Source organism: Trachurus trachurus (assembly GCF_905171665.1).
Source record: "Trachurus trachurus genome assembly, chromosome: 4".
In the NCBI taxonomy this organism is placed as follows: Eukaryota; Metazoa; Chordata; class Actinopteri; order Carangiformes; family Carangidae; genus Trachurus; species Trachurus trachurus.
The window spans coordinates 30,006,387-30,226,892 of NC_139898.1; the positions used below are offsets into that span (position 1 = coordinate 30,006,387).

Sequence of the window (220,506 nt, forward strand, 5' to 3'; positions counted from 1 at the left end):
CTGGGGCATTTTTCAGGAACAACTACAGGGTTATGTAAAATCTGTGGTGCAACAGAGCTGGAAACAAGATTGGTTTTCAAGTTGTTTTAAATAACAAAATAGATATTTGATTATTAGGTTCGAGGTTTTATTCTCCAAAAGGCTGCACAAGATTGGTAAGATACTTATGATAAGATAATGAGTCGATATTGGAGAGTGACGAGACAGACCAGGGCCAGCTGGTTAGTGCTAACTAAGTTTGATGCTTCTAGTCTTCTAGACTATAAGTTAACAGCTGCTAGTCTAATTATTTGGTTAGCTATGTTAGTACCAAGAGCAAAACTTTCAAAAAGCGTTTTCAAAGCTGGGTGTTGGCAAAAATATAGAAAACAAACAAGGGAGAAAAGAGGTAAATTAACTTCTTATTGACTGGTCAGTAAACAGCTGTCTATGCTAATGAAAGGTTACATAGGGAGGGCGCATGACGTCTGTCCGACTACCCATTTCTCCGACCATATATTTCTTTATTTTTGCGTCCATTAGTCCGACCTCCCACTTCTCTGACTTAAGTAGCCCTAACCCTTAACCTTACCCTAAACCTAACCTTAACACTGTAGAATGGGTAGTCGGAGAAATGAGCCGTCGGACTTTTGGGCAGTCGGACTGACGTATGCTCCCCACATAGGGATATGCAGCAATAGCAAAAGTTACAAATAGCTCTTTTAAAACTAAGGTGGGCAAAGCAGGCAAAAAAAAGTGCCCTACTGAAAATATTACAGGGCTTTTAGAGTAGATATTATAGCAAAATTAAGCAGCTTCTACTAGACTCTGTTAGCAATGCAGTAGGGCAGGCTATTAGCAAAACTTAATACCTCCTCTGAAGTTGGTGCAAAAAAAACAACTTGAGAAGATAAAGAGGATGAAATCTACCTGATAAAAGTCTGACTGAAAGTCTGAGGACTGAAATCATTACTTGTCAATGAGACTTAAGCTTGTCACGATCCCAAATCCTATAACCGCCACAGCAGGAAACCACTGTGAAAGACTCAGATCTGGAAACTGTTGTATTCAACTGTTGTTTCCACCACAACATTAATGGGGATTCACCCATTTTTTTAACCTAAATGAGTTCTCAGAGGGTTTTTCCCGGGCGGCTCAGCTAATTACTCCCAGCGACAAGCAATAAAGCGACGCTGTCAGCGTGCGAGTTAATGTTTGGATGAGTCAGTCCCACAAGTTGAACCAGAGGCGCAGCACATCTGGCACAGGGAGTCCCCCCCCCTCAGCATGCCTAATGATCCAAACCATCTCTATCTAATAACCGACCTGTAGCACCAACAGTTTGCTCCTCTGGTGGATGAGCGATTACAGCTTCAGGAGGCTCGCAGCACGAAGACAAAGAGATGTGACGCACGATAATGAAAGTATGGTTAGTGTTGGGTCAGACACTTAAGTCGTTATGGTTCATTAAAATGCAAATACTAAGTAGGTAACTTGTAAAGTAAGCCACTAAGACTCTTACTTCCTGCTGTTAAATAGAGACGCACACATCAACACTGGACCTAAATCATCAGGTGAAGAAGTGTCTGCAGTTATTTTTTAGGAAAACTGGGGCAGCCATTAATACTCTCACATATTCTTCTGTTGTTAAAGCAGAAGTAAGCGATCCGGTCGTTTGGGCTAATGCTGCGTTCCAGGCAGGCTTTTGAAACCTTACGGCTTGAAGTCATGACTTACGACTTTGTAGCGTTCCAGGCAACCCGTAACTCGTGTTTTTCCGACCTGTTGCACCTGTTTTACCTGTGAAAGTCACTATAACGGCCACTCGTAACTTCCATCCTGTGAACTCGTACCAGATCAAACTGGTACGACTTCACAGGTCGGAAAAACACGAGTTACGGGCTGCCTTGAACGCACCATAACGTCTTGTCAGCCGATGGAGTTAGCAGTCCCCACCCTCGTCATGGATCTATTGGTCCTCGTCCCTACGTCACCACATTCAGGCGCATCCCTTGGCTGCACACACAGCCCTTCATGCCGTTCTCTCTCCTCATTGGATAAAACTTGTAGGATACAAGAAAAGTTTTCTCCTCGGCTCAGAGCAGAGTGACTGACAGACCCGTGTTTCAGACCAAACACTCTATGTAAGTGATTGCCGTCGGAAGATATAACTATTTAAGACTTATATTAACACAAAAATATCGCTTACTTCTGCTTTAATGTTTTTTAAAACAAGTACAAAGAACTTTTATTTTGGGTTGATTTTGGCGACCCCTGTGGACAAAAGTGGTAGGGTTTTGCCAGAATGAAGACTACATTTCCCATGAGCTCTAGTGCGTATTGTCGTAAAGACGCTTATCTGGCTCGCACTCAGTCTCTGGTCTGAGCGCCATAAATGGTTTCGCCTGGTGGACCGACCCAACCAGGGTGGAGTTACACAAAAGTTCTTTGTAGTTGCTTTAAAAAACCTTCTCCACTGCTGAACTGACTGAGTGTCGTCATTGAAGCGAGGACGATAAAGTGCAAATGAGCTTCAGCATAATGAAATCCAGAACCAGCGACAGCGAAGGCCGTCCGTCCATCTGTCCGTGATATCTCAGTAACACCTTCAGGAAACTTTTTCCACCTTTGTCTCAAACTTTTACTGAGACTTAGAGAGGAAATATGAATAAGTCTGGTCGCTTTTCTGCTGTTTCACTAACCCTCCTCCCGGCCATGTACATTTGTTTCTAACGTAGCCGGCGACAAATCAATCCATGGAGCGGTGGATAACGTTACAATGTTATTAGTCTTATCTGTTATAAACAAGAGATTACGGGTTACAGGTTGCGTTTGTGTCGCGATGTTCCCTGCAAGTTACAAGTCATTGATTTAACCAGCACTAGGACTCTGGAGCTGGTTAATTAAGGTAAAAATGTAGCACAGTCCCTTTTTTGTTTCAAATATGTTTATTAACAGGAAACTGATCACATAAAGAAATTGACAGTTAACAATTATGTTTCCACGTTTTTTACATAAGTAAAAAGTAATCCCTAACAAACCAGACTAATGACAAAAACTGTGTAACAAGTAACATCAACAAAGCAGATAAAACAAAACAGACAGGACAAAAAAAAAACAAACAAACAAAAAAAAAGGGCAGTACCGTGAGTACCCCCACCCCACCCCTCTCCCCTCACCCCCACCCCCTAGGAGAGCATCCAACTAAGGACTCAATCAGATTGTCTTTCGAGATGAGAGACCAAAGGTTGCCAGATTTTATCAAAGTCCCTCAACTTGTCTTTCAGAATAAATCGAATTCTCTCCAAATGTAAAGTGTCTGTCAAAACAGTCAACCATTGTTTAAATGAGGGGACCTCTTTCTTCTTCCAGTTGAGTAGGATCAGTTTTTTTGCTGTTATAAGGCCATATGCCAGAAGTTGTTGTTGTGCACTCTTTAGCTTCTTTAGCCCCTCAGATGTTCCCAGAATTATTAAACTAAGATCAGGGTCTAATTGAATCCCCAAAATCAACGAAAAGAAATCAAATATTTCATGCCAATAATTTTGAAGTTTGGGGCAGAGAGCGAAACTATGAGATAGGGTACCCTCCATGGACTCACATTTCTCACACAGGGGAGAGACTTCAGGAAATATTCTATGCAGCTTTGTTTGGGAGTAATGAAGTCTGTGCAATATTTTAAATTGAATCAAACAATGTCGGGCGTTTATAGAACATTCATGGATGTGCTCCAAACTCTCTTCCCACACATTGGGAGGAATCAGGGCTCCGAACTCTCTTTCCCATTCTTCTTTTATTCTATCCATCTTGGGAAGGCACATGTTTTGTAAAATCCCATATAGTTGTGAAATTATGTAGCGTGGATTAGGGAACAGATTAAATAAACTCTCTATTTTATCTGGGTTTGCCTTCTCGAAATTAGGGAGGTGTGTTCTGACATAGTTCCTAATCTGAAGATATCTGAAAAACTGATTCCTCTGTAAATTAAACCTTTCCTGGAGTTGTTGGAAAGAGGCAAAAGTCCCTTCTATGTATAGGTTACCAACAATACCAATCCCCAGTCGTTTCCAAGAGGAAAAGGCCTCATCCAGAGCTGAGGGAGTGAAAGAGGGGTTTGCAGTTATAGGTAGCAGAAATGAAACTGCCTTAAGTTTGAAATGGTTCCTTAGTTGTTTCCAAATCTTAATTAAAGCAAAAATTACAGGGTTATGTTTAAAACAAGATCTATTGACTGGAACGGGAGATAGTACAACAGCTCTAATAGAATAGGGTAGACAGTCTTCCCGTTCCATCTCTAACCCATCAAAGGGTACTGGGTTATCATCTAACCAATATACCATAGAGCGTATCCCAGTAGCCCAATAATATAAAATAAAATTAGGCAGCGCCAGCCCTCCATTAGTCTTGTGTTTACAAAGATGGTCCTTCTTTATTCTATGAGACTTGTAATTCCATACAAAGGGGAGAATGATTGAGTCCAATTTAGTGAAAAAAGATTTGGCAAGGTAAATAGGTAGATTATGAAAAAGATAAAGTAGCTGGGGGAGAAAAATCATCTTAATAGCATTCACTCTGCCCAGCAGAGAAATGGGGAGTGTTTTCCAAAATTGTATATTGTTTGCTAACTTATTTAACAGGGTGGGGAAATTGGCCTTGTAAAGATCGTTATACTTCTTGGTAACTACTATCCCCAAATAAGTTAAACTGTCTGACGCTATTCTGAGGGGAAACTGTTTGAGCCAATCTTGATCTATAATTTGTACTGGAAGCAACTCGCTTTTACCCCAGTTAATCTTGTACCCCGAGAAACTGCCAAAGAGTTGAAATGTTTTCAAAATTGAGGGAATTGTAATCCTAGGCTGCGTGACAAATAACAAAATGTCGTCCGCGTACAATGATATCTTATTCTTGGTGTGTTCTGTATTATAACCATGTACATCTGGATGCAAACGAATAGTCTCGGCCAGCGGTTCTATGGCTAACGCGAACAGTAGAGGGCTAAGTGGGCAGCCCTGCCTCGTGCCCCTACCCAGTCGGAAAGGATCAGAAAGAGTTTTATTAGTAAGTATTCTGGCCCGGGGGCTATTGTATAAAAGCTTAGTCCAGGACACAAATTTATCACCACAATTGAATTTCTGCAAGACCGAGAATAAGTATGCCCATTCGACCCGGTCGAAAGCTTTTTCAGCGTCCAAACTGAGGATAATAAGGTCTTTTTGGGGAAATCTGGGAGAATGCATGATATTTAAAAGACGTCTAAAGTTATGGAAGGAATTTCTTTGTGGGATAAACCCAGTTTGGTCTGGGTGAATCAGCTTGCACATAAATACATTAAGTCTTCTAGCCAATGTCTTGGCTAGAATTTTTTGATCCGAATTTAATAAGGAGATTGGCCTGTAAGAACCCACTTCTTCCAAATCTTTCCCTTTTTTGGGAAGGAGGGTGATAGTGGCTTCGGTCAGCGTCTGGGGCAGTATTCCGTCCTCGTACGACTGGATGTACATTTTACGCAGATAAGGAACCAACAATCCCCCAAACCTCTTGTAAATCTCATTGCTGAGTCCATCAGGGCCGGGACTTTTACCGTTTTTTATTGAACCAATCGTCGCTAATAGTTCTTTACATGTAATGTCTGCCCCTAAAGTATCGCAGTCCTCTTGACTCAGTGACGGGAGATCACATTTATCTAGAAATGTCTGCATTGTTTCTCCTACAGAATTAACCTCAGAAGTGTATAGTGTTCCATAAAACTGTCTAAATCTGTCATTAATATCCTTGGGAGATGTAAGGACATTTCCGGAACCGGATTTAATTTTGTGGATAGTCCTGTCGTTCTCAAGTTTTCGTAATTGTCTCGCCAGTAATTTGTGCGGCTTATCACCGAATTCAAAATATCGCTGTTTTGTAAAGATAAAGGCTCTGCAAATCCTATCTGATAATATCTTGTTAAGTTTATATTTAAGAGACGATATTTTAGTATGTTTTTCTAATGAGGGGTGCAGAGCATTCTCCATATCGAGTTGGCGGATTTCCTCCTCGAATTCTAATTGTTTTGCCTTATTACGTTTCTTGAGAGAGGATTGAAAGGAAATAATATGCCCTCTCAAGTAAGCCTTAAAGGTTTCCCATAACAGAGTGGGAGATGTGTTTTCATTGTCGTTAGTTTCAAAAAATAACTTAATGTTTGATTCCAGATATTCACAGAACTTTTTATCTGAGATGAGTTGAGGATTGAATCTCCAATTTCTCTGGGCAGGTGCATTCTCGCCAAGCTGTAATGAAAATGATGTCGGGCTGTGATCGGAAATAATAATATTGTGGTATTTTGCATTGTAGGAAAATGGCATTAGTTTACCATCCACCAAGAAAAAGTCTATCCTGGTATAACTATTGTGTACTCTAGAGTGAAAGGAATATTCTTTACCGGAAGCATTAGAAATCCGCCACACATCAAAGACATTCATATTTTCAATATAAGATTTCAGAAGATTAGAGGCCTTGGAAAGTTCCACCCTCTGTGAAGAAGACCTATCCAAATAAGTGTCCAAAACTAAATTAAAATCCCCACCAATTATTAGATTACTACTGGAAATATCTGGAATCAAATTTAAAACCTTTTTGAAAAATTCTGGATCGTCATTATTTGGTCCATATATATTTAATAATGTTACAGGTGTAGAGTAAAATTCCCCCACCACCATGACATATCTCCCATCTTTATCTGCTATTGTGGACAGATGTTTAAAGGGCACCCCTCTACGAATTAAGATGGCTGTACCACGAGCCTTAACTGAAAAGTTGGAGTGGTATATATGTTGTATCCACCTACACCTGAGCCTAGCATGCGAGTCGTTCTTCAGGTGGGTTTCTTGTAAGAAAATGACATCAGCCTGCAGGGATTTGAGGTGAGCGAGTACTTTACCTCTTTTAACTGGCTCGTTAACGCCATTAACATTCCACGAGCAGAATGTTATATCATCCCTCCTGTTGTTACTATTATACATTACGTAGGGTGGTTGCAGGCATCCATCCTTAGACTCTCTGTTGAATATGTGTAACTATAAGTTAAATGACACTCCATCCGCCCTCCCACCCATTCCCGCCCCCCTCCCACCCAAGACACAGAAAAACAGAAAAACAAAAACATGAGAAATACGTAGTCTAACCTCTCTAACAGAGAAGAAACTCTCACAACCAACTGTGGTTGAACTCTTAATCCTACGATAGCTAGTAGCTCTACAGTTGTTAAATTTCCAACAAAACCTATTCAGTTACAAAAGGGATTCAAGATCCCCCATTAATAGCATTGAAAAGATATGTAAACTTCCACGTCTTAACAGACCTTATTTAAATAAACACAAAACGTATTCGTAAACCCTTAGGGTTAAAAAAAAATGTCCCCTCGTCCGAGTGACTTAAAGCCATGCTGTCTCTGCAGTGCAATAACGTCCAAGGAAATAATGTAATTGTTCTGAAATTAAATTGTTCAAACTTCCAAATGAAATATGCATTCTAGCAGACATGCAGGCTGAAAACAAATAAATAAGCAAACTAAATAAGAAGAATTTAAATAAAAATATTTCACATTATAATAGGGAGAGTGGGACTGAAATCCAAGCCTATAGCAGTCAGAAATAAAAATATTGATTACAATATCAAGGCATCATTGTGTTCCCTCTCAAATTCAGTGACCATTCTGTCAAGGTAGTATTGTTACCATGGTTGTGGTTATGTTATTATTTGTCCATAAGTGGTTTATAACAATACCTCTGGTCTAGTTGTCATTTACCTCCAGTCTCAATCAGAAGTGAATGGGCCATATTCTTAGATGTGCACCTCAGGTGCCACCCTGACCGAAGTGGCGTTCAGCATACAGACGGGCCTCTTCAGGGTCTGTGAACGTGGTCTCTTTACCATTATGTGTCACTCTTAACTTGGCTGGGTATAGGAGCCCAAATTTGACTCCAGGCTGGTCCCGCAGCAACTTCCTGGCCGGGGTGAAGGCGGCTCTGCGTTTCACGACAGTGGGTGGAAAGTCTCTGAAGACTTGGATTCGCTGCCCTCGATATGTGAGATTTTGGGATCTCATGACCTTTTGCAGGATGCTCTCCAGCGCGTGACAATAGTGCACCCTCAGAATCAGGTGCCGAGGTGGCTCGTTGTCCCCGGGACGCTGCCTCAGGGCTCGGTGGGCTCGGTGGGCTCGGTGGGCTCGGTCGATCACTGGTTTTTCATCCAGTTGTAAAACCTCCATAAGCAGCTGGGCCACGAAATCCCTGGCTTTCTGGCCTCTTTCTTCCCCTTCCTTGACTCCCGCGATTCTCAAATTCTGACGCTTAGACCGTCCCTCCAGATCCAAACACTTCTCAGACAGTTGTTCAACTTGGCTGTGTAGCTGCTTTACCGTAGCTTCGAGGTCCACAACAGTGTCAGAAGTAGCATTAGCATTAGCTTCCAAACTTTTCAGCGTCTCACTTTGGGAGTCTAGTCGGCTGTTTACCACAACAAATGCGGCGTCACTTTCTGTTCTCAGAGCGTCGATTTCGGATCTCAAAGCCGTACTCACGACAGCAATCTTCTCGTCGATTTTGTCGCAAATGTCCGACTTAGCTTGGGACAGCTCCGTTTGCAGTGATGCTATGGCGGCCAGTACAGCTTGAATGTCCGTGTTCGGAGTGCTCGGCACCGGGTCCTCTCCCTCACTCTGGACCGGTGCTTCAGTCGGGCCTTCATCTTCATTCGGCATATCCCAGGTCTTTCCCGCTCGCGTCGGCATTTTTCGCAGTGCCGTGGGCACTTGAAGAGTTTAGGATGAAAAATACGGTAACCAACAGTCGGAGGTTACACAAGTTTTGTTTTAAATGTAATTTTAACGTGAAATCTGTAGGAGCTACAGCAAGACGCGTCCTATCTCCTCATTGCTCAACAGCGCCACCGCACAGTCCCTTTTTTGAGGATGGACTGAGTAACAGTTGGTCACCAAAGGACAAAGGTCGAGGTCACAGTGACCTCACAAATCCCAGTTTCAAAATCTCAACATCTCCTCACGGGAATCTCTTCAGATTTAGCACAGACGTCGATTTAGACTCAAGAATGAACCGATTAGATTTTGGCGACCAGCTTGACCCTATAATAACACATGGATTCATAGGCTAATTATGATCACAATTTAACACAAATGTGTAATAGGGTGTGTGGTGACAATATTTTATATCCAAAAGATCACTGTGACCCCTAATGCTCTGAAAAACACCTCTTTTAAAGCTGTCACTCAGAACAGGGAGTTTGTGAGCATCTTTTCTGTAACTTGGCCGGTTGGCAGAAGAAAAATACATCCTCATCTGTAATTGGTGAGAATGACACAACAGAAAACATGAGAAAAAAAGAAAAAATTTGGAAAATTTTGAGTCAATTGTAACAAAAACTGATTCGATTTTTTAATTGAAGAGTGGAAAATGTGAGAATCCGACATCCTGCTTTGATTTTGCACCAAAGTTGTGACAGGAACAGAAAGTTGTGGTCACAGCGACGATTTGAGGTCTGTCAACAGGATCGAGGTGGACACACACACACGCACACACACACACAAACACACACATATACGTACACAAGGTAAAGTCAGAATGAGTGACTGCGACCTTTTTTCTGCTCGTCTCAGCTGATGCTATACTGTCACCGTGATCAATACCACATTAACGTATTCCCCTCGCGCTCTCTCCTTCCCGCGGACTCCAAGGGTACCTGTCTCCGCCACGTTCAGCAGAAGTCAGTCTGGCTCTTCAGCCGCTGCCGTCGTCGTCGTCGTCATGAATCATTAAACAGTCGATCTCTGCATCTAAAACATCTTGAGGGGGGTTTCCCTGACATCACAGGTGATTGTTTTGATCCAGCCTTTAAATGCATTACACATTAGCCATCAGTTTGACAAGATAATCTCATTTCCCTTGAATGGAGACTCTTCAATTTTCTGCTTAACGGCAACAGGAATTAAATGAAACTGAGGCTGATTTACTTTACAATGTAAATGATTACCTGTACAATCTGGAAAATCAATGCAACTTAACATTAGTGGAGGAAAAAAAGCTACGACTCTTCTTTTAAGAAGTTTTTTTCCTCGTAGAATCCTTATTGTTTAATGCATTTTTGCCTGAGAGCAGATTTATTCAGTGCTCTCCCCTCCCTCCTCCCTCCTCCCTCCTCCCGCCGGTGTCCTCCATCACAGACGTGATAATGGAAACCTCTGGCAAATGGAATTGTTTTGAATAGGCTTTCCAGGCTGTGTTTTCCCTGATGAAACACATTAGTTTCTGCTGCGTTTCTCTCCCTCAGACGTCCTCGCGGGGGGAAAATGGTCTTTTCACAGCTTTCCCCCCCCCCTCGACGTGTCACAAAGACAAAATCTGCTCCCTGAAAATTTAATTATCACAAATGGCGAGCTGGAGGAGCCGGGGCTTGCACAGACAGACGGTGCAAACCGTCCCGTTCGGTTACAGAGGGATACCCCCCCCCTACACACACACACACACACGCACACACACTGGGGCGTCCTACCTAGCTGGCAGCAGGGTGACTTTCTCATGGGTCCTGCTCAGATCTGGCTCTGAGAACAGGTGTGAATTTACCCACGACGTCTTGGAGGACGCACTGAGATGCACATGACCTCATTTACCGTGCAGTGTGAAGGTGAATGTGAAGGACGGCCGACTCCAAAGACGTCCTTGAAAGTATAACTTCATACTGATTAGGAGTGGGCTCTCAAATGGAATCAAAACAGCGTAAAAATAAACCCAATCTATTTAGTTTTTATTTCTTCTTCCTTTAATTTTCTGTAGATCGGGTAAAGAAAATGAGTGGTCTACGAGGAGTTTCGGGAAGCAAAGTGTTTTCAGACTACATTTCCCATGAGCCTCTGTGCACACGGTGAAATTCTTGGACCGGTACAAGACGGACGAAAGCGTAAACATTTGCCAAGAATGTTTTCACTCATCAAGAATGAAAGTCGGAGGTTCGAAGACGATCAGATACCGTCGTAGTTCTGACCATAAACGACGATTCGGCGGTGTTATTCCCATGACCCGCCGGGCAGCGTCTAAGAAACCGAAACTAGGAAATGCTGGACAAGTTGACTACTAAATCAAAATAACTATGAAGACAAAATGATATATTTATCGAAAATGGACCCATTAACAAGTGGGTAACGTAGATTCATCCACATTAATATGAGACTCTTTTATAACCAAAAGCAAACTCTTTAATTCTGAGAATTATTTTCCTCTGCCCGGAGTTCCCATCTGCATTCATTTTACCATTTCACTGTTCACTGTTAACACTTTTAAATTTTAAATAATGGCATCTTTTTGCAAACAACAGTGTCCAATAATCAGATTTTGAAAAATATCTCATAAACCTCCTCTCTGAATATCAGCATCAACCATAGAAATCGTTCAATCCTGATAGGAAATACATTGGAGCCTCCACATTTGGGAGATGCATCCCAGTACATCAAACTCTAAACTTGTAGGCCTGGACACTTCCTGAGTCTTAATCTGTCCCACAGTCCCCAGTGTGGAGATTAATCACATGCATGGACTGGTGCGTGGATTAATTAAATCTAGTGTGAGGTTAAATGAGAGCCGTCCTGCAGTGGGCCGCAGAGTTTCTGCAGCTGGACAACTCAGTGTCTTTACTCTCATCAAAACCTACAATAAAAGACTCGTCATTTTCATGCAACAATCTGTTTTTTTCTCTATATCAACATCCTCTCCTACAGCTCTTTCTCATCAGTTACTGGCATTACTTTTCAAATGAATGCTGCACCAATTTAGCACTGAACTCACATTGTCTTGCTCATGATGGACAGTTTAAATAAGTTGATACAGTAGAAACAAGATGCTTCCTCACCAAACCCTGAACTTGAGAGGGTTTGGTTGTATTATAGTAGAAGCAGCTGATGTGGGTTACAGAGCCAACAGAGGCTCCACAGGTCTGTTAAACTGGCTTCTGTCAACATCTTAAGGACTTTAGGACTGTGTGTGTGTGCAGTTGAATGAAAAAGGGAACTCAGGTTCACGAAAGCCTGAGGAAAACTGTTTCTACGGACCCAAACCAAACCAAACCAGAACCATGTTTTTGTCCATGCAAGAAGGAGCTGAACTGAATATAATATTTCCTATCATGCAGATTTCAGGATTAAAACTTCAAACTAAAACTTTATCCGATTTAGAAACGCGCCCCTCATATACTTCACGATTAAGGCGCCACCAGAAACCTGTTCTGTTGTTTCGGTACGATTCACATATGAAAAACGATCAGCTATAAACTACACATTTAGAGAAGAGGGACAATAGCTGCGTCGAGCTGAAGGAGGAAGCTGACAACACATTTTCAATTAATCATGAGATAAGGATTTGTTTTCTGTTCATAATGTGACTCGGGCTCATTCTCCACAAACGATGCCATTCATCAGTGTCTGCTGGATAAGGACCGTTGCTGTTGCTGTTGTTGTTTGCAACAGTTTAATCTCACAGTGGTTTTTATGTGAATGAACATCTGACCTTGCCGTCGTCGCGTCGTGTCGTTCAGGCTCCTCCGGGTTCAGGTTCCTCCGAGGGCCGACGATTTGTCCCGTCTCTGTAAACTGATGCAGATGGGACTGAGACGTCGAGGTCTCTCAGGACAGGAAGTGTCTGCACAGTGGGGAGAAGAAGGAGGGAAAAAAAGATAGTCCGTAATTTACCCTCAGCAATCACATTTGTTTAATTCTGTGACAGTGATGGAAATAGCTGCAGGGGGCTGCTCGAGAATGTCACCGACCTCGCAACCGGCGACGATTACCAAGACGGGATATTTACCTCGGTGTCGGAGCCGGATCCATTAACGCCAACGATCTGTCCAGCAACCATTAATATCTTAATTTGATTCATTGAGTTGGTGTTGAGTCGGTGCCGTGTGGCAATGCAGAGCTACGCGTTAAAATGAGCGTATGACTCTGCAGGAAGGTGTTAATTATCTGAGGGCTGAGTGAGGTGATATTTTGTAACGTGTGACAGATAATGTTTTTCCTTTAGGCTCAGACCGTCTCCAAATTTTCCTCTGGGTTTAGTGTGATCATAGAAGTTCACAGTGATATTTTATTATTTCATTATTTCATTATTTCATTACCTTTTTACTTTTATCAGCAAAGACTAAACCATCATCTGGCCTGGGATGGCGGGAAACGGTTTGTGAGCATCTTTCATCCAGACTTAGATTGGAAACAAAAATGTTTGGGTTTTATGGTTTTGCTGTTTGGCCGACAAAAAAACAAAACACGGGATGAGTAAATGATCAAGATAATGGCTTTAAAATGATTTTCAATCCATAAAAACACTGGAAAACTGGAGAAAAGAAACTTGACCGACAAACAAAGTTAGCAACAGTTTGTCAGATTATAAAATATAGAGTATACTAAACACACTGAGGCTGTTTTCATGTTTTCATGTCTGCTGCGATGACATGATACATCCCTGATGACCTTTGACCTTTATTGTCTCATTTAGACACTTGTTAACAGCCTGCCTTTTTTAAAAGAGAGGTGAAGGCTTACAGAATCAGGACTGGGGTATTTTCTGGCACAGGATAAAACATGATAAACCAGACCATGTTTCAATCATCCAAGCAAAAACTCATTGAAAACAGCCAGAGACTTCAGGAAGCGTTTAAATGCTAACTAATCTTCAGGGTCAGGCTAATTCCTGCAGCTATAAGTACTTTATAATAACATATACACAAATTTCTGGTGCAGGATTTTCTGCTGTCCTCAGTGTCCTCTGTGTTTGTAAAAAAGAAAAAAAAATCCCTGTTACATTAAATTTCTGCAGATGTTTTTGCACCGTTTCTGCTCCAGTTTAAAATGTTTTGCCGTCTTCTTCTCCGACTTTGTATGAAATAGTTTCTCCAGCAGCTTGTGTTCGGTGTGAATCTACCCTGAGAGAAAAAGAAGGCAGCAGTCTCTCTAACCTCGCTGCTGTCCCTGAGCTGAAGCTGCCCCCCCTTCCTCCCTCCCACTATCTGTTCCCCACATCTCCCTTTGTTTTAAAGGGGGCCGGCTGAGTAAAAGGCAGGATATTGATAGTGATGGAGTCGGGCGTCAGGGTTTGGCAGAGCCGGGGAGCCCTATCTCACTCTGACAAGGCCTTAAATGTCTGCTTGTCCAAAGGTTGTGGTTTCAATTTTCCTTCTCCCACCAATCCTACAGGGGATAAAGTACAGCTGCCACGAGCAACACAGCCAGCGATCCCAATCTAAACTCTAATGAACTGAGGGACTCTCACCACCACCACTGTGTATGTATGTGTGTATGCGTGTGTGTGTTTGAAAAGACTGGTCTGTGTCTCCATTTCTTTCCATGTAGAGCTGTATTGTTTTTTTTTTTATCATTATTATTAATATTTATAAGCCAATATGTGCATACAAAGTCATTTTTATCTCTTTTTATTCTGATGTTGTTTTGATGGCAAGTTTTCCTTAAAGGGATAGTTCACTCAAAATTGAAATTTCACTCATTATCTACTCACCCTCACGTGGACTAAGGGCTGGGAGAAGTTTCAGAGTCCTCCGTGGCTTCTCTGAGTTACAGGGGGGCTCGGCGTAGCAGTGCATGTCCATATGACGGTTGCAAATGGATACCAACTGTCTTCGTAACAAAAAGACACACCAAAAAACATCCAAATACCTCCATACTGCTTGTATGTAATGTCCGTCTTGTATTGAAGCCCCGGAATGCGAAATTGTTCCAAAAAAATTTAAATAAGTCTATATGACAGATGGAAATTAGCGGCTCCGCTAAATCTGGTGCAGCCATCTTTTTATTGTTTCAATAACTAATGTCACTGCACACTGTCCTTTTTAAATAAATAAATGAAATAAATGAATGAAATATATTTCAAGCTTGTTTGTAACGGAAGCTCATCTTCCTGGTCCGTCCAAATCACAAATCGTGCGAGACAAGATGGACATTAGCTACATACGAGACTATGGAGGTATTTGGATGTTTTTTGGTGTGTCTTTTTGTTACGAAGACAGTTGGTATCCATTTGCAACCGTCATATGGACATGCAGTGCTGCACGGAGCCCCGCTGTAACTGAGAGAAGCCACGGAGGACTCTGAAACTTCTCCCAGTCCTTAGTCGACATGAGGGTGAGTAGATAATGAGTGCAATTTGAATTTTGGGTGAACTATTCCTTTAAATGAAAACTATTGCAGTTGATGAAATCTGCTACCAAATTATATATTTATATTCCTGTCGTGACAAAGATAATAAAAGAAAAACATGGAACAGCAGATGTCAAACACGAAGGGGAATGAAAGTGTGAATGCAGCCAACTTTTGGTGTAGCTACGTTTGACAGAGATACGGGGGGGACAATTGGGTCAGAAGAGAGCAGGAACAGAACGTATTTGCGGTGCAACACATAAGATCAACTTACCAGGGGTAAAGGAAGGACCTCAGACTTTATCAGGTTAGCCACAGGTAAGGGCGTTTGTAAGACACTGATGTGCTGCGGATGAAAGAAGGGAAGAGGGAGGAAGAGGAGACGGTACTGTCTTCAATAAGTGGTGTTTTTTATTATCAAAAATATCGAGAGGAAAAAGGAACAAACCAGTGGGGTCATCGCTTCTCAAGTCTTCAGTAAGAAATTGGTATTTTTCTTCATGTCTTCATTGACAGACGGTGTTTATTCAGTATTTATCTTTTTAGTGACCTTGAAGAAAATCCCACAGCAACAAGAGAAGCGAGTGCTGGGGTCTTTACAAGAGTTTAATGTAGCTTTAAACGGTTTATCCTTCTTGTCGTTGTTATTATTCTTCATGAGGTGTTTTGTGGATGCACATTTGTCAGAGTATAAGTCCTATATATGCCATGAGCCTGGTTCTGTAGTTTGACTTAAAAAAAGAAAGAAAGAAAAAAATACAACGTTTTGCCCCGAGCGACACTGGACCAAAAGCACTTTCTCTTTTATTTATTCAGATAGATGCGTAGAGTGGATATCAGAGGGAAGCACCAGGAAGCACCAGATAAAAAGAGGTGCTCCTGATGTCGTGTGATAGTGTGACAAAGAAGAAATGGAGGCTGCTGCTGCTGCTCACTCACATTAAGAACAACCAGTGAACTCATAGGAATATATTATAAATGCAGCCAAACGATGAATTTCTGACAACAGGATGTTTAAGATGAGACGACTTCATCCTCTGTTCTACGTGACAATAAAGTCTTCACACTGAGAAACACGAGCGTCCTTTCTTGAAATACAGCGAAAACCATCATTTGGGACTTCAAGTCATGAGCTGAGTGGGATCAAACACAGACTCTCCTCCAGCTTAATTAAAAATTAACCACTGTAACATGATTTAAAGAGGCGAGGAATAAAGTGCTGAAGAAAAATATAGATGTGACTGAGCTCGTTCACTCATTTATTCTGCAGCAGCAAAGAGAAAAAGGTCTGAACCCGTCGTGCGGGAGATGATCGTGTGATTTTTCCAACAGGACAGAAAAAGCCTTTGTAGAGAACGAAGACTGGATTCACTAAGCTCTGTTGGAGTCAAAATCTCTGTTTGGATTCACAAATTGAGATTAAGGTGTAATCACGATTTGAAAATTGATTCTTCTTCTCTTAAAGGGATAGTTCAATATTTTGGCAATCATCTCATACCATGGTGAATGTGCAGGTCACAATTTCTCCACCAGAGCGTTTTGGAGTTGTTGGATTGTGTATTTGATGAGTTTGATGAGGGAAACCAAGAAATCCCATGAGCCTCCGTAGCATAGCTCTGAGCAGCTCACAGCTCTGCTCCCCCGTTCTAAAAACAGCTTGCACCGACAATTAGAGGTAACAAACCTACTGCTATGACTATAGGGATTATGGCAATGGGCCAGTTTGCCAAAATGTTGAACTATCCCTAGGTCCAGTGTGTAAAATGGGGGGTATTTATGGCGGTGCAAGATGGCGACACTCTCTAAAGCAAAACCCTGGCTATATGTATATATAAAAGAATAATTATAAGGCTACGAAAACCAAACAAATTTTATTTCATAGAGATTATACACTTATAGGCTATGGGTATCAGATTTTGCCAATAAACTTTGCCAATTATTACACACTGGACCTTTAAAAAAAGTTGTTAAACGTCATCAAAGTTTAGATTTGGACTGGTGGTTGTGGGATTAGAAGAAGGTAAAGGATTATGTAAGGGCGAGGCCTGCAGGTAATTAATATGAATTAATGTACTTCCTGTTTGTGCTGACAACAGGGAGCAGTGTCAGGCTGTAAACTCTCGGTGTCCTTACTCCTCACCTCACCCCATCATGGGTACTGTGGATCCGACCTGAGTGTTATTAATCCACTTTTAAACTCACTGGTCCAATTAATAAATACATGACATCAGATTGCTGAAGTGATGAGCAGACTGACACTCGCTGCACTAATAAGTGACAAAAGACAAGAGTGTATGTGGGATAGATGAGGACGCAGCATCTGGCCCTTTCACACCTCATTGAGTTGATGGAATACTAATAAAAGCCATATGACAACAGAATACTAAGTGTGCAATTAATATTCTAAAATATTCCTGCGCTGCATGTGGCGTGGACCTGTTCGAGGCGCCCTCGCTGGCAAAGTGACGGCGCCGGCTCTCCGGTATAAGAAGAGGAGGAGATGTCCTTATTAACCTTTTTTTTTTTTTTTTTTTTCTTCCTGTGAGCTGTGTTTGTCTTCGACATAACCTGCAGCTTCTCAGAGGTTCGCTCAGGGAGCACACACACACACACACACACACACACACACGGCCGGCGTCCATTGTTGTCCCTTCACCTGACGTCGGCATGATAAATAATGTCTTCATCCTCTGGAGTCTCAGTGGCCGGGAGGAGCTTAATTGATTGATTTGGAGATGATTCAAAGTCCAGAGCTGCAAAAGTGTCATAGCACAGATAGACGATGGATATTTTCTTCTAGCAGTTCAAGGTCAGGGAAGTTTTCTACTTTACTCTTTTTTCAAGCTGCGATCATTTAAGTTGTAGGAAAGTTTCAAACACGGAAGTAGCACAAGGTCGTCTTGAGCTAAATGCATCTTTCCAGAAAGAGATTTATTGGTTTCACCTAACTTTAAACACCTGCGACTTTCAAAACTGTCATACACAAAGTTTGATGTGTAAAGACGATAACTTCTGCTGTCTTAAGACGAACCAATTCAACATCTCAATGCAAACATCAAAATAGACATTTTGAACTAGATGTTGTTCTATATCACACCGCCTTGAAGTCATAAAGAGTTCATAGTCCATGACTGAACGGCATCTTGTCCGCAAAATAACTAACCCCGTGTCGCAAGAAGATCTGTAAGAAGTGATACAGATGCAATTCTTTGTGCAAAACAGGATTTTAAAACATGAAGGTCAGACATAAGGAAGCACTTTTTGAGTCTTAATGGGAAGTCGTAGTACAGAGTTTAGTAGAAGTTTAGTGATTTGAATTGTAATCTGGATGACGGATGAAAATGGAGGTAACTCAGCTGCTCGTAGTGCAAAAATCTTGCGACTTGGCCAGATAGGCTACTGTATGTAGCTTGCTAGATAGCTATCTGTTTGGCAAATGCAAAGGGTCAGCGAGCCTCAGTAATTCAAACATAGGGAGTGGTGTTGATCGGGGCTTTGATTGGTGATTTATAGAATCCAATCCATCAATGTTGAAATTGGTGCCAAAATTAAAATGCTACAGTAGGTAAAATAGGAGCTTATAAATTAGTTAAAGTCATTTTGGAGCTTGTAGGCTATAGATGTGATCAGTTCCTTATAACAGTTGGGGTAAAACAGGAGGGGCAACAGCTCTGTGTAGACTGCAGTTGTGGTGAGCTACTTCTTCGTGTTCCTCAAAAGTTATTCATTCATAAAAAATGTATCTTCTGTAAAAGAGGCTTCATGAGCCTTTTCACGGCTGAGAGAAACTTGTTATGAGGTGTTTACGATTTAACGAGCTGCTCTGAAAAGCTGCTTCTGCTCCTCAGCGTTCACAAAGATCTGTTCAAAGGTTGCTTTGTTTTGATTATTATCTTGTTCATCTTTATACATTCTTTACCTCCTTAATCAAAGGCATGTGAACCAGCTGGACGTTCTCAGAGACTTCAACAAGCGCCAGATGAAAGAAGCTAATTAAAGCTGATTTAGGCTATCTTATATAGAGAGGCTGTGGTCCTGCAGAGCTCTGCTGGACTCATACAACAGAAATGTATTAGCGATAAACAAGTGTGATAAATAAAAGAAACCACTTCTCACAGTCTTTAATGTAGGAGCCCCTTAAAGAAACGATTCAACATTCCGCGCAGAGTTAGACGTTCATACTAAAACCCCAATGGTTGGTTTTAAAACATTTACACCTGTCGTCCAAAATGTGGTGAATGTGACCTGGATAATTACAAACATTACTGATTAGCATATTTTTGCTAGCTGCAGCTATGCAGTTAGATTCAATGCATTAGTTTGGTCGTAGCTTCAGACTTTCATGTCTGCGTCATAAACATGAAGCTCGCACTCTCTAACATGCTATGTTAAGTTTTAAATTAGTCAGCTGCTAGTGGTGGAGTTTATGCAGCGTAATATAAGTGGTATAACTCCACCACTTAGACAGTTAGTCTGGCATAATTTATGATAGACTAACTGTCTAATGTATATTTATTGTCTAAATTCTCCTTTAATTTGGAAGACTGGGTAAATTAGAGCAAGTTAATGTACATCTTGAGTATTATCTTCATTATACAGGCAGATTGAGATGAACAAACATTTTTTAAAGGTCAAATTTGTTTGTTATCTTTTCCAAGGCGTATTCCATCTTAATCTTTATTCAGGAGCGTTAGGGGAATATTATGTTAAAACTGCTGTTGTTCTTTTCTCATATTAATATGAAATAAAACAGTGAAGATGACCTCAGACTCCACGGCATTCGGAGCTCGCCAGGGCTCCTCCTCGTGCTGACATTAAGATCAGATGAAATTATCTGCAAACTAATTTTTCCTGCAGTCGCTGCACAGATAAAGTCACCTTCATCAGACAGATACGGCGAAATATTGAACAGAGACTTCAACACGTTAGTGGGGTGAGCCCAGAGGAAGACTCCCCTTCGCAGCAGACTGACGTAAATCTGGTCTGGATTTCTGTAGCTGACAATCATCGACAGCAGAGAGGGCTTTTCTGGGCTTCCTCTGCCAGACAGATAAGAGGCTGCAGGAGACAGACACATATAATAAATGTGTGTCTGTGTGTGTCTCCACAGACTATTTCTTGGCAACTGCACAACAAAGTCATCCTCAGATGTTGCAGAGAGAAACTGTAAAAGCAGGTATCTCCACAGGAAAACCACAGTACTGTGAAATTCGCATGCGGCGAGTTACTGTGCAAACTGCTGACTGACTGACTGACCATCGGAAACTTCCCCATTAATAACGAGAGAGAGCATTTCTATTGGCTGCTTAATTTTTCCTGTAATATCTAAATGTGCTCTCTCAAATAATAAGATAAAACATCTTTAAACTAAACTTTGAGAAACATGAAAGTGAGTACAATCACAATTTGCACTATATTCACTATTTCTTAGGTGAACAAATGTAAAGTCACAACTGGCGCCTCTATAGCTATGTAAACTACAATTTTCTGGGGAAACACTTTAACAAAAGCGGCAAAATGTCTTTGCTTTTGCAGATAATTTGACATAGACCTAAGATATGTGACAAACTGTAATTCTGACCTGGTGATGGTGCAGCAGGAGAGGTCATGCGGTTACAGTCTGGAGTCTGGACCATCCAACGTAACGTGGATCAACAGGTAAAATACTTCAGGCCCTGGAGCTGTTGCACCTGAACGAGAAGAAGCCATGATTAATAAAATCAGTCCGACCTCTGTTTGTCCACAGTGTAATGTAAATAGCTCAAGTTTTCAAGTGTATAAAGCCCCCAAAGTGACACTTTAGTCCTTAAAGGGATAGTTCAACTTTTTAGCATATTGACCCATTGCCATAATCCCTATAGTCATAGCAGTAGATTTGTTACCTTTAATTGGCGGTGCAAGCTATTTTCAGAACGGTGGAGCAGAGCCGCAAGCTGCTCAGAGCTACGGTACGGAGGCTCATGGGATTTCTTGGCTTCCCCTCATCAAATACACAATCCAACAACTCCAAAACGCTCTGGTGGACAAGTTGTGACCTGCACATTCACCACGCTATGAGATAATAACAGAACGTTACGAGGTAAATGCAGAGACTGCTTGCTGAAAAACTGCCCCTGACCGGAACGCGCATCAGCAGTTTTGCATGAATTTACCTTGAAAACAACAAAATGTGGGTTAAATTAGTAAATTCCTGAGGAGACTGTCTTTGCTTTTGCAGATATTTTGACAAATATTTGACAAATTTTAACTCTGACCTGGTGATGGTCCAGTAGAGGATCATCTGTCTGTAGGACTCATCCTCTGGGACCATGAGACTTAACGTGGACCAGCAGGTCTGGAGCTGTCACACCTGAACAAGATGCAGCCATGATTAATAAAATCAGCCCCACCTGTGTTTTTATACCCTTTAAAGTAACACTGATGGATTTCCACCTTAATCCCTACAGGAGAAGTTTAGGGAAGTTGTAACGCGCAAATAATGAAGCTCTGTTTCCCCTGACAACATCAGTGACCTGTGGCTGCGCGGGGTTAAACAGATGCTGTGTGGCTGTGTGTACTTGTGGTGTTTTTGTCCGCTCTGGCCGGCTGCTCCTTTGCCGCGGACGATATTATCTGCTAAGCTGTCAACACCTGCTGCATCATAGCGTGCGGCCTTTTGAGGTAAAAAAGGAAAAAAAGCAGGTCACTTTGAAAGCTACGGGCCCTCCCTGTCCACCACGCAGGGGTCAGGAAAAAGCAATTTGCATTTTAACACGAGGGGAGCTGCTCGCGCTCCCCTGAAGGGCGGAGCACAGCCCTCCTATCACGTTTGACACCTCCTTAATAGAGAGGCATGGCCACGCCGCAGCCTGCCAAATGAAAAAGTAGATTTATAATCCTGTACTGATACATGTATTTGATTTATTACAGTCATCGTTTCTGTTTCTGTTTATCTGTCAAAGCGTGGGGTCGGCCGGCGGCTCACCGCTGCTCATTGAATCTTAGTATAGCGCTTCTTCATAAATATTCAGAGGACGGATCTTCCACTTTGACCTTCTGGCGACTTGCAGCTGTTTACGTCTCTGCAGCTCCGCTCAGGGATCAGCTGCTGCTGCATCCTGCTGAGTCCTGTCCAGGTCGGGACCCAGACTGTAAATCGATGAAAGCTGCATCCTCCCGTGGACGGGACACCAAATCTCCTCTGAACAGTGACGTTAACGTTTCAAACACTGACGATTTGATTCCTGCAACCTGTGATAGTGACAGTCCATCTTGTCCGGACTAAAGTTTTTTTCATATGAGGTGATAAATGGCCATAAGCAGCGTCAGGTGGTGGTCCAACACTCCTGAGTGAGATATCTTGACAACAGTTTGATGGATTGCTGTGGGCCTCGATACAGACAAGACAACTCCTCATGACCCTCCACTTCCATCTTAACGCTGCAGGTAAATCCCAATAGACTCCAATGATACTGCAGAAATTAGCATTAACTTAAAGGGACAACGAGGAGTTTCTATTCGGTTATAAAAAAAGTCTCACGTTAATGTGGATGAATCTCCGCTACCCACACTTGTTAATGAGCCCATTTTCGATAAATATATCGTTTTGTCTCTATCGTTATTGTGTTATTATTAGTGGTGGCGGAGATGCTGGTCGAGCCGACCAGCGTTTTTTACTTTCGGTTTCGCAACGAGTCATGAGAATAACGCAGCTGAATCGCCGTTTATGGTCGGAACTACGACGGTATGTGATCGTCTTCGAACCTCTGACTTTAATTATTGATGAATGAAAACATGAGTCCGTCTTGCGCCGGTCAAAAGAATTTTACGGTGCGCGCGGAGGCTCATAAATGTAGTGTGAAAACGCTTCGCTTTTCCAAAACTCCTCGTTGTCCCTTTAAAAGCCGCTCTTGACAAACTTGTGCACGGCATCACATAAGCATTCGGCCCATCTTTATCTATAGTCCATTTGATTTTCTAAAAACTATTTCTCACTCCTAAACTTGATATAAACATTTGAATACCTTAGATCCTTCACTGAACAAACTGCGGGTTTACTTTACTGAACCTAAGGTTTTTTTTTTAACCCTATGTCAGCTGAGTTTACGGCCCTTACTCAGCTTGACTCATTTTTTTGCGGCGTTTTTTCCACTAGGGATAGTAGGGATAGTGGTACTTTTACTACGTCAGACACAGCGTCCACTGATCTGTAGTACTGTGACTGTTGTTATTCTTTCATACAAGTTAAAGAGGAACTATGCTACATTTTTAGCTTCACACTGCTACATTATTACCTTAACTAAACAGCTTTGGAGTAATTGTGATGGTTAAATAAAAGACTTGTAACTTGTTACAGGGAGAATGGAGGCTCTCCGCCTTCAACCTAGTGTCTCGACCTGGTGTCGCAGCTCTCGTCTCTGCGGCACCACGACAAACACCCGCAATCTGTAATCTCTTGTTTATGACAGATAAAGACTACACGTATTTGATATATAACGTTATCCATCGCTCCATGGATTGCTTTCTCGCTGGCTTTGTTAAAAACAGATGCACATGGTCGGGAAGAGGGTTAGCAAAACAATGATAAAGAGACAGAACTTGCATATTATATAGTTCCCCTTTAAATGGCTGCTGTGTGGTAAACGACACCCTGGTCCGTCGACAAAGAGTATAGGTTACTCTGAAAACCTTCTGCACAGTCTTTAAAGTGACGATTTGGGGTGCTTTGGTTAGCGCACATATTCCGAAGCAGTGATCGCCGGTTTGACTCCCAACCAAGATGATATGTACCACATGTCATTCCTCCAGTCTCTCTATGTTCTTCCTAACAATTTAAAACCATACATGTACAGTATATCTTCAGTTTTAAGGAGAGTTCCCCGGCCTGAGTGCCTCTCGTCCTTTGACCACCAGACTGTTAAAGGACAGCGCGGTGTCACGTATTTCCTGTGCAGGTATGTCGAGCAGAAGGCATTTATAAAAATGTTAAACGACACTGCAGCTGGAGCAGCTGGTGATGGATGGCTCCGAGCGCGGCAGGAGTGTTGAAGATCATGGATGTGACGCTTTGATCAATGTCTCTCTCCACACGGTCGCTACGGAGATGTAGTGGCTGCCATGTTCAGACCCCATTGTTTAATCCAACACATCATTTGCACGCAGGCGAAGGTTAACGAGACAGAGATAACCCATTAAACGATCGATTCATCATTCTGAAACGCATCTCCAACTTTGTCTTCTGTCTTTTCTCGGTGAGAAATCACAGAAGGACGAGGAGGTGCAGCTGCTTACAGACGACTGATAAAACCTTTCAGGGGTTGTTCTGGGTTTTTCTCTTTTTTTTTTATTCCTTGTACTTTCCACCTTCTGTAATTTGTCTGCTTTATCTCGGCTGAGGGGCTGAGCCGGCTTTCGGGTGCATGTTTAGATAGGCCAGACATCCATTATCAGTCCGAGGCAAACCCGATTTAGAAACTTGGTAAAAGAATTACTCAGGAGGAGAGGAGGGCGCCGTGATTCTGTCACCTTCTCCTCCACCGTCGCTGCTCTTTAATTGGGCTGCTAATCAATTAAAGGCCTGTGTGCAGAAAGATCGTCGGAGCCGAGCGCATAAATGAGGCTGGCAGTCGGATCAGTCAGACTCAGAGAGGCGACTACACACAACACACTCCACCTCAGCACTGTCTGCTCACAAACTCAGAGGAAACCTTCTCCTCAAACTCCAAAGTCCTGTCAGTGATCTTAACTTGACCTCTGGGTCTGCCTAAACTTTAAAGTGGATGCAGATTTATCTCTGTAGTCCAGTTTCAACTAGAAACTTTAGTAAACCACATCTTCTGTGTTGACTAACTTTGTTTAAATTGATTTAAATGAAGTATCTGAAGGGGGCATATTATGGAAATATCACTTTTTGCAGCCTTTTTAACATATATTTGGGTGTTTGTCTTGCCTTCCGGTCCTCAAAATGTGAGAATTGACAAAAAAATCTGTAATTTGCAGGGCCCCTAGGTTGAAATCCATGTGGTTTTACGAACTGTTCCCTCAGTTGTCAAATAATGATGTCATTAGTTTTCAATTTTGCATAACAACACCCCTACCTGTGAGTACCGGTACCAGTAGAGGGGGGCGTGGCGCAGTCAGCAATGGCTCATTTGCATTTAAAGTTGTTTCATGCATTTCACTAACTGGAAAAGAGTGGAAAAGAGTGGATCAGAAAATGGCAATGCACCAGAATGATGTGGGCCGCCATTTGTAGAAGTAATGAAACCATGTCTGAGGCTTAAAGGGGACATATTATGGAAATATCACTTTTTGAAGGCTCTTTAACATATATTTGGGTGTTTGTCTTAATAAAATATGAGAATTGACAAAAAAAATCTGTAATCTCCAGGCTCCCTAGGTCGAAATCCATGTGGTTTTACCAGCTGTTCCCTCAGTTGTCTTCCAATGACGTAACTAGTTATTGAATTTGCAACACCACCCCTACCTGGTACCAGTAGAGGGGGCGTGGGACATTTAGCAGTGGTTCATTTGCATTTAGGGACAGGCACTGAAACCAGCCGTTCTGAACAGGACTGTTTTGAGCAGATGACAAGTGCTGTGATGTTTGATCCTTGGAGTATTTTTCAGCAAAGCATGACACAGACATGTCTTTAAGACACCTGGGAACTATCTTATTTTGTGGAAAAGGGGCAGAATGTGTCTCCTTTAAGATGTAAGATGAAGCATGAAGATGAAAACGAGCTAGTCCATGCAGCATCTGCAGGCTGAAGTCTCAGTTGTACCAACTTGCAGACGCTCTTGAAGCAAATCCAATGACCTCCAAGTCCATGAGGGTCTCTGCACCAAACCTACATCGCACAGCAGGTGTGGTGTGAATATCTAGGCCGTATCACCCGTCTCTACCTGGACACACTATCCTTCTTAGGTGCCACATGTCATAGTTGCACAGTTCCTTTTGTCCATCTTCACAGCTTCTTCTAGTTTTTCATAGTGGTCATCAAACCTTCACCAACTGGAAAAGAGTCGATCAGAAAATGGCAATGCACCAGAATGATGTGGGGTTGTTCTTCTTGGCACCAGTAAGACAATGAAATATGATGCAGAAAAAGTCCAGTCAGTGAAACAGAGACCAGTATGTTGGTCCAACACATCACACACTCAGGTCAGAGGAGCAGGAGGTCAAGCTGACTGTGAACTTTAATAAATCTTGAGAAAAAACAAAAAATTAAATAAAAACACACATCATTGTAATTCCTGGTGCTGCTGCTTCTCCTGGACCGATGTTAATATTACTTAGCAGCATGTGAGCTCAGACCCAGTGGACTTAATTTCCCAGAAGCACCTGATGGGCCTTTGAGGATTTCTCAGTCAGTAAACACACACACACACACACACACACACACCCTCTCCCTCCTCCCTCCTCGCAGCAGCAAACGTCCTGCAGCCGTTGTGTTGCTGCTCCGTTTGATCGTCCAGATCTGGACGTCGTGTTTGACTTTCACACTTAAGCCGCAGCAGGACGTTTAAAGAGGTGTATGCGTGTGTGTGTGTGTGACGTGCACGGACTGACAATGCCATGAAGAATGAGCGAGCCATTTCCACAGTTATTAAGAGCATTTAATAACTTAATTCCTGCAAATCAAACAGGGGGGAGGCCGAGCTGCTGGCAGGCTGCTGCTCCACACTCAGGCTGAAGCAGTACAGTATAGTACTGTGCTGTGCCGTGCCGTGCCGTGCCGTGCTGTGCCGCACCTCCTGCTTTATTCTATGAGCAGATTAAAGGGTTGCAGAACTTATTGACTCAGATTTCTCCTCCAGGTATAGAGTAATTAATGTAATTAGGGGGCCTCTATCTCCGCTCCGGCCTCTTATCAAAGCTGTTTCTTTATCGCCTCTGGAAATTTAATTAGAAAAAAAAATCTCTCTAATTAATGATTTTGCAAAAAATGTAAGTTAACTTCAACCAATTGATTCCCTTGTTAAATGATGGCCAGAGGCATAAGAGATGGGGGGAGGGAGGGTGGACAGCTGGGCAGAGGAGGAGAGGAATAACTCTCTGTACATCACTGGAGTTACTGTACTTATCAGTTTAAGCCACATTTACTGTGTTTCGGTCATTTATCAGGCAGGAAACAACACAATAAGTAGAGAAATTGTTAAAATGATAATTCAACACTCCCCACAATGAGTCATTTTACTTTTTACCATAGAAATATAGATTTTCATGCAGGCCTGTTAAAGGGATTGTTAAACATTTTGGCAAATTGGCCCATTGCCATAATCGCTATAGTCATAGCAGTAGGTTTGTTACCTTTATGTGTCGGTGCAAGCTATTTTGAGAACGACTGAGCTGTTTTCGAGGTAAATAAAGAAACTGCTTGCTGAAAAATTGCCCCTAACAGGAAGGCGCATCAGCGGTTTTGCATGAATTTACCTCTAAAACAACTCCGTCTCGTCATGTTCCGTTATTATCTCATAGCGTGGTGAATGTGCAGGTCACAACTTGTCCACCAGAGCGTTTTGGAGTTGTTGGATTGTGTATTTGATGAATTTGATGAGGGAAACCAAGAAATCCCATTAGTCTTTGTAGTGTAGCTCTGAGCAGCTCACGGCTCTGCTCCGCTGTTCTAAAAATAGCTTGCACCGACAAATAAAGGTAACAAACCTACTGCTATGACGGGATTATGGCGACGGGCCAATTTGCCAAAATGTTGAACTATCCCTTTAAGTGTTTTTGTAATTTATGTAAGGATAACAGTATTTTGGATGATGGTTTTGAATGCTCTCAGTCACACCACTGCAGCCTGGTGCACACACACACACACACATTAGACACCATTATGTGCACACAGTAGGGAGGGACAGGAAAAAATGCAGTAAATGCACATCCAGTTAAAGTCATGATGTGTTTTGATTCATTTTCACGAACCATCAACTTTCCCTCCTCTGCCTCTTTACAGCCTTCAATGTAAAACACACAGGCAGCGACACACACACACACATACACCCACACACACCAGTGTTTGTGTGCTGGAGTGAGCCTCAGTCCTCTGCAGGGTGCTGCTGCTGCTGCTGCTGCTGCTGTAGTGTGTCGGGCGTTTGCAGCTCAGGGGCGGGTGCAGAGCGGTAACCATGGTGCAGAAAGAGACAACAGGAAGCAGCTTTCTCTCTCACACAAACACACACACAGACACACAGACACAAACACATTCAACAAAAAACTGGATCCAGTTGGTCGTGGGAAAGGAAAAAAGAAGGATTGAGAAGTGGATTAAATGTGTGTGGGACAGTTACACAGTTACACAGACAGACACCGTTTACTGTGTTGGTCTCATGTGACAAAGACTTCCTGTCACCGTAACGACCGACCGTGTTTGATTGATCGTCTCGTGTCTCTGAGAAACCTGAGAACGTCGCCACTGCATCATGTCTCAGAAAACTAACGCAGCCCCTCGACTCGTCGTCAAGATCATCGGCAGCAAACAAGTGAAGCAGTTCATCCAGGAGTGAGTGTAAAGAGTGTTGACTGTCACAACAACACACGCTGAAGTTCATCTGGGAGTTTATCACAGATTATTTGTCGTGTCGTTTTAATCCTGACTTGCTTTTTTTTTGTTTTGTTTTTATTGCAAGTTTAATTTGAAGAACAACATCCAAGTGACGCCTGATGTGTTTAATCCTGAGCAGAGACACGTCGACGGGGACCGGGGCTGAAGCTGCACATCAGGACGGTGAGAAACCTGCAGATGAGCCAGATGTGTCCAGGTCTGAGCAACATCTGCACAGCAGGCCGCACTCTGCAGCCTGGGCCGTGATCAACCAGGTGACGTGTCTTTTATTGATAATCAATACTGTAATAATCTGTTTATGCAGCAACGTGCTGCAATTAAATGCAAGTTTCAGGTTCTTCTCTTGAGTATTTCTATTTCTAACTTTAGTATTGTGTTCCGAGACTAAATGAACTTCTAAATCTACTTCTGTTTAAAACTAATAAATTAGCATTTATTCGTCATCTTTTCTATAATCATTATCAAGATTATGAAAATTAGCCCATTAATGCATCCACAAGTAACACACTGATTCCCACACACATATAAAAACTGTGAACTGGACTGGACACTCTCATCACACTCCTACTGTTTTCTTATTTCACCTGAGCTCAAGTTTTAATTTACAACTTCTAATTCATATTTATCCCTACACGGTGCTTGAGTTCTCTTCTTGTGTGTCACCTGTGCTCACCTCCGATGGTTTTAGTCCCTGTCTGACTGTGGCTCTTCCTTCCTCCTCCTCAGGTCCCTGACAGGTTGTGTGTGACGGCGCCCTCAGGTGACCGGTCCAGGTCCTACATTCACCCGAAGACACGACAACAAGTCACTGAACAGCCCGAGACAACACAGCAGGTTCCTCTTTAAAGCTTTCACTTTAAAAAAAAAAAGATACTTCTCAGTCATAAAAAAAATATTATAAATAACTTATAAGTGAAGTCACCACACATGCAGAATACTAAAGGCAAACTCCTATAATTAAAAAGAAACACTTAAATAAATGAAGGAGACTGAACCTTTGATTTACTTTCACATAATACAAACCCAGACTTGACTCTTTAACTTTAATCCCCTAGATTCTCTTTGATTTAGAGGATAAAGGCCCTGACTGCTGAAACCAGCCTTTAATTCAGTTATTACAACTCTTTGATTGGATTTGTGATTCCAAGCACATCTCATCTCATTAACATGCAAAATGTTACTTTTTAGGTGTAAATCAGACTGGTTATTTTTCCAGAGTTAAAGGGATAGTTCAACATTTTGGCAAACTGGCCCATTGCCATAATCCCTATAGTCATAGCAGTAGGTTTGTTACCTTTAATTGTCGGTGCAAGCTATTTTTAGAACGGCGGAGCAGAGCCGCGAGCTGCTCAGAGCTACGTTACAGAGACTAATGGGATTTCTTGGTTTCCCTCATCAAACTCATCAGACAAATACACAATCCAACAACTTCAAAACGTTCTGGTGGACAAGTTGTGACCTGCACATTCACCACGCTATGAGATAATAACGGAACGTTACCAGACAGAGTTGTTTTAGAGGAAAATTCAGAGACTGCTTGCCGAAAAACTGCCCCCGGCAGGCACGTGCATCAGTGGTTTTGCATGAATTTCCCTCTAAAACAACTCTGTCTGGTAACGTTCTGTTATTATCTCATAGCGTGGTGAATGTGCAGGTCACAACTTGTCCACCAGAGCGTTTTGGAGTTGTTGGATTGTGTATTTGATGAGTTTGATGAGGGAAACCAAGAAATCCCATGAGCCTCCGTAGCATAGCTCTGAGCAGCTCGTGGCTCTGCTCTGCCGTTCTAAAAACAGCTTGCACTGACAATTAAAGGTATAACAAACCTACTGCTATGACTATAGGGACAGGGGAAATGTTGAACCATCCCTTTAATAATTGATGGTCTGTGCTGCATCATCCAGATCAATGATCCACAGTCAGTTGCAGCTTCTTCTCTTCTCCCATGATTCCCTGGTCTGTTTGTTCGCAGGGAGCCGAGTCTGACTGCAGAGATAAGTCGGAGCTGTCGCTGGCTGTCAGAGACGAGCTGCGTGACTGGCAGCTCTCCTCTCTGAGGTCGACGGAGGACGAGGTGGCAGCTCTGGACGCCTCCCTCAGCGGGACGGTGGATCGATCAGAGATCACTCACCTGTTCCTGAAAAACCACGTCCCGCTCAAGTTGCCGACATTTTCTCTGCTGCTGCGCATCTTCTCTGATAAAGATGATCCAGCCCAGGTGAGACAGAAACACTCGAGTTCACCTGCACAGAAGAAAGACAAACAAAAAGAAAAAAAAAACAGCAACATGACAAGTAAAAGAGGGAATCTCCACCTGGAGGAGTCGGCTGTGGTTTCACTCTCTCACCTTGTACCAAGTTGTCGTCACCACCAGTGTTGGGAACGTTACTTTTAAAAAGTAATTAGTTATAGTTACTAATTACTTCTCCCAAAAAGTAACTGAGTTAGTAACTCCACTACTTCACTATAATAGTAACTAGTTACCAGGGAAAGTAACTATTGCGTTACTTTTTCTTTCTTTTTTTTAAGTTTAAATATGTCGAAGAATTTGGATTTTTTTTCTCTAATTTTTAAATTGTATTTTATTGTTTTCATATATTTCACTGATCGCAATTATGGAATGCGAGTGTGTGTTTTATTGAAAGCGAGGCTGCCTATGAAAATAGGTTACAGTGGGTTTTTTAAGTGCTGTGGCTACAAGCAAATCTCATATTGTCTCTGTACAAAGACAACAAAGACCTTTTTAAATGTGAAAACAGCGGAGACCTATTCAAGATTTGCGTTTAATAACAGGCGAAACATCGAAATTAATTTATTCATGGCCACATTAAGTGAAATTATTAACTTTACCGATTATCCATCTGATTATCTGTCCTGCTGCGAGCGCACAACAGGGTATCTGCGGATCCTAAAAAAGTCTTAAATTCATGTATCTAAAATTAAGGCCTTATAAAGTATTAAATTTATTAGAAAATTCTAAGATGGTCTTAAATATATAATACACAGCATCATAAAATATGTATGCACTTAAACTTTTATATGAAATAACAGGGTATGCGCGCGGGGTCTTAAAAAGTCTAAAATGTGAAAATCTAAATTTTAGGTCTTAAAATGTCTTAAATTTGTTGAATTATTGTCTTCAAGTCTTAAATAATTTTAGACAGGTCTTACATTTTCTTATGCCCACCATGGGCGAGCATTTCACTCGCATTTGCCCCTAAAAAAAACAAACATGTGTGAACCGGAAAAATCACAAAAAGAAAGAGCACACGATTGGTCAAAAACTACAAATCCCACAATTCTCTGCTCTCAACAATAACAGTAGTTAGTGTAAGTAAGGGAGAGTGGAGCTGTAGGTGAAAAGAGGAAACAACGCCACGTCTGGTCCTGTTCTATGTTGTTCGTTCACACCGTCACCGTTTATTCGTTACGTCCGCGGTGTAAAAGGCCGTGACGCAAAGACGCGATTAGGCGCGAGACGCGATTAGGCGCGAGACGCGGTATACGCGACTTTTTTTTTTTTGCGACGCTACACCCGATTCTTTTATGGCGACGGGACCTTCGCGTCTTCGTCCTTTTCATCGTGTTTGGGAGGAAAACGAGGAACGTTTTTTTTTCGCTCGAGTTTATACGCGCGACCAAACGCGAGATACGCGAGAAATGCGATTTATCGCTCGTTTTGACTTTGTGTAAATTCGCGTCTTCACGAGCCCGCCCATTTTCACTACAACAACAACATTTCTGCTCTCACCAACCATGGTTGAGGTCATAACGCTGCTGTAGCTGCTCTGGAAGAGTTCCAGCTGATGAGCTACAGAGACTTTAGAGTCAAAGAGGAGCAGAGCGACGCTGTGTCGGACTGTTTGGATTTAATGAAGAAGCTGCACAGAGTCAGGTGAGCAGAAGCTCAGGACAAACACTTCGCTCCGGGACATAATGTAGCTACACCTCACATGTTCTTGTCTTTTACCTCAGGGAGATTAAAGTAGTGTCTGTTTCCACTTTCCCTCCGATCTCGGCAGCTTCCCTCTGCTAGTCTGTGTGTGTGAGGCTAAACTGCGTGCGTGTGTGGTTTGTGTACAAACTGAACACTGCCTCTGATTGGCTTAGCATGAAACCTTACTCTGCCTCAACCAATCATCATCACTTATGCGGTTGTCGTCCCTCCCTCCTCCCCCCTCCCCTCACCAAAGGAGAGGAGGAAAAAAAAAACAACAGTTTGGCAGCTTCTGTGTCTGAGATGAGATGAGCCAAGTCGGAGGACAACGGCTTCAAAGTAGTTTGTAACGCGCCTCATTTAATTGTCGGTAACGGTAACGGCGTTGTAACGGTGGAAATAGTAATTAGTTAGATTACTCGTTACTGAAAAAGATAACGTCGTTATTCCCATCACTGGTCACCACTGCTCCTCTGCTGCTCATTAAAATGTTGAATCAGTTCAAATCTGACCAACATGACGACAAATAAATGGTCATCGATTTAATCCAAGTGAAGATAAATGGGTACACATGTACATTCATACTATCTTGATACCACATGGATCAAATACACCAAAGATGATCAAACATTGGAGAGATGTGGTGCTTTCAAACTGCGCTCAGGTAAAAATACAGAGGTGTTGAAAGGCAAAAGGATCACAGCATTTACAAACAGTTCAATATAATTTAGGCAAGACGAACACACCATTGTGCATAAGTATTTAAAATAGTTCAGGGCAGCCAAGGAGGGAAAGGAAGAAGTACAAGAGAAGCTGGTTTTATAAAAACAAAACGTCAAGAGAAAAGAGGAGCGGAGGAAAAAAAGAGAGAAGGGAGGAAGAAAACAGAGATGAGTCAGATTAATCAGCCTCTGTTGACCTCTGTTCAATTTTTATAGAAAGTGAGAGACACACAGACAGCAGCTACTGTACATCAGACCAACCACTTGTATTAAAGTATCACTGATGCAGCAGCGCCCCCTGTGGTCAGAGTCTGCAGTGCTCCAACACCTCAACCTCAAAATCTCACAGCAAACCACCACAAGTTGAACTCGACTCCACTTACTTACTGGCTTTCCCTGCAGCTTTCAACCTCACACCTCACATCCAGAAGTCGCCTGTACGTGGTTCTTCTCACCTTTTCATTGTGTCGCTCAGTCTGCTTCACTCTGTGCTGCTGTTGTTCCAGATTCATTACAGAAACCTCCTGCAGTTCATTGAAACCTCCGTCTTCCCTGAGGAGCTGCACGCCGCCGGCAGCAGCAGCAGCAGCAGCGAGGTGAAGCCACAGTCTCCAGGTTCATGAACTAAACTGAAGCTGAAGCTGCTGCAGCTTCTTCTTCTTCTTCTTCAACCTCTGAACCGGACGAAGCTCCGTGAGGAAACAAACCAGAGCTCAGCACCGCAGCATCGTAGCAGCTTGTGTCAATATGTGTGTTCACTGCAAAAACTAAAAATCTTTCCAAGATTATTTGTCTTATTTCTTGTCAAAATGTCTAATTTCTACTTAAAACTAATCTCTTTCCACTTAAAATAAGACTCATCACCTTAAAAACTTGTTTTTTTCAAACTAATATTCATTTGAAATAAGTAGAAAAATCTGCCAGTGAAAGCAAGTTTTTTTTTAGCTTGTAATAAGAAGTAAAAACATGCTCCACTATCGGATTTTTCTACTTATTTCAAATGAAAATATGCTTGAAATAAGTAAAACGTCTAAAAACAAGCTACTTTTTATGTGATGAGCCTTTTTTAAGTATAGTGAGATTTGTTTTGACTAGAAGTAAGACAAATATTCTTGGTAAGATTTTGAGTTTTTGCAGTTTATGTGAAACCATCAGGATCCAGGAGTGTTTAGTTGTAACATTTACACATTAAAAATGTCTATAATGAATATGTTCTACAATATGTTCTTAAATCAAACTGGATTTTATTGATAATGACGTTGTCAATGTGTCACTGTTTTGTTTACACCCTGGTGGTTTTCAACGGTTTTAACTATAGGTGAAAGATTTTGGTCGTCCAACATCTGGATCAGAAGTTATCAAAGAAAAAAAAAAGAGAAGCACCTCAACCTCCAGATGTCCTGTTTCAGAAAATCGACAAATCACTCTTTTTTTTCTCTCTAAGTGAAACTATTTAATTTGTTGTTTGAATCTGTGTCTCTTTGCTGTTGAGAGGACACATCTGTAATAACATGGTAAAAACATCTGGCTGGTGAAAGGTTAGAAACGTTTTACTGGTTTTAATCACCTTGTCTGTTTGTTGTGATGATCCAGCTCCAGGAAAAGAAAAACAAAAAAAACAAACCTCTGACTTGTTTGTCACAAGCAGCAGAAGTTACAGACTGTGTGTTTAAACCCACACGACACAAAAACAAACTTTGTTTGCTTTTTTTCTTTATTTTTTTGTAGCCTTTTTTTTATATTTAAGATTTTTTCCCTTTTTTCTTGCTATCCCTGCGTTTGGCACTACATACTTAGGGTGACATGTTAGATTGTTTTTAAAACAAACGTCTATTCAAAGCCTTCATCTTGTGGCAAGCAAAGTATGAATACAGCTAATAAAAATAAAGGTTTACATTTTTCCTCCTTACTTTACACATAAAATAAAAACAGTTTTTTGGACCCCCTCAAAAATGGGGGTATTAAAATATTTGACATTTGTATCACAAATCAATGTAATGAGACAAAAAATAAAACATAAAAACTGTACAAAAATGATAAAATTCATTTTAAAAATTCCTGCGATCAAATGATGCAAAGAGTACATAATTCTGCTTTGTTATGTTACTGACCATAAACCCTAATTAAAAGTAGATACAAGTTCACTTCTTCTGTTGGATGAAGTTCAGGTTGACTTGGTGTCGCACATGAGGGACCAGCGGGAAGTTCGGGTTCGGATGCACCACAGAACCTGAGGGAGGAGAGAATAAAAAACAAAAAAGTCCAGTCAGGTCAGTGTAAACGTGCAGCTGCTGTTTGTGCATCTATGTGTCTGTCTGAGCGGTGATGATGATAATAATGATAATAACCTTGGGCCATGAAGGGTTTGCTGGGCTGGTAGCCTCCGTTGCCCTGCTGGATGAAGTTCTGGGGCATCCTGTAGGGCCACGATGGAGACAGCGCGTACTGGGGCGTCTTGTTGTGCTCCCACAACCGAGAGCCTTGGTTCACGCCCACGAACTGGGCCGGGTGGTGTCCGGACTCTGCAGGGCACAGGACCACAACACGCTCAGTGACTCACAAAACAACAACAACAACACAGAGCTCAAGAAAACTCCGGTACCAGTGCAGGTCCAGTGTTTCAGCAGTGAAGCATCATTTCACCCTTTATTGTCTAAAACGTTAATATTCATTTAAAGAGCAACTCGGCACATGTTGCATATGATACTGACTTTTTATAATACCTTGTAATCTGTTTTTTTGTTTTTTTTGGTTCGTTTGTTCCTATTATTATTATTATTTGTGTATCTGTGTATGTATATCTATTTTTTTTCTCTTTTTTATTTATTTAAAATATGTATTGTTTAATATTGTTTGCTTTTATAATCGTGCAAATAAACATAAGCATAGACACCTGGATTCAATTTTTCATGTCCCACAATTACCGTATTTTATCCAAAATTTAAAATAACATTTGAACTATTTGAAAATCATTTAGTGTTTTATTTGATCTGTGTGTTAACGGTTCTGTGAAGATGTAGCGCCCCATTTCTAAAATACACTGTAAAACTAAACATCACTTTTCATTTTAAAAAAAAGAGGCGAATCCTGTTCATTATGTGTTTTTGGCTGTTTTAGAAGATGTTTAAATCCTCGTACACTTAGACATCAGACTCTTTGTAGGCTTCATTCACCCTGTCTGTCGTTCATCCCTGCCTCTTATTTTGCCTTTTTACTCGCTGGCTTTCAACTCCGCATGAGACTCTGCTCTTGTTTTAGTGTTTTATGGTTTGCTTCTCTTTATTGTTTTATTGTTTCTAATTGCTTCTAAAAAACAATGAAACAACTATTCTACTGTCTGTTTTATTGATTTTATTGCCATTAATTGTTTTATGTTTCTACGTACAGCACTTTGTTTTCAACTAGGGTTGTTTTAAAGTGCTATATGAGTTGAGAGAGTTGAGTTGAAAGTCATAACGAGACCACTTTAAGCCGGTGCATATTCTCATTTGCCCAGGTCATAGCATTTCAAAGGAGGTTAAATCGAAAGCAAACTAAGTCCAGTTGCTTTCGATTTAACCTCCTTTGAAAAAAAAAAAAAAAAAAAAGAGACCACTTTACTTTGTCAGTTATGCAAATTAGCTTGAAACCATCCTTGGTGAACTTCCTGTTTCTAACAACCATCAGTCACCCGATCATCATCTGGGTGGATCTTCAGTTTCCCTATAGTCTGCTCACATCTGCCACATCCCTTCGGTCTTGTTTGGTTGAGTTTTATGAATTTATTGAAAATCACTGGTCTGTTTCTGTTGTTTGTTGCTGTTTTGTCCTTCATAGGAGAGAATTTCACTAAACTTTTTGGTGAAATAAAAACGATAGAATACGACAGAATCATTTAATGGTCCAATAAAAAGCCTGAAGATAAAGTTAAGTGACTCAGAACGGTCAAATTAGTGTTGAGTGGCTCTTTAAAGATCTCTCTCACACACACACACACACACACAGTGACAGGGTTCTTACAGCTTAAGCCAAGTTAAATTTAAGACTTTAAGACTTTTTTAAAGCCACTTGTAATGAAATTTAAGACCAACTTCACAAAGCTGTCCTTTCAAAATAAAGGCATAAAAAGTCCGGGGGGGGAAAAAAAAACACTGACTCGGGAGCTGGTGGCGGTGAGAAATTTAGCGGTGACGGCCGCCACTAACTTCTCTATGTCGGAATGTTACCAACTATTTTGAGATTTGAGACAAATTACAATCATAAAATCCCACTTACCAAGTATTAACATTTTTAAGACGTTTAAAATGTCTTAAATCAAAATTTTCAATGCCAATTAAGGCCTTGTTTTTAGATTAATGTATTCAATACCTTTTAAGACTTTTTAAGGATCCATAAGAACCCTGAGTGATTACCTGACTTGACCACGGTGCCGTTGCCCATGAGCGACCCGGGTTGTGCCATGTGGTTGTGCCAGTGCCCCTCGCGGCCCGGCCCCCCGATGCCCAGCTGCCTCCCCGCCGGCTGCGCGAAGATGATGCTGGGGTCGTTGAGGTTCATGGGGCTGGGGTTGCCCCCCGAGCCCGTGGGGCTTCCGTTCCCCGACGGCGAGCGCAGGTTGAACTTGAGGCCGGGCGGGGAGGGGGCGGTGGAGGAGGACGTGGCGAGCACCGGGCCGTGGATGGGCCAGGAGGTGGAGGGGAGGTGCACCGGGTGGTGGGGCTGCCCCGGCTGCGACTGGTGGGGCTGGTGGGAGGGGAGCAGCCCAAGCGCCGTGAGCGCCCCCGGGTGGTACTGGCCGGGCAGCGACGTGGGGAAGCTGAAGAGGGAGAGGGGCACCTGGGGGTGGGCCGGCGGCTTCACCGGACCAACAGAGCCGCTCTTACTGTGGGCGGGCTGAGGGGAGCTGGAGGCCTGCGAGGAGCTCTGGGTGACGGCGGAGGGCTGGGGGGAGTAGGGCGGGGTCTGCCGACTGTCCGACTGTCCAGGCAGAAAGACACAACATCAAAAATGAATTATTGTTTATATTCAGATTCAGAAATCTTCAGAAATCTTCTCACTATAAATCCTCAAATAGAAGCCCAGGCTTTCATTTGCTTCAACTGCCGAACTGACCCGGCTAATATTAGAGACAGGCGTCTATACGGGACATACAGAAGGCAGCGTATTGCATTCACTTGAATTTTAAAAAAATCCAGTTTTTCTGAGTAATTTATTTTTTGGTTTGTTTTTTTGAATACGTTTTTCTGACAATTTTTTTCCTCCTGTTTTTTGTGGTAATTTTTTTCTGACTTAGTTATTGAGATTTCAAAATCCTGCAAGAAGTGTAACGTAATGACTGATTTCAGAGTTGTAGTTTTTTTCAAATGAATGCAATAGGCTTCCATAGGGACAGGCTTTGATTTAATTTTGAACAAATCTTATGCTCAGCAAAGATGGAAAATACAATTCTGTCAAATCGTTCTGTTCTTACTGTTTAAAAGAGTGAGAATAGAAGGAAAGAGTCGGATCCAGAGCATTTAGAAATTTAATCCGAACAACAGACCGGACGCACAGAGTTCCTTTTTTTTTTTGACCGCGTTGGGCCAAGAATCAATGCTCGTGAGTCAGGCGGCATCAACAGCTGCGGGTCGGACCGGGTCGCGTTTTAATTTTCAGGCCCGTTGAGAACTCAAGCACAAATGAAGCAGCCTAGAAAATGCACAAACGGCCGGTCGTTCGTGGGCTTTGAGAGGTTTTGTACATTCAGAACTTGCAGAAAATAGAAATAGACCCGGCTTCTACTTGAGAGTCGGCTTTTAGTTGAGAATTTAGGGTATTTGTTATTTTGTGAACATGGAAGCGCTGCACTCACACATTCAGAGGGCTGTCTGGTCCGTCCAGGACAGTCTGCAGCGGCCTGAGGGATGGGGATGGACTGGGAGCTGCCCATCGTTCGTACCATGTGAGGAGCTGCAACAAAAAGACGTTTGATTTTTATTGCTGCATTCAAATCAGTAGTGAATTTTTGCATATAAAGCTGCTATATGTGAATGTGTTGACTGACCTTGCGCTCCGGCGGTCCTCTGCTTGAGGTGGCGGTAGTCGGGACAGTCCCTGCGTACGTGGCCCATGTCCCCGCACTGGAAACACCGTCGGTCCTTCGGCTCCCGCTCCTCCTCCTTGATGTCGTCGTCCTTGTCGTTTTCCTTCTTCTTCATCCTGGAGAGGAACGAACACAGAGGGAGGAGCCGATCAGTACAAACATGCATAAACGAAAAATTATGATGCTGTAATAGTTTGTTTCCAATTGAAAGCCAAAGCATTATGCAAGAAAATCAATTTCTTTGTGAAAATATTTTTGAATACAATTTTTTTTTGTTTTTAAGATCGAAACAAAGTGGTTTATAAACAAAAAAAAAGTCACATGTCAACGTCTTCACAGCCTCGACTCAGTAAAATCCTCACTGCAAAAATGTAACTAAACTTTTATCATCTGACCAAACATCATTTTTCCTCAAAAAAATAAAAATCTCAATGAATTTGTTTCACCTGTGATTTTTTCCTCTGGCAGATCATTTAATAAACTTGTGGCTATAATGTCCCACCCACATAGAAAGTCAGTTCCCATCACACCTGTCAATCATGATGACTTGTGGCTGATGCAGCCAATCACGTGGAGCTGTCATCTCATCCATCTTTATACACTCTAGACACATACACGTCCAAACCAGTGACCAAACAGTACTGGACATTATGTCACTGTTGCCGTGGCAGCCATAAACTACATGATATTGATTTGTATAAAACAACAATGGTGCTGCATTATCTGTTCCTTTGAAATTCAGATACACCAAAATAGAAGTTTTATCAAAATTTTTATAATTTCTCTGTATTTTATAGTTTATTTAATTCAATCAGGGAGAAGTATTTGCATGCATTTGCAACCTGCGTCTCTTCGGGCAGTCCTTCATGTAATGTCCAATCTTCCCACAGATCCTGCAGCACCGGTCGTTGGGCGCCAGCTCGCCGTCCGTCAGCACCTTCGAGTCGAAGAAGTAGTCCTGCAGCAGAGACGGGAGGACGATTCAGTCAAACCCAGTTCCCTCAGCGCGAGGAGCAAAGAGCAGTAAAAAATCCTAAAGTTTTATTTTTTCCTATTCATTTTGAGTAAACACAGGAAGTCATGAACGACGTACCACTTCAGTGCCGGGGGCCGGGTAGAAAGGCGTACCAAACAGCTTCCTTCCATTTATAAAAGCCTTCATGATGAAGTTTGTCACTGGAGGAGGAGAGGGAGGCAGCGTGAGGAGGGAGACTTTTTCACATTTATTTATCAAACCCCCCCAAAAGAGAAATATTTCCAACAATAACAAGGTTTTATGAACTTTTTAAGCAGCACTCGCTCTGGACCTTTTATTCAGAGTGAATAAAAAATCCTCTATTACACATAAAATATATAATATACATTCAGACTGAAAGGAAAATGTTTGTGAATCTGTGCAACAATATGGTTTAGACTGTATTTCCACTTAATGAATAAATGTATAACGTGACCTGTGCAGAAATACTGGCATCATGTCTGATTGACAGTTGTTAATTTTATTGCTTAAATATTCATGGTGAAGAGAAGCTGACTACAGCATCAGTTAAAAGACTAATTATTATATAAAAAAAGAAAGCAAAATAAAAACAAAACCTGTTGGACTAGATCACTTACTCTTGCGAGAAACTCCAGCACCAAGATTATGATTCAAATCAAACGGATCTGGAGAGGAAGAACAGATGAAGGCGTTAAAAGGAGAAAACTCCTAAACACAACATTATAAAGACGGAGCATTCAGCAGAAACACATCTGCACCTTCGATCGCGATGCATTTGCTGGTCCACTGCTTCTCAAAGGTGGTGAGGCGCTTCTGCTGGCGGATGCTGATGACGTGCTCCTTGAAGTCGAACTCCTCGGTGTAAAAGCGCAGGAGGCCCAGCCACAGCTCGCCGACCGACTCCATGTTGGGCTGCTGCTCTAAGAGACGCCGGCGCTGAGAGGAGGCGGGAAAAAAAAACACTGTTAAAACTCAGAACAACGTTTAGTTTAAAAAGTTTAAAGGGAGACAGACTCACCAGATCCTCAAGGTCGGCGAAAAAGAAAGCGTTCCAGCCGTCGACCATCCGCTGGGGGACGGTCTGCCCATCGAAGATCTAAACAAACACGATACAGAGTTACTGCACAAAGCCGAACTTGCTTTTATCTAAAGTAAAAGCTGATTTTCTTTTCTCAATCTACAGTAATAAGATGATTGATTGATTGATCGGTGAGTGAGTGGTACCTCCTGCAGGACGGGAATGACCGGCGGCTGCCTCTGCTGCAGGAAGTAAAGCACCATCAGGATGTAAGCGTACGAAGAGAGACTTCCTCTGGACGCATCTCCAATGTCGCAGCGCTGAGAGCAACAGAGGCAGGAAGGTTAGGCTCCAGGTTAGAGACAGTGACGATGACAAATCAGTATCCTCAGGCGATACTCTCAAAATCACTGCTCAGTTATTTCTATCCCATCAGTAACGTCAGTAAGTCTCTTTACCGCAGGACGGAGAGATACAGAAGATCCCTTGTACCTACAGCCATCAGGTTTTTTTTTTTTAATTCTACTGCAAATAGTTTTTACCCTAAAGCACTGATTGCACTTAATGCTGAGTAATGATGAGTGGTTAATGTGTGTTTTATGCTTTTTTTTTGAATTTTTGCACTGCAGGAGATGCACTTTTAATTTCGTTGTTGTGGAAATGACAACGACAATAAACTATCTATCTATCTATCTATCTATCTATCTATCTATCTATCTATCTATCTATCTATCTATCTATCTATCTATCTATCTATCTATCTATCTATAAAATAGAAGAGCTGCCAGATAAATGAATTTCCCTTTGGGGATTAATAAAGTAATTCTTATTCTTAACAGTGTGTGTATATATTGTATTTAAAGTTACAATTAAACCCACGATTACACTTTTGATGTCTTATTTGTCATGCCCCTTTCAAAATGTAAACCCTCAGGAGCACCAAACGTTGTAAAAGCTCATCAGATATGTTGTTGCAAGGTTAGTGCTTCTATTGAGGGTTGTTTTTATTTTGCATTTTGTCAAATCGGTACAAAAAGATTAAGAAATTGAAATGCAGCAGCAGATCCATTTAATCACTGCTGTGAAACTTTGTAATAATTAATAAAATCTAAGTAAGAACACTGACGTGAACATCTTGTGTGATCTGATCCCAATTGGACAAAGAAACAACAGCAAACAGAGTTACTGTATCATCAGCCGCTCTGCTCTCACACACCTTTGCGAAGACCTTCATGGTGTATCCCAGGAACTGCACACGTGGATCCAGAGCTGCGTACGTAGCCAGCATCCTGGTGTTGTGTTGAGCCTGCACAGATCATCAGTCCATGTTACTAACTAATTAACAAGCAGCACTATCAACACATAATTAATAATAATAATAAAAAGTAGTATTTAATGTGACAGTGGAGTGAGAAGACGCTTCACTCACCAGCGTGTTATAAAGGCTGATGTCTCCCTCCAAGCCGCTCTGGCGGTGCTCAAACTTCACTATAGGCACTTTAGCTGTGGTGATAGGCAAGATGTTCCTCAGACCTGTGACGGTGAGATCAGAGCCAATCAGATTCAGTCAGTGCTAAAACATATTCCTATGCACCTACAGCGTTCGTCTTGATGGGAAGACAAACTGCTGAAAAAAAGAGGACAGATTTTTTCCAAAAGGGTCAAAAAGTCGATGAGTCAAGTTTAATCTTTATCGTTTTTAACTTGTAAGAAATTGACTGACATTTGCTGTTCCTAAATTAAACGATATTTCAAGGTCTCTATAACAAGGCCTTAAAAATCCTTGACAAAAAGCACATACTGTTTCATCACTGTTGCATTTTAAGTAGAAACAAGATTTTATGTTTTGCAAATTTTATGGATTTCCATGATGTATGGCTTGTGATTAAATGTTTGAATTGACTTCCTCCTGAGCCCCTCGACAGCTCCATTAAGAGATCACACAGAGCTGCACCCCAGCAGCTCTTATAAAGTGATCAATACAAATCTAAACTAAACTGTAACATCTTTAAAAGGGGGCAAACAAATCCTGGTTAATTAAATGTTAATACCTTTAAATGTGTACTTGGTATCTTGCTGTACTTAATCTAATGTCTTGTTTCAGTTTTTCAATTTCATAAAACCTCTTCTGGGGACAGGTGTTGCAAATCAGTATCTGCTATAAACACCTGCACTGGGACAGATGTTGAATATGTCCATGTATATTAATAAATTAACATTAATTAACAAAAAAAAACTGATCATGACTTCCTCACACAACCTGAAGTGTCCCTTTAACTCACCTGTGTGCTTCTTCAGCACCTTTGCCAGGCCCTCAATGATCTCCTTACAGTTCAGCTTCTGCTCAGACATAGAAACAATAAGAAGAAGGGGTCACATCTCTGGTGAACATGCCTGAGTGTTGTGTACATGTTGTGTGTTTGTGCGATGTTTACCTCGGCGGTCTCGTGACCCTCCAGAGTCATGCAGATGTCGAGGTCACTGTCGCGGAAACCGAAACCGTTTTTGGAGGAACCAAACAAGCAGAGTTGAGCTTTATCTGTGGAACCACACACAGGGAGAAATCATTCAATCATTTCTATACAACATATACACAATATAATAAATATAGAAGCGCTGCATCGAATGCTGCTGTTTCACAATAAAAGCCTTTGAGGAGAGATATTACATCTTGTTATCTGCTGGAAAGCTTTTAATTTGAATGAACTTCCTGTTTCTCACCGTTGTACTCCTTCCTGATGAACCTCTCCAGGCCGAGGAGGATCTGCTCCCTCTTCTGCTGCTCCAGAAGCGAAGGTGACAGTTCATCTACAGACAGCAGAACAGACGCTCAGTCACACAGAGCTGCAACTTATTTATTCATGAGTAGAAGTTTAGGTTACGGGTCAGTTTTCAAGTTTGACCTCACACTCTTTAGCCACCAATATCTAATCAGTTAACCCGAGAGTAAAGGTGAACAGTGAAAATCTCCTCGAGGTGTTGGACAAAACCCCACTTCTCATCAGGTCATCCTAGAGTCCTTTTAACTAATGTGCCGAATCTGAATCAGTTCTGACAAGGTTTTTACAGAAAAAGGAGGAATAATGTTCTGCAGATCAATCAGTAATAACAGATAGCAGCTAAAATGACCTACATATTGATTATTATGATTGAGTATTGTGGTTTTTCAAGCCACTGTTCCTCGTTCATGTCACACTAAAGTAGATGAGATCAGATCCATTCACCTAAATATCAACTATCAGTGTTTTATTCTTTCAAACGAGAGTGTGAAGTGAAGTGAAAGTCAGAGCGTGAGCGTCGACTACGTACAGTAGCACAGTTTACAGAGCCCGTCCAGGATGTCCCTGAAGCGCTCGTTCATCGGAGGCAACGGCTTCAGCTCAATCTTCTTAAAGTCCTCGGGACACTCGTCCTTCAGGTGACCGTCTCGTTTGCAGATGCTGCACACGACAGTTGGAGGCTGGAGGAGGGGAGGGTGGGGGAGAGGAGAAAAGGAGTCCAGATATTGTGATGAACAGCTTTTCACCAACACACACACACACACAGAGTGGCTGCGTCTCAATCCACAGGCTTCATCCTTCACATGTTACATCACAGCAGCGTGACAAGGCTGTCGGGTTTCTAACGCTCCTTCATTTCCAGGGTAACAAAGGATCCCACAGGTGAATCCTTCAACCTGTCCCCAGACTCACTGGACGCCAGCGATCCATCACTTTAAAGAGACAACAGACTACGCATCTGCAATAGTGGCTGAGGATAAATAGATCAGACCACCAACATGTCGGCCTGTCAGAAATATTATTACATAATCACCTGATCACAATTATTTAGCATAATGGTTAAAATCGTTTCCATTCATCTGTATAAAAACAGCTGGATGAAACTAACAGAAATGTCACATTTCCATCACTAGTTCTTGGTGCCATTTTACACCATTTGAGGTTTGACTGGTCCTCTTTCAATGACATCATTACGATGCGCCTCCTTCTTCCTCTGCTCTGGTTTAATGACATATGAGTGGAGCCACAAACTGTTTATCTCGAGGAGCTTAATTTCTAATATTCGATGAGCATCTATTGACATCAGCATCATGGATTTAGCTGCAAAGCCAACAACTGGCTCTTCTTCTCCTTCAAAAAGTGTATGTATGTGTATTATTACACTGTACAGTTCAAGTTCAAGCTTTTACTATAATAGCGGCATAAAATGATCAGAAAGGGGGAATAAAATTGTTAATCACAATTTGTATAGCTATCAATCGTCAACTAAAACCTTATGATTGTGACAGCCCTACCTACATTCACTTTCTTTTCTTTTAATTTTTTATTCTTCTTTGCTCCTGTTTTTAACTCTGTGTTTTTTGTTTTTATGTTGTTTTATGCCGTTCTTTTTTTTTTTAATTGTTTTGTCTTTATGTAAAGCACATTGAATTGCCTTGGTATGAAATGCGCTATACTGTATAAATCAGGGATGCAAACGGGTCAGGACCAAAAAAGAGAGGAATTGTCGTGGGGGGGGGCTCACCATTAACAATATCACAGAAAAGTCTATTTCCAGTAGTTCAACCCCAACCAAGTATTGAGTGCATATAGATGGACAGTTTTCAGAAGGCCAACATTTCTATATAAAAAATGCTTTAAAAAAATAAAAACCATTGCAATATTTCAATTTTGGAGATACTGATTTTTAGGTCTTCACTGAATGTTAGTCATAATTATTACTATTAAAATAAACTGAAGAAATAAAGACATGGGATTTAACATCCCATTCAGTGTGTAATGGACATATAGGCCGATATAATGTGTTAGTTTCACTTTAATTGAACACATTCTACATCGCGGAGGCGACGTCTCTCCTTCACCTCTGAAACGGGGCAGAGCTCCGTGGGAGACACCTGCCTGACACAGCAACGGACATGCACGGGGGGAAAACGGCGGCGCCGTCGCACCGAATGCACGCGGATACGCGCCGCTTTGGGTACCGAGCGCGCACGTCGCGTCTACATTGGAGGTGAATAGGAAGGCTCTGGGACTGATTGACTGTGGACCACCACCAGTCTGATCAGGTCCATCACAGCACAGCAGCTGCAGCTCTGCCCCGCTGTCACATGACGCATATCAGCGCAATCTGTTTACATTAAACCGACATCAGGAGAATAATGAGAATTATGATTAAAAATATATATATATTTGTTTCGAATTTTGGCCCCTGGATCATGATTTTTTTGGGCGCATTCTTGGTAAAAAAAAAAAAAAATCCTCTAAAAAAAAGACAGTTGGGATGCATAATGTGTCTCATAACAGTATACTGTGCGTCGTTACCATGGTTGGTGAGAGCAGAAATGTTGTTGTAGGCCGGTGCATATTCTCATTTGTCCAGGTCATAGTATTTCAAAGGAGGTTAAATCGAAAGCAACTGGACTTATACTGAGTCTCCACACCAGATAGTTGGACCAGTCCCAGCCTGGTCAGATGCTACATGAACTGATGAAGCCTCTTGGATGAGAGGTGAAACGTCTTCCTAGACTTTTTTTTTCAAAGGAGGTTAAATCGAAAGCAGCTGGACTTAGTTATAATAAGTAAATAACTAAGTCCAGTTGCTTTCGATTTAACCTCCTTTGAAAAAAAAAAAAAAAAAAATTGTTGTAGTGAAAATAGGCGGGCTCGTGAATTTTTTTTGAAACGAGTGAAAACGAGCGCTAATTCGCTTATCTCGCGTATCTCGCGTTTGGTTGCGCGTAAAAGCTCGCGCGAAAAAAAAGCGTTCTTCGTGTTTGAGTGGGAAGCCCCTTTGGGTCCTCCCACCAAACACGATGAAATAGACGAAGACGCGAGGGTCCCGTCGCCATAAAAGAATCGGGTGTATTGCGTCGCAAAAAAAAAAAAGTCGCGTCTACCGCGTCTCGCGCCTAATCGCGTCTTTGCGTCACGGCCTTTTACACCGCGGACGTAACGAATAAACGGTGACGGTGTGAACGAACAACATAGAACAGGACCAGACGTGGCGTTGTTTCCTCTTTTCACCGACAGCTCCACTCTCCCTCACTTACACTAACTACTGTTATTGTTGAGGCCAGAGGATTGTGGGATTTGTAGTTTTTGACCAATCGCAGGTTGTGCTCTTTCTTTTTTGTGATTTTCCTGGTTCACACATGTTTTTTTTTTTTTTAGGGGCAAATGCGAGCGAAATGCTCGCCCATGGTGGGCATACGAAAATTTAAGAGCTGTCTTATTTAAGTCTTGAACACAATAATTCAACAAATTTAAGACATTTTAAGGCCTAAAAGTGTGTAATGGACATATAGGCCTATATAATGTGCTATAACCAGAGACAACCATGAATGAGTTCGCCTCAGTTTCACGTGATTGTCACTGTCAGCCTGTTAGAAAAACATTTTACTGACCCCAGCTGAGACCCCCCCCCCCCCCCCCCCCCCCCCCCCCCTCCCAAAAACAAAAACTCTTCGGATCTGAACGATTCACACAAGTCACCTAATTGGTCATGAAAAAAGCGAGTTTCGCTTTTCGGCGCGCTGTTTGCATCCCTGATAAATAAAGATGCCTTGCCTTGCCTTCTACAGGGATGCAGCCTCTGAATCACCCCAGATAATAAGTGCAAGATATTGGCATAAATAACAATTTGCAAAAATAAAAGTTTCAAAATTTCAAAACAGAATTTGTGAAGACTTCATAAAAAACATCTGAAGAAGGTGTTTTCATTAAAAAAGGAGGTTAAAGGACGCTGCCAACTCTTGTAAATAAAGCACTTAAGACTCCTCCAACACTGCAGCTAGAAAAACACTGGTGATTTCATCATAGTTACCTTCCCACCGGTGAAAAGCATCTTATCGAACACATAGTGCAGATCCTGTGGTGCAATGGGCCCGTCCTTCTCTGGAGCACCGGTTTCATCCTCGTCCTCCTCATCCTCCTCCTCCTCGTCCTCTTCCTCCTCCTCCCCCTCCTTGTCACTGTCCAGCAGGCCGTTGGGGGAGACAGACGGTTTGAGGTCCTCGTTGAGAACCATGTCCATGAGGCGAGCGTCTAAAATCCTCTCATCCTTCTTCCTGGACGGATCTGAACCATCTTCGTCGTCGCTGTCAGGCTCCTCGTCCTCCCTCGGATTTTTCCCACCTTTCCCGTCTGCATCGTCATCGTCGTCTTCTTCTTCCTTCCTCTCAGTCCCCTCCAGTTTAGCGCTTTGCTTGCCTGCCTTCTTGCCCCTGTGCCGGCCCCCGGTGCCCCTCCTCTGGGGGCACGCAAAGTACTTGTAAGCTGTGCGGAAGCGCTCCTGGATGTACTCGAACACCATTTGGCTGTTCAAGCTTCGTGCAACATTTCTCTTCAAGGCAAAAGGATCTGAAGAGAAAGAGGAAGAGGAGAGAAGAGCACGCCGAGTGAATTTCTGTTTTGTCTCCAAAGTAGGGCTGGGCGGTATGACCTAAAGTTCATATCACGGTATAAATCGAATCCCTTCACGGTAACGGTATATATAGCGGTATAAATTTAAGTGTAAAAATTATAATGGACGTGTTTCTGAATTTGTTTTGTAGTCCTATAGCAAAGCTAAATTGATTTTTTTTTTTAAAGCAATAATGTAATTTTTAGAGCATTTATTGTGCAGAAAGCAGATCTCAAAACTCAAAATTAAAACCAGCACTTTATGGTGCAAATAACAATGTCATAAATGGTCAAATAAATTGCTGGTGTTATGTTTGTTTGCTGTCATTGTCACTCCACACATCTTGCAACTTATCTTTTTCTACTCAACATCCGAGACACACACACACACACACAGAAACAGGAATGTGTTTCATGGTGAGCGAGATGTGAGATTGTTGCTGACTTTACTTTCACTTTCGTCAACTTACCAACTGTTGCTTTACAGCTGAACCGAATCCAAATCACGGACGTAGCAACGCTTTTTAACAAGCTCTCCTGCTCCACTGTCTCTGAGGCAGGTGCAACGACGTCATCGACGATAGGACGGTAGAGCGCAAATCTCTCTACCGTGGGCCAAATTTTCCACCGTCTACCGCAAATACCGCTTATACTGCGCAGCCCTACTCCAAAGCTGTAAAAGTGAGATTTTCCCCAAAGAAGAGAGATGTCTTACCTTCGATAGCGAGCCTGCGGCGAGGCCAGTTCTTCGCCTCCCTGGAGAGCAGTACCTTTAAGCGGATGCTAATGATATATTCCTCAAGAGCAAACTCCAGTGTGTAAAAACGCAAGAGCTCCAGCCACAGCTGGCCCAGCGGCACACCTTTACCGTGGTCAAAGGTCAAGCGGGACTTTGGAGGAAAAGTTAAAAAAAAAAAGGGAAAAGGTAAAAAAAAAAGGGAAAGAGAGATCATGAACAAGTGCAGTGTAAGATCTGAATCAAAGGCAACGTGAAGTGTCCCTGTGCAGCGACACAGCGATGCCGTAGCAGCAGCGCAGTGACTCACCTGGCCCTTAAAGCAAAAATTTTCCTCATATTTATGCTGCTCAGGTCTGGATCTGGCGTCTCCTCGGGCCTCGTTCCTGTTCTCCCCTCGTCCCTCCGTGGTGCTCGGAGGTCTGTGCTCCCAGCGGACAAACGTGTCCAGAGAGATTCCAGTCAGGTGATACTCGTCCACACGCTTCACGTCGAAGCCCTCGATCTGAAAGAGGAGAGGGAAGTCAACACACTAATCTTTAACACCAGATATCTGAGGGGTTTTTTTTTAAAGGCTCTGTGACAGAAGAAGAGTTTTTATGAGCAGCTCGCGGCTCTGCTCCGCCGTTCTAAAAATAGCTTGCACCGACAAATAAAGGTAACGAACCTACTAGTATGACTATAGGGATTATGGCAACGGGCCAATTTGCCAAAATATTGAACTATCCCTTTTAACAAGCCTCAGTCTGATGGTGGCGTTTCTGCAGTGTGTCCAGAAAGCGTTACAACAAATAACAAAGCAAAAACTGAATTTTGTATATAAACACAAATAAAGCCTTTTAAATGGGACATGTCACGTTCAGGGACCTCGTGCCCCGTAGGAGGATACAACTTCATTATAAAAACAAAAACTAGGTGTGTGTGTATCAGTATTAAATGTGTGAAACCACATTTGGTTTAACTGGCACAACGAGACTGACCTGACTCTGACATTTTTCAAATTGTTGTTTGTTTTGTTTTTGTATAATGCACCCAAGGTTCACGCGTGACTCCTGGGAACTTTTGATCATTTAAGCAATTACATCATTCTTCACACTCTGCATCTCACATTCATCATCAGCTCTGTGAGCAGCCGGCAGCACAAACAGCCCGAGGGTCTAAAAAAAAACCCCACAGTGTTCACCTCGGGAGGGAAAATGTTTCCATTTAATCTGACACAAATAACACAGAGGAGTTCCTCCTGTGCACTGCAGCAACAGCTCCCAACAGTGACGGCAGCAGTGATCAATCTGATCTCAGTTAAATGGGTCATGTCATTATTTTTATATAACTTGTGGCAGCGTCGAATCACTTCCTTCATTAATATGCAAATATATGGATCATGGTGCTAAAAAAAATTCATTTCCCTGCTCATAATGAGACGGATGAACATGTATCCTGAGCATCACACCAGGCTGTAACACTGACATTAATAACTGTATTCTATTTCACCAAAAGAGAAACCTATTTAAAAAATGCATTTCATCCTCTCATTGAGAGGGAAATTATAGTATAGAAAGTATTAAGTATAGAAAGTGTAATTAATTAACCTCTACTGCCTGAAACAACATAAATGAGCAAATCTTTAATTATTGTAGATACATGAGGATCTAACAACCTGCTGCCTTATTTCAATTTGAACACTTATCATTATCATAAAATGAGTTCAAAAAGAGTTTTTGGTGTAAAAGAGACTTGACCCACCCAGCGGCCCAGGTAGACGGGGAGGATGGGCTCTTTCCTCTGCTGCAGGAAGAAGATGACCATGAGGGCGAAGGAGTACGAGGGGATGCCGCCTTCAGCCTGGCAGTCGATGTGACACAGCTGCAAGGATGAAAATACAAAGAAAAATGAAAAGATGCTATTAAATAAAACAAAATATTTGATAAAATATAAAAAAAAGTGACATCATGTGTTTGCACAGAAACAGAAAAAGGAGACTACATGAGCTGCTTTAAAATCCAATGTGTCCACTATCACCACTGTGTGAAGTCTTAAATGTCATTTAAAATCCATACTCATGAATAAAACACAGAGGAACAAGGTTAATACGACGTACCCGTGCCCAGTAGCGGAAAGACAGCACCAGTGGAACCAGTCTGGGCTCCAGTTTAGCGAGAGCTGCCAGGTGATTGGTGGTGAGACAGGCGACATCATTTCCTGCGCTGACTTTACACAACAGCCCGCTGCACAGATACAAAAAAAAAGGCAACAATGCAAGGTTGAATGAAAAGACCCTGATCTTTGAAAAAAAAAACACAACTTTCATGACATGTGTGAAAAATAATCATTTAAAATGCTCAAATTCAGACACGCTCACCTGCTAACATCCCGACAGAACACCGCAGGAACTTTGGCGTGAAAATCTGACTCCACCTCGGAGAACTCCGCTGAAAAACAGACAAAAAAAGTTAAAATATTGGAAGATATTTACATAATAAATAATAATCTAACATCTTTAACAACAATGAATCTATTTTATTATGTATAGTTTGTTTATATTCTTATACTATATGTTATTATCGTCGCTGTGTGTCTGTGTAATGCTGCTGCTGCACTGTAATTTCCCAGCTTGGGATCAATAAAGTGTATCTATCTATCTATCTATCTAAAACATATCTGACATCCAAGAAAAATTTTAAAATGCAACACTTACAACAGTTTTTGAGGATTTCCAGCACTTGAATCAAGACTTCAGGTTGTGTCATCTGTGCAGACAAACAGAGATATCGAGTGAAGTGAATAAATTTAATGAGAAGAAACACGTCGCCGCCTCGTGAAAGAGCCGAAGCCGACTTACAGGGGAAGGGTAGGTGACATCGATGTTGATGTCACTCGACTTGAAGGCAAAGCGGGTGAGACATGAGCCGTAGAGACGGAGAGCGCAGGCTGGAAAACCAAAGGAAAGACAATGGGAATTATTTATATGCAGTGTTTTCTTACACACACACGAGACACACACTAAACCTTGTGACAAAAACGTGTGACGACTTGGCTAAGGAGGTAAACATAGACCGACCTGAGAGGTGCCTCTTTATGATCTCTTCCATCCTGACGACCACGGCCTTCCGGACCTCGAAGTCCTCCTCCGAGATCCCTTGCTTTTGGGCCGTCTCCCGGACGGACGCGTCCACGGCCTTCAGCTGAGCAGCGGAGGGGGGAGGGAGCGCGCGCAGCTCGTTCTCCTCCTGCTTTTCCTGCACGATATGTAAAAAAAAAAAATCCTGGATTATGAAATCGTTACTATAATTCCAAGGTGTATTTAATGAAGTGCAAAAGTTAAAAGCTGCTCCTCGTACCATGATGTTCTTCTTGTGTCTCTTCTCCTTGATGTGTTTGTGTGCTCCTTGGATGTTCTCAATGTGCACAGAACAGAGCTTGCATAAGTATTGATAGTTTGGGTACTCGGGGGACTGCTGTGGAAACACAGAGGGAGGCGAAAACAATCAGTTTACACACGTTTTTCAGCAGAAGAGGAGTTTAACTTATTATGATAAAGAAAAAGAAAATCCCCATTTCTTTTTGTTTTCACCCTAAACAAGAACTACGAGCCCTAAAATCTTAAAGTCCTGCACTATTAGTCCATTTCAATAAAATGCACTGAACACCAGGCTGCTCGTGTGCAGGTTTTTTTTTTTGGAAAACACCACCATATTATTATTCCTTATTAGATATAATCTGTTATTTATCAGTATAAAGATCCCCTCCAGACGTATATTGTATATATATTGTTTCACCATTAAAATTTTATTTTCATTTTAGAGCCGTCTCCCTCAACGAAAAGTCTGAATTTCAAAAGTTCAATTCCTAGACACAACACGTCCTCTGTTTGAATGAGGAGTCTGTTTTCTGTGTTTGAGCCCTGGAGGCGTCAACTCTCCACGTGAAGCGGTGCAGCAAATCATGACTGGCTTTAAACCCAGCCGAGATGTTTGATCAGGTCATGAGAGAAACCAGAGACGACGAGTGGGAAACGTTCACATCGGAGGGTGAGAACTGCTTTTTACCTTCAGCCATTTTTAAAACAAGAATGAAAAGTTAGCGCTTATTTCTCTCTGAATCAATCTGCAGCTGTAGGTGACAAAAATTGTTTTACTCGAGTAAAAAATCTATAATAATTACAACAATATAAACCCCAGAGAAGCAGCAGATTCTCATGTTTTGGGTTAAGTTTCTATTTACGGATGAATATCATGGAGTCTAACCTCCTCATGTAAATCCTTTGATCACCTGTGATTGTTCAGCTGTTTTCACCGTTTACTAGATGAGTCTGACAAATACGCAAATTGCAGACACAAACACCCGACCCCCCCCCCCCCCCCCTCTCCTGTACACACAGACTTTCTATACATTTTGCATGACTGGACTGTTTCCTCACTTTCAGCAGGCGGTGGATGTAGTCTCTGTAGAGGCGCTCCTCTGCCTGTCGGAGGCCCAGCTGCTGCTCTGTGAGGGGCCCGTCCTCCGCGGGGGGCCTCCCCCCTGTGCCCTCTTCAGCCGACTGATGCATCAGAGCTGCAGCTCTCGCCCCTGTTCAACAACAAAGACAGAAAGCGCCGGTGAAGTGAAGCAGAGACAGAGCAGGTTCCCACTAGGGATGTCACGATTACTTGTTTTCAAAATTAATCGCAGTATTAAACGGCACAATTAATTAATCGTAAAGATTTCTATTTACCGTATGTTGGAAACACAGAGGCAGATGTGAACCAAAGTAAAGGTAAATAATGTAAGAAATACTGGCCCATTTACCTAATGTAACATACGATTTTTTTTGTTAAATGACAAACTATTTTGTGTGCTGTTTGTGTCTTTTTAAATGGACCTAATGGACCGTGAGAGCTGTAACTGTGTAGTGGAAAAGGGCTGTTAGTCTTTTTGGCAACAAAATCCTCAATGGTCTTAGCAAAACGCCGACATGCTTGTTTACAGTGTGTGGGGAGAGCAGTGGGAGAGCGTGATGGGAGGAAGGAGGCAGCAGTCATTGCGGTAATTCAGCGCAGCCCAGATTCATGAACGGGGGCTTACCGTAATCACCCTAGTTAGAGTAAAAAAAAGTTTTTACGATTTCAAAAAAATCGATTTTTACGATTTCAAAAGAATCGATTTTTACAATTCGAAATAATCGCGATTACAATTTTAAATCGATTAATCGAACAGCCCTACGACAGAGTGACAGTCATCTCAGGAACATAAAAAAAACAGAACTAAAAAACCCAACCCACCATGGGGCTTCTCCCGGGCTGGAGCGGTGGCGGAGTTGCGGGCCGGCTCTGCCAGGCCTCTCTCAGGTGTGCAGGGCACCACAGGAGAGTGGGTCTCTCTGTTTGCCGAGGGGCTGCTGTCTGCAGACACAGACGACCTGGAGTCGGGAGCCTGCGTCGCCAGCTGCTGCTGCTGCGAACTCGCCACTCTGCCTTTGCCTCTCTCCCCGGAGCTCGTCCTCCCGCTCAGCCTGGTCAGCCTGGACGCCCGTCCTCTCCTCTTGTCCTGCGGGACGCCGTCCGCAGAAGTTCTGCCCTGCCCGCGGCCCCCCTGGCTGCCTACGCCGTGGTCATCCTTCCCGGCGGTGAGGTTGCGGGCCGCGGGCCTGACGCCGTCTCTCTGCGCCAAAGCCTCCTTGTTTGACTTCTCGTTGGCCGAAGCTTTGCCTCCTCTGGGCTGAGAGTGTTTGACTGATTTCACTGGACTTATGGACTCATCCATCCCTCCTGTCCTGCTGCTGTTGTCCCTGGTGGAGTCGACACCTCGCTGAGGATCACCAGGGAGGCAGGCCACCTGAAATCTAGAGTTAGGAAAAGGGAGTGGGGGAAAAAAGCACATGAGTCAAGATAAGACAAAAATCAAAAAACATAATTGTTGCATCTTGTCAGGTCAAATGAAGGCAAACTTACAGTGCATTTACTTTACTAGAATATTGCGTGCATGAATTATTATCCCTCTCTCCTTGAAAAGAGGAATCATTTTCATGTTTTCTTTTTCCTTGAAATGAAACGCAACTCTAAGATTCCTCTTTCCACAGAAAGGAGGAGTCATAATCAAATGAAGGTAGAGACAGAAAGAGGAAGGGCAGAGTGAAAAATCCTAACAAAAGGCCTTGTACTTCTACAACTGGTGCAAGTTGTGATCTCAGAGCAGAAACATCTCTCCGTCTGAGACAATGTATTAAAAAAATATAGAAACTTGTTACATGGTCAGACCCAGAGGGAGGAGGAGGAGAGTTTAGGTCCAAAACTACAGAAAGTAACTTTACTTTTCTGAGTTTCTGCTGCAGAGGGCAGCGAGTGTGGATCTGAGGGCTCTAACAGGGACAAACCTTTGAATCAAAGAGGGGAAGGAAAGTCGATTAATACTTTTATCCTGAACCTGAACAGGAAGCCAGGAAGTGCAGAGACTAAACTGATACAAGACTTTTCTTTTTCCTTGTTCCAGATAAAACCCAGTTTGAACTGTTTAAACTTTTAAAGGGCAGACCCGCCGAGAGCAGCTGTTATATACAGTATATTTTATGACCCTTCTTTGAACTTGTTCGTGAAAAAGCGAAGCAGAAAATTAAGTGGCAACAGTTGTGATCACTAATCAATTGCTCAAGACTTTCAGTCAAGTAAAAATGTCAAACATCTTCTAGTTTTTAATTTCTCAAAAAAAGAAAACATCACTGTCTTCATTTTAAAAGCTGGAGGATTAACTGATCGATCAAAATAATATTGGAAATAGTTAGCAGCTGCATCTTAAATACGCTGCTTGTCCTAAAGTGTATGCCAGTGAAAAGAGGACTCTCGTTAAATCAGGTGAAGTCTTTAAAATGAAAATAATGGTGGTGTTAAATGACTCATTAAACACAAGTGCACTCAGATGTTATTGTAATGCACTTCTCAAATGTACTTAATAAATCAAAGTGAAAGCGTTGTGTGTGCAGCAGCAGACGAGTGGCTCCCATTTACTTTGTGTTATCATCATCATCTTTATTATTAGATTACGTTGCCAGATTGTTTAAATTGATGTATTTTATTGTTGTAGCTGCTCAGAGTGGAGCTCATTTCATCATCTTTATTTACTGTTATCACGTCTAGTCAAGTGGTTCCCAACCTAGGGGCCCGGCCCCGTCAGAGGGTCACCAGAGACATCCGAGTGGTCCTGAGATGAATAATGGAAAAAATATATATATTATTTTGGTCCATTTCTTTTTAGTAAACATTGTAGATATCTACCATTTAGCCTTGAACGATTATCACATTTTCTTTTTTGAGTTTATATTGTGTAAAGTGATGATATTTTCAAATACTGAGATGACTTATTTGTCTTTTCCATCCAAGTCTTCTGTAAAACTTACAGGGGACCAATGACGAAAGATCAAACTATGGCATCACATCATAATAAACCAATACATTAAATACAGAAAGCACCCAATCCATTCTAGTTAAGTCCCTTAATAAAAAGTGGGAATATAGAAGACAGAAAAGTAAAGAAAAACATATTAAATTTACATTATACAAATGATGAACTTACAGGAGAGAGAGGGACCTTATAAATCTAGATCCTGTTGCAGTCTAATATAATATAGAAAGTAATTCTTCTCATCCTCAACATATGATATGAGTAATGTTACTTAAATACAAAAACAACAAGGAAAAAAGTCTCATCTAATACAGGCACAAGGCAAAATGACTAAGAACCACTGATTTAAAACCTCAACAACGCTTTATATTTTAAATGAATATCATATAACAAGTGTTATTTTCACAAAGTACTCATATCCATGTGAGTTAGATAAATGTAGACAAATACAATGACCCAATGGCATAGTAGAAATAGAAGTAGCATAAAATCTAAAATAAATACTTAAGTGAGTATAGTGTACTGGAATAAATATCTATACTTTCCACTATTTCTGAACACAAACGCACCTTTTAGGAGCAGACGCCTGATGTTGAGTCCAGGTCAGTTTCTGGGTTTAAAATGCTAAATGCTGGTTTTTATTGGAGATCATTTCATCTTCCACTTGCTTCACTGTTCACATTAAAGGAAACTTTGACCAGGGGTGCCCAAACTTTTGCATGTCATCATGCCACTGTAACTGAATGATGAGTGTGTGTTTCAGTTGAAAGGAAACAGAAACTGAGGCAAAGGCTTTATAGACTCACACTCGTGTCTCAGTCAAGCTCGGGATTTTTTCTGCAAATGTCTCTCTTTCTCAAGTCCCTCGCTCACTTTGGTTTATTATATGATGTAATTCAATAACTTTAAGATAATTAAAAATGCTCTATAAAAGTATAGCTAGCCTATATGCTTTTGTAACTATCTGAAAAACGTGGTTGCACCGACCAGTGTCAACAGTGGGAGTGTTATTCTGTCCAATCCACACTTTGTCTCATAGATCTTATATACAATTTTCTTTTCTTTTCAGCTGAGCAATAATGTAAATATCAAGCCACACAATTATTATTAATATTATTATGATGAGGACTGATACTGACTACAGTGATGGTCTTGAAAATGGTCTCGCATTGGTTTGGTCTCGACCCAGTGGTGTAGTCTGTATGTGATACTCAGCAGGTATAACTTACTCACTGAAAATGCATTAATATTTCAGTGTAGCAGCTAGCCACTATAACAGAGCTATCTAACTAGATACAGGTCAAAACAGTGTATACCCACCTACAAAGCAGTAGCCTTTACCCACTACAACACTGTTTTGACCCCTCTTAGGTCTTGGTCTTGATTACAACACTAGTGTTTTAGGTGAAAGGAAACAGAAACTGAGGCTTTATAAAAGACTCCAACACACAACACAACCACAAGCACACACACACACTGGGACTCCACAAACCAACGTTAACGTTAGCTCAACAACTTCATAAACACAAAAAAACAAAAAACAAAACAAAAGCACGCAGTTATAGAGAGATAAATAAAATTAAAAAATTAAAAAAAATTGCTCACCATTAAAACCAAACACCGTTTCCTGTGTTGTAGGCTACGAAGGAGACTTCCAGGGACAGGCGCCCTCTCGTTAGCCGTCTCCCCCGCTCAGGGTGAGCTCACTGCCGTTAGCCGCCGCCGCCGTTGCCCGGTCGTTTAAGCTAAGCTAACGAAGCTAACGGGGAAATAAATAATACTGGCACCCAGCTGCCACCGACCGGATCATTAAAGGCAGGGAGGAAACCGCTTGGACCATTTCATCACACACACACACACACACACACGGGATTAAACTGAAGCATTAACTTACTCCGGAGCTCTAAAGTAAGATTTAGGGGTTATTGTTGTCGTGTGGCTGTCTCCATAGTAGTTCTGCAGTTATACATAATGTTTTTCAGATCCCACGGCCCTGGTCAAAACAGCAGCCATTGACGCCATGTTAATACATTACCCCGCTGCATTGTGGGAGTGCCAGTGTGATGATGATGAAGAGGAGAAGAGGGGCGTGCGGCGAGCTGCGTTCACGTACCCTCCGGAATCTTAAATGACTGTCCTTTTCTTTCTTTCTTTCTTTCTTTCTTTCTTTCTTTCTTCCTTTCTTTCTTTTCTTTCTTTCTTTCTTTCTTTCTTTCTTTCTAAATATTGTATTTATTACCCTTCTACACATCGCTATTTTTTTTGACTGTGTTATTGATTATGTTTCATGTGCCCATTGACAGAAAAGTTGTGAAATAGCAAAGTAGCCTAAGCCTAGTAGCTACTAAATTAAAGTTGGGTTAAAACAAAACAAAAAATCTTTCTTTCTTTCTTTCTTTCTTTCTTTCTTTCTTTCTTTCTTTCCACAAGCAACAACTTGTTTCTGATGTTTTATTTATAAAAACTTAGGCTATGTTTACGAAATATTCTTCAACACATGTTGCATTGACTGTGACTGTTCTTTTTTTTTCATTCTTTCTTCCCACAAGCAACAACTGGTTTTCTGATATGTTTTATTTACCAAAACTTAGCCTATGTTTACAAAATATTATATTTATTATTATCCACATTGCTGTTTTGACTGTCTTTTCTTTCTTTCTTTCTTTCTTTCTTTCTTTCTTTCTTTCTTTCTTTCTTTCCACAAGCAACCACTTTTTTCTGATATGTTTTATTTACCGAAACATATGTTTACAAAATATTATATTTATTACCCTTCACACATTGCTGTTTTTATGCTATGAATAATTAATCAATAACTTTAGCTCTCAAGGGGGAATGAAAAGCAGTCCACTAATAGTGTAGTTATCTCTTTTCTCTTCAAAATCTACAGCAGATCTGATGGAAGCGGCAGAGATAAGTCATGTTTTGTCTAACATCAATTAGCATCTAGACTTTTATTTTGTGCATAAGGATAAACGCAGCTATTTGTTTTAAAAAAAAATGTCCTGTATCATGACAAAGTATTTGAAAAAATATATATATTCTGGATAAAGGGTCATACAACACATAAAAAGTAGTATACTAGCTCTCTGAGGACCACTTCATTGGCAAACAGTATGTAGGCCATTCATCCAGACTTGGGCTAAAATTCCCCAACACAAAATGTAACCAAAATACTCTTGTCTTAAGTCTGTGTAATTACTCTGGCTGGGAAAGTCACACTAATGAGACCCAGTTTGTGTAAACTTCTCTCAGAGAGGAACAGTATTCACAGGATTTTGCTCTGTTTTAGGACTGTGTTCATTTGTGTTTTTGTTTTTAATTCTAGGAAAAAGTAGGCCATGGTGTGCATGCTTTCATCAGCCTAATGAGCTGAGAGTAAGAGGTGGAAAAGTTTTTGTTCCACTTCCAATTCATCTCCATCCAAAACGCCTTCAAAATAAAAGCTTGAGAATTGCACAGATGAATTAAACTATATTTTATTTCAATGTCATGCTTCACTTCAAGGTCAAACATCTCATTGTCAGATTTGTTTTGACTTTTTCCTCTTTCTTCAGACTGTCATATTGCCACAATAGCCTACTAAACAGGTTCAGTCCAACCATCAAAATTGAAGATGACCATTATAGTCTATAGCTACTGTCAGTGGTTTATTGATTAAGTATGGCTGCTCACGAGAAAATATTTAAACAACTGTCAAAAAACAAAGATATTGAGTTTACAATAGCAGAAAACCTAAAACTAGATCAGTGACATTTATAAAATCAGACTAAAATTATTAATCAACAACAATGTCTTTATTCAACTAGGCTAATTGATTGATTGATTGATTGATTGATTGATTGATTGATTGATTGATTGATTGATTGATTGATTGATTGATTGATTGATTGATTGATTGATTGATTGATTGATTGATCGATCGCTTCACTTCTGTCATGTGAAATGGGAATTTGGAAGCAAAAACATAAATGCATCAACATCAAGGCTTTTATTTTGTAAGTGACGACCGGTCCCGGAAGTGTTGTCCTGTGTGTCTACTTTAACTTTACCGGAGAACTGAAAACTACCGGAGGAGTTTGCAGAAGTTTCCCCGCTGTTGCTGCTGTGTCGGCGGTCAGAGTGAGTGTGCAGAGATGCTTCCCGGAGTCGTCGCCGTGTTGTTGGTGACTTTACTGAGCCTCACCGAGGGCAAACAGAAAGACTTTTATACTTTCAAAGTGGTGAACAGCAGAGGGAAGTTAGTGTCCCTGGAGAAATACCGGGGCTCGGTAAGTCCATCTCTCAACAGCTGAGAACAACCGTTCACACCGGTCGGTGATGCTTCCACAGAGACTTTAACAACACCCAGCACCGAGTCTGCATGTCGGCCTTCTGCATGAATGAACATTTGCATGGGAATGTTTGATGATTTCTTTACGTCTCCTTCCCCACGTCATGTTTGTGGATGTTACTAACACAGTAGAGCTGCATATCCTGCATGGGATGTCCCATCATGTAGCCCTGCTGGCCTACGTGGCAAGAGGCCTGCAGAGCTGCTGCTGCTGCTGCTGCTGCTTCACACAGTGCTCATTCAAACAAGGTACGGATCAGCAGATCAGACTCACTTGATCTGTATAGCATATATCACCAGAAACTACTGCAGATTTGATTCATATTGTAGGCTACATGCAAAAATCTGTGATTATTTCTTTAATACTTGGGTACCACTTTCTGACAAGGCAGCAGCATTCATACCAGGCTGGATCAATAACTTAATTTATGGTGAATGCATAATTCACTGATGCTTTATAAAGAAATGAAACGACATTGAACTCCTTCCAGCAGACACATCAGTTATGTTAATGCAGAGTTTGACATCTTATCCACTGTTGGAGAGCTGGAGGAAAGGTCAACGGGTTGCTACACTATGTAGCCTCCAAGTTAAATAGTTATATCATAATAAGTCTGAACTCTGAAGTTTTGAATGTAATGAATTAAAGAGATAATGGGTAGCCTAGGGCGGGTATGTCTTATAGAAAATCTATAAACCATGGATAATTAAGTATTTATAAGACATTAATAACATGTTATAATAAGCCTTTTGTTGTATGAATGAGAAAACACTGACACAGACACTCTGGTTGACGGATACAAAAGAAGAAAACCAGATGATAGAAAGAGTGAACTTATGAGCTTCATTTGTCCATATGAAAATCACCTGATAACAAACTTTGGTGCTGTTCACAACCTTTTCTATTTTTACTGTCTAATTAAACAACAAAAAAGGAGAACAACCAGTCATTTCACTCATTAACAAAAGCTGTTGTGGTGAATCACCCAGTGTTTTACTGGTGCTTGATACACATAATAAAATTACAGTAATTCACTGGCTGTAACTTTCAGTGTTCATCACAGTTCACATCAAAAGATAAATAAAGCAGAGCAGAAAAGAGGTAATTTACCTTGATATTTTAGTTCTGTTTAACACGAACACTAACAGACTTTGTTTATGCTGCCTGAATGTCTTATAAACAAAAAAAGATAAACTTTCACTTTTCTTGGAACTGTTAATATCAATAAGAAGAATCTAAAAACATCTCAACCACTGAGTAACTCTCAGAGTTTTGTATTTAGTTTACAGTCTGGCTTCTAGTTAGGTTTTTGTATAATTTACACAATTTATGAATCATTTAATGGAACTGCCTGAATTGCAGTTGCATCATTGTGACACTAGATGTCAGCACTAGATGATGGGATCACCAGGGGTAAATTAAATTAAAGATGCATGTTCTTACTTCTACACAAACTCTCCCCTACTGAAACATGAAGCATGAAGCTGTAGCAGCATCTAGTTATCTGCACTAACATGTTCGATCACTAACATGTTGGATGAAAATATGTGAAAGGCAGTGATTTGATCAGATATGGGACCTCTGATGAAAGCTTTGACGTGTGCCGTTATATGCTGAGTGATCTGTTTAATAGTCAAAACACAAAATGTGTCAAAAATATAGATGATTTATTTTTTAAGCCCATTTTAAATGCAGACACACTAGTTATATCAATCTAAATGAAAAATAGTCGAGTTTTAAATTGCTGGTTGAACAAAACTAGGCATTTGGATTCTTAATTGATTTAAGATCACTTAATAACTTGATTAAAATATCTTGTTTTTTTCCCATCTACAATGGTTAAACTAGCCGTGAAAGAGAAGTATGGCTAAAATGTGTACTCTGAGTGACAAAATGTGGCTTCAGGTGTCCCTGGTGGTGAACGTGGCCAGTGAATGTGGCTTCACTGAGGAGCACTACAAAGACCTGCAGAAACTCCAGCGGGACTTTGGGCCGTATCACTTCAATGTGCTCGCGTTCCCCTGCAACCAGTTTGGGCAGCAGGAGCCCGGCAGCGACAAGGAGATCGACAGCTTCGTGCGCAGAGTCTATGGAGTCTCCTTCCCTCTGTTCAGCAAAATCGCTGTGGTCGGGACTGGAGCCAACAACGTCTATAAGTACCTTGTTGGTAAGCTTGTTTTTACTCTTAAACTGGACACTAGTTCTTCACAAGCTCAACAATGCACATAAAAATATGAAAAATACAAGTGTAGAAATATACAAATTCACAACAGATAAATTAAAAATGTGCAAAATAAAAGGAAGAGGTTTGTTGAGAGTCAATTTGCAAAGTGTTGTAGGATAGCACGTCAAAAAAAAAAAGAATGAAAGAAGATGGGTTTATTTCGAGGTGGTGAGTCCAAATGGAAAACACTGCAGCAGCATTGATTTGAATCAATGTTTTTAAGTCGTCTTTCTTCTCCTTCTTCTCTTTTCTGCAGAGTCCTCTGGGCAGGAGCCTGACTGGAATTTTTGGAAGTATCTCATCGATGTAAACGGCAAAGTGGTGGACGCATGGGGACCAAAGGTTTCTGTCAAAGAAATCCGTCCAAAAATAGCTGAAATGGTGCGGCAGATCATCTTAAAGAAGAAAGAGGAGCTTTAACCTCGCGCGTCGCAAGAGCATTCACCACACAGCCGTCTGCAGTATGAGATTTCAATTCACTGGCACATGAGCCAAAGGGATAAACTGAACACATGTTGCATTGTACAATCTGAGTTAGAATAAACCATTCAATTCAATTCAAGTAGTTAAAGCAAATTATATTTGCTGTCTGAAAGCACTGATGAAACACCACTATGTTTTTAAAGGTCCCATATTTTATGTTTCTCAGGCCTCTCTCTGCAGCTCTTTAAACAATAGGTCGGTGTCAGCCAATCAGAAGAGAGGAGGCTGTGAGCATCTCTCTCATCTGATTGGCTGACTATTTTCTGAGTGATGTCATAAAAATGTAGTAGATATCAGCTGAACAAATCAAATCTTTCTGCGGTTGGATGGAGGGTCCAAGTGGGCGAGGCTTTGGGCATGGCTGAGATTGGGAACAGCTTTGTTGTGACATCACAAAGTCACAGGAAGTCCTGACGGCTGGTTTTAAGGCTCAGGTTCTGAATACAGGCTGTGTGCATTTCTCTGCTGACTGAGGCTTTGATACTTTCACAGTATTAACATAGAATCTAGAGCTGCTTTATAATCACACTACACGTGCACATCTACAGTTACACAATATGGGACCTTTAAAGTCAATGTCAAGTTTTGTATTAGGCGACAGGCGTGAGACATTTGAGGCTGCCGTTAAGCCAAAGAGTTTGTGTTTCCCCATTTATTTGTCATGTGGATTGTGTGTTTGGCTTTTTTTTTATCCATTCTGATTTGTGGAATAAAAGTTTACTGTGATAAAGTTTATGCTACAATGCTGTTTCCTTTCCTTTAGTAATGTCGATCTGTGAAGGATAGCTATATTGATTGATTTCATTTTATTGTGAGGACTGATGCATATCTAAAAACCTTAGGGATTGTGCAAGTTCCCATTTTTGCCAGGCAGACAAACATAACAATACAACAACATAAACAGCAGAGCTTTCTTGTTGCAATAGTATTTACTTGTTCAAGGTTGAGCAACAAAACTAAATTGTACATTTCAATGAGATGTTATTTAATTTTTGTGTGTTTTTTTTTCCGATACTTGGCTTTTTGTCAATGCAAGTCTTACAAATAGTTAATAAGTAATGGCAGCATTCTTCTAGGTTTATGATACAGCAAGGATGACTAAGTGGCAATCCCAGTAGGCAGGTAGTAATAACCACAATCAGGTAAATCAATTTTATTTTTATTAAACATATTTCCAGAGCTATATAGATTATATAAATGGTAGCAATCTGAGAGCTGCAGTCTGTTTTCACAACATCTTAGTTTTCATAAAGAAGAGGTCTGAGTATAAAGGTATAAAACAGAGTGAATTAATATGTGTTTTATTCAGGAAAAGACCACACACACCCCTTGCCCTATTAATCATACATATTTGTTCAAACAACTCATATTTGTCGCTGTCACTTCACTAAAGCTCAGTAAAAACAAGTTGGCTGGTCAATCACACCATCATTACATGTCTGGCGCATTGCCAATCTGTGATCATGTCTTCCTCTGGTAGGTAGGCTACACCTGTACTCGATTACTTCACTGGTTGCATACAACGTCTTTTATCTACGAGCTTTCATGTGTTCTTCATCCACAGTGCAGGGTTCTGCAAAAGATGACAGACACACAGCAGGTTTCTCAATGTCAGGAATGACTAACAGCACACTGTACTACTGCTTTGTTAAATAAATAAAAAATCTTAACAAAGGTATCAATCAATCAATCAATCAATCAATCAATCAAATATATACATCTAAAATGAGGAGGTAAATCTAGCTTTAGGTTAGACTAGCTATGGATAGCTCCCAGCAGCCTTTCACATGATAGAATAGTTGTAGTAGTTTCAACTTTACTATGACATAATTCTTCTTTTCTTCTCGTCTTAATTCTTAACAGTAGTCATTCAGCTGCTGACAGAAGCTACAAAACTAATGACTTACATTGGCACGTTCCCTGACCGACTGCCAGCCAGCCATCAGTTGAGCAAACATATTTGATGGTTTCAGTTGATGCATATCCAGATTCACAACTGAACTGTATCACATCTCCCAGTGGATATACAGATTTTTTGGTTTCTTCTGTAACGTGGGCATGAGGTACATCTGGCAGCGTGGAACATGCTAAAAGACAGCAACAAAGAAAGACAACATCAGCCATCATGAGCTGTTTTAGAGAATTAACTATAAATGCTGTAGGCTCATGGAAACAAATGTTGAAGAAGGACCACTTGAACTGAAATCATTAAAGTAGAATCACTATCCTTACATTGCACTTTTTACACCGCTATACCCTCTCATCGCAGGAAGATGCAGCGGTTCGGTCTACTCAAGGTTTGGATCTTATAGGGAAAGTCATTGTGATGGTACCAGCAAAGGGAGGAGGAGACCTATATAGTGGCTGGCGAAATAACAGATTGCCTGCTTCACCTATTGGCATCACGCCATTGGTGGCTCCGTTCTTGGTTCAAGTTGCATGCTGAACAAAGTAGCACTGATCTCCTTCCTGAAGTTAGACTCCTCATCAAGCTCTTCCTGGGGGAAGCTGAGGTCTTCCTAGCCTACAGTACAGTACATGGCATATAAAATGTATAATCCCTACAATCTTGGACCCCTTGAAGTCCCTTCCCAACTCAAAAGGACACCCAAAAACAAGTTGTCATTCAGTCACTGGTGACAAATTGGGACAGAAAAACATTGCACTCACTGAAGCATTTTCCCTGACTGATGGTCAGCCAGCCGTTACTTGTGCACATGTATTTGGAGGGTTGAACTGATGAATATCCAGGTTCACAACTGAAGTCTATCACGTCTCCTTCTTTGTACTTGACATTGGCATGAGGAACATCTGGAAGCTTTGAACATGCTAGAAGACAAACATTATCTTAGACAAAAACTATTCTAAAGATAACTGCACAGTACTCTGACACACAATCTTCACATCAATTAGCTAAACCATATTGCATGTTTAAATGGCCAGGGGGTACATTTGTAACATAAAAATAATTACTGGTAAATGAATTAAGAAAACAAACAAACGTAGGCTACTTTTAAACAAATGACTAATCTGTTCACAAACATGAGTGGTACAATATTCAATACTGATCCCCATTGTAGTGTGCCACACCTGCCTGCACTGATGTGAATATAATTTTTGAATGTTTAGGTTGGTTGTTTTAAATATGAGCATTTATCATGGGCTGTCTTGTAACTAAAAACAATACTGTCTGTTTATAAATGAATAAAAACTTGAGGAAGAAACAGCAGATTATTCTAAGTCATTAAAGAATTAAACGACTTAATACCCATGAGCCAATGATTAGCTTCTGTTGTGGCTTTGATTTCCATGTAATAATGAAATTGTAATTTTATCTAATACCACACAGATGCCAGATATTATATGCATCTCCATATCTAGAAATAAAAAGAAGAACTTACCGTGTTCTTGTGGCACAGAAATTTCTGCGTTGCCCCACAGGTGGAAAAACAAAAGGAGAAAAGACAAGTTCATGCTGACAGTTGAGGGGTAAAATCCAGTGTATTTGTACTGATGATCACTCATCTCCTCCGGGATCACAGGGACACTAACATGAACTTTTTGCACCACTTTAAACTTCAGAATTTCTCTACTGACATTCAATTTACACACTGTGTATATTTGTTCCATATTATAACGTGTTCTCAGCCAGATCATTTCAAGTTTGTTGTTTTTTTCTTATTGGCATTGAAACTCAAACTCACCGTAGCCTAACTAATTGCTGCCTACATTATGTTCATGCCTACATTTTTATGATTGAAGGAGCAAGACATGTCCGACTTTGACTTTTAGATTTGTTTATGTGAACTAAAGATGTTGATACACCTTTCTGGGTCGTTGCAATCTACTTTAACCCCAGGCACAGTGCCCATGCTTAAACGACACAAAGAAATAGACACATTTTGACAGTTTCCACTGTGTGCGAACAAGATCCTTCATTTCAGTTCGTACCTTCACAGACAGGAATGACACCATCCCAACCTCTTTCCACGCAATTGCGGATATTTCTGCGACTGACCATGCGATAACTGAAGCAAGGACAATGTAGAGAATGAATAATAGAAATGTCTTATGAAGAGAAGCCAAATTGAAACTGCACATATTTTTATGTTCAATAAACTGCAGGGATATGGTATAAGGTGAAAAAGCACAGAAATAAACAGTGGTGGCCAAAATTATTAGAACAGCTGACAGATCTGAAAATACCTGAACTTTTTTCCTTCCAAAACATGATTTTATTTCATAATGTTCATGAAATGATTGCTAGTCTGAGCGCAGTCAGATGAAGTGAGTCCCACTGTTTTTATCCGCTTTTAACTTCAATATTTGATATGTAGCAATTACAGTAGCACATTTCTCTGGCATAGTGTCGATATATTTCCTGAGAACTTCAACTCTAATATGTAAATGACCTAAATCTTCTTATGATGGCTCTATTCTATGGTTTATAGAGCATAATGATGATTAATGGCCAATACAATAAAAACAAATGAAACCTCTTAAATATGCCGAGTGTTCTATTTGGGAAGTTTGGGACATCACTAAGAAAAAATAAACTGCATTGATCTATGTTTATATTAGGGCTGTCAGAGTTAACGCGTTAATCGCGATTAGATTAATTAAAAAAATTAACGCGATTAATTTTTTTAATCGCGGTTAATCGCGGCCAATTTTGTCCTCTGTCTGCTGGACTGGAGGACTGGAGTGTGGGACCTCCAGTCCAGTAGGTGGCGGTAAGGCACCTTCAAGTTGGTTGCTACACAAATATACACAGTCTAACATAATATATCCACAGCTCCATTGATTTTTGGCTTTGTTGTAAACAAATGCACATGGCCATGTATTGATTTTTTGACGGCTTCTGTTGTCAACAAATGCACATGGCTAGGCAGAGGCGTAGCAAAGTAAAGGGCAATTTCCACTGGATGCAATTCGTTTCAATTCTGTGTGAGTTTCATGCATCATGTGTTATGATTAGGTAGGCCTACTAGGTCTGGTCTAAAAGTTGTTTGTCTAGAGACCTATAACACTTTGGAGTGTTGAAAGTCCAAAGCGCCATATATAATATTTTGAATAGAGATTAATCGCGAGTTAACTATGGAAAAAATGCGATTAATCGCGATTAGAAAAATTAATCGTTTGACAGCCCTAGTTTATATATATTTCCATACCCTTCGTGACAGGTGTATATAACCCGTGACCCAAAGACATAATCTTCACCGAGGTCCAGAGCGAAATCTGCATTTGGTGCATCGCCAGGGTGACCACATGATTTAGCTTAAGACATATGAATGAGAGAAAACATTAGAGAATATATTATAGTAACATACATACATTGACCTAAACTGCAGTATTGGAACAAATACTTTTTCCCATAATGATAATAATACGTTGTATTGCAGAATACTGAAACAAAATTTTAATTTCCAAATGCTAAAATTGATAACTTACGTGTGCATTTACTGCCTACGGGATACCATCGACCACCTGCCAGACATTGCAGTTTGAAGAAGCCAGAGTAACCAGCTCTACAGCCCACTCTCACTTCATCTCCAGCAGGGTAGTCGCGCTTCAGGCCAACTGTGTTAAAATTGCCATCATTCAGCTCCTGATCCTCCAAAAAGGCCTCACGTGTACAAACTGTGAGATAGCACACAAAATAAATAGGAACTTGCTGTTATATCCAATTATTCAGTTGATTAAATTATAAAAATAACTTGAAATACTTGGTCTTACCGTCACTTTTCACAAAAGGGAGAGTATGTGTAGCCGATGTCGATCTGGCCCTCTGCGTTGTGTTCCTCACGGCCTGCCCTAGGTGGGGTTCGATCCCACGACCTCCCGCACCGGAGGCGACGATGCTAACCTCTTCGCCAAGAGGTTGACAACCACTTGGCGGGTTGGTTAGCACGTCTTTTATGGGTGGAGTGAGTGCACATCCGCTACACTCACCCCCGCTGAACTCACTCCACCCAGGGCATCCGGGTCACGGCACCACTGTAGCCGATGTCGATCTGGCCCACTGCGTTGTGTTCCTCACGGCCTGCCCTAGGTGGGGTTCGATCCCACGACCTCCCGCACCGGAGGCGACGATGCTAACCTCTTCGCCAAGAGGTTGACAACCACTTGGCGGGTTGGTTAGCACGTCTTTTATGGGTGGAGTGAGTGCACATCCGCTACATATGCAGCCACAGAAATAGGACACAACCTCGGGTTATTATGTCCATTGCGTCTTCACTGCCCTGAACTGCCAAACAGAAGAATAAACTGGAGACTGAAACACTGTTATACACAGGTGGAGCTGTGGACTGACAGGCAACAGGAGATTGCTCAATGGTTTACGCAAGTCTCTTCCATGCAGTCTCCAAATATAACCTTAGACTGACTGGGAACAGAATGGGAACAGACAAGGAAGCGACTGCAAACAAAACCTTATAAAAAAAAATGTGCTCGATTCCCATAAAAGTTTTGTTTTCTTTCCTGGCAATCATTTGTGTCAATCAATTAAGCAAACAAGATGCACTGAATTTCAATGAGTCAGCTCAGACTCTGCTCAAAAAAATAAGCAGAGCACTTTACAGATGCTTCAAAAACAACATGCTCACCTGCAAAGAATACCACTGAAGTCATTCTACAATAGTGTTGCTTGGTTTAGATTACGTGCACCTCATGCAGCCACCGTGTCATCCAACAGAGGATCCAACGGTGGACCCATAGCCATCCATCCACACTGCCCTAGGATGGACCCTGCAAGGTGCAGAAAGGCCAGAGCAAACCTCAGTGCAACAGTGTCTTTTCACCTCATTCACCAGTCCAGTCCAGATGATCTCATGTCGAGAGGTTGTGGCAACTTGTTGTCTTAACTTCCGAAATGAAGAAATGGTCGTCTGGTCTCGTGAGGACCAGGAGTCCACTAGTATGCAACCTCCCTATGGGTTCCCAGGGACAATTAGGACTAGGAGCACCCAAGCTCAACAGTTCCACACATTCAGTCATGGATCATCTTAGGGCCACAGAGAAGCGACTCAAGAAGGAACCAGAGGGAGCAGTTATCTACCGGGCTGAGATCAGCAAACTCATCAAGGCTGGTACGTTGAGAAGCTTCAGTCTAAGGAAGCAGAACAGTCTGCAGAAGCGCCAACTTGTGTGCCACAACAACAAACCATGCTTGGTCTTCAATTAGTCATTTCTGCACCAAAATGTCTCCCTGAATGAGCAAGTCTTACCTGGGCCTACGCAGGGTCCGTCACTCTCCTGGATTTTTAATCTTCTAGAAACTAACCGGGTATCATTCCCCAATAGCGTCTAAAAGTCTTGTTTCTCCCCTAGGCAGTATTCTTCTATACTAGGTTTAAAACACAGCAAGGATCCCAGTAGGTAGTAATAACCACAATCAGGTAAATCAAGTTTATTTTTATTAAACACATTTCCACTCAGGAACTATATAGATTACATAAATGGTAGAAAGCTGAGAGCTGCAGCTTAGTTTTCATAAAGAAGAACTCTAAAGGTATAAAACAGAGTGATTGAACACGTGTTTTATTCAGGAAAAGACCACACACACCCCTTGCCCTGTTAATCATGTACATATTTGTTCAAACAACTCATTTTTGTCACTTTCAGTTCACTAAAGCTCTTTAAACGCAGTTTGGCAGGTCAATCACACCATCATGACATATCTGGCGCATTGCCACTCTGCCATCATGTCTTCTTCCTCTGAGACACGAGAATTCGACTGGTCCACCATGGGTTTGATACAACTTCTTTTCGTAAGAATATCTGAACTGAATATTACGAGCGGCCGTGAGTTCTTCATCCACAGTGCAGGGTTCTGCAAAAGATGACAGACACACAGCAGTTTCTGGATGTCATGACTGTACAGAACACTGTATATTGCTTAGTCTCAGTTAGAAAAAAATCTTAACAATGAAAACAATCAATCAAATATATACATCTAAAATTAGGAGGTAAATCTAGCTTTAGGTTAGACTAACTATGGATTGCTCCAAGGAGCCTTTCACGTGATAGACTACATGTGTCTGTCCCTATGTGTTGATTTTTGTTGCCTTATTAATATTATTATTATTTAGTGCAACTTACTGAGGCATCTCATCTCTCCAGTCCACTCTCCATTTTTGCATGTTTTGAAGGCGCGACCCTCCATAGTGTAGAGATTAAGGCAGGAGTATTCAACCCATTCATTGTGCCTGTAATCAGTTTTTGCAATAGTTGTGATGTCTCCACCTTGAAGAGGAGGTGGTCTCCCACATCCCGACCCTGGAGAACCTAAAAGAGTTCACAGAACATGGTCAGTGACAGAGTACAAGGCTGGGTGTTAGTATGTTGCAGTCATTTCATTTTCACAGATTTTTGACTTAAATCTCCTGCAGTTCAAGTATACTGTAGACCTAAAATACTTTACTATGACATAATTCTTCTTTTTTTCTCGTCTTAATTCTTAACAGTCATTCAGCTGCTGACAAAAGCTATAAAACTAATAACTTACGTTGGCACGTTCCCTGACCAACTACCAGCCAGCCATCACTTGAGCATAAATAATGGATGGTTTCATTTGATGCATATCCAGATTCACAATTGAAATGTATCACATCTCCCACTTGGTAGTCAGATTTTTTGGTCTCTTCTGAAACGTGGGCATGAGGTACATCTGGCAGCGTGGAACATGCTAAAAGACAACAACATAGCAACACAGAAAGAGAACATCAGACATCATGAGCTATTTTAGAGAATTATTCTGTTTTGATATGTCAAGAAAAACATTTGCTCTTAGGCCTAGATGCTGTAGCTACATGGAAACAAATACTGAAGTAGGCCACTTGAACTGAAAACTTCAGCCTGTTGTAATAACGCCATCATTAAAGTAGAATCCCAGAATCCCTTTAATTACAGAAGTACTCCTGACCCTCACCACATGTTCAAATTCTCCAGCAACTTTATAGCTGAGGCAGGTGCCCACGAGGTGCTCTTGTGGAGAAGTTGTGACCTGCACATTCACCACGCTATGAAATAATCATGTATAATATGTAACATTACAGTAGGCTACACAAAGCAAATACTCGAAATCACTCCGCCCAGCAGCCACGTCTGGTATGTAGTTCTGGCTACGCATTTGCCTCGAAAACAACTCTGTTGCGTAATGTCACGTGATTATTTCATAGTGTGGTGAATGTACAGGTCACAACTTGTCCACAAGAGCGTTTTGTAGTTGTTGGACTGTCTTTTTTATAGTATAGTTCCATGAGGGACAGGGGACCTGTACTGTTCACTTCCATTGTTTTCACTGAGCAGCTTGTGTCTCTGCCCCGCCGATCTCAAAACAACATGCACTTACAATTAAAAGTTATTAACTTACCGCTATGACTATAGGGATTATGGCAATGGGCGAATTTTCCAAAATGTTGAACCATCCCTTTAAGGTTTGGACCTCATAGGGAAAGTCATTGTGAGAATACCAGCAGAGGGGGGAGGAGGAGACCCAGTGCATGGCGAAACAACTGGTTGCCTGCCTCACTTTTTGGCATCAAGCCATTGGCTGCAGCATGTTGAACAAAGTAGCACTGATGTCCTTCCTGAAGTTAGACTCCTCATCAAGCTCTTCCCGGGGGAAACTGAGGTCTTCCTAGCCTACATGGCATATATAAACCTACAACCTACAATCTTGGACCCTTGAAGTCCTTTTCAAACTCAAAAGGACACCCAAAAACAAGTTGTCATTCAGTCACTGGTGAAAAACCAGAAAAAGATCAAACTCACAGAAGCATTTTCCCTGACTGAGCGTCAGCCAGCCGTTACTTGTGCACATGTATTTGGAGGGTTGAGCAGATGAATATCCAGATTCACAAGTGAAGTTTATCACGTCTCCTTCTTTGTACTCGACATTGGCATGAGGAACATCTGGAAGCTTTGAACATACTAGGAGACAAAAAAAAAAATATATATATATATATATATATATATATATATATATATATATATATATATATATATATACAGTATATATATATATATATATATATATATATATATATATATATATATATATATATATATATATATATATATATATATTTTTTTTTTTTTTTTTTTTTTTTTAAGGAGAAACAGGTGTAGATTAATTAACCCTTTGTAACACAAAAAATACAGGTAAATTAATTAAGAAAACAAACAAATGCACTGATAGACCTGAGTTCAGACTGCAATACTTTTTAAATGACTGTATCATTTGGTGTTGGTGGTACAATTTCAATATTGAACCCCATTAAAATAAGAAACAGCATTCAATATAGAATTACAGAGAAAATTTGATTTACTATTGAGAAGTATTCAGCGTGGTAAAGGTCCTTTTATAGTACTCATGAGCCAATGTGATTAATGAAATTGTAATATTATTTAATACCACACAGATGTCAGATATTTACATGCATCTCTACTGTATATCTAGAAAAAAAAACTTACCATGTTGTGACACAGAAATCTCTGCGTTGCTCCACAGGTGGAGAAACAAAAGGAGAAAAGACAAGTTCATGTTGACAGTTGTTGAGAGCTGAAATCCAGTGTATTTGTACTGATCATTAATCTCCTCTGGGATCACTGACATTTGAAACTTGGACTTTCCGAGAGATTCCAGGGTCACATGCTGCATTGCAACAAACAACACATGAACTGTTTGCAATTCAATTCAATTCAATTCAATTTATTTTTAAAATGGGACAATGCGAGTTCATGGACGAAAACAATCGTAAGCACGCCGGATTGTAGCCACAGGCTAATTTACATCCGCTGTCCCATACATAGATGTTCCCTGGTACAAAACAAAATTACAATAAATAAAAACAAAAGCATGTTATAAAATAGCAGCAGTCAGTTTACAGTACAATAGAATAAATAATACAGATTCAGATAGTACAAAAGTGCAACCGTGTCATGATAAAGTGCTTACAATCATCAAAGTGCATAGAAGGTCCTGGGAGTAATATCTAGTTGAGCTGTGTTACAATGATAGGTCTAAGGGTATAATTTAATCACTTTCACTGCTATGAATAACTAACGGTTATATAATAATAATGTAAGTAATAATACTATTAAATATATATGCATACACATTCACATATATACACACACACACACACACACACGCATATATATATATATACATACGTACATATATACATATACATCCATACACACATATACATATCGACCTATAACTAGTGATGGCATTATTCATATTGCTATTTTGTCTATGTTAGTTATTATAATAATAGTAATAATAATAATAATAGTAACACACAACACTTCAGAATCTCTGTTGTGGAGCCAGAGGAGTTGGATTTTTAATTAAATTACCCATTTCATGTCCTACTACTATTACTGTACTTCTAAAATCTATTACATTATTACATAATGTGGCGTTACAAGGTCCATGGTCTAAAATTTCCCTGTGTTTTATCTGAAGTATTGATCCATTTCAAGATTTATTTGTGGTTCTGAGAACCAAAAACCATCTCAGTGTAGGTTTCAGCTTCTCTCTGGAGCTCTGGTATCAGGTCAGTGTCAGCCAATCAGAAGAGAGGAGACTCTGAGCCTCTCTTCTGATTGGCTGATGTTCCTCTGAGTGATCCAATAAAAACATCAAATATCAGGTAAAACAGTCAAAGAAACCATATTCTGCCACAATAACCAATCAGGTAAATCAAGTTTATTTTTATAAAACACATTTCCACTCAGGAACTTTACAGTTAACATAAATGGTAGCAAGCTGAGAGCTGCAGTCTGTTTTCACAACAGCTTAGTTTTCATAAAGAAGAACTCTAAGTATAAAGGTATAAAACAGTGATTGAACACATGTTTCATTCAGGAAAAGACCACACACACCCCTTGCCCTGTTAATCATCAATCACTCATATTTTCAGTTCACTCAAACTCGTCAAAGCAGTTTGGCAGGTCAATCACACTATCATTACACGTTTGGCGCATTGCCACTGGGCCATGATGTATTTTTCCTCTGGTACACCTGAACTCGATTTCCTCACCATGGGTTACAGACAACTTATCTCTGTCAGAATATCTGAACTGAATATCATGAGCCTTCAGGAGTCTTTTTTCCACAGTGCAGGGTTCTGCAAAAGATGACAGACACACAGAAGTTTCTTAATGTCATGTGTACAGCACAGTGTTGCTAAGTCTCAAAAAAATCTTAACAATGAAAACAATCAATCAAATATATACATCTAAAATTAGGAGGTAAATCTAGCTAAAGCTATGGATTGCTCCAAGGAGCCTCTCACATGATAAACTACATGTGTCTGTCCCTGTGTTGATTTTTGTTGCCTTATTAATATTATAGGAGCCACACACGTTTATTTGATTAGTAACACACTTGATTTGAATGGATTTTTAGTTTTTTTGCAATCTCATTTTCCACTTTTTACGCACACGTTTACCACATGTGGACAAAAATGTCCACGGACAAAACACCATAAAAATAGTATACCTTCATATTTATTTCCAGATTTTTTTGCATATATCTTCTAGTCTACTTCTCCTCTGTTGATCCATACCAAATATTCAATTAATTTCAGACTTTTAACCCCTTAAATGCCAGTATATAGGGTCCTATGAAAAAAATGGCTAAAAACGCACACAAAAAGGGGGCTATTTTCAAAATACTGAATGCAAAATGGATTTGTTGGGTGGGGATTTTTTTGAAAACAATCAATCAAATATAGGCTATACATCTAAAATTAGGAGGTAAATCTAGCTAAAGCTATGGATTGCTCCAAGGAGCCTTTCACATGATAAACTACATGTGTCTGACCCTGTGTTGATTTTTGTTGCCTTATTAATATTATTATTATTATTATCATTATTATTTTGTGCAACTTACTGAGGCATCTCATCTCTCCAGTCCACTCCCCATTTTTGCATGTTTTGAAGGTGTCACCCTCCATAGTGTAGAGATGAAGGCAGGAGTATGCAACCCAGTCATTGTGTCTGTACTCATTTTGTGAAGTCGTCGTGATGTATCCATCTTGAAGAGCAGGTGGCCTCCCACACCCCGACCCTGGAGGAGCTAAAAGTGTTACAGAACATGGTCAGTGACAGAGTACAAGGCTGGGTGTTATTATGTTGCAGTCATTTCATTTTCACAGATTTTTGACTTCAGTCTCCTGCAGTTCAAGAATACTGTAGACCTAGAATAAAGTAACATGAAATGACAACATTTCAACTTTACTATGACATAATTCTTCTTTTCTTCTCGTCTTAATTCTTAACAGTAGGCATTCAGCTGCTGACAAAAGCTATAAAACTTACGTTGGCACGTTTCCTGACCAACTACCAGCCAGCCATCACTTGAGCATACATATTTGATGGTTTCAGTTGATGCATATCCAGATTCACAATTGAAATGTATCACATCTCCCACTTGGTAGTCAGATTTTTTGGTCTCTTCTGAAACGTGGGCATGAGGTACATCTGGCAGCATGGAACATGCTAAAAGACAACAACATAGCAACAAAGAAAGACAACATCAGACATCATGAGCTGTTTTAGAGAATTACCCTGTGTTGCTATACAGTAGAAATAAAAACATTTGCTCTTAGATACATAGGCCTACATGCTGTAGCTTCATGGAAATGTCTCTGGAATATAGTTCTGGCTATGCATTTGCCTCGAAAACAACTCTGTTGCATAATGTTACGTGATTATGTCATAGTGTGGTGAATGTACAGGTCACAACTTGTCCACGAGAGCGTTTTGGAGTTGTTGGATTGTCTTTTTTTATGAGTTTGATGAGGGACAGGGGACCTACTGTTCACCTCCATTGAGTTCCATTGGGTGTCTCTGCCCAGCGGATCTCAAAACAACATGCACCTACAATTAAAAGTAATTAACTTACCCTTATGACTATAGGGATTATGGCAATGGGCGAATTTGCCAAAATGTTCAACTATTCCTTTAACTCTTTCGCGACCATTGACGAGTAAACTCGTCACAGCCTGCCGAACGTTCACGACCATTGACGAGCAAACTCGTCAAAACCGTTTTTTTACAGATTACGATAATAGACACTCTGAGGTACCCTGTGTGTGAATATGGTAGTCCTCTGATATGTAAAACTGTTTTAAACTAAAACCAAAACATAATGTTTTTTATAAACTGTGTGATCTTGGTTTTGTTTGAGTAATCGTTCTCCTTGAACGCTGCTGTGGGGACAGCGTGCAGCGCTGTGCGGCTGTCGGCTACAGTGTTGCAACTTTCTCGCTGAATCTGGCGACTTTCCAAACCCTCTTTTGACAAAAGCGACCGACGACAAATCTGGCGACTTTTTCCGGTGCTGTTTACAAACGTTTCTGGTTTGGAGACTGTCATGTGTCGATGTTATAAAGAAGGAGGAATCCAAACCGTCGAGTTGTTACTGAGCTGGTTTATTAACTGGCTTCGTTGCTACAGCTAACTGCATACCACAGGTACGTACAAAACAACGTCCTCACGTACACGCCACGTCGTGACGTCACTACGGCAACCTGTATGTTTTATCACAACATCTCCCCTTTTTTTCAAAAGTTTAAACTCAACGATTAAACCAGATGTACATAACATCAATTAAAGATAAACATGAATAAAACAGTCTCACTCTAGGACTTTGGGGTAGACTGCCCGCCGTCCGCAGCAACGTGGGGTTTATTCTGCCCCCGATAGTTGCTGTTCCTATGATGTGTGTGTGAACAGTTTTCAGAACAGTCTCTGGGTGGTCAATGCATTACATCAACATTACTTTTTGTGACTTCAACACTTATGTAATTCGAATTCCTATTTATCCTGTCAATTATCCGATATTACTCAAACATAACACCCTGTACATGGAACATAACTTTAACCAAGGAACATGTAATGTTATTTTCCCCATATCTATCTCACCCCACAGAATTACTCAGGAAAACAGGAAACAGTGTGAAGGTGAGTGTCATTAAGTGTTCAAGTGTCTCTATATCTGAGAGGTACTCTGACCTCACGACCTCTGGATGTCACCTGAACAGCCCCGTGTGGGGATGACTGAGGTGGTGAACGCATCACAGGTGGATCTTTCAGTCTCTGAACAGAAGCAGGGTCTCTGTAGCTGGGTCTAGCCACAGAAGGAGGGCTGCTGGGCAGCTGCAGCGGAGGTCCCTCAGGCTGCAGCTGCTGCTGGTCTCGAGGGTCAGCAGGCTCCGGGACTGCCTGCAGATGTCTTCTATTGCGTCGCAGCACTGCACCGTTGTCTGTCTTCACAATGTAAGACCGGGGCTCAGTGCTCTTGCCAATGACTTTAGCAGACATTCTCCACCCCTTTTCTCCATCCAGTTTCACTCTGACGGCCTGCCCAGATTGAAGTTCAGGAAGTGGCAGGGCAGAGTGTCGGCGGTCATAGAAGAACTGGTAGGCCGATTTAGCCTGAGCATCCTTTTGCTGGATTTGCTGTCTGTTCACAGGAGTAGCATGTAGTTTGTCTTCCAGCATAGGAAGTGTGGTCCTGATGTGTCTTCCAGTCATAAGCAAAGCTGGGCTCTCCCCAGTAGCAGCACTAGGGGTGGCTCTGTAGCACATCAGAGCAAGATATGGATCAGGCTGCTTTAAGATGTGCTTAGCAGTCTGCACAGCTCGCTCTACAGCACCATTTGCCTGGGGGTAATGAGGGCTGGTGGTTGTGTGCGCAAACCCGTAGCTTTGGCAGAAGTCTTGAAACTCACCCGAGGTGAATTGTGTAGCATTGTCGCTCACCAGTTCCAGCGGGATCCCCCATCTTGCAAACATGCCTTTGAGCCTGGTAATGACCTGGTGGCTGGATGTTGAAGACAGGTGAGCAATTTCAATGTCTCTAGAGTAGTAGTCAGTCACAATGAGATAATTCTGTCTCTCTAACTCACACAAATCAGCAGCAATGCGCTGCCAGGGGCCCCCTGGTAAAGGTGTGGTGAGAAGCGGCTCACGTCTTTGAGTGGGTTTGTTCTCAATGCAGAACTTACATGTTGACACTGTCTTTGTGATCTCTGCACTGATCCGAGGCCACCATACTGACATTCTGGCTCGAACACGACACCTTGTCAGACCTTGGTGTCCCTCATGTAGCTGTTTGAGCACTTCTGATCTAAGTGCGGCAGGGATAACCAGTCTATCTTGATACAACACCAGTCCATCGGTCTCAGAGAGGTGAGCTCTGGCAGAATAATATCCATGCAGGGATGGAAGCAGCGATGTCTTTGGTGGCCATCTGTTCCTAATGAACTGCACTATCCTTTGCAGCTCTTCATCCTGTTGTGTGGCTGAGCGGATTTTGTCAAGTTTTTGTGATGAGACAGGTGCATTTTCCACCACTGACTCCACATATGCTTGTACTTCCTGGTCTGTGTGTTCATCACCAATGTCAGTCAGTGGGCTCCTGGAAAGAGCATCGGCTACGACGAGGTGCTTCCCCGCAGGGGCGGAGTGGCCATCGGGAGGACCGGGAGATTTCCCGGTCGGCCGGCGGCCAATAAACCCAAGTGAGCCGGCCCGCAAGCTGCTCTGCGTGGCCGTGTGGTGATCATGAGTTAAAAGTAACTATATTCACAAGTCCCCAGGATAATCTCCAAGCTCTACCTCTATACAAAATTAAAAGTCCACCCTTTATTTATACCCCTTCATGTCTCTCTACCTCTCACTCATGGTTGCGATAGTGAATCAGACTCTCATCAATCCAGCCTACTAAATGATTTTTGTTTAGCCTCCTATCTTTATATAATTATTTTTACTTCAATGTTACAAAACCTCCATGACCACAAAATATAAAATAACCAGCAATTTAATTAGTTTGTTTGTTCTTAAAGTAATGTAGAATGGTGCAAAGCCTCATGGGAAATGCATCAGCCTGTCACTGTGAAAGTTATCATTAAACTAGCGGCTGCGGCTAAAAACAGAACGACTCACGGAAGCTACCCAGCAAACCTGATCAGTCCTGCCCGTGTGTTACGTTATCTATAAGTTATATTAATTTAACAAGACAACACAGTCCGTGCTTTACTGTAAGTGGGCCAGTGCGCGTCGGTACGCGGACCGCGGTACCGTTACGAGCCGGAACCTCTCACATCACAGCAGCAGCTGCTCTGTCTTCTCCACGGGCACCGAAGCATGTTGGTGAGTAGGACAAGACCCGAAACGAAACCGTGGTGTTTGCAGCGCGCTGTCAGTAAAATCCATTTGTAGAGTAGTTGAGAAGGGGGAAATAAAGGAGTAAACATGACTGGATGTAATGTTATGGTCAGCAGTGTTAAGTAGGCTAAATCTGCTTGGGAGGCACTAATTGCAGCTCTTTCACATTCTGTATTTCTGTAATTTCTTTTCTTTTTTTTTTTTTAGCTAGATAAAAGTAACAATGTGTTAAAATCATGGATGTATTGGTTAAAATGCACCAGAATATGGGAAATGGTGTAGCCTTTACAAAAAAATTTCTGGGGGAGGACCCCCAGACCCCCAATTAAGTTGTTTCACCCACATTTTTTTTTTTTTTTGCTTCTGGCACTCATATATTTTGCCATATGGAATGACACATAGCGGTGAGCGGTACAGAAATATGTAAATGGTGTGTGTGTGTGTGTGTGGGGGGGGGGGGGGGGGGTTGGGCCGATGGTGGGCCGGTGCGGTCAGAATTTTCCCGGTAGATTTTGGTGCCCCACTCCGCCCCTGCTTCCCCGGGACGTGCTCAGCCACCGCATTGAACCTCAGAAGGCGCATTAGGAGTCTTTGGCATCTTGGAGGGACTTTGTCCAAATCGTATGTGTTAATGAGGGGCACAAGCGGTTTGTGGTCTGTTTGTAGACGGAAGCATTCCATGCCTTGCACATAGCGAGCGAAACGTTCACATGCCCACACTCCTGCAAGACACTCCTTTTCAATTTGGGAGTATCTCTTCTCTGCATCTGATACCGTGCGGGAGCAGATTTGCCACTGGCTTTAACTCACTGTGTTCCTGTTTTTTCTGCCACTGTCCCTCGTTGCTGCTCCTTCTTCCATGGAACTGCCGCCTCCCCTGTCTCATGGCGTCCACTGCACACTCCGAGCGCAGGCTCACATTCTGCTGCTTTATTTGTTGGCTCTGGCGCGCTATTTGGATAGCCCTTTCAAGGGAGAGTTCAGGCTCTAGCTGCAACTTCTGTGATACATCGTTGTCAGATATGCCAATAACAATTCTGTCTCTGATTTGCTCATCTTTAGTCCGCCCAAACTCACAGTACTGTGCCAGTTCATACAAACTCCTCACAAAAGCCTCGACCGACTCACCGGGCTTTTGCGCTCTCTTGTGAAAACATGCTCTTTCATGGATCACATTTCTCTTCGGCACAAAATGGTCGGAGAATTTGGCTATCACCGTGTCGTAGTCCAACTCCGGTCTGCCTCTTTCCACCTCGCCGTCGTCGTCGTCGTCCTCCTCGGCGTCATCGTACACAAAAGAATCATAAATCGCCTCCGCATCTCTCCCCATGGCGTAGAGAAGCGTGTTCACTTGGACTTCCCCGCTATCTCTGTCCAACTTCGACGCCACCCGAAAGCGGTCGAAACGGCGGCGCCACATTGGCCACTCCGCCGGGCGAGTGAAGTCAAAAGATTCCGGAGGTCCGAGCTTCGCCATACTTTACTTCTTGAGCGTGAAGCCGGCCACTTCTGACACCATGTCATGTGTCGATGTTATAAAGAAGGAGGAATCCAAACCGTTGAGTTGTTACTGAGCTGGTTTATTAACTGGCTTCGTTGCTACAGCTAACTGCATACCACAGGTACGTACAAAACAACGTCCTCACGTACACGCCACGTCGTGACGTCACTACGGCAACCTGTATGTTTTATCACAACAGAGACTCGGATCTGAAAGCCGGTTATCTCTGCTGTTTTCACGGTGCAGCGGAGCGGGCGCTGAGCAGCGGGGGCTGAGCAGCGGGTGCTGTGACCGGCCGCCCCCGCCACAGAGCACTCATCGCCGGCCAGTCACACAGCAGTGTCACGGAGCTGCTGCGCTGCGGCCAGAGACCCACACCGCTGCACCGCTGCTCTCCACGCTGCCACACCCCCCAGATTTGCCTACAAATATATTTATTTAGCCGTAGAAATGATTTGGGAGACATGCCACACTGCAGAGTAGCGGTAAAATGAGCAGATTGCCACTTGACACAAAAGTGCGTTTTTCTCTGAAACTAGAGCGGGAGCTCCGTTTTTGGAGAAACCCAGCTCTCTTCTCCTCCTTCGTACTCACGAACGCAACGGCAGAAAAACTCGCCGTTTTTTCGAGAAGCACGTTGTAAAGTCACTCTTCAACCAAGTGAAGACCGTTTGTTTCTAGGTGACGTACATAGTTCGGTTCGACGTGAGATAAAAGGTAAACAAATAGCCAAAAACATGTGGTCCTGAGCGGATGTGCTGAAGAATTAGTGTGGTCGCGAAAGAGTTAAGGTTTGGACCTCATAGGAAAAGTCATTGTGATGGCGAAACAACAGATTGCCTGCCTCACTGCATGTTGAACAAAGTAGCACTGATGTCCTTCCTGAAGTTAGACTCCTCATCAAGCTCTTCCTGGGGGAAACTGAGGTCTTCCAGCCTACATGGTATATGTAAACCCTACAATCTTGGACCCCTTGAAGTCCTTTCCCAACTCAAAAGGACACCCAAAAACAAGTTGTCATTCATTCACTGGTGAAAAAACAGAAAAAGATCAAACTCACAGAAGCATTTTCCCTGACTGAGCGTCAGCCAGCCGTTACTTGTGCACATGAATTTGGAGGGTTGAGGGGATGAACATCCAGATTCACAAGCGAAGTTGATCACGTCTCCATCGTTGTACTCGACATTGACATGAGGAACATCTGGAAGCTTTGAACATACTAGGAGACAAAAAGAAGGAACTAAACTGATAAATAATTCTAAAGACAACCTTTCCTGTCTTTTTCCTGACAGACAATCTTCTTACATAAGTAAGTTAGTTAGTTAAACCATCCTACATGTTTAAATGTACAAACATGTAATATAAATGAATCTAAAAAAAAGTCCTCATGTGTAAACTCAAGAGAGCATGAAGTCATTGAAACAGTGTAAGCTTATATGGGTTCTTATAGTGTCAGTTAAAATAAATATTTGGATTGACGTGTTTTTATTTTGTTTTTGTTTTTTAAGGAGAAACAGATGTAGTTTTAATTTATAAAAAAAAAATACAGGTAAATTAATAAAGAAATACACTGACAGACCTGAGTTCAGACTGCAATGCTTTTTTTTTTTAAATGACTGTATCATTTAATCTGTTCACAAACATTTGTGGTACAATTTTTAATGTTGACCCAGATTAAAATAAGAAACAGCAGATTATTCTAGTCAATATAGAATTACAGAGTAAATGTGATTCCTATTGAGTGATTGACTGACACATTCAGCGTGGTAAAGGTCCTTTTATAGCAGCCTACTCATAAGGCAATGTTTAACTTCTGCTGTGGTTGTGATTAATGAAATTGTAATATTATCTAATACCAGACAGATGTCAGATATTTACAGTACATGCAGCATCTCTATATCTAGAAAAATACTTACCGTGTTGTGACATAGAAATCTCTGCGTTGCTCCACAGGTGGAGAAACAAAAGGAGAAAAGACAAGTTCATGTTGACAGTTGTTGAGAGCTGAAATCCAGTGTATTTGTACTGATCACTCGTCCCCTCCGGGATCACTGACATTTGAAACTTGGACCTTTCGAGAGATTCCAGGGTCACATGCTGCATTGCAACAAACACTGTTTGCAACACTTCAGAATTTACATTGTGGAGCCAGAGGAGTTGGATTCTACTACTATACTACTAAAATCTATTACATTATTACATAATGCGGCGTTATCACATAGGTCCATGTTCTAAAATTTTCCTTTGTTTTATCTGAAGTGTTGATCCATTTTAAGATTTATTTGTGGTTCTGAGAACCCAAAACCGTCTCAGTGTAGGTTTCAGCTTCTCTCTGGAGCTCTGGTATCAGGTCAGTGTCAGCCAATCAGAAGAGAGGAGACTCTGAGCCTCTCTTCTGATTGGCTGATGTTCCTCTGAGTGATCCAATAAAAACATCAAATATCAGGTAAAACAGTCAAAGAAACCATATTCTGCCACAATAACCAATCAGGTAAATCAAGTTTATTTTTATAAAACACATTTCCACTCAGGAACTATACAGTTAACATAAAAAGCTGAGAGCTGCAGTCTGTTTTCACAACAGCTTAGTTTTCATAAAGAAGAACTCTAAGTATAAAGGTATAAAACAGTGATTGAACACATGTTTCATTCAGGAAAAGACCACACACACCCGTTGCCCTGTTAATCATCAATCACTCATATTTTCAGTTCACTCAAACTCGTCAAAGCAGTTTGGCAGGTCAATCACACTATCATTACACGTTTGGCGCATTGCCACTGGGCCATGATGTATTTTTCCTCTGGTACACCTGAACTCGATTTCCTCACCATGGGTTACAGACAACTTATCTCTGTCAGAATATCTGAACTGAATATCATGAGCCTTCAGGAGTCTTTTTTCCACAGTGCAGGGTTCTGCAAAAGATGACAGACACACAGAAGTTTCTTAATGTCATGACTGTACAGCACAGTGTTGCTAAGTCTCAAAAATCTTAACAATGAAAACAATCAATCAAATATATACATCTAAAATTAGGAGGTAAATCTAGCTAAAGCTATGGATTGCTCCAAGGAGCCTTTCACATGATAAACTACATGTGTCTGTCCCTGTGTTGATTTTTGTTGCCTTATTAATATTATTATTATTATTATTATTATCATTATTATTTTGTGCAACTTACTGAGGCATCTCATCTCTCCAGTCCACTCCCCATTTTTGCATGTTTTGAAGGTGTCACCCTCCATAGTGTAGAGATGAAGGCAGGAGTATGCAACCCAGTCATTGTGTCTGTACTCATTTTGTGAAGTCGTGATGTATCCATCTTGAAGAGCAGGTGGCCTCCCACACCCCGACCCTGGAGGAGCTAAAAGTGTTACAGAACATGGTCAGTGACAGAGTACAAGGCTGGGTGTTATTATGTTGCAGACATTTCATTTTCACAGATTTTTGACTTCAGTCTCCAGCAGTTCAAGAATACTGTAGACCTAGAATAAAGTAACATGAAATGACAACATTTCAACTTTACTATGACATAATTCTTCATTTCTTCTCGTCTTAATTCTTAACAGTAGGCATTCAGCTGCTGACAAAAGCTATAAAACTTACATTGGCACATTCCCTGACCGACTACCAGCCAGCCATCACTTGAGCATACATATTTGATGGTTTCAGTTGATGCATATCCAGATTCACAATTGAAATGTATCACATCTCCCACTTGGTAGTCAGATTTTTTGGTCTCTTCTGAAACGTGGGCATGAGGTACATCTGGCAGCGTGGAACATGCTAAAAGACAACAACATAGCAACGTTAGCAATGTTGCTATAGATATATCAAGAAAAACATTTGCTCTTAGACCTAGATGCTGTAGCTACATGGAAACAAATACTGAAGTAGGCCACTTGAACTGAAAACTTCAGCCTGTTGTAATAACGCCATCATTAAAGTAGAATCCCAGAATCCCTTTAATTACAGAACTACTCCTGACCCTCACCACATGTTCAAATTCTCCAACACAACTTTAAATGGAAATGTCTCTGGTATGAAGTTCTGGCTACGCATTTGCCTCGAAAACAGCTCTGTTGCATAATATTACATGATTATTTCATAGTGTGGTGAATGTACAAGTCACAACTTGTCCACGAGAGCGTTTTGGAGTTGTTGGATTGTCTTTTTTTATGAGTTTGATGAGGGACAGGGGACCTACTGTTCACCTCCATTGAGTTCCATTGGGTGTCTCTGCCCCGCGGATCTCAAAACAACATGCACCTACAATTAAAAGTAATTAACTTACCCTTATGACTATAGGGATTATGGCAATGGGCGAATTTGCCAAAATGTTCAACTATCCCTTTAAGGTTTGGACCTCATAGGAAAAGTCATTGTGATGGCGAAACAACAGATTGCCTGCCTCACTGCATGTTGAACATTGACAGTGGCGTGCACAGGGGGGGGGCAGGGGGGGCGGTCGCCCCCCCTCGTGGCCCAATTGTTGAAAAACGCGTGCTAAAGTGCCCCCTGGGAGCCAAAACGCGCGTTAAAGTGCCCTCTTGGAAGCCAAAACACGTGCTAAAGTGTCCTCATGGGGGGCAAAACGTGTGTTAAAGTGCCCTCTAGGAGCTAAAACGTGTGCTCAAGTGCCCTCATGGGGGCCAAAACGTGTGCTAAAGAGCCCTCTAGGAGCCAAAACGTGTGCTAAAGAGCCCTCTAGGAGCCACAATGCGTGCTAAAGTGCCCTCTAGGAGCTGAAACGCGTGCTTAAGTGCCCTCTTGGGAGCCAAAACGCGTGCTTAAGTGCCCTCTAGGAGCCAAAACGTGTGCTAAAGTGCCCTCATGGTAGCCAAAACGTGTGCTAAAGTGCCCTCTAGGAGCCAAAACACATGTTAAAGTGCCCTCTTGGAAGCCAAAACACGTTAAAGTGCCCTTGGAAGCCAAAACGTGTGCTAAAGTGCCCTCTTGGGAGCCAAAACACGTGTTAAAACAGGCCACATCGATGTTTTTTAGTCTTAAGGTATTGATATTATAAAACAGGCCAAATCAACGTTTAAAAAGGCCAAATTTTTTTCGCACCATGTCGCTACAGTCTCACTCTTGTCATTTTCTGAAACTTGGCAGCCCTGAAAGTGCCCTCTAGGAGCCACATCTAGGAACCAAAACGTGTGCTAAAGTGCCCTCTTGGGAGCCAAAACGCGCGTTAAAGTGCCCTCTTGGAAGCCAAAACACGTGCTAAAGTGTCCTCATGGGGGGCAAAACGTGTGTTAAAGTGCCCTCTAGGAGCTAAAACGTGTGCTCAAGTGCCCTCATGGGGGCCAAAACGTTTGCTAAAGTGCCCTCTAGGAGCCAAAACGTGTGCTAAAGAGCCCTCTAGGAGCCACAATGCGTGCTAAAGTGCCCTCTAGGAGCTGAAACGCGTGCTTAAGTGCCCTCTTGGGAGCCAAAACGCGTGCTTAAGTGCCCTCTAGGAGCCAAAACGTGTGCTAAAGTGCCCTCATGGTAGCCAAAACGTGTGCTAAAGTGCCCTCTAGGAGCCAAAACACATGTTAAAGTGCCCTCTTGGAAGCCAAAACACATGTTAAAGTGCCCTTGGAAGCCAAAACGTGTGCTAAAGTGCCCTCTTGGGAGCCAAAACACGTGTTAAAACAGGCCACATCGATGTTTTTTAGTCTTAAGGTATTGATATTATAAAACAGGCCAAATCAACGTTTAAAAAGGCCAAATTTTTTTTCGCACCATGTCGCTACAGTCTCACTCTTGTCATTTTCTGAAACTTGGCAGCCCTGAAAGTGCCCTCTAGGAGCCACATCTAGGAACCAAAACGTGTGCTAAAGTGCCCTCTTGGGAACCAAAACACGTGTTAAAGTGCCCCCTTGGAAGCCAAAATGCGTGCTAAAGTGCTCTCTAGGAGCCAAAACGTGTGCTAAAGTGCCCTCTTGGGGGCCAAAACACGTGTTAAAACAGGCCAAATCGACGTTTTTTTAGTCTTAAGGTATCGATATTAAAACAGGCCAAATCGATGTTAAAAAAGGCCAAAAAACTTTCGCCGCCGACCTATGGTCGCCGGCCAAACGCACCATGTCGCTACAGTCTCACTCTTGTCATTTTCTGAAACTTGGCAGCCCTGAAAGTGCCCTCTAGGAGCCACATCTAGGAGCCAAAACATGTGCTAAAGTGGCCTCTTGGGAGCTAAAACACGTGTTAAAGTGCCTTCAGGGAAGCCAAAACGCATGCTAAAGTGCCCTCTTCAGTGGCGAGGACGCGCTATTAGGTGCCCCTTTTTTTCCTTTTCGCCCCTGCCCTTCAAAAAGTCTGTGCACGCCACTGTTGAACAAAGTAGCACTGATGTCCTTCCTGAAGTTAGACTCCTCATCAAGCTCTTCCTGGGGGAAACTGAGGTCTTCCTAGCCTACATGGCATATATAAACCTACAACATACAATCTTGGACCCCTTGAAGTCCTTTCCCAACTCAAAAGGACACCCAAAAACAAGTTGTCATTCATTCACTGGTGAAAAAACAGAAAAAGATCAAACTCACAGAAGCATTTTCCCTGACTGAGCGTCAGCCAGCCGTTACTTGTGCACATGAATTTGGAGGGCTGAGGGGATGAATATCCAGGTTCACAAGCGAAGTTGATCACGTCTCCATCGTTGTACTCGACATTGGCATGAGGAACATCTGGAAGCTTTGAACATACTAGGAGACAAAAAGAAGGAACTAAACTGATAAATAATTCTAAAGACACCTGCACAGTTTCCTGACAGACAATCTTCGGTTAAGAGAGCATGAAGTCATTGAAACAGTGTAAGCTTATATGGGTTCTTATAGTGTCAGTTAGAAGAAATATTTGGATTGACGTGTTTTTATATTGTTTTTGTTTTTTAAGGAGAAACAGATGTAGTTTTAATTTATAAAAAAAAATACAGGTAAATTAATAAAGAAATACACTGACAGAACTGAGTTCAGACTGCAATGCTTTTTAAACAAATGACTGTATCATTTAATCTGTTCACAAACATTTGTGGTACAATTTTTAATGTTGACCCCCATTTAAATAAGAAACAGCAGATTATTCTAGTCAATATAGAATTACAGAGAAAATGTGATTCCTATTGAGTGATTGACTGACACATTCAGCATGGTGAAGGTCCTTTTATAGCAGCCTATACTCATAAGCCAATGTTTAACTTCTGCTGTGGTTGTGATTAATGAAATTGTAATATTATCTAATTTTGTCAGATATTTACAGTACATGCATCATCTCTATATCTAGAAAAATACTTACCGTGTTGTGACAAAGAAATCTCTGCGTTGCTCCACAGGTGGAGAAACAAAAGGAGAAAAGACAAGTTCATGTTGACAGTTGTTGAGAGCTGAAATCCAGTGTATTTGTACTGATCACTCGTCCCCTCCGGGATCACTGACATTTGTAACTTGGACCTTTAGAGAGATTCCAGGGTCACATGCTGCATTGCAACAAAAACTGTTTGCAGCACTTCAGAATCTCTGTTGTGGAGCCAGAGGAGTTGGATTTGGACTTAACTAAATTACCCATTTCATATCCTACTACTACTATACTACTAAAATCTATTACATTATTACATAATGCGGCGTTATCACATAGGTCCATGTTCTAAAATTTTCCTTTGTTTTATCTTAAGTGTTGATCCATTTTAAGATTTATTTGTGGTTCTGAGAACCAAAAACTGTCTCAGTGTAGGTTTCAGCTTCTCTCTGGAGCTCTGGTATCAGGTCAGTGTCAGCCAATCAGAAGAGAGGAGACTCTGAGCCTCTTCTGATTGGCTGATGTTCCTCTGAGTGATCCAATAAAAACATCAAATCAGGTAAAACAGTCAAAGAAACCATATTCTGCCACAATAACCAATCAGGTAAATCAAGTTTATTTGTATAAAGCACATTTCCACTCAGGAACTATACAGTTAACACAAATGGTAGCAAGCTGCTGCAGTCTGTTTTCACAACAGCTTAGTTTTCATAAAGAAGAACTCTAAGTATAAAGGTATAAAACAGAGTGATTGAACATGTGTTTTATTAAGAAAAAGACCACACACACCCCTTGCCCTGTTAATCATCAATCACTCATATTTGTCACTTTCAGTTCACTAAAGCTCTTTAAAAGCAGTTTGGCAGTTCAATCACACCATCATTACATGTCTGGCGCATTGCCACTCTGTGATCATGTCCATGTCCTCTGGTACACCTGAACTCAACTGGCTCACCATGGGGTGCATACACCTTATCTGCCTCAGAATATCTGAACTGAATATTACGAGCGTTCATGAGTCCTTCATCCACGGTGCAGGGTTCTGCAAAAGATGACAGACACACAGCAGTTTCTTAATGTCATGCCTTATTATTATTATTATTATTATTATTATTATTATTATTATTATTATTATTATTATTATTATTATTATTATTATTATTATTATTTTGTGCAACTTACTGAGGCATCTCATCTCTCCAGTCCACTCCCCATTTTTGCATGTTTTTAAGGGGCCACCCTCCATAGTGTAGAGATTAAAGCAGGTGTATACAACCCTTTCATTGTGTCTGTACTCATTTTGTGAAGTCGTTGTGATGTCTCCATCTTGAAGAGCAGGTGGCCTCCCACACCCCGACCCCGATGGAGCTAAAAGTGTTACAGAACATGGTCAGTGACAGAGTACAAGGCTGGGTGTTAGTATGTTGCAGACAGTCATTTCATTTTCACAGATTTTTGACTTCAAGCTCCTGCAGTTCAAGAATACTGTAGATCTAGAATAAAGTAACATGAAATGACAACATTTCAACTTTACTATGACATAATTCTTCTTTTCTTCTCATTTTAACTCCTAACAGTCATTCAGCTGCCGACAAAAGCGATAAAACTAATAACTTACGTTGGCACGTTCCCTGACTGACTGAAAGCCAGCCATCAGTTGAGCATACATATTTGATGGCTGGGCTTGATGCATATCCAGATTCACAATTGAAATGTATCACATCTCCCAGTTGGTAGTCAGATTTTTTGGTCTCGTCTGAAACGTGGGCATGAGGTACATCTGGCAGCGTGGAACATGCTAAAAGACAACAACATAGCAACACAGAAAGACAACATCAGACATCATGAGCTGTTTTAGAGAATTAACCTATGTTGCTATAAATATATCAAGAAAAGAGAGATGATGCGTCCGCCTTCGTTGAGAGCAGGAAGAAGATCCCCGTGGATCCCAAAACGACATGCACTTCAAAGTAGGTAATTAACCTACCCCTATGACTATAGGGATTATGGCAATGGGCGAATTTGCCAAAATGTTGAACTATCCCTTTAAAGGGACAACGAGGAGTTTTGGAAAAGTGAAGCGTTTTCACACTACATTTATGAGCCTCCTCGCGCACCGTGAAATTCTTTGAGCGGCGCAAGACAGGCTCATGTTTTCATTCATCAAGAATTAAAGTCAGAGGTTCGAAGACGATCACATACCGTCGTAGTTCCGACCATAAACGACGATTCAGCGCCGTTATTCTCATGACTCACCACGAAACCGAAAGTAAAGAAACGCTGGTCCGCTCAACCAGCATTTCCGCCACCACTAATAATAACAAAATAACGATAGAGACAAAACGATATATTTATCTAAAATGGGCCCATTAAGTGTGGGTAACGTAGATTCATTCACATTAACTTTTTTATAAACAAATAGAAACTCTTGTTGTCCCTTTAAGGTTTGGACCTCATAGGGAAAGTCATTGTGATGGTACCAGCAGAGGGGGGAGGAGGTGACCTAGTGCCTGGCGAAACAACTGATTGCCTGCCTCACTTATTGGCATCAAGCCATTGGTTGCAGCATGCTGGACAAAGTAGCACTGATGTCCTTCCTGAAGTTAGACTCCTCATCAAGCTCTTCCCGGGGGAAACTGAGGTCTTCCTAGCCTACATGGCATATGTAAACTCTACAATCTTGGACCCCTTGAAGTCCCTTTCCAACTCAAAAGGACACCGAAAAAGATCAAACTCACAGAAGCAGTTTCCCTGACTGAGCGTCAGCCAGCCGTTACTTGTGCACGTGTATTTGGAGGGTTGAGCAGATGAATATCCAGATTCACAAGTGAAGTTTATCACGTCTCCTTCTTTGTACTCGACATTGGCATGAGGAACATCTGGAAGCTTTGAACATACTAGGAGACAAAAACATTTTTTTTAATTTTTTTTAAGGAGAAACAGGTGTAGATTAATTAAGCCTTTGTAACACAAAAAACACAGGTAAATTAATTAAGAAAACAATCAAATGCACTGATAGACCTGAGTTCAGACTGCAATACTTTTTAAATGACTGTATCGTTTGGTGTTGGTGGCACAATTTTAATATTGAGCCCCATTAAAATAAGAAACAGCAGATTATTCTGAATCAATATAGAATTACAGAGAAAATCTGATTTCCTATTGAGAAGTATTCAGTGTGGTAAAGGTCCTTTTATAGTACGCCAATGTTTAGCTTCAGGTGTGTGATTAATGTGATTAATGGAATTGTAATATTATTTAATACCACACAGATGTCAGATATTTACATGCATCTCTACTGTATATCTAGAAAAAAACACTTACCATGTTGTGACACAGAAATCTCTGCGTTGCTCCACAGGTGGAGAAACAAAAGGAGAAAAGACAAGTTCATGTTGACAGTTGTTGAGAGCTGTAATCCATTGTATTTGTACTGATCATTCATCTCCTCTGGGATCACTGACATTTGAAACTTGGACTTTCCGAGAGATTCCAGGGTCACATGCTGCATTGCAACAAACAACACATGAACTGTTTGCAACACTTCAGAATTTCCGTTGTGGAGCCAGAGGAGTTGGATTTGGATTTTCCTAAATTACCCATTTCATGTCCTACTACTACTGTACTACTAAAATGTATTACATTATTACATAATGCGGCGTTATCACACAAGGTCCATGTTCTAAACTTTTCCTGTGCTTTATCTGAAGTGTTGATCCATATTAAGATTTATTTGTGGTTCTGAGAACCAAAACCCATCTCAGTGTAGGTTTCAGCTTCTCTCTGGAGCTCTGGTATCAGGTCAGTGTAAATAAAAACATAAAATATCAGGTAAAACAGTCAAAGAAACCATATTCTGCCAGATTGGATGGTGGGTCCAAGTGTACGAGGCTTGATGCTTTGTTGTGACATCACAAAGTTACAGGAAATCTTGACGGATGGTTTTAAGGCTCAGTTTCTGAATACAAAACATTAGCTTTTCCAACTGGTTAATTAATCAAAAAATGCAATACATTGATACACTAATGTATCAATGATTGTATTTTTGATTCAGCAAATGTTTCTTGAATCTGATTTATAGTTTATAGAGTCAAGGTTGAAAATAGATGCCAAAATAGATGGCTGAATATTAGAGTTGCAACTAACGATTATTTTCATTATCAATTAATCTGTAGAATATTTAAATGATTAATCAATTACTTGTTTGGTCAATAAAATGTTTAAAATTGTTGAAAAATATCTCAAACCACACGATGACGTCCTCAAATCTCTTGTTTTGTCCACAAACCAAAGAGATATTCAGTTTATTGTCATAAAGGAACACAGAAACCAGAAATATTCACATTTAAGAAGCTGAAATCAGAGAATTTGGACTTTCTTTTCATGAAAAACTACTCAAACTGATTATTCCGTTATCAAAATAGTTGACGATTAATTTAATAATCGGTTATTGTACGATTAATCGATTAATTGTTGCAGCTCTACTGAATATTCAAACTGTATGCAATCACAGACAAGCACAATGCAACAAACATAAACTAGGATATGTTACTGTATGTTCTCTACTAGAAGCAGGCCATCTGCTGAGAGTTCAGCTGACATCAAACATATCAACACAACAATATGAACAAAAAGCTTTCTAGCTGCATTAGAGTTAACTTGTTCAGGGTTGAACAAAAAAAACAAAATTAAATTATACATTTCAATATTTATTCAATAAGAAATTAGTTCATTTTTATGCTTTTTTTCAGATAACTGGCTTTTTGTCAACTCAAGTTTTACAAATAGCTCCTTTATGTGTGTAATTAGAGTGACCATAAATGATTCCCATTTTTGCTGGAGACCCCTGCAATTCCACCAAGTTAGAGTCTGGAAAACTATCAGTAAGACGAAGGTGGAAGGAGCTGAGGCGAGCCAGGACGTCCTCCAGAGTGGCAGGTGGAACGAGGACACATAACCTGCGAGAGAGAGAGAGAGTCATGTCTGAGACAGTGGGACATACAGTATATAATACAGTAACTACCTGACTGATGTGGACACTCGGCTCATGTCTCTTACCTCAGGTGGTGTCTGACAGTCGCTCCATCGTGCTGACAACCTGCTCCGACCAATACACCTTCCTCCTGCAGTAACCTCTGACAGTACAGAACATCTGCCTCCACCTCTAGTATCTTAAAGGGATAGTTCAACATTTAGGATAATTGGCCCATTGCCATAATCCCTATAGTCGTAGCAGTAGGTTTGTTACCTTTAATTGTCTGTGCAAGCTATTTTTAGAACGGCGGAGCAGAGCCGCAAGCTGCTCAGAGCTACGCTACGGAGGCTCATGGGATTTATTTGCCTCATCAAACTCATCAAATACACAATCCAACAACTCCAAAACGCTCTGGTGAACAAGTTGTGACCTGCACATTCACCACACTATGAGATAATAACAGAACGTTACCAGACAGAGTTGTTTTAGAGGGAAATTCATGCAAAACCGCTGATGCGTGTTGCCTTCGGGAGCAGTTTTTCGGCAAGCAGTCTCTGCATTTACCTCTAAAACAACTCCGTCTCGTAACATTCAGTTATTATCTCATAGCGTGGTGAATGTGCAGGTCACAACTTGTCCACCAGAGCGTTGTGGAGTTGTTGGATTGTGTATTTGATGAGTTTGATGAGAGAAACCAAGAAATCCCATGAGCCTCCGTAGCGTAGCTCTGAGCAGCTCGCCGCTCAGCTCGGCCGTTCTAAAAAATAGCTCACACCGACAATTAAAGGTAACAAACCTACTGCTATGACTATAGGGATTATGGCAATGGGCCAATTTGCCAAAATGTTGAACTATCCCTTTAACAACAGAAATTATGTCAATGCCTCAGAATTTCATTGTTGATGGATCGGGCAGATTTGATGCACTCTTGAGTTTATTATCATATTTATTAACTGGATTTCAAAGGCGACATTGCTCTCACCTTGGCCTGCTCTATGATCTCAGCCGGTAACTGCAGGCTGGGATAAAGGTATATTCCCCCCATCGCTGGCTGACAGCTCATCCCTGGTAGACTGTTCAAAAACCGCCAAGCTCGCTGAGCATTCTGGGACAAAGTGGTCCGAGTGAGGAGGATCTCCTTCCATGAGAAGATAGACAAACAAGAGTTGTAATAACACAAAGCAGAGGGGCCTGTAGGCTACCGGAGAATGGTTGTGTGTCACCTCACCTGTGTGTATGTGTCATAGGAGGGGTCTCCAGGCTTCGGCGGGTTCACCATGAGGTCCAGAGCGAGCTGTCCTGTGACTGGAGTGCTGATGTCCGTACACAGCATGGTATCAACGTAGTGCATCACCCCTGGGTCCATGTTGACTGCCTCCATGAATCCTGCCCTCAGACCACACCTAGGCCACGGAGAGACGAGGTAGCTCCAAAATAACACGTAATAGTACCAACCAGAGAAACTCACATAATGTGTTTCGGAGATGTTTTGAGCCATAATAAATTCAATTTGTCAATGGACTGGCCCCACAAGCGATGTCACAGATTTTTACTAAATCAGACAACTGTGGGACAATGACAAGAAGCATGAGCAAGCAAAACTGTAAAATTCGAAGATGCAGGACAACATTCGGTCAATCATCCCCTTCAGTGCTGGATACACACCTATGGAATTCTTTACCACCAGAAATCAAATCCCAAACAGAATTAAAGATGTTTAGTGCTAGAGCTAAACATTGGCTTAAAGCAGAAGTAAGTGATATATTTGTGTTAATATAAGTCTTAAATAGTTATATCTTCCGACAGAAATCACTTACATAGAGTGTTTGGTCTGAAACACGGGTCTGTCAGTCCCTCTGCTCTGCTCTGAGCCGAGGAGAAAACATTTATCGTATCCTACAGTTTTTATCCAATGAGGAGAGAGAACGGCATGCAGGGCTGTGTGTGCAGCCAAGGGACGCCGTGAATGTGGTGACGTAGGGACGAGGACTGTTATGGTGCGTTCAAGGAAACTCGTTTTTTTCCGACCTGTGAAGTCGTACCAGTTCGATCTGGTACATAGACTGTACAAAAAGACGTACTGGTACGATTTCACGGGTCGGAAGTTACGAGTGGCCGTTATAGTGACTTTCACCGGTTAAACAAGTCGGAAAAACACGAGTGGGTTGCCTGGAACACTACAAAGTCGTAAGTTGTGACTTTAAGCTGTAATTTATGATTTCAAAAGCCTGCCTGGAACGCAGCATTAGCGAAAACGACCGGATCACTCACTTCTGCTTTAAGCAGCAGCAGAGATGTGAACATTAACTTCTCTCAAGTCACTGTCAATACAGCATTTTACTAATGTTTAATGCATTTGATTTGTGCAATTTCTTAATCTAAATTTTGTAGCTGTGTTTATTTATTCATGATACCTATTCACTGTATTTGTATTATTGCACTTATTGTATTCAGTATCTTTTATCCTTCTTTAGCCTGACCAGGGACAAAGACTGCAAATTAGCTGAAGCTAGACGTCTTTTATGCATCGCATTTTTCATTCTTTGTGGCAATGTTGTATGTATCGTCCCTGTTAAATAAACATTAAAATAAATAAAATAAAATAAATAAATAATTTTGTCTGAATTTATGAGTAGAAAATTGACAGATTATAAGTTATTGTGCCTGAAGTTTGACCACCTGATTAGTCCCATCTGGTTTCATTGATAAGTACAGCAGGGTGTCGTCTCCATAACTAGATACGCCTAAAACCCAAATACAAATCAGATCTTCTGACCCTGAAACCTGCAGACATCCCAGTCGGTCTGAGAGTCAGGAATTAAACATGGTGACGCTGCCTTTATCTTCTTTGCTTCTGAAATGTGGAACAAATTGCCAACAGAGGTCAGACAGAAACTGTGTCTTGTCAAACAAAATCACCAGAAATATAATATAATATAATATATGAGATGGTTCAAGGTTCCCCCGTTTCAAAAGGCAGCTATTCCTGTTTACAGCAAACACCCAAACACACAACAGGAAACTACTATTAAAAAAGAGAGAGATCCCTGTATGGAAGCACACGAAATGCAGTTGTCTATCACGTAACTCACTCTCCGATGCAAGCGCTGGATAAAGAGTGAAATGAGACCAACTCCACCGTCTCTGAGAGCTCTTTGTCCATCTCAAACAGGACTTTCTTGTAGGAAATGAACTCTTTGTCCGGTCCATACACACTGTCCTGGAACACCTGGCATTTAGAGGACAGGGATAGATAGATCAGTGTGAGCATACTGTACAGCTGACAGCTACTAACTGTTCACTTTGTACTTTACAGTCACCTCATCAACCAACAGAAAGAGTCTCTCAGCTGCTGCAAACCGGATCACCTCCTCGATGGACTTCCTGTCTTGCACATGACCTACAGGGACAAACAGCAACACACATCACTGTCGGTATGAGGGAGGTTGAAACAGGTGTGTTTTACTTAGTAGAGGTGTGTTTTAAACCTGTGGGGTTCCCTGGGTTGCTGATGTAAATGGCTCTGGGTTCACAGCACCCCCTAGCGGCCATCAAAGCTCGCTGCAGCTCCCGTACATCTACAGCCCAGCCTCGCTCCTCTCTCAGCTGGTAGGGCACTAGGGTCAAGCCGGCCTCATCCAGCAGCATAGGCAGCGTGTGAGGCCAGGGCACGGGGGTCAACACACCTGTCTGAATCTGCCCCTCCCCATTGGCCAGCAGCTTCACAATCACCTTAACACAACAGAGCAGTTAGCCACACCTCCTCTACAGCCACTGAGACGAGAACAATAGACATAGGCGTACATTATGGGGAGTTAGGGGGGGGTTATAACCCTCCCAAAAAATCTAATCCAGCCAATATGACCCCTTAAATATTCATATAATTGCAGTGATTACAAATATATACAAGTTGTCATTTTTACTGATTTAATTTCATTTGCAAGTAACCAAAAGTAATATTTTTAATAACCTTACAATGTGTAGCTAGTTGCTAGTTTGCTAGTAGCTAAAGATAAAGCTGAGTGATAGGAATACCTTTTACTACTGTTATTAATATGGGAATGACAAAATAAATTAATAATTAATGATTTTGCACTCTTCATCCGCACCCAGATACTTTTTTTTATGTTTAATCCCAATGTTTAACCCAGAGCTATGCGGCTTGCCGGTAGAAGTATTGACCAGCGCATTACCTGGTGTCTAGACAATGCATAAAGAAAATAATTAGGCATAATGTATTGTAAAGTATGTAAGTATTTGTTTCACCATTAAGGCCTTTTGGGACCCAGCTGAAATGAAGATGTCTTTGGGGTGTGACGACACTCCACCATCTCGTCTTGTGATGAACTCAGCGATGCTTCGCCTGACATGAGGCATCCCTGAGGAGTCGGTGTAGGAACCTGTGGAGCAGTCATTGGATGTGCTGTGTGTCCATACAGTCAGTTCATGTCACTTTCAGGTTTTGAATGTCAGAGACTGTATATTTAAAAAAAAAGAAGGCAGTTCTCCTGATGCTCACCAGCACTTCCTCCTTCACAGGCCTCCAGGAGACCCTGAGCCCTCAGTCGGACATCCAGAGGAAGACTTGTGTCGTTCAGCAGCGGAGGGTGCAGACATGCTGCCAACACCTGAGGAAAAAGGCAATAACATGTTGAGAAGTTAAAGCAGAAGTAAGCAATCCGGTCGTTTTGGCTAACTTTCTGTCAGCGGATGGAGTTAGCAGTCCCCGCCCTCGTCCCTACATCACCACATTCACGCGCATCCCTTGGCTGCACACACAGAGAGGACCGCCCCTTTATGCCGTTCTCTCTCCTCATTGAAGGTTGTAGGATACAAGGAAAGTTTTCTCCTGGGCTTACAGCAGAGCAGAGTGACTGACAGACCCGTGTTTCAGACCAAACACTCTATAGAAGTGATTGCTGTCGGAAGATATAACTATTTAAGACTTATATTAACACAAACATTCCACATTACTTCTGCTTTAATATATTATTCATATGACTTCTGTTATAAAGCACAAATGACAAAACTAACCTGTCGAACAAAGGTGATGGGCTTCATCCCTGCTTGGTGGGAGTCCCCTGAGTTGACATCGATCACCTCTTTGAAGGATTTCTGCGCCCCCTACAGGACAACACATGTTAACACATAAAGGATTTGTCCACTCTGGACTGCAAAACCAAAGCTCATAAATTATGGGTATACAGCGGAATTTATAAGTGTGTGGTAATACTTCTCTTCTTACATTTGTTCATAATCTGAAATTTTGGTACATTTTTATTGCAACTTCACCCTCTCAATATATCAAAGTTTACCTTTGCAGACATGCAGCATTTACTAATCAAATCAATCCTTGTTTGCTGTTTCTCTAGGATGAGTTTAGTCAAATGCATTTCACTGACACTCACCTGTGAGATCTCTTGTGTGATGCGTGCAGCCAAACTCTGCAGCGCACTGTGAGGTGAGAGCCTGATCCCCATCACTCTGGGGCTCACATCCTGCAGGGAGCTCATCGTCTTGTCGCTGGATTTACAAAGTCATTTACTGAAAACTACCCACTACAGTCCCGGGAGCATGGTACGAAAAGGTGTCAAAGACTGGAAATGAAGCCAAACTCCATTCAGACATGTTGACCTACAGTACATGAGGGAGGTGAATTGTTAACTACATGTCAGCCACTGAAGAGGGACGGGTCACCTAGTTTGTCCTGTTTGATGAGTAATTTCTCATGTTCAATTCAAGAGCCTGACGACCTTGGTGCATGTCAAGTGTTTCCCCACACTCTCACTCTTCCAAAAAATCTTGGGTCAGTGTAAAGATGTCAAAGGGCCTCCTGCTGTGGCTCCAGATGTGGAAAGAGCCAGAACAGATTGATAAAACTTTGATGAATACACATTCTCCTTCCACACTTTTAAAAAAATATATAGAAAAATATCACTGCACACACTACTGTTCAATAACCAGTAGTTAGAGCTTGTAACTGTTTCCTATACATACACTACTCGCAAATGTTTCTTGAATCTGGTTTATAGTTTATAGAGTCAAGGTTCAAAATAGATGCCAAAATAGATGTTTTAGATTGTTTAATTGTTGAAAAATATCAATCAGTGTTTCTCAAACCACAAGATGACGTCCTCAAATCTCTTGTTTTGTCCACAAGCCAAAGCGATACTCAGTTTATTGTCATAAAGGAACACAGAAACCAGAAATATTCACATTTAAGAAGCTGAAATCAGAGAATTTGGACTTTCTTTTCATGAAAAACTACTTAAACCAATTATTCCGTTATCAAAATAGTTGACGATTAATTTAATAATTGGTTATTGTACGATTGACGACCTGACGACCTTGGTGCATGTCAAGTGTTTCCTCACACTCTCACTCTTCCAAAACATCTCAGGACAGTGTAAAGGTGTCAAAGGGCTTCCTGCTGTGGCTCCAGTGTGGAAATGTGGAATGAGCCAGAACAGATTGATAAAGCTTTGATTAATACACATTTTCCTTCCACACTTTTAAAAAAAATATAGAAAAATATTTCTCACAGGAAGCTGCAAACACTACTGTTCAATAACCAGTAGTTAGAGCTTTTAACTGTTTCCTATACATAGCTACACTACTCACAAAAATTAGGGATATTTGACAAGTAGGCTATATATCCCTATAAAGTTCATGCTACAGTGATATTCTATCATGAAAGCCTTTTAAGTAGAAGGATGCAATGGTAATGTCTTTATCTCAAACAATGCTAACAACAGTGGTGGCTATAGCACAACAAACATCTCAATGTCTCAATAACTTGATCAATTTGATCAAAGTGTTGTCTTGGTCTCATGATGTCAGAATGGTAACATGGTGGAGAGGAGAGGGAGAGAGAAGAGGACTGTCTACAAACTGTCACTGAACCAGAACATTTAGTGGTTCAATGGCAACTGAACCACTAAATCAGACGGTGCTTGTGGTGTTTGTGGTTAATCACCTTGTTAGAGAACAGCATGTTATTCAATAAGGACTGAAACACTGGAAAATTGGACGTGTGCATTCAAAAGTTTAGAGAAGGTTAAATTAAGTTCACATGTAAAGGTTATAGTGCATTTTAGGTGCATTCTGAAATTCAATCCAAAAGCCAAACATCCCTAACTTTTTGTGAGTAGTGTATATACAGTATGTAGGATCAATCTGTTTTAAATTCCCTGTTTTGTCGAGTCTGAATTTTACAAACGGGCTGGACTATTCTTCACTTATCAACGTTTTTAATGTCTCACTTCAGGTTCTCCCTTTTCCCATCATAAGTAACTCAGTTCAGATGTAAATAATTCACTTAAAGCCACATCGAGCAGGATTTGCACCAAAAACAGCTCTTCTATATCTATTTTCATGTCAGTGATTGATCCAGTTAAGTAACATCAGGTTTTATCATTAAACTTGTACTGTAATGTTATTTTGTGTCAAAACCACAGACAGGTCTACATGAAAGATCTTTATTAAATCGAAACTTGCACAGGATTTGTAATGCAGAGTAATAATACTGGACAGTTAGCATAGATACAGAGAGAAAAAAACAAAAAACAACTTGGGTCAAATTGCCTAATACACGATGGCTATAGGCCAAGAAGACGATCTTTGCATAGAAGTCCCTGCCCAGTGCAAGTGCAGCGCAGGGAGAAAGAGAGAGGTTTGTGTCTATGGGGACGTTTTAAAGGGAGCTCCAATAACAAAATATTAATTTCTACATGAAGTATCTTCAATCTGAAGTCCATTACCGTTCCTCTACTGTGTTTTCTGTCTGATAAATAAAAGAAGTTATATACAATGAGAAATTAGACAGGGGGATGATGGGAAGGTGAAGTAGCTACAGAGAGAGAGGGGTGGGTGGGGGTGGGGTGGTTATTAGATATGAAGCCATGCAGTGGGACAAATCAAAGCTGCTCATCATGGCAGATCCAGGATCAGGTCGAACCACAGTCGTTGATTAGAGCCGGACCAGACGATGGGAGCTGGTCCCGGTGGCGGTGTTTCGCTTTTTTTATTTATTTGTTTCCGGTCGTGAGGCGTGAAATCTGAGCCAGCGGGTTTAAAAAGAGTGCTCTGCTAGTTTTCTGTGTTTAGCCCTTGTTTTTGTTTGTCACGTGTGTGCGTCCAGTCAACGTGGACACACATCAGTCCCTGTGCAGGTGACATCCAGAGGGGAGGGGAGGGGAGGGGAGGGGAGCTCTCCTCCTCTCCACCCCCACTCCCGCCCCTTGTTGTTCTCATGCCTCTTTTGAAGGTAGTATATATATATATATATATTTATATATTTAGAGCCCTTGGAGAAAGTATTAAAAGACCTTGTCGGTGTGGTTTGGTGAGGATTTGTTCGACACCGTTTGTCCAGTTTGTGCTCTCCCAGGTGCAACAGGAAGCCCCCCGCCCCTCCAACCAGTTCACCAGTGGGGGCGGAGTTGATCAAAGACTTGGTCTTGAGTTGGTTCGGAGGGACAGACTTCTGTCTTTTAAATCCATTTTTTGAACCCATTTCATGAGTAGTGGTCTGATTCCTCCTCCAGTTTGTTAGTAGTTGTCCCTCACAGGGGCTATTCCACTATTCCAGTTTTCGAGGAAGCAGTCAGTCTTATACTTTCTATAACTTTAGAGTAACTACACTCATCGAAAGGCACATACATGATATTTCCTTTTTTGCTACGTGTGCCCTTTGCTCCCTTTTTTTCTCCATCCGTACATCGAGGTTTGTTTCCCTTCCTTTTGTGTAACCTGAGATTTCTTCTCCCTTTGGTCCTGTTTTACTCACTAGAGCCTGAAAAACATTAAGAGTGAGTCTGATGAGCCGATGTGCACCACCTACGACGACATTTTAGCATTTTCTAAACTCACCAAGAAGTTAAATCTTCAGTCTTAAGAGAGATGCGTTGGTTCGTGATTCATCTTTGAGGTAAAAGATAAACAGTAAGTGATTGATCCTTGACTTTTTCTTGTGGCGTCAGCACATTTATGATTAAGAAGGTGACATTCACTACATTAAGTTAATCTATTGCCTACAGTTTGGTCCATAAAATGTCAAATGTTCTGTCTGTTACGTCTTGTTTTGCTTGATCAAAAGATTCAGTTTAGTGTCATGTGACATTTTTTTTGTATATTGACATTTTATATTGACGATTAACTTCCTGTAAACGCACTAATTAACTAATAGACAAATCGTTGCACTTCTAAATGCACAACAAAGAAAAACACTGACTTGAAGATGATGTAAATGATTCATTAAAAAAAAATTGCTCCCAATTGATCTTGTGTCAGTGTGAGATTCAGAAACCTTCACCATCAGTTCACTCTTAATGTGCTTCAGCCTGAAGTCTGTGATTGTTTTTATAGCTTAGTTTGTTTTTCATATAGTCCATGAGATGCTTCTGTTCGTCGTCAACACTTTCACTTGTTCCTCCTTCCTGCTGTGAGATCTCACATTTATTGTGAAGGAACACGGTTGTTGTTGTTTTTTTTTTCATCATTAATGAACGGATTGCGTGTCGCTGCTGTGGAGAGCCCGTTTGTCCTCTCAGTCAGACTGTCACTGCTGCAGCTGCTGCAGCTGCTGCAGCTCTGCGCTGGTGGCAGCGGTCGTCAGGCACAGTTTTTTTGTGTTCGAGTCCATCGCTCTCTGGTGGACGGGAGGATTAACTGCGCTTTGCTGCCACCTGCTGCCTCAGCTTCTCCCTCCTCTTCTTCTCCATCAGCCTGCAAAAGGACAGATCGTACAGTCTGGGTTCAATGCAGGCTTTGAAGTGAATCAGTAAAAGGCTCGTAGGTAAATAAAAAAGGTAAATATCATCATGGCTGATATACAAATCACCATGTATAAAATATTTCAATATATACTGTGATGAAAAATTAGGTATTATGACATGCACAGTACAAAAGTACTGCAAGTAGACAGAGCCTTTTCCGTTGCTGCCCCCACCCTCTGGAATTCACTCCCCAAACCCATCAGAGACTGTACAGACCTCCACACCTTCAAATCACAAACTGGCGTGTGATTACGTGTGTAATTAAATTTGTCTAATTTCTGTTCTTCTCTTCATCTGTGAGTTTTATCTATTTCATTTTATTTGATTTCTTTTTGATATTGTACATTGTCTGTATTCTAATGTTGTTGTTTTTATGTATAGCCGTTTTCCCACTAAAATTAGCGGGTCGACGCGGGTTTTTTAAACGCGGGTCGACCCGCTAACAATCGGCATTTGGCCCCTTTCCCATTGACCAAAATGAGCCGAGTCTGACCCCCCGCTGAGGGATCAGACAGAGCATAAACCAGTCGCCCCGCTCTCATCCGCGGTGCAAGAGACACACACAGTCATGCCACAGCCGCCCGCCGCGGAGTGTCCGTCCGCCGAGGCAGACTCTCTGGCTGGCTGACCTGGAGCACCAGGACCGCGGAGGACAGAGAGTCTGCTGCGGCCGGACGACGGACGTCCGCGGCACAACCGTTAATATAATACATCCATGGGCACAACACGTCAGTTAAACAGACTGTCGCTTCTTTTCTTTTCTTTTTTTCTATCGTTTTTGGTCAGTGTTCTCTGATGTTTTGATCCCAGTCTCGGATGAGAGCAGAGCGGAGCAGAGCTTTGTTTTGGTACGTGATATGAGACGCGACCGGCGCGATGACGTAGAGTCACGTAACGTTCAGTGTCATCACGTAAATTAGCGGGTTGACGCGGGTCTGGCGTTCCCACTGCAAGCCGTTCGGAGCCGAGCCGATTAAAGGCGATTTTAACCCGCGTCGCTTGCCGAGTCGTTTGACCCGCGTCGACGCGGGTCAACGCGGCTCGGTGCGCCTTTCCCACTGCCACCAAAAGGCGATTGTTAGCGGGTTTAAACGGGTTTTTTGGCCAGTGGGAAAGGGGTATAAGTGTCTTTGAGCATCTGTAAAAGTGCATTATGAATAATATTATTTAAGTAATGACAAAAATAAGATTATATATCATATAAGACTTGAAACATTTTTTTTCCAATTTGAAAAAACTTGACTTTGAAAGATTCATAAGTAGTATTACAGTAGATTTATGGTTTGTCATCAATTGAATCTGCAGTTATGTTAACAATTCGTTAGTCACTTCAGACTCTGACTCCTTGTGATGGATTTTTTAAAATTGTTCACTAGTTAGAAATAACACAAAGAGCTGTACAATAATAATGATGAGCATTTTAATATCAATTGATTTGTTGATGTTTTTCTAATAATTGCTTCAGTCTATGAAATGTTTAAAAGGTTTTTGTTGACACCATCAAACCCTCATACATGAGAGGCTGGAACAAGATAAAGTATCGTCAAAATGTTCCGGGTTATCAAGTTATCAATCAACTGAAGGATTTCTCATTAATAATAAAATCTAAAACACGTGTTTTCTGTGTGGTGCGATCAGTCACCTGCGGTTTCGAGCCTCCACCAGCTCACTCAGCTGGTCCTGAGCCGCCCGGAGCTCCTCCAGACTCTGCTGGTAGCTGACGTCGGCTGAGCCCGACCTCTCCAGCAGGGACACCTGGTTGGACAGCTCGCTGGTTCGGTCCCGCAGCAGCTGGATGGACGTGTACAAGTTCTCGTCGTCTTCCTCCTGCAGCCACAGTGAGGATGGAGAGCACAGTTATCAATCTGCTGCCCAGACCAGCTTTTACTTTACTTTATTTGTTTATTTGAATGGGACAGTGCACATTAATGGACATAACATGTAAATGTGCCAGATTATAGCAAGATGCTAATTTCCGTAAACATAAAAACAGTTCAATAGCAGTACACATTACATATAATATAAAAAGAAGTAGATACCCAGGGGGCAAAGCAAAAAAACGGACACGGAGCGTTGTAAAAGGTTTGACCCCAGAAATGATATCTAGGAACTTGAAGGATTAAAACCTGGGTGGACAACCTGGTCAACTAGCTGCTGGAAAGCTACGGGGGCTAAAACCCCTTTCTTGGGTCATTTTGCTGGCGAAATGATGTAAATGCAAATATTTAGGTACTACAATGGCATAAATAGTCATACAACTATAACATTTGGCAGAGAGTATCTTGACACATAGGGGGAGACATGAAAAAAAGATTCTGGGGTTTGTTGCAACTCGATTTTAAGATATCACCCTCAACATCCCAAAAAAGACAAAAAAAAAGTACTGTTCGCCTGACAAATTCTCATGAAAATTATTATTTTTCAGCACTTTATGGAGAATATCTATGCCTAACATGTATATAGAACATTTCCTTTATTCATAAGCTTCCATTTGAGTCTAAGATAGCCTTTCTATCTCAAAAGCCCCACTTGCTGTGGCCAACGGTCTTCTCTATCTATCTGTTCACTTTGGGGAGACCAGAAATAGAATGTTTTCTGATCATGCCAGTTAACATGTAGTTTTTCACAATATAATAGGTGTTGCATTGTTTGGAGACAGCCTGTAGCTTTCCAGCAGCTAGTTGACCGGGTTGTCCACCCAGGTTTTAATCCTTCAAGTTCCTAGATATAATTTCTGGTGTCAAACCTTTTACAACGCTCCGTGTCCGTTTTTCAAAAAACTGGGATTTTGCCCCCTGGGTAAGACAACACAAAAAGGCAATTATGACAATGAAGAACATCTTGACAAACACATAGGTACCAGGTTGTATTGCACGATGCCCGATACGAGTATAAGTGCTAGATAGTATTGCACAAGGCCCTAAAGTGCACATCAGTTTAAAGAGCCAGGTTGTATTGCACGATGCCCATTACACCCAGTTGCACAAGCAGAAGTGTGTAGATATTGCACAAAATGTAATACATTATGTATTATGTAAGTACTACTAAGGCTACTGAAGTACTACTAAAGCCTCAGATGACATTACTGCTATCCAGTTTATAATTTAAAATATGAAATATGTGTTATATTCTGACATCATTACTCTGTGAAGCCATGAGTGAAGCTTTGACTCTATTCAAGCTCAGGAGAATGTTTTTCAGGACCTTCAATCAACTGTGACAAACTCTGTATTGATTTACATTGGCTATATATTGAACAATAAAGTTATTTTAGCGTTCAGGAAGTGAGAGAGAAAAAGATGAACTAGGACCGTTGTGTACTTTTGCGTTGACGATCTCAATGTGAACCAGAAGCGACGCCAACTCCAGCTCCTCGCTGTAGCTGTTCCTCAGAGTGACGCTCCTGTAGCCTGACGACACACAACCAGACAACAGCTGGATCAGAGGAAGAATAACTCATCATCAGTTTGTAAAATAAAAAAATTGTCCAGTCTTTACCTGTCCTCAGCAGACGGACTGGATAGGTCGCCTGCGCCAGGAAGTTGGGGTCGCTGAACATGTCCTCCTCATAGACGGTGAAGCGCAGGAAGGAGAAGGTGGGGTTATGGACGTCGAACACAAACTGCTTCTGCACCCACACGGGATTCAGACCGTTATCAGCTGAGGAGAAAGAAAGGGAGAGGAAGGAGACAGTCAGGACTTCCAGTGCCATCGAGGAGCTCTGCTGTGGGTTTCGTCCTCCTCCGTCTTACCTACGACGTCCGTCTTGCACTTGTAGCTGTCGTAGTCGGCAGCACAGATCTCCACCTCCACGAAGGGACAGACGATGCTGCGGCCATTTTTGGGCAGGTGACGGGCCCCCAGCACCTGAGGGGCACAGGGCGGGAATGTCAACAACTCTCTGAACAAATTTAAAGCAGAAGCAAGCGGTATGGTTGTGTTAATATAAGTCTTAAATAGTTATATCAATCAATCATCAGTATAGCAATCACTTCTATAGAGTGTTTGGTCTGAAACACGGGTCTGTCAGTCACTCTGCTCTGCTGTAAGCCGAGGAGAAAACTTTCCTTGTATCCTACAACCTTTATCCAATGAGGAGAGAGAACGGCATAAAGGGGCGGTCCTCTCTGTGTGTGCAGCCAAGGGATGCACGTGAATGTGGTGACGTAGGGACGAGGGCGGGGACTGCTAACTCCATCGGCTGACAGGAAGTTAGCCAAAACCACCGAATCGCTTACTTCTGCTTTAATCTCATTACAAGTTTATTTTGAGTTAAAGGTCCAGCGTGTAAAATGGGAGGGAAAACCGTGATATCTAGCGTTCAGATTCTAGTTTGCAGCGCTCGCTCACACTCACCCCTCCCATCAGTGGCCTCTGATGAAAAAAAAACATTTTTAACCCTTTATCGGGCAAGTGACTGTTTTTGGACACTTCCGCACATGTTTTCTTTCCACCCCGTGCATGTTATATTTCTGTTTACAGCTTATAAGCCATACATGTTCTAAAATTAAATAATTCTTGCACTTTATGTGTTTTTCCTATATTTTCTATATGTACCCTTTTTTCTTTACCACAAAAGGGCAAGGAACCAAAAATGGTCACTTTACACATGGTCACAAAAGTTTTGAAAAATGTCAAAATTGTAATTAAGTCTTGATATGTCCTAGAATAACAATCCGATATCCTTCTTCTTTCCTTCCTCCTTTTCCTTCTTCATTCTTTGTTGGTTTATTTATGAACGCGAAACTCTTGAAATATGCTCTCTGGCTGTCTGGATTTTCCGTTCAGGCTGCCGTACAAACATGGCGGCACAAGATGGCGACACTCTCTAAAACAAGACCCTTGCTATATGTAGATATAAAAGAATAATTATAAGGCTACAAAAACCAAACTAATTGTATTCTATAGTGATTATACACTTATACAAATATATCCATGGGTAGTATATTCAGATTTTGAACCCTGCTGCTTATTACACACTGGACCTTTAAGGATTTTTTTCTCTCAGTCTGACCTGTAGCTGGATGGTGATTGGCTCCACGTGCAGCGTGTCCTTGTCGAATGGGTCGAAGGCGTCGTCCCTCATGATGTCGGGCTGGGGGACGTAGCCGCTGCTTCCTCCGAGCATGAACAAGGCCTGGTTCAGCTGCATGGGTTTATCTGTACAACACACAATGAAGAAAACACGTCTCAGTTCAGGAGCGGAAGAAAAAAAATCTGGTCTATGTGTGTTGCATAAAAGCCAAGACACCCACATAAATCCACAGACACTGACCTGGGGTCTGGAAATTGAGTGCGACCAGCTGGGAGCCGCAGAGCCACATGGGTAACGGGTCGTAGTTGGACGAGTCCAGTCTCTGGCCGCGGGGGTAAACTCTGGACAGCTGCCGGCGGTTGTACTGCAGGAAGCGCTTCCCTCTGCCGCGCGTCGCAAACTTCTCCGCCTTTGTCTCGGGGAAGGACGACATGTCCCGGTAGCACGCTCTCTCCGTCCCGATCTCTGCGGACGACCACAGCGGATTTGAGAAGAGACGATGAGACACAGAGGCACAGAGACACAGAGGGGGCTGAGACAGGGCGAGACACGTCAGCGGGGTTTGGTTTCTTACTGTCTTCATTGAAGGGGACGGGTCTGCAGTACACCACCAGCTCCGACAACTCCACCGCTATCTTCTTCCTCCTCTCCATCTGTTTCTCCTCCTGCATCTGTTGCCATGGAGACGAAACGGCCATAGCATTTAGTCAGAGGTGCCAACAATATGGACTTGCAGGTGTGTTTGCATGAAGTAACACAGTGTGTGTGTGTGTGTGTGTGTGTGTGTGTGTGTGTGTGTGTGTGTGTGTGTGTGTGTGTGTTTTGCACCGACCCGTGCATCAGCGTTCTGTGCAGCCTCTCTGATCTTGCCGACCCAGCCGGTCAGATCGTCCAGGCTGTCGGCCGCCACGTCCAGCGTCTGCACCGGGTGAGAGGAGAGGTGCTGGGAGTGGATGGTGAAGACAAACGCCCTCGAGTTCTTCCCGTCTTTATGAACGACTGGACAAACAGAGGGAGGGAGGGAGGGAGGAGGGGACAAGTCATGGGAGGAAGCTGAGCTGGTCACTGTTCAATCTGGATTTTATAGATCCAATATTTCAGCTTATCCTGTGTTTGATTATAAGTGTTGATCTATAAGAAGATATGATTTGAAGAGCTAAAACCATCTCAGTGTAGTTTTCTGTCTCCTATCCCAGCTCTAGTAGCTCTAGCAACAACAGGCCAGTGTCAGCCAATCAGAAGAGAGGGGAAAAAATATATCAGATGTCAGGTGAAACACTCAGAGAAACCAAATTGGGCAAGTGTTGGATGGTTTGCCTGAGAGGGCGGGGCTTAGGGTGACTGCTCTGTTGTGACATCACAAAGTGACAGGAAGTCCTGACGGCTGGTTTTAAGGCTCAGTTTCTGAATACAGGCTGTGTGCATTTATCTGTGGACTGAGGCTTTGATACTTTCACAGTATTAATATAGAACCTAAAACCTGATCTACAATCAATCTACTTGTGGATATGTACCTTTATACAATAGAGGACCTTTAAAAACAGCTGAAAATCATATTTGAAGGTATAAATAATATGTTATGTTATGTTATGTTATGTTATGTTTATTTATTTGATATGGACATCACAAATACATTGAGACTGTTCCAGTGGCCAGACTAGATGTTTTGCTTGGGTGTGTTTAGCACATGTGCTAATTTTAAACACCAGTCCATAGGCGGCAATTCAAAAAGCACAGAACATATTATCACCAGTATAAGATAATATTAAATATGGATAGATTGTATAAAGATGATTATATAAATAACTTTAAGATGTATAGAAGATAAATCTTCTTTGTGAAGGAACACGGTTGTTGTTGTTGTGTTATTCTGCAGTGGTACATTCATGAATTAAAGGTACAGTAAAAAGGATGTCCATGGAGAAACAGATTCTTCCTTAGTGATCTCATGAACATCTGTTTATCACCTTCTGATGTAACCTGCCCACTGATGTAATGTGTCACCTGTTTAATGGACTCACCAACATGGCAGGTGGGGACGTCGATGAAGCCCTTGAGGAACGTTCCCAGAGGACTGTTCTCTGTGGACTGGGACGAGACACAAGAGACACAGGACTAAAGAAGACTGACTTTAGAAAAGCATGAAGATGCTGAGTCGCAGCAAACTCACCGCTTCGTCCAGCTCCCTGGTGGGAGAGCTGGGCACCTCCTCCACGTAGTTTGCAGGAAACCACAGCTGTTTCTTCCCGCCGTAGTCGCCTCGCCACCTTAAAGACAGCTCAGAGGTTAAAGGGATAGTTCACCCAAAATTGAAATTTTTTATTGAGTTACAGGGGGTCTCGGCGTAGCAGTGCATGTCCATATGATGGTTGCAAATGGATACCAACTGTCTTCGTAGCAAAAAGACACACCAAAAAACATCCAAATACCTCCATGCTGCTCGTATGTAATGTCCGTCTTGTATTGAAGCCCCGAATGCGAAATTGTCCTGAAAAAAATTAAATAAGTCTATATTTCAAGCTTGTTTGTAGCCGAAGCTTCCCGAAGCTCCTCTTCCCGGTTTGTCACATTTGGACGAACCAGGGTCTGTCCTCTTCCCAGTTCAACCAAATTTGACAAATTGGGAAGAGGAGCTTCGAGAAGCTTCCGCTACAAAACAAGCTTGAAAAATAGACTTATTTAATTTTTTTCGGGACAATTTCGCATTTCGGGGCTTCAATACAAGACAGACATTACATACGAGCATCATGGAGGTATTTGGATGTTTTTTGGTGTGTCTTTTTGTTACGGAGACAGTTGGTATCCATTTGCAACCGTTATATGGACATGCACTGCTACGCCGAGACCCCCTGTAACTCAGAGAAGCCACGGAGGACTCTGAAACTTTTAAAAATTTCAATTTTGGGTGAACTATCCCTTTAACAGGTAAAACACAGACAGGAAGTGACGTGCACACACACACACACTGACACTTGACGCTCACCAGCCGCCCTCCTGCTTGTCCACGCTGAGGATGAGCGCCTGTTTGGGGAAACACAGCTCGTCTTCTCTCTGAGCGCGGTAGTCGTACAGAGCTTTGACCGTGCACTGAAACACAGGAGGAGGAGGAGATTTAAAGCAGAAGTAAGCGATCCGGTGGTTTTGGCTAACTTCCTGTCAGCAGATGGAGTTAGCAGTTCCCATTCTCGTCCCTACGTCACCACATTCACGCGCATCCCTTGGCTGCACACACAGAGAGGACCGCCCCTTTATGCCGTTCTCTCTCCTCATTGGATAAAGGTTGTAGGATACAAGGAAAGTTTTCTCCTCGGCTTACAGCAGAGCAGAGTGACTGACAGACCCGTGTTTCAGACCAAACACTCTATATAGGTGATTCCCGTCAGAAGATATAACTATTTAAGACTTATATTAACACAAACATTCTGCTTACTTCTGCTTTAATACAGCACAGAGGATTAAAACAAGTGATTAAAGAATTTCTAACTGTGAGGTTTGTGGTAAAATGGTGAAAACATCCACTGGTACCAGCTGCAGTTCATCTCGCCACCACATAGTGGCGCCAAAGGTCACTTAAAAAACTTTAAAACCAAACACAGTTGCTTCAAATATTTTTCTAATTTCTGTTTCCTATTTTTTTCTCGCCATCCGCTCATATGAAAAAGCAAAAAGTCACTTAAAGTGGAGAAGCAGAATTTTCAGGTCTGCCTCTCGTGTTGTCAAAAATGGCTTCAAGTGGAACAGAATGTATTAATCTGTTGATAAACTATTTAAAACTTTGTGATAATAATTCGATAATCACACTCTGATTATACAGGGTGGGTCCAAAGTACTCACCCGAGCGGTCGGCATCTTATTGGCCTCCACGTAGAAATGAGGCGTGCGGACTTCGTACAGCGCCCCATAGTCCAGCTCCTGACAAGATACACAATAAATAATGAGATTTATTTCTGCAGCTGTTGTTGCTGTTGTACAAAAAAAAAAAAAAAAACACTAATTTCCAGCTGTTGGTCTCTGTCGCTGATAAACTCCCACATTTCCTGTTCCTTACACATGTGTCCAGAAAAATTTCAAGCTCATAATAAAAACTAAGTCTGGGGAGAGAGAGAGAAATGGAGGCTGCAGCCAAACATCCTGTTAACATCATATCAGTTAATAATAATAATAATTTTATTTATATAGCACCTTTCATACATGAAATGCATCTCAAGGTGCTTTAAACAAATCATCAAACAATTAAAAACAGTATTAATCAACAATCAGGCAGTAATGATACACAGTGACAATAAAACAATAGCAGTGATAAAACAAAAACAATCATACGAATAAAATTAGGCTAAGTTAAAAACAAATCAATTTTAGGAAAAAATAAAAAAGATAAAAAGATTTTAAAAAAGATGCCATACTCAGATCCCTAATTATATGCTCTATTAAAAAGGAATGTTTTAAGTTGATTTTTGAAAATAGAGAGCGTATCTGCCCCACGAATTTGAATTGGAAGTTGATTCCAGAGAAGTGGGGCCCGATGGCAAAAAGCCCTGCCTCCCATACTACTTTTTAATACTCTAGGCACAGCCAGCAAGCCTGCATTTTGGGATCGCAGAGTCTTATTTGGGTGGTAGGGAACTATAAGGTCCTCAAGATATGAGGGTGCCTGACCATGTAGTGCTTTATATGTTAAGAGGAGAACTTTAAAATCTATTCTAGCAGTTATATGGTCTCTTTTTCTGTTTTGAACTAATTGGAGTGTTATTAGTGACTTACTAGGACAACCCGACAGTAAAGAGTTACAGTAGTCAAGTCGTGAAGTCACAAATGCATGAATTCATTTTTCAGCGTCCTTTAGAGATAGAAGGGATCTGATTTTGGAAATGTTACGCAAATGAAAAAAGGCAGTTCTTGAGATTTCTTTAATGTGAGAGTCAAATGATAAATTCTGATAACTAAATAACACCAAGATTTCTGACCGTGAGGGCTGAAGTTAAAGAGATGTCATTTAGAATAACATTCAGTATCATTAACTAGTTGTTTTCTAAGATGTTTAGGACCCAGTACAATAACTTCAGTCTTATCTGAGTTGAGCAGTAGAAAGTTACGAGTCATCCATATTTTAATATCCTGCAGACAAGCTTGAAGTTTAGAAATGTTGTTGGTTTCGTTAGGTTTAAAGGATAAGTATAACTGAACATCGTCCGTTACATTGCTTATTTAAAATCTGAAGCTTCATGATTGATATTAGTAGTTGCTCTGATAAAGGTAACAGCAGATTGGTGTGACTGACCGTGGTGCCCATCCGGTCCAGCGTGTCCTCGTTGATGGGGTAGCGCAGCCTCATCTTGCGGTACAGAGGATGTTTCTCGTAGTAGCTCACCAGATCCACCAGACTCTCGAACTCCGCCGAGCTGCCGAGCATGAAGAGACGTCCTTCCTGCTGGATACGACAGTGCTTGATCTTCCCCTCCGCCCTGCAGACACACACACACACACAGAGGAGGGTAAAATAAAATCCTTCCAGTTCTGTCGCTGCAGAGAAACCCCCAGATTGAGTCACTTTGTCGTTGTGTGTTTGTTTTGTTTTTTTAACCTGAAGGAGATGGCGTAGGAGTTGTGCTCGCTTCGCTTCCGAACCAGAAAAGCTCCGTCCCTGGGAACACGCATCAGCATGTGCTCCGCCTGAACACGGGACAGACTGGAGTGGTACCATCTGGAAACAAAAAAAAACACACATAACTTTCTCTTCAGCATCTTGATTCCTCTCAGTAACTACTACTACTAGGGGTGGGAGAAAAAATCGATTCACATAAGTATCGCAATATTTTTTTTGACTATTTTTAATAGATAGATTTTTTTTTTTTATATTGTGCAATGTGCATTTGTTCGCCTTTTTTACATACAGAGAGTACAGGTTTTGAAAAGGGTATAAGTTCACTTTATAATGGAGTATGTTAATTTATAGGTTCCTACAGTATTTGTGTGCAGATAAATGTTAAAATGTAGCAGTTTATCTCAGTCTATATCTCATTTTGTCAGAAAGGTTTCAGAAACAAGTTTTTTCTATACTCTTTTATTTTTGCCTCTTTTATGCCGTCCAGGCTTTTGAAAAGAGAGTAAACATACAGTATATATTGCTGCTGAATAAATCTTAAAAACTGACTTACATGTGATGTGTATTTTTAGGGGAAATATGGTTCCTGGAATAGTCTGTAGACAATCATAATCATTCAACTGTTTCACTGGTGTTAAAAATGCAGACTAAAAATCAAGAAAATCTGCAATATCGTAGAATCGCAATTTAAATCGAATCGGCATCCAAAAAGAATCGTAGAAGAATCGAATTGGGAGAAAAGCATATCGTCCCAGCCCTACTAACTACGTGTTGCGTTCAGGCGCCGCCGTTCACAACTACACTCACTCTCTGCTCTCGTGCGCGTTGGGTTGCGGCACGGGGCTGCCCAGCCGCATCTCGAACTCGTTGCAGCGCAGCGGCGTGTCTCTGTAGTGGCAGATGAGGCGGTAGAGGCTGTCGAACACCAGGTTGTCCGTCAGGTAGAAACGGGTGGAGCCCGACTCCTGGCGCGAGTGGATCCTGCAGTGCTGCACTCGACCGGAGCGCCTGCATGACGAGGAACAGGAGTCAGACGGTAAATATATTGTGGCCAGTTCAGTTTTAAAACTCACACAAGAAAACTTTCTGACAACATGTAATTTGTTTTGTCTGTAAAATGCAACTGTGGCTGAAGTTAATGTCACATCATCATGAAGTTAATTTGGCACACTGAGGACAGATTAGTTAAGCTGCAGTGTGAGCATTGTTATTGAAATTCACAGCACAGGAAAAATACAGTAGATATGAGAAAACATAATACTCTAATAAAATTGGGAATTGGTTCACCCATGCATTACATTCTGTTGCATACAATCTTTTTTTTTTTTTTAGATTAATCCTAATTTTGACACATTTTTATTTTGTCATCATTTTGAAATGTACTTTAATTTGACCAAAAAAATGTCCACATGAATAAAAAATTGTCAGAAAAGGTCAGTCTAGTCTTTATTTTTTAGAAAAGTCTTCAATGTGAAGATTATGGAAGATTGTGACATCACAAAGTGACAGGAAGTCCTGACGGCTGGTTTTAAGGCTCAGTTTCTGAATACAGGTTGTGTGTGCATTTCTCTGTGGACTGAGGCTTTCATACTTTCACAGTGTTAATATAGAACCTAGAGCTGCTTTATAATCACACTACACATGGACATCTACCTTTATACTGCATGGAGCTTTAACACAAACATCTACCTTTATACTGTATGGAGCTTTAACACAAACATCTACCTTTATACTGTATGGAGCTTTAATACAAACATCTACCTTTATACTGTATGGAGCTTTAATACAAACATCTACCTTTATACTGTATGGAGCTTTAATACAAACATCTACCTTTATACTGTATGGAGCTTTAACACAAACATCTACCTTTATACTGTATGGAGCTTTAACACAAACATCTACCTTTATACTGTATGGAGCTTTAACACAAACATCTACCTTTATACTGTATGGAGCTTTAACACAAACATCTACCTTTATACTGTATGGAGCTTTAACACAAACATCTACCTTTATACTGTATGGAGCTTTAAGACAAACATCTACCTTTATACTGTATGGAGCTTTAATATTATCTACCTTTATACTGTATGGAGCTTTAATACAAACATCTATCTTTATACTGTATGGAGCTTTAACACAAACATCTAGCAAAGCTCTATACAGTATAATAATAATAATAATATATATAAGAGATTCCCTGTTGTTACTGACCAGAAGGAGAGGGTGTAGTCTCCGACGAACGTCTCGCTCTCTCTGACCAGGAAGGTGCCGTCTTTAGCCCCGCCCTCGCAGTACTCCTGCAGCAGCTTCTCAGCCACCTGTCGACCATCTCGACCTCCACCCAGCTTCCCGTGGAACCAGCGCTCGGCGCAGTGCTGCTCGTTGTTGTTGCACTCCTGCGCAAGTAAGGAAAATATTTTATGAACGATGGTTAATCCACTTTCAGATACAGATGTTCAGTGTGTTGTAGAAAGAAGCTTTGGTCCAGTTTGTCAAATTTCAAAATGTGGGTCAAAGGGAGGGGACTACTTTTTCTTAAAGGGATAGTTCAACATTTTGGCAAATTGGCCCATTGCCATAATCGCTATAGTCATAGCAGTAGGTTTGTTACCTTTATTTGTCGGCTATTTTTAGAACGGAGGAGCGGAGCGGCAGGCTGCTCAGGGCTATGCTACGGAGGCTAAAGGAATTTCTTGGTTTCCCTCATCAAACTCATCAAATACAAAATCCCCAAACTCCAAAACGCTTTCGTGGACAAGTTGTGACCTGCACAATCACCACGCTATGAGATAATAATGGAACGTTACGAAACGGAGCCGTTCTCGAGCTAAATGAAGGGTAAATACAGAGACTGCTTGCTGAAAAACTGTCCCTGAAGGCAACACGCATCAGCGGTTTTGCATGAATTTACCTCTTAAACGACTCCATCTTGTAACGTTCCGTTATTATCTCATAGCGTGGTGAATGTGCAGGTCACAACTTGTCCACGACAGCCTTTTGGAGTTGTTGGGTTGTGTATTTGATATTTTTGATGAGGAAAACCAAGAAATCCCATGAGCCTCCGTAGTGTAGCTCTGAGCAGCTCACGGCTCTGCTCCGCCGTTCTAAAAACAGCTTACACCGACAATTAAAGGTAACGACCCTACTGCTATGACTATAGGGATTATGGCAATGGGCCAATTTGCCAAAATGTTGAACTATCCCTTTAACATTGTTTTTGGGAACTTTTTTTTTTTTTTTTCTAAAAACTTTTGCTCATGAACTTCAGCTTTTACTTTAATGGAGAGAAAACTGGCTCATGTGTCCCGGGACTGTCAAGCACCATTTTCATTTTGATAAACATCTGGATCCAGGTGCATAGAGGTTATTATTGAAACAATTCACCAAACAACAGAATCATGTTTATATTCCTCCCTTCTACTACACCTATTATCATCATCATCATCATCATAATGACCAACATCTTCATCATCTCCTTACCTCTTTTGCTTCTTCATCCTCCTCTTCATCAGCCGTCTGGTAGTGCGACGTCTCCTCTGAGTAGTAGATCTTATTACTGGTCAGGACGAAATAGTGTGGAGTCCATGTCTGTGAATCAAAGACGTGAAGTTAGAATTGTAAGAAGTTACAATAAACTCTGTATAAAACATCAACAGACACACACACACACCTGCACACTCAGTACACACTCACATGGTCGATGGGGTCTTCTAAGTACAGGATGCCGTTCTTCAGAGAGTTGCTGATGTCGTTCTCAGAGTAGCTGGCTGACGATACCTCCTCGTACAGGGTTCCCTCCACCAGCTTTTTGTGCTGTGACACGACAATAACACTTGAGACATGATGGCACACTGGTAGATTAAATAACAGGGTCATCTGTAGATACACACGATAGCCACTTGAGGAAAAGGGAATACTGTGGTGTCGTCTGCATATAGATTGATATAATAGCTATTTTGGCTTCAAGTAATTAATAAAAAAAAAAGGGAAACAAAATTGAATGAGAGCTGTTTTTGGAGATGTTTCTCATCAATTTGAAAAGTCCAAACATTTCAGGCCGTAAAGGGATACTTCACCCAAAATCGATAATTCACCAATTTTCTACTCACCGTCATGCCAAGGTAGGGTGTTGATGTTTGTGCGCATGCGCGAGATTTGCTGCGAGATGTTTGTTCGTCGTTGTAAACCATTGGATGTACGATGTAAACACGGAAGAACATCTCGCAGCAAATCTCGCGCATGCGCACAAACATCAACACAGCCACTGGGAGCTACTACTACAACAAGGCTAAAAACAGAGATCACATTAATTTTTTACGAACAACTTTTTCATGTGGCGGCTTCAGGACACTTGGGTCAGTACGGATGAGCAGTATGGAGGAATCTGGATGTTTCATAGTGTGTGTTTTGGATGATTCAATAGTGAGCAAAATCAGCCTCCATTATATGAAAATCTGTTGCCAGCCACTCCAAAAGCGTTTTGATGACTCTGAAACCCTTCCTTGGCATGACGGTGAGTAGAAAATTGGTGAATTATCGATTTTGGGTGAAGTATCCCTTTAAATAAACTGGTAATATGCAATGGTAACCTGAGACGATTTAGTTTAAGTGGTGACGTTTAAAATTCAATGGGCAGCTGGCAAAATAATCCACACCAGGTTCATGACAAAAATATCCCCATAAAGCTTCCTCTTTGATTAACCAAACAGCTAAGCAGTCAGCTGCTGTATCTACATTCTGACTATGACCTCAACGAATGAGCTGAAAACATAACGTTTATCATTTAAAAACAAGTAGAAGCAGGTGGCATTTAAAGGAAAGGAGTGTGTTTATGTGTGTGTGCACCTTGATGAGGATCTTCCTGCGGAGCTGGTAGGGCGAAGGAAGCTCCTCTGCGCTGTTATCGACCGGCTTGGTGAGCAGCAGATCTCCAAACACCTTCTTAAAGTGCGTGGCCATGTTCCTCTGCTGGACCACGCTGCAGTGGTCCTCGATGGACAGGATCACAGGATACCTGCACAAACACAACAGCACGGATCAACTGGATCGTCTGTGTTTGGCTAAACCAAGGTCAGCAGGGGAACTCAGCTGAAATTTGGAGGTCGTAGTGTGGTTTTAACGAGGACTTACTCAGATGTGACGAAGGCGTGCTCTTTGATGGTGTGGAGCACGTCCAGGAATTTGATCTTGGAGGTCAGGGTGTGGCCGTGGTAGATGATTGGCAGGTCGTCAGGTCCGTCCCAGCAGTCCACTGCCATCAGAAAACACACCTCAAGGTTCATGTTGAACTTTTTTATGCTCAGTAGAAGCTGAGAACTTAACACCAAAACATGGGACAACGTGGGACAAGACTCTTGAAGACAAAGTGTCACTATAAACTTTTCATGCAAGGACTTCGCTGCACAAACAGGAAGTCGATGCAACAATTCAATTATTTTAAAAATATCGTCTCTTACGCTCGATGCAGCGGCAGCCCATCCTCAGACAGCGGGCGTAGGCTTCTAAAGATGATTCACTGGAGAACTGGTCACCTGTCAGGTATCTGAGACAATGACACACTGTTACACTACTGTCATTTATTACTTACTTCTACTTTATATCATGTTTTGATTGAACAGCTGTCCTTGTGCATCCTTAGTAAATGACGGAAAACTAAACTAGTTCAATCTACGTCAACATCAGATGATTCTACGACAGTAAAGAAGCAGAATTTGAATCACAGATTTGCGAATAACAGCAACTAAAGCTCCTTTCAGGACAATAAGATCTTTGACTGTGGACGCTACTGAAAAGGATGAGCATTATTAGGATGCAAATAACCTTACAGGCTGGTCCTTGGACATACAGTAGGGTTATGTTTCTGCTTTGTTTTATAATAAGCATAAACCCCAAAACAGTGTCCTGTAGCATCAATGTTTATATTCTTGCAATGGGCACAATGTGAATACAAGGCATGCATGGAGTCATTGTTTTCTATTTCCTATCTCAAACACTAAATCTAATCTAATCTAATCTAAAGTATGTACAAGGGTATGAAGATATAAAATACTTTGCATTTACAGTCTAGATACATATCTATTTGCACAGAATACCAGCCGGTCTATAACAGGACATGTCTTGCTATATCAAATTTCACTATATGATGATTAATGGTTGAATTTGTATTTCTTATTTAGCCAATTTCATTCATTTTGCCTCATTTTGTTTTTCTAGCACTAATTGATTTTGAGCTGTATCATGGTTTCTACAGACTGTATGGACTTCTTTTGGTTGTTATTCTCTTGTTGGCTTGTGAATTGGCATTAAACTCTGGTGTTCTGTTTAACTGCATGGACCTGAGGAGGAGGAGGAGTTAACTACTACTACTAAATGAATAAATAAAAGATCCTAATAAGTCTGAGAACATTAGAGACGGATAAAGAGACGTACGTGTTGTGTGAGGACGAGATCCAGTACTGGGACAGAGGTCGCTTCATGTCCTCGTGCACGACAGGTGAGAGTCGCGGATCGGACACCGAGTTCTCTTTGGAGAACAGGAAAGTCAGGAACTAGAGAAACAAAGTCACAGTCACATCAGAGGAGAAGGTAGGAGAAAAAAATCTGGTTTATTTCACATTTGTTTTTGCACATAAGCGATGGTGTTTTGTGTTTCTGTTTGTGTTTCTGTTTCACCTCGTCTAGTTGCAGCATCGGCTCAGGCTGTGGTCCCCCCCTCATGTACCCCATGAGGAACTCTCTGACCCGGCTCAGATCAGACGCCCAGGACTCCTGAGACGAGCCGGATAAAGAAGTGAGTACAAAGCATTTTTTTCCTGTTTTTTTTTTTTTTTTTTTTCTGTTGTTGTGCTGACGGGGGCTGAATTTTTTTCTCCGTACCTTCTGGTCCATCTGTAAAAACTTCTGGAAGTCGTAGAGAGAGATCTGACAAAGCTCCGGTCTGTCAACGTTCCTACAAACACAACCATTTTCAAGATGTCAGACGGTGATGGAGCGAAAGAATGAGAGTGAGAGCAGACATGACACATTAACATACAAATGTCTGACTGGCAATTAACCTCATTACTCTACCTGCGCCAGTTCTAATTATGTCATTTTTTAGGTTAATGTCCCGTAACATTAAGTAAAAGGAGCCAAGGAAAAAAAAAAAAAAACATTAAAGTTCCATTAAAATGGGAAAAACACATGGAAACGCTTCACTTTCCTGAAGCCAAAACCTTCCTTGGGACACTGATAATCTGCAATTTTAAAAAGAGAACCTGGACGGCTACAGGGGCGACGGTGAAGAGGAGGAGGAGGAGGTGGTGGTGGTGGTGGGGGAAGGAGGTGGGAGGTGGGAGGAGGTGTAGGTGGAGGTGTAGGGACTCACCGCAGAGGGAAGGAGAGCTCCAGCTGCTCAATAATCTGGGAACAGAAGGGGAGGAACCAGGTGACGGACAGGTGGGAGGGAGCCAGGTGAAGCATCAGACAGTGAAGCTCAGAGTGTGGTGCAAGTGCAACGTGCTGGAGAATCTACTCAAATACTCAACTTAAAGCAGAAGTAAGCTGAATGTTTGTGTTAATATAAGTCTTAAATAGTTATATCTTCCGACGGCAATCACTTATATAGAGTGTTTGGTCTGAAACACGGGTCTGTCAGTCACTCTGCTCTGCTGTAAGCCGAGGAGAAAACTTTCCTTGTATCCTACAACCTTTATCCAATGAGGAGAGAGAACGGCATAAAGGGGCTTACTTCTGCTTTAAAGGTCCAGTGTGTAATAATTGGCAGGGTTTATTGGCAAAATCGGAATATACTACCCATGAATAAGTGTATAATTTTAAGTTTTCTTACTATATGCAACCATATGCAATACTACGTATTGTTGTTCTCTCGACAGGACTTTCCTCAATGGTCTTCAAGAATAAATAAAGGTTATAATAATCGCTATAAAATAAAATTTGTTTGGTTTTTGTAGCCTTATAATTATTATTTTATATATACTACATATAGCAAGCTGAATGGAAAATCCAGCCAGCCAGAGAGCGCGTTGCGCGTATCGTAAAATGATTTAGATCTTCACCTCATCGCTCCATGCTCCTGAAATACTCCCAGTCGAGGCCACCGTCACTTTGCCGACGGGAGGGGTGAGCGCTGCAATCTAGAATCTGAACGCTATATCATGGTTTTACCTCCATTTTTACACACTGGACCTTTACTTTAAGGGGGGTTTTAAGGTGGAATTAAGGTGGAAATTTAGCATTGTGGACACGTTTTACTCCACTGCAGGTATCAGGAGAAGATGCAGACTGTACAGGTAAAGATGGACCATAACAATGTAAAGAAATTAATTAGCGCAACTGTTTTATAACATTTACAAGTTTTTTTGAGTTAATATAATAGAAAAAAGTGCATTTTGGGGCGACAGTCTGATTTTATATCATTTGAAACAAAGCGTTTTAATTGTAGTGGACTTTCTTTTTCCTTCTGATGCAACTTCTTGTCTTTAAGTTAAGGATTTGAGTATTTCTTCCACCGTCCTGTGTCTACGAGTGTGAGTTTGAATGTGTTTTGTGTGTGTTTGTGCTTGTGTCTTTGCATGCAAAACCTAAATTGACACTCACACTCCTCTGTGCGTCGAACATCAGCGTCCGGTAGAGCTGTGCAAAGTTGGGGTACGACAAGTCGTTCCGAGCCTCCACCTCCTGTCGGTTCAACACAGAGCAGCGTCAGACAAACTCAAAAGAGGAAAGATTTGTTATCAAACCTGTGAGGAGGTGAAGAAAAAGATGATCTGTTCTGTTCTGACCTGCAGTTTGTCTTTGAGGAAACGCATGTTGGGGACTCTGTAGTTGACCTGAGGCAGCAGAGTCTTCACCTCCTTCACTGTGATGCTGGAAACAAGAACACAGGAAGAGTTAGAGTCTGTTTGAACATAATGAAGTCAGGCTGCACAGTTTTTGTTATTATATGTTATTATATTCATAATTATAATATGGACAGGTGCATTATAAAGATTATAGGAGCTGCAGGAGGATGTGAGGTCAAAAATGAAGCACGACCCAACAAAGTCACATCATCATTTTTATATCTTTGAAAGTGAAAATACAAAAACGTTAAAGTAAAACAGACACTATTCAATTCTTTTTTTTTTCCACATATCTTGCAGGTATCCAGTGAAGTAACCTGGACAATCTGAAAGAAACCAACAGCCGTTGATAAGTCCTCCTCACATATTTTCAACAGGAGATGGCGCTGTACAGTTTGAGGAGCTGATCTCTTCATGTCTGAATGAATGAATGAATGAGAGACGATTCCTGGAGGGATTTTCATTGTTTTAACAGTTCAGAGATCAGCAGGAGTCTGATAGTTCAGAGTCTCTAAAGTTACTGAAACACGTCAGTGAACCACAGTGTTGCACTGGGGTCACATGTCCCATCATCACAGACTGTAGGTTTAAGTGACTCCCACTGTCCTGCTACTCACTATACAGCACACCAAAATCACTGAAAATAGTCCCCTATAGAAACTACAGTGGGTGGGATTTTTCAAATTATTGTTATGCTTTGTAAAACTCCTGTATTTGAGCGTCCTCTGTCTGTGTTAACTATGTAAAAACACTATGTATAAAATATTCAAAAAGCCAGTAAATGAATAAAATATCACTGTGACGTCACAGAAACACATGTACCAGCAATTGAACCAAACAATCTAATATTAAAAAAAAAAGATTTACAATTAAACAAACTTGAAAAACCTTCACAGTGTCTCATTGTTCATGTTACCACAGTGAATCAGTCCTGGACGTTTGATCATTATCATTTAGATAAAAAGAGATTGAGAATTTGTTTTTTTGGCCTCTGATATTTTCACACGAGCTGGAGAAGGTTGTGTTTTTTTTTGTTTTGTTTAAATGATGCTTTGGTTTGTTCAAATCCCGTCACAATTCAACAAGTTCTCTCCTCCAGTAACAGTTTTTAAATGTAAAAATAATCTCCCTAATAGAGCGCAAAATAAATCCCTACAATCAGCTTCAAAAACTTTGATTTTTTTTTACCATCATTTCCCCTGAAAAGCTTCAGGATCTTTTGACGCCTGGTGACATTGCAGAGCCATTAACCTCGCTCTCCTCTGACCTTTGAAACCAGGGTCGACAAATGTGTTCAGTAGCCGCTCGGAAGCTTTCACTCAGTGTTACGTGATCTTCAGCAGCAACGTTTGAGCTGTTTCCGACAACTTTTAACCTCAAGTTTAAAAGCCGACACAGACGAGAAGTCTTTCAAATCTACATTTCCCGTCTGCTGATCAACAGATAGGTTGTGGGGATGATTTTGGGGGGAATATTCACAGATATGTTGGAGTCGCTGATGTCTTTACCTCTATGTCTTTTATTCTAAGACAAACAGCACATGGATAATCACTTCAGCTGATTAAGAAAACACACGCGCCACCATCAGCCATCAGTAACAGAATGAGGAAGGAAGCAAGAAAGGCAGGTAGGAAAAAAAAAAGAAAAAAAAAAATCCAGGTCGATGCTCTGAGGCGGGGGGGGGAGGATCTTCTGGGGTCAACGACCGACTGCTGTCAGTGCCAGGTCTGATTCTGATTCCCGTCTCCTCCCTCTTCCCTCTGTCTCGCTACTGTTACTGTTACTGTTACTATTTTCACAAGAGACAGGAAGTTGCCCTCTCCCAGCCCATCGCATCACTTCCTGCTCCTTATCAGGCAGGGGCAGGCTGTTTGTCCTGGAGCGGCTTCCACCCAAACAGAAGCCTGCACTTATTAACACGAGCACGAGAGAGAAAACCACCCTGAAAGTGTGTGTGTGAGTGTGTGTGTGTGTGTGTGTTAGCATCAGGGCCGATCCCTGACGGATTGGGGTAGGGCAGCAGCAGCAGCAACAGCAACAGGCTCTTTGATGACATCTGGGTCTGGTTTCACCCTTTCCACTTCCCACCTGCTGTGACGGAGCAGTGAACCAATGAGCATCCATCACAGGTCGCTGAGAAACAACAAAACCAAACACACGCACGTCGCACACACACACACACACAGAGGGTTTTGACGACCGGTTGACGTGTTCGTGGCGAGTCACCCACCTGCCCTCGTGGCTCCTGTCCATGACTTCAAACTGTTTCCTCAGCCACCTGCAGAGGGAGGGGGGAGAAAAGAGATAGAGGGAGAGGCTGAGCGTTCATCTCTGCTTGTTGGAAATCTGGTTTTCTACATGGGGTTAATGCAGTGTTTTTCAACCTTGGGATCAGGACCCCACGTGGGGTCGCCTGGAATTCAAATGGGGTCGCCTGAAATGTCTAGTAATTGATTAAAAGAAGAAAGACTGATAAAAATATTTTCTTCTTCTTATTAAAATTATGATTAAAAACACCACACACAATCTTAAACAACTGTAATCTATACTTTCACTTTCTCGAATATAAATCGAGTTCAAATAAAATGCAGCATATCGAAATATCTGAGCTGGCGCATCTTGATTGACGGGGGTCACCAGAAATTTGTGATGTGTAAAATGGGGTCATGAGCCAAAAAAAGCTTGGGAACCACTGGGTTAATGGCAGACATGTTCAAACACATCATACATCAACAAAGAGCAAAGGTTGCTATGGAGAAGGTGCACAAAAATGTAAAGGTCCCATAGAGTCTAAAAGTAGATGTTTGTGTTAAAGCTCCATACAGTATAAAGGTAGATGTTTGTATTAAAGCTCCATACAGTATAAAGGTAGATGTTTGTATTAAAGCTCCATACAATATAAAGGTAGATGTTTGTATTAAAGCTCCATACAATATAAAGGTAGATGTTTGTGTTAAAGCTCCATACAGTATAAAGGTAGATGTTTGTGTTAAAGCTCCATACAGTATAAAGGTAGATGTTTGTGTTAAAGCTCCATACAGTATAAAGGTAGATGTTTGTGTTAAAGCTCCATACAGTATAAAGGTAGATGTCCATGTGTAGTGTGATTATAAAGCAGCTCTAGGTTCTATATTAATACTGTGAAAGTATCAAAGCCTCCAGCGGTCCACAGAGAAATGCACACAGCCTGTATTCAGAAACTGAGCCTTAAAACCACCCGTCAGGACTTCCTGTCACATTGTGATGTCACAACAAAGCTGCCTGCCACCCCAAAGCCCCGCCCCCTCACCACCTGGATAACACCATCATCCAACAATTTGCAGGAATTGGTTTCTCTGAGTTTTTATTTTAAAATCTTAGTTATTTTCTACTACAGCTGCAGCAGCGTTCAAACTATAAATCACCTAAAATTGTCTACAGAAAAAATTAATGGGATTTCACATCCACAGCCAGGAGACACCTAAAATACATTTTTAAAAAAAACCTCCATCTCTCCACATTATCACATCATTGTTGTGCATTAAAACACCTCCTCTCTACTCCAATACCCAGACTGCACTCAGTATTGAGTGTGTGGGAGCTGCAGGTGTTGAAACAACCGTCAGTCCAGCGGGATTGGGCGCTAACTTCAGATATCTAGGCTAACTAGCTTCTGTTTTGCATCTGGAATAAAAACTCTGGACCATGACGGGTCTTTCCAGATGTTGAATGCTGATTTACGGGCTGTAAAAAAGATGTCCAAAAACAGTTTTATCCTCATCTGGAAAAAAAAAAAACAAACAGCTGCAGTTTTATAAGATTTTCTTCCAATAAAGTGAAGACAATGAGTTTGCAGGTGGATGCTGAAAATACTGACGTTTGACTTCCAGCTGATGAATCCACCACTCCCCAAACAGTTTACACAACCGTCATAAACAGACAAAATTAGCAAAAAAAAAAATTCATTTCCGCTGCCCATGTCCAAACATATAGCCTACCGCTCGCTCACATTACGTCGACAACAAAACTCTTGTCTCTCCCCCACACGCCCTCACAGCCTCTCTCTGTTCTCCCGCTCTCGCCACGGAAGCCAAGACCTGCCTCCGCACATTCATCTGGAGTAAATATTTTCAGGCCTAAACAAATATTTGTCCTTCTCCTCCCGACCAGCCACTTCCTCCCAGGTCCAGGTCGCTGCCTCTCCTGATGCAACCCGATATCGCTTTTAATCACACACACAGAGGGCGAAGGAGAAAGTCAGCTGCTTCCTTATTAACACATAAATAAACATTTCACTGATGCTTCTTAATGTCTTCATCAGTCACTATTTGCCCCATAGTGTCGTTTTTTTTATTTCTAAAACTCACCTTATATCGATCTTGGCAGCTTTATTTAGAAACACACTGTAAATTAATGTCAGGACTTTCATCTAAGGTGAGTCTTAAACCTTAAAGGTGCACTAGAGATGAACTGTGAAGAGCCAGGAGTCATAAAGAGGCAGGATGTGATGAAGAGTCCAAACTGGAGACGATGGTGAATCATCTTTTTTTTCTTTTTTTTTACAGTTTCTCCTCAAAAGATGCTCATTCAGATCCTGTTAACTGCATCACCTTTTGCACATCTGGATAACTGCTGCATTAACCGACAGAAAGAGTGAGAGAGAGAGAACGAGAGGCCGTTTTTTGGGGGGAAAGTTTACAGAGATTTGCCAGATGTGGCCTCCTGATGTGAGGGAGGTGTCAGTCAGAGAGAGAGAGAGACAGACGCACTCACCTGTCGATCTGCTGCGGTGCCGGCGCTCGCTGAGTGTCGGCCATCAGCCAGTTGAGGCCGGTGATCCACATGTTGACCTCCTCCTCGCTGAAGGCTGCTCCGTCACAGAGGAACAGAGGGTCAAAGGTCAAAAGGCCAAATTAAATGTATTATTATTATTATTATTAAAAGAGGCCAGAGGTCACGATTTGTAAGAAGATTTCTGTCTCTTTTCTCTTCATTTCATCTTCTCTTTCTTTACTCTCCGTTATAAAGTACTGAATCTGGATTAATCTCAATTTACAAGTAAAAGCAAACAAACGTTATAATATTAGCAGGTGAAAATGGGCGACATCAATAAGTTCCTAAAGCAGCCTCAGCAACAAAATAATCTAAACCCTAGAAAGAATAACTACATGGTCCAAACGCACATTAAATATCTGACATATTTATCCCATCAGCCCACACACTAACAGACAAGATGGATTCATCCACCCGTGAAAATAGTCCCCAGAAAATTCACCGTTTTATTTGTGTGTTAGTTTGAATCATTAAGTGATCAAGGTTTCAGTCCAAATCGAGGAGCTCTGCGAGTCTGCCCACCCTCTCAGGTCAGCACATGTAGTTAGTTACCTGCTAAATCTGTGACTATTTTAAAGGGATAGTTCAACATTTTGTCAAATTGGCCCATTGCCATACTCCCTACTGTATAGTCATAGCAGTAGGTTCATTACCTTTAATTGTCGTTGCAAGCTATTTTTAGAACGGCCGAGCTGAGCTGCAAGCTGCTCAGAGCTACGCTGAGGAGGCTAATGGGATTTTTTGGTTTCCCTCATCAAACTCATCAAATACACAATCAAACAACTCCAAAACGCTCTGGTGGACAAGTTGTGACCTGCACATTCACCACGCTATGAGATAATAACAGAACGTTACCAGACAGAGTTGTTTTAGAGGCAAATGCAGAGACTGCTTGCTGAAAAACTGCCCCCGACGGGAACGGGTATAAGCGGTTTTGCATGAATTTACCTCTAAAACAACTCCGTCTCGTAACGTTGTGTTATTATCTCATAGCGTGGTGAATGTGCAGGTCACAACTTGTCCACTAGAGCGTTTTGGAGTTGTTAGATTGTGTATTTGATGAGTTTGAGGGAAATAATTAAAGGTAACAAGCCTACTGCTATGACTATAGGGATTATAGCAATTTTAGCAAATTTGCCAAAATGTTGAACTATCCCTTTAAATCACATCTTAAAAGTTTTTTGTTTTTTTCAAAAGCTTTCATTTCTGTTTGGATTTAAATTTTTGTTTTATTGCTGTTTCTCTTCTAATCTTTTTCTTTCCTTCTTAGTCTTGCACTTTGTGACTTTGTTGAGAAAAGTGCAATATAAATAAAGATTATCATTATCTTTATTATTATTACTATGAATTAAATTGGGTGTAACCTTTAACCTCTCGAACCCACCCACCCACACACACTCAGTGTAGAGTGCAGTACAAACACACAGACACACACACACTGACCGGCCACACTGAGCGTCCGGAGGCGAAACTCGAGGCCGTAGAGGACGATGAAGCAGTGGGCAGAGTCCAGTTTACGAGCCTCCTCCGGGTAGCGCTCAAAATCACGGGAGCCCTTCCCCAACCGCAGCTCCCGGATCTCTCGTATGTCGACTGTAGGGAGGGAGAGAGAGAGAGGGAGGGAGAGAGGGAGGGAGGGGAAGGGGGAGGAAGGAAGGAAGGAAGGATAGTGTTGCATGAACACAAATATTCACCACCATAAATCACACTTTGGCTCGTTGTTCATTTCCCTGCCAAACACACAGAAATGCGCTGCCGGACGGAGAGCCGAACAAATGGACTGTGTGTGAGAGTCCTGAAAACACACACACACACACACACACACACACACACACACACACACACACACACACACACACACACACACACACACACACACACACACACACACACACACACACACACACACACACACACACACACACACACACACACACACACACAAACATTTCAGCTGTTGGTAGCAGAATGATACTAAACGTCTGCAGCAGCCAAACAAACAGTCCCTTTCTCGAACTCAGACAACTTCACATTTATCTGAAGCAAGAATCACAGAACATATCAAGTACATGATGACAAAAACTATTTTTACACTCAATTATTTTGTCTGAAATGTATATAAAATGTTTATTCTCATCCAGATGTTGACATGAGAAACACAAACTGGCCGTTGTGTCCTCTGAGTGACCTCATGTTTAGATATTTAGAGGAAAGTGTGTGGATTATAAAGACTCTAAAGTGATAAAGGCGTTTTATTTTATAAGAAAATCTGTGGGTTTAACATTTGTTTCTATCACTAACGCATGGCAGCACTTTCTTTTTCTATTTCCCAGGAAAACTTAAAGCTGAAAGCAAAATGACTGAAACAAGTCAGATGTGTTATATTTAGAGACATCAGCAGCATGTAAAGACTCTAATGATGTTTAAAACATCTAAATATGCACTTCATCTTTCATTCTGACTTTTATTTCCCTTTAACTTTCCATTAAGATAAATCTAAGGCAGATGTTTAAGGAACTTTGAAGTTCATACAAGGATGATTTTCTGTTTTATTCCATTAAAAGATGATTTTGAAGGTTGTTTTTTTTTATATATATATATATATATATATATATATATGATCAATTTTTGGGCTTTGGCATTTGCTTCCGAGCAGAAAAGGCAGCATTTTTTTTATTTACCACACAAATTTAGCTCAGTTTTTTCACTTATAAGTTGAAGTTTGTCTCCTGCACTTTTAAACACACATATTTTTTGGCCATCAGAATATATCCAAACCTGATTGTTACTAAAAGTCTGGACAGAACAGGCGTAAAAACGGAAACAACAAGGTTTAACTCTGCACTGGTGGCCCGGTCTCCTCCATGTGAGAGATTAAAGGGTTAAACGGAGTCGGCAGAAGTCGGGCGACTGACCACAGAGGATGATGTCATCCTCTGGACTCTGACTTTGACACTTGTACCAGTCGACACACCCACAGAGAAAACCCTGGCTTATTGACATAACACATGTCTTGTGCAAACACACAAACATCCACTCATAGATGCTCTGGCATTTACACACCAAACAGACTTATTATAGCACAAACACACACACTTGAACCGACTTGTATAAGCCTGGATGTTCTTTTCCACCAAACTTTTCCACGCAAAATGAAAACAGGAATAGTCGAGAGAATGGAGACGTTTTCCTATTTGATATCAACATTTCCCACTGGGACAAAGTCTCCAACAGGAGGACACAAGGAGACACAGACAGATACAACCCGGGACTGTTGCTGTGATCCAACAGGTTCGATATATAAACCTGAATCAAAGAGCCAAGAGGAGAAATCTGGTTCCTATCTGAGGCTCCTGCATGTGGAGATGACAAGCAGCAACGTTTGGCATGAGATTAAGAGACAATGCTATTTTTCCCCTCAGATGGAAACGTGTCCATACTTTGCTGATGGACGACGGGGCGCGGGATTAGGTGGGTGGGAAGGTGTCCAATGTTGGAAGCATCAGCAATAGAAGAAAAAGAAGAAACTGAGGCTGAACCTTTTAAGTTGCTGCAACAACTGCATCAAATAATCAGTGGATAACAACAATAACGACCTGATGAGTTAAGAGGACGTCGCGTATCGTCTGGACTGTCAACAAAACCCATTGAAAAACAAAAACAAGCCCAAATTAATCCAACTAACTAGTGATGTGTTATTTGTCTCAGCCATAACAGACCTCCATTGTTCCCTAAAAGCCATTAAAACATACCAAGGAGCCACAGTGGTGTTGAGCTTCCTGGGAATGCTAAAGTAATAAATGTAGATTAATCCGCCACTGAAAGTAGTTCCCAACAAATGATTTGTTTGCTAAAAGCTACAGCGAGCAGCTGTTTTATTGAAGAGACAAAAAAAAAAGAAAGAAAAGAAAGTACAGAGTTGTGAGCCAAACATCTGTGGTAGGAACCAATGGGCTCGGAGCTGAGAGCCACAGGGAGGGAGGGGACGTCTGAAGTGGACGGACTAGGAAACCGTTGGTTTTGGTCTGTTCATTAATAGGAAAATATAAAAATATATCTGAGTCTTCAATTTTCTGATTCATCCACAACTTTAAGTCAAGTGTGCCAGCCAATCAGATACATGCATGTCTTCATTGTCAAGTGTCACAACAATGGTTGTGATTATGATTTAAATATTCCTGGATCTAAATCATAATTTAGGGAATCTGCTCTAACAAGGTGGTTAGACTCAGCTTCTTCTTAGATTAGATTATACTTTATTTTATCCCCGAGGGGAAATTCGTTCATGACAGCAGCTTTGACAAGAAGGGAAAAAAAGCAGGACAAATTATACAAAGAATAAAATACACAATATATTCATAAAAATACTTTGAAAGAAGAAGAAGACAAAAGAAGAAGATGCTACTGTGCTCTCTATCTACTGGGCAAAATAAGTGCTTGCTGGTAGACAACTATACATAAAAAACAATTTAAAGTGCACAGGGATTTAAAAAAGTGCGACAGACATTAGAAACTAAATAGAACTGTTAAAAAGTCTAACATGACATCATGAATACTCCTGAACCTGAGATTTGTTGTTTCTCTGGTCTCACTGCCTTCAGCACTTCCTGCCGTTTAGTCTGGAGCTCGGACAATGAGACAAACAACTTTGCTAAACCTTACACACTTCACACACCCTGCCACACAGACACTGATAGATAACGACACACACACACTCTAAGCATGATTCCTCCCACTGCGGCCTTTAATCCCGGTCCAGGCTGTAAACACGGTTGAGATAAAGACAGGGAACTGCTTGGAGAGCGGCCTGGTGTAAACTCTGATGAACGGAGCAGGAGGGGAGAGGTGAGAGGAGACGAAGACACTGGACGCACATCAGAGCAGAAGACACTGTGTCGACAGCCTCGTGGAAATAAAAAAACAGCAGACAGAGACTTTAACGTCCATGTCGTCGAAGAAGAGGAAGAAGAAACAACTGGTAAAGTTAAAAACCAGGTTTCTCGGCGCTGCTCAGAAAGTGAAAGAGAGTTCAGTGTTGCTGCTCCGACCTGAAACCACCAGCCGACGATAATTGTAGTGAAACACAAACTGTTCCTGGTACAGCTGGTGACATCACTCCACAGCCAGATGGCATGGAGGGGTTTACAGTGGGAGAGAGAGAGAAGGAGGGAGGGAGAGAGAGAGAGAGAGAGAGAGAGAGAGAGAGGGAGAGAGAGGGAGAGAGGGAGAAGGAGAGAAAGAGAAAGAGAAGGATGGAAAGAGAGGGAGGGAGAGAGAAAGACAGGGACAGAGTTTAGAGAGTTAATGGGTAAATGGATGAGTGAAGGGTGGATATATGGATGAATAAATGCATAGATAGAAGAATTTTGGAAGGAAGGGTGGATGGATGGATGGATGGATGGATGGATGGATGGATGGGTAGATGGATGGATGGGTAGATGGATGGATGGATGGATGGATGGATGGATGGATGGATGGATGGATAGATAGATAGATGGATAGATGGATGGATAAATGGATGGGTGGCCAACTCTAAACCTTAGTGTTGACCTTTGACCTTCTACATTAAACTTGTGTGACAGTGCAGTTTTAAACAAAGACGATGGATTCATCATCAAAACAGAAGAAAAAGAAAACGAAGAACAAGAAATGCAGGTTCAGTTCATCTCAACTGAGAATAATCCCGACTTTAATTAAATCCCTGAGTATCCGATGCCTCCAGCGGCTCGTCTGTGGTTCGTGTCTCAGCTTCCTGCAGAAGATGCTGTTTCTTTTGTTTTGAGTCCTTCAATCTGAGACGGGAAGAGAGACACTCCCTGATAACCCTGCACTTCCTGTGCCTCAGGATTTAATGCCCCCGGTGTTTGCAAAGCGCTCATCAGAGCCCGAGGAGTGTGTAGCAAAAAAAAAGTCAGGGAGAAACTTTATATCAAAGCAAACAGTAGCAGAAAAAAAAAAAAAGTTTTCAGGCAATAAAAACAAAAGGAAGGAACAGCAGCAGAAAGGGGAGGGGGGGGGGGAGGAGGAGGAGGGCATCCGTTAGATAAATACGGGTGATTGAAAACTCAAAAAGAAAGTGAAAGAAATGAGTGGGAGAGAAGAACCTTAAAAATGAGAGGGGTGTTGAGGTGAGTGTGTGTGGGGGGAGGAAATTGGGAAAGAACAGCTGGAGGAGGAGGAGGAAGAGGAGGAGGAGGAGGAGGAGGAGGAGGAGGAGGAGGAAGAAGAGGAGGAGGAGGAGGAAAGTGGGCAGCTGAGAGATAGAGCTGTGGGAGATAAAGTGAAGGAGAGACCCACTGAGTTCCAGGAATCTACTTTGGTCGGTTTGTCCAGAGGGAGGTTGTTTGTAAAGGGGCATTTGTGGGTTATGAATGTGTGTGTTTGTGTGTGTGTGTGTGTGTGTGTGTGGCGTAGGTGTTTGCTGTGGTTTCGTACACGTTCAGGCTCGCATGCGCTGCCTGCTGGATTAGCGAAGGCGCCATTTGTGTGGTTTATGATTATGGATAAATAATTGACGAGGCTCCCCGAGCAGAAATAACACCCACGTGTGTGTATGTGTGTGTGTATGTGTGTATGTGTGTATGTGTGTGTGTGTGTGTGTGTATGTGTGTGTGCGGTGGTCATCAGACTCCCTGCTCTCTCTCTTTCTCTCTCTCAGTGAAAAAAGGAAAAAGAGTGGAGGGCTGGAGAAGAAGAGAAACCTACGGTGGCCCTGAGGCCTCAACACCACCAGCCACCAATCTGACAAATGTAAAAAAAAAAAAAAAATTTAAATACCGAGACGCACAGGAAGTTTCCAGAGGTCATTAAAAAGTCAGTGGTGCTGATATGATCAGATGTTTCAGCAGCACACCTTCTGTGGCATTAACCTCAAACTAAACACTCACAAAGGAGGGAAAAAAGGGAGAAGGAGAAGAAACAAACCTGAACAACTTCTCAGTGAAACTCTTCCTGTCTCAGTTTTTTTTTACCAGCGTGCTGCCATGCAGTCAGAGAAGTGGGAGAACAGAACACATGGCAGACAGAAGGAAACTCTATCATGCCAGTGAATGCCGTAACTTTTCTCGCTGCAAACAGACACTGTAACAAATCCTCCCCCAGGCCACAGAATCCAGGACGCAGACAATGGCCTCCACGCCCCAGACGGAGGCCGGGGCCGCGCGGCGCTCCGACTCACAGGCCGGCGGGCTCTCAACAACAACAACAACAACGACAAACAGTTCAACACAGTCAGTCAGTCAGTCCGTCGGGCTCGTGGCGTGTCAGGCAGGCAGACAGGAAGCTCGGGGTTGGGCCGGGACTCGGGACCCATGTGGCGGCAGCATGCACGCTCCTCGGCCTGCAGAGTTACTGCAGGTCGCACACGGAGGAAGCTCAGGTCACAGGGTCGTGATCTGTCTGTCCGCTTGGACGCCACGACGACAACGCCTCCACTGTAACATCAGCTCACGAGACGGAAGGAGGGGTGGGGAGGGGGGATAATATACATTTACAAAAATTAAAAAATAATAAAGTGATAGGCATGTTTTTTTTTTAAAGGGGCAGGCTTGTGGGACGTTCATCTTTGATGTCGACACCGCTGCTGGTTTCTTTGCTTTGTTCCTTTCGGTCCATGCCTATGTTCCCACAGCCCTATGTTCCCACAGCCTTATGTTCCCACAGTTCTAAGATTTTTCTCAAAATTAGGCCCTATGTTCCCTCTGGACTCTCTCTATCTATCTGGCCTGTCTAGCCTCTACCGGGTCTTTTTACTGAACTTAACCAACTCTTTTCTTCATTGCCTAAACCCAACCAATGGTGGGACCAAAGGGCTGTGGGAACATAGGGCCTAACTTTCAGTGACAACAAAAGTTAGAAATGTGGGAACATAAGGCTGTGGGAGCATAGGGCTGTGGGAACATAGGAATGACCCCGTTCCTTTCTACCTTCATCCGTCAGCAGGATTGAGCAAAACGTGCAGAACCAGTATGCACTAGTTTCAGGTATGAAGGCCAGGGGCAAAAACATTCATTTAGGGGCAGATCCTGTTCAACTACTATAAATTTGAATTTCGTTTTTCCGGAGGTTGGGGGGTTTGTTGATTGACACCGGCCTTGGTGGAGGTCTGAGCTCTCTGGCTGACTTTCTAGTTTTGAGCATGAAGTGAAAGTCATGGTTTCTTTTTCTAGATCTTTCAGCTACAGTATCTGATGGTCTTCTTCTGAGAACGGACTTGACACAGACAACAACATACAACCTCCTGGTAGGATGCATGGTTGACAGCACCAGAAAAACAGCCACGGACTCTGCTTTAATTTTAAAAATCAAAGCATTTTCCGACTCAACTCAAACACAAACAGAAGCTGCCTCGTAGGAAATCCGCCTGGTTTAAATCAGCAGATCTCTGACTGGAGCAAAACTACACAAGATGTCTCTTCTAAGTTGGTGCCAAATAAGTATTAAACTCTGACACCCAGACTTAGTGTCTTTGTTTGCGTGTGCCGGGTTTAAAGCTCAACTTCGTTGTGCTGAAATTCAGACATCTTCGTCTCTGTCTGTGACCCGACACAGCAGAGGAGAGGAGAAGGACATTCAGGCACCAAAAAACTTCTGTCACTCTCTCCTTGGTTGAGCTTTTTGTCAGAATCCGACAGTATTTTTGTTATTCCTAAGGGTCACGAGGTGCAGGAGGTCGAGACCCACCAGCTTTTTTAGAAAATATGGGTGCTCTCGGTGAGGAGGAACCGTTCCCTGGTGTTCAGTTTCTGTCTCTGTCAGCGTGTTCTCAGACTGTCCTCAGGACTCTGCTGACATTTCAGCATCTTCTGATACACAAACTCTGAGCAGTGCACCATGGGAATGATGCAAAGGCCGACTTTAGTCACTGAGACACCACAGCAACATCACATACTCAGAGACGGTAAACTGTCTTTTTTTTAAATGCATGGACAGATCATGGGCACAGATGTGTAGCACCACCCTCATCCCACCTTGGACTGACTTTTGTGTCCCTTTGTCAACACACAACATCACTTTTCAGTCATTTTGCATCTATTTATAGTCACAAACGTCCCTCTTTAGGTCGATTTGTAGCTGTTGTGAGTCTGCTTGTGTCTGGATAAAGTCATTTAACATCTTTCTGCGGCCATCTCCCTGCAAACTGTACTAATTTGGGGTTTGTGTAGAGTCATCTGATCCACACTGACAAAGATGTTACATCAAATAGCCTTTTGGCATGTTTACATTCATTAAAATGTTTTATTGATGTGCACTGTCCCTGATTATTAGACCTTTAAAGCCGCAGTATGTAACTTATTTGGCTTTTTATTAGTAAAAATCAAATATGTTCATAAATACGTATTTCACTGAAGTAGAATCACACCCACATACAAATGAAAGCTTTCTCGTACCTTAGAATGAGTTGTTACAAGACGTTACAAATACATAAGTAACCGAACCGAGGCGGCCATGTTGCATCACCATTTTTTTACGTTCAGTGGCAGCGTGACCGTAGGTAACCACGGAAACTCACCGGAGTCGGGGAGAGAAGGACAGTAAAACGTGGGTCAGGTAAACAATACGACATCACCATGACAACATATTGTCACGCCTGTATTGTTCTGCCTCGTGCTGGCGGACCACTTGTTTACATAGAGGCTTGTTTATCCTGTTACATGCAGCGTCTGTTGTCTGTCTGACGTCTGCCCGATTTCACGTGAATGCAACATCAAGAATACGTTCAGATATGCAACTGCACCGCTAGATGGGGGGATTCCTACACATTATAGCCTACCTTTAAATAAATAATAGTCTAATAAAAAAACAGCACAAATGTGAAAATATTAAAGCAGAAGTAAGCGATCCGGTGGTTTTGGCTAACTTCTTGTCAGCCGATGGAGTTAGCAGTCCCCGCCCTCGTCCCTACGTCACCACATTCACGCGCATCCCTTGGCTGCACACACAGAGAGGACCGCCCCTTTATGCCGTTCTCTCTCCTCATTGGATAAAGGTTGTAGGATACAAGGAAAGTTTTCTCCTCGGCTTACAGCAGAGCAGAGTGACTGACAGACCCGTGTTTCAGACCAAACACTCTATATAAGTGATTGCTGTCGGAGGATATAACTATTTAAGACTGATATTAACACAAACATTCCGCTTATTTCTGCTTTAATGGGAAGTTTGAGACACATAAAACTTTCTTTAGAGTTGTTCTGCTGCTGCCTAATGTTCCTGTACTTTAACTAAATGTTAGTGTGATTGAGCTCTACACCACACAGAGGCTGTGGCACAGGCCCAGGGGCCCTGGGTGGTCGGGGTGGAGGGGCCCCCCTGTCAGTCAGTAACCCCCCCCCGACTCCATGTGCTGCTGTGTGACAACAATACTCACTCTCTCCTTCGATCTTGTCGGGGTTTCGGCACCACACTATCTGCCGTGTGTCCTGCTTTATCTGGAACGTCCTCCTCTCGGGCCGCTGCGACTTCTTCTGGTAGAAGACGGTCATCACCGTGCCCATTTCCAGGCTGTGGAGGATCCGGGGACCCGCCTCTGTCCAGTCCAGCATCCTGGAGGCCACAACCGGTCCGGCAGCCCCTGAGGCACCGGCACCACCAGCAGCTCCAGCTCCAGCTCCACCGGCACCGGCAGCACCACCACCGCCGACGGCCTCCTCAGCACAGCCATTCAGGCAGCCACTGAACCTGGCTGCACACATCCTCAGTGCATATTAGCTCCCGAGGACAGCGAGCAGAGGATTACCGATCTGTTCTGGTCTCTTGAAGATGATGATGATGATGATTCCCCCGGCCGTCCTTTGATCAAGTCTCGCTGGCAGGAGGTCCACAGCTGTCCAACATGCCCAAAGCCACTGGTGCCAATAAGTGGACTATAGCTATAAGTGCCAGTGTGATTAAAAGCAAATTTCACATAAAAAGAAAAGAAAGAAAGAAAGAAAAGAAAAAACACGAGCTTAAAAAGCAGCACTCAGCAATAGCAGCAGCAGCCACAGAAGTGAAGCACTGAAATGTCTGAGATGTGAATTAGTATCCTCTGGTCCTCTGAAGGGGGGAGTGTATCCCTGTGTTATCCTTTCCAGATGCTTCTGGCAGCACACCAGCGAAATCCACTCGGGGTGAGTTCTCATCACCGCTGGACTCAGGTTTCCACCCTTTGTGCGTGTGTGTGCGTATGTGTGTATGTGTATGTGTGTGTGTCCTCCTCCTCGTCCCTCCAGTCCACGACAGCAGAAGAAGAAGGCAGCACAGTCCGGGTTTAAATCCTGCTTGGACCGCCGCCACAGCCGCCGCGTCGTCGCCTGCTGCCGCCGCCGCCGCCGCTGCTGCTGCTGCTGCTGGGGCGGTAAACAAGACGTGGTTCTCCTCCTTCTTCTCCTCCTTCTCTTCCTCAGATCTGGCTTTGGGAGAATGAAATCAGTGCAACAAGCGACAAAGACGCCGAGTTATGTAATAACGACTCTCGGACAAACACCCGGGGGTGGGGAGCGGATGGGAGAGCGCGGAGCGGCCGCGGCGAGAACCGTGTGCGCTCCCATCCGACCGACGGACCATTCTGCTCTGCTCTGCTCTCCCCGGCTCACACACTCACACTCCTCCTCTCCCGGCACATTACTACTAACTACACCACACCACACCACACCGATAGGACGCGTTACCCCCCCGTGCAAAAAAGGTTGCGTGTGTGTGTTAATTGCCCCCCACACACACTGTAGTCTATATCTCTATCCTCGCTGCTCGGCTCGGCTGGCTGTCTCCGGCTCTGCCTGCGCGTCGCTCTCTGCTCCAACGCCAGAGGTCTTGGGAGGAAATTAGGGCTCGTAGACCGGAAAGGCTTGATCTGATTTTTTCCCCCCCTCTCTCTCTCTCTCTCTCTCCTCTCTGTGCTGCTGCTGTATCTAAGAGAGGAGGAGGAGGAGGAGGAGGAGGAGGGGAGTGGAGAGGAGAGGACAGCGGTGGCGGAGCGCCGGGGAAGGAGAGGCGGCGGAGAGCAGAGCGACCTCCGCGGGCCTCCAGGAGATCTGCAGCCAGAGACAAGAAGAAAAAAAGAAGAAAAGAAGATGAGATGTGTTTCCTTCTTCGTGCAGTGAAATGTATGTAAAGTTTGGTGCACAGATAGATAGATAGATAGATAGATAGATAGATAGATAGATAGATAGATAGATAGATAGATAGATAGATAGATAGATAGATAGATAGATAGATAGATAGATAGATAGATAGATAGATAGATAGATAGATAGATAGATAGATAGATAGATACTTTAGTGATCCCCAAGGATTGCTTTTTGTTACAACATCTCCAACTCAAAGTGTACAAGTTAAAAGAGCAAAGCAGTCAAGTGGTCAATAGACAATAAAGAAATATAAATATATATAAAACATATAAAAAAAAAATATATGTACAAATAGACAGGAGTTAGTGCACTATAGCCTACAAAATATGGCATTGAACGTGGGTTATTGCACAGAAGCAATTTGCACAAAAGTTAGTTTAGGCTTTATTAAAGACACATCCCAAAGAGAGGTCCATAGCACCATAAGAGTAAAACACATTCAGGATAGAAACATCAGAAATATACAATAAAAAATAAAAACAATAAAAACATGAGAATAAAGTTGGGGGGGAAAGGAAAGTTAATAAGTGTGTTGTTTTTCTCATCACATCATCATCATCAAGTTGCAACCCGGTGCTCATTGTGAAACAAATAGCATACTACCCATCATGCAACAGGGTTTAATAAAAAAAAACTCTGTTTACATTATGATGGTTTATTCTGATAATGGTCATTGTGTTGGGAACCAGAGGGTGGGGTCACTCACCACCAACTGTGGCTATACGGAACCAAGGTGAATGCTGGGAAAAAGTGAATAATCATACAGATGTGCTGCTTCTCTCACTTTATATTTCAGGTGTGGGTCAGTGATGATATGTCTGTTTGTTAACATATGAGAAAAGATCTTTAACTCCAGCTTTGGATCCAGATCCAGATCCTCCTCAGAGTGACTAAGAGGGCAGATCCTGTGGTTCTGATAAGAGCAGGTTTATCTCACACTGTTGACCGACTGCAGCTCCAGTTGTTTCTTCTCGGTGGCCTCAACGCTTCACAATGGAAACTACCAGCAGGTCTCAACAGAAGAGAAGATGCTCAGATCTCAGCAGACTTGTGCTTCTTCTGCTGCTTTTGACAGGTAACACAGGATTTTTAATTTTCACCAAAGATACCAAATGTGGAGGGTTTTAAATTTTAGCTGAGACAATGGCAACAATGCTGCTATCCTGTCTTCACTGACTGTTTGAAATCAGTTACGACCACGTTACATGTTTGAATCAGGATCATGAAATACCACGTAATTCTTCAAAGCTTGTATTTTACTTGATTATTTCTCTAATCCAAGTGCCTTTATTCATCTCATCGTCTACATTACAGAATATTAAAGCTGAAATCATCAGGCACTGCACATAATAAGATATAACAAACAAAAACAACCACTTCTATTTCTACTACAAGTGTGACATGATACATAGGGCACTATTAATTTTAATTTCTGGATATTTAATTGATAACAACGATTAAAACTACTGAGGTGTTTCTACATTAATGTGTCGCCACGAACTAGATTTGATTACATAACACTGATAAAGTTAGCAAACATTAGAGCCTACAGTATAGTCACGTCACTCTAAGTGTGACTGCAGCATTTATTAATAATAATAATGGTAATAAATTTGTAAGCGCGTTTACACATGCTCAAAGACACTTTATATTTTAAAAATCATAAAATAAAGCAAAGTCACAATGAAATAAAACTAAAAACAGCAATAAAACTGTATGAAACACTAAATTATATATTAAAAGCTAATTTAAAAAGGTGAGTTTTGAGCATGGTCTTGAATGTTGGGAGGTGTGTGCAGATACGGATGGGTTTGGGGAGTGAGTTTCAGAGGGAGGGGGCAGCGATGGAAAAGGCTCTGTAACTTGCTAATAACAGAGGATGTTTTTATTTCTTTGCATCCTTCAAATTCCTGAATTTACTATTTGAACAATGGAGAAAAAGTAAAGTAAAAAGACTCGCACTGAGCCGCTCTGTGAATGAAATACTTTTCTGTGAAGTGCTGGATATTAACAAAGAGCATTGTCTCTTCCTGTCAGGCCTTCAGCCAGCTTTGTGCACCGGGGACAAGAATGATGACAGTAAGTCATGTTGCATCATCTCAAATATCAAAAATACTGTTTGTGAGATTTTTTTTCTTCTTGCTAATGTTTTTAACTCTGCTCATTTTCCAGCGGGACTGAAGGTGTCGATCACCGGTCCAGACTTTGTGACAGTCGGCGTGCCGAGCAGCGTAGAGTGTGATGCAGGTGACTGTCCTGCCTGCACCTACTCCATGTCTCTGGATGGTCAGACTGCCACGGGTCAGGGCAACGTCCTCGCCTTCACCGTCAACAGCTGGGTGGAGGTTTTAACAGTGACGTGCACAGCCACACGGGACGGCACAGGGCTGACTGTAGCTACCACAAAACAGCTGCAGGTGTTGGGTATGTATGTGAACTGGAACCCTTTTCACTGCAAAAACTCAAAATCTTTTGTCTTATTTCTTGTCAAAATGTCTAATTTCTAGTCAAAACTAATCTCTTTCCACTTAAAAGAAGACTCATCACCTAAAAATTAACTTGTTTTCAGATCATTTTCACTTGTTTCAAACTAATTTTCAATTGAAATAAGTAGAAAAATCTGTGCCAGTGAAAGCAAGTTTTTTGTGCTCGTAATAAGGAAGACAAACTTGCTCCACTGTCAGATTTTTCGACTTATTTCAAGTGAAAATATGCTTGAAAGAAGTAAAAAGTGTACTACGTTTTAATGTGATGAGTCTTATTTCAAGTAGAATTAGATTTGTTTTGACATTTTGACATTTTGACTAGAAATAAGACATATATTCTTGGTAAGATTTTGAGTTTTTGCAGTGTTTAGGTACTGATTATTGTTATTTTGACCAACTCTTGCAGCATTATAATAAAGTGTGGCCCTCGTCTCTTCTGTATATACTTTCTGAACTCAGCTGGACCGGCCAACATTTCCATCTCAGGCCCTGAGGTGATGGATCCGACAGTGCGACACACCTTCAGCTGCCACGCCGACTGTCGGCCATCGTGTGTCTACGCCTGGAAGACAGATAACGGCCCGTGGATCGGCAGCGGTCAGGGGAACAAGATTTCTGTCACTCCAGCGGACTCCAAACAGCTCATCTGCAAAGCTGCCAACCGCGTGTCTCAGCTGTTTGTCACCAAGACTCGAGACATATCTGGTACACCACGTGAGTAAATGTTTTGTCTCTCTGACTGACTGAGCCATTGATGTACTAGTGGCTGTAACAAACAGTCTTACATCATATAACCTTCTTTCTTCTTCTTTTTCTTCTTGGTACAGATCGAAACGTCTCGTCTCGTTCTGAAGAGACTTCAGCTCTGCTGTTCTTGAACTTCATCACCTCTGTCTTCTTTTTACTGTGGTCCAGATAGATTAACAAACTTGCAAGACTATGGTCTGAATGTCCTGAAACTGTATTTTATGTTTTAATGGTTTCCAACATATCACTTCACTCTTATGATTCATTATTGATAATTCAATGGGAATTCACTTATTGCTCTCACCACCTTGTTTCTTTCTCTGTCAAGATCTTCAGGTTGTGAATTGTGATGATTTTACCTCCTTGTAATTTTGGTCCAACGCAATCTGGTGAAATGGAAACTCAGGATCTCATAACTAGGCTACTACTTTTGTCTGAGGATGTGCAAACTGTTGAACATGAATATTCAGGAAAAAAAAGTTCACATTGAGCGACCGACTGTTTCTGCAGCAGAGGAGAAAAAAGTTCATGTTTGATAAAAGCCAAAACCGTCCCATCTCTGATCGACCTATATTTCTGTCTTTGTGCCACAAGTCCATCAAGAAATTATATAAAAGACACTGACATGTTCAATTCAAAGTGCACAGATACATCATATGTCATGAATTTAAGACATATAAAGAAATTATTGTATTCTTCAGGTCTCAATTGACAAATTTGACTCTTCAAATCTTATGGAAACATAATGATCACATTTTTAAATTGCTTTTCGTCTGATCGACCTCTAATGTTGAGTTCACTGTCGTAGGAAACTGGGACGTTTCCAACTGGTCACAATTGAGAAGGTCGACCCAGAATTATTGGTTTTCAGATTTACAACACAAATGAATCAACTCCTAAATGACGCATTTTTGTGTGTATGTGTGTATTTTTCTTTGTGAGTCGACTAACTGATAAATCAAGTGTTGGACCACAGGTCGGTTTGTGGTGCGTGGGTGCCCCCGGGGAAAATAGTAATCCCTGCAGGTTGATCCGGCTGTGCGGTTAAGTTGTTAAAGTGAGGAAAGTTCACCATCAGCAGAAATCTGTGAGGAGCATGAAAGAACACACACACTCACTTTCACATACTTCATGTGTGTGTGTGTTGTGCAGCACACTGAGATGAGACAGTCATGGATGATATCACAGCCTCTCCGTGTCTAATCAGCTCCATATGTCTCGCTGGGTGTATCTGTGTTCCTACGACCACTGGTCAGCCGGCAGCCAATCAGGATTCGAGAAAACACTTCTTGTATATCCTGCAGCAGGAAGGCCGGAGGGGAGGAGGGGGGAGGGAGGAGGAGGGAGGTGTGTGTGGGAGTGGAGAGGTTTCACTGGGTTTCTACAGACTAGGTCCTCAATTTAAGACTTTTCTAGACCTTTTCAATATGGAAGTGAAGGTTGTTCAGTAACTTTTAAATTTCTTCCTGGTCAAATAACAACAGTTATCATTTATATTTTAGATTTACAGCAGCACTTGTAGCCTAATACTTCCTCAGTTAAAGGAGCTTTTTGAAAGTTTTTCTATTGCTGCATATCAACGTTAGCATCAACAGCTGTTAGCCTACCTGAGCAGCCGATACAAACATCAAGAGTCCAGCATTAAACTTTCAGTCCTTCCTCTCCAGCTCTTTTCTTTTTCTTTTAGTTTTTGCCTGTTTTTCTTTCACTTCTTTTTCCTCTAGTTAGCATGCTAACCAGCTAGCCAGGGCCCTCACTTTCTGATAGTCCACTGGAGGGTTTCTGTCAGTTAAGGTTAAGGGTTATTTTGGTGTTGTTTGATTTTGATTATTATTTTGTTTGTGTAATCATATTAAGTAACGGGTCATGTGATTATGGGCGGGGATAACACTTAATATGTTCACCTGTTGCTTTTCTTTTCTTTGACCGCCAATATCTTCGCTTTTTCATTGATCCAGCTGTGATTACTTTGACTTTAGTCTGTGCACTTTATCATGACTTGATCTTAGTTAGATCTTAGAAATCTCATTGAGTTTTTTGTTGTTCAGTGTGTCAGACGCCTCCTAGTCATCTGAATGTGTTCTTCCAACTTTGAGGAATTCAGTTTTGTACGATTTTAGTTGAGCTGACATGTTTACATGTATTTCAAAAGTGTGGTTTTAGTTGAACTGACACAGTAAGCCATACTAAGACGACATGATGTAAACATATAGGCTACTGACTGTCATGTGTTGCCAACGCGCCAAAGGATTCAGAATAACTTCTACCCACAATAAAGAATAATGAATGTGCTAATTAGTTAGTTTTTTTTTTTACTAAGAATCAGACCTTCCCTATTATGAATCAGTGTGCTTCACATGACCTGTCAAATGTTATTTACACTTATTTAAAAAGACTGTGTTAGCTACTGTCCATTGCAGAATGACTTTGTGTGGGGGAGGGGTGGAGAGAGAGAGTGAGAGGGAGGAGTGTGTGTGTGTATCTCTTAAGTTAATCATTGAACTCTCCTGAGCTGGATCAAGTCCAAAGTCAAACACAAACAAAGGCAGAGTTCTCTCTCTCTCTCTCTCTCACACACACACACACACACACACACGCACACACAGTATTGCCACCAGACACTAACATCAAGTTCTGTCTTTCGTTATTTCTTGGGAATCGACTATAAAGAAGCTCTAATCTGGAACAGGGAGGTTGTTGTGACCTTTTTACAGCTCTAATCTCGACTGTGAACGTGCGGATCGAAGTTTCGTGTTATTCTGGCAGATTTTAAAGGAGACATGTTCTGCCCCTTGTCCACAAATTAAAATAGTTCCCAGGTGTCTTAAAGACATGTCTGTGACATGATGTGGTCAAAATACCTCAAGGATCAAACATCACAGCTCTTTTCATACTCACAAAACAGCCCTGTTCAGAACGGCTGGTTTCAGTGCCTGTCCCTTTAAATGCAAATTAACCACTGCTTGCCCCGCCCCCTTTACTGGTACCTGTAGGGGTGGTATTATGCAAATTTGGAAAACGAATTACATCATTGTCAGACAACTGAGGGAACAGCTGGTAAAACCACATGGATTTCAACCTAGGGAGCCTGAAGATTACAGATTTTGTTGTCAATTCTCACATTTTGGGGGCAAAAGAGCCTTCAAAAACTGATATTATGAAACTGATATATGTCCCCTTTAAACTACTCTGCATGACTAAATTTTGTTTGTAAAAATCAGCTTGGTGAAAACTTACTTGTGGCAGCCAAAGTGCGTTTCCTTTTTACCAAGTCAGCCCCAAAGTCAAAAAGTTTTATCTCACAAAACACAAAATTAAAACTGGAACAGTTTTGTTAATCAATTCATCATTTCAATATTTTATTCAGTAAATATTCTCTGGTTGCAGCTCCTCATTTACTACTGGTCTCTGAGTAACAGTGAAAATAAAAGGTAACAGAGTATTATAATGTCTGTTTGCTGCAGGGGGAATAAAATCTCTCTTTTTTACTTTGAAAAATCAATCAAATATAACTTTGCGCCAGGGGTGGTGGTGCCCACACAGCTGTAATCATTAGCTGCCACTCCACCACAATGGCACCTGAACACAACACGATGCTGATAAACTTATAATTCAATACAAATTTCAATAGATCGTTAATGCGCATGATTGTTTTCTTAAAATAGGATCACAAAATATAGACAGAAACTAAAGCACATTACATTATTATACTGGAGACAAATCAGAAACAAGTTGTTCTGGATCATGTCCTGTATCTACTCATCACTGCAACATTATCATTCATTCAGAGTTAAGTTTTGTTTCACTATACTTTTTAACAGCGAGATAAAAGATGCTAAAAAAAAAACTCATTGGAGCTGCAGAGTTGGTGACAACAGCAGAGACACCCCTGACATTTCATATATGTTGTACATGTTGATATATTAACTAATGCAGCTTGAAACCTACACAATGATCCCTGTGCAGCATTTTTTTTCTCCCCAAAATCAAAATGTGTAAACTGTGCAAATGACTCGATAACACAAATAACTTAGAAATGATTAGAAAATCTGCCTCATTGAGGTACGAACAGAGCAAACTGAGAATCTGAACTCTGGCCGTGTGAAGGATAAAAGACTCGACACAACAAAACTGCAGGTTTTTGGCTTTTGCAGGGTCACAGGGGAGGCCGGAGACAACCCCACCCTGGACGGATCGCTGGTCTATCACAGCTCGGGCTGACAAATAACTTCACATAGTCACATTCACACTTCTGGATACTTTATAGAGATATCAATGAAACCAAGTGTGCATGTCTTTGGACTGTGGGAGAACATGCAAACTCCAACAAGAGAGGCTTCAGTCGATCAACTCAGGCACTTAGGTCGGTAGGTTAGGTTGGTTATAGTCACATATGAACCATTAAAGAACAAATTTCTACAATTTTTCATACAAATCGAATCTTCTTGTCAACATTACTAAGCAGCTTAAAGGTCCACTTACTACTTTAGCTTTTTACTGAGCATGTCTCAGTGCCTTGCTGGCAGACAGAGCTTCAACTTAAAGAGGAACTAAGCAGGATTTCTCCCGTGGCTATGCTACATTTTTACATTAATTAAAAAGCTAGGGAGTAATTGTGATAGTTAACTACATGACTTGTGAGGCTCTCTGCCTTCACCTGGCGTCTCACGGCTGATAACCAACCTTGCAACATCAGTGTAGTTACTCGGTCGCCGCCCCGGTGTCCCAGCTCTCATTTCTGCACTCGGCGACACAAACTCGCTCCGTAACCGTCCATTTTTGTTTATGACGACACAAATGCACACGTCGTAACATTGTATATATTATATAACGTTAGCCACCGCTCCATGTATTGATTTTTCGCCGGCTTCTTTGTAAACAAATGCACATGGACGAGAGGAGCATTAGCAAAAAAGCGGAAAAGCCACCAGACTTGCATAGTTCCCCTTTAAAGTCAGATGTTCCCACAGCACCATGCTCTGAGGGAAGGCCACAGGACACAGCGGAAAGCTCAGGCTATCAGTCTGATATAAGGCCAAGGTTTTTTATATAAAACAAATCTGTCTGTGTTTGCTTGTGTGTTGTGTGGTCAGTGTGAGAGTTTTGTGTCTGGACTCTTAGGAGACCTCTTTTGTTTGAATTCAGATCACGGAAGAACAAAGGTCGGGGTCGGTTGATAGCCGGGGGTTTCATTTGAACTCGTTACATAAGCATCAGATTTGAACGACACAGACGTCGTCAACACAACGTTTGTGATTTCCTGGATTCTGGAGAGTCGTGTGTTAACACTGTTCGACGCTCCTTCTAGTTTAAGGCACATGAGGGAGAGAGAGAGAGAGAGAGAGAGAAAAACATGAGATGACAACAGAGCAGCTGTGCAGGATTATCTTTAGTTGGCTAAGAGGAAGTTGCTGTCGCTGGAGCTCCCTCTCCGGATCTCTGTGACCAGGTTGTGGAGTTTCTCTGACAGCGCCACCTGGTGAGGGGGGAGGAGAAGACAAGGAATGTTTTTTAAAAATATATTTTTGCATCTCTTGGAGAAGCTCAGAGTTATTCTGCGTTTTCCTGTTTTGCATTCGGCTCAGATCTGCCTGAGACTCACTGTGTAAGAGTCTGGCTCCTGCAGCCTCTTGTGTCGAGGGTGCAGCGTCTGGAGGGAGCCCTGGACCTTTGCTCTAGTTTCCGCGGCGCTGCACAGACGGTGTGTGACCTAGAAAATGTGGGAGACGCATTCGTAAAAGACAAAGAACTCCTCCACAGTCTTGCAACATCGTCTTCGGAAAATATTCAGCAAGTTTGTGTCAAAGTGATTCAGTCTTTTGTAAATCTAAGTTCTATACTGTATAAACTGGATTCCCTGCTGGGAACTGATGACCACACATGTGTGTTTGACCCCTCACCACTTTTATTTGTGTGCTTTTTGTGTCATCACAGCCACCCTGTGAACTCAACGCACTGCAAATTCACTGTGTGACTTTTGAGGTTAGAAACATCAAATACAATGTGAATTCTGGCAGGTTCATTATGTTTAGAGAGATAGAAAGAGAGAGAGAGGAAAGACTTGAATCTGAGCGGTATTAAGATTTGAGTGGAGGGTAGATTAAATAATAAATAATATATAATAAAACCTCACTGATTATTTACACTTAATTAAAGTTAAGGTCGGCCCTCTGTCATTTATACAGATGTTTTGCAAGTTCATTAAAACACCAGTCAGATAGATACCTACATTACATGACATTTTATTTAAATACACACACATGTGGGCAGTTTGTGCCCCATGCTGAAACTTAGGTTTTTTCTTCTTTACTTTTTTATTTTGGTGTGTCTAAACGTTCTTCTTACTTCAGTTTTACACTGACTTTTTGCTTTTGTGTGTTTTCTTCTCTTGTGACTGTTGCACCTGAGTCTCACCCTCTTTCCCTTCATAGTTCATTTTCCGAACTCACCTGTCCTTTGGTGAACATTTCCTGGTACAGACAGGTGACCTGAGCTGGAGTGATGGAGGCGGAGGAGTTATCACACCTCAGAGGGAAACAGGTGAGTGGGACTCCGGCCTCAGGCGGAGGCTCCACCGCCAGACTCACCAGGTCTAGGAACGGATGACCTGCACGGGTGAGGAGCGGGAAACTGTGAGAAGGTTGACAGACACAACGGAAGGCCAAACAAACACATGGGATGGCTGTACATGAATAATAACAAATATTTTGTTTCTTTTTCTATTGAAAATCAGTGATATAACTACATATAATTATATTATTGGTTAATTTAGTGCTTTAAATGACAGAAAAATCAAGATACTTAGTCTCATTCATGCCATAAAGCAGCTCTGCTCATCAGTAAAGCAAAGCAAAGCAAGTTCATTTGTATGGGACATTATAATGCACAGAACTCTATAAATTTACTAACCAGAAATAAAAGAAGCATAAACGCAGATTATAAAATAGATCATATCTCATAAAAGAGCCAGATTACAGAATACAGGTCATTTTTATCATCTGTTTAAAGCCCAGTAGGCTCCAGCTCGTTCCAGCAGGGGGCAGTATAATGACTGTCATTTCACCAGGTTCAGTTTTTAACTCTGGGTTCCACTAACTGAGCAGCTCTGGCAGATCTCAGACCTGTTGCATAGGACATGTCTGACTTATATTTACTCTGAAACCAAGTGTATTTCTGCCTGGAAGCCACTCAAAGACCTGAGAGGTGGAGTCATGTGCTCTTTTTAGTTTGAGTAAGAACCTGAACAGCAGCATGTTGAATTAGCTGTAGCTGAGCATTAAAATAATCAACCTTTTGGGAGGATAGAAAGACACACATGAGTGAGTGAACGCAGTGTTATACTGGACAGAGACAGCAAAGTACTAAGGATAATTACCGTTTTTTACAATCTGGACCTTATTTCTAGCATAAGATACGATCATTTACTCACCCAGATAACTTTGGTGTCATTACAAGTCGTTCAGACGAAATTAGCTCCAGCCGAGAGCCGCGTAGGCTATATCCATATAATGTGAGTCTACAGGGCAGCGGAATGCAGCCTCTAAATAACACATTATCTGCCACGAAACTCGTTCATTTCACCAATATTTTGTTATGATAGGCTAGTGCTATTCCCCTCTGAGTCCGAGGTTACGTGTTATCAACATATAGTAGGTTGACCTACTAACCTCTGACCTGGATGATGTCATCTCTGAACGCGGCACGGCTTGTTGCTACTGCTAATACTACGGTTCGTTTCTGCGTGTTTCCGACTTGTAACCCCAGACTCAGAGGGGAATAGCACTAGCGCATCATAACAAAATATTGGTGAAATGAAGGAGTTTCTCTACAGATAATGTGTTATTTAGAGGCTGCATTGCGCTGCCCTGTAGACTCACATTATACGGATATACACGGCTCTTGGCTGGATCAAATTTCGTCGTTTTTCGAACGACTTGTAATGACACCCCAAAGTTATCTGGGTGAGTAAATGATCGTATTTTATGCTAGAAATAAGGTCCAGATTGTAAAAAAAAATGGCAATTCCCCTTTAACACTCACCCTCAGTGTCTATAAGTCGGTAAACAGATTTCCTCCCAGGTACAGTGCTCTTCTCTGGGTCTTCACTGATCTTCATCCGAGGTCTTCCCCTGACCTCCACCAACTAACACACACACACACACACGGACAGAAATGGGATCATTCGTTCTCTGAGTGTATGTGTATGTGTGTGTGTGTGTGTTTTTGTGTGTGTCTAAAATAACCTTATACACACAACCCAGCGAGGGCTGCCTTGTGCAGGTGACCAGATGTGTTCCAACCCCGACCACGTCGATCTCGTTCTCCTGAAACGATTTACACACACACACACACACACACACATGAGGTCGGGTTCAGAGGGAAGTGAAGATCAAAGAATCAGATGAAACGAGACACTTATCTATCAGTTTACCTTCTTGTTGAGCTCGTTCATGCTTTGCTCTGAGATGTTATTGGTCCCAACGATGATCAGGGAGTCGAAGGCCGGGATGGAGAAACTGACGATGAAAACAGACGATTAAATAATAAAAATAAAAATCGTGCAACGTGTGCAGACGTCTGTGGGGAGTGAAATGAATGAATTCTCGTTGTAGGTTTTTTTTAAAGACATACTGATGCACACATGCAGCATGGCACCTCACTCACTGGTCGCCGCAGAGTCTGAAGACGCGGCGGACTTCGACTGACTGCCTGCAGAGGTCGCCGCTGTCCAGTCGGACGCCCACCGGCCGGTAGCCCAGCTCACTCAGCGCCAAGGCAACGGCACAGAAGTTCAACAGACCACTGCTGCAATCAGAGACACACACACATTACAGCACATGAGTGCGAAACATGGACAATGGATCGATTTTTAGAAATAACTAACAGATTAATTATATTTTATTTATAATATTGTATAGAATTATAGAGGATTATTGATTATAGATCAGGTCTAGGTTGTATATTAAAACTCAATAATTAATCAAAGCCTCAGTCCACAGGGCCTGTATTCAGAAACTGAGCCTTGGAACCAGCCGTAAGGACTTCCTGTGACTTTGTGATGTCATAACAAAGCTCCAAGCCCCGCCCACCTGGACCCACCACCTGAAATCTACTACAATTTTATTGGAGGACTAAGAAAACAGTCGGCCAATCAGAAGAGAGGCTCAGAGACTCCTCTCTTCTATTTGGCTTTTTTGCATCCATCTTGTTTTCTAATCATATTAAGTGATTACTTATCAAAGTCAGTAAACTATTGATAAAATAATTGTTTTTATCCCTCCTGGGAAATGATATAACATAATTCCAGGTTTGTTGGGGTAATCTTTTTTCCTATAAATCAAATGTTTCTTATACAGTATCATTAAAAAGTTCATAATGAATAACTCTTTATATTTAAATTACAATGATGAAAAAACTAGCAGGTAAACATGGACTACATGAGTGTTATGACGTACAACGTGATAAAGTCTGAGATATATTTTCCATTGTTGTGGAATTCATTCAGTCATATCAAGATTTACCAGCCGACGCTGTAGCTGTCAATCACGGGGAGGAAGTTCTGGGGGTAGGCGATGGCGTAGGACAGGAAGGCGGCCAACTCGCCCTCCCTGATCTTCCCAGGTTCTGCTTGCAGGAGCTCACACACGCGGCTCAACCAGCCTTTGGTCAGAGAGATGATGTCGACTGGATCAGGATCTCCGCTCACCGCCACCAGAGTCTGAGCGAGAACAAACGTCAGGGACGTCCTGACTTATCAACAACACTGTGACACTTTGGGTTTGGGACTTAAAGCTTAAGAGTAAAATGTCACTTTAACTGATACATTTTTTGCTCTGTGAAACATTTTCAAGCCTAAAATGAAAATCAGTGTGAAGCTTGAACATTTCCTTTATTTCTTTCAATTGTTATCAATTCATTTACTATTGATTGACTAATTGACAGATCATTTCAGCTCCATACAGGAACCTTACTTTTTCTGTCTCTTCCCAAACAGGCTGAACTGCATCACCGCCGACCTCTCAAAGCCTTAGACACACTCAGCTTGGTCTAAACCCTTTGATGCATCACAACGTATAAAGGACTGTAGCAGGTTCATGTTAGATCCCAAAATCCCCTCTGTGCAGATGCAGAACTGATTGACAGACATGAATTGTGTCTACTGGTCTCCACAGCTGCTCTCAGGCTCCCTGTCCTTCCCACACTCAAACAATAACATAAAAACAGATAACTGGATAATGAGTGACAATACTTGTTAAACCTGCAAGATCTGTTTTTCATTCATGAGCTGTGATGTTGAGTTTTCTGCCAACGGCTGGAGCGGAGGAGATAAAAATCAGCTCACCTGCGGCCACACCTCCTCCAGGGAGGTGAAGGAGGTGACGTAGGAGTGAGCCATGGTCCCTGCGACGGGGATCCCGAACAGGAAGCCAGCCTGAACGTTACTGGTGAGATCAAACCCTGGAAGACACACCAGAGAATCAGTGTGTGTGTGTGTGTGTGTGTGTATGTGTCGTCACAGGGCTGTAATTGCAGCACCATCAGGAGATAAAGTCAGCCTGAGGCAACGCACCAGAATCAGATTATTCTGCAGACGCTCTGTTTCTACAAGTCATGTCAGGTCAGTTTTATTATTCTTATAGAACCAATCAACAACAGAAGTGATCAAACCAAACTCAACAGATCCCACCATGAGCAAGCACTTAACAGTAGCAGGAAAAACATAATTTTAAAGGCAGAAACTGGAGTCCAACATCAGCTTTACTCCTGTTTTCTAGTTATTTTATATAAATATAACTTTTCTCTTCAGATACTGTAATGTCCAAATCAAATTCTCAACGTAAATTTCCTCTTATGATAAATAACTGTTAATTAGCTCCTTACAAAGTCCCAGAAGTTGATAGAGGCTCACTTAAATTAGTGACACGTGCGCTCCACAACCATAAAGAGTAACTGTCTGAACATGTCCGCGAGATTGCATTGCAACACTCACCTCCGATGTGTGTGTACCGTGAGGCGGTGAGCCCTCCGTCCGGCCCCTGAGCGCGTCGGAGGCCCATCTCCAGCAGCCTCCTCCTGGGACCGGCGGCCAGGCGGAAACGGGCAGCGTTACTACACACCAGACTGAGAACAGAGAAGAGGAACACACTGTTTTATCACCTCTGTCAAAATCAGACATTTCATTATTTTTGCACAGTGTTGAACAATGCACGGTTTGGGCCCAGAGATGTGGAAAACAGAGATGAGGTCTTTTGTATCAATTCCTCTGAGGCTTAAATGTGCAAAAATGTTGAAAACTGCTTATTTCCATGAAAAACAAATACTCCAGATCTGTTGTGTTTCTCCTTTTTTATTCACATTTTTGTCATAATTCAATATTTACCCATCATTGGATGGATCTGAATCTCAAACAGACTTCTGCACAGAATATATTTGCAACTGGCCCGGTGAGTGAGTCCAGCAGAGGTAAAGAGGTTACTAAATTTAAACATGCTTGATTACATTGGAAAGGACATGACCTGGCTGACCTTAACAGTAGCTGTGGGCTTTTAAATACCAAATGTACAGCATGAAAATGACTCTTCAATCCATCAGTTCATTAACGAACGAGACCCAAGTCTCAACTGTGACTTTGATAAAACATTAATTTTAGTAGTTTATCAAGCAAAATTAAAAGCTTGGCTGATTTGAGCATCACAGTAAACTAAAGATTAGCAGAATTTGTCATTAGTCTGTTTGAGAGAGTTTTTCCTTTAGATTTCTGATTATTTTCATGGTATAACATGTAAACAGTGATAAACAGCTGTAGACATATAGCTCTAGATGAAATCTAAAATCTCACAGGCCAGTGGACAGACAGGATTAAAGGGCCAACAGACTATAAAAGTAGTTGTTGTGTGGTTATAGATCGGCTCTAGGTTGTGTATTAATACTCTGAAAGTATCACAGCCTCAGTCCAAAGAGAAACGCACACAGCCTATATTCAGAAACTGAGCCTTAAAACCAGCCGTCAGGACTTCCTGTCACTTTGTGATGTCACAACAAAGCAGTCACACAAAGCCCCGCCCCCTCACCACCTGGACCCACCACCATCCAACAACTTTACAGAATTTGGTTTCTCTGAGTGTTTTATTCTGAAATCTGCTCTATTATTTTATTGAATGAATCACTCAGAAAACAGTCAGCCAATCAGAGGAGAGGCTCGGAATCTCCTCCCTTCTGATTGGCTGACACCGACCTGTTGCTGCTAGAGCTACGGAGAGAAGCTGAGAGAGAAGATGGAAAACAACACTGACATGTTTTTTAGTGTGTGTGTGTGTGTGTGTGTGTTGCTACCTGGCGTAGTTAACCAGACACAGTAAACTGGTCTCCAGCAGCTGAACCACAGCCAGCGGCCCCGCCACCTCCATCAGCGGCACCTGCAGATGTTTTAAAAACACACAGCACAGGTCAGAAACCTCCGACCCTGCACAGACCCCCGACCCCGACTGCTGTGACCTTTGACCCCGAAGGCGACCTCACCCTGGCGAACACCACGGTGCCCTCTGGGACGGAGCGGAGCGTGACGCCCGAACAGTCCAGGCCTCGCAGGAAGGTGAAGAAGGCGGGGTCAGTGGCCGGGGGCAGGACGGAGCGCAGGAAGTCCACATCTGGATCCATCAAGACACAGAGTTAACACAACATCTGGACCAATGACAGTACAGCCAACACCAGAGGGCATCCTTCATCCTCAAACTCACCACACACACACACACACACACACACACACACACACACACACACACACGTGCTGTTATGTAAGCATGTAGAGCCCTCCCGCCCTCACATGTCCTTTCTCTCTCTACACACACACACACACAATTACAGTAATAAAGCTAAATCTAATAACTTTCTGTACAGCTAATCTAATCTCGTAGCTGTCTCGATGCCTCAGTGGTGAGATGAAGGTCAGACTAAACTATGTTTGACAGCTTGTATCTGTAAAGTTGAGTAAATAATATATTAAGTATGATATAATTACTTTTCTCATTTTAAACTTAATTTTATCGGAGGCGTTGGGATTCCTCACTTCTTCAGGGATGCAAACGGGTCAGGACCAAAAAAGAGAGGAATTGTCTGGCGGGGGGCTAATGGGGGCTCACCATTAACAATATCACAGAAAAGTCAATTTCCAGTAGTTCAACCCCAACCAAGTATTGAGTGCATATAGATGGACAGTTTTCAGAAGGCCAACATTTCTAGATTAAAAATGCTTTAAAAAAATAAAAACCATTGCAATATTTCAATTTTGGAGATACTGATTTTTAGGTCTTCACTGAATGTTAGTCATAATTATTACTATTAAAATGAACAGAAGAAATAAAGACATGGGATTTAACATCCCATTCAGTGTGTAATGGACATATAGGCCTATATAATGTGTTAGTTTCACTTTAATTGAACACATTCTACATCGCGGAGGCGACGTCTCTCCTTCACCGTAGAAACGGGGCAGAGCTCTGAAACGGGGCAGAGCTCCGTGGAGACACCTGCCTGACACAGCAACGGACATGCACGGGGGAAAACGGCGGCGCCGTCGCACCGAATGCACGCGGATACGCGCCGCTTTGGGTAACGAGCGCGCACGTCGCGTCTACATTGGAGGTGAATAGGAAGGCTGTTACCAGTGTAATCAGAGACAACCATGAATGAGTTGTCGCACACACTGAGGTGAGCAGCAGAGCGGCCGCACCGTGACCGCGGTCCGCTCCAGCTGTCTGGTGTCCCCATTGCGCACCACGCGTCTTTTCAGTCACTTGTCCAAGTTCTCCTTTACTGTTTTTTTTTCGAGACAACACTCATTCTCTCTGTCTCTTTTACCGGCGGTGTCAGCTGATGTGCACATCTGCAGCAACCCAAACAAATGCACATGTTACTGTTGACTGGCTCTATTCCAGCCACATGATTGGTTCGGCGCGGTGGAAATCTCATTATCATTGGTTATTTGTATTGTCTGCCAAAACATGGATGAATGAATGAAACCTATCGACCACGTGACGTCTCATATTTCTATCGAGGAAAAGTTATTTCACAATTTATAGACACAACACCGACAAGCACTGAGAGCCGCATGTTGCAGTGACGTTATATAGGCTATAAAATAAAGAATCCGCAAATAATAAGCCGACGAAAAGGTGCAACTTGCCACTTAACTTCTTGTCGATGTATTATTTGCGGGGGCTTTCGGGGGATCTGGTGACGGTGGAGGATCTGGGACTGATTGACTGTGGACCACCACCAGTCTGATCAGGTCCATCGCAGCACAGCAGCTGCAGCACTGCCCCGCTGTCACATGACGCATAACAGCGCAATCTGTTTACATTAAACCGACATCAGGAGAAAAATGAGAATTATCATTTAAAAAATATATATTTGTTTCGAATTTTGGCCCCTGGATCATGATTTTTTTGGGCGCATTCTTGGTAAAAAAAAAAATCCTCTAAAAAAAAGACAGTTGGGATGCATAATGTGTCTCATAACAGTATACTGTGCGTCACGTTATCGTCCCCCCCCCCCCCTCTGTACTGAGCTGGCCGGTACTGGGTATAGCGTCCTGCTGATCACCGCGCTGAGGCACCGGCCGGTCTGAGCTGCGTTCATGTGCCATGTGCTTTAAAACTCTCCAGTGGTGAGAGCAGAAATGTTGTTGTAGGCCGGTGCCAGGGGTCGCGTTAACCGGATATTTTCCGTCATTGACCGTTTTTTTAAAACGGTGACGGAAAGATTTTGAGGCCATCCGTCATTTTGACAGATTGCAATTCACAGCCATGGCTGTCTGGCCACAGGGACGTGCACATGACTATAGAGGGGCAGGGGCTCAACATTAGAAAAGGGCAGTGTACAATTTTTTCAGGCCTTAATATCAAAATAAATAAATTAAAATAAATGACAGTTACTATTTAGTCGGTAGAGAAAGCCTGCACGCCTTCAGGACTGCAGTCAACACGCTGGACCAATTTCCCAACTTCCCGAAACAGAGTCATGACTTCTGAACTGGTGGCTAAGGCTAATATGGTATTGGGTGCACATTAACATGGCTTGCAGAAGAAAAAAAAAGTAGGCTAAGCCTACAGGCTACACACACAAAACCAAGAAATGACTACTGTGACTGCTACTGTGCATATTTACCAACAGCAGCAATATTTACCACAGCAAAGTCACAATTACCAGTAACTCAATATCTGGAAACAAATTCAAATAGTCAGTGAAATCAAGCTGAGTGAGTGATTCCTCCTGTTGCTGCTGTTGTTCACTACATTCAGGTGATGTTAGACAGGGGAGGGGGTGGGGCTTAACTCTTAACAAGCAGTCAGCTAAACAAACACAAATGGCGCTTTTCTGAAATATGACTCATATTAAGCTCGTTGAATAAGTGGACGGTGACTCGTCAGAACCGACAAGGAAGTTATGTTGGTGGATTTATAACTCACGAGATTCGACACAAGTCGCTCCACTGTCACGTCTCATATGTGCGGGTTATCGATGAGGCAGCAGCTTCTCTCTCTCTGGACGTGCATGTGAGGGAGCGCGCACCGCGGGGCAGCCCCGCCCCTCAGTGAGAGACAGAGCGGAGCAGCAGCGGACAACACACACACCAACGTACATACACAATACCGTGTGTATTACAAGGAAATGCGTACGGTAGATAACCGTGGCATTTTTACAGCGCGGTTGTTTACATCCTCATGCACAACAGGAATGCATTTATTGAAAAAAAAAAAAAAAAAAAACATAAAAAAGGGCACTTTTTAATACGAGGCAAAAAGGGCAGGGGCTCAAGCACCCTTTGGGCCCTATGTGTGCACGTGCCTGCCCGTCAGTCAAAATGACCGGCAACGAAAAAGTCTAGCGCAACCTCTGGCCGGTGCATATTCTCATTTGTCCAGGTCATAGTATTTCAAAGGAGGTTAAATCGACAGCAACTGGACTTATACTGAGTCTCCACACCAGTTAGTTGGTCCAGTCCCAGCCTGGTCAGATGCTACATGAACTGATGAAGCCTCATGGATGAGAGGTGAAACGTCTTCCTAGACAAATAACTAAGTCCAGTTGAACCTCCTTTGAAAAAAAAAAAAAGTTGTTGGCGGGCTCATTAATTTTTTTTTTGACACGTGTCAAAAGGAGCGATAAATCGCTTATCTCGCGTTTGGTCGCGCGTCACAACTCGAGCGAAAAAAAAGCGTTCCTCGTAGCGTTCCACGATGAAATAGACGAAGACGCGAAGGTCCCGTCGCACAAAAAGAATCGGGTGTATTGCGTCGCAAAAAAAAAAAGTCGCGTATACCGCGTCTCGCGCCTAATCGCGTCTTTGCGTCACGGCCTTTTACACCGCGGACGTAACGAATAAACGGTGACGGTGTGAACGAACAACATAGAACAGGACCAGACGTGCGTTGTTTCCTCTTTTCACCTACAGCTCCACTCTCCCTTACTTACACTAACTACTGTTATTGTTGAGGCCAGAGAATTGTGGGATTTGTAGTTTTGGACCAATTGCAGGTTGTGCTCTTTCTTTTTTGTGATTTTCCCGGTTCACACGTCTTTTTTTTTTATCCACTGATATAAATAATGCATGTATTTTTTTGTTTGTTTGTTTGTTTAAGATAAACATGTTAAATCAATGTAAATGTTAACTGAAGTGTGCACTTTCAGTTACAGCTCAGCAGGTCGGTCTGGTTTCTCCAGCCTTTTCTTTTTTTTGCGTGCAGCTGCTCCACGCACTGATCCCTCACTCCGGAGATTATTATGCCTGTGAGCTAAAGTTCAAAGATCAAACTTCCCTGGAAATATCACAGCCACACTCACGTTGTCTCAGTAAAAAAAAAAAAAAAAAAAAAGCGTCAGGAAGAGAGAGAGGGGGGGCTGCACCGTTACGTGCTGCGTGTTGCGCAACAGCATCGGTATGCGTAAAAAGTTGTGGAGTTTGGAGGAGAGTGGGGGAGAAAAGAGTAACAGCGGGTGTACTAAGCTGTGGCTGTACAATTAATAAATTATATTTAGTGAGTGTGATGATGATGATGCAGCAGATGCTCTGACTTTTTTTTATTTTTTATAACTCACCTTCGTCCGTGAAGTGAAAGCTGCGCAGGAACAGCTGACAGTCGTGCAGCCCGGCGAACAGCGAGAAGCCGCCGCCGAACGGGTTGTCCCTGAAGAAGAGCTCGAACACGGCCGGTTCCTGGTGGCGGCCGGCCCGCCAGTACGCGTACGCCATGGTGAACTGGTACATGTCGGTGAGCAGCGGGGGGACTCGCTCCCGGATAGACCGCTCCATGATTGCCCCGCGTGTGTTGCTGCTGGACGGCGCTGCCATGTTATTCAAGGTCCTGGGCTCTGGCTGGCTGGCTGCAGCTCCGTCACTTGACTGTGTGTGTGTGAGCCGAGATCTCTGGGACATTGAGTCTTCCTGAGTCCCCCGCTCGCTCGCTCGCTCGCTCGCTGCCTCCTTCAGCCACTGAGAGGAGGCAGCAGAGAGAGGAGCTGCAGTGTGAAGGACTAAACATTTACACAAGTATTAGTGAATAAAATCCTAAATGCAAAAATAATATCATTTTGGTTATGAAAAATACTGCTTTCATTTATATTTAAACTTTTTATTTCTGCATCAAAACATACCTGATCATATTTCTTTCTGTAGCCTACTTGTATGGTGATGAGGTAGGCGGTCAAACATCAGTCTAAACCAGGATTGGTCAGCTGGTTGAACCATAAATATAAAGGCCTGTCGGCTATAGAAATAAAATAAAAAACTACTTTTCATTACCAAAATGAATTTATATGTGCATTTAACCATGTATTTATGGCAGCACAAGGAGCAGGAGGAGCTGCAGTGTGAAGGACTAAACATTTACACAAGTATTAGTGAATAAAATCCTAAAGAAATGCAAAAATAAAATCATTTTGGTTATGAAAAATACTGATTTCATTTATATTTAAACTTTTTTATTTCTGCATCTCTACATACATGATCATATTTCTTTCTGTACTTGTATGGTAATGAGGTAGGCGGTCAAACATCAGTCTAAACCAGGATTGGTCAGCTGGTTGAACCATAAATATAAAGGCTTGTAGGCTATAGAAAAAGAAAAAAAAACTACTTTTCATTACCAAAATGAATTTATATTTGCATTTAACCATGTATTTATGGCAGCACAAGGAGCTGCAGTGTCAAGGACTATAGAATTACACAAGTATTAGTGAATAAAATCCTAAAGAAATGCAAAAATAATATCATTTTGGTTATGAATAATACTGCTTTTATTTATATTTAAACTTTTTATATCTGCATTTCTACATACCTGATCATATTTCTTTCTGTACTTGTATGGTAATGAGGTAGGCGGTCAAACATCAGTCTAAACCAGGATTGGTCAGTTGGTAGAACCATAAATATAAAGGCCTGTAGGCTATAGAAATAAAAACAGAAGTACTTTTCATTACCAAAATGAATTTATATTTGCATTTATTTTTAACCATGTATTTATGGCAGCACAAGGAGCAGGAGGAGTGCAGTGTGAAGGACTAAAAAATTACACAAGTATTAGTGAATAAAATACTAAAGAAATGCAAAAATAAAATCATTGTGGTTATGAAAAATACTGCTTTCACTTACATTTAAACTTTTTATTTCTCCATCTCTACATACATGATCATATTTCTTTCTGTACTTGTATGGTAATGAGGTAGGCGGTCAAACATCAGTCTAAACCAGGATTGGTCAGCTGGTTGAACCATAAATATAAAGGCCTGTAGGCTATAGAAATAATTAAAAAAAACACTACTTTTCATTACCAAAATGAATTTATATTTGCATTTATTTTTCACCATGTATTTATTTATTCGTTCATTCTTGTGTCCTTCCTTCGTCCTTTGCTCTTTGTCTTATTCTCTCAGCTTTGTGATCATCAAAGCTGAATAAATGCCACTTTTAGAGGCCAATTTATTTAATTGATTAAACTTTTGTACAAGATGGATTAGACTCATTAATGATCACTGACGACGTCTTCCAAGGACAGTGACCAGCGTCACCGGATCATGTCAAGACACCTGGGAAAGAGGCGGAAGCAGCAGTGAACCATGTAAAATCATCGAATGCAGCCACGTTTACTTTAATAAAACCATGAGAACATGAGCAGCAAATATTGAAAGTGCTTCAAATAAATACTGTACAGATGTTGTCCTATATAAGACCATATATGCTGTATGGTCTTATATAGGACAACATCTGAAGTAGTAGGTATAAGGTATCTTAAAAGTACAAACAACAAGTTATTCGGAGCCATTTTCACATCATTGTTCTCATTTATTCAAAACAAAATTTGCCAAATGTTTGTAACAAGGTTGTTGGAATTTGCCAAAACTCACTCCAGTTGCCGAAAATAATAAACATCAACTCTAAATGCATTTTGTAAGAGCAAAATTTAGCAACGTGTGGATATATTAGTTTTGTATGTATCTGCTGCAGCAGTTGTTGTTGTAGATGTGTGTTGATGATACGATTCTTAGGTATTTGATACGTCACCACCACCTGCAGCTTATTGAATATCTGCCCGAGGCCTCAACGGATAAATCTGAGTTGCGAAACTAAAGTATGATTATCTTTTCAGATTTTTCCCTAATAAACTGTGTTGTTTCCTGTTTCATCAAGAATATGGTTTATGTGACTCTGGGGAGGAAACAACCAGTGGACGAGAGGATGCAAATGTTTGATTTAACCAGTGAATCTGCATCAAACGCTCACCATGCATCATCAGCATCAAATGCAACAGGACATTATGACACATCAGCCCCTGTTTCCTGTCAATATGAAACGCTGTAATTGGATTTTCCCACCGTCAACATGGGAACTTAAAGTGCACCTTTGACCAGAGAGCTCTGGTCCTTTTATCCCAGTTCTCCGTGCTTCCCGCTGCTGCTGCTGCCCCCCGCCTCCTCCTCCTCCTCCTCTGCTGCTGAGGGGGGGAAGCATCCTGCCAGCTCATTGGTCAGCGTGTGCTTCTGTCCTCCCCAGAGGATGTGTGTGGGCTGCTGCTGTCCCGATTGGCCCTGCTCCGAGGCATAAACGAAGAACGGGCTGAGCTCGATGGCCAGAGCCGACCGCACCAGGCCGACCGACCCCGAGCGCTCCGAGCAGGGGTGATAGAGCCGGCCGCTGCAGGGGTGCATGTACAGAGCCTCGGGGCGGAAGGGCACGGCCAGCTTCTCGGCCCCGCCGCAGTACGACAGCTGCTGTTGCTCCGGGTCCGGGTCCGTGGCGGGCTGCAGCAGGTGGGTGAAGACCACGGGTCGGTCGTCGCAGCGCAGGAAGTTCCTCTCCCTCCCACACAGCGACAGGAAGGGGAAGTCCTCATCGTAGCGGCCGCTCTGATTCGAACGCAGACGATTGAAGAAGAAGATCAGGAACTGTTTATCTGAGGGATTCAGACACATGAAGGATGATCAGTGACAGAAATCTGTCTGAAAATGATCTTCACGCTGAGGGTTTAAAGAGGAACTATGCAGGATTTTTACCTTAACTCTGCTACATTAGTACCTTAAAGCAGAAGTAAGCGGAATGTTTGTGTTAATATAAGTCTTAAATAGTTATATCTTCCGACAGCAATCACTTATATAGAGTGTTTGGTCTGAAACACGGGTCTGTCAGTCACTCTGCTCTGCTGTAAGCCGAGGAGAAAACTTCTTGTATACTTCCTTGTATCCTACAAGCTTTATCCAATGAGGAGAGAGAACGGCATGAAGGGCTGTGTGTGCAGCCAAGGGATGCGCGTGAATGTGGTGACGTAGGGACGAGGACCAATAGATCCATGACGAGGGCGGGGACTGCTAACTCCATCGGCTGACAAGAAGGTAGCCAAAACGACCGGATCACTTACTTCTGCTTTAATTATACAGCTTCAGGGTAATTGTGATGGTTAAATCAATGACTTGTAACTTGTTCCAGGGAGAATGGAGGCTCTCTACCTTCCACCTAGCGTCTCTTGGCTGAAAACCAACCTTGTAAGATCATCTCTGCAGCACCATGACACAACGTAATCTATTGTTTGACAGATTAGAATACACAAATATACACATTGGATATGATATATAACGTTATCCACTGCTCCATGGATTGATTTCTCACCGGCTTTGTTGAAAACAAATGCACATGGCCGAGAGGAGGGTTAGCAAAACAGAGGAGAATAGATCGGACTTGCATAGTTCCCCTTTGACAATAGAGACCTTCAGTCGGATTAAACCATTCAGATCTCCTGTCCCTAAAGATTTTTATTCCACATGCTGCTCCCAGGTTGAAAACCAATCCCACTGACAGAGACTTTTATTGCTTCTATTGTTTTGTTTGTGCTCATTTATAGGCTGGTGGTGCCTTTAAAGAACAACTAAGGCCTGTATTGAACTGTTTTAATTTCACCCTGAGGTCTGCAGCAAATTGGCAGACACAAATAATATTAAATAACATTATATATGCATTAACAGGAATTTCATATCATATTACAGTATTATATGTCATCATACTCATCTCTCTACTGCCTGCCAGTCCATATATCTCATCAAACACTAGTGTGCCCTGTAACTCTGCTTCTAAGACAGCTTGCTAATAACATAATCATTAATTATCATAACTTATTTTTCTTTCTTTCTTTCTTTCTTTCTTTCTTTCTTTCTTTCTTTCTTTCTTTCTTTCTTTCTTTCTTTCATTTCCCTCCTGTATTGTTGGGAGGTTTTCAAGAGAGGCTAATGCTGTTCTGGTCTCGTACTGTAGACGAGTTCTGGGTCCCCCTGATCTACAACAACTATTAGTATTTCCTATATATAAATAATAACCACTCCTTCATGTCCTCATAGTGACATCTAGAGATTCAGATTGTAAACAACCATGAAACACTACACTTCAATCTCCATTGTTATTAATGGTAATTATGTAGTAGTTCGGTTATAACTGGCTTGTTGGATGACTCTCTGTGTGTTCTGCATTGATTTTGTATTAATGTGTTGACTGGATGTTTTTATTTTTTATTTATCTAATCTCTCTCTCTTTTTATATTCTCATCCTCCACACCTGGGTATCAAAAACAAAACAAAACCCCCAAACAATCAATAAAAAGGGTGTGATGACAACATAACATTATAGCATATTGAGGGTGATCTGAGACATTATAAAAACAAAAAAAAAACAAAAAAACAGTAGATTAGATAAGTCAATAAAACAAAATAGTTCAAAATGTATCTAATCTCTAAATAAAACATTTTAATTGAAGTGAATCAGACTGAGCTCTATAAAGAACAGTTCTGACTGCTGAGTTAATTGGGGGAAAAAGAAAGAAAGAAACAAGCACAAATAAAAAACTTTTGTAAAAGTGTATGGTGTTTGCTTATACCTTTGAAGCACGTGACAAAGTTCTTCACTTTGGTGTCATCCAGGAACAGCTGTAATGAGACCGGAGATCAACACATTACTATTTGTGTGTTGTAATGTTTGAGTGTTTAGTGTTTGCTGCTCCCACTCACCTAAAACTGGTCGTTATCTAAACACATTATTTCCCCCCCATTAAATTGGATGTCGATCAAGGTTGGACTACAGTTAAAGGAAAAGAACTTGGACTTTTTGGTGAACATTTTAATTTCCCTTGGAAAACATTTCATCAACAGATGTAAATAACTCAGAGTGAAACCCCACTTCAATGGATGGATAAACGAACTCAGAATGTATTAAAAAAAATCTTTGCATTACATGAAAAGCAAAAATGCCCTAAAGTTATTTTCTTTGCTGGACTTATTTACTATTGTGGACTGAGACCCTCACATTCTCTTTTCTTCTTGTTCTTGATTGATCAAGTTGGCTGATTCAGCACTGTGAATTTATCTATTACCAATGTGCCTTTAATGTTTGTATTTTGAAGATACTTCAATAAAAAAAGCTCCCACTCACCTGCCCCTGGTGGTCGATGTAGTAGAAGTACTCCCTGATGCGCGGCTCGGGGCTCTGGCCCTGGATGTATGTGGTGGTGGTGGCGGCGGCTCTGGAGGCGGAGTGGCCGCCGGGGAGGCAGCGCAGAGCGGCCACACATCTGCCGCGGAGAGCCGCCGTCCGGAGGAACAACATCACCAGCGGACAGGAGCACGGAGACAGGCGGGGGGAGAGAGGAGAGAGGACCGGACCTGTGTGTGTTTGTCCCCGGCAGATAAAGTTACACAACACCAGCGTTGTCCTCGTATTTTTGTTTACAAGTGAACATTTAACCCGGAAGAGTTGTTCACAGCTGCGACTACAACCCGGAAGTATTTCACTGCTGCAAACACCGCCAATTTCTGGTTGTTGCCACCTACAGGATAGATAGTGTACTGCAACACTACAATGCAAACACTTCAAACCAAAGTCCTTCTCTGTTCAAACTATGTAAAGTAAAGAAACATTTGACTTTGTTTCACCATATTTCTTATATTTTCTTACTATATTTCGTCATTGCTTGTTCGTCACATTTCAAACTGTATTCAGTCATGTGCGTAGTGAAGCTTTCCCTTTTCTCAACAAGAAAGCTGGTAAAACAAACACAAAAATCTGATAGTTTTGGTATTGATTGATATGAATTGTCCAACAATGAATTGCTACGTCAGTGTCTCTCTCACACACACATATAGAGAACAGGACTAAGTCATACAAACAGAACTGAACAGGTTTATTTCCCAGGAGTTTGCATAGTAAACAATGTTGAGGAGTTTAATGAACATTCCTCAGTGAGGCTCTTTGCCAAAAAAACAAAAAAACACTGTTAATGAGTGCACATATCATTACAGAAACACACACTATTTAATGTGAGGTATAGACAAACATGTAGAGAACCGGGTAGAACTGATACTTCATATGAACAGGATGAATAAAGACAGATAAAAACAGAAAGCTTGGCTTGGGTTCAGTTTCCTCAAACACTTGACATAATGTGGGTTCTGCGCTGCACTTTATATTAAAGTCAGTAAAAACATCGGATGCCTCTAGATATCAGCTACTCTCGCCGCAAGCAAACAATGCCCTAACATGACCCGATGCTGCAGATAACAGAGAAAACATCCTAATGGGACTTTAAGTAGAAACCATAGCAATCGTTTCCCCCACAAAAAATGTGACAGATGCCTTGTGAAACCTTCTTTAGGGTGTCGAATATGCATTAAATATGTATAAATTAACAATTTCAATGATTGACATTAGCGTGCTGGCCATTCACAGTGCCTATACCTAGTGCAAAATGTTGCTCTATGCATTAAACTAAGCAGAATGAAACACACAAACAATATGAAAATGGAGTATGGACGTTGAGTTGAAGATGAAAAAGAGCGAAAAATCTGAGATGATAAAAGTCAAAAGATCTCTCCTGTGGAAAACCTTTTAAAAAACGCTTAAAAACTAAAGCACACAACAAATGAAAGCGACAGGAAGCCAAAGAGGCAAAAGACAAGAATGACTAGACATAAAATTTAGAAAAAAAGACTCAACAAGCATTTAAAATAAAACTTCAGAAAGAAAATGCGACACAAAACATTTAGTTTAAATCTATAACAGTGAATGTGACAGGAGACACTTCAAGCAAAGACTGGCTCCCAATGTCATCATTCATATAAATTAATCTATTATCTAGTGATCCCAGAATTGCATATATTTCTCCCAGAATGCACTCTGAAGCCACACATTCACACACACAGGTACTGTATGTCAGTATTATATTAGCTAGAAACAGCGACAGGAGGTGAGGGGGTGAGAAGTAAACAGGTAAAAATATTCTCACGAACCAACACGTTATACTTTAACACAGTAATTAATGTGAACTGCTCTAAGGAGCCACTGTCTGTCCACCTGCCTTCATCTTACTCAGTCATCAACAAACACACACACACAACATGAACACACACACTAACCACTGTCGAAGTCTCCCAGCCTGCACCAAACTCCTTTATAGCCACGTGACGAACGTACGACACAACAGGAATAACAGTGTTTCCAATGTAACAATGTGAAGTTAATGGCTGCAAAGAGAAGAGAAAGTTTGTGTGTTTGTTTTTTCACATCTCTCGGGGAGTGCAGCGTCAGTGCAGTTATTATTATAGTGCAGCAAAAACAACGTTAACGACTGTGGCTTCTACTCTGACGACGCTGTGTTAGTTTAGTTCCTGATGCTGAAAGCTTTGGTCTTCTTGATGCTGAGGAGCGGAGGTTTAATCTTTGGCTTGCTCTCCCTGTCTGAAGGCGGGAACCGGCGACTGTAGATGTCTGGGTACTGTTTCTGAAACTGAAGGAAAAACGGGGACGATTAAACTCATGGTGAAAAGTGCGTGAGGGTCTAAAAATGCACCGGAAAAGTTTCCTTTCCTGGTTTGTTTAGTTGAAAATAGAGAAGAAAAACAGTTGAAACACAAAACACCAGGGAGAAATAGTTCATGGAGCTGCAAATGAGAGTGGATTAAAACATAGTAATGCTAATTTGACTGGTGCTTCTGGAAAATATCATATACCTTACCAATACCTTATTTCAGCTGTCATGTCCACAAAAGACAAACACCCATCCAGAATCAACATCTTGCATTATAGGGATAGTTTTTTGGTAAATTGGCCCATTGCCATAATCCCTATAGTCATAGCAGTAGGTTTTTTTTTTTTACCTTTAATTGTCGGTGGAGGCTAATGGGATTTCTTGGTTTCCCTCATCAAATACACAATCCAACAACTCCAAAACGCTCTGGTGGACAAGTTGTGACCTGCACATTCACCACGCTATGAGATAATAACAGAACGTTACGAGACAGAGTTGTTTTAGAGGTAAATTTATGCAAAACAGCGTTCCCGTCGGGGGCAGTTTTTCAGCAAGCAGTCTCTGCATTTGCTTCGAAAACAACTCTGTCTCGTAACGTTCTGTTATTATCTCATAGCGTGGTGAATGTGCAGGCCACAACTTGTCCACCAGAGCGTTGTGGAGTTGTTGGATTGTGTGTTTGATGAGTTTGATGAGGGAAACCAAGAAATCCCTTTAGCCTCCGTAGCGTAGCTCTGAGCAGCTCGCCGCTCTGCTCCGCCGTTCTAAAAATAGCTTGCACCGACAATTAAAGGTTAACAAACCTACTGCTATGACTATAGCGATTATGGCAATGGGCCAATTTGCCAAAATGTTGAACTATCCCTTTAAGTGAAACTAAGACAAGTGGGGTAAAACTACTGACTGGTGTTTCGTTACCTGCTTCAGTTTCTTGCGTCTGTCCTTCTCACTCATGTTTTGGTCTGTCAGCAGGATCTCCAGTAGCTCCTCCATGGCCTTCTGGGAAGAAGCTTGCTTTTGCTGTTCGAACTCAGCGCCGCTAATTTGACGGCAGAACGCAAACACGGGCACCGGGGCGCAAAGATCGCCCTCGTCTATATGAGGAACACCGTCAATGGGGATCTGTGAAAAAAAAAAGCAAACAAAAAACCATGAAAGACTGCTCCAGCTTTTAATTAGCAGCAATTACTCCTGTTTATTATAATTTTAGCACAAATCTAATGCGTTAATGCAGGAGTTTTAACTTTCACAGGTTTTGTGTGTGTACCTGTACTGAACGCAGGTAGTGGATGCGGTCGGTGATGGCTCCGAGCAGGAACTCGGGTACCGAGAGGATGCTTTGTTGATGGTCCATTAGAAACGACACCAGCCTGGTGGCCAGCAGCTCGTCCAAATCACACTCCTCAGCGCTGCCGAGGACGCAGCCTGAGAAGGAGTGAACCATCTGAAACAGGAAGCACAGAGGAGAAACAGACAGGTGAATAAAGACAAACACTCACAACAACCACACAGTTACATGAATCAATACAAGTGAAGAAAAAAAAAAGTGATAAAACAATGATTATTGTTACTGACTATGGCAGGTGGGTTTCCATTACAGGTTTTCACAAAATAAAAGTGAGATTTCACAATTGCTATTTGCAGATGTTTCCATTGAAAGGTGCGAATGAGCTATAGACCCTTTCAGAGAGTATAAACAAAGACAGGTGTTACCAAGGATACTAATTAAGGCTCCATTCCATTTAGTGTACCAGAGCGTTTTCTAATGAGCCACACCTGTCTTTGTTTATACTCTCTGAAAGGGTCTATAATTCTCGTAAAGTCTAAAGGTCTCGCTACTGTAACAGGAGGAACTATTGTTTGGTTATTCACATGGACATGTTACTGTGTGACACCCTGAGTTGAATGATTGTACTTAACACGCCTAAGTTTAATTAAAATAACCCGGTTGGGTGGAAATGATACGCAGTGTTTCCCCCAGAAAATGTGTTAGTTAAGGTGGTGTCTGTCCTGTTGGGGGGGGGGGGGGCGAGCGGATCGATCGATCGTCGGGGGGGGGGGGGGGGGTTCGGCGCGCCGTATTAAGTTTCACCACGCGCGCTGCTGTTATGCATGCGCGCTTCTCTGTGGTGTGTGTGTGTGAGAAGATGCGGAGATGAATGAAGGCGCTCGTCCGACGGGGGGGGGGGGGGGGGGGGGGGCGAATATCGCTACATTTTAATTTTTTTAAGACGTTAGTTTAGGCGGCAGCTCATTGTTGTTAAGGCGGCCGCCTTAACAGGAAAGCGCTGCGGGAAACCCTGATACGTAATGAAAGTGTGTACTCTGACTTGTGAATTAAGAACAGCGACATCCTATACTTAACATAAAATCACGGCCCCTGAGACTCAATTTTAAGGAAGATGGACGTTCAAAACATTTTGCGTTGAGTGATTTAGCAACTGTGGAGAAGTGACGGGACGACTCAATACAGACGATAGAGAGGGAGAGCGAGAGGGAAACGGATAAAATAGCCAACGGGATCAGATCTGATCAGACCTGGAGTGACATGTAAATGCGAAAAAGTGTTTCCATTACACTTTTGCGATGCACTTTGATATTGACACGTCTGAAAAACCACCTCATGGGAGCGTAAAAATGTTTTGGCGATATTTGCAAGGTTTTTAGGTGTTTCCATTACCAGTTTTTTATTGCGGTATTTAGGTTTTGTGCATTTCTATGGGGTAATGTGTGTTGTTTGTTGCACAACAACAGTGTGGTTCCTCACCAGCGTTCTGGTGCCGATGGCCGGGTGGAGGCGGGGCATGTCCACGTTCTGGCTGATGCGTGACATCATCCTCATGAGGAGCTGCAGCTTCCTGCGCGAGGCGGGAGGGAGCAGGAGGGTGCAGAGCTGCAAGGCCTCGATGGCCACGCGCTCACACTGAGGCTGCAGAAGGCCTATAGATACACATAAATATATATAAATAGACAGAGTTATACAGTAATGATGACAGAGGCAGGTGAATCCTACACTAAATCTATAAAGACACTCTTCTTAACCACATTCATCCATCACTACTACTACTACACATTCACTAAGAACAGACAGATGATGGATGAATGGACTGATGGATGGATGAGAGGATTAATGAACTACAGCTATGGACTAAAATGAGTTCAGTAAGATTTACAACAGAGCATTTTAGCTTGTGCATCCAAGAAACTATACAGGATTCTAAGCGCAACTATGCTACATTGTTACCTTAATTAAACAAATTTGGAGTAATTGGTTAAATAAATAACTTGTAACTAGTTCCAGGGAGAATAGAGGCTCTCTGCCTTCCACCTAGCGTCTCTTGGCCGAAAACCAACCATGTAAGATCAGAGGCTCCGACCCGGTGTCCCAGCTCTCATACCCATAATCTCTTGTGTATGACAGATACTACACAAATATACACATTGTAACTCATAATATATATCGTTATCCACTGCTCTGTTGATTGCTTTCTCGCCGGCTTTGATGAAAACAAATGCACATGGCCAGGAGGAGGGTTAGCAAAACAGCGGAGAAGCAACTAGACTTGCATAGTTCCTCTTTAACTCTGCTCTGGGACATGATCATTATCCTGACTGGATGTTGCACACTTTTTTGGAAATTTTGTTGAAAAGACATTTATCACAGTAGAAAATGTCTTTCCAAACCTACAGTATTTATGTGTCCTACACTCAAATCTCAAAATGTAGTTATTGCATTTTCAACATTATCCCTGTATCATGCTTTTTGTGAATGTATCAAAATGAAGCGTCCAAGCTCCAGCAGCTGGGGAACTGCAGAGAAGAAGAGGAGTGCTTCCAGTACCCTGAGTGTCTTTTCTCCATTATAGCAAATAAACTACTTTCCTTATTAGTGAAGGCGGCTGAGGAATAACCAAACAAAAAGACAAAACTCAAGGTTGTTACTCCAAGTAAAAACCTTGCACACTAGCTGTGTTAGTTAGATGTTAGATGGAGTTAGTCAGATTAGGCATCAACAGACAGACAGGCAGACGGACAGACAGACAGACAGGTAGAGGGGAGAGGGTCTTACTGTGCTCAGGTTTGGGTTGTGGGGGCTGGGAGGTGCTGGCTGGCGCACAGACAGGAGGTTTGAACAGTGACACAGGTCGAGGCGGCTTGGACACATCCAGAGAGCTGAGGCAGCGCCGGACAACAGCGGGCGCAGGAAGCGTCCAAAGATTAGAGGTGCTGGCGGCGGTGGGTCTGGGCCCGCCGGGTCCCGGGGCAGCGAGAGACCCTTGTGCTTTGGCCACAGCAGCAGTTGAAGAAAGCGAGGAGAGAGGGTGACAGGATGAAGAGGAGGGGTGATAGGAGGACAACGAGGGAGGGCGTGAAGCTGAGGCGGCGGCGGCGGAGGAGGAGGAGTGCTGCTGGTCTGCGGGAGTGTTTACGTTGAGGCAGCTCGCCGCTCGCCCCTGCAGCTTGGGCTCTTTGGCCTCTTCCTCCCTGGTTTCCACGACGATGTCCAAACAGCTGCCGACGCTGCGCGGCCGCAACGAATGCATCCTCTGCGCGGCCGACAGTCCGGCGACAGAAACCACAGACAGTCTGTTTCTGGTCGCAGCATCCTCAAAAGTAACGGGGGTCGTTTTGGATGAATGGCTGTCATCCTGGCTCCTGTTGCTATAGGCAACGCAGGACGCCAGGCTCTCATTGGACATAAACAGCTGTTGCCGGGTGAGGGGGGCGGAGTCGTCGAGGATGGTTTCCAGCGAGCAGCTCCGGGTTTGACGTCTCGTAGGAACGACTGTGTTCAGGCTCATGCAGCTGCCGCCTAACTGGCCGTCGCCTCCTTTCAGCGACGCCAACCGCGACTTCAGTTTCCCGCCGAGCACCTCGGTCATGGGCGACTCCGCCTCGTCGCACGTCCCCTGTCTGATCAGCGACAGGAGGAGACACTCCGTGGAGCGGAACGACGCCTTGGCGGGAGGCGGCACCGAGGGAAGGTCGGACTTCTTGCGTTTCCCGCGCTGGTGCGTGGCGGCGGCGGGCGCTGCAACGTACCCACAAAACACTGAGAGCAGGGCGCAGGAAGACGGGGCAAAAGGGGGCAGAGGGGGCCGAGCCGAACGGAGCGGAGCAGGCAGAGAGTCAGTGCAAGCAAGACAGTAAAGAGGAGGGAGAGGGGTTTCGTTAGTTTAAACCTTACATCACACAGCTGGTTCGGGACAACACATAACAAGCATACGCAAAAACACGGACAGCACAAGGAAAAGAGGTAACAACAACCACAACAACAACCACAGCCTGTTAAAGGTCAAGAGGTACTGTTGTTAGACCAAACCAGACAACCACATACTGGACAGAGAAGGTCAATACAATCGAAAAAACTTCCGTTTGAGCACCAGTTTGTGTACTGCAACACCAACAAGTGGCCTTTTTTAAATAAAATAAAAAAAAGTCATGGAGTTAGCTGATTTTTTTTAATTGGTTGGGAGTTACAGGAAGTAGCCCACTTACCTAGGACGTTGATAAACAGTTCGTACAGTTCGTATGTGAGTAACGGCTGTGGAAGGCTGTAGAAATAATCAGACACCGTTTTGAAGACGTCTCTCTCAAAACCTGGATAGGACGGCTGAGCGCTGTCGTACTTTGGCCCTGGAAATTAACAAGAGGTCACTGCAGCTGTCACAAGAGTGGAGGATATTACTAAATTTATGATTTCTCACGTTATACTCACAAACTCAAAACAAAGCACATGGGAAATTGAATTTCCTTTCTTCACAGAGTTAATAAAAGGTGCTTATTTTACCGAATGCTGCACATGACATATTTCTGAGAGTAGAGAGCATGTCGGCTTCTTCTTAGCAATATTCATATAGGACATGCTGAAGCATCTGAGGTTTGCTACTCACAGTTGGCCAGGCTCTTCATGGCAGATAAAACCCAGTGTGGAAGGTCATCTAGAGAGAAAACTGACAGATTAGATATGTAATCATATAAGTCAAATGGTCAAAGCTCATATTTTCGAGGAAGACAAAGTTGAAGGTCCCATGTTCTATGAAATGAGACTTTGATGTGTATGATAGAGATGGTCTGGTTGTGTATTAATAATGTTACAAACTGTTCTGTCATGACTTATGTAACTTTGTGATGTCACAATAAAGTAGTCAGCAATGACTCAAACCTACCTGGATTTACCACATTATGCAAAAAAATGTTTAACCTTTATTTATCTAGGTAAAATGTTTGAGAACAAACTCTCATTTACAAACATGACCTGGTCAAGAGGCTCCAGCAAAACTCAGTTTCTCCAAGTGTTTACAAGAAATCTGCCATCATTTTTTATTCTATGACTCAGAAAAAACAACCAGCCAATCAGAAGAGAGGCCCAGAGCCTGCTCTCTTCTGATTGGTTCACAGATCTGTTGTTACCAGAGCTTCAGAGGAAAGTCTGAGTGAGAAGATGAAAAACTATAATGAGATGTTTTTTGGTTTTTAAAAACCACAAATGTATCATCTAATGCGTCAAAACGTCAAATAATAAACCCATTGATACATATATATAAAACCTACTGGTCTTGTCGTCCAGTGTGACCACCCCATGCTTGTTGACTTTGGTCATATTATGGACGATGTTCTGTGGGTTTACGTAACGCTGGTTCAAAACCTCATCAAGGGATGCAACACCCAGAATCCTTTGCAGGCTGAAAAATAACACACAAGCAAAATAGTTACACAAGAAAATCCTCCTGGTCATCAGACATTGATTGTGTTTTACATCAGATTTGCTCATCTTGGTTATTCTACAGGTTATCCAAGGACAAGGAGACTTGCATTTGTGGCATGCAGGTCATTTTGATATGATAACAAAATAAAAACAGTGTGTGTTTGTACTGGGTCAGGGTGATGTCTCTCCAGATCTCCTGTTCGTCTTCCTCCGTCAGCTCTCGTCTCTGCACCTGCTGCTCTCCTGTTGGCTGATTATTCTCTTCCTCTGCTGGGAAGGCAGGATCTATATTCTCCTGAAAGAGACACAAAAACAGTGTTATATAATAGTTCCTCTGTTTTAGACACCACACTTTCAAACATTTTACTCTAATATACATATACGGAGACTGGTCTGATCTATCACATCCACTCCAGCTCACTTGTGTCTCCTTCTCCTGCTTCTTGCTGCTCTTAAACCTGAAGAAACCCTCTTTGTCCCGTAACGAAGGTCTTTTCTTTATGGAGCTGGGCCTTGGGCAGGGAATTGGTTTTAGAGGAGAAGTGGAGGGGAACCTGGGGAAAGAGAGATGACAAAGAGAATGTAAGTTTGTGTGTTGGGGAAGACAATCAACATACATGTAGATAGTAGAAAACTCTACCTACCTGTAAAGCGAGTTGTTGTCCTCCAGGTCCTCAGAGCCCCAGCGCCCCTTCACGTCTTCGATCACATGGTTCTTCAGAAATTTCTTCAGGAGCTGCACCGTCTGTTGCCTGGTGACATCGGGGCCAAAGTTGTTATTGTCCCGCAGCAGCTGGTGCAGCCAGTCCACAGCGGCAGAGGCGGTGAAGCAGGAGGCGTAGTGTCGGAAGTTTTGGCGGTGTTTCCTGATGGGCATGCCAGCCCGAAACAGACGAGTGACTTCATTCCACTGAAAGAAAACAGAGACAGAGTTTTTAGTGGTGACTAAGCTGTCTGCGTCCAACGGACCTGATGAAATACATCCTCCCGCCTGCATCAATCTGGAAACACTGAGAAATGAGGATGAATTGGTGCAGTTTGGCTGGGAGTGAACATGTACAAACCGAAGTGCTGGTATTTGAATGTACAAGTCATTCTGCAGGGTCAAAACTGCAACAACGCTTAGAGTTTTAAGACTTTATTGTTAGAGATAAAGGTCATCCAGTGCCTACAAGCCAAAACTAATTTATTTTATTCTTAAAGCCACAGGTGTCCTCAAATTTGAACAGAATCTAGATCTGCAATAATTTGTAGTATAGTATAGCCTTAATGTCATTGCAAAACAACAAAATGCAATAAAACGCAATAATGAGTGTGCACTTTTATGTTCATTATAGAGCTAAAAAATGTCAAGAATTTGAAGAATTTGGTGCTTCAGGGGGGGGCCAACAAAAGATAAAGGTGTTTTCATATTGATTATTCTGCATGGCTGATTAGTGACAATGATCAAAATGTGCTGCTCTGCTGCAGGCGAAACTCTTATTATGTTACACACCATAAGCAAATATTGACTTTACTATGGTACAGTGAAAGGAAACTGATTTCTGCTTGGAAAAATAAAGTTAGAAAAAAAAGTTTGATTAGCCAATTTTTCAGTCTGACAAAGCAAAGATGACAGTTTCTGCTCTAGGTGGTGGAGCTAATATCTAAAATATCACATTTTTTTTGACCTTTTGCAGTTTTATGCAATTGATGATGAATGGGCATATTTGGATTTCAAATCTTTAGTTGAGAGATGGAAAAAAAAGGAGCAAGAAGACATCTGACATTTTGCAGAAATGAGCACTCAACCAACAATCAACAATGAAAATGTTGGTTTACTTAACAGTTGCGTTGCTGTTTCTCAGTTTCATTTAGTTGGGGTTAGTATAGCCTACTGTGGTTCAGGATTTAAAAAAGAAAAAAAAAGCACTGTGCAAAATGAAACATGTAAAACTTCCACATGCAAAACCCCCCAAAAACGACGATTTACACACTAACAAGTCACAACAACTAGGAAGTTTAAAGCACAGTTACTTTAACTCCAGTTTTGAAGAAAAGTCAAACTGATAAGGAGCAAAGTTTAACAGCAGGATTGATAATGATTAAATTGCATTATCGCATTCAATAAGAAAAACAAAGAAAGCCTGAAATACAGTGTAAGATGTGTAACTGTTAGCCTAGGGGAGGTAACGACACTGTTGACTACAGTTTTTCCACATGAATTAGCTGCTAGCTTGGCTTTAACCGTCAAAGTTACAACTCACCAGTTTTGTGGCTCGGTACGGTCCAGGGGTGATAACATGAGAACTCATATTTATCTTTACTGAGGGAAGCGGCGACGTTTTCACTTAATCCGACGTGCGAAGAGGTAAAAAATATCCATTACTCGAGGGAAGGGAAACACCGATGTGTTCAGCTGCCAGCTCGCTCGGCTGCGCCTGGTTGTGGCTGAGCTCCGTCTGTTCAAAATTACGAGCCGACGTCTTCCTCGCGCGGGATTGGATGGCGCGCTGATCACGTGACCAGCAGCAGCCTCGACCGGAAGAGGGTGGAGGATTAAAAAAAATTCTTGTGTTTACAGTTTTTACAAGCTCTAACCATACATCCATGGCTCTAACGCGCAGATTTACAAATGATGAATGGATAGTTTATTTATCGTTTGTCACCTAATTAATAATAAGAGCAATTATCTTGAATATTTTGCACTCTGTACATTGTAATAAAGCACATAATGTACCAGTTTGTCTGTCTGGCTTTAGAACTGGAGCTGCACAGCTGCAGCAGCAGTGCAACTTGGGAGTCAGTCAACTCTATTGCACTGATCCTTTGAATTACATTTGCATATTTTAAATTTTGACACCACACAAAAAATACAGTACTAATACAGTGAAATCAATGTTTTCTGTAACTTTATGTACTTTAACCAAGAGCAATGTCCCGTCTCCCCACTATTCATTATGTAGCCGAGCGTTCTGGGTTCGCCTGTACTGTATTTTGCACACATAAACACAGAACAGTCTGTTACAATTATATGAAAAAAAGTTGTTTTTTCATAAATAATCATGTTTAAACTGGTATTTAAAGGGTTAAATATCCGGAAATTATTCAACTTTTGGTAGTTTTGAGCAGAGCTGAAGTGGTTTCGAGATGCAAAAAGAAAGATGAAAAAAAAATGTATGATGATGATTTTATAGCATTTTTTTTTATTTATTTCCGTATACATTTTTGACTCGAAGGTCCCCAAAGGGATTTTTCTGGAGGGGTCCACAAGGGTTAATAAGAATATGTAATATACAGACCTACAAATTCTGGAGTAGTGAAAAAGGTGACAACATACAAAACTAAAACCCCCTTCATTCACTTCTACTACCCTGGTTGACATAAGGTGTCTGTAGCCAAAAGGTGACCAGTTTGCAGGTGTGAATATAGCACATTATGCAGCAGTTTGTCTGTCTGACTTGAGAGCTGGAGCTGCAGTGTCAGCTACAGCAGCAGCAGTGCAACTTGGGAGTCAACCCAACTCTATTGTGTGCACTGATCCTTTGAATTTACATTTGCATATCTTAACAAACAAAGAGAGTGTAGTGAGACTCAGACAAAAAAGACAGTGGAGGTCTGAGACATTCCTAAAGGGATAGATAGCAAGAGGAGGATCTGACTCTGGCCACAGCTTTAGACATGCTAATGTCTGCAAACAGTACACTGGCATCTATAAATCCAGTTTACTACTGTAAATCTGATGTGTCAGCACCATTTGAGGGTGAATTCAGTCTAAGCCACATCAAAACTCAATACAACACAGAGCGGCCTATCCACATTAAGACAAAGGAGCTTTAATAACAACACTGAGATAAAGCAATATAAATTATATACGGTAGGCTAAATGATACAAATTATAAACTGTTGACATAGGCTCAAAACAACATACACATAATTTTTTGGCACTAATATACAGTCTATTATAGTCATTTTAAAACCTATTGGCCTCAATAATATCTATTGTTAGGAATGACATGTGAAGTTTGAATACAACACACGGTTTGATTGATCCATTGGAGTGATAGTTTGGACCATAGACTGTATAAAAAAGAGGTTCTTTTTACAGTCTATGGTTTGGACCAAACTGAATCCATGAGCAAGAGCACCCCCAACTGGTCATCATGAGCATCTTCGATTGGAAATTCTCCAGTCTCTAACCCTAACACTAACTTTTAATATAATGCATAATATTTAATGTGCAGGAGTCAAAAAAATACAGAGTATACATTTACCTCTACTAAGCAGATATAAACATAATCACTGTAATTCATTGTAGATCAGTGTCAGATAGACATAATAGGCTATGCTGTCCGTGGGTGCCAAGGCCAGATATCTGGTTTGTGTGCACAAATTCTGGCTTTAAAATTATTCAATTTTTTTTTATTTAAATGACCAATCAATTACCAAAGTAAATGAAGAAATGTTGACTGATTGCTTTGGGGGTGTCTAGGTCACTAATACGGTGAGAACAGTATTGGTATCACAATAAATTAAACCTGTAATTTTTGTGGTTTTCTTAAAACTCTACATAGATAGATAGATAGATAGATAGATAGATAGATAGGCAGGATTTCTATAGCCTAAGTCTATATTTTATTTTTTGAGGAAAATCCTAGACTGCACTTGTAAATTTGCCTATAAATATTTACACCGCGTCCAATCAACGATTAGTAATCCAATCAATCAATTAATCCATGTTAATAATACATTATCAAGTCTTATCCTAGGTCTTGTCTGGAGGGAAGTTTCTTCTCAGTAAAATTGCCGTGACCCGGATTCGAACCGGGGTTGCTGCGGCCACAACGCAGAGTACTAACCACTATACGATCACGGCGAGCTATCCATTGGACAGGAGAACAGGCGACAACTGAGCATCACGTCACTGAAAGGGCGGTGAATGTGTCGTACTTTGTCACTAAAGAGACAGACAAACGCCCACAAATGAGATAAAGAAAGAAACATTAAAATGAGGTTTAGGACCAGTCGAACACTGTCAGTTAAACCAGCGTGTGCAGTAACGTTAACACCGAAGCAAAGATCGCACAGTCAGACAGATTTATCACTCGAAATAAAATTGTGGACCACATTCAATTGATGTTACCATAACATTTTAACTACTGAAATCTTGCTTTTGGTTCTTAATATTAATTTTGATTAGGGTGGCGTTTGTTCAATGTCGGTAGGTAAGTGAATTATTTGGTTTTATTGGTGCCTAAAAAAAAATATTGGAGTGACGCATCTTCGGTTTTTTTTTACTCTCATTGCATGGGCGTGGCTTACGGTAGTTTAAACGTGTAGCTGGCAGTTGGTTGGTCGAAAGCTGTGTATTCATACGGTTTCGTTGTATTCTCTTCACCCATTGGACGGAACGTGGCCGTCCCTCGCTTATGATTGGCTGATCGAACGACACGACCGAATTTCAAACTCGCTGTGTGTGTTGTTGAAGGAAGCGTGGCTAACGTTTGTTTGGTAGTCAGTCGGCTGTTATCTGGGTGTCAGCAAGCGAGTAAAAGCGACACTTGGATTTATTTTTTAGGCGTTTTAAAAAATACCAAAGTGCGTAACATGCAGTTAGCCGTTGAGCTAGTTTTATTTTAACGCAAATGGCTGAAACCGCGTCTTCGACTCGGACGGGAGTTTTGGACTTCAGTCCAGTGAGAAGAGACGACGCTAACAAGGAAAACGATGTTCCCGTTTTGAGTTTAATCCAGTTTTCAAAGGCTCCTTTTCTCACATTTGGGACGGTAAAGGTAGGAACCTCCAAGTCTGCTGTTCTGCGGATTGAAAACCCTACGGAGGATGCAGAAGCCGTCGTTACTGTTGAAAGGATCCCTTCAAGTAAAGGTTTCACTGTGGACCACAACACATTCACGATTCAGGTAGGCTATGTCCTTAGTTAACTTACCTCATATGCATTCATGTGTATGTAAAAGGGTTGAACCAAATCTGTGGAGCATTGTGAATAATAATATTTAAACATGTGATTGTAACTGCAGCAGGTTGAAAGTTTGGGCACCCCTCAACATTTCTGTTAATATGAACAGTTAAGCAAGTGGCAGATTAAAATGATCTCCAAAAGGCATAAAGTTAAACATGAAACAACCTTTTTTTTTGGCAACATTTTAAGCAATATAGGTGTATTACTTTTGCAGCAGCCTGCAAAAGAATGGGAAATCCAGGAGATTTGAGCTCTCAGATAACTTTGACCAAGATGTCAGACAAGCTAACGTTACAGTATTTACACGCTTTGATAGTTTCCAAAGAAGGGGCTACTACTGAAAGTACGAACTAGGGGGGGCTAAACCTTTGCTGTGGACTCTCTTCCTTTTCTGTCATTTTGAAAATGTAAAAGATGCAAAAAATTAAAAAAAAAATTACATTGTTTAAAATGTAAAGGGAATGTGTCATCTGTAACTTTATGCTTTTTGGAGATCATTTCATCCTCCACTTGCTCAACTGTTCATTAACAGACATTTTGACCAGGGGTGCCCAAACTTTTGCATCATGCCACTGTATATGCATCGGTTACAAGACCTGCAATTCGCTCACGTCTTGTCTTGTGTTTTTACTTGTGTTTGCAGCCTGAGAGCTCTTTCAATCTGAAAGTGACCTGGACCCCATCAGAAGACGGTGGCATCAGAGAGCTCATCGTCTTCAATGCCAATGGGGTCCTCAAGCATCAGGCTGTTCTGCTGGGGAGATCAGAGGCACCAAAAAAGAAAAAGGTAAGTCAGACCTGGAGAAAAACTTGTCACAGTTTCACTAAACCATGGTCTGACGTATTCAGATAACTGGTTTTGTCAAAGTAGGTAAGGAGTCCAAAGCTTTTACCAGTGGTTGGTTTAGTGCTTAAAAATTCAACCATAGTCACATTTTAAGAAGCCAAGTCTTCTTTGATTGGAAAAAAAGGTTTGAATGATTTATCTGTTTATCATATGTACTAGTTGCCAATCAATTTCTGCTTAATGATATGCACATGTGCTTCACTGCACCGAACAAGGTCAGTAGAGTTTTCATTCAAATGCTAAACATTACCAGGAAACTTAAGAATCTCCACCCAGTTGATCAGAGTGATGGCTGCAGCTTTTCTGCTTGTTGCCAAAAATTGATTTACATAAAGCATGAATGAATGAATGAATTTTATTTTCGAACATGTATAAAAAGAAAAAAAAATAATGTAACTATTGTACACACAAAATAAAGAAAAGGAAAAATTAAAAAAATACAATAAAATAAAGAGCTGAGACATAACAAAACACCGCACATTGTTTGAAAAAGGAGTGGGAAGAAGTACAATACTTTTTTAATTTCCCACCCCTTTTTAACTACTCTTCAGTTTGTAACTACACAGATATCCTAACTACATACACTTATATATACCATCTATACACTTCATAAATATAAAGCTTAGTTCACTCTGTCAGTCTTGAGTTTTGAGTTTCCTCTTCTTACAAATTGCCACACCAGCCTTGGAAAAACAGGGGGAAAACACCCTGTCACAGAGACACAGAGGATGCTGCTCAACCTGAAAACTTAAGTGTTATGTGGTATCAGTAAGCCTGATGTATAGGCTACTACTCTTTATATTCCTTTTTGAATTTTTTTTTCACCTTGTGTTTCAGAAAAGCTTATGGGACTCAATCAAAAACAAAAGGGAGGGTGAGAAAGTGGCTGCTCCGAGGAGAAAGAAAATGGAGCCCTCCCTGAAGATGGCAGCAAACAAAACCTTCCAGGTGTCCCGAAAGCCGCAGTACAAACGGGACAAGCCGCGCAGCCCGCTCGCTTCGCTTAACGAGGGCAAAGCCGTCAGAGAGCGGTCCCTCGGCAAGCACAGTCCCGTCGACGATCGCCCTCGGAAATCAGAGGAGCACAGGGCTTTTACTCCCGACCGGAGGCAACAGCTCGTGGCCTCGACGGACCAGGAGAACATCCATCCGTGTCCTGTCGTCCTGCTTGTCCCGGCCGCGAAGCTGAGGGACTCTGGCTGCGTCTCCGCCAGCCCCGACGGCGCCTTCGGGCTCAAACCAGAAAACAAAGACCTCGCCAAAATGCTCAATCGGACGATTTCACCCATCGGGACACCAGAGAGATTTAAGAGTCTCATGCCGCACATTCAGTCGGAGAGCCCAGCTCCTGCTGCCGTGAAGTCTGTGGTTGGTGACGGTGAGTTGTTAAGAACCCCAGTTCTGTCTCTGAAAGACGCCCTGGCCCTCATCGACTCTGACCTGAGCCAGGTGAGCATCAGTCCCCGAGACGCTAGTTCCAGTTCTCACTTCTCAGATTCCCTTGAGTCCAAGAGCGTGAGCCACGGCTGCGGACCCGACACCGACGTCCAGAAAGCTTTACTCGATAGTCCAGAGCTGTCAAACGAGTCAAACGAGCCGAGGCTGACGTTCTTTGTCAGCAAAAAGGTCGTGGTGAACGAGGCGGTCGTTTCAGAGGGGAAAAAGACTTCTTTTACCTCTGCTACAGTGACCAAGAGCAAAGCGCCAGTGGAGGAGAACAGCCTGAGCGGGAGGAAGATAAAGAAATCGAGGCGGAGGCTGCTGGAGAAAACTCTGGAGCTGTCTGACAGCAGCAGCCACAGCGAGTCAGGACCAAACACTCCTCAACTTCCTGTCATAGATCCAGATGCAGGAGCGGCGTTTTCCCCTCTCAGCCCGACTCCGCAGCTCCGCGGCCCGGCTACACCCGTCACCTTCCCCATCACCTCCCCTCTGCCTGTAACTCCCACTCGCTTCTCCTTCTCCTCCGTCACCCCCCCACTCCCTCCCGCTCCCTCCGCCTCCACCGCCATCTCCTTCATCGTCACCTCTCCCTCGCCCGTGTTTTCCCCTCTTCACCGCAAACTCTCCTCGACCCCCAAAGTGACCGAGCGGCTCCCGGCCGTTTGTTGTGCAGCACCTCCGCCCGTTCAAGAAGACTCTTTTCCCATCCACATGGCGGTGAAGAGCAAGAAGAGGAAGAGCGAGGAGTATCTGAAAAGCGACCCGGTGGCGGAGGATGCCGGGAAAACCGACAGACTCAAAAGGAGCAGGGTGGTCGCTGCAAAAACCGAGTCCACGAGATCATTGCAGGAGAGAAGAAGCATGTTGCAGAGACAGCAACAGAGAACAGCAGGTGAGTGAGATTTTAAATTATAGAAAAGTTTTAAAAAAAACCAACAACTAATTAATCGCACAATTTTCTGTAATTGATTGCGATTAATTTATCGATCAATTAATTGCAATTGTCCACTTAAGACTGAAGCTTATAACGAATATTTATTTATGTAAAATCATCAAATTTAATATAGAATAAACACAAAGAAAGTATATTTGAATTCAAATACTATTTTAATGGGTTTCTTTAAACTTTAAACACATTTTCTCTCCTGTGAAGTACAAATTTGGCACAAAAAAGACACCTTGCTTATATCCTTTAACAGAAATAATAACAAACCTAGGCCTACATGTGCTGAAGTGCAGGTTGAATATCGAAACCATCAAGACCACAGACCGCTTCTGCACATGCTCCAACATATATATATATATTTTTTTATATATCTTTTTTCCCCCTACCAAGCTGGCATGAAATGAACACTTTACGGAGCCGTGTGCCGTGAACTTGCACGGAAAAACAAGCACGTCGCACCGAATTTCCCTCTGTAAAATAAAATTTAAATTGTAAAACATTAACATACTTTTTGGCACATTAAAGTTTTATCACATATTTGCCATTTTATGAGCTGCTCTCCAATGCAACAGTGCAACAGACGTGTGTCGTGTGCGGGTGTTTTACTGGTCGGCATTAAACTCATCACCCTCATTTATATCAAGTCACATCAAAAGTGTTCTTTTGTAATATAAAATCATTAAAGGGATTATAACAGATGTCTTGTTTATCTTTATTCCGCACAAAATTATCAATGGACACAGTCAGTTACAACCTGGAGTTGAACTCAGATCAGCCTCTCTACATCAGTCTTAATGGAAGTTTTGCATTCATGTGTAGAAGTTGGTGAAAATCTGTTTTCAGAAATGTTTTCGCATGTCTGTTTTAAAACTAATCTTCTTGCTTTTGGACTTTCTGTATTTACTGTAGCACTTTTCTTTTTCTTTTTTAAATCCAGGCTCAGTGCGCTCAGTGAGTACATCCTCTGTAAAGAGCTCCAGGTCTGCTGTTCCTGCCCGAGCAAAGCCGCCCAGCTCCAAACCCACCCCACGAGGTATGAGAGGATGTGAAATCACTTTCTTCTTAGTGATGAAGCCGTGTCAGATCATGTGCATGTAGGATGGAGACATTTGTGAATTTAGAAGTCAGGAAGACATTTTTTTTACCTCTGCTCTCTCACAGGCGCTCCGTCTCTGAAATCCTCCGCTTCGTCTGTGAGGACGGCAAAAGTGGTGGCCGTGGCTCAGTCGAAGCTGACCTTCATCAAGCCGATGCAAACAGGTATTTGACAGCAGGACGTAAAAAAAACCAGCTTGTCTGATGCGTGCAGAAGTATTAGTATTTCTACTTTTGCAAAACGTTAAATAAAGTGTCTCTTGCCCTCTTGTTGCAGCGTTGCCTCGACACCCGATGCCGTTTGCCGCCAAGAACATGTTCTACGACGAGAGGTGGATCGAGAAGCAGGAGCGAGGATTCACCTGGTGGATCAACTACGTCCTCACTCCAGATGACTTTAAAGTCAACACTGAAGTTGCTAAAGGTGACGGAGCTTGAGCTTGAACCACTTGGACGTTATTTAAATGAACTCCTTTTCTTCACGGTGTTTGCACATGTGGAAAAGTCTAAAACATTTCTTCACGTTGTTCTCCTGCAGTGAGCGCCGTGTCCCTCGCCATTGGCAACGACGACAACCTCAGCGTGCCCAGAGCTCCCACCAAAGAGGAGATGTCCTTCAGCACCTACACGGCCCGGCGGAAGCTGAACCGCCTGCGTCGCGCCGCCTGCCAGCTGTTCACATCCGAGGCGATGGTGAAGGCCATCCAGAGGCTGGAGCTGGAGGTGGAGGCCAAGCGGCTGCTCGTCCGCAAAGACCGACACCTGTGGAAGGACATAGGTGAGTGATGATGAAACGCACCGATGGATTTCCTGTAAAACTCAAGATGAGCTTGAAATTAACTGTTTTCTCTTTTATTTTTCATTTTTCAGGTGAACGCAAAAAAATCCTCGCCTGGCTGCTTTCATACAATCCGCTGTGGTTACGGATCGGCCTCGAGGTATTCTGATGCGACAGTGTCGTCTTCTGCGTTTTGACGTTTCCCTTTTTACCAAACGACGTTGTTGCTTCCTTTCGCCATCCGTGCTAAACTCAACGTTTTTTGCTTTTCTCAGACCATCTACGGGGAGTTGATCTCGCTGGAGAGCAACAGCGACGCGTTGGGTCTGGCCATGTTCATCCTCCAGCGGCTGCTGTGGAACCCAGACATCGGCTCTGAGTTCAGGCACGCCAAAGTGCCTCATCTTTACAAAGACGGTACAAAGAGTGTTGTTTCTTCTTTATTATTGTGCTGCTTTCAGGTGTATGCTGAGGTGGAGGTTGTCATTGCACAAGTACAACAAGGTTGAGGTAGAAAGAAATCAATAAATGGGTAAATGAACTCTGCAGTTTTATGTTAAAAAGATAATGTACCAGCAAACAAAAAGCCCGTTTTCTATGAACAGACAGGAACAAAAAAAAACCTTAACAACTCTGGTAATTTATTCAAAACTATAATAAAGAAAACTTCCTCTTTAGTAGAGCAAAACAAATGTGTTTTCTTGCATTCTTCATTGTCAGGCTGCTGTCACTCTGGACTCTGGTGTAAAAACATCTGTGTGACTTTTCGTTTTCAGGCCACGAGGAGGCGCTGTCCCGCTTCACACTGAAGAAGCTGCTGCTGCTGGTGTGTTTCCTGGACAAGGCCAAAGAGTCCCGGCTCATTGAGCACAACCCCTGTTTGTTCTGTGTGGACGCAGAGTTCAAGGTGCTTCAAGGCCTCCACACGCTGTCAGAAAATATGAAACATAGGAAAAAACAAAGTGTTTTTCTCATTAAAAACTCAAATCATACTGAATTTGTCTTCATCTTCCTCCCCATAGACGAGTAAAGACCTGCTCCTGGCCTTCTCCAGGGACTTCCTGAGTGGAGAGGGAATCCTCCCCCGGCACCTCGGCTACCTCGGGCTACCCGTGTCCCACGTTCAGAAGCCGCTGGACGAGTTCGACTTTGCTGTGAAGAATTTGGCCGTTGACTTGAAATGTGGCATTCGTCTAGTGTGAGTGAGACGTCATGTGAATTGAATTTACCTATCATCTAATATCTATAATCTGGACTTGGTTAAGAAACCTTGATGACGTTTCATCTAGGGCCCGACCGATATGGATTATTTGGGGCCGATGCCGATTACGATTATTAGGGGGAAAAAAACCCGATAACCGATTAATCGGCCGATTATTATTTTTTTTTAAATTAAGTTTTAAAATTGTATTACTATAATAATATATCTACATATATTATATAATATATAAATTAGGGCTGCCTGGTCGACCAAAAAAATCATTAGCCGACTAAAATTTAATTGGTCGATTGGTTGCATGAAAAAAAAAAAACATTTGAAGCCCTGTCTTGTCAAAATGAAGTCAAAATCAATATGGGCTTTTATTTTGAAGGGCCAAATACAGGAAGTCATGACACGTGATACTTTTTTGTTGTTGTTTTTTTTACACGGCACGGCGTCTCTCTCTCCCTCTCTCTCTCTCTCTCTCTCTCTCTTTTCAATTAAAAGCGATCAGCGGTTGCTGCCGTGCCCGGCACCGTGTCAAAGCGCTCACCGGCGGTCAGTCTCACAGCAGTGTCACGGAGCAGAGACATGATAGTCCCCGCTGCAGTCAGAGTCCCGCACCGCTCCACGCCGCGGACCCCCGCCCCACCCGTCACACAGCCTCAGCTCAGTCACTCGCCCTCATCTACTGTGTTTATTGGTGATAAATGAGCATACTGCCGTGCCGGTATATAACGGTAAAACCCGACCCCGACCGGCTTGTTGAATCTCGGACCCAACACGGCCGGAGACGAGCATTAATTAATTAATTCACACCCCGACCGCGGTAAAAAAAAAAAAAAAAAAAAAAAAAAGGGAAACAGAAAGCCAGTGGCAACACTGGTTTTGAGACAGATCAGTCACTCTGCTGTGTGCTGTGAATGAGGTGGTAGTGGATGGAGTTTGTCATGAGGTCGGCGCCGGTGCGGGGGAATCTTTTCAAAGTAAAACCAAGTTTTATTCCCTGCATTTTATTCCTGAAAATATCGGCGAAAATCGCAGAGTTTTGGCCGATTACCGATTAGTTTCAAACGGGCTATAATCGGCCGATTTAATCGGCTCGCCGATAAATCGGTCGGGCCCTAGTTTCATCTCATGTTCATGAACAGAAGAAGCCTCTTGGATGAAAAAATGTGTTTTATACACTTTTAAAAATCCAGTATATCAGTTTGAATGTACTTGATATAGCAGTAGAGTTAACGAAATATTATAAATTTATCCTAATAGATAAATAATCAGTGTGGAGATATGTCTACCCAGAGGCACAAACAATATTAATGCTTTCATACAACTAGATTAACAATGAGTTTCATAGTCGATTATGATCATTAGAGATGTTTTGAGTGTCTAAGAGAAGGTGCATCAGTGACAAGATCAAAAAATGGAGGTGAACATTTTTTTTTTTATGGATTATCATTTGAAATGTATTAATTTTTTGTCCTTCTTGTCGGGGTTTCTCTCCAGGCGTGTGATGGAGCTGCTCATGCAGGACTGGAGCATGTCGGCGAAGCTGCGGCTGCCGGCGATCAGCCGTCTGCAGAAGGTCCACAACGTCGACATCGCTCTGCAAGTTCTCAAAAGCAAAGGAGTCGACCTCACAGACGAACGCGGTAATTTTCATTTCTACTTAACTGCTGTTTTAAAGCTGCACAGTGACCTTAAATTGGCTCCTTTTTTTTTGTAAAATAAAATCATAAAATGGCTAATGCCTGATATAAGAACATGAGACTAACAGAATCTGCAAGTAATAGTTATTTCCATTATCAATTAGACTTTCAATTACCAATTCTCTGTTGGTCAATTCATCACTACTTTATTCTGTAACAGGTCAAATGATGTTTAGTGCAGTTCTCAAGGCGATGTCTCACAGATGGAAGATGGAGCCTGAACATGTCTTGTTTTTTATTTTCAGAATTAGTAGAGATTCATTTTTATTCCGTCGACTAATTGACAAATCAAGTAATTGTTTCAGGAATAGTTGCAAGCAACTGTAGTCAATTTATGTCAGAATTTTGTAACAGCGAAAAATGTCCAGCAGCTTCTCAGAGGTCAAATAAATAGTGTCCTCTTCTGTGATATCAAATATTAAAAGATGTGGATTTTACATTGATTTTGAATGAAGAAAAGGAGATAATCCTCATATACAAGAAAACATTTGTATTTAAAACATTACATACACTTGAATGCATTTAACTGATGTGCTCTGTGTCTCTTTCAGGCTCCACCATTGACTCCAGAGATATTGTGGATGGACACAGAGAGAAGACTTTGAGCCTCTTGTGGAAAATCATCTTCAAATTTCATGTGTGTATCCGACCTGACTCACCCACAAAAATTCTGGTCCTTTTTTTTTTTTTTTTTTTAACCTGTGAAAAGAGTTTGATTGATGCGCTGTTTTCAAACCATGTGTGAAGGTGGAGGTGATTTTGGACGAGGACCAGCTGAGAGAGGAGATCGGCTTCCTGAAGAACACCTTGAGGACCAAGCGGCGGCTGGTCTCTCTGAGGGCCGATCGGGGCCCTCAGCCGAGCCCCGCCAAGACCCGGGCAGCGTACGAGCACAGCAGCACCAAGATCACCCTGCTGATGGACTGGGTCCGCGCCGTCTGTGACTTCTACAACCTGAAGGCAAGTTTGACATTTTCAATCCCAGCTCAACACTGACATGTTTTTGGTGCTGAAGCTGGATTTGAAGTCATAACACTGGCGGTTGCAGTTTCATCATCATTCGTCTTAGGCTGGAGGCAGTGTCACTATGTTCACTTTCTGGAGCTAAAATTACTAGAATTACCATCTCACAGGGAAAAAAAAAACTTAACTTTTCTCTTCCATTTGTGAATTTCCACATCTGGTGTAATAAAAACAATCTTCTCGCAGCTTCACATCAGTATCCAGGTGGATCTAACTAGACCACGAAACAAACAGCAATTTTAACAGTTAAAGTGTGTGCAGAAATGGATGCATCAACTCACACAGTAAATTACAGTTTTTTTTTTTTTTTTACAACTGCAGGTTATAGTCTACTTGCCAGCCCATAGGGCCCCATTGTGAACCCGGAAATGTTGAGTACCCCAAAGTTTTATGTTAGAAATAGTTAGTATGGGTCCCCAGTATTCAGAAACTGCCGGATGCTAACTTATATATATTGGGCAATTAGCACAATTGACATAATTAGCATCAATTAGCATAATTTCCTATATGGGCAATATTTCAACAAAATTGACTTGGCTGATCTGGGCAATATTGGAGTGGTTTTAGGGGTTATTGATGATGCTGAATCCATTTCTGACATTTTCAAAATCCAAAATGGCTGTCTAAACCGGAAGTGACCAGATTTAAACCGCCAGTGGGCCGATTTTGATGGATTTCAATCTGGTCCCTTCCGGTTTAGACAGCCATTTTGAATTTTGAAAATGTCAGAAATGGATTCAGCATCATCAATAACCCCTAAAACCACTCCAATATTGCCCAGATCAGCCAAGTCAATTTTGCTGAAATATTGCCCATATAGGCAACTATGCTAATTTATGCTAATTATGTCAATTGTGCTAATTGCCCAATATATATATAAGTTAGCATCCGGCAGTTTCTGAATACTGGGGACCCATACTATATATTTCTAACATAAAACTTTGGGGTACTCAACATTTCCGGGTACTCATTTTTGGCAAGTAGACTATTATTACACAGACATGGATATAAAAATATATCCAAGAAATTAGCAGGAAATTCTCCTCCAAGTTTTTTTTGCTGCGGGCTGCAGAAGGCCACATTCACGTCTCACTGACTTCTCTCACTTCACGTTGTGGTTTAGTTGTTTGATTCCTACCTGCATCACAATAATTTACTTTAAAGGAGTCATTTGTAGTTTGTGCTCTTGCATCATGGCTAACGTTAGCATTATGGGTGTAGAGAGGTGTGAGGATTTGTGCTACTCTGTCTGCAACTATCCAAACTAATTGTTTTAATAATACGTTTTTTTTTCTCTCACTGAACCACGTTTCTGACATGACGTAGAATTTGACCTTGTTCTAAATCCGAAGTGTTCACTCTTCTTCAAGCAAAATTTTGACAGCCCCAAATCACTGTCACAGTCTCAGAGGTTTGACTCAGCTGTGTGTGTGTGTGTGTGTCTATGTGTGTGTCTGTGCAGGTGGAGAACTTCACCGTGACGTTCTCGGACGGCCGCATCCTCTGCTACCTCATCCACCACTATCACCCCAGCCTCCTGTCGGCGCCGGCTGTCAGTCACAGCACCACGCAGACCGTTGAGTGCTCACCGAGGGGCCGCCTGGAGCTCAGCTGCTCAGCCAGCGACTCTGACAGCTCCTTTGACTCCTCGCCGACGGGCCTGAACGGTACGTGTCAGCTGTGGCTTCAGTGCAATTGTCTATATGGATACACTTGTAAAAGAAAAAAAAAATGATATGGTGAGACCTCACATATGCATCACACAGATACTTGTGTTACATTAGAGCGTTGAAAATTTTGGGGAATTTGGTTTAAAACAAGTCTGCATGCAATATAATGGAATGAAACAATGACCAGTGTATTAATTGCACTGATATAGCTCAGACATTTATTCAGTTCAAGTCAATATTATAATTGAAATGGAGCTTGAATGCTGGTATGTCATGGGTGAAAACTTAATTGCAACTTTGTAAGCCTTTATGCATGACTTCTAATGAAGGTGGTGAAAAAACAGAGAGAATTTAACCTCTATCTTAAATCTCTGAAGGAACAATTAAATACACACAAAAATAATATTGAAATACGGGGGAATACATGAATAACTTGTCACTATGAAAGATGAACGATGAAGTCACTACACTATCTCTGTCATTTTGTGAACAGGCCCGGTGTCTCCATCAGTAGAATTTAAGGAGCTACTGGAAAATGAGAAGAGCAACTTCAGACTGGTCAACAGCGCCGTGGCTTTCCTGGGCGGAGTCCCGGCCATGATCAATCCAGCCGACATGTCCAACACCATCCCCAATGAGAAGGTGAGAGATTTGTTCAGATAATTATTATAACTGTCAAAAACACTGGTTTTACAGGTCATTATTACTTATTTTTAAAGGTAAATTAGTATCATTCCAGGATTTAACTCCTGACTGCAAATACATTTCCTCACCAGGGTTACAGAAGCCTGGATTTACGACTTTAAAGATGTCATTCTTGTGCATTGGTGCATTTAAACACACTTTCAGTCTCTTTTTGCCCTATTCCAGCACAAGCTGCTTTACATCATCAAAAAGAATAGTATTGATTTAACTGTCTGACATCATAAAAGCAGTCTTGTTGTTATATTTTTCTTAAAGGCATGATTAAAACAAACCACGTCTCCTTACTCAGTGTTTGCACAAACATTTCTAAGGACAAAGCAATCAGACTTATACAGACACTTTCTTAAAATCGTTGCCTTAAATTCATTGTTAAATCTTTTCTAAATGTCTTAAAAAGCCAGTATACATAGTGGGACCTCTAACCCCATATCAAGACGAGAGTAAAATATTTAAGCTCTGCCTCTGTTTGCAGGTTGTGATGTCTTACCTGACCTTCTTATGCGCTCGCCTGCTGGACCTGCGTAACGAAACCAGAGCAGCTCGGGTCATACAGGGAGCCTGGAGGAAATACAGGCTAAAGAAAGATCTGCAGCTCTACAAGGTTGGTGAGAGCGTTGGAACAAATTCAAAGTCATTAAGTTTAATTTGTGTGATTTTATTTTTTTCTTTCATTACAATTTTTTTTTCTTTGGACATAATCAAAAATATTCAACTCAATTTGCTGTTTACTAACTACTATTTTTGTTACAATAAAAACTGCTAGTTATTGGTTGGTCATAGTTGCACCATTGTCATCACTGGGGAAAAATAAAGCTAATGCTCAAGGTCCAAAAACTGTAGTTCCTTTAATGACCACTAGAGTTTGACTCCACTAGACGCCCATGTTCACATTTGCAGACAACTATTTTGTCTCTATGCATCATTTCCCCTTTCTTTACAACTTTTTCATGTGCATTTTTATTCTACTATTTTATACATCTCAACCTTTTAAATTTTGTTAAGATTTCTGCATAATTGAGGATGTGCTGCCCTGAGGGTCCGGTGCTTACGGTGCATGTCAAAAACCGACATGCTCTGAAATCTCAGATCCACACATTCACCAACTCTTTGTACATTTTGGGTGAACTGAGAGTTAGAGGGTGAAGTCAGGAACTGCTAAGATGATGACGGCACCTAGGCTCACAGTGGGCTGGGTGACGCCACTTCACCTGATCGCTCATCATCTTTTGTTTCTTCACTTTTGTTTGGACACAGGAAAGAAGCATGGCCGCTGCGAAAATCCAGTCAGCTGTGAGAAGTTTTCTGCAGAAGCGCAGAGCCAAGAGGCAGAATCAAGCCGCCGTCGTCATCCAGTCAATCTGGAGGGGTTATCTAGCACGCAACAGGCTGAGGCTGAAGAAAGAGGCTGAACTTCGGGCTTTGCGTCATAAAGCGGCAACCATCATCCAGGTAAGGGTTAGAAATTAAAGATGATATTTTTCTGCATACTCGGGTGTTGATTTTTTCTTGATCTGATGATATCGGCGTCCATCCTTGTTGTAGCAGGGATGAGGCCTGCTTGTGAAATTGCTTTTTGACTAGATGGTTCTTATCTTGTCTGCGCAGGCTCAGTGGAGGATGTTCTCGGCTGTGAGGTCTTACCACCGCCTCAGATATTACACCATTGTTGTCCAGGCGCAGTGGAGAATGAGGAGTGCTGCTTCCGCTTATGGAAAAATCTGCTGGGCAGCAGCGGTCCTTCAGAAGCACTCACGAGCACGGGCCTTGGCAAGAAGAGATCGGGAATCTTATCTGTCCCTCAGAGCAGCAGTGGTGACATTACAGAGAGGATACAGAAGATGGAAAGCCCTGAAAACAGAGAAGGAAAACTGTGCTGCCAAAGTGATACAAGCCGTGTTTAAAGAGTGGTACAAGAGAAAAATGGCCAGAAGAATTGCTGCAGCTGTGCAGATTCAGTCTTGGTACAGAATGCAGAGGTGTGTCCGCCAATACAGGAAGATCCAAAGAAGTGCTGTGCTCATTCAAGCTCATTACAGAGGTCAGGCACAGAGGCGCTGCTTCGAGATGTTGAAACTTATCCGGCACTCGGCCATCGTCATCCAGAGCGCCTTCAGAGGGCGTGCTGTCAGGAAACAGCTGGCAACGATGAGATGTGCTGCAGTCACAATTCAGCGCCGGTTCAGGGCCACGGTGGAAAGAGACGTGGAAAGGCAAAGGTTTGTGAGGATGAGGCGCGCTGCCGTCACCCTGCAGGCAGCTTATCGTGGAAAAGTGGCCCGGGAGTCTCTGAGGAGACGGCACAGGGCAGCAACAGTGATCCAAGCGGCTTTCAGGAGGCACGCCGCCCAAAGGCGCTACCTTGCCTTGAGAAAAGCCGTAGTTGTTGTACAGCTGAAGTACAGAGCCACGATTTTGGCTCGTAAGACAATGAAGGATTTCGAGGCTCTTAGGAATGCTGCTCTCCTTGTACAAGCTGTCTGGAGAGGCAGAGCTGAGAGGATGAGGATGGAAAACTGGCATCGCTGTGCGACTCTGATACAGGCCTGCTACCGACGACACAAAGCACAAGCAGAGTACAGGTCGGAGAAGGCGGCAGCAGTAGTCATACAACGTCACTACAGAGCTTATGTGGCTGGAACGGAGATGAGGAGAGGATACCTACACAAGAGGGCAGCCTGTGTTACTCTTCAAGCCGCATTCAGAGGCATGAGAGTTAGGACAGAGCTCAGGAAAAGGCATCAGGCAGCGACTGACATTCAGTCCTCAGTTAGGATGTTTTTATGCAGGAAAAGATATGTTCTCCTTCAAAGTGCAGCAATTATCCTTCAGAGCCGATACAGAGCCCTTCTCCTCGGCAGAGCACAACAAAATAAGTACAGAGCGCTGAAACAGGCCACCACGAAGATACAGGCCGTGTACCGGGGATTTAGAGTTAGAGACGACCTGAAGAAGAAGCACAACGCTGCCAGAGCAATCCAAGCACAGTTCAGGATGCACAGAAGGCGCATGGCTTACCTCGCCATCAAATGTGCTGCCATTATCATTCAGGAACGTTACAGAGCCAAAATGCTCAGGGATCAACAGCTGCAGAGATTCACAACAATGAAATCTGCCGCTGTTGTCATCCAGGCTGCATACCGCGGCCTCAAGGCCAGGAGAAAAGTTACAGAGATGCACCGAGCCGCAACGGTCATTCAGAGAAAATTCCTCACAATCCGAGACAGAAGAAGGTTTTTAAGAATCAGAGCAGCTGCTCTGGTTTGTCAGCAGAGGTACAGAGCACTGACCACGGCGAGAAAAGACCGACTGGACTATCTGTCAAAGCAAAGGGCAGTCGTTTGTCTGCAAGCAGCCTACAGAGGACAAAGGGTCAGAAAGCAGTTGCGTATCCAGCACACAGCAGCTGTAACTATTCAGTCTCACTTCCGAAAGTATCGGCAGAGAAGCCACTACAAGAGGCTGTGCTGGGCCGCCGCTGTTGTGCAAGCACGTTACAGGGCCAATAAAGAAATGAGAGAGAGGATGCATGCCCTGAGCGCCAAGAGGAACGCTGCCGTTGTCTTACAAGCCGCCTTCCGTGGGATGAAATCCAGACAAATCATCAAACAGAGGCACCAGGCTGCCGCTGTTATCCAGAGAGCTTACAAAGCCCGCTGTGAACGCAGACGGTATCTTACTTTGAAATCCTCCGCCCTCAACATCCAGCGGAGGTATCGGGCCAATGTTGCAGCAAAAGAGCAAATGCAAAAATACCAGACAATGCGCAGAGTTGCAGTTGTCCTTCAGGCAGCATACAGAGGACTGCAAGTCAGGAAGGAGGTGGCTTGTCAACATCAGGCCGCCACTCTGATCCAGTCTGTGTTCAGAAAGCACAGAGAGGAAGTCAAATTCCAGGCCATGAGACTGTCCGCCATCATCATCCAGAGATACTATCGGGCTCATCTTCTGCAGAGGAGAGACAGAGACAACTTCCTGAAGGTTAGACACTCTGTTATTGTTCTTCAGGCGGCAATAAGAGGTCATCGAGTGCGGAGAGACATCGCCAACATGCACAGAGCAGCTGCTGTCATTCAAGCGAACTTCAAGAGGTACAAGCAGCAGTCTGCTTTCAAGAGACAACGCTGGGCAGCTTGTGTCTTGCAGCAGAGGTTCAGAGCCCAGAGACAGAGAAACCTTCAGTTAAATCATTATCAAGGCGTCAGAAAAGCTGTCGTTCATCTACAAGCTGCCGTCCGAGGAATGATATCCAGAAGGATCATCAAACAACGGCAGGAGGCGGTCCGTGTTATCCAGAGAGCTTACAGAGCCCACGTCCAACACAAGCAGCATCTGAAACTGAAACAGTCGGTCGTCACCATTCAGAGGAAATATCGGGCATCTGTAGCAGCTAAGAAACAAAGAACACAGTACCTGGAAATGCGCGGTGCAGCAACGGTCCTTCAGGCTGCATACAGAGGACGGCAGGTCAGGAAGGAGGTGGCTCGTCAGCATCGGGCCGCCACTCTGATCCAGTCTGTCTTTAGAAAGCACAGAGAGGAAGTCAAATTCCAGGCCATGCGACTGTCCGCCATCATCATCCAGAGATATTATCGGGCTCATCTTCTGCAGAGGAGAGACAGAGAAAACTTCTTAAGAGTCAGGAACTCTGTTATTGTTCTTCAGGCGGCAATAAGAGGTCATCGAGTGCGGAGCAACATCGCCAACATGCACAGAGCAGCTACTGTCATTCAAGCAAACTTCAAGAGGTACAAGCAGCAGTCGGCTTTCAAGAGACAACGCTGGGCATCTTGTGTCTTACAGCAGAGGTTCAGAGCCCAGAGACAGAGAAACCTTCAGTTAAATCATTATCAAAACCACAGAAGAGCAGCCATCGTGTTACAGGCTGCATACCGTGGAATGAAATCCAGACAAAGTGTCAAACTAACTCACCGTGCTGCCAGTGTTATCCAGAGAGCGTACCGAGCCCACTGCAAACGAAGGGAGTATCTGACCTTAAAATCCTCGGTCCTTGCTATTCAGCGGAGGTATCGGGCCAATGTTGCAGCAAAGAAACAAATGCAACAATACCAGACAATGCACAGAGTAGCAGTCGTCCTTCAGGCTGCATACAGAGGACTGCAAGTCAGGAAGGAGGTGGCTCGTCAGCATCAGGCCGCCACTCTGATCCAGTCTGTGTTCAGAAAGCACAGAGAGGAAGTCAAATTCCAGGCCATGAGACTGTCCAGCATCATCATTCAGAGATACTATCGGGCTCATCTTCTGCAGAGGAAAGACAGAGAAAATTTCCTGAAGGTTAGACACTCTGTTATTGTGCTTCAGGCGGCGCTCAGAGGTCATCGAGTGCGGAGAAACATCGCCAACATGCACAGAGCAGCTACTGTCATTCAAGCAAACTTCAAGAGTTACAAGCAGCAGTCGGCTTTCAAGAGACAACGCTGGGCATCTTGTGTCTTACAGCAGAGGTTCAGAGCCCAGAGACAGAGAAACCTTCAGTTAAATCATTATCACAACCACAGAAGAGCAGCCATCGTGTTACAGGCTGCATATCGTGGAATGAAATCCAGACAAAGTGTCAAACAAACTCACCGTGCTGCCAGTGTTATCCAGAGAGCGTACCGAGCCCACTGCAAACGAAGGGAGTACCTGACCTTGAAATCATGCATCCTCAACATCCAGCGGAGGTATCGGGCCAATGTTGCAGCAAAGAAACAAATGCAAAAATACCAGACAATGCGCAGAGTAGCAGTCGTCCTTCAGGCAGCATACAGAGGACGGCAGGTCAGGAAGGAGGTGGCTCGTCAGCATCGGGCCGCCACTCTGATCCAGTCTGTGTTCAGAAAGCACAGAGAGGAAGTCAAATTCCAGGCCATGAGACTGTCCACCATCATTATCCAAAGATACTATCGGGCTCATCTTATGCAGAGGAGAGACAGAGAAAACTTCCTGAAGGTTAGACACTCTGTTATTGTTCTTCAAGCGGCGCTCAGAGGTCATCGAGTGCGGAGAGACATCGCCAACATGCACAGAGCAGCTACTGTCATTCAGGCAAGATTCAAGAGGTACAAGCAGCAGTCGGCTTTCAAGAGACAACGCTGGGCAGCTTGTGTCTTGCAGCAGAGGTTCAGAGCCCAGAGACAGAGAAACCTTCAGTTAAAACATTATCAAGACGTCAGAAAAGCTGTTGTTCATCTACAAGCTGCCGTTCGGGGAATGATATCCAGAAGGATCATCAAACAACGGCAGGAGGCGGTCCGTCTTATCCAGAGAGCTTACAGAGCCCACGTCCAACACAAGCAGCATCTGAAACTGAAACAGTCGGTCATCACCATTCAGAGGAAATATCGGGCATCTGTAGCAGCTAAGAAACAAAGAACACAGTACCTGGAGATGCGCAGCGCAGCAACGGCCCTTCAGGCAGCATACAGAGGACGGCAGGTCAGGAAGGAGGTGGCTCGTCAGCATCGGGCCGCCACTCTGATCCAGTCTGTGTTCAGAAAACACAGAGAGGAAGTCAAATTCCAGGCCATGAGACTGTCCAGCATCATCATCCAGAGATATTATCGCTCCCGTGTTCTCCAGAGACAAGAGAGAGAGAAGTTCCTGCAGTTGAAACGGTCCAGCGTCACCCTTCAGGCAGCATTCAGAGGCTGGTGTGCGCGGAGGGAAACCAGCCGACAACATCAAGCCGCCGTTGCCATCCAGTCGTGCTGGAGATGCTCGGTGCAGAGGCGAGACTTCCAGAGGAAGAGAGAGGCGGCTGTGACACTTCAGCGCAGGATAAGGGCGGTGCAGCGCGGCAGGGTGGACAGGGACAGCTTCACCAGGATGAGACGAGCTGCCGTCACACTCCAGACACACTGCAGAGCCTGGATAGCAGGACGACAGGTAATGGACTTTATGTGAATTTCATAGCCTTGTAGAATTTTGTTTTCATGACATTTAGACAACCTTTGGTTTACGTACATTTTATTGAATTTATTAAAATTGTAACATCATGACAGCAAACATAATTTATTTGTTTTCGTTTTAGTCCAAACTTTGCTAACAGGGTTTTTTCTCAAGAGTACCCGTATGCAGGGACAAGCGCGCCGCCATCCATAACGGAAGTCACGACCGGAAGTTGCTCTTCTTCGCGTGTATCATTTCTTTGTAGATAAAAAAAACAACTCAGTAACTCAAATGGTCTATGATAAAATATTTTTTTCCAGCGGATAACTTGAGCTAACTAAATATTTTTTTGCATGGATCGTTTATTAAAAAACGCTGCTAACGGCTAATGGCTAACGGCTAACAACTACCAGTTGCCCAGCTGTGCTGCTCCTGCTGACAGCAGACCAGGAGAGAGAGAGAGAAAAAAGAAATGTCGTTGGTGGGTGCTTTGGTTGGGTTTAGGCAATGAAGAAAGGAGTAAAAACACCAGGTAGAGGCTAGATAGGCCAGAGAAATAATATACACGAAGAAAAGCAACTTCCGGTCGTGACTTGGCGGCGCCCTTGTCCCTGCCCACGGGTCCCTCTCTTTTTTCTGACCAAACCTTGTGAAAACGTTGGAACATGGACCAGAAAAAGTGAACAAAACATGATCATAATCCTTCAACGTTTCAGGTACGAGAGGCAGCCAAAGCTGGGAGGAGGCTCCGTTTTACATCCGCCATCTTCCATCATCTCAGTGCCATGAAGATCCAGCGAGCTCTGAGAGCGCACTGGGCTCTGGAGTCGGCTAAAAGACAAATCCATTCTGTCATCACCATACAGGTACAGTGAAAAGCTCTGGTTTCCAGTAGATACTATATGGTGTTCTCTTTGATTGAATTTGACCGATGAATGAAATGTTCCCTTCCCTCGTCTTGTCTGTAGCGATGGGTGAAATCGAGGCAGCAAAGGAGACGGTACCTAGAGGACAGACGGAAGGTGGTTATAGCCCAGCGAGCGAGCAGGCGCTGGTTAGCCCGTCGCCACAAAGCCGCCTCCATCATCCAGGACGCCATTCGGAAATTCCTCCTCCTCAAGCGCCAGAAGAGGATTCAGCAGGGGATTGTCAAAGCACAGGTACTGGTGTTGGGAGTCACAGATGTTCACCCGACTCTCTGAAACCACAATCCTCACACACGGTTAGCAGAGGAACAGCTGACGCCTTTCAGAGCTTTGACTCATAAAAACAGCAGTGCAATTATCTATATATACATTTTAGACAAAGATTTATTCTCTCCTTCAGTCTGAGGCCAGTGGATAATGTTTAAAAGGGATAGTTCAACATTTTGGCAGATTCGCCTATTGCCATAATCCCTTTAGTCATAGCAGTAGGTTCATTAGCTTTACTGTAATTATCAGTGCATCTTGTTTTGCGATCAGCGGGGCAGAGACGCGAGCTGCTCAGTGAACACAATGGAGGTAACGGTATGTTGACCCTTGTCCCTCATCAAACTCATCAAATACACAATCCAACAACTCCAAAACGCTCTCGTGCACAAGTTGTGACCTGCACATTCACCACGCTATGAGATAATAATGTAACGTTACGAGATGGAGTTGTTTTAGAGGCAAATGCAGCCGGAACTACATTTCCAGACAGGGCTGCTGGGCGGAGTGATTTCAAAAGCACAAGTAGTTCTGAGTATTTGCTTCATCTGTCGTAATGTTACATAATTATACATGATTATTTCATAGTGTGGTGAATGTGCAGGTCACAACTTCTCCACGAAAGTGTTTTGAAGTTGTTGGATTGTGTATTTGTTAAAGGACAGGGGTCAATATACCATGCACTGACAATTAAAGGTAATGAACCAACTCCTATGACTATTATGGCAATAGGCTAATTTGCCAAAATGTTGAACTATCCCTTTAAGCGTCTTGAATTTCCACTCACTCTGGGACATGTGTCCAAATGAGGGCAGCAAGACTCTTTGGCAAACAGAGGACACAATTTAACAACATGGTTGAACGTCTTGGGTTAGAAATTGAATGGATTCACACTTTCAGTTCCCATATATGCTCCATCCACCTCCTCCAATACAGAACCACTGAATATGGTTTTATGGTTATTATGGTTATTTTATTTTATTTTGTTGAATTTGGTTGTGTTTGCCCACCGTCTCCCTCCAGGCTCTGTGGAGAGGACATCACTCCCGCCGACTGAATGACAATCCCAAGGTGGTGAAGTTGAGACACCGCTTGCGTCTAGTGTCCGCTGACGTCCGGGAGGAGGACAAACTGTGCAACAAGACGTCATCTGCACTGGACTACCTCCTGAGATACAAACACTTCTCCTACATACTAGAGGCCCTGAAAAACCTGGGTAAGGAAATTGCCACCTGTGGAGGAACTCCGTGAAGTAGTTTTAGTGAAGGATCTACATGTACCAATACATTTTAAATTAAATTATTTCCTGTGCAGACAACAAAGCAAAACACACATTTAGGGGAACATCCACATAAATCAAATGGTTACTTCTCCCACATTGATATCTCACAATAAAATATATCTGAATGGGAAATGAATAGCTCAATTATAGCCAATATTTACTGGGGAACTCATACAAAACATTCTGCAGGGTTTATACCAACAAGTGTTCTTTCTTCTTCCTCTTCATCTAGTCAGCACACTTTTTTTTAAAGATGTGTTGTTTTTCTTTCTTGCAGAGGACTCATTGTCAAATACTTTAATACTTTTGATTGCATTGTTTTGGGAAAAAAGTAATAAGCAATATTTTGCCATGCAGAAAAGTACTGCACCAAGACTTTATTTGCAGCTAATCGGAAAATATAACACCAAAAGAAAAGCCACAGAGCTGGTGTTAATGGCTTAATGCTATATATTTTATTCTTCTCCTGTGTTTTATTTCAAGTGTTTATCCTTATTATATTATAAACTTTGTGGTTTTACTTAGTTTCTCATCTCAGCTCTCAGCTTCTCTGGAGCTTTGGTGACAACAGGTCAATGAGCCAGTCAGAGGAGGCCCCGAGCCTTGCTTTATGGTATTAAAAGTGCTAAGACAAAACTTACTAGGCCCTGTCTCTGATCTGAAAGACATATTGCCATCATCCACGAGGCCTCTCGTGATTTCACATATCAGATCAGGCTTCACTGATGATGAGCTACCTAAAGCCAGGATTTGGTTATCACAAAGGTTTGTGTCCAATGCTCATGGATTGTTGCAGCTTTTATCGTAGCTGTTGCTACACCAATCAATATCAAAACAAGGCTTAAATTTTGTTTTTTGGGGACATCACAACCTCAAAATGAAGCTAGTCCAACTCTGAAACCTGCAAGAGTTGTGCAATGGGAAAAGAGAGATTTTTTTTCTGTAATAATAAAAGTTGCTTGTGTTGATGTGAAACTGGATTCATAACAGAAGGAAGTGGTTAATGTGTGTTCCCATGGATGAAAATCTCAACGTGTGTGTGTGTGTGTGTGTGTGCAGAGACGGCCACCAGGCTTTCACCCGAGTGCTGTGAGCGGCTGGTAGAGAGCGGAGCCACCAACGTCATCTTCACACTCATCCGCTGCTGCAACAGGAGCGTTCCCTGCATGGACGTCATCACCTTCTCCATCCAGATCCTCCTCAACCTCTCAAAGGTACAAAGTGCTGCTCTCCTTGTGTAACTCTGCCACATAAAGGTCGAACGGCCTCTTCTCCTTGACCTCGATGGGGTCAGACGGCACAAGGTTGAAGAGAGACGCGGGTCCAGACGGTAAATGCCGGCAAGTTTAGCTGAGAGCGCGGAAATGCTCAGAGCACTTCCTCAGCAGACGTTATGTTGCATTATATTCAAAGGTCGACGTGAACGCTCAGTTTCCCTTCTGCAAAAACAATAAGTTCACAGAGAGGGGAGACGTATTTTTTGGTCTTGACTTTTTGTTGCTGGTTTCTGTTCCCGAACTTAAACACATATCTGTAAAGTCTGCAGTTTTATTCACATGGAAAGCAACAAAGAAAAGGAAGAGGAGGAAAAAGAACGGGGGGGAAAAGCACATTACAGGCAGGCATGGAGCAATAAAAGCATTCATGATGATGGTTTTCAGTAATAAGATATTCTGTTTGGGCACCTGGAGGACAGTGAACTGAATTAAGATGTAAAGTTATGTCTGTTTTCTCCAAAGCAGGACTTCCCCATTGCCAATGCATAGTTTTGGAGCTCTGTCCTTTGTTTATTTTTCACTTTGCTTTGATTGCTTGACTTGTAAAAAATGATCAGCTAGGATGTGGCAAAACAGTCTTTCCTGGTCATTATTTTACTTTACTTTGAACAGTAAACAATGGGCAAAGCAGCGTGTGGAGAGTGTGTGTTTCATCACATTTAGTTCTCCTGTTATTGCTCAACAATCAAAGATCTATTTTCCAAGAGTAAATGCGGTCCACTTTTTCTTTTTTTTTTCTGAGGCATGTGCATACTTTTGTGACGACTTGAGTCTTTTTTTTCTTTTTCCATCTGCTCTGCTTTGTCTGAACATGTTGCTAATTTTAATCATGTTTGCTCTTCCCCCCCCCCCCCCCCCCCCCCTCCCATAGTACCACAAAACTATCGAGGCGGTGTATTCGGTGGAGAACTCTGTGGAGACGCTGCTGGATCTGCTGCAGCGATACCGGGAGAAGGCGGGCGATAAAGTGGCCGAAAAGGGCGGCAGCATCTTCACCAAGGCCTGCTTTCTTCTCGCCCTGCTGCTGCAAGACAAGCACCGTGCTGTGGTCTGTAGCTGCTCTAACATACAGACTATTAAAATATTATTTCAGTACTTGAGCCAAATTAAAACACCATTAAAATGTTATTGGTAAAATACCATAATCATGCAAGGAATGATTGTAAAACTTATTCAATGCATTCAATTTTGTTCAGGAGGTTATGAGGCTACCCAAGTCCTCGGATAGGATACGCAGCATTTACCGCCTCACTGCCCGCAAACACAAGATGGACGCAGAGAGAACTGTGATGAAACAGAAGATAAACGCCTCAATCAACGGGAGCTTCTACGTTCAAGCGACGCCTCGCAAATCCCGACCCCAACCAAAGTACGTACTGTATATGCAGCCGAGCGTGCTGATGGACAGGTGCACGCGTATGTGTTGGCGCTCGTTATTGATGTGCTGTTTTTTTTTTTTTGCTTTTCAGGTTTGCACCAGACTGGGTCCTCAGGAAGGACAAGCTCAAAGACATCGTGGATCCTCTCAGGGCCATTCAGATGGTCGCAGAGACTTTGTCAATTGTGTTGTAAATAGTCGAGCTTTTAAATCTTTTTCCTCTTGTCATTGTTTTACCTTCAGAAAACATTTTGTTTTTTTTATAAATACATTTCCATGTAATTCATGTACATATTAAATGGATTTGCTTCTGAAACATGGACCGGTTTGATCTCCTTTTCCTCGGTTAGCTTCTCACAGGTAGAGTAACATTCAAATCCTTGAGGTCAACACGTCTTGCCCTCCAGTTGCAGCTTTTCATTACCACCACTAAATATAATACCAGAATGCCAACATGCTCATGGCGACAATGTTAACATGCTGGTTTTTGCAGATGACATGTACCATACTCCTTTTTTTTCCTTTTTTTTTTTTTTAACGTAAGGGTGTGAGCATTACATTTTCTAACTGGGAGTGGAAAACTTGGCACTGCAGGAGTAACCCTGCTAGAAAATAATGGGTTAATAAGGGTTAAAGTTGAAGTTTATTTATTTTAAACAAACATGGTTATTAATATATTTGAATGATTGACAAACATTTAAATTCATGTTTGTTTCCTCCTATTTGTCATATAGTCTTGGCAGGTTAGTAAATATCTGTTATTTTTTATCAGTCCCACCGTTGTCCTTGGCTGCAATAACTAGAGTCAGGCCCAGTTCCACTCCACCCCCTAAAGACTCAGGCCCTCAACCCTCACTGACTTGGTGTGCGAGTCTAAGAGCTCCAGATGCTATAAACAGGAATGGGACAGCACGCCACTTACCCCCTTTCACATTACCTTGTCAACAAAATGGTGTTGACACTGGCTGGTCTGGGACTGATAATAACTTACTGTTTGCTTTCAGCAGGCACAAGGTGTGTGAAGGACAGACTCAAAACAACTGTTCTTGGTTCAGATCTGACCAAATAACAAACTACACACAGTTAGGCAAGCAATGTTATTACTTCATGGATGCAAACAGCGCGCCGAAAGGCGAAACTCGCTTTTTTCATGACCAATTAGGTGACTTGTGTGAATCGTTCAGATCCGAAGAGTTTTTGTTTTTGGGAGGGGGGGGGGGTCTCAGCGTCTCAGCTGGGGTCAGTAAAATGTGTTTCTAACAGGCTGACAGTGACAATCACGTGAAACTGAGGCGAACTCATTCATGGTTGTCTCTGATTACACTGATAACAGCCGACCTCCAATGTAGACGCGCGACATGCGCGCTCATTAAAGTGGCGCGTATCCGCGTACATCGGTGCGACGGCGACGCCGTTTTTCCCCCCGTGCATGTGGAGCTGTGCGCCGCGGACATGCACGGTTCCCTACGTTGCTGTGTCAGGCAGGTGTCTCCCACGGAGCTCTGCCCCGTTTCAGAGGTGCAGGAAGCCCTGAGTGGAAAGACGTCGCCTCCGCGATGTAGAATGTGTTAATTAAAGTGAAACTAACAAATTATATAGGCCCAGCTATATGTCCATTAAACACTGAATGACACATCCCATGTCTTTATTTATTCAGTTTATTTTAATAGTAATAATTATGACTAACATTCAGTGAAGACCTAAAAATCAGTATCTCCAAAATGGAAATATTGCAAAGGTTTTTTTTTTTTTAAAGCATTTTTAATATAGAAATGTTGACCTTCTGGAAAACTATGTCCATCTATATGCACTCAATACTTGGTTGGGGTTGAACTACTGGAAATGGACTTTCCGTGATATTATAATGTACTTATTTGTTAATGGTGAACCCCCCCCCCCCCCCCCCGGGAAATTCCTCTCTTTTTTGGTCCTGACCCGTTTGCATCCCTGTTACTTAGAGCAGGGATGTAACGATATCTCAATAACAAGTCCATAGTACAACATTTATTGCGGTATTTGTAGGAATGTCATATCAAATTCTCACCATACAATACCACAGTATAGATTTATTGCTATTTTTAAGGTCCAAAATCTGCAAACTCTCTCAAGGCTCTAGCTGGCCTATGGAGGAATAAAGTGCGACAATTAAATAAATAAATTCACCATAATTAAATGTGTCTAATTAATTAATGACACATTGAAGTAATTATTTAATGGTGTATTTATTTATTTCATTTTGCCAATTCCAGTCCTCCATACTAGCCCACAGTACCTGGTTCTTTTTTGGTAGCGCCACAGCTAGGTTAAAGGACAATTCCGGGCAAATTCAACTCGGGGCTGTATTTTCCTAACATTTTAGGTCTAAAAGAAGGAATCTGAAGATTTTCAGTTTAATTGCTCCTGTTTTGCGGTAGTTGTGTGTCTGTCCCCGCATCGCCACGGCAGCGATAAATGGGATCGGATGCAAGTTCTGCTGCTTAGGCTGTTTACATCCCTCAAAGCTGCAATTTTTTTCCACAGACAGCGTCAGATGGCTCCTCAAACATGCACCGAGAAGTTTATTTACTTCAAGTAAGCCGACATGTTTGTAAAACTAGATCTAATTCAAAGTCTCCCGGAGTCTCGCGCGAGACCCAAGTTGACGCGCTCGGTGTGTTCATGTGCAGTCGGAAGCTCCCGTTTGTGTCATAAACTCTTGACTTGCTTCAAGTAAAAATAACTTCTCGGCGCATGTTTGAGTAGCCATCTGACGCTGTCTGCGGGAAAAAAATGTACACTTCAAGCAAGTGTCATTGTGACTGGCAGTGTGTTACACATGAGGTAGCAAAGTGATCTCTAAGACTTCTCCTTTCTTATTGCTGTGTAATCACTTGCCTCAGTTGTTTGAGCTGTATAGAACTCCCAGTTGCATCATAACACAAAGAAAAATCAGAAAATTGGAAAAAAGACAGGAGGCTGTCCAGAGCTACCGTCACACAAACTTCAACTCTGGTTGTCAGTGTGTGTTTGTTTGTGTGTGCGTGTATTAGGGATGTCACGATGATACATTTTCTTAGTACGGTTATTGTCAGAGAAATAATCACGGTGTTACGATTATCACGATTTTTATGCATTAATTAATTTCACAACACTATTAATGTGTAAAATCAAATATAGTCAAAATGTAATTACATTACTCATTGTTTACACAAAATATTTCAAGTATCTTTTAATATATGACCAATTATTAACCCCCCAGGGGAAATGTTTGGAATATTCAGGTCATAAATTGTCATCTATACCAAATATTTGTGTTCATTTTAATAGTTTTTTGTTTTGTTTTGCTTTTTTTTTTAATTAAAAATGACACGCTACATATAAATTCCTACCAATTCAATGTTACGTTAGTTAAATGGACCAGTATCTGTGCATTTACCTTTATTTTTGCGCACATCTGCCGATATGGTTCCAACATCATCTTTCTGGGAAAGTAACGGTATTTAGGAATCTTTACGATTAATTAATTGTGGCGTTAAATACCACGATTAATTGTGAAAACAAGTAATCGTGACATCCCTAGCGTGCATGTCTGCCTGCCTGCTCCAGTGGGACTAGAAAAGCCTTCAAATACCTTAACGTGTGGCGTGCAGCGTGCTTATATTTTGGAAAATGTCTAATGCAAAAGTATGAGTATGATGTGAATTCCCCAAATAAAGGAGGTTTAATGATGAGGGATGAGTTTTCCTAAATGTTAGGAAATACAGCCCCGAGTTGAATTTGCCCGGAATTGTCCTTTAAGCGGTAAGCGAGCCGAGCCGAAACCGACTGCGCGGCCACTGATTGGCCGGAGCGTCGTCACCGGAACAGTCGCGAGCGTACACAGAATCAAACCCGCTGTTTATAAAAACACAGCGGCAGCAGCGTGTGGTCGAGGTGCAGACGAGTGAGTTTTGGAGCCGAAGAGAGGAGAGAAAAAAGGGAGCAAGACGACGCGGCTGCAGCCTCCATGATATGACGACCCCGCCCCCGCTGAGGAGCAACTATGAAGTAAGTTAAATGGAAAAGGACCGAAACCGAGTTGAGCCGAGTCGAGTAGAGCTGTAGGCTAACTTAGCTAACTGTGTAGCAGAAAGAGGCAATGTTAACAGGGAGAGCTGTGTGAGTTGAACTGCAGTGAAACAATGCAGCAGGCTCACACACATTTAACAGTCGGGTGACACGGACGGTCGTCTCTCGTATTAAATCTACTGTTTTTGCCAGAAGCGCCGTCATTTCATACCATATTGTCCACGATAATATTGAGACACTTTTTTTTATCGCGATATCGCGGTATCACCAATTCCGTTACATCCTGAGTAAACTTTATTTTTCCTGCTTCCTCCAATAACAATATAGAGCACTCTCCTTCTAGTTTGTTTATTTACAGTTCTTTCTTTTTTATTTTTTTTTAAAACAGTTATCTCCCAACATTATTATAATAGTCTATGGTCCCGACTGGTAGGCTATCCCTTGACTCATGGAATGCATTATATTACTTTACTCTTTTCATAGATCCATGAATTGAACTGTATCCTTTTCCCTAACTGGAGAAATTGTTAAAGTTGTTTAATGCACCCATGTAATGTATTATATTGTCTACTTGTCTGTTAAACATAGCCTAACCAGTTTAACTCATAATTTCATGTTTAACATTTGCACGTAATTGATCTGATATCATTTGAAATTTTGCACTAGAGAGTAACAAAATATTTTCAAAAATGTAGAGTATCTCTGCTCAATGTTATTTGATGTTATGCTCAAAAACGTATAGAAATATAACTGAAGTATTGGATTGAGAATCCATTGATTGAAATGATATAATAACCCTGTGTTGTGAATGCAGGTCAGGTTTCGTGCGTTGATCGAAAATCCTCATGGAGAAGATGTCCAACCATGTCCAGTAGATGGTGAGCCACCCAGTGACAACCAGGAGCTCCAGAGCCATGATTCTCATGAACAGCTGGATCCAACTTCGGTCTTATGGTAGGACTGTGCCGGTAACCAAAGACAGTCACCAACTTGAAAACACCACTCTTAGAGTGCATTCTGACTTAATGAATGTTGACAAATAAGGCATTGGTCTGATTTGGACCACAACTTGACTTTAACAACATTCCCTCTATATAAACATACGAGTCAAGTGAAAGTAGAGTAAAGATGATGCATTAATGTGTTTTGTTCTCATCAACATTCTTACCATCCTGCTGTAAAGACTCATCCATGTCTACATACACAATAAAAAGCAAAACAAGACGAAAAGTTCCCATCCAGGGCGTAAAATTAACACCCGCCACGTGCCAATGGCGGGCAAAACAGAAACACACACCTGCCAGTGGCCGATGGAAAATTTAGAATTGCGTGTGAGTTTTTAAAAAAAAATATACATTCCACCATTTCTGCTCAACCCGCGTCATCAAGTCAATGACAACGATACCAGACCCAATAAAACGAAAACTTTTCACCATGTTCAAGACCATTACATTGTGGCAAAGAAGGAAAGGCAGATGGCCGACTTTGAGTAAGTATGTTAACTCTTATGTCACAGTAAAATTTGTGGGAACTTTGCGTAAACGTCAATGACACTTTTCGTCAGCTGCTATCATGATCACTGGTGTAAACTCCTGTTACGTTACCCATATGAACGCTAAGTTTACTTCCTACTACTAACTTAACTTACGTTAGACCTCTAACATTGCCTGAGCGAAAAATATCGCAGATGTGTAATGTTACACTCCCACACAGTAGCAGTCCTGTGCTACTGTGTTGCGCACAGCATTCCTGTGAGTAGCACTCTTGTGCTACAGTTTGCTAAATACGGTAGTGCTACTGTAGCAATGTTTACTTTCTGTTTTAGACCGCATCATCTGCACTATAGAGCTCCGGACCCCACGTGACCTCCAGCGTTCGAGCGGCCATTTTGGCAGGAAACTGACCAGCGTGGAAGCATTGACTGTAAGCGCCGAAGCCGTCTGAGTTCACATGATCTCACTTTAATTCCAACACATTGGACTTAATATAAAAAAAACTAAATGGATTAAATATTACCTACCCTTATAATGCCCCCGGGGTGCTTTTCAAAAATATTTTCGCCGAACAGGACGTCCTAGACCTGCAGTATCCGGACACAGCTACCTGATCAACTACTCTACAAGCATACAAAAGCCGGCTTTATGCTCTTTGTGCTCCACAAAATGACACAAGCAGGAAAGACGGTGACAAAAAGAAAAGAAAGAGGCAAACACATAAGATGTGAGTCTCCTTCGCCTCCAGCCTTTCCAAGCTGACCCATAGCCGGTCGCAGCGCACCGCCGCATCCGCCGCGGGCTGATCAGCACCGGGGAGAGCTCCCGGCCGGCACCCCGATAGCACCCAGCTACTTGCTAACGTTAGCCATGCTACACTGCAGTAACTGGGATGATACGACACTTACCCCTCTAGTGAGGATACAGCAGGTTTTTACTGGTAGATTCCACAGCTGGACGTTTATCACAAAGCCAGACTGCGTCCACCTGTAACCCTCCAGGCTTTTGTATGCTTTTAGAGCAGCGCGATGCAAAGTTGATCAGGTAGCCTAACTTAGCTGTGTCCGCATACTGCAGGTCGGACGTCCGCTGGCGGCCAGAGATACTTTTGAAAAGCACCCCGGGGGCATTATAAGGGTCGGTAATATTTAATCTATTTAGTTTTTACATATATTAAGTCCAATGTGTTGGAATTAAAGTGAGATCATGTGAACAGACGGCTTAAAATCTTCCATTTTACTGCCTAAATGTTATGCAGCTGTTCTCCTAGTCCACCGATCCACGTCTGCCCTCCTCCCACACTATCTACATTCACATTGTTTACGTTACGTTGTGTGTTTTAATTAATTCTGTAACACACACAGTGTGATCGCAGTACCGACAGAGTGACAGGCAGGCTCATTGTCAATGTGCAGAGGGATGAAATGACAGCTGTTACTCCCCACAGTGACTCCCTACACTTAAACCTAGTTGCTTCTGTTGTATCCTTAATTATTATTATTCAGAAATCTAGGTTGTTATTGTTATTGAGAAGTTGTTCTTTAATTATTATTAACTATATTTCATGATTAATGTAAAGATTGTATTAAATATACAGTTAAAAGTAAGATTACATATACACAGAATGCAGTTATATTATATTTGGCATGTTACAGTAAGAGACCACTAGGTGGCGCTTCATTTATTTACCTGTCAGTTTATAACAGGTCAGAGTTGAAACCGTAGAAGAAGAAGAGAGAAAAACAGTTGAAAAAACGTTAAGATCAACAACAGACGTTCCGAGCAGTTTGTAGTAGCCGATGTATGTATTTGTGAGTACCTTTTTCGTCAGTAAAACACAGAAAAGACACCGAGGAGTCCTGCTTCGTTTTTTAATAGAAGCTGCAGTTAAGTTCCCACATTTTTGGTGCCGAAACCCGGGATACGGGAGACGAACAAGTTGAAGACGGGAACCGTTAGCCGATAGCTGCAACTAACGTTAGCCGATCCAACGGCAGGAACCGGTACAATGACGGAGCGGCTACAGAGACTGAAACAAAAGCGAGGAGTTGTGAGAGCCTCCACGACGAAACTGCTACGGGTTATTGAAGAGGAGACAGTCAAGGACGATGTGAACCACGACCGCCTACGAGAGCTGCTGTCCATGTTAGCGGTAAAGGAAACGAATCTCCTGGAGCTGGAACGGGAGATCGAAGAGGAGATACCGATTGACGAGCTGGAGGCGGACATCGTCAGGAGTGTGGATTACCAGGACAACTTAATCCTCTGGAAGGCTCGAGCTACGAGACTGGTGGAAAGAGAAGGAGCCGCCGCGGGCGAACAGATATCACCACGGCTGAGCAACGTCAGCGCCCACTCGAGCAGAATGACCAGCAGACCATCGGTAAAGTTGCCAAAGTTGTATATAAACAAATATGACGGAGAAATATCGATGTGGCAAGAATTCTGGGATCAGTTTCAGACTGCTATCCATGATAACATTGAGCTAAGCAAAACCGAGAAGCTCACTTACCTGAAGTCCTACTTGGTGGGTCCAGCAGCCAGAGCCATCGCGGGGTTAAAGATAACGGAGAGCAATTACGACGCTGCCATAGACATGCTCAAAGACAGATTTGGAAGAAAAGACCTGATTGTGAGTGCACACATGTCTAAACTGTTAAGCTTGACACCAGTTAAAAGATCATCAGACATTGCTGCTCACAGGATACTTTATGATGAGTGTGAGGTCCAGATTAGAGGCTTGGAAGCAATGGGAGTAGTATCAGACACATATGGAGGATTGCTGTGCCCCATATTGCTGCAGATGATCCCAGACGACCTAGCTCTTTCCTACACACGTAAAACAGGCTCAGACCATGAACTGAAAGTACCAGAGCTCATCGCCTTTCTACAGCAGGAGGTTGAAAGCAGAGAACGTGCCATGCACCTGACAAAAGCAGGAAGCAACCACAAGGAGTCTCAGTCCCCCAGCCAGCACAGATACAAGCCTGATTCAGTGAGCGGAAAGTTCAGGAAGCCAAGTCTGCCATCAGCTGCCATGCTCTACACCAGCAGCTCACAGTCCCCTCCAGGTTGTATATTCTGTGACAGCACAAGTCATAAATCTGAACTGTGTACAGACAACACACTTAACCTAAGAAAGGAAAAGCTGAAGAAAATGGGACGGTGTTTCATCTGCTTAGGACAGCGACACATGGCTAAATTCTGCAAAACCAAGGGAGTGTCATGCAGTGTGTGCGGACGGAGACACCACCCCACAATGTGTGATAAAGGTGAAACCAGTGAAGCCCAGAGCAGTGCTCAAGAGACAACTGAAGCCGTCATCTCATCTGTGGCCCCACACACGGTAAAGACAAGCACAGCCAAGCAGAACACAGTTCTCCTGCAAACAGTAACAGCGTTGGCAGAGGGAAAAAAGGGGAAGAACAAGGTACGTTGTCTGATGGATGGAGGAAGTCAACGGAGCTTCATCCTGGAGAAGCAAGCAAAGGCATTAGGATTACCTGTTGTGAGAAAAGAGACTTTAAAGCTCCACACCTTTGGCAGTGACACCCCAGTAACAATGGAACGAAATGTTGTGAAATTAATTCTGCAGAACATCAGTGACAAGGAAAAGACTCTTGAGATCGAGGCTGTTGAAACACCGCAAGTCAGCTCTGCCATCATGCAGGTTCCAGGAGAGCAAATCCAGCAAAAGCTGGAAAGAAGAGGACTGACCTCAGCAGATGTCTCAGGCAGCACTGACCAGGAGCTGGAGCTGTCCGTGCTGATAGGTGCTGATGTCTACTGGAAAATGGTCTCTGGTAGAGTTGAAAGACTGTCAGACACCTTAGTTGCCATAGAGACCATGTTTGGCTGGACCGTGCAGGGCCCAGTGTCCATGTTAAGCATGAGTGAGACTTCATGCATGAAGATCTGCACTGAGGAGACCATGCAGGTTTCAAACCAGCTGCGTGCATTCTGGGAGATAGAGTCTCTGGGCATCTCCTGCGAAGGTGAAGAACGAGCAGCCGACGCTGAAGCTCAAGAGCACTTCAACAGGTCAGTCAGCTACAGAGAAGGGCGATATGAAGTCAAGTTGCCATGGCATCAGGATACAACAGAGCTTCCAGACAACCTGAGAATTGCCAAGAAAAGATTTGAAGGGCTGAAAAGAAAACTGAAAGCTGATGTGGCACTGTTCAAGAGGTACAATGATGTGATAGATGACTATCTTCAACAAGGAATATGTGAGGACGTGCCAGAGGCCAAAGACACAGCTGGAGCAGAGAATATCCACGTCCAGTATTACTTGCCTCACCATGCTGTGATAAAGGAGGACAAAGCAACAACCAAGCTGAGGGTCGTCTTCGACGCTTCTGCACATGAGGAAGGCTGTCCTTCTCTTAATGACTGTCTGCTCCCTGGACCAGACCTGAACCCAGACCTCCTCTCCGTCCTTGTCAGATTCAGGTTGCACCCTGTTGCATTCATGTCAGACATCACGAAGGCGTTCCTACAAATATCCATCGCAGAAGAGGACAGAGATGTGCTGAGGTTCCTGTGGCTCACTGAACGCCCTGATGACAAGAGCACAAACCTGCGCGTGCTGAGAATGGCTCGTGTGGTGTTTGGTGTGACTTCAAGTCCATTTTTGCTGGCAGCCACAATCAGAAAGCACCTAGAAAAATACCAAGCAAGTCATCCTCAGGTCATTAACACTCTGAAAGATTCCCTGTATGTTGATGACTTTATTGCCAGCTCGAGCAGTGTTGAAGAGGCTCACGTGTTGACAACAAGTGCAAAGAAAATAATGTCTGACGCCAGCATGAACCTCTGTAAGTGGACAACAAATTCACCTGAACTGAAAGCAAAGTGGCAACAAAGTGACTTTGACTTCACCATGAATCCGGAGACAAGTGGCTGCGTGTTAAAGGTGCTCGGCCTGGTGTGGAGGCCAGAGACTGATGACTTTGTTTTTGACCTGAAGCACCTCATGGACATTTTCAAAGACAAGGAGAACACAAAGAGGAGCGTCTTGCGCTCTTCAGCCAAGCTGTTTGACCCCATGGGCTTTCTGACACCATTCACAATCAGAGTAAAATGTCTCTTTCAGGACATGTGGCAAAGAGGCATCAGCTGGGACGAGGAGCTGCCAGACGACCTCTCACAAAGCTGGCAGCAGTGGTGTATGGAGCTCCTTCAGCTCCATCAGATCGTCATTCCCAGGTGGTATGGAACTGTCATGCTGCAAAACAGTCAAGCACAAGTTCTTCATGTCTTCAGTGATGCAAGTGAGAAGGCATATGGTGCTGCAGCTTATCTCCAAGGACAGACAGCTGAGGGAGAGTCCATGACCAGGCTGGTCATGTCCAAGTCCAGAGTCGCACCCATTAAGAAACTCACATTGCCACGCCTAGAACTGATGGGGGCTCTGATTGCTGCAAGAATGGGAAACAATCTGCTTCAAGCACTGAATATGCAGCCGAACCAAATCAGAATGTGGTCAGACTCCATGATTGTGATTCAGTGGATTTCCAGCTCACCACACAGATGGAAACAGTTTGTTGCCAACAGAGTGATGGAGATTCAGTCCCTGACCACCCCAGAAACCTGGTCTCATTGTAGTGGGAAACTCAACCCAGCTGATCTCACTACAAGGGGCCAGACCGTCACAAGACTGAGGGAAGAGGAGTTTTGGTGGTCAGGGCCACCGTTCCTGAGTTCAGCAGTGCAGCAAAGGCTTCCTGATGAAAGGCTCTGTGAAGAGGAGGTAAAGAATGAGCTCAAGCCAAGTCATGTCACAGTCCAGCTCAACAACATGGAAGCAACATCAACAGATCCACTGTTAAAGCTGGAAGACTACAGTAAATTAAAGACAGTTCTCAGAGTCACAGCATGGATTAGAAGATTCACACACAACTTACGCTCAAGTGAAAGGAAGAAAGGAGAGCTGACAGCTGAGGAGCTTGCTGAAGCTGAAAGATACTGGATTCTGGAGGCACAAAATCAAAGTTTCCAGAGGGAGAAAAATGAATTAAGAGCAGGAAAAGACATTCACAGAGACTCAAAAATAAGAGACCTGAAGCCGTTTCTAGACGAGCATGGTTTGATCCGTCTGGGAGGAAGACTGCAACACTCAGACATGAGCTTCAGTGAGCAGCATCCATACATCCTGCCTTCAGCCCACAGACTCTCAGAAATGTTGATCCGGCACTGTCATGACCAAGTGATGCATTCAGGTATGAGAGACACTTTAATGCAGTTAAGAGACACATATTGGATTCCACGAGCCCGGCAAATGACAAAGACAATCATTACAGCCTGCACTACCTGTAAAAGATTCAGAGTCAAGGCAATGCAGCAGTCAACAGCACCTCTGCCGAGAGATCGGATCACAGAATCCCCTCCATTTGAGACTGTCGGAGTGGACTTTGCAGGCCCTCTATACGTAAAGACAAAGAAAGACAAAGTGGAGAAGGCATATGTGGCACTGTTCACTTGTGCTGTGACACGTGCAGTCCACCTGGAGCTTGTGTCCGACATGTCAACAGAGATGTTCCTCCTGGCATTCAAAAGATTCATATCCAGAAGAGGCCTGTGTAGGATAGTGTATTCAGATAATGCACGAACCTTCAAACGAGCAGATCAAGACATCAAGGAGCTCTGGAGGAGCATCAAGGAGCCTGAGCTCTTAAGGTATTTCACAGAAAAGGGCATCAAATGGAAGTACATTGCAGAGCGAGCCGCCTGGTGGGGGGGCTTTTGGGAAAGACTGGTGAGATCAGTTAAAACATGTTTAAAGAAAGTGATGGGAAGAGCTTCACTGAGCTTCGAGGAAATGATGTCTCTACTGGCAGAAGCAGAAGCAACAATAAACTCACGACCACTCACCTTTATTTACAACGAACCTGAAGAGCCTCAGCCCCTCACTCCAGCTCACTTTCTCATTGGAAAGCGGCTCTGCTCCCTGCCACCCAAAGCCTTTCATGCTGCCAGTCGCACCCCCAGCTCCAGCAAAGAGGAGCTGACACGGAGATGGAAATATCGCCAGCGACTTCAAAATGACTTCTGGACTCGATGGAAACGGGAGTACTTACTGGAGCTGAGATCTGCCCACACCACCAAGAACTCACATTCCACCCCTCTCAAGGAGGGAGATCTGGTGCTCATTGGCGAGGAGAGGACACCACGCCAGATTTGGAAGACTGGAATCGTCCAAGAGCTCTTTGCAGGAAGAGATGGACTTGTGAGATCGTGTGCTGTACGCACATCAGACAGGACAATGTTAAGAAGACCAGTTCAACTGCTGTACCCCCTGGAGCTTTAATTCCAAGAACTGTCTTCATGGGGGGAGGATGTTGTATCCTTAATTATTATTATTCAGAAATCTAGGTTGTTATTGTTATTGAGAAGTTGTTCTTTAATTATTATTAACTATATCTCATGATTAATGTCAAGATTGTATTAAATATACAGTTAAAAGTAAGATTACATATACACAGAATGCAGTTATATTATATTTGGCATGTTACAGTAAGAGACCACTAGGTGGCGCTTCATTTATTTACCTGTCAGTTTATAACAGGTCAGAGTTGAAACCGTAGAAGAAGAAGAGAGAAAAACAGTTGAAAAAACGTTAAGATCAACAACAGACGTTCCGAGCAGTTTGTAGTAGCCGATGTATGTATTTGTGAGTACCTTTTTCGTCAGTAAAACACAGAAAAGACACCGAGGAGTCCTGCTTCGTTTTTTAATAGAAGCTGCAGTTAAGTTCCCACAGCTTCTATAGCCTACTGAAAAACCCTGACATGTCAAGCTTTAGGGTGTGTTAAATGACTAATTTATCCGTCTAACTATCATAACTATGACACCTGAAACGGTAAACACAGCTGATCGATCGAAAAAAAATTACGGCGTAGTGATTTTTTTCTGTCACTGAAAAGGGCTGGTTCTTGAACGTAACTCGGTCAAAGTAAGACATATCCTCAATATGTTTTGCAGTTCTGTTAGGTCATACTACATGCTGACAAAGTTATACATGTAGCTAAAACTTGTATGGGCTCGGAGAAAATCGCTTTGTTACTCTCGTTCCGCACCAGGCTCTCCCCTGTATCTACTCTACGAAAATCTGCTGATTCCTGCCAAAATGGCGTCGCTGTCAGTTTCGGGGCTGCGTGACGTCAGCTCCCGGAGCTCTATAGCTATTCAGGTGACATTAGAGGAGACTGGTAGCCTGACAAGCCAGACTATGTCTAGTCTGGCAACGACCGGTAGACCTCGGCTCAATCCAGGGGGCGGGATGAAGGCTGTCTTTCAAACTGCCTCTGCACGCAATAGGGTAGCGCTACGACTAATCAGAGCAAAGAGCAGGATGACATTAGCCTGACAAGCCAATTAAAATGTATGTCGTCATCGCGTTAAGCCCGCCCAACGACTCTCTAAACAGAGCGCTGTGATTGGTGAACACAAACGGTGTTCGAGACTCAAAAAGTTCCTCGGGCTCGTTTCTAGATCCACCTGCGGAGCAAATATATTTGCTGCCGCTAGGGTGCAACTAGATTTCTAGGCTAGGAGGCTGGCTAAATTGTGGTTTTCACTTAGTCACACATAATTTTATTCTCTTCTTATCTTTTTAGGCTGGATGAGATGAAAGAGCTGCCAGTAGGGGAAACCTATAGGAATAATAGAGGCAAGAGTGTTTCTCCATTATATAGCAGACATGGAAAGAAAAAAAGAAGAAGACATAGTCCTTTTCAAAAAGAAGTAGAAGTGCTTTTCACAGGCCTGTACACTTTCTACCATGTTTGTCCCTTAAATCGCTCTCACCTCAAGAACAGCTTTGCATTGCTGGGATTGGCACCCATCATGCCCACAAGAGTCGGTGGCACAAGATGGTTGGCCCACCTCCTCCATGCCATTTTTTTCATTTAATTTCTCCTTTATTTATTCAGGGAAGGTCAATTGAGAGCGAGCTCTCTTTTTCAATGACCACTTCCTGAGAGGCTGCCCAGCCATAATGCATGACTTAGACTGAGTAACTCACTCTGACATATTACCATTTATACAAAGTATTGAATAACTAGTTACTCTGCAGTTGTGTGATATTATATATATATAAATACAAAAATATAATATATATACAAAATAACAAAGATGAACAAACAAAATCACATTTTGCCA

General features: G+C 42.4%; 13 protein-coding genes across 21 annotated transcripts; 3 read left to right on the forward strand and 10 right to left on the reverse strand.

Moving 5' to 3' along the window:
- Positions 1-34,900: 34,900 nt before the first annotated feature.
- tut4 (terminal uridylyl transferase 4) lies at positions 34,901-58,996 on the reverse strand. 3 transcript variants are annotated; one of them, XM_083970787.1, is made up of 30 exons: positions 58,862-58,996; positions 54,855-55,414; positions 54,011-54,162; positions 52,932-53,048; positions 52,652-52,829; positions 52,433-52,521; positions 52,289-52,340; positions 51,953-52,022; positions 51,692-51,818; positions 51,337-51,456; positions 49,904-50,098; positions 49,573-49,747; positions 48,280-48,815; positions 44,767-44,917; positions 44,179-44,265; positions 43,893-43,996; positions 43,740-43,797; positions 42,887-42,990; positions 42,674-42,763; positions 41,664-41,777; positions 41,458-41,535; positions 41,198-41,375; positions 41,057-41,104; positions 40,536-40,618; positions 40,282-40,400; positions 39,404-39,558; positions 39,212-39,309; positions 37,773-38,337; positions 35,730-35,903; positions 34,901-35,611 (listed from the first exon to the last, which is right to left on the reverse strand). In XM_083970787.1, exons 2-30 carry the CDS (start codon positions 55,333-55,335, stop codon positions 35,523-35,525), a joined length of 4,587 nt encoding a protein of 1,528 aa, XP_083826913.1. In that variant the 5' UTR covers positions 55,336-55,414; positions 58,862-58,996; the 3' UTR covers positions 34,901-35,522. The 3 variants fall into 3 exon arrangements, with proteins under 3 accessions (XP_083826913.1, XP_083826914.1, XP_083826912.1); XM_083970788.1 differs by having other exon boundaries at positions 40,285-40,400; positions 58,573-58,996; XM_083970786.1 differs by having other exon boundaries at positions 58,573-58,996.
- A 2,037-nt stretch (positions 58,997-61,033) lies between these two features.
- On the forward strand, positions 61,034-64,681 carry gpx7 (glutathione peroxidase 7). Its single transcript, XM_083969953.1, has 3 exons — positions 61,034-61,238; positions 63,207-63,468; positions 63,782-64,681. The coding sequence occupies exons 1-3, from the start codon at positions 61,104-61,106 to the stop codon at positions 63,943-63,945; spliced, it is 561 nt and encodes a 186-aa protein (XP_083826079.1). The 5' UTR covers positions 61,034-61,103; the 3' UTR covers positions 63,946-64,681.
- Positions 64,682-65,151: 470 nt separating this feature from the next.
- Positions 65,152-69,766, reverse strand: LOC310984962 (C4b-binding protein alpha chain-like). Its single transcript, XM_083970345.1, has 8 exons — positions 69,745-69,766; positions 69,460-69,648; positions 69,180-69,285; positions 67,960-68,036; positions 67,410-67,433; positions 66,679-66,837; positions 65,916-66,095; positions 65,152-65,581 (listed from the first exon to the last, which is right to left on the reverse strand). Coding segments are annotated over exons 4-8 (435 nt in total). The 5' UTR covers positions 68,030-68,036; positions 69,180-69,285; positions 69,460-69,648; positions 69,745-69,766; the 3' UTR covers positions 65,152-65,579.
- Positions 69,767-70,207: 441 nt separating this feature from the next.
- LOC310984949 (complement factor H-related protein 2-like) lies at positions 70,208-84,761 on the reverse strand. 4 transcript variants are annotated; one of them, XR_014595338.1, is made up of 6 exons: positions 74,485-74,676; positions 73,783-73,941; positions 72,515-72,694; positions 72,109-72,294; positions 70,614-71,839; positions 70,235-70,255 (listed from the first exon to the last, which is right to left on the reverse strand). XR_014595338.1 is itself a non-coding variant. In XM_083970332.1 (5 exons), the coding sequence occupies exons 1-5, from the start codon at positions 84,755-84,757 to the stop codon at positions 71,646-71,648; spliced, it is 861 nt and encodes a 286-aa protein (XP_083826458.1). In that variant the 5' UTR covers positions 84,758-84,759; the 3' UTR covers positions 71,532-71,645. The 4 variants fall into 4 exon arrangements, 2 of the variants coding, with proteins under 2 accessions (XP_083826458.1, XP_083826457.1); XR_014595337.1 differs by lacking the exons at positions 72,515-72,694; positions 73,783-73,941; positions 74,485-74,676 and adding exons at positions 77,344-77,523; positions 84,616-84,751 and having other exon boundaries at positions 70,208-70,255; XM_083970332.1 differs by lacking the exons at positions 70,235-70,255; positions 72,515-72,694; positions 73,783-73,941; positions 74,485-74,676 and adding exons at positions 77,344-77,523; positions 83,760-83,918; positions 84,616-84,759 and having other exon boundaries at positions 71,532-71,839.
- A 425-nt stretch (positions 84,762-85,186) lies between these two features.
- On the reverse strand, positions 85,187-90,340 carry LOC310984951 (complement factor H-related protein 1-like). The gene is made up of 5 exons (XM_083970334.1): positions 89,982-90,340; positions 89,234-89,392; positions 86,307-86,486; positions 85,882-86,064; positions 85,187-85,615 (listed from the first exon to the last, which is right to left on the reverse strand). The coding sequence occupies exons 1-5, from the start codon at positions 90,121-90,123 to the stop codon at positions 85,410-85,412; spliced, it is 870 nt and encodes a 289-aa protein (XP_083826460.1). The 5' UTR covers positions 90,124-90,340; the 3' UTR covers positions 85,187-85,409.
- Positions 90,341-90,581: 241 nt separating this feature from the next.
- On the reverse strand, positions 90,582-93,553 carry LOC310984950 (complement factor H-related protein 1-like). 2 transcript variants are annotated; one of them, XM_083970333.1, is made up of 5 exons: positions 93,306-93,553; positions 92,720-92,878; positions 91,600-91,779; positions 91,164-91,349; positions 90,582-91,023 (listed from the first exon to the last, which is right to left on the reverse strand). In XM_083970333.1, exons 1-5 carry the CDS (start codon positions 93,490-93,492, stop codon positions 90,830-90,832), a joined length of 906 nt encoding a protein of 301 aa, XP_083826459.1. In that variant the 5' UTR covers positions 93,493-93,553; the 3' UTR covers positions 90,582-90,829. The 2 variants fall into 2 exon arrangements, 1 of the variants encoding a protein (XP_083826459.1); XR_014595339.1 differs by lacking the exon at positions 91,164-91,349 and having other exon boundaries at positions 93,306-93,459.
- Positions 93,554-94,307: 754 nt separating this feature from the next.
- On the reverse strand, positions 94,308-100,469 carry LOC310984931 (alanine aminotransferase 2-like; the record flags this gene model as incomplete). Its single annotated transcript, XM_083970311.1, has 11 exons — positions 94,308-94,939; positions 95,040-95,152; positions 95,939-96,094; positions 96,185-96,359; positions 98,049-98,185; positions 98,277-98,356; positions 98,445-98,688; positions 99,223-99,356; positions 99,476-99,584; positions 99,991-100,080; positions 100,365-100,469. 11 exons carry the CDS (start codon positions 100,467-100,469, stop codon positions 94,753-94,755), a joined length of 1,530 nt encoding a protein of 509 aa, XP_083826437.1. The 3' UTR covers positions 94,308-94,752.
- Positions 100,470-102,439: 1,970 nt separating this feature from the next.
- On the reverse strand, positions 102,440-140,859 carry LOC310984918 (1-phosphatidylinositol 4,5-bisphosphate phosphodiesterase gamma-1-like). Of its 3 annotated transcripts, none has more exons than XM_083970295.1 (32): positions 139,397-140,859; positions 130,474-130,623; positions 128,971-129,064; positions 126,449-126,496; positions 124,159-124,243; positions 123,974-124,054; positions 122,742-122,776; positions 122,252-122,324; positions 122,048-122,143; positions 121,805-121,923; positions 120,832-120,917; positions 120,506-120,626; positions 120,221-120,389; positions 119,069-119,188; positions 118,856-118,963; positions 117,587-117,771; positions 116,177-116,377; positions 115,349-115,468; positions 115,046-115,229; positions 113,602-113,679; positions 112,751-112,854; positions 111,938-112,034; positions 111,789-111,855; positions 110,600-110,766; positions 110,342-110,438; positions 110,008-110,232; positions 109,747-109,892; positions 108,485-108,599; positions 108,231-108,392; positions 108,054-108,142; positions 106,375-106,559; positions 102,440-104,682 (listed from the first exon to the last, which is right to left on the reverse strand). In XM_083970295.1, the coding sequence occupies exons 1-32, from the start codon at positions 139,719-139,721 to the stop codon at positions 104,622-104,624; spliced, it is 3,993 nt and encodes a 1,330-aa protein (XP_083826421.1). In that variant the 5' UTR covers positions 139,722-140,859; the 3' UTR covers positions 102,440-104,621. The 3 variants fall into 3 exon arrangements, with proteins under 3 accessions (XP_083826421.1, XP_083826420.1, XP_083826422.1); XM_083970294.1 differs by having other exon boundaries at positions 111,789-111,882; XM_083970296.1 differs by having other exon boundaries at positions 108,044-108,142; positions 111,789-111,882.
- Positions 140,860-141,803: 944 nt separating this feature from the next.
- On the forward strand, positions 141,804-144,542 carry LOC310985353 (uncharacterized protein; the record flags this gene model as incomplete). Its single annotated transcript, XM_083970927.1, has 5 exons — positions 141,804-141,870; positions 143,175-143,216; positions 143,310-143,561; positions 144,083-144,337; positions 144,451-144,542. 5 exons carry the CDS (start codon positions 141,804-141,806, stop codon positions 144,540-144,542), a joined length of 708 nt encoding a protein of 235 aa, XP_083827053.1.
- Positions 144,543-149,741: 5,199 nt separating this feature from the next.
- Positions 149,742-161,790, reverse strand: naprt (nicotinate phosphoribosyltransferase). The gene is made up of 13 exons (XM_083970308.1): positions 161,468-161,790; positions 156,890-157,017; positions 156,704-156,786; positions 155,361-155,491; positions 154,713-154,828; positions 153,892-154,088; positions 153,035-153,175; positions 152,802-152,886; positions 152,614-152,694; positions 152,411-152,513; positions 150,820-150,977; positions 149,973-150,080; positions 149,742-149,846 (listed from the first exon to the last, which is right to left on the reverse strand). The coding sequence occupies exons 1-13, from the start codon at positions 161,718-161,720 to the stop codon at positions 149,760-149,762; spliced, it is 1,671 nt and encodes a 556-aa protein (XP_083826434.1). The 5' UTR covers positions 161,721-161,790; the 3' UTR covers positions 149,742-149,759.
- Positions 161,791-163,651: 1,861 nt separating this feature from the next.
- On the reverse strand, positions 163,652-167,639 carry cUnh8orf82 (chromosome Un C8orf82 homolog). Its single transcript, XM_083970337.1, has 3 exons — positions 167,334-167,639; positions 166,783-166,831; positions 163,652-164,817 (listed from the first exon to the last, which is right to left on the reverse strand). Exons 1-3 carry the CDS (start codon positions 167,505-167,507, stop codon positions 164,291-164,293), a joined length of 750 nt encoding a protein of 249 aa, XP_083826463.1. The 5' UTR covers positions 167,508-167,639; the 3' UTR covers positions 163,652-164,290.
- Positions 167,640-169,557: 1,918 nt separating this feature from the next.
- On the reverse strand, positions 169,558-178,822 carry depdc1a (DEP domain containing 1a; the record flags this gene model as incomplete). Its single annotated transcript, XM_083970302.1, has 12 exons — positions 178,660-178,822; positions 177,058-177,323; positions 176,835-176,967; positions 176,581-176,708; positions 176,260-176,390; positions 175,599-175,646; positions 175,204-175,341; positions 173,774-174,757; positions 172,472-172,644; positions 170,972-171,148; positions 170,623-170,826; positions 169,558-169,683 (listed from the first exon to the last, which is right to left on the reverse strand). The coding sequence occupies exons 1-12, from the start codon at positions 178,705-178,707 to the stop codon at positions 169,558-169,560; spliced, it is 2,556 nt and encodes an 851-aa protein (XP_083826428.1). The 5' UTR covers positions 178,708-178,822.
- Positions 178,823-182,037: 3,215 nt separating this feature from the next.
- aspm (assembly factor for spindle microtubules) lies at positions 182,038-206,024 on the forward strand (the record flags this gene model as incomplete). The annotated part of the gene is made up of 26 exons (XM_083970291.1): positions 182,038-182,313; positions 183,016-183,159; positions 184,057-185,554; positions 186,546-186,641; positions 186,770-186,868; positions 186,981-187,127; positions 187,242-187,481; positions 187,574-187,641; positions 187,757-187,898; positions 188,258-188,388; positions 188,504-188,679; positions 190,189-190,334; positions 190,943-191,028; positions 191,139-191,351; positions 192,877-193,081; positions 193,578-193,726; positions 194,262-194,390; positions 195,044-195,238; positions 195,395-200,674; positions 201,394-201,543; positions 201,646-201,837; positions 202,891-203,083; positions 204,209-204,363; positions 205,298-205,474; positions 205,623-205,795; positions 205,896-206,024. The coding sequence occupies 26 exons, from the start codon at positions 182,038-182,040 to the stop codon at positions 205,996-205,998; spliced, it is 10,563 nt and encodes a 3,520-aa protein (XP_083826417.1). The 3' UTR covers positions 205,999-206,024.
- Between the last annotated feature and the right edge of the window lie 14,482 nt (positions 206,025-220,506).

Bases quoted from the DNA above. Each gene is read 5' to 3' on its own strand.
- tut4 (XM_083970787.1), bottom strand. From the start codon at position 55,335: ATGGATGAGTCCATAAGTCCAGTGAAATCAGTCAAACACTCTCAGCCC. The intron at 52,023-52,288 runs GTAAGTGTTGCA...TCTGTTTTTCAG, and splicing joins GGAAATCCTCAAAAACTGTT to CGGAGTTCTCCGAGGTGGAG. The intron at 38,338-39,211 runs GTGAGTGCAGCG...CTGCCTGGACAG, and splicing joins CCAGACAGCCCTCTGAATGT to TCGGACAGTCGGCAGACCCC.
- gpx7 (XM_083969953.1), top strand. From the start codon at position 61,104: ATGCTTCCCGGAGTCGTCGCCGTGTTGTTGGTGACTTTACTGAGCCTC. The intron at 61,239-63,206 runs GTAAGTCCATCT...ATGTGGCTTCAG, and splicing joins TGGAGAAATACCGGGGCTCG to GTGTCCCTGGTGGTGAACGT. The intron at 63,469-63,781 runs GTAAGCTTGTTT...TCTTTTCTGCAG, and splicing joins CGTCTATAAGTACCTTGTTG to AGTCCTCTGGGCAGGAGCCT.
- LOC310984962 (XM_083970345.1), bottom strand. From the start codon at position 68,029: ATGGTCAGTCGCAGAAATATCCGCAATTGCGTGGAAAGAGGTTGGGAT. The intron at 66,838-67,409 runs GTAAGTTCTTCT...TTTGTCTTCTAG, and splicing joins TTCTGTGCCACAAGAACACG to CATGTTCAAAGCTTCCAGAT. The intron at 66,096-66,678 runs GTGAGTGCAATG...GCTGTCTTTTAG, and splicing joins CAGTCAGGGAAAATGCTTCA to CATGTTCCACGCTGCCAGAT.
- LOC310984949 (XM_083970331.1), bottom strand. From the start codon at position 84,757: ATGTCAGTGATCCCGGAGGGGACGAGTGATCAGTACAAATACACTGGA. The intron at 77,102-77,343 runs GTAAGTTTTATA...TAACACTTTTAG, and splicing joins TGGTCAGGAAACGTGCCAAC to CTCCTCCAGGGTCGGGGTGT. The intron at 76,149-76,915 runs GTAAGTTGCACA...CATCTTTTGCAG, and splicing joins TGGAGAGATGAGATGCCTCA to AACCCTGCACTGTGGAAAAA.
- LOC310984951 (XM_083970334.1), bottom strand. From the start codon at position 90,123: ATGTCAGTGATCCCGGAGGGGACGAGTGATCAGTACAAATACACTGGA. The intron at 86,487-89,233 runs GTGAGTTTGATC...GTTGTCTTTTAG, and splicing joins CAGTCAGGGAAAATGCTTCT to CATGTTCCACGCTGCCAGAT. The intron at 85,616-85,881 runs GTAAGTTGCACA...CATCTTTTGCAG, and splicing joins TGGAGAGATGAGATGCCTCA to AACCCTGCACTGTGGAAAAA.
- LOC310984950 (XM_083970333.1), bottom strand. From the start codon at position 93,492: ATGCAGCATGTGACCCTGGAATCTCTCGGAAAGTCCAAGTTTCAAATG. The intron at 92,879-93,305 runs GTAAGTGTTTTT...TTTGTCTCCTAG, and splicing joins GATTTCTGTGTCACAACATG to TATGTTCAAAGCTTCCAGAT. The intron at 91,024-91,163 runs GTAAGTTGCACA...CATCTTTTGCAG, and splicing joins TGGAGAGATGAGATGCCTCA to AACCCTGCACCGTGGATGAA.
- LOC310984918 (XM_083970294.1), bottom strand. From the start codon at position 139,721: ATGTGTGCAGCCAGGTTCAGTGGCTGCCTGAATGGCTGTGCTGAGGAG. The intron at 122,325-122,741 runs GTGAGTCCCTAC...TTGTGTTTGTAG, and splicing joins GAGCTCTCCTTCCCTCTGCG to GAACGTTGACAGACCGGAGC. The intron at 112,855-113,601 runs GTGAGTACTTTG...CCTGTGTTTCAG, and splicing joins ATAAGATGCCGACCGCTCGG to TGCACGGTCAAAGCTCTGTA.
- naprt (XM_083970308.1), bottom strand. From the start codon at position 161,720: ATGGCAGCGCCGTCCAGCAGCAACACACGCGGGGCAATCATGGAGCGG. The intron at 155,492-156,703 runs GTAGCAACACAC...CTCTGTTCTCAG, and splicing joins TGTCTGGTTAACTACGCCAG to TCTGGTGTGTAGTAACGCTG. The intron at 152,887-153,034 runs GTGAGTGAGGTG...TTTCATCGTCAG, and splicing joins TTCAGACTCTGCGGCGACCA to TTTCTCCATCCCGGCCTTCG.
- cUnh8orf82 (XM_083970337.1), bottom strand. From the start codon at position 167,507: ATGTTGTTCCTCCGGACGGCGGCTCTCCGCGGCAGATGTGTGGCCGCT. The intron at 166,832-167,333 runs GTGAGTGGGAGC...GTCTCATTACAG, and splicing joins ACATCGACCACCAGGGGCAG to CTGTTCCTGGATGACACCAA. The intron at 164,818-166,782 runs GTATAAGCAAAC...TGAATCCCTCAG, and splicing joins CTTTGTCACGTGCTTCAAAG to ATAAACAGTTCCTGATCTTC.